Below are 288,358 nucleotides of genomic sequence, written 5' to 3' on the forward strand. Positions count from 1 at the left end.
CTAAATTATATTCGAATTTTCTTTTGTTTGTTTTTTTTGTGTGTGTGTCCTTGTTGTTGTTATTGTCAACCAAAAAGACAAAAAAAAACTTTTATTATTTAGGTAGATATAGATACTGTTGGAAAAACTCTAATCCCATCACGCAATCCGGGTGTCAAAGGACCAAAAACAAAAATAAACATCAATAAAATCCTCTCTCACCCTACACAAGAGAAATGAACCAGCCATCATTATTTTAACACGCATTGTTATATAGATTTGGTGTGTAGAAGTTTTCTTATAGCCACTATCATTAGGAAAGTTTTTTTTTTCTATACTTCGAGTGAGATATAAAAAAAAGGACTTAAATACCTTCACAAAAAAAAAAAGGTATAAATGAATCCTTATAAGATTTGTATTAGAAAAAAAAACCATGGTAATTTCGTGTTGGAATTATGGGAATAACTTTTATACTTTGAAAAAGTATGTCCTTCTTTCATAATAATGATGATAGTTTTTCCATCATTTTTTAAGGATCAAAGTTTTACACACTTATATCCAACAAAAGTATTATAATTTCAAGGATTAAAGTTAATCTAAGGGATATCTGCAAGAAATCAAATCTTTTCTTAAATTCTATTGAAATTATCCAACACGAGACATTTTGCTTCTCTGGAACACAGTCATTGGAATTGTATTTTATCAATCAGGATTCGTTTTTTCACTCCCTGTCTGATTTGAGTCAACTCCTTCACAAGAAGCCCTTTAAAAGTGAGTGTATGTTTTTTTTTTTTTTTTTTTTTTTTTTATCTTTATCTCCTCTGCAATCTGCAGTGTTGTGCTTGAGAAATTCTTTAAGAGGATATTCTCAAGTGCGGAACTACATCACGTACCTTAGAAGAGTTTGAAGGGAGTAGAGAGTATCATCATGCGTCTCATGGGAGAAGAAACCTTCTCACTTGAACTGTGTATAGACTGAAGGAGCATCATCTCGTTCTTAGTCCTTTTCCTTTGGCTTGTTTTATCTATATTTTTTTTTTTTTTTGCAGAGGTAGGTGGGTATATCTTCTACTAATGTTCATTTCGTTTTTAAATTACACATTTAATGCGCAACAAAATAGAATCGCATGATCGTTCTTTTTTTTTTTCCAAATAAATCTTGATTCGATATAAAATAGAAGAGTTTAGTGTTTGAAAAATACAGAAAAATAGTAAAAGGATAACAGGATAAGAAGAACTGAAATTAAATTTAAAATTACAATTTGAAAAAAAAAAAAAAACAATTAATTACATCCTTTAATGAATATTAAATACATTAAAATGCATAATTAAAAAATCTCTTTTTTAAGAATTAAGAAATAGGACAACATCCTTTTTTGTTCCTTACAAAAAAATAATAATCAACCAAAAATATAAGTGGCACACAAAATTGACAATATCCCCAATCTTAACCAAGGAACATTCAAATGACTTTGAGCATAAAATCTCTGTAAAACTAAAAATAAATGATCCATTAAGGATAAAGAACGGAATAAGGAAGAAAAAAAATAACATAAAAAAAAAAAATAATTTTTAATCTGCAGTCAGAGCAGATTGTTCAAAAATCTAAATGCCCAGTTTGGCATCAAATTTTCAATTTTTTTTTCCTTCATTTCTTAAATTTTTTTTTTGCTTTTAATTTCGTCTTCTTATTCCTCCTTTACAGCTACTAGGGAGTTGCAGCTAAAGACTTTTTTAATCGTTTCCTCTTATTAAAAGTTTTTTTTCTTCTTCTTGGTTTGTTTTTTTGGTAAGTTTCTTAATTCAATTTACAACTCAAGTGATACATTAAATTATAGAATCTAGTTACAAAAACTTGACTTGAAGTTCTTCCCAAGGGAATCTTAAACGGAACGCACGTAAATCCTGAGAATGCATTATTCATTTTTATATATATTTTTTTATGTGCTTGATCTGAAAAATAAGAGGACGAGAAAAAAAAATTGGAAAAGAAGAAAGAAAAAAAAAAAAAAAAAAAAACTTTGGTATTAGAATTCAAGAAAGTCGGACGGCAAAGGACCAAAATAAGAGACCACATCGTTTTACACTGTGAAGGGGCTTCTTTAGCATATCAAAAGGGATTTGAATATGTTTGTTAGTTTCAACGATGGGATTGAATTGTTTTGAGATTTAAATTCTTTTCTAGTTTTTTTTTTTTTTTTTTTGGTTCTCTCATGAAAGTATTTCTATTTTTATTTTTTTGTGTTGCCTGTTTTAAACCTATAAATAGATAATCTTTTGTTTTTTACCAGGAATTTTGTGTTTTTTTTATCTTCTTAGATTTCTTCGAATTTGCATAATTATTGATTGTTCAATCCTTTTTGGTCTTTCTTTGTTTAACTGAAGAGCTTGAGAATTTTGTAGGAAATATTTACTTTAAAGTTTAAGGTCATTTTTGAGACAAGAAATTAAATTTTAAAAAATATAGATGAATTCTTAAAATAGAATATTTTCAATATCGATAGCCTTCTGTGAATTAAATTTTTTATTGAAAAAAGTTATTGCTTTGGGATTTGCAAGTACCTACACAATAAAACCCTTTAAATTAAATTTTGAGAAAAACTATTTACATTTTTATTAGAACAAGAAATTTTTTTTTAATAAAAAACATATAGCTAGTTTTTAACAGAAGAAAAAAAAATTGAACCAAATTTCTTAGTAAAATTGATTACAAGAAGAATATAACTTAATAGGCTTATCAATAACACTGGCCAACAATTTTCAACTTTTTAAAAATTTCAAAAAGATTTATATCAAATTTTTAGTATCAGTAGTTTTTGAAATATTTAATTTTACATATTTGGAGTAGTGTTCAAACTAATTTTTAAGTTTTCCTTTTTTTAGCGTTTATTAAAATTTTCCAAAAAAAAAACTATATTAAACTCATTTATTTCTAGGAGGTCTATTTTTTTTTTTTTTTTTTTTTTAATATTTTAGGTTTCTACATTTTGGGGTTTATTTCGTACTAATTTTGAAGTTATGCTTATGCTATTAAAAGCCTAAAAATCACACTGGTGCCTTTCTAAAAGCTCTCATTTTAAAAATATTTTCGTGCATCATGAACCCGTTTTGGACGCGTCTCGGGCGCATTTTGGATCTTGGACGCATTTTTGGACGCGCCTGGAGGAGTCTTTCTTGGACGCGTTTTGGACATTCGTCGAATTTTTTACTATTTGGCCCTACATTAGATTCAATATTATTATTATTATAGACAAAATTGTAAGAAATTCGACGAACATTACAAAAATAATATGCACGACTGGGTCACACTTGCTCTTACAAAGCACTTTTATGTTAGTTTGGGAGCGGGTCAAAAGTCTAACTTCAAGATTCTGTTTTATAAAATTCTGCTTTTTTCAAGAAAATTCAGTTTTTCAAAATTCTGCTTTTTTTCTATTCTGTCTTACAAATTTTGTTTTTTTTTTTTTTTTTCATAGCATATGCGCTAACTATACAAAAATACACTTCATTAATGTTTTTTTTTAGGTTGGTATTTTCTTAACTTCTTGCAGAATTTTGAAAATAGAATTTTGAGAAAAGAATTTTTACCCCGACAGAATTTTGTCCCCAACCCGTTAAGTTATAGATTTTAAGAGCTGCCTCCTTCATTCTGCTTTTCAAAATTCTGTTTTTCAAAATTCTGCTTTTCAAAATTCTGTTTTACAAAATTCTGCCAAAAATTAAAAAAAGGTTTGGAAAATGCTCTTTTTAATATTTTTCAGAATTTTGAAAAACAGAATTTTAAAAAGCATAATTTTGAAAAGCAGAATTTTGACAAAAGAATTTTTACCTCTGCAGAATTTTGACCCCATCCCGTTAACTTAAAGATTTTAAGAGCTGCCTCCTTCATTCTGCTTTTCAAAATTTTGTTTTTAAAATTTTGTTTTTCAAAATTCTGCTTTTCAAAATTCTGTTTTACAAAATTCTGCCAAAAATTAAAAAAGGATTTGGAAAATGTTAAAAAGTGCGCGCTTTTTAACATTTTTCAAAATTTTGAAAGCAGAATTTGGACAAACGAATTTTGGCCCCGGCAGAATTTTGACCCCAACCCGTTAGTTTACTTATAGATTTGTGAATTGTGTTGATGTTGGGAAAGAGCGACATTTTTGGCAAAATTTTGCTAAATGAAAAAATTTTTGTTTGTTATTTGACTTTTTTGAGAAAAGCTAAAAATGCAGTTTTTTTTGCTATTGCTTTGAATATAACATCTGCAAAGTTTAATCAAAATTTTTAGAGCTGTTTTTGAGTAATTTGATATAACTTGAAAAATATGTAGGTATGGACAAATATTTAGATAAATTTTGATTAAAATTTTTGTGTGTGCAAATAAGGTCCCATTTTCTAATGAAAACATGTTTGAATCAAAACAGAAGCTATAAAATTAGATTAATATCAATTTTTGTTGAACTTTCAAAAAGAAATCAAACTGAAGAATTTTCTAAAAAAAAAGTCTCATATAGTCATATGAAGTCTCATGTTTTTTTTTTTTTTTTGTCTTCCAGAAATACATCCTGATTTGTTTCTGTTGTGTTTTTTTTTTTTCTTTAATTTGTATCTCTTGATCGTTGTTGAAAAAAGAAACATATCTCACTTTCAATACAATTTCAATAATTATCTCTCTCAATGAAGGAGGATTTTTATTTTTTTTTTTTTGATGTATTTTGAACACATTGGCCATCTGTTACGGGACATTGATTTCCCATCAGGAAAATTCATCATAATCATTTCCGGTTGTACGTATTTGTGTGTGTGTGTGTTTTTTTTATGTTTCTCTGCCTATCCTAGAGTTCTGGTTCGAAACATGTTTTAATTTTTTTTTTGTGTCTGATGTTGCTCTTATCAGACTTGAACATCGTGTCCAAAAAAAGAGAGATGTGTATGTGTATCTATAACAGATTAAAATGAACTAACTGTACATGGATGTCTACATCTGCCTGTTGTTGGCAATGCCATCAGCATCATCAACAACCATCAAAGTCCTCCTCATCCTCCTTCTCATCATCGTCATCATCATCATCATTACAAGTTGAGCTTAAGCCTGCATAAAGTACAACTAGTCACTCAGTCAGTCAGTGTCTATAAATATACAAAGCTGTGTAAAATTGTGTAAAACTGCTGTAGAATCATGTAACTTATGAACTTCAAGACTGAGAAAACCTTGAATAAGTTATAGTTTACTAATTAATTCTATAAAGGAAGAAATTGAATAGAGATTTATTTCATTTCTTTAAATTTTTAAGTGTAAAATTATTTTTGGGGAAGAATTTTTGGATCGCCCCGAAAAATTTCCCACATCACTGTGTGTGTGTTTTTTTTTTGTTGTGAATTTTTGGTCGAAAAGGATATGCATTTCCTGCAAATCCTGGTTATGAAAATGCAAATTTTATTTCGCTCCAATGAGCTCGAAAATAGTTTATTTTTTGTTGGTTGGCTGTTGTTGTTGTTGCTGATGTCGTCATCTAGCATGTGTGCATCAAACTTCCATCAGACTTTTGTTAATGTGGTTGATTTTGTGTGTGGGTGTGTGTGTGTGAGGGGGTTGTATGGAACATATTTGCCTTTTTTTCCATTTTTTTTTTTTATTGTTAAACAGTATTAAATGTTTTTTTTTTCATTTTTTTTTGTTGTTCTTCAACATGAGCTCGTCTATTTTTAAATGAAAAAAACTTTTGCTGTCTACCCACACACAGAACGTTAATAAGAGATGTGAGATTAATGAGATAAATGTTTTTGAAGTAAAATCTGGGCTCAATATGACCTTTCAACGAATAAAAAAAAAATTTCATTAATTATGTTTAATTTTGAAATAAAACAAATATTTAAACTTTAATTAAAAATTACATAGTTTTTTTTTCTTTTTTTTTCGTATTGTATTTCATCATCATTAGCAACAGCAGTTAAAGCAACATAATATTATTGAATTATCACATAAAACGGATATTGACCATAGTTTTTGTTTTTTTATATAATTTAACTCAAGGTTTTGTATTTTTTTTTGTGTTAAAATTATTACTTTCAATGCAAAAACATTGCAAATATAATAAATCTGCAACCAGTATAGTGATGAATAAATCCAAACCAAAAAACATTTATAACCTCAAACGCAATGTCATAATTCATAACGAACAGAGTAGGTAGGTATAGCAAGAGAACTGTTGTACGTTGGGCGCCATTCTGTTACAATATTTCCTTCATTTATTTGAAGTTTTTTTTAGTTTTTTTTTTTAGTTGTAAGAGAGGGAAGTAGAGGGTGGTATAAAACCATAATGGAATTATTTTAAATTAATTATTGTTACCTTTTGCAATATGAAATGGTTGAATAGTTGGGTTGAGAGAGAGAGAGAGATTGTGTTTTTTTTTTGGTTTGGTAGATTTTTAGTGGAGAGAAATAAATTTTGTTGCTGATTTATCAAATATTGTTTCGTTCTTTGGTTAAGAAAATAAACGAGAACCATTTATTATGGAATTTCATTAAATAATATTTTTGTTTTTCTATACCCACAAAAAGGTAAAGTAATAATTTTTCAAAAAATGATCAATTTCATTTGGATTGTGGTGTGTAATTTTTTGAAAAATATATTTGTAAGAAAACTGAAATTGTTTTCTTTTCTTTGAGCTGGCACAGTTTTAATCTAATATTTTATATATTTTGTCAATACCTACTGATAAAAACAAAAATCAGCAGAGTTTTTCCGATTTTAAAATATTTCATATTTCGTTGCAAACTGAAAAGAAAATTTTTGAAAAATCTTTGAAATACTTTTTATTTACATATATCAGCAGATATTTGTCATCATGGCTTATAAATATTTGGAAAACAAAATTTAGTCTTCATGACTTCTTATTTTCATGGGTCCCAAGAGTACATATTTTCAAAAACACTCAAAAAGTTAAAATTTACCAAAATGCAACAATTTTTTTATTCAAGTCGATTTCTTGTTTTACAATTTTGGACATTTCTTAGAGGTCCAAAATTTTGTTTAAATCCATCAAAACCTTTTGTGTTGGTATAAAAAAAAGGTCATATTATTACGTATTCAATTTATATCTGGAACTCAAAGTTTAATTTTCATGACCTCTAATTTTCATCTGTTTTAAAACGACATATTTTGTAAAATGCTCAAAAATGTAAAACCCTCCAAAATTCGTTTATGAGCAAATTGTTTGTATATTTTCTGAAAAGCTTTTTTTGTTTTTAGATTTTATATATTTTTTGAGGGTCCAAAATAATTACATATCAAAAGAAATTTCTTGTCATGATTTTACAATATCTGTAAACAGAAATTTAATTTTCATGACTTCTGGTTTTTTAATGGGTCCCAAAAGTACCTTTGTACCTACATATTTTTGAAAAATGCTTTAAAATCTTAAACATTTCAAAATGAGTTTTTCAACAAATTGTTTATGTCATGTCCCTTTTTCATTTAGGATTTTCTATATTTTTGTGGGTCCAAATATTTAAATTTTTTGAAATCCTTAAAAATGTATGAACTTGCATATATACTAAAAATTTCTCATTTGCATGTCTGGAAAAAACAAATTTAATTTTCGATATTCGCATGGGTCCCAAAATGTACCAATTATGAAAATTTCTTCAAAATGCTAAACTCACCAAAAAGCGTATTTGAACAAGTTGTCTCTGTCATGTTTTAAAGTCCTTTTTTGTTTTAAGATTTTGTATATTTTTAGTTGGTTCAAAAAATTATTTTTTTTAAAGAATTTATATTTCGTATATTTCTTGTAGGTCCCAAAAAAATACTTTTTTTAAATCCTTGAAAAAAAAAAAAAAAACGTATGGTCATATCAAAAGAAAGGCCTCATTATGGTTTTTCCATATTTGGAAATAAAAATTTAATTTTCATGACTTCTAATGTTCCATGGGTCTCAAAAGTAACTACATATTTTCAAAAATCATTTAAAATTTTGCAATTTACACTAATTCATATGTATGCACAAATTGTAACTTCATGTTTAAAGCACTTCAAGCAATTAACTCCACAAACAAATTTTGTTAAAGTAATTTCCCAATTTTTGTAGGTCAAAATATATGACCAATATTAAAAAAAAAAACTCTACATAGTAAAGTCTCATTGCAATGTTTGTGGGTCTTAAAAATTTAGACTGTCCAAAACAGATAGAAACCTGTTAAATTACATATCAAATGATACTTTCTTTGATGAGCTGAAAACAAAAATTTGTTACAACACTTGATTACCAAAAGATTTACGTCTAAATATTCTATTTTCAAATTGGCCTGATTTTGGTTTTCGATTTTCACCAAGTCAATAAAGTAAAAATTAAGTTTTTAAAAATGTCACTCATCGTGTTGATTATCCAAAAAGTAGCAATTTTCAAAAAATGCTTAAAATTTGAAATTGACCATGAAAAAATGAAACTTATGACAAAATTTTGAATATTTTTTGTGGGTCCAAAAAATTTATATCTTTAAAAAATATAAAAAAAAAACATCTGGTTTTGCCTAGGTACCAGTGTGCAAAAAAGATGTGGGTTACACATTTTCCGTGAAATATTGTTTGCTTATACATAATCAAATGATAGCTACGTACCTGACCCATTACATAGATTTTAATCCTTCGAAATAAATCAAAGAAATAATATTCACTTAATTAATTTAACTAAAACTCTCGGATTCCAATCTTTAGCAGCTATAAAACGCAGAAGAATTGAAAGACGAGTAATTCAATATCTCTCTTTATAACTGTTTTGTTCTACCATCAATGATTGATTAATTATTATTGCACTTCACAATTCTTTGTTTTTTTTTTTTTTTATTGAAAAAGGACTTCAATTCAATTCCTATATACGTTTCCAATCATCCATTCATTCCATCGTTTGGTGCACGCACAGTGCTTTTTTTCCTCATCACCGCAAATAAAACGTTTTATTTCCTTTTTTTTTTCAATTATTTTTTAATTGGAGAATTTAAATTCACATTTCAATTGATTGCAATTTAATGAGAACCTTTTAAGTCAATTTGTATATATTTGTGCGTCGGTCGGTCGTTGTCCTGGGTGAAGGATTGCGTGAAAATTACTGCAAGGGATTTCATTAACGGAAGCATTATAGCATATTTCATTAAACAGACCAAATAGTATATAAGTGCTATTCCCTTTTAACTCTTTGCCATTCAATAAAATGGAAACAATCAAATTGCCCTAAAGTGTTTAATGTAAAGCAAAAAAATTGAATTTAAATAAAATGAGATCCTGTTTACAAAATTTTATTAAGTTTTATTAAAGTCAAAAAAAAAAAAAAAAAGTCCTTAAATTCCTTTCCGCCTTGGATCCTTTTTTTTTTTTCTTACTTTCATATAAATTTTTGCATTTTATTGTAAATGCAAAAAAAAAAAAAAACGAATAAATTACCATAAAGAGGACCTCCTTTCCATCCACAATCCACTTAACACTCGACAATATCACAAAATGTTGTAATGAAAACAAAAAAGTTTTTGTTGTTTTATTCTTTTTTTGTTGTTGTTGTTTTTTGTTGGGGGTTGTGCTCTCTCTTAAAATGCTGCAATGATGCAACAATGTTTATTTCTGAGTGTTTATTTACGTTTATCTCTGTGTCAGTTTATCATTTCATGCATGCAGTTGCATAAAATGTAGGAATTGTTTTGTATATACAATACTTATTTATGCACAAGTGTTTTACCTCTACAAATGTACATATTCAGTCAGATTTTCAATGGAGTTTATATTATGTAAAGGTGGTTGGGTTAAAGATATGTGAAGAGAAAAAAAAGTTTAAGGAGATATTTTGCAACTTTTTGGATACTTTTTGTTTTCCAAAAGTATCTCAACCTGAAATAGACCAGTGCCAAACCGGTTTTCAGAAGGCAAAAGTTGAACAAATTATTAGCAGCATAAGGGTGGTGGGAAAATTTAGGATAAATGGTATATGAAAGGGGAAAAATAGATTGCCCACAAAAAAATTTGGGGGAAAGGGGGTGGGTGTCAAAAATATGGTTTTTTACGATTTCTGTCAAAATTAGACGTCCTATCGAAAAAAGTCAAATGCAAAAGTAGTAGGTAGTATAAATGTCTACAACTTTTACTCAAACAATTTTTTTCTATAACCTCAAAAATATTGAAAAGAAATGCAAAAATACGATTTTTTTATTCTTTATTTTTATCTTTTTTAAAAATAGTTGGATTTTAACAAAACTTGGTTAAAAATTACTTTGTTATGTTTTCTATCTATTAAAAATATTTTTGGAGCAAAAAGTAATTTTTGGATTTTTGACGAATTTAATTTAAAAAAATAGCTTATTTTTCAATCAAAAAAGTTAGCGAAAAAATTTTTGATTTTTAAAAAGTTTGGAATGCAATTATTTAGCGTAAAACCGGTTTTTAAAGATTGTGTAGAAAAACTATACTTTTTTTTAGAAAATATTGAGAAAAATTGAAAAAAAAAACAAAAAAAACGATTTTTAAGATTGATTTTTCCGTAAATGACATTAATATTGGCGAGAAATAATTTTACATAGAAACCAAATTATACATTTCTAATGGTCATTGACCTTTTAAATTTGAATCAAGCACTAGAATAGCTCTAACGTGCAAAGTTTTTGAGATATTGAATTTTGAACGTCCCAAACACTATTTTTCTGATTTTTGGCATGGTAATATGTCAAAAACGTGATGTGATAGAATTTTTCTGACTTCAGATTCGAGCTCAGCTCACAAAAAACCATTAGAAAAATATACTTTGATTTCTATAAAAAAAAACTTTTTGACTAGTGAAATCGAACAGGGCAGAAAAAATCGAATGCTTGGTTGAAAATCGAAAACCAAAATCAAGCCAATTTGAAAATAGATATTTAAAGGTTATTATTTTGGTAATCAAGTGTTGTAACAAATTTTGGTTTTCAGCTCATGAAAGGAAGTATCATTTGATATGTAATTCAACAGGATTCTATCTGTTTTAGACATTCTAAATATTTAAGACCCGAAAATCTTACAAAGAAAAAAATATTCGTAATTAGAATAGTCCTTTTTACAGATAGTAAAACATTGCAATGATCCACAAGAATTGAGAAATTTGACCCAGTAAATTTATTTTTGTAAAATTTTTTAATTAAACATGAAGTTACAATATGATCATGCACGAATTTTTGCACGAATTTGGGACCCATGGAACATCAGAAGTCATGAAAATTAAATTTTGATTTGATTATGGAAAATCCATGATGAGACCTTTCTGTTAATATGCAACTCCATAGTTTTTTTTAGGGATTAAAAAAATAATAATGTTTTGGGGCCACAAAAAAAATACAAAATTTAAAAATAAAAAAAGGACATAAAACCAGATAATTTGTTCAAATACATATTTTGGTGGGCTTAAGATTTTGAAGCAATTTTCAAAATATCTATATAGGTTAGGGTGCTTCTTATATGGTCGAAAAAAATCTTTTTTTCGATTTTTTAATGGGACACCCCTGCATTATGTTCTACCATATAAGCATGGTATATGGTATTTTTTTCCGATTTTAATATTAAAATTTAGGGGTCGCTACCATTCACTAAAGATTTAAGTAAAAAAAAAGATCAATTTCAACAAAATTTTTTTTTGTTACAGTACAAAGTACGCTTAAGACCCGATTTTTCAATCTTCTAATAAACAGTCAGTTAACTGTCTGTCGAATAAAGTTTTCGGCTCATAAACAATCAGATAAAATCATTGAATGAAAGATCACTCAGTTAGCTATTCTACAGAATAACCAAAAAAAAAAATATCAAATTCAAAAATATTCAAAATTAAACTTAATTTTTATTCCTCTGAATTTTTATCAAATTTTTTTTCAAAACAGATAGAAATTTAATATAAATTTTTTAATTCTGATTACAAATATTAAAATTTTCTGAGAAAAAAAAAAACAAAATTTGGTGTATTTTTCAAAACTTTGAATTGTGGTAGCAACCCCTAGAACGTGTTTAAACTAGACCAAATTTTACCCAATTTATATTTAAGGCAGGAAGAACAAAATGAAAGGGTGTCCCATTAAAATTTCGAAAATTGATTTTTAAGAAGCACCCTAATATAGGTCCTTTTGGGAACCATGAACATGAGAAGTCAGCAAAATTAAATTTTTGCTTGCTGATTTTGAAAAGACAGGTAGGTATAATAAAATTATTTTTTTTATATGCAGCTTGGAAGCTAAAAGTAAATCGGTACTGATTATGATTAAATATCCAAAATTCCTGCAAATTTTGTTACCCTCAAACATCATTGTAAAAATTAACGTAAAATTAAGAAACCCTTTTATCAGATGTGTCATTTAAATAAAAATTTGTATTTATTTTTATTTGGTTTTGCTGAACTGCAAATAATTTATTAAAGCCAATATTTGTTTTGAGATTTAAGTAGGTACGAAAATATCGTACATAGATTTTGGACTCTTAAAAACAATTATTTTTTGACAAGAAAAGATTTATTTGTAAATTAAAACCATTAAATTGATTGCTTAAATAAAATTGGTATCGCAACGGGAGCGGGCCATAATTCTGCTTGTCAAAATTCTGTGCGACAAAATTCTGTGCGACAAAATTCTGTGGGGTCAAAATACTGTAAGACCATAATTCTGTATGTCATTATACTGTAAATACAAAATTCTGTACGTCAAAATACTGTATGAACAAAATACTGACATGCAAAATTCTGTTTTGTAATACAGCATTTTTACAGAATTTTGATGTACAGAATTTTAAAATACAGTATTTTGAACAACCAGAATTTTGCTATACAGAATTTTGACTTTCAGAATTTTGTTCGTACAGCATTTTGCACATACAGAATTTTGACATACAGTATTTTGGCATACAGTGCGCTCGCACTTTTTTACATTATCAAAACGATATTTTTTTACAGCATTTTTACAGAATTTTAATATACAGAATTTTGATGTACAAAATTTTAAAATACAGTATTTTGAACAACCAGAATTTTGCTATACAGAATTTTGACTTTCAGAATTTTGTTCGTACAGCATTTTGCACATACAGAATTTTGACATACAGTATTTTGGCATACAGTATTTTGAATACAGAATTTTGAAACATACAGAATTTCGACCCCAACCCTATCGAAACACCAATCGAGACATTTATGCTTACAAGAGTATCTTAAAAAAAAAAATAGATAAATTTTAAGGTCATTCCCAAAAATGTCTGCACAATTAAATACGAGATAGCTTAGCTTTGTTGCTAAGATGTTGTAAATTAAATATTTGGCATTACGCAATTGGGACCTCGAAAAATGGATGCAAGAATTTTATATAGAAACTCAAACTTTTACAATTTTTTTTTTTTTTTATTTTCACACACAAATTGAAAGTGATTTAAATCATCCTTTTTCTAACACTAAATCGGAACAGTAAGGACCTATATTTCTATGAAAATATAAATCCCAGTTACATCATGAAGATTGTAAGAATTTTAAAAGACATTGACAATATGCTGGTTGCACAATGCACAATTTTTTTTTCAGAAAAATCAACAGCTTTCTTTTGCATAAGGACACGTGTCCTTATTTCTTAAAATTACTTTTCATATCATTGTACTTAGCCGCCAGTGTGTATGTGTGTGTGAGTGAGTTACATAAGAACAATAATGATGGGGAGGAGAATTCCGCACCTCCTTGGAGTTCATTTAAAACAGACACAATTGCCAATTAAAGATAAAGGCTCTTGCATACGTATTTGTCCCTACAACCCTCCTCCTCCGTCTGTCCCTCACTCTGTCTCTGACATTGACTACGAATATGTGTGGGATCAAATAGAAAAAAAAAAATACAACAAAACACATGTTATAGTGTGTCCTTGCATTTAAAGGAAAAAAAAAACCCAAAGGACTCTTTAAAATTCCTGTTTTATTTTCTGTTTCTTCTTTATTTGTTGTCTTTTTTTTATTTGGGTTATTTGCTCCTGCCAAACCATTGGACAAAATTATTTTATTTTTTTTTACGTATCTGGTTGTTCTGGTGAAGGAAATGAGGGTAAGTTCAGGTCATTTCCGATGGAGCACGGTTTTGGCATTAAAAAAGACAAAAAAAAAAAAAAAACACAGTACAAACCATCTGCAGTAAATATTGTTGTTGCACATAGAATGGGAATATAGTGATGGTGGTAGTATAGTGGTTTTGGCAAAAAAAAAAAAATGAAAATTTTTGGGGGGGCCCATTCAAGGATGTGGGTCATTTCGAATGAATTTAAACGATGATGCTCTCTTCGAGGGAGTAGCTGCTATACATGGTTCGAAGGATGATGATGATAGTTGATGTTCTACGATGATGATGATGATGATGATGATGATGGTGATGGATAGGAAAAAGGAACATTTTCAGTTTGTCCCGGAACATGAAATTGCATCGCGATTGCTGGCTGCTAGGACTTTAATGAACATGTCCAACTGTGATGTGCTATATGTGTGGGTGAGTGAGTTGGTTTGGAAGAGTAATGATGGGGACTATATATAGAGTCTGAAATATTACGTCAGAATGAAGCTAGAGCCTTCAGTAGTAACAATTATAATGAGAACTTCGACAGAATGAAAGAAAATTGGAGAGGGTAGGAGTTTTTTTTTTTTTTTTAATGAATCTTGCTTTTCTGGTTTGCAAATTAAAATTCCATCCCATACTGTGTGTATTTTTTTTTAAATGCTATGCTGCTCATCATTTGCAGAAGAATTTTAGTGAAGTTGAGTAAGAGTGGGTAGAATATGAAAAAAATGTTCAAGTTGTATTCTACAAAAAAAAAAAAAAAAAATCAGATATCCTTACAAAGTCATTTTAAAAAACTTGCAAAGGTCAAGTCTATTTTAGGTAAATTAACTAGTTTTTTTTTTCTAAAACATAAGAGAAAATACTTTATTAGGTATCGATTTATGGAAATCAAATTAATTAAATTGCTTGGAATTTCATCAAGTGCGAGACATTACAAAAAAAAAATCGTCTTACGAATTGACATAAATTGCTTTTTAAGAGCACTTCGATTTTACCATTTCTATAACAACAAAAAAATTATGTGTGAAATTCACACGTGGTAAAAGTGAAACCCTAAAAAATAATAATAATTTTTCTTGAAAAAAAAAAAAAATCGAAAAAAATCTTACTTTATTTTTATTCCATCACCTTTAAATCCTTTTTTTCTTATATAACAACCTATAATAAATTTTATACCATATGAAGAATTATTATTTAGGCTTTAAATATTTTCTTCAATCATATTTGAACGACATCTAGAAAAAAAGTTAAAATTTTTTTAAAGCCAAACTGAGATTAGTTACTTCCTACACTGGTGTGGATCTCCATAGGTGTTTTGAGGTATTTTTCAAGTTTTAAAATTTAAGATTGTTAATATTAATAAAGGTAATAAAGGTAATATTATCATTATCAGCATGCGTATTAAAGTTAAATCAAATTTGTATGTGATCTAGATATAACGTGTTTAGAAAAAGGACATCTTTTCACCGTTATCTCAGGAATGTGAATATGAAATTATTTGAAATTTTCTACAAATATAGTTTTTTTTTGTTACCTATCTACAGTATAAATTTCATTATTTTATCTATTAAAACAAAAAACATATAATCAATTCATTTTTACTGTCGCTTTTTCGTTTCATCTTGTTTGAAATTACTGCGATACTAAAGAAGTTTTCACTTCAGAAACCCTTTTTGAAAAAATTCCTAAAAATTCGAAATTTTGTTCGACCATTTTTACTTGCGATATAGGTACTATATATCAAGTTATGTATGCATTCGTACAAAAAAAAAAGTTGAGATAGCATTTTTCCATGACATTAAGATGGTAGAGAATACCAAAAAATATGGGTCCTTGACACATACCGATTTTAGTAAAATTGAAATTTCTCAAAAACGGCTCCAGCGATTTTGTTGAAAAAATTCAAATGTAAGTTTTAAGACAATTTTTATCTTTCAATAAAATTTTTTTTTTTGAAAATCATTATTAACGGTACCTGCCATAGAACCGTTTTTTTTTTCAAATCCGATTATCTCTGAAAGTGCTAATTCGATTTCAATGAAACTTTTTGTGAAGAAGCATTTATATAATTTAAATATAAAACAAAAACAAAATTTCAAAAAAATAATTTTTGGATTTAAAAAAAAAATGTTGAAATTTTTTTTTTTGAAAAATCAAATTTCCGAAAACGGGACATTGAATTTTTTTGAAATTTAGTTTTTAGATGTTGATTATTTTTTTCTACAAAATAACATACCAATTTTATTTTAAAACTTTTTTTCCAAAAAATTATTTATACAAAATTAGTTTTTTTTAAAAAACGGCTCTAACGATTTTGAAAATTTTTTTTCTAAAAATGCATCTTAATATAACAATCATATTATATTGTTATATATTCAAAAGTTAAAATTAAATCTAGGATCCGCCACTGGTTAGGGACATCTAATATACTCGTACCTAACGACTTTTATATACCTTGTTGACATTCATATTTTAATTTTTAAACAATTTTTTCTACTCACCACTTTTACTATAATACTATTTACAAGGACGTCTGATGTAAAGTTCGGATACTGAATTGCCACTGCTGGAGAGTAGTATTACTTTCAAAAATTACGTATCTAGTTGCCTCTCATAAATGATATAAATAAAAATTCAATACATTGTTCTCAATATTTTTTTTTATTTTATTTTGTATTTTTTGCACAGCGTTCATTTTATGACTAGATGATGTTTTTTTTTTTTTTTTTTTATTTGATAAACATTCAATTTTTGTTTATCAAATATGTTTTTTTTTGACATTTCAATTTTTTTTTTTTATTAATAATAACTCTTATATAAACATAAATAAACTTTATTGATATTATTTTGTTCTTTGCGCAAATTTTTGTTTTTATTTTTTTTATAAGATAATTAGTTTTTTTCTGTATATATAATAATTTTGTTGTTGTTGTAATTCTTGAACTTAAGGTTTTGGTTTTCATTTTTATTTTGTCTTTATTTTTTTTTTTTTTACAAATTTTGTTGCTTATTTTTAATGATAAATATTATTAAGTTTAATATGACAATATTATTTGTTTTTTAATCAGATTTCTATTGTTTTTGTTTTGTAATTTTTTTTTGTTTAAAAATACATACCATTTTAACAATGTAATAATAGTTTGATATATGATCGCTTTTTTTAAACAATAATATTATGTAATATAATACTTTTGTTTAATTTTGTGTTTTGTTCTTTTTTTTTTTTGGTTCTAAGCATTTAAAAAACAATAATTTCTAATTATTATTTTAATTTTATTTAATTAAATTTTATTGTTTTTTTTTTGTTATATATATTTATATGTTTGTTTAAATATTAATACCTCAATTAGCTTTGTTTAATTTTATTTTGAATAAAATACAATTTTTAAGCGTCCATCTTGGCCCTTTTCTTAAACATATTTTTATTCATTTGTTTCATTTTATTTATTTATTTTTTTTTGTATTTAATTAAATTACAATTATATAAGTATATCAAATTTTTATTAATGATTGAATTTTATTTACAAGAAATATTTTCTATTTTCTCTACAACAATTAAATTGATAAATAGTTAATTCTAAATATTTATTTATAATATTAATTTTATTAAAGATTATATATATACACAACTTTATATTTAAAATATTTTTTCTTTTTTTTTTTTTAATTATTATTATTTATATTACAAATGTGTTTGTATTTTATTTATTTATTTTTTTTTTGTTTTTTTTTTTTATGAATTTTGATGTTTTTGCCAAATTTAATGTTTTGAAGGGAATTACATATACATAAATTGAATTTTCTGAGCATTTATTTTTTTCTTTTGAAGTAAATTCGATATGAAGTTATAGGAGATATGTTTAACTTATTTTCTTAAATTAAAAAAACAAAAAAAGTTTAAAATGATATGGTTAATATTACTTTTAGATTTTCAATATATAAAAATTTGAGGCTTTGAAGATACAAAAATTTGTGAAAAAAAGAATTTGAAAAATGAACATTGATCATTAAGGTTTACAGTACAAAAAACAAACAACTTTTTTGCTCAATAAACATTAAAAATATATTAAAATAGAATAAACAATAAAAATCACTCAAAACAATAGTATTAATATTTACCAAATAATATTAGAAGCATGAAACCCAAAATTTTAAAGTACTAAAAATTATAAAATAAGGAAGGATTTATGTGATTTTGTGTTAACTGAATTTTAGTGTCTTGATTTTTGAAAATTCGAAAAGTCAGCTGTTTGGAATTTTGATGTCAATAGATTTCTTTAATTTTCAAAAATTGGTTTTTGGAATCTTTAATCAATCTATGCCAAAAAAGTCATTTGTTCAAGTTCAGCTCTTTTTCGAAAATGTAAATTAAAATAAAGATCACCCACTCCTAGTGATCAAAAATTATTTGAAATTATTTTCTTAAATTTTAAAATATAAATTTTTAAATTTTATAAATATTCTTAAATATTTATTTTAGTGAAAAAAATTTAAAAAAAAAAATATTAAACCATTGTGAACATTTCCCCAAAAATATAACTATGAATTTTATAGCACTTTGTAAGCAGGGTTGTAAAAAATCATTTTATTATTAATGTATTTGCTCTCCATTACAAATTTTTAAAAAAATATTTAAACAAAAATTTTCCAGTGAAAAAACATATTTATTGTAACTGAAAAATATTTGAATTAAAAAAAAATTTTATTGCAACTGAAAAATATTTGCATTGAAAAAGAAATTTTTATTGCAAATAAAAAGATTTTGCATTAAAGTAAAAAAAAAAAAATTATTGCAAATAAAAAAAAATAAATTAAAATAAAAAATCAATGCAAAATGTGTTCATTAAATATTTTTTTTTTAATATTCGTTTCTTTTCAATACAAAATATTTTTATTTTCAATAAAAATTTTATTTTCAATGCTAATTTTTTGGGATCGGGTCAAAATTCTGGCTTCGAAATTCTGCTTTTCAAAATTCTGCTTTTCAAATTCTGCCAGCATTATACTTAAACAAAAAAATTCTGCCAATTCTGTTTTTTTTTTTATAGCATATGCGCTGACTAAAGAAAAAAACACCTCATCAATGCAATTTAACATTGGTACTTTCCTAAATTTTTTTGTTTAAGTGTCGCAAATATTTTTTAAAATGCATAGACTGACTTTCTTTCAAATAAAATCTATAACTTATTGGAACCGATGTTGTTTGATACAAGATATTCCTTTTCTTATTAAAATTTTTGAATATTCATCTTTATTTGACAAATTAAAAAATTTTAAATTATTTTCGGAAATGTTTAGTATTAAAAACCTTTTCTTAATATTTTCAAATTTATTCATTTATGAAACAAAAAATAACATGCATTCAAAGAATGACAAATTATTCAAAGTAAGTAATCAAATAAGCAGATAATTTTTCAAGAAGATGATTTTACAGAATTTTGCAAAAAATTAAAAAAGGGTTTGGAAAATGTTAAAAAACGAGCGCTTTTTAACATTTTTCAAACCCTTTTTTTAATTTTTTGCAGAATTTTGAAAAACAGAATTATGAAAAGCAGAATTTTGAAAAACAGAATTTTGAAAAACAGAATTTTGAAAAGCAGAATTTTGAAAGCAGAATTTTGTAAAGCAGAATTTTGAAAGCAGAATTTTGACAAAAGAATTTTGACCCCGGCAGAATTTTGAACCCAACCCTAATTTTTTTCATTTGCAATAATTTTTTTTTAATGCAAAATATTTTTAGTTGCGATAAATATTTTTTTTTTAATGCAAATTTTTTTTATTTGCGATAAATATTTTTTTTTTTCAATTTCAAATGCATTTTTTAGTTGATATTTTTACAAACCTGTTTGTAAGACACTAAGGCCCAATTTATTCACTCTCCATTAAATTTAAAGGCACCATTAAAAATTTAAAATCTGTCAAATCGCATACGAATTTTAAAATTTCCCATTTTTAATGGCGACTTTAAATTTAATGGAGAGTGAATAAATTGGGCCTAAGACATGCAACCATAAAAAAAACCTTCAAGTGCTATTTTCTTATTTTACATTAAATTAAAATATTGTACATTTAAAAATTTGGTTAAATAACACTCATCATCAACTTATAGCTGTTTTTTGTTTTTTACACCGACACATTTCAAAAAAAATTTGTACATTTACATTTTTATTGTATTATTCCGTTTTTATGAAAATTAAAAACACATATTCTCCCCTAAGAAAAATACAAACAACTTAATTCACTTTCTTTTTAACAGATATCATAACATTAACATACAACAAAAATAAAAAACAACAAGGATTACTGTGAATTATAACACAAAATAAATTTTTTTTTGATATGAATTTTTTTGATACTTTTTTTTTGTTTGTATTATTATTATTTTTTTCTTTTTAATATGTATAATTTGTATATGTAAAGATTCCTAAATGGTAATTTGATTAACATATTCCTTCGTTTATTTTTTTTTTGTGTCCTTGTTGACATCTTCAGCACATCTTTTTTTTTTTTTTTTATTTTCATCTTTAAATACAACAAACAACCATCATCACTACACACAACAACCTTACCTCTGGCAACAATTCTTCTCTATTTCTTCCTTCTCCTGCAACGAAACAGGCTCCATCATTGCCAACTCCTGCTCCTTCCACAATTGTAATTGTTTTCATCTTTTTATCCTGTTGAGTGATGGTGACATTATCGTCCTTGTTGTTGTTGTTGTTGGTGTCGTCATCGTCGTCGTTGTCGTCTTTGACGTTTCCAACTTCGCCGCTGCCGTCATCATCGTCATGGCACACTCTCCTGATGGCAAGCATATCCTTCGCCAAAACTGTATACTAATTAAATTGAAACTGAAAATTATGAAAATTCCCCAACTGATTGGAGACACAATGACGGTGGCAAGGATATCGTCGACATCAAGTCTTCTCTCCCGATCCCGATTGCGATGCCGTCGATGTCGACTTTTGGCTGCGGTCGATTGTTTTATTTTACAGGATTTCAATTCTTTATGTGAAGTTGTTATCATTGTCGTTGTCGTTGTTCTACCATATTCATGGCAAGCAGCAATGTAATCATCATCAGGCTCGAAGAGTTGTGTGGTTGTCAGAGTTGCCATTGGCATTTTTATTCTCGTTGTCGATAAATGTGAATTATAATGGAACAATGGCGATTTGCTTTTAATCCAGTAAATTATAGTCTGAGCGATGGGACTTGTTCTACCCCATTCCCATTCCAAATTCCATCTCCATTTCCAGCCTCTTCCTCGTCCTCCAAATCCCATTATTGATACTGCGGAATTGTGAAAAGCTCCCGGAGGATTGCGAATCGGTGGTTGCCCATTGTCGCCTGAAAAGACAAAAGACACAAAACACACATTTATATAAAATTCAAATAAAATCGTATCCTTCCGCAGGACTGCTTTATTATAAGAAAAGACAAATGGGAGGGTTTGTTAAGTTGGTGGGCGGGTAATTCATTCATATATAAATTCAGAGGGTGTAGAAGATTATGTGGTTAAGCAGCAAAAATTATACGACATTAATTATACCAAAGTTGACAGGAAGAATGAATGAATCCATAAGTTGACGCAAGGACCCAAAAAACGAATATAATTGAACCCTTTTTTTTTTTTGGAGAAGATTTAAGGAAAGATTGAAAAATATATATTTTTTGTGGGGGAAAGATGATTATAAACTTAATTATAAGAAAATTGTAGGCAAACTGAAATATCATCATGGGTTAACTTAAAAAGATTGAGGGTTAAGCTGAAGGATGAATCCTTTTTCGTATATTTTTTCTTTTTTATTTTGTTTAGTTTTTAAGCTTGGTAAACAATTTTTTAAGCAATTTATTTGTGAGGAAAGTGGAGAAATTGAGGAATAATGAGTTAAGAAAGATGTTTTTCTGTCTGAAAAGTTTGACAGACATTTTCTTATTTTATTTGTTTTAACCTTGTAATTGAATTTATAAATGTTTTCGAACAAAGTTAATAATTATATGATTTTTTTTTATTTTTCCTTCTGTGGAATTCAATTTTTTTTAAGTTTTAAGAATAATTGAAGATATTTTGCTGGCAATTCAATTTAAAAAGGAGGAAAAACACATTTTAAATTTATGTAAGCATATATATGTTTCCTCATAACTTCAAAACTGTTTATCATAATTTCATAAATAAGGCATCGTTAAAGGCGCTTTACTTGCCCGCTGATTATAGACTCTGTAATAGTCTCTTATATAATATTGTTAAGAAGCAAAACTCATGAACAATAATTGGGGTCTTAGTTATTCATTACAGTTTTTTGTTTAAATTATATTGGGGGCTATAATTTGATAATTTTTTTTAAAGCTATTTTTGGCAAAAACAAAAAATAAAATTTTTAGTTTATACCTTTTGCCTCTAGGTGGCATAGTTCATATTTAGCGGACAATCAAGACGCTCTTGATGACACCTCATTTGTTAAATTCAGATAGGTAGTTTAGAAGTTATGAGGAAATTTACATGCTTTTACACATAAAACTGATTTTAAGCATGTGTGTTCCCTCATATCTTTTAAACTACTAATCATAATTTCACAAAAAAAAATTATAATTCAAATTGTTCTGCTTGTCCACTGACTATAGGATGTCTGAAATTTTCTCATATCAATAATCATGAACTATTCGGGTTTTAGTTTTACCTTTTTTTTTTCTACTTAATTTAACTATGTTTGGGCTATATCCAGCGGGCAAAAAAGACACTTTTTATGACACATCGTTTGTAAAATTTTGATAAGTAGTTTAGAAGTTATGAGGAAACATACATACAAAACTGATTTTCAGCATATATATTTCCTCATAACTTTTTAACTACTCATCATAATTTTACAAAAAAATATAATTAAAACCGTTCTTTTTGTCCGCTGGTTATAGACTGTCTAACTAATATGATGATGATAGGTTAACACAGTACTTTTTCGGAAAAATGTTTGGAAACTAGACGTCAAAGGATCCTTTGGGTTTTTAATAGAGTTTAAAGGGACCTTTATTTTGATGTGTGATTTCGAGGTAAAATCATTAAACCTGACTGCCAATCCAATTTCAATGATTAAAGCTAAATGAGACCTTGCGAAAGTCCTAAAATTCTAATTTTAATTGAAATGCAAATTACCTATATCAAATTGTTATGATGAATTATTACCAAAACTAAACCATTTATATTGAAATTTGATTATTTAAACAATTGATTCTAAATTAATAAATGAAACATCCATCAAAGTTAATATTTCAATTTTACTCTATTTTTAGAAGGTATTAGATCTAAACTACGTTTGTTTTTGAAAAAAAAAAAAAACTGCCTGTGGTTAAATTTAACTAAATTAAATTGGATTTTTGCCACCAATTATCTCAACTGCAACTGCAAATTGTCAAAAAATGAATGAGAATATAATAAACAATATCAAAAATAAAATTCGATAGACATTTTTTAGACCCCAACCAGCGTACGTGTGTGTGTGGGTATTTTGGGGTTTTCAATAGAATTTTAATTGGATTTTGATGTTTTTCTATACAAACGTCAAAATAAAAAAAAAAAAAACCTACTGCAGTGTTAAAAAAATCATTGTTGTTCATTGAACAATCAAAATCAATTTTTTTTTTCATTTTTTTTTTGTTGGTGATGTGTTTTGTTTAACTTACATATCAAATCTGAACGAAAAATGATAGTTTGGAATTTAGTTGGTTATTTTGTTGATTTAAAATATAAAAAATGTTTGCTTTTGTATTTCAAGAATTGGTTTTGTGATTTTGAGTTTTGAATTATTTAATAGAAAAAAATATTATTCAATAATATAAAAAGTTAGGAAAATATTAATTAGAATTTCGTGGAAGTGTTAATAAAACAAGAGTATTTTTTTTTTGTTCGTTTTGCCATAACTGCTGTTAAAATATTATTTAAATCGAATTTTCTCCTAGAAATGAATGTCAAGCCAGCTGTTGTATGCTGGGAAATATTAAATAAGCAAATATATTTTTTTCTAATTCCTATAAATTTTTGTAGAAATGGAATTTTTAATATTTTTTTTTTTCTGCGAACATTACATGAATATTTATTTTGATTCCACTGATTTGATTCCATATTTACGATATTTGAAGGTAGGTACTTTTTAGGAATTATTCAAAAGGATTATAAACTTAATTATTTTATGGAGATGGTATTTTGTATTTATTCCAGTGATTTTGAGGGGACAGCTAGGAAAAATTTTACAATTTTGTATTAAATTTTGTTTTTCTTAAAGCCTGTGAACAAAGATTAGTTACTTTTTTTCCCTAAACATGTAATCATTTTAGACATAATGAACTCAAAAAGCACTTAAAAAAAAAGATACGTATACGCCCGAGTGACATACCCTTGCATTAAATATGAAATTCCTTTCAATAATGATAATAATAATGACTCCTCTCTATTATTTTAATGTTCTTTTTAAATCATTGTCAATAATTTTGAAAACAAAAAAAATAATATTAGCAGAAAATTTCTGATGACTAATGAGGAAATTAAGTACCTATTGGTAGCATTTATGAAGTTGAATAGGAGAGAAAATAGGGGGCGAGGTGAAAAGAAACCCTTACCGTTTACTAAGGTATCTGGAAAAAGTAGACCTTTTTATACAAAAATTTTTATACAAAATGCACAAAATTGAAAAATTTAAAATGCCTTTTCACCTAGGAACGGTTTAAGCAAACTACATATGGTGTTGTTATGAGAAAATATTGTCAAAAATGCAAAAAAAAAATCCTTTTTCTATAACGATTTTTTCAGTAAATGCAATTAATTATGATTTTTCTACTTTTAAATATAAGTCCTAAAGTTTAAGAAATTACTTAACTTGCATACACCTGTACCATGTTTCGTTAAAAATTATGCTGTCAAACGGATCTTTTGATTGAAAAATTAATAAAATAATCATTTTTATCAAACAAACAAAACCGACTTGGTTTTTTTGGTTTTTCTAATAGTTTCTATGGCCAGAACTGAACGAAATTGAAATGGGACCACACAGTAGGCATCAGTTTTCCAATACAGAAAGAATTATTAAAATTGTTTTTTTCTGTCCAAAGTTATGAGGTAAAAAAAAAATAAAAATAAAAAAAAAAAAAAAATACTGACGAATTGAATACCTCCTCCTTTTTGGAAGTCGGTAAAAAATACAAAACAAATATTATTTTTTCAGTAAATGCCATTAATTTGGTTTTTTTTTTTTGGTCCTAAAAATCTTAGAAATGGAACTTTTGAGAAATTAATAAAAAAAAACCTCCTTTAATAAGATTTTGGTGATTTCGAGTTACATTTATTACCGCTTGTCATTAAAATATGTGGGCGAAAAATAGGGCTGTCAAAAAAAAAAATGATTTTACGATTTCTGTCAAAAGAAGACCTCCTATCGAGTAAATGAAAAATTTGTAGATAGCAAAGATAGTTAAAAGATCTAAAACGTTTACTTTTTTTATATGACCTCAAAAAAGATGAGAAAATGCATAAAAAAGACTTTTTTACTTGCTCTATAGGGCAAGTATTGGTTTCGTGTCGAAAAAAAAATTTGAGGTTTTAATCAAAACCAACATTACGATGATGGAGAATTCCAAAAAAGTGGGTCTCGCAATTCCGTCCGTGCGTCTGTGCAGTTGTGCGTCCATCTGTACACATTTCCATAGCCTAAACGGTTGGACGGATTTTCTTCAAATTTCATACAGATGATTTTTATGGAATTTTGTTTTTTTTATATTTGGTTTAGAACGTATACCTCCCATACAAAAAAATACGATATTGCGAATTTCTCGAAAAAGGCTCTAACGATTTTGATTAAACTTTGTAAACGTAACCGTTCGCGTACACTAAAACCGAATTATCGGCCGATATCGGGTCGGAACTACTCGGACGACTTTCTCGGACGATCGTCTGCATACACTGCTTCCGATCTAGGACGTCGCGTCGCTGCCATTCTGTAGTCTGACTTTGCGAAACTTGAAGTGCATATAATAATTGTTTTCAATGGAATATTTTGAAGAAATTTATATTTTTGAAAGTTCATACCGCCAATGTTTGGAAAGAAAAAGCTTTTAGCAATATCTATGTATAAATCAACCCGACAAAGGACGAAAAATCCAAACAAGTTCGGATTATGCCGGTTGATCGGTTATTATCGGGCGTCAACGTACTACAACGGACGATGTCGCTTTCAGTGGTGTACGCACTCTCTTTTCTTTCTATGTGCTTGGGTCTATCGGCCGAGTTCGGCCGACAACGTCCGAGCATAATTCGGCCGATGACGGATTTGGTGTACGCGAGCCGTAATATTTAAAGCAGTGGAAATAAAACTGCATTTTTATTTTTTCTCAAAAAAGTCAAACAACAAAAAAAAATTTCATGCCCTAAATGTCGGCTCTTCCCCAATATAAATTTTTTTTTTTTAATTAAGAGCCAGCTTTTAAAATCTACAAGTAGACTAACATAAAAGTGCTTTGAACTGCAAGAGCAAGTACGTGCGACCTCAGTAGTACATTTTATTTACTTAACAAAAATAATTGAATTTTATAAAAACTTATGTAAAAATTAATTTATTATGTTTTTTACCTCTTTTAATTTTTTAGCAAAGTATAATTTTATATTTGAAAAAATACTGCCTATTTCAAATTTTTTTGATTTTTGAAAAATTAGGTACCTGTTATTTAGGAATATGTAGTCAAACTACATTTCAGAAAATATCGGTTAAAAATTGAAAGAAACAAGAAAACGATTTTCTAATATTGATTTTTCCGTAACATTGGCCAGCCAAATTTTGCCATAGAAATCAAATTATACTTTCCAAATATAAACTCAGACCTCTGAGGTCTGTTTTCAACAATTTTATACCTAAAAAAAAAGCAATAAAAGCTTATGACCTTTTAACTAAAAAAAAATAAAAAAAATAGTCAAATATTTAATATTAAATTCAAGCATAGATGAAAATATAGTTTTTATTTTCTCTCTCGGCATATTTTAATTGCCAAAAAAAAAAAATTAAATAAATAAAAATAAAAACAAATTTCAATCAATATCCGTCGCAAACACAAACCCAAATTTAATTTATCAATCAAAATAGCTTCTTGTGAAATATACCAAGCGACAAACACACACAAATGTCAAATTGAATTTTCAATATAAAATAAATAAAATTTTCAACAAAATTTTTTTTCCACCCTATTGCAATTTTATTTTTAATAGAAAAAAAAAAAAAAAAAAAAAAAAACTAATAAAAACCATAAAAATAAAACAAATGATAAAAAAAACCATAACAGTGAAACTCTATTTTTTTTTAACCTACCACAAAAACCATTCTGCTACTATTGCCCCTTCGCTTTTGCCCCTTTTCGCAGTGACTCAGATTCATTTTGTTATCCCACAAATCAATATCTCATCCTGAAACCGCCTTGAATTGTGTACAAATCAATCTGTCTCTACAAATCATGATCCAAATAGGCAAATTCACAATGTGAAATCCTTCATACACTCTCGCTTACTCAGGAACAAAAAAAATAAAAATCAAACCAAATCGAACTTAAACAAAAAAAGAAAAAACAGAAAATTCACAAAAATAGAAAAATTTAAATCAATTTCATTTTCCTGTCCATCGACAAAAAAGCAAACAAAAAAAAAAAAAAAAAACGTGTAGATTTTTTCATCAACCCACAAAAACCATTCAGAGGATTCTTTTTATAGTATACCTGCCCTGGTATGGTTGCTCTATAAAAATTTAAAAGAAAAAATAAAAAAAAACAAAAAAAATCAATTCTAGATATTCGCCAGGACATGTCCATTTCGCAGTTTTTGATGCTCTTCTCCATACACATAGCGAGAGTCAATGCCACAACCATTGAAAACAGCACCACGACCAAACAACCAACAGCAGCAGTAGCAGCAGCAGGAATATAGCCAAACACAAAAACCACTTAATTCAATAGACATGCCAAAATTGCAATTTGTGGGATATTTGGCAAGCAAAATGCAACAACAACAACAAAAAATCACGATATATAGGTTGAGCAATGGATATTGAGATGGAGATAGATATAGCCTCTCTTTCTAACTATCAAACATCATTCCAATTTCCAACAATGGCTCTGAATAGCAATAAATAAATAAATTAGAAAAAAATAAAAAATAAAATATATAAATACTGAAAAATACAAAAAAAAAAAAAATAATTTTTAAAAATACAATCAGCGAGAAAATCAATCTGACACATAGTGGAATTGTTTAGTTCGATTGACAATTAATTGAAGCACAAGTTGGAAAAAAAAACGTTAAGGAAACAAATTCTAATTTATTTCAGTGCTGATGTTTTATTGTTTATTATATGGCGAAAATTATTGGAAATTTGAAAAAGTCATGTGTTGAAAAAATCGCAAAAATTACACTGATCCAAAATTTTTACAAATTTTTTGACGTGATAACGTCTTATAAATCGATGAACTATGGCAGCCACCACAAAAAAGTGACGCCATTTTCTAACGTTACACTATCGCGGCAAAAAATTTCAATTCAAAATTAAAAAAGAAACTATTAGAGATACAAAAATCTTACTCCAAATGAAGGATTTTTACAAATTTCGTCATTTAATAGGGTAAACAGGGGTAAAACGGAAAGATGAAATTTCTGGTAAAATCTAAACGCAAAGTTGTAGAGAGTTGATTTTTTTTTGCTATAGATAGATGAGACTAATTTAAGAATAACTGTATTCTAAAAAATTTTGAAACTAAGGTATAACGTTTTGTTTGAACGTTGTACACGTGTTTGGGCTATGACAAAATGATGATTTTGGGTAGGGAAATTTCATTTTGACAATTCTAAAGAAGCCAGGTGAAAGATGAGGGAAAAAAAATTAGTCGTCTAATACGGATTTTTTTCCAACACTCTGCGTTTCGAAATATGAATTTTTGAAAAACACCTTGTTTTTAATTGGTATTTTTGGGTAGTTTTTGATTTTAAGCTTTTTTTTTGGAGTGTTAAAAAAATCTCAAATAGGACATGTAAGTTTTGGCCTTATGCATACATTAATATCGTTAAGTGAGTTTTGACTGAATAACGGAAGAAACAAGTTTTTAAAAAACACGTTTTTTGACCGTTTTTGACTGATTTTCATCGTTTTTTATTTTTATATTTTTTTCTTGAAGAGATACAAGAATAAAGTATAGTGAATAATGATAGACCATGACCACGACTAAATGTGATAACGGTAAAATAAAATTTTATAATTCAACAGGCTATAACTTTTGACCAAGAGCAGATAGAAATTTTATTAAACTTTTATGAGCATCCTGGTACAATTACCTTTCATTTGGTATATCACACATAACGGTAGACTTACCACAAGCTATACAATGTTAAATCAGGAAACTTGCGAAAATACCTCAAAACAGTGTGGGAAGTACCGTAATCTCAGTCTGGAAATTCCACATGGTTGACTTTAAAAAATTCTAACCTCTCTTGTAAGCATCTTTGAAATGAGATTGATAAGACATATGAAAGGTGAAATAATAAGCTTTCACATGGTATACAATTCTTTATAGGTTGTCGAACAAAAAAATTGATTCCATAGCGTGAGAACATAAAAATAAATGTTTTTTTTTTGCTTTTTTTAATGAAATTTGATGGAGTTCAAAAAATTCTAGCTCTTTTTGTAGATGTCTCATAGACCTGATCGATATATATATTTTGGGCTAAGACAATAAGCTTTCAGATGGTATAACATTTTTTATAGATTGTTAGGGAAAAAAATGGAAATGACGTGAGAAGATAAAAATTCATGTTTTCTTTGTTTTTTTTTGAATAAAATGATTGTTTTCAATATATTATTTTTATACTTTTTGCGCATTATAAAAATGGTTTTATTCATAAGAAGAAATACTTGGCTTTTAAATTGCATAATTTTTTTTGTAAGCTTTTAAAATAAAAAAAAAACTAATATAATGAGAAAATAAAAAAAGGTATTTTTTTTAGCTTTTTCTTGTAAATCTTTGTTTGAAAAAAGTAAACGCTTCAGTTGACTCATTTTAAACAAAAGCACACAACCTGTTTTCTGACGACATTATCACGTAAAATCATCGTCCGTAAACCGGCGAAATAAAATTGTGTTCTTATTTTGGAATTTGATTTAAGATGTAGTTTTTTTTTTCCTTAAAAAAAAATGTCTTGTTAATTTTTTTTTTCATATACATTAAGGTACCAAATTTCTATATATAAAATCTAAAAAATTTTAGCAACTTGAACTCGATTAGCAAGTTCGTGCAACCCAGTCCTCATACCATACCCTCTTTTGAACAATAAGACTAGTGTGCAAATAATTTTTGAAAAATAAAATAAATAAATAAATGAGTAACAGAAAAATAGTGATTAAGAAATTAAAAAACTAGTAAATGGTTTTGGCTTCGATAAGGATTGGATTTGATTTCAACAAATGACCAAAAAACGATGTTTTAAACGATTTGAAGAAATAGCAGCCCTCATATCGATACAATTTCTATGTAAAAGTTGTTGATATATAAAAGGTCTACAAATTATAATTGGCTCAGTTTTTTTTTTATAACCTCAAAATTATTAAAAAAAAATGTCAAAAAGTAATGATTTTGGTTTTTAATTTCAATCTTTAACGAAAATATTTGGATTTTTACGAAATTTTTTAAAAATTTAATTTTAAGTAGATACCTAAGTCAATTTTTGTTTAAACACAATATAAAATTCTCAATTTCGTAAAGAAAAATAAGTTGCATTTTTTTTAATCGATTTTTTGGCAAATAAAAGTTTGGTAATGAGGTCAATTAAAAATTTTGATTATATTTTATTTTCACACATAGAAAGTTCTAAAAATTTCACTTTTGATAGCAATCAATTTTCTTTAGAATTATTTTAACTATTAACGGCAATTTTACAACCGATTGTTATTTGTTTTTACTTACTTAAAAAAAAAAAGACATTCATAAATTTTAAATGACGTATAAAAAAAGTAGTTTTGGAATCGAATCTATTTGTATTAACTAACTCAAGAACTTTGAAAATTCTTTTTATTTATACCTTTTTTCATTTTTAGTTTTAGTGCATATGTTTTTTATGAAAAACAGTTGAAATATCGCATAATTTTACCAGATTTTATGAAAATTTTAGTATTTTTTTAAAGCTAAAAAGAAAAGTTTTTGACATTTTAATCAATATTCTAGAGGTTTTGTTAAAACATGATTTAAATAAAAGTTATAGTAAGTCTACAAATTTCACAAAAACAATTTTTCAAGCTTTTGCAAAAATTGTTAAATTAACATTTTTTCAACACCTACTTTTTTCCATTCTTTTGTCTTTCAAAAAAACAACAAATAGGTTTTCTTTTTCAATTTTCCAATGATGAAAATACATATTATATTGATTTACATATGTGACTTAAAAAGAAAATTTACATATTGTGATGAATGTTACCGAAATCATTATAACAGATCTTGTTGAATTGAAATCTTTCAGCAATTTTTATTTCATCTAATTTCTATAAGGGGTCTTACTGAATTCTTAACGAAGTTTGCCAAGATATTTTGAAATACTGCTTTAAAGCCTTAAACGAAGTTCTAACTTCTATAAGAACATTTTTAATGAATTAAAGATTTATAGAAGTCTTATAGAAGCTTTGCAGCGAATATAATGTCTCCGAAGAATCTTAAGGATTTTCTAGCTCGTTCACCTATTCAACAAAGAACATAGGCAGATTTGAAAATGAAAATTTCTTCGAAAAATAAAATTTGAAGCATATAAAAATTAATTTTTTTTTTGTTTTTTTTAAATTAAACTTTATGAATTTTATGATACAAGGTGGTAAGTTGGAAAAAGAATAGACATCATTCACCTAACTAATGGTTTTCCTACAGCGTTGTTTTTTTTTTTTTTTGTATGACCTTTTAACATAATGTGTTCTATTAGGAAAAATCGCTAGTTGTCTGATATAACATAATTTAGGCTCAAAAATTGCTAAAAATGCCTAAAAATAGGTTTTTTTTTGATAGCGTTTAAATCTAGATGATGCCATATTAAGGAACTTTTTATAGCCTATAACAAGCAAACAAGCAAGATGTTGGCCACGATACCTCATTTGTCAAAAATGATGTTAACAAGTTTCGAAGTTACGAGGAAAAAAACATAATGTATTTACATCAGAGATCAGAAATAACAGTCAACCTTTATTTTTAATTGGTTTCTCTCTGAGAGTTACCACATTACTTTAAATAGTTTCGGTTAAGGTTTGAGATTTATTTTTAAAAATCAAAAATAATGGTTATCGGTTGAGATTTATTTTTTATCTCTTAAAATAACTCTCAATGGTTGAGATTTTTACCAAAAAAATAAATGGAAAAAGTCAACCTTTAACCGTTTGCGCTGAAAATAAATCAAATATGGTCAATTCAAAGGAAAATGTCGAATAGATCAAGAATGTCTTTATTTTGCAAAAATAAATATAAAGAGCATGTTTTTTCTAAGTTTATGTATTAAATAATGTATGAACCAAATAGACTCTCAAAGTTCTTTAGACTAAAGATTACATCTCTTTTCGTTTAAAGTAAAATCTAAAGACGAAAATGTGTTTTCCACTGTGATTAGAGTCGCTGGGACGACAAGCAAAACCAATGCAATTTCGAATATTTCAGGAAACCGATGTTCTAATATCTAAGACAAAGCGTTCAGCTTCCAGAAGCGTTTTCGTCCGCCCAACTTCAAACGGATGCCAAAAGGTAGCGGCAACTCTAACCTACATTTGGGTACAACTCCCATACCTGTAGGTGCACTCGTTCTACAATAGGGAGAACTTAAAGGTCAAAAAAAGTTAAGCCCGATTCTGAAAAAATAGGCATGATGTGGCGGTTTAACATGGAAGATGATTTTTTAAAAATCTTACAATGTGCAAAGCGTAGGCCCATGACACAAGCTATCATTTGGCATCACTCCCAAAAATTGCTCTCAAGCGGTTTAGCTTTCAGGAGCATTCAAAGATTCGGGTATTTTTCGAAAAAAAATTTACCCCAACTTTCAAATGCGATTTTCTCGGAGTTTTGAAAAAAATCCAAAAACCCGATTAAACCACTATCGGGTAGCTGAGAATAAAAGCTTTCATATGGCACCTTTCCAATGTCTCTAGGAATTGATACATTTGCAGATAAGATTTATTTTCTCTCAGCGATATATCTCACTGGTTGACCGAAACATAAAAAAAAAATACAAAATAAAGGTTTCTCTCAGACCTTGACCGAAATTTTTCTTTTTTAAAAATAAAGGTTATTTTATGACCTTTATTGAAAATGGCGACAAATAAGAGTTATTAAGGAACCTTTCAAAAGGTTGAGATTTATTTCTGATCTCTGATTTACATACATAAGTCAAAAAAGCAACTTAAAAAATTTAATATTTAAAATGATAGTTGTTACCTCTTGTTGGCTGCTTCTTAAGCAACCCCAACCCTCGAATCACCATCAGCACTAAGAAATTCTATGCTAATGCACCTCTTGACACGTTTGACTATTTCTGATTTTAAGAAGAAAACATATTATCGTCATCGATTTCTAAAAAATTGATCAATTTATTTTAAAGCCCTCGCCCTCGGTATCTCGGAATTTTGTGGCATTCATTGTGTTTCAACACAATGCTTTCTATTACAAACCAAACAATTTGTTCAACAGTATCGTTTTATATCTGCCAGCTTTATATTCTTCATTCTATTTCAGCTTTGGGTATTTTATCTAATCACCACCCCAACTGGCAATATGCGGAAAAGCCTCTCTTTCATCATCAGAATTGTGAGCAATTGAGTATTGTACAGTAGTGAAAATTCAAAGAACTCATAAAATACAGTTTTCAGTTATTTGCAGAGCAGTTATTTTCCAGTATCGAACAATACAAACCCCATTAACCTTATGACCTTTTTCAATTTTATGTTGCCTATTATAGCTATCCACCAGATAACAAAGAAATAACAGTGGCAATCCACCAAATCGCAGATTTCAGTTAGTTAATATAAACCTCATTAACCATAGTTAACCTCTAAAACTACTATTTCACCTAATGGAATCAAACTATCAAACTTTTTTTTTACGTTAAAATCAATTTTTGAAATGCATTTTCTAACCTACCTAACTTTTTTTTTGTTTTATTTTTTTACTTTTAATTTACTAATTTACTGCCAAAAGGACTTTAATTTCCTGAAAATAATATCATCATTTCATTATCCTAGAAAACAGAAACGGTTTTGTGTGTAATGAAATTCAATTCCATTTTTTTTTTGTTGCGTTTTACTCCTTCTTTATCACTATCATTTCATTCCATTGTATCCTGAGGCTATAATTAAAATTTCGCTCATCAAGTTATGTGAGTTTTGATAGTAAAGCTATACCAAATATATCCTTCTTCCACTATATAAAATATAACAGCTCAGCATATGTGTGTAATAGAGACGAAAAAGGAATAGGTATATGGTGATATAGAAATTGTTTATTCATGCATTTTTCAAAATATCCTTTCAGAATTTTGATTGATTGTCCTCATTATAGTTTGTTTGTGTTTATATTAAATTTTCATCCTTCTACCCTTTTCGTCCTTCTTGTGTTTCTATTTAAAGTTCTTTCTACCTTTGGTTATAATCTAAATGAGGTTTCTTGTTTTGAGTATATGTATTACCCCCAATTCTTAGAAAAAAGGATTCTTCAATAATATTGGAAAAGTTTATGCTCCAATTGATATTGAATGAATGATGCTTTAAGAGTTTGAAAACTTATGCTGGCAATAACTTAACCAAAGTCATCAATCATTTTTTTTTTTTTTTTTTTTTTTTTGTTCAATAAACTTGATGGGAAATATATTAAACTAAATACAGTTTTGGAGAGATTTCAGTTTATTTTTTGTGTTAGAGATATTTGACAAAAATTTCAATCTTAAAATCCTCTTGCTGAAAATAATGAATTTGAACAAATTTTCTCCAAATTGATATCGTATCTCGAAATATCTTTTTTTTTTTTTATTCGGAGGAAGATATTTTCGGATCAAAGCCTCGAAAAAATTTTTGGTTTACAGAAATGAGTTTAAAATGATAACATTTAGTTAAAAAATTACAAATTATTATTTTTTTTTTTTTTGATTCGAAAGGAAATATTTTTTTTTTTTGATTTTCGTAAAAAAATCAATTTTTTAAATTTCCTCGGAATCCAACGAGTGAGACATCAAAAGGAAGATCTCTTTTAGTTCTGTTCACAACTGCAAACCAAAAGTTTTTTGGATCTGTATTTCCGCCGAATCCACCGAGTGAGACATAAAAAGAAAGGTCTCTTTAATTTCTGTTCATAACTGTCAACCAGAGTTGTAAAAATATCAATTGAAAAAAAAAAAAAAAATATTTAGGTAGGTAGGTATTAAAAAATTAAAAAAATTTCACATAAAAAAAAAATGTTTTTGCAAATAAAAAATTTTCCAAATTAAAAAAAAAAAGAAAATCCAATCAAAATCTGTGCATTAAATATTTTTTTTTTAATATTCGTCGAATTTCTAACAATTTATTAGGCCTTACAATATTATGGTCAAATAGCCAAAATTTTAAGAAATTCAATGAATATTAAGAAAAAAAAAATATTTAATGCACAAATTTTACATAGAATTTCTTTTTTTCAAAGCAGAAAATTTTTAATTTGCAATAAATTTTTTTTTTCAATAAAAATTAAATTTTCAATGCAAATATATTTCATGTTGCAATAACATTTTTTTAATGCAAATTTTTTTTTCAGTTGCAATAATTTTTTATTTTAATGCAATTTTTTTTATATTTGTTTAAAATATGATTTCTTACAACCCTGCTGTCAACCCAAAGTTTCGTGGATGTCTAGTTGCTAAGTTATTTTAATACAATTTTTTTTCGTCGTTCTCTGGAATTCATTGAGGGCCTCCGAGCCCTGGTGTACGGGTTACCAAACGAATTTTCTCCCATTAATTCTTTTGTTTATTAACTGCTTTCAAAAGACGACAGTAAACTACCCAACCTCCGTAAATATTTTCATATAAACAATCTACACAGTTTTCTCGTAAAATATACTTGTTTCAAATTTCAACAACAACAAAAACAAACATTAAATTCTTGTACGTAAACAATTTGCTTCTATTTTATTCCATGTCTACCCAATTACTCGAAAATTGTCAATTGCCTATAAAATCCATTCGCCAATAAGCTCCACCCCCTACCCCCTCAAACAAAAAAACATAAGGAAAGAGTAAGTACAGAACCTGCTGCACACTCTTATACATGTGTGGGTAGTTAATTTTCGATTACAATGTGCCTTTTTGCCTGTTCGACATCGTCGTCCTCGTTTCTTGTCCTGGATAGACATTAATATTGATACAATGACCAACACGTTTTATTTACCAAAATATCCAAGAAAGATAATAAATCACCTTCAAACAGCCAAAGCACTCAATTCTATTTTGTAACATTTACATGACTTTTTTATCGCCTTTACTTCATTCAATATCACACACAAACAACAACAACAATAAAGGTCCTTATTGTTAAAATGACAAAAGAAATAAAAACCACCACTTCCAGAGTCATTGCCAACAAGTTAGATAATTTCCCTTCTCTTTTGATATCAACAAAAACGTGAAGAAGAAAAAATAAAGCATTTATTATCCATTCAAGGATCATTATAATAGAATTCCTTGATATAGGTAGTTACTGTTAGTAGCACCTTCGATTTATGTAGGCATATGACAATGCCTTTTAATGTCTTTTTATAGACGACGAAGAAAGGTCAAACTTTTAAAGACTTTGTCCTCCTATCGCTCAACACGCAACTCAATGGTTTTTACATCAAAATTGAATTGGAACCTTTTTTGGTGTGATATCAGAGATATTGTAAATGGTGTTTTATTAGACAGGATAAGAAGGGTGACGGTAGTATGTTTTATTGTTAATTGAGAAAACTTGTCAAAATATTAATTTACACTAAAGGTTGAAGTCACAATAAGCCGATTTAAGGAATGGATTTTGAAAATTGTAACTAAATCAAAGGTCCATCGATGAATAGTAGTGCTTTTCATGATATAGCATTTGTTTTTCATGAAAAATTAAAAAAAAAATATTCATTGCAAAAAAAAAATTTGCATTAAAACAAAAAAAATTTGTATTGCAACTGAAAAATGTTTGCATTGAATAAAATATTTATATTATTACACAAGCAGCTGCCCTGCAAGGATGAAAAAGCCCTTCTAAAAAATATTTATTGCAACTAAAAATATATTGCATTATCAAAAAAAAAAAATGTTATTGCAACTGAAAAATATTTGCATTGAAAATAAAAATTTTATTGGAAATAAAACTATTTTGAATAAAAAAAAAATGATTGCAAATAAAAATTTTTTACATTGAAAAAAAAAAATTAATGGATTTTATTTTTGAATGCAGAAAACTTTTTACTAGCAATGTATTTTTTTTTTAATGCAAAATATTTTTATTTGTAGCAAATTTTTTTTTTTGTATGCAAATGTTTTCAGTTGCATTAATTTTTTTTTTTTTAATTTCTAGTAAATCTATTGTATATATTAAAGTTTGGTTTTGTGTACGTTCGCTAACCGGCCACACCGACTGACTTATTTCCTTAATTTTTTTTTTTAAATCAAAGAGGCATAAGAGAAGAAGGTTTAAGGCAAAAAAATTTAAGATTTTATAGGGTAAATAGGGGTAACACGACATTGAAAAAAGAGGCTATTTTCTAAACGGTAAGTCGTTAAGAGTTGACTTTTTTTTTAAATAATAGACAAATTTATTCAATAGTTAAAAAGGGTATTGAAAAAATTCTAAAAGATTTCAAAACCAAGCTGTGAAGGTTTTCTTGCAGTCATAGACCTTTGACAAAAGACTATTTAGAGGTACGCAAAATTTTGCACAGAAATTTGAGTTACACCATGAGAAAGATATTAAAAAAAAATTAGGGGTCTAAAACGGATTTTCTTCATAGGCCCTGTATTTTGAAATAAAATTTTTTGAAAAACAACCTAATTTTTAGGGACATTTTTGAGTAGTCTTTTATTTTTTTGGAATTTTTAAAAGTCTGCAAAAAATCTCAAGCTTATAGGAAATACGTTATGTCTGACAATGTTCTTATTTCAAATTTAACTTCCTAAAATTATTATACTTTTATTCTTTGTTACAATATACAACACATTTTTTTTTTAATTGTAAATTAATTCGTTAATTATTTATGTATTTATTTATTAATCATTTTCTTATTTATTTATTATTTAATTAATGACTGATTTATTTATATTACTATTTTTTTATTTATTTATTTATATTACTATTTTTTTATTTATTTATTTATTTATTTATTTATTTATTTATTTATTTATTTATTTATTTATTTATTTATTTATTTATTTATTTATTTATTTATTTATTTATTTATTTATTTATTTATTTATTTATTTATTTATTTATTTATTTATTTATTTATTTTTGTATTTATTTATTTATTTATTTATTTATTTATTTATTTATTTATTTATTTATTTATTTATTTATTTATTTATTTATTTATTTATTTATTTATTTATTTATTTATTTATTTATTTATTTATTTATTTATTTATTTATTTATTTATTTATTTATTTATTTATTTATTTATTTATTTATTTATTTATTTATTTATTTATTTATTTATTTATTTATTTATTTATTTATTTATTTATTTATTTATTTATTTATTTATTTATTTATTTATTTATTTATTTATTTATTTATTTATTTATTTATTTATTTATTTATTTATTTATTTATTTATTTATTTATTTATTTATTTATTTATTTATTTATTTATTTATTTATACATATATTTTTGTTTTTTTTTCTATTTATTTATTTGTTTATCTATTATTTATATTATTTATTCATTGATTCATCTGTGTTTAGTTATAACGCTTTTAAGACTGATAATTTTAATTTGTATACATGTAAAAGTGAATTTTGAAAACTCATTGTTGGTCTTGTCTTAAGCAAATATTCCTATCTAAAGTATCCATTTTGTTTGTATAACTACTATTATTATAACTATTCCTGTAATTAATTTTTTTTTCTCTCTTTAATAAAGGTTTTTACAAGTAGCTTTTCCTTCAAACATAATTAAATAATTCATTTACTTGTTCATATAAATTTAACTTGGCAGCATTTAAGTACCTTTTATACCAATCTCTGTAAATTGTGCAATTTAGTTCTACGAAAAAGATAATGTAAAAATTTTGCTACAATAAAAAAAAAAATATACTAGAAGTAAAGATATCCCTGGCGTTATATTTTTTTCCGTTAAGAGGCAATTGTTGCCCTCAAATGTCCTACTAATGTGAACTATTTGCTTCATTGAATAAAATGCTTCAAATATTTAATATTTTTAATAAAATCATATTATATTTTGTGTTTCAACTATTATTTGTTAATTAAAAAATATGATTCTTAGAAATAATATAATAAAAAACACATTAAAAAGTCATCTCATAACTTTTGGTTACATTATGAAATTCATAGAATTTTCTTCCTTTTTTTTTTTTGTTGACGGAATGCTTATTAACTGATGTATACAAGAATTCAAAATTAACTGTTAAAATATTTATAACTAACAAAGAATTTTTTTTTATAATTGAAAAAAAAAAAAAAAAACTTTTCATTGAATTCTTGAAAAAAAAAAAAAAACACTAAAAATGAAATAAAATTCAGCAAATTATAAATTCAACAACAAAAAAAGCCATTTGCTCATTTTATGATAAAATTTCAAAGTGTCCAATTAGTTTGAAAAACGCAGAGAGCGAGGTGTTTTTAATTTTTTTTTTTTTTGTAATTTATTTTTATTTTGGTTTTTCTTAGAAATGTTTTGTATTATTTTATTTTTATTTAAAAATGTCAACGAAATAATCATCATTCGACCATAACGTTGCAAAAGAAAATATCATTTTTCTATTTCGCGCCTATAATACTTCAGTAATACTACAACCACCAACAAACCACCTCTACCAACACCGCTGCCATCAACTTCCTCTTAACACATTAATTAAAAACTTTTCTTTTCTTAAATTCTCAAAGAATTTTTAATTAAGTGCTTACTTTTTGTAGCAAAAAATGTTTTTTTTTTTTTAATAAAATGTAAAATGAAACCTTAAGGTTGACAATTTTGCTTTCAAATGATATTTATTCAACCGCGACTTGGAAGAGGGGAGGGGGGGGAGAAATTAGGGAGCGAAAGGTATTTTATTTCTAAAGGACACACTTTTAAGGGAAAAACACAAAATAAAATATTTTTTTTTTTTTTTTTGTAAATAATTTTTTTTTTTGTTCAACTTGAACACTTACCACCTCCACCGCCGCCGCCGCCTCCACCATCTTTCCACTCTTCCACACCATAATCAGGCAGAGCATTTGTGTCGAATTTATTCCTGTTCGGACGCTTGCCATCTATGTTTTTGTGTAATTGTATGAACGACGACGGATATTTCAAGTGTTTTTTTTTTTTTTTTTTTTTTTTAAGGATTTGCCAGGACGAATTTTTTTCCAAGTTTTGTGTATTTTTTTATTTTGTTTTGTTAAAGTTTTGTTTTACATTCATCCACAAGAGAGAGCAGCCGAAAGAAATTGGGATAAAAAGAAGAGAAAAAAAATCATGTCCAGGCGTAACCCATTCAATGTTAAGGAAGGATACACAGGACGAAGTAACAAAAAAAAAAAAAAAAAAACAAATCCCAAAACACCAATGATGATGACGATGATGATGATGATCGCATCCAGATGGAAATGAAAACATATTGAGTGAGGAAAATTCCACGGAATCGGAACCAAAGTAGACACATTTGTGAACCGCCACAAAACACAAACGAACACCAAGAAGTAGAAAAGCATACAAAAAAGAATAAATTTAAGAAGGAAAAAAAAAAGGATAAAAATAATGTGCGGAAAACATTTGTTCTTATTAGTTAAATGTATACACATGTAAAGTCATAGAAAAGACAACAACAACAACAATAACAAAAAAAAAAATATATAAGTTTGTGTGATAAGTGCAAGCTTTCAAAAATATTTTCCACTTTATTTTCCGCAACCAAATAAATGTTAAAAAATAAAAAAAAAAAACCACCACAACCAATAAAAAAAAAAAAAAATGGACAGACAAAAATAATTTAAAAATAGAAAACAAAAACCTTTTCAAAATATAAACTTCTGAAGGAGCACACAGAGCACCAGAGGAGTAAAAAATTTTTATTGTGCAGAAAATATTATTACTTCCCAGGAGCTGAATTTTTTTTTTTTTTTTTTACGAGAGGGTTGTCTTTGTCTGAAGAGTAAAACAAAAAAAATAATGGGTAGGTTGTTGGTAGGTGTTTTGTGTGTGGGAAGAACAACAAATAATAAATAAAAAAAAAAAAACAAATAAGCAAGTCCATTTGGACTTTGAGAATTCAATTTACTTAAAATAATATCAAATTTACTTGAAATAAATTTATATTTATTTTTGATTCTTTTTTTTTTAATTTTGATTTATTTTTTGGTAAAAAAAAAAAAATATTTATATAAGAGTTTATAGAATGTGTTTTATAGTGGAGTAACTAAAGCTCAAAAATTGGCAATATTAGGGAACCCGGCCAAACAGCTTAGATTTTGATGATCTTTTTTTTCAAACGTCGATAATTAAAAATACTTTAAAGTCTATAGATTAAAAATTGCCGGTGTTGCCGTTTTGATTTTTTAAATTTAATTGAAGATTTTTGTGAACAAAAACAAATTTTTTTCAAAAATTTTTCTTAAATTTCATAAATTAATTGATGCCAAAAGATTGTCTATTAAATTCAAGGAAAAAAATATATTTGAGTAAGGGACAATCTTCCATAGTTCAAGCGATAGATGCAATTTTCTTATTAATTGACTTCAAACACAAAAAAAAAATATTTGAACACAACGGCAACACCTACAATATTCAAATATACATTTCTTAAAAGCTAGAAGCTTAGTCATATATGTAAAATTAAAATTAAGTTAATTGAATGAACGGCTTTTGAAAGAATGGTAATTGAACTCAGATTTTTGAAAAAAAAAAAAAATTATTGAAAAAATTTTAACATGTCGTTTTTTAAACTTGATCGTAATATAAAATGCATTTATTTTCAAATTTGTATTACATATAATGTCAATATGTATTACGGTTAATGAAAAAAATTAAAAAGTATTTCATTTTCGAAGAACTTTTTTTAATAAAAGTTTTGAAAAAAAATGTAACTTATTTTTTTTTTTTTAAAGTTCAACATCTAAATATAACATTATTTTTTATTCATTTAATAACCCTTACTGTTGAAAGTTAAATAGCAAAAATTTAAAGTTCCTATTTACCACAGTCTTTAAGAAAATTAATTATTTCAATGCAAAAATTCAGTTTTAATAAAAAAAAAACCATTGAAATTGAAGTAATTTTTCATTTTTTTTTCAAAAGTGTGATATATTTTACCTTTTTTGCTTCGAAATTCAACTGATAATATTTATGGCCAAACATTTTTTTTAAATAAATTCATATTTTATTAGAAAAAAGTTTGGAAAGAAGTAATTTTAAATTTTTCTAATAACATTTTTTTTTTAATTCTGAGTTTGAGGACCATTTTTTCAAAAAGTCTTGATTAAATTTAGTGGATCTAAATTTAAGAGATAAGAATGAGCTTCTGGCTTTTTAAAAATGTATTTTAAAATATTGTAGGTGTTGCCGTTGTTTTCAAAATATTTTTTTTTTGTGTTTGAGGTCAGATTGTGAGAAAATTGCATTTATCGCTTAAAAGATGGAAGATTGTCCCTTACTGCCTTTTATATATTTTCCTTAAATTACCTAGAGAATCTTTTGCTATCATTTGTTTTATGAAATTTAAGAAAAAAAAAATGGTTTTGTTAAAAACCGGCAACACCGGCAATTTTTAATCTATAGACCTTAAAGTATTTTTAATTACCTACGTTTGAAAAAAAAAAATCGTCAAAATCAGAGCTGTTCGGCCGGGTTCCCTAATAATTTGCTTTAGTTACTCTACTATTAGTTAATTTTCCATTGAGCAATGATTTATTGTTAAACATGAATTTTTGTATTTTCCTGATGACCTGAATTTGTAAGATTTCTAATATCATTGACCATAAATATTTTCAATACACAGTGAGCCTAAACAAGTTTAAGGTTGACCTAAAATGACGACATAAACTAAAAATGAGGCTTTGTTCCTGAAGGCCTCAGCAATAATAATCCGTTTTTACCAAAATCGGAGTAGCTTCATTTTTCGAGATACCCCCTGTAAACATGTTTTTTTTCGAGAAAAATTAATATTAGTACAAGGCTTTAGTATGATAACTTGGACGCCGAGAATTGAAAACGGATTTTTGTAGAGGTATTCAATGCAATCATTTTTTGTTATAGGAGAGGGGGTCTATGTCGGCCCTTTTAGGCGGGAGGATCAATTTTCTAAAAAAAACTACTAAAACAAATATTAAAAAACAACGACAACACTTACAGTTATCAATGATACCTTTTTCAAAAGCTAAAATTGTACACTTAAATTGAATTTTTAAATCAAGTTAATTTAATCAGTTGTTTTCGAAATAATCGATTTCAAAGTAAACATTTGTGAAAAATAAGTATGAAAAAAATACATTGAATACTATTTTTGTCAAGACTATGGATTTCAATACGGGTTAAATCGATAATGTAAACTACCTCATTAAATTCCTAATAAAATACTGAAAACCATATGTTGTTAAGCATTCTAGTTTTTGAGAAAATTGAAAAATAGGAAAACCACTTTCTTTATTTTTATTTATAAAACTCTGATTTTTAAGGAAATTCGTCTGTAGAAGCTTTTACATAAGAATTATCTAAATGTAAATATTTGGATAAACAAAATTAATATTAATTTTTTTTTTTTTTTTGAAAAATCAATTTTTCTAAAACTGGTTCATTATTTTTTGTAATGAGGTAATTGTGTACTGGTTTATATTTACTAAAAAAATGGCAAATATTTTCGTTTTTAAATTGTACTTATAACAGAAATATTATATTTTAATTATCTACAATTAACTTTTTGAACATTTTTTTTTTTTTTTTGGGTCGGGGTCAAAATTCTAAATGCTTAAAAACTCGAATTTATAATAATTGTGACTTTCGATAGAGGCTTAGAATAAAAATATTTAGAAAAGCAGAATAATGGATTTGCAGAATTTTGAAAAACAGAATTTTTGATTCATAGAATTTTTAAACACAGAATATTAGAAAAAAAAAAAAAAATGGAATACAGAAATTTTTATTCAGATTTTTAGTTAAAATACTTCAGACCAAGCAGAAGCATGTGAATAATGACTTTTTAATGGCTAGTATATATTATAATCATTTAAAAGTGTACAAAAAATAAGAAATGAAAATTAATTAATTTTAGTTTGGTTCAAAGATTTAATAAGACATTGGCGATTTTCCAAATAGAAATATCTCACACACCAAAAACGAGATCGGGTCAAAATTCTGGCTTCAAAATTCTGCTTTTCAAAATTCTGCTTTTTTAACGAAAATTCTGTTTTTCAAAATTCTGCTTTTTTTGTATTTTGCTTTTCAAAATTCTGCTTTTCAAAATTCTGCCAGCATTTTAATTAACAAAAAAAATTCTGCCAATTCTGTTTTTTTTTTTTATAGCATATGCGCTGACTAAAGAAAAATACACCTCATGTAATTCAACATTGGTACTTTCCTAAATTTTTTTGTTTAAGTGTCGCAAATATTTTTTAAAATGCATAGACTGACTTTCTTTCAAATAAAATCTATGTTTAACTTATTGGAACCGATGTTGTTTGATACAAAATATTCCTTTTTTTATTCAAATTTTTGAATATTCATCTTTATTTGATAAATTAAAAAAATTTTAATTATTTTCGGAAATGTATTAAAAACCTTTTCTTAATATTTTCAAATTTATTTATTTATAAAACAAAAATGAATTTGCTTTCAAAGAATGACAAATTATGAAGGTAAGTAATCAAATAAGCAGAAAATTTTTCAAGAAGATGATTTTACAAATTTTTGCAAAGGTTTTCCAAACCCTTTTTTAATTTTTTTGCAGAATTTTGAAAAACAAAATTTTGAAAAGCAGAATTTTGAAAAACAGAATTTTGAAAAACAGAATTTTGAAAAGCAGAATTTTGACCCCAACCCACCAAAAACTTTTGAAAAAAAAAAAAATATAGTATACCTAATTTTATATAAGAAAAACCAAAGTTTTTTTGGCTAGACGTTTCCACCTTCTGTATTTGAATTTTTAAAAATTTAAATTTTGAAAAATGTTCTTTTAACTGTAGCCTTTATTACAAGAAACGCCGAAAATGTGGTGAGTTTTCTGGAAAAGCAATTTAGTTAAAATGTTAGAAATCTGTGTTTTTAATTGTCCTACTTAATTGTGTTATGTTTTTTTAAGCTATTTATTTTTAATGGAATTATTTCCTATGCCAAGGGCAAAATTCTTAAATGAGGCATTTCGAGTGGATAACACGAACTTTACGTTACTTAACATTTTAAAACTCTTTTATAGACAAATTTGGCTTCCAAAATAGTTGATTTATTTTATTAATCCTCTGTAGGCACACCTCTTTTTTGCGAATTTGGTGTATACTTTTTCATTTCGCTAGAACTTTTTTTGGTCCCACTATTTTATCTAGAATCATATATGAAATTGATGTAAAATTTTCCGAGGAACTCGAATACTGTATTCACAATTCCAAAAAAATGTTTTTTCACGCTTATAAAGACACTTTTCTGTGACCACTTTTCATTTTTGTCCTGCCAAATTCGCACCCGTGTGCCGACGACAGACGGTTAAGATTCTTATAAATATTTTTTTTTTTTGTAGTAATTACACTGAGTGTAATTCGGACTTTTGGTTACATAACAAAGATATTAGGTTCGTCCAACGCCCAATTGGGTGACAGTTTTACATAAAATTTCAGCATTTTTGTATTGTTTGAAATCCAAAAAAAATACGATTTTTTTTTCCTAAAACCAGACTTTGGTTTAACTTCATGTTCAACAAGCCATACAAAACGTATTAAGACTAGAAAAAAGTATTTTTTTTTAAAGTTGTCACACAATCTTGTTAGCGAGTGTCCTGTTTTCGACAATTTAATTTTTCAAAAAAAAAAGATTATGTTTTTTTTTTTTAATTTTATTTTAAATATTTTATGATGTCCTGCTTTGAAGGATCAAATTTTATTGTTATCGATTTTTTTTTATGTGATTGATAGAAAATTGGTTATACAATATTGTAAAATGACATTAAATTATAAGACTTCTTTGAATACAAAATCCATCCAATTCATCTAGTATCCGTTTACAATTTTCATTCATTTCTTATTTTATTTTATTTTATTGTTGCCACCCATCAGAAATATAATTTCAAAAAAGAAGTCCAAAAAAATACAAGAAACCCTTACTTCAAGTAATAAAACGAGGCCAAGCACAAGGAAAGAAGTATATAGAGAATTATTGCTTTTTCCTATAATAATTTGTTCGTCCTTCCGTAAAACTGGCATCTGCCATTCAACAACAACTTCAGTGTTGAGCCGGTATAAGTATCTTGTACAAACACAACAAAATAAAAAAATACATCCTTCCAATGCCATAACGTCTCGTGCTTTATGTGCATTTTACAACCCCTCTCAATTTTTTTCAAAAAAAAAAAACGAAAGAAAAATAATAAAACGTTCAACAAATTAGCTAAAATTACCAAATAACACGAATGAGACAATGTGCAATGCAGTAAAATTCATTTTTCAGACAGCAAAAAAAAAAAAGGATATTTCGTCGTTAAATATTCTTATATTATTTCTCGTCCCTATTCTTTCATTCTTCTTCGACGAAATGCCTTTATACTGCTTGGCTTTTTCTTTCTGAGTACAAAAATTTCATACAAAACATGGACGCGATGATAATGATGATCATCAGGATTCACGACGAGACAGGATGCATTTGAATATATATCTTTATATCCTAACCACTAGCAGTAACCATCCTGCAATCCAAGGATTAAATGAAGAAATAGACGAAAGACAAAAAAAAAATAAAAATACTCAAATAAAACATTAAAAAAAGCTGTGCCATCGCGAAGTAGGATATTAAGGATGAAAATCCCTTAAAATAAGTGAAAAAAAAAAATTACTAAAAAAAGAGGAGGATAAAAATATATAAATTCACTCAGATAGTTTTTAAAAATAATTTTTTTTTCTTCAAGTATTTTTTTTTTTTATTTTAATTTAATTTTTTGAGGTTGTTGCGGAAGAGTGGAAAAAATTGTGAAAGCGGTGTATACTTGTGCAAAAGGATAATCATAATTTTTTTTTTATATATTTTATTTTTGTTGCATTTCTGTGGAAGAAATTTACATACCTAAGGTCCGATTGTACATGGTAATTTCTGACATAACTGCTGTTGTTGGTGCAAGGATTTCTGAAACGAAACAGAATTCAAGGAAGAATTATTATTTTTTTTTTTTTATTTTTTGAAATAGAAAGAAAAGTCCAAGAAAAATATAAAATATTTTTTTCATTTCTGTGAAAAAAAAATTGTACAAAGGAAACAAATTGAAATTATAATAGAATTTTATTTTATATATTTTTTTTTTTTTTTGAGTATTTGAATTTAAATTCATTTTATTTTTGTCTGTTTTGTAAATGTTTTTCTTGAGTTTTTTATTCCTTTTTTTTTTAATTTTTTGTACTGCTAACAGGTATCCTATTTGTGAGTGTTTTTGTTTATTTGTCGTTTTTTTTTTTCTTCGAAAGAGAAAATTCCATTTCATTTTTTTTTTTTTGTTCTTTAGTTTTACTTGAGGCAGTTTGGAGTGTGTGGACGTTTTTTTTTTGTGAATTTGTTTTTCTTTGTGTGTGGTTTTGTGACAAAAGAAAGGATATATCCTTTGAAAAAGTATGTTTTTTTTTTGTAGAAGAGAAGATTTGGTAAGATTTTGAATTTATTAAATTGAGAAAATTGCATTTCAAAGAGTTTGCAAAACTTATGTTTTGTCAAAGGATGTTTTAATTCATAAAAAAATGTGTAGATTTCATGTTTGATCTTCGTATTCGGAGAACATTTTAAAAATCCTCCATACATCGATCTAGACCAGTGCAATTTTTCAAAGCCGAAAAGTTGAAAAAATTATAGGCAGAAAATTAGTGATGACTGGTGAGGAAATTTAGAATTAATTGTAGGTACATGATGGAATAGACAAGGAGAAAAATGGATTGGATAACACAAAATAGCCGGAAGTTTGATTGGGTTGAAAAAAAACAGGGTTTTAACAATTTTTTACATAAGTACCCTTTTATCAAACCCAAATATATTTGAATACGAATTACTTTTTTTTAAAATAACCTCAAACATATTGAGAAAAATTTAAAAAGCTAATTTTTTGTGTTTTTTTTAATTGTATTTTTATCTTCAACAAATATTAGAGCCTATTAGATTTTAAATTTCAAGAAAGCTTAAATTTTATTAAGCAATGTAAACTTTTTCATCAAAAAAAAAAAAAAATATTGAACAAATTATTGACAAAATACAAAAAAGTTGATAAAAAAACAGGGTTTTAACAATTTTTTACAAAAGTACCCTTTTATCAAACCCAAATTTATTTGAATACGAATCACTTTTTTTTTTTAAATAACCTCAAACATATTGAGAAAAATTTGTAAAGCTAATTTTTTGTTTTTTTTTTTTATTGTATTTTTATCTTCAACAAATATTAGAGCCTATTAGATTTTTAATTTTAAGAAAGCTTAAATTTTACTAAGCAATGTAAACTTTTTCAAAAAAAAAATATTGAACAAATTATTGACAAAATACAAAAAAGTTGATAAAAAACGGGGTTTTAACAATTTTTTACAAAAGTCCCCTTTTATCAAACCCAAAAATATTTGAATACGAATCACTTTTTTTTAAATTCCTCAAACATATTGAGAAAAATTTGAAAAGCTAATTTTTTGTGTTTTTTTTATTGTATTTTTATCTTCAACAAATATTAGAGCCTATTAGATTTTAAATTTCAAGAAAGCTTAAATTTTATTAAGCAATGTAAACTTTTTCATCAAAAAAAAAAAAAAATATTGAACAAATTATTGACAAAATACAAAAAAGTTGATAAAAAAACAGGGTTTTAACAATTTTTTACAAAAGTACCCTTTTATCAAACCCAAATTTATTTGAATACGAATCACTTTTTTTTTTTAAATAACCTCAAACATATTGAGAAAAATTTGTAAAGCTAATTTTTTGTTTTTTTTTTTTTATTGTATTTTTATCTTCAACAAATATTAGAGCCTATTAGATTTTAAATTTCAAGAAAGCTTAAATTTTACTAAGCAATGTAAACTTTTTCAAAAAAAAAATATTGAACAAATTATTGACAAAATACAAAAAAGTTGATAAAAAACGGGGTTTTAACAATTTTTTACAAAAGTACCCTTTTATCAAACCCAAAAATATTTGAATACGAATCACTTTTTTTTAAATAACCTCAAACATATTGAGAAAAATTTGAAAAGCTAATTTTTTGTGTTTTTTTTTTTATTGTATTTTTATCTTCAACAAATATTAGAGCCTATTAGATTTTAAATTTCAAGAAAGCTTAAATTTTATTAAGCAATGTAAACTTTTTCATCAAAAAAAAAAAAAAATATTGAACAAATTATTGACAAAATACAAAAAAGTTGATAAAAAAACAGGGTTTTAACAATTTTTTACAAAAGTACCCTTTTATCAAACCCAAATTTATTTGAATACGAATCACTTTTTTTTTTTAAATAACCTCAAACATATTGAGAAAAATTTGTAAAGCTAATTTTTTGTTTTTTTTTTTTATTGTATTTTTATCTTCAACAAATATTAGAGCCTATTAGATTTTTAATTTTAAGAAAGCTTAAATTTTACTAAGCAATGTAAACTTTTTCAAAAAAAAAATATTGAACAAATTATTGACAAAATACAAAAAAGTTGATAAAAAACGGGGTTTTAACAATTTTTTACAAAAGTCCCCTTTTATCAAACCCAAAAATATTTGAATACGAATCACTTTTTTTTAAATTCCTCAAACATATTGAGAAAAATTTGAAAAGCTAATTTTTTGTGTTTTTTTTATTGTATTTTTATCTTCAACAAATATTAGAGCCTATTAGATTTTAAATTTCAAGAAAGCTTAAATTTTATTAAGCAATGTAAACTTTTTCATCAAAAAAAAAAATATTGAACAAATTATTGACAAATAAGTTGATAAAAGAACTGTCGAGTTTTGAATATTTTAATACAGTATTTTTAGTTGAAACAACTTGAAATGAACGAAAACCACGTTGATTTAACTATTTTTCGGAATGATTTTGGTTGAAGACGATAATTTTAAAATCAAAGTAGAACATAGTTAAAAGTGTTTTTTTTTTGAATCTCCAACCAAAGTTATAAAGCCCGCTAAGGATTTAATATTTTAAGAAAAAGGTCACGAAGATAGAAATTATTAGGTAACCTAAAAAATATTGGGAAAAATGCAAAAATATAATTTTGTTTTTTTTTTTATTTTTATCTTTTAGAAAAATTGTTGGATTTTAACAAAACCTGGTTAAAACTTACTTTTTTACTTTGTTTTACATAATTATTTTTTTCTTAGCAAAATATTAGTTTTTGGTTTTCAATCAAAAAAGTTACTATTGGCAAGAAATTAGGTAGGTACCTATACTTTTCTAATGGCCTTTGACCATCTGAATTTGAATATAGGATTAGAAAGGCTCTAACAGAGTTTTTGAGTTATTGAATTTTGAACTTCTTGTGTTCTCAATATTTTTTGAAATTTTAGTCTCAAAACAATTTATCTAAATAACGGTAAATAACGGCATTGTAAACTTTTCAAACATCAAAAATTTTGTTGGTAACTTTTTATTAGGTACGTAAATTTTGAATTTATTAAATATTAAAAAAGTCAAAGGTCCAAAAATTAATATTTTGCTAGAATAAACATTTAAAATGGGTACAAAAACCGCAGGTTTGTAAAAGATAAAAATCCAAAAAATCATATTTTTGCATTGTTCTCAATATTTTTAAGGTTATAGTTATGCCTATTATAAGAAAATAGTATGTTAATAGTTGTAGATCTTTCGTTAGGAGGTCTACTTTTGACAGAAATCGATTTTTGACACCTGCCCCACTTTTTTACCCACCCGCCTCCTTTCACCCAATTTGTTTGTGGGCAATTTATTCTCCTTCTTTCATATACCATTTATCCAAATACATAAATTTGTCTTCTCAAAAAATATTTTTCTTTTCCTCTAAAAGGAAATTTTTTGTTCAACTTTGAACTAAAAAAGCCAACGTAAATCAAGGCACATTGGAACTCTTGTGATTTAGTAGTTCAGCAGCCGCCATAATTCGTCATTAGCAACTTGAAGTACTATAGGAACCTTTTTGAACGAATATTAAAAAAAAAAAAAAATTAAATCAAAGTAATCCAATACAAAAAATTCTCTGGCACTTTTGGCACTTATCTAACAACATGCTGGCTTGATTGGGGATTTCTATTCCCCGAAAATTGCAAACTTTAACAACGTTTGCAAATATTTCCCAAATCTGATGGTGTCGACAAAAATTTTTACGATGACTTTGTAAATGAAACTTTCGTTCAGTTTCTTGATTGGGATCAATTTATTTTGAAAAAAAAAAAAAAATATTCAGGGAAATGATTGTTGTTTTTAGAAAATTTGGGACAAAAGTTCGTGAATTTTGTGGAATAATTAAATGAATCTATAAACTTTAACTTTTGCATAAAATTCAAAATTCAAACTATAATTCTAAAAACAAAACTTACCATCAAGTTTGATAACTCCATCAGTTTCTCCCAACGAATTCTTCGCAACACATCGATATGAACCAAAATCATTTGCTCCAACATTTCGTATTTTCAATTTCATATATTTACTATAACCGTGTATGGATGAAGTTGTTTCATATTTGTCGCCAGCTCTTGACGTATCTGCAAGGTAATAAGATTAAAACTATATTAAAAAAAAAAAAAATGTTATTTTGTCATAAACCTTATTAAACATAATATAGAATAGTTTTTAAGACCCCTTAACTATTTTTCTGAATATCAAAAATAATCCCCTTTTTAACAATCATAAAAAATACCTAAGCTGCTTTGAAACTGACAGTGGTATTTAATTGTCAAAACAACTAAAACCATATTTTTGGCAATTAACAAAAGGCATAAATGCATAAAGGCCATTTAGGGTTTTATTCCAGCAGTCAGTAGAATGGTAGGAAAAGTTGTGTGGCTAAAATTTGCCCCCACGGTAACACGCAAAACTAAATAGAATCCTCCCTAAACCCTCTACCATCTTCCATTTATAAACACATGGTGTAGAAAAAACAAAAAAAAAGATAGAAACAATTTTCATAAATTTTGCCATTTTATTGACCAAACAGAAAAAAAAATGTCCTCGTTTCCTACACCTTCGCATCCCTTTCTAAACCCCCGCCACAACCACGGTACCAGTAACAGTTACACAGGGGAAAACTTCCATATGGGGACACTTTTTCCAGAGTTTACCTTCAGGGTTTTGTGTCATATTTTTTGTATTTTTTTTTTTGTTTCAATTTTTTGTGTGTCTCTTGTTTTTTTCTTTTTTTGTAAATGCTGAATAGCTGAATGCCATGGTCCTCATGTTAAGGCACACGCATGTTAGAGATATTTTTTGTGTTCGTTTTTTTTTTTTTTTTGTTTTATTTTTTTGTTTTTAATGTCTTTGCCAACGTGTACCGTGCAATACCCGTCACGGAATGTCAAATCACATTACACATGTCATATAGTGAACACACTCGCTGTGACATTTGTAAGCCCTGGATGAATCCTCTGTGAACTTCTATATTCATATTTACCGATGAGATATTTTGTACAGTCTGGCACAGATTTTGTTATAATAATTAAATTGGTGGTGAATTTGAAGAAATTATACCAGTTTTATAAGTTTTATACTAAATTTTGTCATTAGTTTATGTATAATATTAATATTAGTCAATATTAATATTCTTTCTATCCGATAAGGATAATATTTTAAAGTGTTTTTGTAATAAGCTCTGCGTTTATACCAGAATTTATACCAAATTTTGCAAAGAATTTATGTGAGTTTGTTAATTTTTTATATATTGTATGGATGTTTGTTTGAAAAGAAATGTGTGTTTTTATTGAATTTTGAGTTTTAAGGATTTATACTAGTTTTATACCAATTCGTGTCACTAAATAGTGACGTGAATTTAAAGATATTCATATATAAAAATTAAATTTCAATGATCTATTTATAAATTTCACAAATTTTGTTTTTTGAAAGGTAATTCCAGTTTTATACCAATTTTATACCAAACTATATCGTTGATAACATTATTTTTTCTTTTCTTCTCTGTCAGAATTTCAGAACAATTCTAAAGAGGATCAAACTTTAATGTATATATCTCATAAATTTGGATTTTTCAAGGATTATACCAATTTTATACCAAATGCCTCCATAAATGAATATTAGTTTGTTGAATTTTATATTTCTTTACAATTCATTTTAGGATTTTCAAACAAATAAGAACAAATTTTGCCACTTTTATACCAATTGTTTTTTTTTTTTTTTAATTATTTGGAACTATTTACTTTTTGTTAGCAAAGTTTTGAAGATGTTTCTACAAAAAAGATAGAATTTCAATTCGTTATGTTAGAAATTTCAATTTTACCAATTTCATACCGAATTTGAGTAAAGGCGTATTATACTAGTTCTTATACCAATTACAATTTCTGGACTAACTATTTTTCAAAGCTTCTTTTTATGAATTCTAGGAAGCTCTTTTACTGATGAATCAATATATAGTTTTATTCTTTTCAATTTTTAGTTTGTAAATAATTTATACCAGTTTTATACCAATTTTGTTCATAGGCTAAACAATTCTTGACAGCTTCTTAAAAAATAATTGTATGATATGCAATTAAAATTAATCAATTTTGAGTTTTATTTTCTCAATTTCTAGTTTTTTAGATAAATTATACCAGTTTTCTACAAATATTGTTCACTCTACAATGTTATGAGATTATTTTTTGTTTTACTTTTTAAATCAAAATCTTAGCATACTCGTTTAAAGAAGAATATTAAGAATATTTACTTTCCCATTTGTTATTTTTTGTCAATTTCGAATTTGAAAACGGTTTTACTGTTTTTCTATTTTATACCAATTGGTTTTCCTTCACTTTTTTTTTACGTATGCGCAAAATTTTAATGAAAAAAAAATCTTTAAAATTTTGCGCATGTTTCTTTTGAAAGGAATACATCTAAAAAGTTTAATTTTCTTATTGTTTAACAATACCAATCTTTTATACCAAATGTAGTTATATTAAACAAAAAAAAAATTAATTCAAATCAACTGATTCGCAGTGTACGCGTTTAGAGTTCATTTTTTTCTCTTCAGTTTTATGTGTTATCTGTCTGTTTGACTTGGCTTTTGTTGATGTCCTTGAATCATATTTCATAGAAGGTGGAAGAGATATTTTTTTTTTTTTTTTTTTTTTGTAAATGAAGAGAATGGGCGCCATATGTGTGTGTAGTGTATTATGATGAAAATTCATATATTTTTAATGACAGTTAGTGACATGACATTCGTCGTATATTTTTAGTCTATCAAATAAAAAACAAAACAAAAATGGGAAGGGAATACCTAAGCTTTGTTGATATATTTTTTTATTCTTACAATCGTAACATGGGAGAACCCTATACCCACCCACACACACATACATTGCAGGTTGTTTTGATGTGAAAACAAAATTTAGGGAATCTCCATATAAAAAAAGGTGGAATTTTGCATGTTTTTTTTTACGGAGGGTTTTGTTTTGCTTTTTTACGGGGGCTAATTTAAATGGAATTAGTTTTTTTTTTTTTTTAACTTTTCCGCAAGCAGTCACGTTTGTTTATACCGTTTTTTCTGCTTTCTTGGTTTATTATTATTTTTTTTTTTTTTTTTTTCATTTTGTTGAAGACAAAAAAATAATAATAACAATGACACAAATTTTTATGACTTATATTTGGTGGTGATATACAATATGATTTGTCATGTGTCATAAGCACGAAATATGGTTGCAACGGATATCATTTGTTAAAGTTTAGGAAATTCATGAAAATCCCCGGAAAAGACTGTAACAAGAGGGTTAATAAATGTATAAAAGTCTCCCCAAATAGAAATGAAAGGTATTGTGTTTAAATGATAAAAAATAGAGGATATACAATTTTTCGTTTTAATTTTCCACAATCTATTACTATTGCAGCCCTAAAAAAAAAAAACAAAAATCTTAGGAAATTTAAATTTTAGTTACTAGAACTCGAAATTTCGAACATATGAAATTTAAAAAACATTAAATCCTGATTTGTGTAAAAATAAAATTTTAAGTAACAAAATACTAATAATCCAACATCACAAAGTTTTACCAACCTAGAAATCTAAATTAAAAAAAAAAAACAAAGAACACAAAAAAAATTGTTTTTACAATATAAAATAAATTAAAAAAAAAATAAGAAAAAACAACTCTAAATGAAATAGAGTCCAAAAAAGTATCAATTTAATTTATTTTATAAAGATGCATTTTTGGAAACAAAAAAAAATCTAAATTATAGAATTTTTTTTTTGTTTTAAACTAATTTTTTATAAATAATTTTTTGAATTTTTAAAATTTTTGAACAAAAGGTGGTCTGTCATTTTTTAAGCAATTACTTATCAACATCTTAAACCAAAATTTCAAAATTCCCTTTTCCATGTCCTTATTTCAAAAATTCAATTTTTCAAAAAAATATATTTTTTTAATCCTTTATTTTTTTTTTCAAAATTTTTTTTTCGATTTATATAAAAACAAAAGTGCTTTCTTTAAAATAAATCGTTGAAATAAAGCAAATCCTTTGGGAAAAATCATATTAAAAAAAAAAACGTTCTGTGGGATGTACCGTGAATAACGATTTTGGAAAAATACTTTCTTTCATTAAAAGATAGAACTAAAAACTTAAACTATTTTTATCCAAATCGTTGGAGCCGTTATTGAAAAAAAAAACTTTTCCAGAATCGAATCGCAGTTGACGTTATTTTTGGTCCAAAAAATAATTCCAAAAACCCCTCTGTACAAAATCGTTAAACTATTTCATACCAAGTTTGAAGTGGATTGGCTTATCTGTTTAGGATGAAGCTCCTTCTACAGACCGAGCAACATTTTGACAGACTTACAGACAGATATGGTACACCAATATCGCAAGTAAAAATGCTGAAAATCCTTAATAACCCTTGAATAAAAAAAAAAAAAAAATCATGATAAATTAATGATATATCAAAAATGGGAGTTCTTAAAAACACATGATATTCAAAATCTTTATAAATTGTTGAATTAAAAAAATCTAAAACATATACATTTTTTCGAAATTTTAATTTCTTAATAATGCATTGGGGGCCTGAACTTAAAAAAAAAACAAGAAATCCGAAAAGACAGAAGTTTCAATTAATTAAATCGTCCACCCAAACGATTCCAAATACTTTAACGTCTTAAAATAAACTGCATTACAAAACTAGTAAGCTCTGAATGTAGACTTTTGTATCCATTTACTTGGGACCATAATTATATGCACAATTAGAATTTAGGCTTTTTTGAAGCCTAATTTCGAATCTTTCAAAAATATTTACAACGAATTACTGTCTGTTAATAAATATTCATTCAATTCTTTAATTATCTTAACTAGTTTGATTCCTAGATCAGCTCTACAAACATTGTAATTAATTTTTAAACCCTATCCTACAAAAGTCACTATGGCGTATACGTACTATTTTCTCTATTGAACAAAATTAAAAGTCAATATTAATTTGCATATCTTTGATCAAATAATCACTTATACTTATCGACTTATAAATTAGTAAAAACAATTTTATCAAACAGTATGAACAAAACACCCTGTACAAAAATAATAAACATCAAACAAAAATGTTCATGCAATACACACATCGCATTGGGGGGGCCATTTAATTCAAAATAAACAGATTCACACGCATTTCGTTGGCCACTACTAACCATCATCAGCCATACGCAGCAATTTGCAATCAAATGAACAATAATTGTGGCCAATTATTGTATTTATTGCCAACGAGAGCACTATAAATGACTTGCATTCCCCAGCTGCCAGCAATGATCGCAATAATGATTTTATTATAAAGTTCAATCCATTCTGTGATGAAAATAGATTCAACAGCATAGCACGGCTGGATATTTATTATTAAATTTCCCTCTAGGAGAATTCTTAACAAAAAAAAAACATTTAATAATAAAATTATTATTATTTTCACATTCACAGTCAAAAATTTAAATTAAACTCAAAATACTTTACTTTGTGTGAATTTTGATGGGATGAGAGAAGTAGAAAAAAGGCCATTTTACATGAATTGAAATGATGAAAAGAGGCTTAATATGTATTGAGATACGAAATCATAATAGTTTTACAAGAGCGTGCAAAATCTATATAGAGATGAGTTTTGGTTGGCATTTATGTTTACAGCGAATTCTCTGATGTAAATTGGAAATACAACAAACACATTCACCCAACAACAATAATAATTGGTTTTGCCAAAAGCCAAAAGGATTAGTTTAACATTTTGTCAGAGAGACTAATTCAATTTGGGACCTTTACTGCTACTACTCTATATTATCTACATTGTGACCATGTGAACAGAGTTGCAATCATGAATTTTGAACGTTATTGATACGTGATTATTAGCTCTGGCATATTTTATTGTTAAAGGGAATTGCCGGATTTAGCTGAAATTCTCTCCCCATTTTCATACCTATTCGTATAATATGCAATATGAAAGCATTCAAATAAGCCATGTAAACTATAGTGTGCGGAAGTTGTAAAGGATTACAAGAGTGAATAAGGTTGGAACTTCAGTTTTATTATGCTGATACAAATATTTAATATCAGGATTTTATACAATGCTATGCTAATTGGAATTAAAAGTTTGTTTTCGAAAAAAAATTTGGGTTGTAAATTTTTACAAAATTCTGCTCTTCGGTTTAAAAAATAAATACATATTTCCAAGATTAGAAAATATTTGAAATCATGGGTAAAATTTAAAATTAAATACATTTTGCATTTTTCTATTTGTACCTGTTGTTTAAGACAAAAAGACATTTCTTTTGATGAATCGCAGTTTTTTTAGGAAAATTAAAAATGATTTTTTTGTTTGAATCATTTAAAACAATAAGTACACAAAATTTTCAAAAAAAAAAAAAAAAAACAGGAAAAAAATAGAAAACTTTATTTTTCTCAAAAACTGTTCCAACAATTTTGTTATAAAAATTAAAATCTTAGTTTTTATACAGGGTATATCATTCAATCAAAAAATTTTCGAAAATCATAGCTAACTGAAGGTATAGCAACGTTATTTTTTTTAAATTAGATTTTCTTCCAAACTACTGATCCGATTCCAACGATTTTTTTTTTATAAAAAAGAATTGATATAAATTTAACATAAGCCACAAAAAAAATTGAATTTGGTTTTAAAAAATAATTTAAATTTTTTTCAATTGAATAATCGAATCTTCGAAAACGGGACTTCGAATTTGTGTGAAATTTTAGTTATTTATTTTTAAACTTTATTTTAAAAAACTTTTTCATACTTTTTTTATATGTGTGAAAAATTATTTTTTTTTTTAAATGACTAGGTAACCAATTTGATACTTTTTTTGGAGCTCAATTTCAAATTAAGAATTTTAATTTTTTTTTTTTTAATTTATATCTTTACAAAAACGGCTCCTATAATTTTGATCAAAAAAATCAAGTAAGAGTTTTTAGACAAGGGCTACCTATCTATTTATGAATAAAGTTTTTTCAAAAACTGTTATTAATGGTATTTGCTTACAAAAAAGCACTTGAAAATTAAAAAAAAATTGTTAATCGAATTTTCGAAAACGGGAAATTGAATTTCAAATTTTGGTTTTAGGTGTTGATTAATAATTGTCATAAAGTGATATACCAACTTTATCTTAAAACTTTTTTTTTTTTTACAAAAAATTAGTTTTTTTAACGATTTAAAATTTTTTTTCTAAAAATGCATCTATGTAAAAGAAATTAAACTGCACACTTTTTTGGAGCTCAATTTGATTTAAGATGTTGTTTATTTTATTTGAATAACGAATTTTATGTTTTTTTTTAATTTAATTTTTCTTTTTTTTCATATACATTTACCAAATTTGTATAAAAAAAGTCTTAACAATTTTAGTTATTTGAGTTCTAAGAGGAAGTACGTGCAGAATTTTATAAAACAAAATTATGCAAAACAGAACTATGAAACCAGAATTTTTTAAAAAGAATTTTGAACCCGCTCGAATTTTCACCCCAAACCGTAACAGAATTAAAAAAAATATGGAATAATAAAATACAGAATTTTTCAGAACGAATTTTTACAACATCATTTTGTTGTTTACCCAATTAATTTAGATTAAAATATATATTTTTTTAAGGTCGTAAATATGATCTCTTATTTAAAATTCTATTTTGAAAATTATTCTTGAATTGAACTCGAATCAACCGATTTCAAATTTTTTGGGGCTTTAAGTACCTAGTACAAAAATAAACCATATCATCTTACCATCTTTTGACTATTTTTTCAGAAACTGGAAGATGAATTTTTCGAACTATTGACTTTTTTGAATTTATTTATCAATTAGTTAAACCTCATTTGCTTTATGATTATCAATTAAATTTAAATGAATTTTAATCAAATTTTTAATCTTTCAAACTAAAATACTCTTTCACAAATATTTTGTGAAGGAAAATATTAAGTTCAATTAATTAGATTTGTTGACAATTAAGAATAACACTTAAAGACACATCCTTAGAAATAATATCCATATCCTCAATTTAATTCTAATGAGCATAACAAATGAATACTTTGTTTTTGAAGTTATATTGTATTTTAAAATTTAATGACATAATCAAATAATATTAAAAATTCCATAACACACACACGATAGTCATAGATATGAGAATGAAATTTAAATAGCCTCTAGAGAAAATGAATATTTTGTCTATAATATGTGCTTTGTGTAGATATTTAATGAGCAACACTATAAATCTCCTTTGCTCTGGGGGTCGGTATAGTGAAAATATTTATGCATACCGCAGGACTATATAGTCATTCCATTAATTTAAGCCTCATTTTGAGAGAGGATATTCCACCATTTAAAATATAAATTATGTCTAAATTACTTATTATATCGTTTTATGTGTATACAATAGAATAGGAAAGATTACAGGGTGTCAGAATCATTACGTTTTGAATTCAAATTAATAAGTAAGATTTATCGGTTTTGCCAAATAAAAACCTATAGTCTTACCAATGCTCATATTGTAACCGAGATGTTTGGCCTCTATACATAAAATTTATTGGATGACCATAATATGTAGCATTTTTAAGGTAAGAGAGTTCTTTAACATTCAAATAGTTTAACTGCTTGTTTAGCGATAGAAAAATGTTTACTATACCTACAATATTAATTTTTTTTTTCATTTAAAAAAAAAAGTTACGTATACGCCACAGTGTACTTCATTAACTTTTGATACTACAGTGTTTTATACCAGTTTGATTTAAATCTTGATTTGAGTTTAAGCTTAATTAAATAAAAGTTGACTAAGGTGTATAGCGACCATGTGAATCTGGCTTTAATTAGACTCAAAAAGGTCTAAATGCTTGTTTGGATCGCAAAATCTCAGCAACTAGACGTCATAGGAAGTTTTGGTTTTCACCTCTTAATGAAGCTTAACGAGACCTTTCATTTCATGTCTGACACAATGGACTTTGAAGAAATTTTTTGAAATGGATTTTTTAAAAATACATATTTGTATTGGAATATCTCGGCAACCAGACCTCATAGGAACTTTTGATTTGGACCTGTTAAAAGAACTTAAAAAGACCTTTATTTTGATACCAAACTTGATGCTTTTTTCGACAAGTTAGTGGTACAAAGATAATTTTTCCTTTTCTTCCCTTTAGAATTGTTTAAACTTTTTGAACAAAATTTTTCTTCAATTTAAAATAAAGTGATCCTATTCCATCTCACTCACAATCAGATTAACCCGCATATTATTTAATATGAATGAAGCTTAAATAACCTCCGATTGTTTGTTTTCGTTAGATAAAAGTCCATAAGGTAGACATAATCTTCGTCTAAGACCACCCAAAAGCTTCTAAATGTAATAACTCAATTTATTACACCGCCTCTCTTTTTTCGAAAAACACTAAATTCTCAGGGAAAAAAATCATCTCCAGTTACTCAGTAGGTAAGATATCATATGGATGTGTAATCCTATTTGAAAGGTATATGGCTCGAGGGATTTTGGTGACAAAATTTAAGTCCAAAAAAAAAAAAAAAAAATCTAGGCCCTACATCGTTGTTTTCTTCCCACTATTGTGAGGATTAAAACCAATAAAACTACCAAAAAAATTCATCTTCTTTTGTAAAGGGGTAACTTTCAAGAAAAAAAAAACAATTCACAAACACACAAAAACTTACCCGAAATGATCATGTCCCCTCGCTCTGTGGTCCAATAATTTATTGACGCCGGATAAGCTTCCGTATGGCATTCCAATGTAACATCCTGTCCCACATATGCTCCTTCCAATTGATTTGGAATCGACAACATTGGCGGGACTGGTGTTTGTGTGTGTGTAAAATAGCATTGTGTATTGTAAAAGGGTATATCGGGTATCCATATCCGCATCCGTATCCGGGAGATGTCGCAATGAAATTGTATTTTACAAACAGAAACATTTCAGCGAGATTTTACAAAATGACTGCACAGTTCATGTCTACTTTTGTTTGGTTAGTGTGTGACAGAATTACATATAGCCGTTTGTGTGTATGTGTGCTTTACAGAAAGTGCACATCTAAATGCTTGTTGTAGATATGCATATAAATGGTGTCTGTGCACTGTGTTTGTGGGTGTTTTTATTTACCAGTATCGAAGTGTAAGAAATGTGTGTTTGTTTGGAATATTAATGATGCGTATTTTGCAATTCAAGGAGAATTTCACCAGTAAACATTTTTACTTTTTACTCAAATATGTATGTCATTTGAAAGATCTCTTTTCTGTTCTTTCACCACAAAAAACCAAATTTATTTTCAATGCTTGGTTTCAAAAATATACTCGTTCAAACAAATATTTTTTTCATAAAAAACCGTTGGTAAAATATTTGAATCGAAATATCTCAGCAACTAAGATTCGTAGTCGATTTTGGTTTCTTGTTTTGAAAATTTCACAAGCAGGCCTTAAATTTGACTTGTGACTTATAAAAATTTTGATTTTTTTTTGAAAATTCAATTTTTTATAAAAAAAAATTGCAAAACAAGATTTTTATTTTAGTTAGTAAAAAAACTTATTTATGTCATTTCAAAGATTTCCTTGTGTCCATTTCTCTAAAGAAAACCAAACTTTTTTAAAATGCTTAGTTTCAAAAATATACTCGTTCAAACAAATATTTTTTTCATAAAAAACCGTTAGTAAAATATTTGAATCGAAATATCTCAGCAACTAAGATACGTAGTCGATTTTGGTTTCTTGTTTTGAAAAGTTTACAAGAAGACCTTTCATTTGATGTGTGACTTACAAAGATTTTGCGAAAAAAAAAATCGAAAAATATTTTTATATAGGTAAAAAAAAATTGTTTTAAAATCTTCGTAAAAAAAAATATGTATGTCATTTGAAAGGTTTTCTTGTGTCCACTTCACTGCAGGAAAGCAAACTTTTGTCAAATGCTTAGTCTAAAAAATATACTGGTTCAAACAATTTTTTTTTTTTTTTTTCATAAAAAAACCGTTGGTAAAATATTTGAATGGAAATATCTCAGCAACTAAGATACGTAGTCGATTTTGGTTTCTTGTTTTGAAAAGTTCCCAAGAAGATCTTTCATTTGATGTGTGACTTACAAAGATTTTGAAAAAAAAAAAAAAATGGAAAATTAGTTTTATATACAAATTTTATTTTAAATCTTAGTAAAAAAAAAACACGTATGTATGTCACATGAAAGGTCTCTTTGTCTCCTTTTTACTACAGAAAACCAACCTGTTTTTCAGTGCTTGGTTTCAAAACTATACTCGTTCAAACATATGTTTTTGATACAAAACCGCAAATTCAATATTTGTATGGAAATATCTCAGCCACAAAGACTCGCAGCTGATTTTAGTTTTTGGTTTTGAAAAGTTTACAATCACCTCTTTCATTTGATGTATGATTCATTAAGATTTTGAAATTTTTTTTGTTAATTAATTTTTTCAAAAAAAAGTGCCAAAAAAAAATTTAAGGCTTAAAAAATTCTGGTGAAATTCTCCATTTATTTCAAAAAAAAAATCTATTCAAACAATTACATTTTCTGAACATAAATATAAAGTTATATATACTCACACTGAACTCTCAAATGAACGCGTTTACTAATCGATGGTGGCACTCCATTCGACGCAACACATAAATAAGCTGCCATATGTAACCGACTGACCTTAGTAATGTGTAGAATCTCACCATCCACAACATTGACTAAAAGACAAAATACAAAACACACAAAAAAGAAATATTATGTAAGATTAACCGACACAAAGTCCTTGAAACATAGACAGATTTTGTGTGTGTGTCTAGTTTAGTCATAGGACTTACCATTCTCTCCACCAATTGACATCTCTTCGCCATCTTCTCGCCTCCACATCACATAAGGCTCTGGATATCCACGAGCTTTGCACATCAATGTCACATTGGTACCCTCTCGCACCACCATATCGTTGCTAGTCATCCCCTCAACAATCAAGGGTGGCACTGTATAAGGATAATATTATTTTTGTTTTGTTCTTTTGTTTATCCATTATATTATGAGATAGGAATGTAATACTCACCCACAACTTGTAGATATCCTTTCCGGGATCGCATTGGATCTGTGTTCACTTGACACATGTACCAGCCCCGGTCGTTCTCTTCGACCTCCTTAATATGCAAATACCAGGATCTATGATCGTTGTATGTCAGGCTAATTCTGTTGTTTTGTGTTATCACGTTGTGATGTATTGAAAGGATTGTTTGTGTATCGACTCGCACCCAAGCGACCTGTTTTTTTTGTTAAAAAGAAATATATAAACTTTTTTTTAAAAGTCTGGTATAGAGTTTATTTTTAAGGTTTAAGGGTGACTTATTCAAAGTTGACAAGGGTGTGTGATGTTAATAATGGTTGGGTTGGGTGAGAAAAGCTTATTAAAAATTCAAAATATGAATATGAATTTGAGGGACGATTGTCGTTTTAAGGTTTTATATAATGGTTGTTTGGGTAAATGGGGGGTGTTATTATAAATGAATTTGAATTCACATGGGAGCGTGTTGGTGTTAACACTTTTAGAAAACAGTTATGAAACTTCATTAAATATTCAACAAGTGAGTTTAAAAAAAAAAAAAAAATAATTTTACTGTCAATCTAACATTAAGGGAATTAAAGAGGATGTTTTTATTTCTGTTTTCCGTTTGGTTTTTTTTTGTAAGTAAAAAAAATTTCGTTTTTGTTTTTAAGCAATTTCGTCGATATCGGCTCTAAAGGTTATATTTGGAATGACGAATTTTTTTTTTGGAAAATCAACACTGCGAAAAATATTTTGTTTTGTTCAAAAATCTTTTAGTTTTATATCTATTTTAAATGGGTTTATAAGAAGATGATAGTTTAATAATTTTTTTAATAGTGGTTAAACTAATTCAAAAGAATGAAAAAAAAAGTTACGTATACACCACAGTGAACAACATCACTTTGATAGCTTTGTTTCTAGTATGGTTAAAAAAATATCTTATGAGAGTTGGGTCAGTTTATTAAAAAAAATATATATATTTATGTATATAAAACATCAGAAAATAAAAAAGAAATATGAAAAATTACTGTCAACATCAATATCAATTCCAAATAGTGATACAAATTTTTTTTTTTTTTAATTTTTTACCAATTATTGTGATGAATAGTTTTTCAAAAACTAATTTTGAAATTAAAAAAATTTGATTTTTTAATGTTGTTTTTCAAAAACGAAAAAAAAATAAATTGTTCAAAAATTTCTGTCAAAAACAATGGTTATCAGATCTTGAAATTTCTAAGTGGGTTTAAAAAAAAGGGTACCTGAAATCATTTAAAACATACATATTTAATTGCTCATCTAAGTTCCTATAATTTTTTTTTTTTTTTTAAACCAGTTGTGTTTTGTTTTTCTTATATATTGCATTCAAGTAAAATTTAAAACTTTTTCGAAACCGTTTAAAATAAGAAAACTATTGAAATCAGAGGGCATTAGGGTTTTGGTACGAATATCTTCAAAACGAATAAAGTCATCAATTTGATTCAAGTGACGTTTTTGTAGAACGTTTTAGCCCTTACAAAAATACATCTTTAGTAATTTTTTGAAAAATAAAAAATGTTTTTATTATATTTTTTTTTAACTTTGATCACGAATATTTATTTCAAATGGTTTTATGTAAAACAAAAAGTTAATAAGACCTTTTTTTGTGGAGCAATGTGTTTCCTACACGAATATGTCTTCACTGTTTGATTATTATAATTTTTCAATTTGTTACAAAATTAAGAACAAAAAACGAATTTTAAAGATTTTCTCAAATTTTGGACCTCAAATATCTTTTAAACGATTAGATAAACGAAAAAAGTGTACAAGGCCTTTTTTGTAAAGCCTTCAATTTCCTACTAGAATATGTAAAGAAATTTGCTAAAAGTCGATTTATAAAAAAACTGATTTTTTTTTAGTAGAAGATTGATGTAAAAATGGAAAATTTGCGAAATGGAGGACCTTCCAATTAGTATAAAGGGCTCATATAAGTTGAGTATATTTTAGATGTGAGTATGAAATAAAAAAAAAAAAAGAATTTCGATTTTTTTTTGACCCACCCTAATATTCATTTATCCTTAAAATTTATTGTTTATATTTGAAAATTTAAACGACTTAAAAGGGTGCGAAAAACAAACGACAAAAAAATCAGAAAAAAATACTTTAATTTTTTAAAATTCATCTTAAAAGAAGAAAATACAAAATGGAAAACATCATTTAAATATTTTCTATATTTCAATATTTTTAGACTATATTTTATATATATTATTCACCAAATTTATTATCGGTAGATTTTTGACTCAAATAAATTCGTTAAAGTTTTCTATAGAAAAATATTTTAAACTTGCAACATTTTTTGTTTTAATTTGAGCTCATTTAACCATGTATATAAAAAATAACTAAATAGCTTAGAAAAATATTGTATTGCTTTTTTAAACCAATCATCATATAATAAAAAAAAAATATCTGTTGGAAAATTTCCAATAGACTGGTATGAAATGTCATTCATGACTGAATGAATGAATGAAGGTATTCAGCGAAAATCAAAAAACATTAAGGTGGTTTCACATTGGTGCGTTGTTTGATGATCGCATGTTAACTATGGTTAACTTTCATTGTTTTAGTTATCTAAGTTTTAGTTATCTAAGTTTAGAAGTAAGATGTTTGTTTTATTACCATGAATTTTTGTTGTTAAAATCTAAATTCTTTGAAATCGAGTCTATTACTAAGGCCCAATCTTGTGTAAACACTTTTGATTATAAAAAAAGGTAACCTACACCAAAGGTTATACTATAAATTTTTGCTTTGCAGTATTTTTATATAAAATCACTCAAAACCCGAATAATGAAACCAATGAAATCTATCTTTGTCCTTTTCTCTCTTGAAAGAACATAAGAATTTGACAATTCATTTACCAAGTTCCTTTTACCAAGTTTTCACTTTTAGACTTTTACATTTCTGCATAAAAGGCCTCAATATTTTGTCGCACACCAAATGCCGCATAAAAAGCGTTTTTCTTATGAGGTTCAGGGAAAACTAACAAAAACGTCTTTTTTGTTCCTAAAAGCCTTCTCTAAAATGACCTAAAAAGTGAAAAAGAGGGAAATTCACAAAATTAATTTTTTTATTTCTCAAATACATACTATGTAAGTACCTAAACATTTTTATTTCTTTCTAGCAATATTTGTTTTTAGAAAAAAATACAAAAATTGTTTATTAAAGTAAAAAATGAGCTTTCTACATCATTATTTTTGATTTTAAGGTAAGAAAAATTGGCAAAAAATGAGTTTGAAAATTTTCACTTTTGTACTTGTTCACTTTTTGAGATAATGTAGTTAAGACTTTAAAGGTATAACTACAACGGCCATTTTTTGCAAAAAGTCAAAAAGTGATAGATTTCAAACTCATTTTGTGACAGTTTTTCCAACCACAAAATAAAAAATAATGATGCAGAAAGCCTATTTTTTGGTTTGAAAAACAATTTTTGTAGTTTTTTCCAAAAATTTTTCAAAAACAAATAGCGCTATAAAGAAATAAAAAAAAAATTAATTTTGTAAATTTCCCACTTTTTCACTTTTTAGGTCATTGTAGTTATGACTTTAACATAAAAAAAAAACGTTATCGCGCGACGCAGTTGGTGTGGTAAAGCCTTAAGAATTGATTTGTTTGATTAAAAAATGTCGATTCTCACTTTCAAATGGATGTTTTGCTCAAAATTTCACTGCCGCACAGTGCCACGGATTACTTTTTTACCACTGCATACTGTGAAGATCAACACCTGAACGCAAATTGAATACCACAAATATTATCCCAAATTGAAGTGCGATAAATAACGCCCTCTCCCTTCCGGAAATTTAAACTTTTACAAGCTAAGACGAGAACCTACAAAGACATACAATGATGTGAATGACAAATTTGAGTGAAGTTGGTGGAGGTTGAATGATTGAATGATGGAATTTGAACGAATGGAACATGAAACAGGTTGAATTGAATCGCAAAATGCAAGGTGCAAACACAATGCATTAAGGCGATTACACTTTGCATTTTCTTTTTCGATACTTTTTTTTACGTAGTTGAGCGCAGTTAAAACGTAGTTCAACAATATCTAAATCAGGTTTAAAATATATCAAAAATTAGGTATATTATATATATACCTGTGCATTTTGTCTTCAAAAAGTGTAGTTAATCACAAGAAAACAACAACAAATACTATAAAAAATAAAGAAACTATTTTGGTATAATTGTGTTCAAAGTTGTTGCAAAAAAAAATAAAAAAAAAAAATAAAGAAATTGGCACTCGAATTTCGAGAGCGGGGTCGGATAGTATCATTTAATTGTTGAACAAATAATCTTTTTAATAAAAGAAAACAGCAAAACGAAAAAAAAAAAATAGTTTTTCACGTAAAAAGAGTTAAATCGAAAAAAAAATCTCTTTCTTAACCATTATTTCCTTATATACATTTCTATGAATTTTATCAGCGCAAAAGTGAGCAAGAAGCATTACAAGAAATTAATGTTTATGAAATTCCCACAATCTCGTTTAGCTAATCGAAAAATTCAATTTCATTTAATTCAATTTGATTCTATGTATGTTTGTATATTCCTTATTTTCCCACACATGTTCTATTATATTATGTTCATACAAGGTTATATATGTAGATACAATACATATGAAGAAAAATGACAACACTCTGCATATTCCCAAAAGGATATATGTACCTACTCACTAAATGTTGTTTCTGGAATAAACATTCAATTGTATGGATGTGTGCAAATGTTTGATTAAAGTGTTTGCGTTTGTGTATAAATTTGCAATATTATTATTGAAAGCATTTGACTTTGCTATAAAAAGATATGCCACAATATTTGATCTACTATACCATAATATACACTTGTATATGTATAAACGACAAGTAAGTGCCATGTCCCAAAGCCAATTAGCTAATCTACAAAACAAAATTCACTGTCTTCTTCTTCACTTTTTGTTTGTCTCTTTTTCTCTATGAAAAATGTTTTTTGTAACATATTTTAGTGAAAGAAGAAAAATCTGCGATAAAAGGTGTCCCAGAAGTAGATCACGAAATATAATTTTTAGTTAAAAAAAAAGGAATACATATTTTCAAAATTTTATTTTGAAAAAAAAAAAAAAAAATATTAAAAATGTCCTTTTTTGGTAAGAATTTCATAATTTTGAAGACAAATAAAAAAAAGACCTTTAAGATTTTATGATCCTGAACTTTGCAGACAATTTGTCTGCTGAGGTTCAGACAGCCACCAAAGTCGCAAAACTCGTCTGATTTTGAAAAATTAAACGGCATTCGCTTTGTTAAATAAAAATCTAGGGGCGATATTTTTTAGTTTTTTTTTATTTGTCTTAACAAAAAAGTTATGGCCAAAAAACGAAAAAAACACCAAAAAATTCATTTAAAAATTTTTGGACTTTCGTCACCACTGTAATAATGGACCCATTTTCATAAAAAAAACCTCATTTGCTTCGTTAAATAAAAATCTAGGGGCGATATTTTTTAGTTTTTTTTTTATTTGTCTTAACAAAAAAGTTATGGCCAAAAAACGCAAAAAGCCTATTTATAGACCGATTTCGGAAAAAATACTGTAATCGATTGGTCGTAAAAAAATCTCTACTCCACATTTTTTTCAAATTTTTATTGACCATAACAAGAAAGATATGATATGATATGATAATTTTTTTTTAATTATTTTTCGTAATTATTCAAATTCTGAAACACCCTGTATGAAATGTAATTGCCAATATATAGGGAAAAAAAAGATATAAAAGAAAAACAAAAAACTTATTTTTACGTGACCTAAATTTGTCGACGAAAGGGAGAAAATAACAGAAACTTCTAAGGAAACTACACACGGGATCCACTTTCAATATTTTATATGTACGAGTATATCCTCGATGAATAAATGATTGGCTCTGGAAAATGTCAACACTACAAAAAAAAAAAAAAAAAATAGTGTTGTAAGATTCTGTTACTTTAGTTTTTTATTTTTTTTTTTATGAAAAAGAACTTCTAAGATATAATCAAAAAAAAAAAAAAGTGTGAAAAATGATTGTGGGTAGCTATGATGGGAAAAATGAAACTGAAGGTTTTGGGGGAAAACTTTTCCAATCTACATGCAAGTTTCTTTACTTTTTTTTACCTTTTGTTTTATACAAAAAGACACAGAAAAAATACCACACTCACCTTGTATCCTTTTAAGTTTTCCACAACACAAGCGAGTAGTGCATCTCTGCCAATTGATACGGTCACATTTGGTATTGGTTCAGCGAATCTTGGCATACTTATGTCTAGAAAATTAATACACATATATATTTACAATATACGAGTCAATCTTATACACATATGAACACAAAATAAGAAAAAATAAAAAAGAAATAATTTGATATTTTTAATATAAGTTTGTCTGTCATTGACAGTTTGTTGGTACGAGTAGTTTGTAAAGGAAAAGAAAATATTCTTTTTTTTGTTGTTCATCTCTTTTAATTACCTTCAGATGATGATGATTGTGAATCAAGGACTTTTGTTTGTTTGCCTGCAAATACAAAAAAGAAAAATAAATAAATATATAGTTGATGAGAAGTTTGTCAAGAGTAAGTAAATAAAAAAACGAAAAAAAAAAAACGAAATAAAGGAACAAAATAGTAATTATATAAGATGAGACATAGTACGAAAATAAGGATCTCAGCCCAAGAAGTAATGTATCCTTTTTAGTGTGTGTGGGTTTAAAGATAAATATAAAAATCCTTAATGACAAGGAGATTTCTGTAAACCTTAAAAAAGAAGAATATTAGTTTTAGTATTGTTATAGGATATTATTCAGAACCCCTTACTTCGACATTGTGAGAAGATTTTGTTTTGCCACGGGTTTCAAAGAATATTCTTTTAATGTTAAATACTGCCAAGATTTTTTTTAAGATTATCGACTTTGTTAAAGGGTCTCAACTAAAAAATTGCATTCCCGAACATAAGTTTTTTCACAGCGAAAATAAAAGCTTTTAAAGAGATATAAATATGTAATAAAATTTTAAAAATTTGGAGTCCAAAAAATCTGTTTTTTTAATTTGTCTGAATTTCGGACCCTAGACCTTTTTCTCAACAAACATCATCATATGTCATTGGACTTAACGATGTGCTTTTTCGAACAACATGACTTTATAGATCGTAAAAAATTTTTTTCATTGGACTTTATAATGTAGATATCTTTTTTTAGACCCTAAAAATATTTTCCAAATTAAATGAGGCTCAAGCAGTGATTTTTTAAGTTTATGTAGCTGGTGTATAGTTGTTACATATATAATAAATGAAATTTGATGGAAAACAACCCTTCAATCACTTAAATCATTTTTTTCATCACAGATTAAGTTTCAAAAAAAAAAGAAAATTGAAGTCTTTTAAAGCCTAATTTGTATTGTGTTTGAATTTTTATTAAGTCACAATAACTGCGTTCCTTTATAAATATTTATCTACTTTTTAGTACTTAAAACTACTTTGAACTACTTTGCTATATTGAAAAAGTAGTTCAAAGCAGCTTTAAGTACTAAAAAGTAGATAAATATTTCCAAAGGAACGCAGCTAATAGTAAAATTTTCAAAAAAAAAAAAAAAAAAAAAAACTAAAAAACTTCGTCTTATGAAAAGATCATAGTGTGAAATTCCTTTAAATTTAAATTTTGTATGCCCTGTGGTGTATTAAGAGCCATTTGTTCCCAAGAGTTTATGTAAACTTATGTTTATGTCATCCGCTTATATAACGACGGAAAATATGTCTCCATCAGTGAGTGGTAGTAATAGTCGAATTCTAATGTAATTAAGTTTCAATTCATCAAATGGCCCTAAGGGTCTCAAAAAAATATCAATTTCAAAAGATAGTCTCAATATTAATATTTTCAAAAGATCTTACTGTGAAATTATTTTTAATTTAAGTTTCGTAGTTCCTGTTGTGTATTTATAGGGTCTCAAAAATTTCAATTTAAGACACAAGCCCTAGATCACTCAAATTAATTATTTTGCTTACAAATTAAGCTTTGAAAACAAAAAATGCATAAAGTGATATCTTTTGATATATAATTTTAATTTTATTTGAATATTTATAGGGTCTCTGGAGATAGCTAGCGAAGAACCGATCTTGTTGGCTGAGGCTGGGATTCACCCTGTTCTGTGAGGGCACCTTAAGCAAGTAAGTAGGTAGAGTTTTGTAAAATGTTAAAATTTCTTGTAGGGTCTTAAGAACACATAATTGCTATACAAAAAGGTCCATAATAAGCTAATGAAAAGTGAAATTTTTTAGAGGTCAATATTTTTCAAAAACATCCATAAACATAACATTTTATTACTTTCTTGATATGAAAATAACAATATCTAATGAGCAAAATGTTGTTTATACGGTCGCCAAAAAATCTTTGAAAAATGTTTTTTTTTTTTTTCATTAGTCTTAAAAGGCTAAGAATAAAAAATTTTTTTTTTTGATTACTCCAAAGCAAATTCCAAATCAATTGTAAATATTTGTTTCAAATATCATTCTCGAACTTCCAACTTATAAAATTTTATTAATTATTTTTTTTCATTTCATAAAAAAAAAGGTAAAATTTAATCCAAGTTAAAAAACCCTGTCCCATAAAAAAAGGACGAAAAGAAAACCTCTAAATCCACCCAATTTTCAGTCTTAATACATTTTAATTCTAATCAAAACGAAAATGAGTAAATACCCAATTGCTATCGCCATCATACAAGAAAAAAAAAAAAAAAAAAACATCGACAATGAAATCCTCGAAGGGATCCGTTTCATTTATTGAGAGGTCCAAATACAACAAAAAAAATATCCTTAGCGAAAATGGCCCCTCGAGAGTGCTAAACATAAATTTCACAAGCGCTTAAGTATTACTCTCTGTCTGACAGCCACAATTACCGCCCTTAAGATGTAAACTTAATAATTTTATCGCTCTTATGCCTCCGCCCTTGCGGCTTATAGATCTCTCCGAAGGCGATTCATTATAAACGAACGCAAAACGGCCACAAAATGTTACTGAATTGCCTATCAAGTTGTTGTGTTTTTTTTTTTTTTGTTTATTTCTCTCTCCTAGAAATCGTCGTCGTTGTCCGTCGTTGGTCCTTATAGTCGAGTCGTAGGTCGTTTTTATGTTTGGTCCTTTTTTTTTTTTTGAAAGAAGATACAAAGTCTGGGCTTCTCTAAGGAATTTATTAAATTGCCCCTGGCATGAGCAGGACCTACTCACATAAAACACACTGAAAGTCCATACACACACACGCCTACACACACACAAAGATATGAATACACAACATACTATATCCACCAAAATCCACCCACATAGTAAATATCAAAACAAAGGACTTATAAATTTATGACACAAGTGAGTAAGACCCAAACAATTGTGAAATTATCCCCCAGAGGTAGAAAGCTATCAACGAAAAAAAGAAAAACCAGCAGACCCAACCACCAACTAAAGTCCGGTTCGGTGTTTGGGTCGTTCTTTATTTCGTTGTCAGACTTTTTGTTTTTGTTCTGTCTTCGCTCTGTTGTCCTTTCATTCTTTAAGGATTTGTCCTGGCAAATCTTCTCTTTTGTCATTCTCTATGTCGTATGTTTTTTTATTCTTCTTCATTCGAAGAACAAAAAAAAGTATCCCCGCAACTTAGACGTGTTATTTACTATATTTTTTTTTTTGTTATTGTTGAAGGTCTTGAGAAGTGTTTATCAACAACAACAACAACAACAACAAAGTAAAGCATCTTCACAACTGGACGGCACGAGTTAGAAATGATGTCCTTTGTTTTGGCGTGTGTAGTTCTTGTTGTTCCTTAGATAAAACGATGATATTGAGCATTATTGTGGTGGTAGTTGGTGCGTAAATGGCAGATAGAAGAGGAGTCTGATGATGATGATGTGATTATTGGGGGTGTTGAATGTCATTATGCGTTCAATAATTGGATCATAAGATGAACTTAATATGCCCATTGACATTAAAGTTTTACGTCCTTGAGAAGAATATGTACATTCTTTTCGGAAAATGTTTGTTTTAGGAGAAAGTGTTACAAGGAAACAAGAGTTTAACAAAAAATTAGTGTATATAGCTTTAAATCTTAAAAAAGGTTTGATGGTGAAACTACCAAGCTCGGACTTTTTAATTTGGAAAGCAGATGTTATTACGTTTTATTTTGACACTAATAAAATCATTTTCTAGTTACATATTATGAGAGGTGCAAATTTATCATGCTCATGCTAGAATACGAACGGAAAGACCTGTGGCCTTAAATTTAAATATTTCGAAAACAAAGAAGTTGAAACATTTTTTTAATTTTTTGAAATTGAAAGACCTAACTTTTCATATGCAACTTGATGAGTTTCTGAGAAATATTGTTTTGTAATACAATTTAAATTTTGAGACCCCTAAAAAATGTAGTTTTCGTTGAGTAAAAAAAAAATAATGTGTATTTCAAAGATTTCTACATCAATGAACAGATTTTGATAGTTTTTTTAATGGTTTTTGAAAATATGGCAGGACTAAATATCTATCTAGTAAGTGAGGGGGTCTTAAAAAAATTTAAAAACTTAAAAACATTTTTTAATAACTTCCAATTAGTTTACTATTTATGACAAGATTTATGACCCCAAAAATAGACATCAATACAATTTTTTTTTTTATCTTAGGAGATGTTTTTGAAAGTGAATTACGTCCACAGATGTGAACATCAATGGAAAATCTAGCAGTTTACCACACTCATTACTAAAAAATTATAACATTTTCAAGGCTTATTTGCTAGAGCACTTTTAAGAAAATTATTTTTGGTTGGGTCTAAATATTTAAAAACGCACAACCCTACGCAAAAAGGTCTAATAAATATGAATTCAAGATTTGTAAAAATATTAACTGTTTATGGGTTACTTGAAAATGATATTTCTTAGACTTCCAATAAGTAGAAAATCCTTGAAACTAAACGGTCAAAATTGTTTTAGACCACAAAAAGTTGTTTCTCTTACAAAAATGATGTTCAAACAAACTTGTATTTTTAATAATTCGGACAGTATATTTAAATACAATTATTTGCTTAAAAAATATAATTCAATTGTTGAAAAATTTTTTTTTCAAAAAATAATTAAAAAAAAATTAAAAGAAGGTGCGGTCTTTAATAATTGCACTCGTTTAAACGAAAGAGCTGAGCAGCGAACTTGATAACTTTTTTTTTTTTTAATAATTTTCATGGAAAAATAGTTTTGTAAACCCTGGAAAGTTTCTTGTTTTCTTTGAATTCGAAAATATATTAAAAATCTAAAATAAATATGTGTCCAAGTTCATAAGTGTGTAAAAGTGTTTTGAGTTAATATTGTTTAAAAAAAAAAAAAAATCACTGCAAAATTTCTTAAAAAATATATATTTTAAAATAAATTTTTTAATTTGTTTAATTATGCTACAGTCAAAAACATAATATATTTCTTTAATATGGTTTTAAAAACTACACATAAATCGAGTTACAAGCAAACAAAACTTAAATAAAAAAAAGGAAACTTATATTTTGTTGTATTTTTCTAAGTAATTTTGATGGGAAAATTATGCTAACGATGTCTCTAATCCACCATCAACTTGTAGTTTATCTCAGATGCTGCGCTACTTCCTGGCTTTATGCATTTTTCTCTGGTGTTTTTTTTAGAAGACCTAGCCCCATCTCTCTTGTCCATCATCGTCTTCATTTTCTCAAAAAAAAAAAAAAAAAAAAATCAAAAAAACACCTATCTGAAATATTCAGAATCCTTCTCCTTACTCTACCTTGCAGGACCTTGTAGCTGAGCTGAATTAAAAAAAAAAATAATATATAAACATAAAAAAAAATATGAATATAATAAAAATAAAATTAATTTTCCAGCAAAATCATAATTTAGTTACTTTTCTCTCCCGTAGCAGGAGTCAAAAAAAGAAGCACCACACCATTACACAGAACCACACTAAAACACCAACGATTTACCCTATGTGGATTCTCGATCCTGAGTTCCCTGAATTTTTTTTTTCTTTTTCTTATTTTGCTTTTAATTTGGAAACTTTTTTGGTTATGGTTTTCCTGCGCTTTATATCCTGCCCCATTGAACAGTTCTACTTTCAACCATGAAGATGTGCTGCGGTGTAGATTTTGTAGTAATCTATGTTGCAAAAAATTGTAACTCCTTGCAAAAAAAAAAAAAGTAAAAAAAAGGACTTCAACAAGGACGAACAGCGAGCAAATCGGGAGAGAAAAAGAAAATATATCCAAGAAAAAGTTGGAAGGCAAAAAAATCAAAAAAAAAAAAATTTGAAAAATGTTGACGCTCTGCAAAGGTTTTGCATTTTTTCGTCGTTTTCATTTGCCACCTTCTTGCATCTGTTTTTTTTTCTGTATTATTCCCTTTAACCATGAAACTACGACCATGATGATGACGACGGGAGCATAAGGTGTACAGACAACTTCCAGAAGGACTCAGTCAGTTCAGAAAACGAGTATATAGCTTGTGATGTGATATGAAGGAGGAAAGGATGCATTTGTCATCTTCTACTCTATATCATCTTTTGGGTTCACTCTCCGTCATGTGCAACATTTTTCACAGCAGTTCATCATTTTGAGTCTTGTTTGGTAAATTTTTTTTTTTTTTTGGTTTTGTTTTTTTTTTTCTCTGGTTGCATCCTTTAATGTTGTTACGATAAGACGAGGACGAGAAAAGGTGAAATGACAAGAATTTTTTTTTTTAACTCACTCTCCACAGTACCTAGGACATGCTTTACGAATAAGGCTTCGCTTAGATGTCACGTTTGCAAAATTATTAAACAAAAAAAAAAAACAAAAAAAGCAAAATAGAAAGAAAAAAATACGTTTTCCTGATTGAAGTGCAACAGCATCAGTTGTGGCATGGTTTTCTAGTGAGAACTATGAGTAAGAGTAAAAGCACAAGGATATGCCACCATTATTCAAAAATTTATTCGCAAAACTACAGCATTGTGTGTCTTCCTCTCCAGTGTGTGTTTTTTTGTGTGTGAAATTTCGTGCTCTTTTAGGAAGAAGGATAAGAAACTAGGATAATGATGAAAATTATTACGATGGTTATGGAAGTTGTCAGGATAATAAATATTAACCGTTTACTGGTTGGCATAAATGACTTTTCTCTTCTATTTGGGTAAGATTTCATGATGAATTTTTATCCACAGATTGTGTGTGTTTTCGCTTCATGGATCATTTCAATCCCCTATTTTTTTTTTTTATTTTTTTCTCCTTATGTTACATATTATTGTTAGGTATTTTTTATTAAGTTTTGACTCTGAGTTCCAGGGAAAATGAAAAGAGAATTTCTATAATTATTGTAGAGTGATTTTGAAATCTAATATTTTTTTGTGATACATTTATTTTTGGTAATTTGTATGTCCAGTTTTCTTTTTTGTATATAAAATGATTTTATTGCTGAACGCGGGAAAAAATATATTCACGTTTAAATTTTGATTACTTTATTACAAGAAATTGGTGCTCTGGAGTTATTACTTGAAAAAGTAAAAATTCTATTGTTTTTTTTTTTAAGTTTTAAACACTGAAGGTGTAATAAAAGTATGTAATTTTAAATTCAAACATTTTGATGAAGGACGAGTTTAAATTATATATCGATAGTTGTAAAATATTCATTCATTCGATAGTTTCAAATCATTCATTCATTCATTTATTCGATAGTTTTTTCATTCAAATAGTTTTTTTTTATTCGACAGTTTTATTCGATAGTATTTATTCAAATGCAAGAACGAATGAACAATTCGATAGTTAAAATCATTCATCATTTTTATCGATAGTAAAAATCATTCGATAGTTTCCATCACTAACCATAATCTCAGTTTGAAATTTCGATATGGTTGGCTTTAAAAAAATTCTTACTCTTTTTTGTAGGCATCGTAGAAACATGAATGAAGCGTCATATAAAAGGTGAAATAATAAGCTCTCAGATCATATAAAATTAATTATAGGTTGTCATTGAAAAAAATGGATTTAATGGTGTTAGAAGAGAAAAAAGATTGATTTTTTTTTTTTTGATGAAAACTGATTGGGTTCAAAAAATTCTAGCTCTTTTTGTAGATGTTGTATAGACATGGTCGATATAAATATTTTAAGCTGAAACAAAAAGCTTTCAGATGTTATAAAATTTATTATAACTTGTCATACAAAAATGGATTTAATGGTGTTAGAAGAAAAAAAAGATTTTTTGTTTGCTTTTTTTTATGAAAACTGATTGTTTTGAATAAATTATTTTTATACTTTTACACATTGTAAAAATTTAAGTATGTCTTTATTCTTTAAGAACATTTTTGTAAGCTTTTTAATGGTGTAATTTTTTTTTTTTTTTTTCACGAAAAATGTTGTTTAGATTTTCATTACTACCACGTGTGAATTGCACACATGATATTTTTTTTTTCTTACATTTGGAGGCAGATATCTGAGGACCAAAGTCCTCATATGATATGAGTTCACAGTTAACAGGCCAATGTATTCAGTCAAAAAAATTACAAATTTAATTTTTTCGGATTTTCGAATAAATATCAAAATCAAAAAAAAAATTGCATTTTAAAAAAATTTCCTCCAAATTCATCGAGTGAGACATCAAAAGAAAGATATTTTTAAGCTCTGTTTTTAGCTGAAAACTAAACATTTCTTAGACGTATAATTCCAGAATAATTAAGGGTAAAAATTACAAATAAATCTCTTTTAACTGAAAAATCAGTTAAAAAAAAAAAATTAAGTGTTGATTTCTTAGAAGCTTTTCGGAGGATTTAAAATAGAAAATGGTAAGGCAGTTCAAGTTTATCAATAGCTTTGAGTTATTTTACCTATCGACATGTCTTTTGACTGCATTTGAAAGTTTTTTTTGTATAGTTTTAGAAAAAAAAACTTTATGATCTAAAAAAAATATTTTCCACCTCACTGTATCTATCAGAGTTTTATTTATATCTCTCAACTTTTATCCTTTCGGACTTAAGAGTTGTTATGAGTTTTCAATATAAACATATATTTTTTTTTTTTTTTTGTATGAAAAGAAAATATTGAATATCTATCTCTTCAAATATTTTTGTATTTGGATTTTTTTTTTTTCTATTATAAATCTGAGTAAACAATATAAAAAGGAAAACACTCATCTTACCTATAGTCAAATTGATTTTCTATATCCTGATCCTGAAGATAGAAATATCTCTCTCTCTCTATTTCTGGTATTATTTGTATTTCAACTTGAAAATATGAATGTGAATAGAAAAAGGAAATAAATATCCTTGCAATAATGATTTTGCCAAAACAAATAGTAATAACCGAAATATTTGTGAAATGAATCGAATGAATGAAAGGTAGTTTGTTTATTATTTTTTATTTCAAAAAATATCACAAAAATAAATTTTTGAAATATTTATTCAAGTGAGTGGAGTTGAAGAAGAAGTTTGAAATAGTAAATAATAATATGAAATATTGAAATTGAACTACATATACGAAAAAGTATTCAAAATAAACAAATCAAATAGGTAACAATGTATCAGAAGTGGGATGTGATATTTTTTTTTTTTTTTTTAACTTTGACAAAAGCAAACCATGAAAGCTCTCAATTTCAATTCTTGACCTAAAAAAAAAAAAAATCATTTATAACTCTGCATCTTGAGATATTTGAAAAGTTATAGAAGCTCCCTTTTTAAACCTTCCCCAAGGGGGAACAATATCTTAACCACTAAAACCATTACCCTAAAACATAATTATCCTTTTCTTGCTTTATTTTTAATGAATAACCCTTCACAAACACTTGACCCTTTTTTAGAGCTTGAATAATTAGTCCTAATCAAACCCATAAGTTATATATAAACGTGATTATAAAAAAAAAAAAAAACACTCCCTTGTCACTCTTCTAATATAAATGTCATTTTCGGGAAAGCATTTTTCAAAAATGATTCAAAATAATGTAAAATATTGAAGCAATTACGATGTGTGTCACCGCATTTACCTCCAAAACAGGGCTCACTGAAAATCCCTATCATTCCCGCAATTGACTTGGTTCTAAGCTTAAATTGACAATAAAACCAGTCCAAAAGCTCTCTTCATACATCAGAATCTAAAATAAGGAAAAAAACAGAACAACAAAACAACAACAAATCTCAGACATAAGGCTTCTGCTTACAAACAAGGAGCAACCATAACCCAACACGACGATACCATGAAGCCCACATTCAGCCCCAAATGCTAACGGCAAAGCAAAGACCATGGTCTCAGTGTTCCTTGCGGATCCTTTCGTGATGGATATGGCAATGACGAGGCGAGGCGAGGCGAGGCGAGGGTTTGGATGATGATGAGGTGGTGGCGATATGGCAAAACGAGGGAAGACCGGAGAAGGGACGAAACCCAGGACGAGAAACCTCTAAATTAAGATTGATGTTCGATATTTTGCTGTCGGGCTATTTGAACACGGTTGGCGGAGGAGCTTGAATAAGTTATTTCGTTCCTTTCGCATACCAGTCGCGTTATAATTAGTAAAAGGACATGAAAGGACGTCAAGCGGGTGGAAATTGAGGGTGGAGTCATCCATACCATATACCTTCAGCATTTGCCGACCGGTCCGACCGACCGACCGACCGACCGCGCCTGGTGGTTGTTACGATGTTAACTTAAGGAAGACCATCACCATCATGCCTTTTAGCTTTAACGTGGCTTGAATGTTTGCCAACATAATTCTCTGGCGATTGGTTGTTGGGTAGATGGATTGTAAACGTTTTCTAGCGCTGCCACCATATGTAACACAATATCTATAACACACACACACACCTTCACTCACCCACATGCACGTAAATAGTTTTTGTCTTTTTATGTCGGCCAGTTGACTTTGATCAATTAATTATTAATTCGTGTACAGGTTTTTTTTTTTGTTGTATGGAGAATATAAGGGATGTGTGTATCCGTTTTTTTTTTTAAATATATTTTTTTGTTATGTTGATATCCTTGTATATATGATATGGGGTCCCTTTAGGAAAATTAAGATTGAGTAAGAGAGATAGAAAAGTTAACTCAAAGTGTCAGCATTTTTGATGGCTACATGAAAAGCTGACTTCATTATTTAAATTGAATGAAATTAGGCATGAAAGTAAAGAGGGATATTTAATAGAATAAAAATGAAAAAAAAGTAAAAAGGACGACTAGGTCACACATACTTCAACATCCTTGGAGTTATTAAAAGATCGCTCTTTCAAAACAGTATTAAAGCTAGAAATTTGGCTAAATTAATGCTAAAAAGGTTTTAAATCTTATATTTAAAATTCATAGATTTATATTCTTAAAAAAAAAAAAATCAAAAATTAAAAAAAAAGTCCAAAAAATGCCAAATTAGTAAAACACATTTTAAGACTTCTTATTACGATTTTTCATTGATTTTTTAATTAGCTCAATTTTGAGATCTCTTCTACACAAATTTTTAAGATAACAATTCTTAAAGTAAAGTACTTAAGATTAAGACCTTATACATATTTACTGTAGGTATGTTTTGTAAAAAAAAGGAAAAAATTTTTGAATCCAGTCATAATTTACAAGAAAAAGCTACAAAAAAATACCTCTTATTTTTCTTTTCTCATTATATCTTTTTTGTATATGAAAAGCTTACAAATAAAAATACACCATTAAAAAGTTTAATATTTCTTCTAAAGAATAAAGCCATATTTAAATTTTTACAATGCGTAAAGAGTATAAAAATAATTTATTAAAAACAATAATTTTTCATTAAAAAAAGCAAAAATATCATTAATTTTTTTCTTTTAACACCATTAAAGTCATTTTTTCTATGACAACCTATAATAAATTTTATATCATGTAAAAGCTTATTTTTTCACCTTTCATATGACGTTTCAACCATATTTCTATGATGCCTTCAAAAAAGTAAGAATTTCTTAAAGCCAACCATGTCGAAATTTCAAACTGAGATTACGGTACTTCCCACACTGGTAGATGGTCTGGTCATGGGCAACAGATTTCCACAAGTGTTTTGAGGTATTTCTGAAGTTATTTAATTTAACATTGTGTAAGTTTGTAGTGAATGTGGCGTTATGTGTGATATATAAAATGAAATTTAATATTATCAGTATACTCAATAAAGTTAAATCATTAAGTATGTAAGATATAACCTCTGTTGAAAAAATAGAACTTTATTTTACCATTATCTCCAAATTGTAAATACGAAATTGATTGACATTTTTTTTTTGATTTGGTACTCCGAAAAATCGATTACTAGACACCTCTAGAATATACACACCAAATATGAACTCTTTATATTAATGGGAAGGTCCTCCGCTTTGCAATTTTCCATTTTTACATCAAGCTTCTACTAAAAAAAAATAGTTTTTTTTATTAATTGACTTTTTAGCAAATTTCTTTTCATATTCTTGTAGGAAATTGAACGTTCTACAAAAAAGGCCTTATACACTTTTTTCGTTTATCTAACCGTTGAATAGATATTTGAGGTCCAAAAATCGAGAAAATCTTTAAAAATTCGTTTTTTGTTCTTAATTTTGTAACAAATTGAAAAATTATAATAATTAAACGCGCAAGACATATTCTTGTTGGAAATTGATTGTTCCACAAAAAAGGTCTTATTAACTTTTTTCTTTAATCTAACCATTCTAAAGATATTCGAGGTCAAAGTTAAAAAAAAATATAAAAACATTTTATATTTTTAAAAAATTTCCAATTCACTGAAACTTCATTATTTTCAAATTAGCAAGATATATTCTTGTAGGGGCTTAAACGTTCTACAAAAAATCAAAAATAAATGCTAAAAATAAAAAAAAAAACACCCAAAAATACCCCTAAAAGAGTAGGTGTTTTTCAAAAGTTCATAGTTCAGAACGCAGAGACTTAAAAAAAATCCGTACTTTTTTTTTCATTATCTTTTGAATGGCATTTTTAAATTTTCAAATTTACCTCTATAATCACTACTTTGTCAAAAGGTCAATCACATGTTTAAGCTTTAAAAAAAAAATTTTGAAATTTTCTAGATTTTTTTCAATACCTTTGTTAGCCTTAAATTTTCTACAAATTCGCGTTTAGAAAATAACCATTATTTAACTATCCCTATTTACCTACTTAATGATTGAATTTTTCAAAATCTTTCATTAGTATCCAACTTTAGGATATTATCTTTCAAATAAGCTATAGAAAATGTTTGTATCTCCAATAGTTTTTCCTTAATTTTGACGCACTGCTTACAATTTCGGGTGGAACGGGAGGAAATCACGTCACTTTTTCATGGATGCTCCCATGGTTAATCGATTTAAAAGACCTTATCACGTCAAAAAAGTTGGCAGCTTTTTCGTATTCTAAATACAAGTATTCTTTAGTGTACTAAATTTCATGATATTTTGTCAAAAAATAGCCGAGCCAATTAATTTTGACGCCAAAAAGCTCCAAAGGCACCACTCTGTGCCGCATCACAGCCGTACTATGATCAAAAATTTCTATTTCGCCGCACCACTGCCGCATCATGTTAAAAATTAGGTATTACTTTTTTTGGTGGTGCGGCTGCAAAGAAAATGTGTTTTTTTTCTATAAAAATTCAATTTCTATTTTTACTCGGGCAATATTTTCCGAAATTATTTAAATTCAGTTTTTTTTCCAAAGTTTCCACTCAACCTTTTTATTTAAGGTTAAACAAAAAATATATCAGCAAGCACACCTGCGTTAAAAGTGCTACCATTAAACAATTTTTTTAAATTTTATTTTCCAATAACTCGTACCTCCAAAATTTATAACCCGAACTGGTTGCGCCAAGCAATTTTCCATAATATTTTCTCTCTTTCGATTTTCGAATGTCGCACTAAATTTTTCTTTAAATCGAACACCACACTGTGTGGCGCAGACAATTTTTCAATTTTCTATTTTTTCATTTCATTTATTTCTTTCTTCTGCTTTTTTTTTCATTTATTTAACTTTATTTATTTATTCTTTTTCTTGAACTGAGCCATCCATGCATAAACACTCGTTTTCTCAATCTGCCTCTTTCTTCTCATATTGCCCTCTCTTTCTCTCACACTCTTTTTTTTTTCTATGGCATGAATGAATAAAAGTGTCGAAATGAAAGTTATTGAATATCTAATGGTATCCTTGTCGAATGAAGTGATTTGAATCCTTTTTTTTTTTTTTTTTTTGGAGAAATGAAAAATTCATATGGTGTACCAATGAAATATATTTTATACCAAGCACCCGGCAAGAGAATAAAAGGAGTTGTACTTCCAAAAAAAAAAAAAAAAGAAAGAAAGAACGAACGAATAATAAAAAAAGGGTTACATGCAGATTAGGAGGATACCAGCAAAGCATTTACATTCAAATCATGTGGATAAGAATCGGAGGTCCTTTTTGACTGAGAATTGTGTATTTTTGTGTTTTTTTTGTCTTTTTTATCAAAAAGCAAAAAACTGAACAAAAAAGGAAAAGGAAGTTTTTTTTTTTTACTTCAACCGATTACAAAGCCTCAAGGGGATATTAAACAACACGTTGTGATTTTTAAATATTTATCTATTGCTCAGTCGGCAGGATATTGGAGAGGATTCCTTATTATTTTTTTTTTTTTTTTCTGTTCATATAAGATTTTCTCTAGAGAATCAATATACCTACTCTCAAAATACCTCCTTCAGTGATTTTTAACCAAAAAAAAAAATGAAAAAAAAAATTATACACCTACGTGAATTGAAATTTAAAAAACTTGTCAAGGACTTTTTGATATTTTGCTTATCATTGACTCTTAACTGGCATTTTTGACTATTTTTATCTTTATTTTATTTTTTTGTCATTTTTAATTCTGCTTATCAAAGCCCTTTTCGAGGAAATTATTAAGAGAGGTTTTAAGGGTAAAAGCATACCTGGGAAATAAGGATATAAATTATTTATTTTTAGATTCACCATTGGCTATATAGAAACTGTTATTTGTCATTTTCTTAACTTAAGGTTATACATAAATTAAATATGTATTTTTTATATTTAAACAAAAAATCAATCGATTTTATGATCCCTGTCAAAGGGCAGAGTATCTTAACATTAAAAGTATGTATGTAATCATAAAAAATGCTATATTTTTGCTTCGTAAGTTTAACGAGAACTCGTTTGTAGGATTGGCCAACTAAAACATCTATTTATAATGAAGAGTGGTAGGCGATCGACTAAAAAAATAAAAAAAAACAAAATGCCTATTTGAATTGCGATATTTTGGATTTTATTTTTTAAAAAAGCTTCGAATGTGGTTTCACTTCTAATCCAACTGTCGAAATTAATAAAAAAAAAAATTAAATTTTTGCTGACAATATGAAAAAATCTTCGAATTCTATTTTATTTTTCGATTTATTAGATGGGTTTTGTAGATTTTGTTTGTAATGTTGGCTCGAAAGTAAATAAAATGCACGACTGGGTCGCACGAACTTGCTCTTGGAGTTAAAGTTGCTAAAATTTTTAAGACTTTTTATATAGAAATTTGGAAAGAAAAAATAAAATTCGTTTAAAAAAAAAAATAAAATCTGAAATTAAATTGCACTCCAAAACAAGTATGCAGTTTTGATTGATATATTAACGTGCATTTTTAGAAAAAAAAATTTTCAAAATCGTTAGAGCCGTTAAAAAAAAAAAAAACAATTTTTTATAAATAATTTTTTCGAAAAAAAGTTTTAAAATAAAATTGAAATGTCATTTTGTAGAAATCACTAATCAACATCTAAAAAAAAATTTCCAAAAAATTCCATGTCCCGTTTTCGAAAATTTGATTTTTCAAAAAAAAAATTTCAAAACTTTTTTAAAAATCCAAAAATTATTTTCTTGACAATTTTATTTCTGGTTTAATTTTAAATTATATCAAAACTTTTTCACAAAAAATTTCGTTGCAATCGAATAAGAAGTTTCGGAGATATTCGAATTAGAAAAAAACGGTTCTATGGCAGGTACCGTTAATAATGATTTTCAAAAAAAAAATTTTCGTTGAAATATAGACCTTAGCTTAAAACTAACATATGAATTTTTTACACAAAATCGTTAGAGCCATTTTCGAGATATTTCAATTTTACTTAAATCGGTATATGACAAGTACCGTTATTTTTGGTCCAAAAAAATTAATTCCAAAAACCCCTCTGGAGAGTCGCCAAATAACGCTACATACCAAGTTTGACATTAATCGGTCCATCCGTTTAGGCTGTAGCTCCTTATACAGACAGACAGACGGACTTCCACCCACGGGACCCACTTTTTTGGAATTGTCTACCATCGTAATTTTATGGGAAAATGTTATCTCAACTTTTTTTTTTTGTACGAATGCATAACTTGATATATAGTACCTATATCGCAAGTAAAAAAAAAATACTTACATAAATGAAAAACGACCAACTTTGATTTCAAAAATATTTTTGAAAAAAAAAGTTGGAAACGGTTTTTTAGTTTTTAGAAAAAAAGTTTCGAAGTGATATTTTCAAAAATACAAATCTAACGACCTTAATTTTGTGGAACAATGGTTAGGAGGCTTTTTAAAAATTGAAAAAAAAAAAAAAACAAAACAAAATAAAAACTTACAAAATCGAAGAAAGGGGGGGCAATATTTGTTTTGCTTTCGCCTACTTTCGCTTGACCTTGCACAGCCAAAAATTTGGAACAATGTTGGGAACGAATTTAAAAAAAAATTCAATTGTCAAAGAAAGGAAGTAGATCAAAAATGGTTTTTTTTTTTTTTTTGGCTCTAAAACACCGTGTTTTGAAAAATTTTCAACTTTCAAAAATAAAGATTTCCAAAAAATAAGACAAACATCACACATTCGATTCTCTTTTAATCACCATGTTTCCATATGTTTCTCGCAACCCCCTTTCGATCATTACCTGTCAACCATATCTAAAAAGATTGTGTGAAGACTTCAAGCCGTTGCGGAGAAAATTTCCTCACAGTTTTTGAAAACACATTTTATAACTAAAAACTCTTTAAATGTTCAACTAAGCTATGCTTTACCTCTTTAATGAAGAATTTTTTCTTAATAATTTTACCTAGTCGACTTCTTACAAAAAAAGATGGTGAAGTTTCTATCTTTATTTCCAGGTTAACTTTCACAAAAAAAAAATTAAGAAAGAAATTTGCATATCAACTTTCTTGTTTTTTTTCCATCTATTCCTGTGGGACTTAATTCTCTTTCTTTCTTATTTTTTTCCTTAAATTCCCATTTCAACCTTAAATGACCTCCTCTTGATGGTAAAACAAGTCTTTTCAAGGCTTTTTTTTTTAATATACAACCCTGCTCTCTTGTGTAACCGAAACAAATTTAAAAACCATTTAAAGTGTATTTAAGTGTTACATCGATATGCACAAGTTTTTTGAAAGCTTTTCCAGGACAAGACAAAAAAAATGATGCAAAAAAACAAAAAACCAAAAAAAAAGTTAGTGGTCAAACAAAATACATTTAAAGTTCAAGAACTCAAAAACAGACCTGGCTCTTACTTACCAGCAAGCAAAAGGTATTTACCCGTACAAGCCACAAGCGCTAGAGTATAGAGTGTTTATACCTACATTTTTTGTTTTTTTTTTTTGTTTTACAATTTTGTTTTTTTTTTTTTTTATTTCTTACACCGAAAGGATACGGGTTGGAATCCTGATTTTTTTCTCTCGCAACAACTTTTAGATGCACACTGTTTCATAATAATGTGCCCAGCATCACATGAAGTTATATTTCGAGTATATTTGTGTTAAGCGAAAAAGGACGAAAGAAAGTGCATTGCTCTTCTATACTCCTGGCATGCTGTTATTGCTCATACAAAAATTTCCTTCTGGAAAAGTAATCGCAAAACTTTTTCGCTTTCTCTTCATTTTCCTGGAAAAGTTTTAGTAAAAGGATGTGAAGATGGATGAAAGTAGAAGAGGAGGTGAAGGGATTTGGGAGTGTGGTTGTAAACTTTTCAATCGGCAGCAATGTGGAAAACAAATAGAAAAGCTACCATCACTTAATCATTCTTAAGTTCAATTTAAATGACTTGCATTCGACTAATGTGTGTGCGAGAGAGAGAGAGAGAGAAGAGTAATACAAGTTTTGGTGTGGTGTGGTTAAAGGATAAGAGAGTACGAATCCTCGGGAAATTTGCCAACTCTTGAAGGACCTAAATCAAATCTTGAGATTTGATTAAAGTCTTAAGACAATTAAACGGATGTTCGTATTTCCTCTCGTCCACATCTCTATTTCTGTGTTTCTGAAGTTCAACCCCTATTTCTTGTATAGTTTATCCTTTACAAATTGTTCGTAAACAAAAAAAAAAAAAAGAAGAAAATTGTTTGTTGTATATAGTTCAACTAAATACAAAGTGCACTTTGTCTTTGGGTCTTAACCGAGGAAGAAATAGTAAATGAAGATCCGCATTTGTAACAAAACAAATAATTTCCTCAAAGTCTCTTCCACCATCTGTATGTGAAATGGATGTTTTTGAAAATGTTCTTTTTTTTTAACAAAAGTTCCATCATCAGGGAGAGACCACAACATGCATTTTAGCTATTTTTTTTTGCCTTGAGGCTTATTTTGCCAAACTAATCCTTGTGCATTTGTATCTATCTGATTTTGATGATGCTTGTGTTTTGTTGCAAAAGATAGATAGTTATGGAAAATGAAGAAAAAGTCTTGAAAGTTTTGGCATTTTAGGCAAAATGAAGAATGTTATTTTGTTTTTGTTGTAGGTACATTGTGTATACAGATATCATTTTTAGCTGACTAACAATATGCTACATAGTGAACTCTTGCTTTTAAACTTTGCTGTTGTAGTTCATTACTCAAGTTAAGTGCAGAATATTGTTATTGGCATATTTGTACTGGGCAGAAAAGTAGTTTCATAATAGATTATTCCTTAAGTACCTACTTTAATGTCTTGTTAAAGTCATTCAATCGAGCTTTTAGGCATTCAAAAGATTGTTAGAGACTTGCCAAGGGTCTTACAAAAGAAAACATATAAAAACATTAACGAATCAGTAAGATGGATGCAAATAGGTTACAATGGTAGAAGTAAAACCAAAAAAGAAAATGAACAACTAAAAAAATAAAATGCACGACTGAACTGCTCCAATGTTAAAAGTTGCTTGGCTTTTTAAAAATTCATAAAAGGATTTTTTAACAAATTAAAAAATAAAAACTAACAAAAAAAATTATTAAACTTAAAATTGATGTATGCTATTTAATTTCATTCATAACAAAGAATTTTTCAGAAAAAAAAAAAAAATAGTTTTTTTTTTTAAATAAAAAAATTTAAAAAAAAAAATGATATAAATGCTATTAAAAAGGGGAAATATTCATTGACACATACAAAACAAAGTTTCAATAAAATTTTATTTTTAAAAAATTGGTTTTTAAAAAAACATTTAGATTTTTTTTTTTGAAAATCTTTCTTAATTTTAATATAAGAGCTTTTAAAACTTTTTTTTTTACAAAAAAAAAAATTCATTGAAATAGGTCGGTGGTAAACTTAAAAAAATTTTAAAGAAGGTTTAAAAATTTTTTTTGTAATAGTGTAAGAATAATATCAAGTTTTAACAGATTTAATAATATTCCCCTGATGAAGTCGAGATATTACGACGAAACGTAGGGAAAAACTATGAAATACAAATTTGTATTTGCATAATAGAAGGACCAAAAAAGCCCGATTCAACATAAAACAATTGGTATGTTATTTTGTAGCAATTACACTATGTTCGAAAATAGAACTTTTTTTTCCGACAGAGGGCTCTCATATCTACTGAAGATAATTCGAGTATGCTGAACACGATGGCGTACTTAGTTTTTCTGGATTAGGTCAAATAAGAAATTTTGTTTGCACATACCAAAAATGAGGCTATAAAACACCATATATTTTCTAATTTTTGATTTTTTATCTGTGTAAAATGATGGAAAATCAATTTTTTTGGAAGTATTATTCGTAAAAAAAAGTTATTTGAAAAAAAAATCTATCAAAAGACTATTTAAATCATTATTTTAATGGAAAAATTCATCGATTTTTCTTCAATTTTTCTAATATTTTTCGTATTACTTAAATAAAAATGCAGCACTCGGTGGCAACGATTTGATCTTGTATTTCAGGATAAAATATGGAATTTTTCAACAAATCGTTACCGTTTATGTTAAAAGTAAGTTGCACTTTTTACCGTGAGATAGTTAAAGTTTTTAACTTATTCTTTTTTATAATGAAAGTTGGATATTCAAGAGTATTTTTTGTGAGAGAATGAATCCTAAAGGTTTGAACCTCAAGAAAAAAATATTCTAGAATACCAGGTAAGATCGGAAGGGAGCAAAACACCCATGGGCTCAAGTAGCTAAAAAAATAAATAAAAAATAGATGACCGTTAAAGGAGTCAAAACAGATAAGCGTGACAAACCCCCTTAAGTTAGAGATGGACTGTGACAAATATATTATGTGTTGGGTATGTAAGCTGATATAATGCAGTATGCAGATGGAAGTAATAGTAAATATGTTTTAATTTTAAAACAAATTGAAAGAATTTAAATTAAAATATTGATACAATGCCTGATTCTTTAATTTAATATCTACATCTACATATGTATAATACTCCAGAGTACTAACACATAAAAGGTGTCTACATAAAAATGTTGAGTTTTCGCATACATTTGTACCTTTATTGTTAAAAAATGTAAGAAAAATCGACGTGTTTTTCCATAAAATAATGATTTAAATAGTCATTCGACAGATTTTTTTTTAAATAACTTGTCTTACGTATAATACTTAAAAAAAAAATAGATTTTCCATCATTTTACATCGATAAAAAAAATCAAAAATTGGAAAATATATGGTGTTTTATAGCCTCATTTTTGGCGTGTGCAAACAAAATTTCAAACGCAAAAATCATTCTTATTTGACCTAATCCAGAAAAACTAAGTACGCCATCGTGTTCAGCATACTCGAATTATCTTTAGTAGACATGAGAGCCCTCTGTCGGTTTTTTGAACTATCACAGTGTTATTAATAAACACCTAAAACCAAAGCTTTAAAAAAACACAGGTCTACAAGGTTTTTGGTCCCGAGACTATGATATACTTTTCTATAGGTTTTCGGTGTGCTGAACTCGAATCTGAAGTCAGAAATATCCTATCAGCTCCCGTTTTTTGAAATATGACCGTTAGAAGATGTAAAAAAAACTACTTTTGAGGTTATGATTTTATGTGAAGAAATTTTTTTTTTAAATATATATTATAATGGTTTCTATAAGAACTATATTTCTTCTTTCAAGATCTTTTTCAATTTTGTCGATATCTTTTTTACTGTTCGAGATATCGTCAGTTTTTTGGCTTATTGTAATGTATCAAACACACATCAGGTTTTCATATCCTTCTTGATAAAAACACACTTAGCTCATTTTAAGATATCACCGGCAGTAAAAAAGATATTGCAAAGATTTTAACAGGTCTTGAAAGAAGGAAAATAGTTCTTATAGAAACCGTAATGATTTATATTTTTAAAAAATTCTTCAAATTAAGGCATAACATCAAAAGTGGTAAAAAAACGTTTTTTTTTTAACTTTCTAAGGGTAATATTTCAAAAACGGGAGCTGATAGGATATTTTTGACTTCAGATTCAGCACATCAAAAACCTATATAAAAGTCTCGGCACCAAAAAAAAAATTAAATTTTGTAGACCAGTGAAATCAATTACCCGTTTTTGAAAATTCGATTTTTCAATTTTTTTTTTTTTAAATCGAAAAATTTATTTTTTCAAAATTTTATTTTTGATTTATATAAAAATTATATGAAAAATGCATTTGTATACAAAATTTTGTTTAAATCTATTGAAAAGATTGCGAGAAAATCTGATTTAAAAAAAAAGGTACTATGATAATAAAAAAATAATATTAAAAAAAAAAACAAAAATCATTAAAAAAATAGACACTGAATAAAAATTAAGATTTGATTTTTTTGAACTTTTTTTTTTTAACAAAATCGTTGGAGCCGTTTTTGAAAAAATTTAACTTTTCCAAAAACATTGTAAGACATATAACATATATTTTGTGTCCAAAAAAAAAAAATTTCCAAAAACACTTCGGGTTGAAGGGGAAGAAGGGGTCAATTGAAATATAATTGAAAAATTTAAGAATAGGTGACATTTTGCAGATTTTAGAACCCACAGACAAAATACTTCTACTTTCATTTTTGTCAAGGAATCTGTTTGTTTCAATAAAATTTGACCCAAAATGTTTGCAGTCACTCAAAAATGTAACTTATTCCAGTTAATATTATTTCATTATTTACAGATAAAGTCTTCAACTGAAAAAAGGAGACAGAAAGGACGTGAAATAGCTGAGAAATAGTTAATATTGTGAAATAGCGGGACATTAAACATTGATGTAATTATGCTTTAATTTTGTGCGCACTTTCTTTCTGTCTCTCTTAATGCGACTTTCCTCCTTCTTCTTTATTATTATTATTATATTGTTGAAGTCCTTTATTTTTCCTTCATCTACTTGGACTTGGATAAATTGCATCCTTTTGATCGCCTTCTAACAAAAACCCACTAAATGGCTAACAAGCATCAACTTCGTTTTTTTTTTTTATTTTCTACTTCTTCTTCTTAAAATTTGTACGCTGTGTTCTATGACATTTTCTTGTGCTGAAAAATGTAAAAGGACCTCACTTCTGCTGCTGCTCATTGGTATAATATAGACTTGACAAGGACAACGATGAAGAAAAGAAGAAAATTAAGGACATATTTTTTTTTTGTTTGTATTCTTACTGAATTGGCTGACGAAATGCTTTTAAATTGAATACTCAACTCAAAAATATAAAAAAAAAAAAAATTGGAAAAAAAAGGACTAAAATGAAAAAAAAACTTCGTATATTTTTTTCAAGTGGCAGTTAGGAAAGGCAGAAAATATAAAAAGGCTTGTTCAGTTTTATTTTTCTTAAAATAAAAAAAAAAAAAAAAAAAAAATACTAAAAATCCTTTTTTTTTTTCTAAATAAAATTTCTCGAACAGGACACAAAAAATTATGCTTATTTGGATGAATTTTTTTTATTTCTTCTACTTAAAAAGACTTGAGAGTCAAGAAAAATGCATTCAAATCACGTTTTGTCCATTCTACAAATAAACATGCACACATACACACAAACACATAGCAAAAAGAGCAAACAAATCCAATGACGAATGAAGGAAAATAAATTTTTTATAAAACGAAAAGAGAATGAAATCCCTGTCTGACAAGGTATTTGGTCAGCAAGAAATAGGAAAAAAATAGAAAAAAAAAACCGAATCAAGAAAATCAGTTAAACAACCTTTATACAAAGAGTCCTCTGGTAGAAGTAAAGTTGTTGTTGGTTTTTTTAAAGGAAAGAAGGATAACATAGAATGCACCTTGTTGTTTGGGAGAAGTTGGCTTTGGCTTTAGCTTGTGTGTGTGTATTGATTCCCAGATAATTCCATTCACTCGAGGAAAAATTTGCCAAGAAATAAAATTTATCGTGTGTTGAAATGTACTTGATTCCTTATTTTTTTTTCTCCTGTATCCTGTTTGAGCCAAGAAAAAAAAAAATCAGAATTCGTTTTTCTTTGCGAGAATGAGATGAAGAAAAAGAGAGAAAGAGAAGGGTATATAATATTAAATTACGGACCTTTTAGATTTTGATGAATCGCATTGGTACGAGCCTTGAATTTAATAAGGATCCAATCGAATCGTATTGAACTAGGTCCAGCAGTAGTCGTAGTCGTAGTTATCGCTGAATGTAGTTATTTGGAAAACATGCCTTTTGGAGAAATGTGAAAGAGAAGAGTTTTAGGTATATTGCAGTAGCAGCAGTTACTTGGTTCTTCAATTGGATTGCTTGTACAATGTACATATATATATTCGATAAAGGATGTGATGTTGATGATGATGGTGATGATTGCGGAAGGGATTTAATGCAAAACGGACGTGTTAGCAATTGAAAAATGCGGTTCCTATTGAAGAATAATTTGAGAAAAGAATGTGTGAAATTGTTAAGTTAAGGAGTGATTTTATGGAATATTTTATAGAAAACGAGAATCATGGGATTGATGTCAAGTGTTCAATTTGAGACTCGATTCCAGCACGTACTGAATCTCTTTATGTTGTTGATTTGAATTAAAGGGCTAAATAAAAAGCTTGAATTTTCGTACAAAATTTATTTCTGCAGTATAGGCTTTTTCTGATACTTCAAATTTGTGTATAATTTTTAAGACTAAAGGCCATAGCAAGAGAAAGCTTGTTTATCATTAAAAAAAAATATGTAAAGTTATTCTAAAATTGATAAAAAAATTGTCCTAATTTCTAATTGTCATCAAAAGAATAAAAGATATTAAAATAAAAAAAAAACTCCGAAATTACAAGAAACACAAGTAGTACCAAATTTCCTCTAAATCCATTTAGGCTCAAGCTTAATGTACAGATGGACCCACTGATGAACAGGCCGAAGGGAAACACATTTTTTTGGACTCTACCATCGAAATGTTTATTTTGATCGAAACTTGGAACAACATTTTAGCCTAGTGGACGCACGAGTATGAAGCTTCTTAAATATGTAAAAATACTAGAGAAAACTGATCTAAAAAATAAATAAAATTTTTAAACTCATAATCCAATTCAATTCAAAGCTTTTAGTTGAAATGAAATAAACAACAAACAAAAGAGATGACCCATTTTTCTATTGAACCGAGACCCAGTGCGTTCACTAATGTAATTTGTATCAAATGAAAGATGAGGTCAAGCACATTATGTTTGTAAAATATTTTCAAAATCGTTGGTGGGGTTTTCGAGATAATTGAGTTTGAAATTGCGGATCTCAAAATCATAAGCTATTTCGTTAGAGACAAACCAAAAAAAAAAACATTTTTGATACAGATTTATAGACAAGAGAAATACCTTTCATTTGATACCAATTTGTTTTTGCATAGCAAAAAAAAATTTATGTTACGTATACGCCATAGTGACATTGAATAAAATGTTAACAACTCCCTTGCAATGGAGTTTAGCAGACTTTAATTGCAAAACTAAAAAAAATATGAAAAATTATTTTTGGTTAACCATAAAATTAGACCTGTAATAATAATTTAAATACTCCTTGAAAAAAATGTCTGCCCATAAAACACCACAAACCTCTAAAAACTTTATAAACTACATTAAACAACCCCCCGGCCCTTCCTTCTCTCAAGAAACATACAATTAACAATCAAAAATCAATTATCCTTTCCACTAAAATACTGTTCACTTAAATATACTCAACTTGGGACCTTTTTCAATTCCCAAAAAAGTAAGCTTCTGTTGATTGTCAATCAAAAAACTCAGTTATTCTGTCAAAACTAAGTAATTATTTTTCCCTTAAATAAAAAAAAATAAACAAACAAACGAATTGTTTATTATTGTTTTTCTGTGTAAATCTAACTAAAAGTCCTTAAATTTGACATTACACCCCTCAAAAATACACACACCCACAACTCTTTCCATATTTCTTTGGATCACCATATCTAGCTACATACCTCCCCCCATTTTTTGTATCCCGACAATAATTTCAACATTCTTTTGTTAAGCAATTTCCTTCCTCCTCGGGACTATTTTCATTTCCTTAACTGAAATGATGATCTTAATTATGTGCTTTCAACCCTTTTGGGTTAAGATATGCTTCCTGCGGAAAGGATAAAATTGTTCAACCCTTTCGAAAGCGTCCTTTTCTTGTTTTTTTTTTGTTGGATTTTTTTTTTTTTTTCATTTTTGTGGCCGCTTGCTCGCTGTGTGCTTTGGGTTGTATGCTTTTCTATACAACATGTTCTTTTTAAGGTCATTACCATTGTGACAATATAATTTTCGTTGTGCATACATTTATGTTTAACCGTTTTTAACCAAGAACAAAAACAGCAGCAAAAAAAAAACGACCTTCTCTTTTAGTCTCTGTACACACATTCATAAGGATACGTATATCCTTTTCTCATTGATGATGCTGCTGCTGTAGCTGTTACGCTACTGCTTTAGCTTCTGCTGTGTTGCTTCTGGCTTATTTTATAAAAACGGATGAAGATTTTATGAAAACGTAGAAGAACAGATAAGAAAAGAGTTGGGCACATGGAAGCAGTGTTAAGAGGCTGAGGGAAATTAAATATGTTTTTCAAGGAAATTTTATTGGTAAAGATTTTTTAACTGCAAATTTTAATTTCATTGAAAGTTAAATAGTCACTGTGGTGACTTTTTTTTTTTGATTTCTTAAACATTTTTTAGTACCTAAGTTTTGAATCGATTTTGAAATTAAATAAAATTTATACAAAAAATTAAAAATGAAGTATCAAACAAAAATGGGATTTTTTCAAATAATTTATGGGAAATTATTTAAAAATAATACCCTTTCAACACTTAAATGAAAACACAACAGAAAAAAAAAAATTAAAGAGGATGTAAAAGAAAAAAAAAAAAAAAAATTCTTCCATGAAATTAAGGATAACAATGAAATGAATATTACCGCCGGGAATATAATGCGGGTGGGATTTTGATTGTCATAAAGTTGTGAACGTGACATTTATGAGGCACTGTGTTAAATGGTTACCGCAATTAGAATGTACATTTAATGAGGGAATACCTACTCTCTCTCTCTCGTGTTCTCAAAGGCAGTGTGTTGGTTTAATTGCTTGTTGCTTGTTGTTTTTTTTAATGCTAATACCAGGGCTACATGAAAAACACTCAGAAGCATATTGAGGATTATTGCAAACGGAGATTTAATTGAGAATAAAATTAAGCCTTTAATAAAATATTGGGGTTAGGTCAGAAATTTGGACGAAATTTTGAATATACTTCAGTAGCATTGAAGACTTAATATTTTCAATCGAATTGAGCATTTATTCATTTGATTGAAATTATGAGTTTTTTTTTTATAATTTGAGTGGTGCAGAGGTTCTAATTGTTTTTTGTAATTTTGGTCAGAACGCACCTTTTATTATTTGAAAACTTTGCATTTTTTTCCGTACCGCAAAGTTACTTAAGGTCTGTCGAAAATGCTAATTGATTGTAAAACACTGTTATACAGTTCTGTTCGAAAATTGTTGTTAAACATTTTACTACCCTTTTCGGGATCAGTTCTTGGAATACAGGAACCCTACAATTTTTTTTTGCACTAGGTAGCAACAAGGCATTTAAACACTGAATAAAAGTAAATGTTATTATCAATAACAGCTGCATTTGGCTCGTGATAGCAGTCAAATACTTATCTCACTTTGATGGGTATTTAACTTAAAAAATTTTGAAGACAAAAATCAGCTTGGAATACAAACCCAATTTTTTGTATCTGTCACTTCTCAATTTGATAAGACGTGAAAATTGAGATTGAATTTAAAAAAAAATTCCCGAGACCAAAGAAATTCTCTGATGTTGTACATTCGTCGGCAGGACTTCGGTCTTTCTTAAAAAAGATCTGTTTCGAGCTACAGGAAATGAAATTTTGGCAAGAGCAGTGAGAAAAAGTCTTGTGAAAGCTAGACTTAGAGTACTCAAGCCGGTATTTAAGCCGGATTTTCCAAAAAGTATCAGAAAAGAATGATTGCTCTTGCCTCTATAGTCTCCTCTTAATTAGTCTCAGGACATTTGGAACAATATCATCTTTATCGACGAATCGAAGTTAAAGCTTTTCTGAAGATGAAAAAGGCAGAATACTCTTTTTGGAATTAAAAATTTTTCCACGAGTCTGAGCTAGAACTTTTTAGGGATACTTGCAGATTTTTTTTTTTTTTTAATGTGAAAGACTAATGGGAAATTGTACGCAAGTTGACAAATAATAGTCAAAAAATTTAAGTTAACGTATAAAAAATTAAATGATGATATTAAAACACTTGTAATAAAATTTTTACTTTAAAAATTGCTTGTCAGTTGAATTTATCTCAATCGAAAAATTAAAAACATGAAACGGGGCGCTTTTGAGAAAAAGATGTAAAAATTGAACGCCTTAAAAGTTTCCCAAGCAAAAACTATTTAAAAAACTATAGATTAAATATTATTGAAGGTGGAAGAGCATTTTTATCCAAAACTGATATATTCTGCTAAAAAAAAATTCAAATTTTTGATGACCATTCTGACCGTAGTTATGTATTATTTATGGTTTTAAAAAATCTTATTTATTTTCAATTTAAAGTAAGGAAAAAGAAATGTAATGTTTTTTTTCAGAATGTTGATGCTCCAAAACTTTTAAAAACGTCTTCTTGATATGAAAAAAATCTGAATTTAACTTTTCTGGGTAGATCATCCTAAGTTCCAGATGGCATTTTTTTTTCGTTTTTCTTCATTTTAATTTTTTAAATGTAAATGTTGGTAAAACTTTCGAATTTCAAAATTCAATAGATAACAAAAAAATTTGTTGCGATGACAATTTTTTTTTTAAACTGATGATAATAATGCGATACTGATAAAGATAATATATCAATGCATTTTATAAAATAGCTTTCAATTAAAAAATACAAAGCGTGTGTGTTGGTAGGTTTTTATTTAGTTTGGTACGATTTTTGTGGAAGTTTGGTAGGAATTTATTTTGTTCACGAGTGGTAACCGTGTTAGATTCTTGTCCAATTGTATGTTTTATCACCTCCTCGTAGAGCCGCTTGTTCATGTAGTGTTTTTGCCTGTGTCAGTGAAATAAAAGATCAGTGCAGATCTCTAGTAGTATTTTTTTTTAATTTGAAGATCCTTATGACAGTCTTATGACAGGTCGAAAAAAACTGCTTTTAGATCTGGAATTAAGTTTGTTGACTTCTCTTCATTAGGAAGTGAAGACGATTGAAGACATGATTTAGGACCGATTGAGAGTACAGGCTAAAACTTAGAAGCTCGATAAAGTTGATTTCTAGACACTCATACTTTTGGCGTGAAGTTTGGCTGCAAATTTCCATCTGCGTACAAAACATCAGTACAAACATCAGTAAAAAAGTACATATACACCACAGTATCTACATTTTTTTTGACGTGATAACGTCTTATAAATCGATGAACCATGGCAGCCACCACAAAAAAGTGACGCCATTTTCTAACGTTAAACTCTCGCACTTTCGCAGTGCAGCAAAAATTTTCAATTAAAAATTAAAAATAAACTATTAGAGATACAAAAATCTTCTATAGCTTACTTGAAAGATAATAACCTAAAGCTTAATCTAAATGAAGGATTTTTAAAAATTCCGTCATTTAATAGGGTAAACAGGGGTAAAACGGAAAGATGAAATTTGGGCTTAAATCTTAAATCTAAACGGAACTCCGCTATAACGTTTTGTTTGAACGTTGATCAGGTGTTGTGGGTATGACAAAATGTTGATTATGGGTAGGGGAAATTTTTTTTGACAATTCTAAAGCTGCCAGGTGAAAGATGAAAAAAAAAAAAAATAATTAGGAGTCTGATACGGATTTTTTTCCAACACTCTGCGTTTCGAAATATGAATTTTTGAAAAACACCTTGTTTTTTAGGGGTATTTTTGGGTAGTTTTTGATTTTTAGCTTTTAGCTTCTCAAATTATATAGGATATGTAGGGCTGATCAATGCGCATACATATGCAAAAAAATGGAGTCGTTAAAAAAGTTTTGACTGAATACGGAGAAAAATAAGTTTAAAAAAAACAGGTTTTTTTGCCGTTTTTAACCCATTTTCATCGTTTTTTATTTTTATCTTTTTTTCTTAAATAGATAGAGGAATATTATATATGGAGTAATGATAGATCATGACCACGACTATATGTTTGCGAAATTTCAATCATTTTCGTAAACAAAATTTTGAGATAACGGTAAAATAATATTTTAGAATTATAACGGGTTATAACTTTTTACCAAGAGCAAATAGAAATTTGATTAAACATTTATGAGAATCCTGATACAATTACCTTTCGTTTGGTATAACAGACATAACGGTAGACTAACTACAAGCTACACAATGTTAAATCAAGAAACTTGCGAAAAACCTCAAAACACCAATGGAGATCTGTTGATCATGAACAGCCACCAGTGTGGGAAGTATCGTAATCTCAGTCTGGAAATTCCACATGGTTGACTTTAAACAATTCTAACTGCTCTTGTAGGCAACTTTGAAATAAGATTGATACGTCATTTGAAAGGTGAATTAATAAGCTTTCACATGGTATAAAATTTTTTATAGGTTGTTAGGAAAAAAATTCATTTAATAGCATGAGAACATAAAAATAAATGTTTTTTTTTTGGTTTTTTTGATGAAATTTCATCGAGTTCAAAAAATTCTAGCTCTTTTTGTAAATGTCTCATAGACTTGATCTATATAGGTATATATTTTTAGCTAAGACAATAAGCTTTTAGATAGTGTAAAAATTTGTAAAGATTGTTAAAAAAAATTGAATTAATAGCGTGAGAAGATAAATTTACATGTTTTTTTTGCTTTTTTTAATGAAATTTGATCGAATTCAAAAAATTCTAGCTCTCTTTGTAGATGTCAAATAGACATGATCTATCTATGAGCTGAAGCAATAAGGTTTCAGGTGGTATAAAATTTATTATAGGTTGTTGTATCAAAAAAATGAGTTTTTGCGTGAAGTGATTTTTTCACTTTTTTATAAGAAATGATTGTTTTTAATAATTTATTTTCATACTTTTTGCTCATTGTAAAAATTTAAAAATGGTTTTAATATTTAGAAAAAATATTTGGCTTTTTAATGGTATAATTTTTGTTGTGAGCTTTTAAAATAAAAAAATTAATATAATGAGAAAAAAAAAAGGTATTTTTTTTAGCTTTTTCTTGTAAATTTATAATTGTTTGAAATAAATAAACGGTTCAAATGGCTGATTTTAAAAGCACACAACCTGTTTTCTTACGACGTTATCACGTAAAATCATCGTCCGTAAACCGGCTTTACAGACAACCTCTTTTTTTTTCATCAACTGAACTAAAGTTTTCAAGGATCAAAGTAGACTTATTTTTTTTTTTTAATAAAACAGAAATAGACTTTAATTCCTTCACCTCTACACAAAAAAAAGGAAAAATGACGTGAACAACGAACTAGACCCACCTATGATTATGTAGTTTGATGAATCAAAATTCGAGGTGTTCATATAAATGAAATAATAATTAACTTCAAATCTAATAAGCCTAATAACTCTGCAACCTTTGACCTAACCGTTCTCAACCAAAAAAAACAAAAATTATATTCATTCCACCAATAAGTCTAATTAGTCATTTCAATCAGATAATCACTAATTAAACCCGAGTTCCTATTACCAAAAATTCCTATTTAGACATCACGTAGTCACAAATTAAATGACCAATTATACCAATAAAATTGATTTAAACACCCCAAAAAAAAAAAAAGACAAAAAAAAAATACTTGAAATAAAATGTCTGTTTTTAGTTAAATAGTTAATGACACCAACATTAACACAAAATACCAAAAAAAAACATAATAAATATGTATGAAGTACACTCTTATCACTCCCCTAACATCATTGACCAATTATATTGAATATCATTGACCCTTTCATAAGACCCTTTTTACCCGCAAACTAACCTGCATTCAAATGCCCTATAATCAATTTGTACGCGCGTCGAAATATCCATAAAACTCAACATTTAAGTCAATTTATATAAAATGTCCTCTTTTCAATGAAGTCAGCCAGTTATATTGGCTAAGGTACGGTGATGGTCTATATATAGGTATTTTAGTGTCGTGTTCGTGTGACCGAAACACTAATAGGTCTAGCGTGAGTGCTACAACAAATTTCATAAAAAGGACTCTTTATAACATTGTCCTACCAAACACCACAGAGTGCATAGTGTAGTAAAATGCCAAAAGACTAATAATACCAAAGCTATAAAAAAAAAAAAACACTATTCTACAATAATCACTTGGGCAGGTCGTAAAGGTGACAATTTGAAACAATTTTTACTACCCTGTCTAGTAGCATCGAATAGAGTATAGTTTCAATTTTACAATGTCCTTTTTTTTTTATTGTTTTTCTTATCATCATTTCTAGTGAAGAATTTTCACGAAATTAAATTGAAAAGCAATTAGTAGTAATTTTTCAAAAAAAAAAAAAAAAAAAAAAACAACATTTCAATTGAATTTGAGGGAGGTCCTTTTTTTTATGAAGTGTTAATTTTCATTTAATAGAATTTTATTTATGAGAGAGAAAGAGTGTTCTTTATTTTTTGTCTACCCCTTTTATGGTGTGCATTTTGCATTTTTGGTTAAACGTATCTATATCGACTAATTGCTCTTTGACTGGGGAGCTTAAAAGCTGTTTTGTGTAGCGAATAAGTCATCCTTTTTATATCAAAGGACTCAAAGGCAAAGTGAACACAAAAAAAAAAAATGCGAAAGTATTTTTTTTTTTTTTTTGTAGAGTTTTTTTTTCGACTCTACACCACAAAGTGGCAGTGGTTTATTTGAATTTTTCCTCTTTTCGCTAAACTAGAGAGAGTAGAATAACGCTTAAGGTGTGTGTGGGTGGGTGGGTGAATTTTTCCTTTGATAGGAATATTTAATAGTGCAACCAACAAACTGTCCAGTGCAGTGATGGTAACCAAAAAAAATATCAAAGTGAAAAAAATAAATAAATCGATGTATTTTTGTTGTTGTTATTTTTGGCAGAAGATATTTTGACTAGTGCAAAAATTTGAAACTCTATTGTTAAAAAGTCTTTAGTTCAATCTTTAAATATTCTTATTTAGTAACAAAAAGTTTTGAGTTATTTTACAGTTTTTTATTTTTCTTTAAGAATCAAAATAAAGTTTTTATTTTTATTTTCAATTTCTTAAAAAAAAAAAAAAACTCAAAAAAATTGTCAACCATCCTTAATAAATTCAATTTTTAATTTTTTTTTGTTTGTTATTCTTTTGTCCTTGTTTTTATGAACACAATTCAGCTTGCCGATGTTCATTTTACCCTTTTTTTTCCGTTGAATATTAATAACAGAAAGAATAACACAAACTCTGTGCAAATTGAAAACCAACCATGTTGGTTCTTCGAAAGCCAATATTTTTTGTTCACCAGCTAAAAGAAATAATAATAAAAAAAAATGAACAAACCCCCAAAAAAAATAATAACAAACCAACCATCTGAAAAAGTTTCCTTCTGTTTTTAATTATAATATAATATTTGTTTTATAAAATAAAAAAAAAAAAAATAAAAAATAACAAACAGCTGCAAAAATGTTCCTCTAAAAATACAAAGAAATATGACAGTTACCATTAGTAACAGCAGAAATAGTAAATTAATTCAACCAGTTTCAAAGAAAAATATGTTTTTTTTTTGTTTTTATTGGAAGTGAATATTTTTAGGGAATTTTTTGTTATTTTATTATTTGGAATTTTTAAAATCCAATTTTAAAATATTTTTAATTCGGGGAATATCAATTAAATTTCAAATAACAAAAAAAGTGTCCGGAAATATGGACTCTCCAAATTGCTTTCTATGAAATTTCTTAATTAAGTTATATTTTAAAAAGAATATGTGAATAATTTAAAATAGTCATTTATCAGATCATCTAAAAATTTGTAGAAATTAAAGAATACCTATTTGAAAAAATCTCTAAAAAAAATGTGGTTTCAACAAGAGTATGTCATTTCGGAATTATTTTTAACCACTTTTTATATAATGTAGAATTTAATGAAATTGATGAATGAGAGTAGGTATACAAAAATTACACTGTTTTTTTTTTTTTTTGTTCAAAAAGAAGTTTAAAAACAGGTGGTTTGGGGTTGTTTTGAATTGAAGTTTTTCAATTTAAGATTGTGTAGCTTGTAGGGAATGTACAATTATGTGTGATATATTAAATAAAAGGTTATATTATAAGCATGCTAAATAAAGTTAAATCAAATTTCTATCTGCTCTAGCTCAAAAGATATATCATGTAAAAAAAACTTTATTTTATCTCAAAGTTGTAAATACAAAATTGATTGAAATTTTTATATATATAGTCCTGCCTTTTATCTATCTACGATATAAATTTCATTTATTTATCTGTTAAAGATACATAATAAAAAAATATAAAAATAAAAAAACGGTTGAAAACGTCCACAAAACTTGAGTAAAAAAAAATTGTTTTTACCTTAATTCAGTCCAAAATCATTTTTAAGTTCCAATTTTTTGCACATGCATTCGCATAGCTAATACCTATATGTTTTATAAGTTTGAGATTTTTTGAGCGTTCCTAAGAAAAAAAACGTTCATAAAAACTTAGTTTTATATTTCTTTAATAAATTGTCAGCCTAACAATGAATTTATCTATCGAGTAAAGAAAAATTTAAATTTCTACCACGTCGTCGGTTTTAGAAAATAGCCACTTTTTAGCAATTTCGTTTTACCACTATTAACCCTTTGTAGTGATTGAATTTTTAAAAATCTTTTATTAAAGACGTTATCACGTCGAAAAAAAGCCCACTTTCTTATGAAGGAAAATAAAAACACAAAAAAAACGAAAATTTTGGTATTTGGGTATTTTTTATGATTATCCGATTACGAAATTTGAAACAAAAAATCATGAGGTTTTTTTTCACTTTACGATCATTTTTCACTGAGATACAGTCTCAGATTAATTTTTTTTTTTTTTTTTAAGTTACTTATACACCAAATAGCTTCACATCATCTATAACAGACTGTTTCTTTGGCAATGGTATTAAATGATTTCAAAAGTTTTGATAAAGTCTGAAGTTTAATTTATTTGGAACAGTATCAGTAAATCAGCACCAAAAAGTGAGATCTAAAAGTCTTTGAAATCAAATAAAATCAGAACAAATTTTTTCAAAAACATTTTCCCAATATAACACAATTATTCTAATATGCAAATTACCAAACAAAAAAATGTCTATTCCATATTTTATCGTTTTCGATTAATCAAAACCGATTATTCAAAATCGACTTTGTTTTGGGCTAAAAAACAGAACAAAAAAAAAAAAAAACACACACATCTGGGCAATTCAAAAAGTTCAATCTTTTCAACTTTAGCTAAACAAATTGCCTCCATCATCAAATCGCCTTTGGTTGATTTTAAAGAAATACAATAAAAAAAAAAGTGTCGAAAGGAAGAGAAAAGGTTGGGTTTCAAAAAAAAAAGAACTCAAAAACAATGAAAAAAAAAAAAATAAACCCCTCCTTAAAGTAGATAAAAAAAACCTTGTTGAAGTCGTTTCTGTTGCAAAATTATACAGGTGGATGCCTGAAGAAAAGCTAATAACAAATGAAAAATAAAAAAAAAAAAACAACAAAAACAACTTCAAACGACAAAAGCATTTATGTCTGAGACTTGCAGAAGAATGGGAGCCAAAGTCCTTCTTCTTCTTTAATCTGAAGAAGACTTTTAAAAAGGAAAAATGCTGGTCGTTTGTTTCTCATTGTTGTTGTTGTTGCTTTTGCGAATATTTACGACTCTTGTATTGTCCTTATTCGAAGAAGACACGACCCAATGTAAATTGGCTATCAAGTTGCTGCAGGTTCCTTTCTCTGTTCAAGGTGCCTCCTTCTACCTACTTTTTACCTTCTTCCATCTTTTATTTTATTGGGAAAAATTAAATTTATGGGAAACCATAAATAAGTCTTTATTTGTTTCGTTTATTTCTTCGTCCTTACGTTGTTTCGAGTGGCCTTTTGTTTTTTGTATTTTTTTTTTTTTTTTCTTGACTGGATGTTGTCATCTTGCGACATAATGTCCTTTTTTTCTTTTATGGTTTTTTTGTGCAATTTTTCGTATTAAGCGCGTCTTTTGTGTTACTGAAAATTGCCATCAATACGTTGGCTATAATATTTTGAATGTTTTCATATAGAGGTAAATGTGAGGGGCAATGAGTTTTGTTTTTGTCTTAAAAAGTCCTTCAATAGGAGAAGTAAAAGAGGCTGTTTTGTCGGCAAATTATGAATTTATGACGTCGTTTTGTGTTTTTTATATATTTTTTTTTTCTTTTCTTTTCATTTCTGTTTTGTTTTTATTTATTTTTTTTTTTTTTGAAGACAAGAAGAAAAGAAATTACAAAATGGAAATTAAAGCTCATGATGCGCACCAATTACTTTGAAAAAATTATAAAACGTATAGAAAGAAGGTCCTTATGATGATGATGATGATCGTAGAAAGGACAACAAAGAATTATTATTATTATTATTTATTTTGTGTTGTTTTTTTTTATTTTTGTAATTTTTTGAATTTTCTGGTTCATTTGTCTTCTCAAAGTCAACCTTAAGTTTAATGATTCGGAAATAATTTAAAAGAAGAAGAAAACAAACAAATAAAATTATGAATCAAGGACATTTTTTTTTTTTGTTTGTTTATAGAACAAAGAAATAAAAATTATATTTGACGTAAAAAAAAAAAAACAAGCCAATTAAATGTCTGAATGGGTAGTGACTTTTTTTTTTTTTTTGTTAATGATTGGATATTAAGGACAATAGCCTTGAAGCTTTTGTCAGAAATTCTGATTTTATAATTTTTGCGGGTGAATACTTTTTCTTTTAGAATTTCTAAAAACAGAAAAAAACTACTTCCTCATAATATAAGAAGATGTATCTTTAGTAAAGAACAACAGTTATTTTTTCTTTAAAAAATATGAAAACATTACTTTGAATAACAGCCATAGAAAATATTACGTATACGCCACAGTGGTCCATATAGATTGTAAAGGCTGAATTTTTGTGAATACTTTTTCGATTTCTAGACGAAGTTAAGGCATGTAATAAATCGGTACTATTTATAAAAGTGTTGATTATCATTTTCATTTGCTGAATAGTGACTATATAAATACAGTAAAATAAGGTTTTGATTTGATATTATAAACATTATCAAATTTTTTCATGGAATTTTTAGTGAATGATAGGGAAAAATGGTGCCACTGTTTTTACTTAAAATGCGAAATGCCCAATTGACTGCTTTTTTAATGCTAAGCCACCTCATTTTTGACGTGATAACGTCTTATAAATCGATTAACCATGGCAGCCACCACAAAAAAGTGACGCCATTTTCTCCCGTTCAAAAAATTAAAAATAAACTATTAGAGGTACAAAAATCTTCTATAGCTTATTTGAAAGGTAATAACCTGAAGGATTTTTAAAAATTCCGTCATTTAATAGGGTAAACAGGGGTAAAACGGAAAGATGAAATTTGGGCTAAAATCTAAACGCAAGATCGTAGAGAGTTAATTTTTTTTTTTGCTATAGATAGATAAAACTAATTTAAGAATAACTGCATTTAAGAAAAAAATCTTAAAAATTTTGAAACTAAGCTACAACGTTTTGTTTGAACTTGTACACGTGTTGGGGCTATGACAAAATGATGATTTTGGGTAGGGGAAATTTTGAAATTTTGACAATTATGAAGGTACCAAGTGAAAGATGAGAGAAAAAAAATTCGGCGTCTGATACGGATTTTTTTCCAACACTCTGCGTTTCGAAATATGAATTTTTGAAAAACACCTTGTTTATTAGGGGTATTTTTGGATAGTTTTTGATTTTTAGCTTTTTTTTTTGAGCGTTCAAAAAATCTCAAATTTAAAGGACATGTGCAAAAACTTGGAATCGTTTAGTGAGTTTTGACTGAATAACGGAAGAAACAAGTTTTTAAAAAACACGTTTTTTGACCGTTTTTAACCAATTTTCATCATTTTTTATTTTTATCTTTTTTTCATAGTGTAAAATTTTGTATAGGTTGTCAAGCAAAAAAATTGATTCCATAGCGTGAGGACAGAAAAATAAATGTTTTTTATTGCTGTTTTTAATGAAATTTGATCGACTTCAAAAAATTCTAGCTTTTTTTGTAGATGCCTCATAGACCTGATCGATATATATATTTTGAGCTAAGACAATAAGCGTTCAGATAATATAAAATTTTTTACAGGTTGTTAGGAAAAAAAATGGAATTAATGACGTGAGAAGATAAAAATTCATGTTTTTTTTTTGCTTATTTTGATGAAAATGATTGTTTTCAAAAAATTATTTTTATACTTTTTGCGCATTGTAAAAATTTAAAAATAGTTTTATTCTTAAGAAAAAAAACTTGGCTTTTAAAACAAAAAAATAAAAAAAATAAATAAATAAAAAAGGTATTTTTTTTTACCTTTTTCTTGTAAATTATGATTGTTTGAAAAAAGTAAACGCTTCAATTGACTCATTTTAAACAAAAGCACACCTGTTTTCTGACGACGCGACGTTACCACGTAAAATCATCGTCTGTAAACCGGTTTTACAGACAACCTTTTTTAAAATTTTTTTTTTATTTTTACATTTATATTTTTATATTGAAAATTCAAAAATAATTGTTTTATTTTAAATTTGGTTAAAAATCACATCGAATACCGTGCTTTTAAGTTTATTTTGAAAAACCTTATAAGAAAAATAAATTGTAAATATAAGGTTAAACCTTTATGTCATCAATTTATTCTTAAAGTCTAATTAACTAATAAACTAAGCTTACAAAGACCATTCTTTTTATGTCTCACTCGACGAATTTGAAGGAAATTTTTTAAAATGCATTTTTCTCTTGAATTTTGTTTTCGAAAATTTGAAAAAAAAAAAAAAAAATTGTAATTTTTTTTGGCCTGTTTATTGTGAAAATCGGTCAAAATTTTTAAACGTTTTGTAAAAACAAAATCGTTGTGTCATTTATAAAGAAAATTTTAACTGACACATAAAAACAAAATTTTAAAAAAGTTCATTAGTTCGTTTCAAAAAAGGCACAGTTGATAACGGTTCAAATAATATTTTTTTTATTTAAAAGATAGGAAATAAAAATCGTTGTAACTGTTCTAAAAATAAAATTTCAATTTTTTCTCTAGAGACACACACAAAGTAGGTACTCTTAAGGCAAATAGTTCGGTGGATTGGTACAGACATCAGGCAGACAAAATTGTGAAACCCACTATTTTTCGCATTCTCGTTTTTACATGCATGATTTTTATCTCAAGTTTTATTTTTTAGTCCTTTACAACCTATTATATTAAAATGTTTTCATCTTCATGAAACATACTGGGTTATTAATTTTTATTGCAAAACCAAAAGAAATTAAAACAGAACACAAAAAAAAAATTCCATTACCACTAGCTTCATTAAAACTGAGTGTGCAACAATTTTCTCTTTATCTAATGTTTTTCATCAACTTGAATCCATTTCCAGCTTATTCCAACATAATGCTCAAGTACATACTCAACTAATAAAAAAAAAAATAAAACAATTTAAAAAAGGCACAACTTTTATGAGAGTTCAAACAAAACAACAAGAAAAGCAAAAAAAAAAAAAAAAAATTAACCTACAAATTCCCAAGTCTTCCTGCGGCAATAAAGCATTTTTCTGGTGTGTTGGCCAAACAATATACTTCAGGTGAAACCCAACACCACATTCAACAACCATCACCAGAAACATGAGCAAAAACCACACAAGCAAGCAAGTTGTGTTGTGTTTTCACTCTGGGCTTAAATATGCAAGCAAGACCGAAGAACAAATGAACAAAAAAAAAAAAAAAAAATAATAAAAAACCCACCAAAACCCAAGCTCTTAAATGACGAATTATGAAAAACAAAACTCTCCTGATGGTAAACTGAAATCCATATGCATATCGTTTTGTCGTATTTGTTAGTCATATCGTCATATCGTTTGTCGACATGTTGTTCACTTTTACTCTTGTATTTGCTTAATCCTACACCATAGGGGGAGCAATAATAAGTCTGCCACTGGGATTTTCATGTATTTTTTTTTTTTTTTTTTTTTATTTTCATTTTGAGAAAACATAAACATAAATGAGCAAAATTGTAAAGAACATCATTTCCTTGTCTTCGTCCGCAATTTTCGACATATTTTTATTTCAAGTGTTTGTAGGTTTGAGTTGTGTTCTTATGTTATTGTTGAATGAGGGGTGGAAAAAGTGGGGGTGTCATATGAATTCAGAAATTGAGAAATTGCAGTGAGGTTTTTTCCTTTGGAGTGAACTTTTAATCTAGTTTTTTCTGGTGAAAATTGTCGAAGTGCTCTTAGTGTGAAATGACTGAATGAGTTTTGCTTCATGCACAACAATCATAAAACTTCTGTTAGTTTTATTCGTTGTATCCTTAGCATATATTATTTCTATGAAAGTATTAGGGTGAGTGGAGATTATTTATTTTTGATATGATCTTGCACCGAAATACTTCTATCTTTATGGATCATGAAATTATGCCATTTTACATTTTCCCCGATGCATCCGGATAGTTATGGTTTTGCAGGATTTTTTGTATAACTTCTTCCACGAGAATATTGTTTTGAAATGAAGTGGCTTTTTACAGTAAGGCGCCGCCGCACAATGGGACCAAACGACCAAAACCATCTCAAAATATGCGCAATTATGATAGCATACATTGTTTTTTAATATATTTTGGATAAAAGTACATAAAATGAGTGTCGAACCTTACATTTCAATTTTTATTGTTTTTCGTCCTATTTTACATAAAACTTTAAACTTAGTTTTCTCAGAAGTTTGTGAAGTAACCTTATAAGTGTTGTATATCAATAAAAAGGTTAGAATCTCTACTTTATAAATCCGTCATTTGTTTTTGAATGTACTTTAAATTGATTGTTTAAAAAAAAAATAACAATTAATGGGAAGTAATTCGGCCAACTTTAATTTTCAATTGTAGATTTCTCCTTTGCCGACGACTGCCGATGTTGAGTTATGAATGAATTTAGAATCTCATATTACTCAAAATTAAGGAATAAAAATAAAATTTTGCGCATATTTGCGCCATTTTTATTTACGGTCAAAAATGTATAAAATAAAAATTTTCCAAAAAAGGTTTGCAAATCTTTTTTTTACTGTCATCTACAATGTGTCTCAAAATTAATTATTCAAATGAAATATTCTGATAGGCTATTTAAATGGTCCTTAAAATTTGGTAACTTGTTTATCTCAAATATTTACGGTTTTCTATTAAATGCACTTCTTGTGAAATTTCTAAAAATTCCTACTTTAATAAAATATTTTGCTTCTTCTGTTCATAATTTATTTTTGTTTTTTTTTACAAATCTGTCCCTAAAACAATAATTAACAATAATTAGGAACAATTGACAAATAAAAAAAAAAAATATTTCGCAACAAATTAGTTTAAACAAAAGCCCTTGTTTTGTTGAATTCAAATTATAGTATCTTTCATCCTAACTTCAATTTCCGAATTTTGTATACTTTTTTTGAAAACTGTGATAACTAGGCAAGTTATAAAAATGATAAAGCAGTTTCAAAATGTACAATTTATTTTTTAGTAAAGATAAAGTAAGAAATTGAGTTTCATTAAAACTGCTAACTAATTTGTAGCTATATGGCGAACAAAATAAATAATGTTTTGATTAAATAATTGATTCTTATTTACCAATGTTTTAGTGAACGTTTGTAAAAACGAAAATCAATTATGAACAGGGGAAGTAAAATACTGTTTCAAAGAAGGAATTTTTCGAAATTTCACAAGAAGTGCATTTAATCGAAAATGGTAAGAATTTGATATATGTATTTTAAATTATTACTTTTGGGATCCCCTATAAAGGTAATACCCAACAAGCTTGACATCCTGAACGGATTTCAAGTTCCATTTTCTGCCGCAAATCAAAATCTGCAGATTTGATTTTATTTTATTTCATCCCATTTTTTCAAACTTTTATTTTTTACGCTATTTTAATTCTTATCTCAAGCTTTTGTTTTATTTAAAAAGTCTTGTCTATAAAATATAATTTATTTTCATATTCTATTTCGTTTTAATACTTTTTTCCTCTTCAACCCTTTTTTGTTGTTTGAGTTTTATAAAATACACAATAATTTTGATTTTATTAAGAAAATGGTTAATTTAGTCTCTACGTTTTAGATACTTATCCCTTTCAATTTTAAACCATCTTTCATTCGTATGCTTTTTTTGAATTTATAATCTTTTAATTTTTGCTTTCTTATCAATATATTATATCCAGGATAACTTCACTTATATTTTATACAAATTACAACGATTTAAAATGTAATTTTGTATATAAAGCCATTAATTGATTAATTTGAGCTATTTTTCATAATTTTTGTTTTTGAAAATATTATAATAAATACATACATAATTTTTTTAGTTCTGATTTTTATTACATGTTGAAGCATATACATTGTAGTATATTTGTGCCAAATTTCAAAAAAAAAAAAATATTGAGAAACAAAAAAGTTATGGAATTTTGAAATGATTTACATCGTTTGGTCCCATAGTGCGCCGCACAGTGGTTCCCTTCTATGGAGGAAGTGGAAAAAACCTATAAAAACTGAACTGATTTCATTGAAATTCGGTACATAAATTAAATAAACCAATTTCTCATCGTGATTAAAAAAATGTGTGTCGTACTTTTTTGTGATGCGAATTTCTCTTATACTTTAAGGCTTAATTAAAAGCAAATAATTACCTAAAACGTTTCATAAGTATTATAGCACCTTAAATTTATACTTACTACGGCCCAAAAAATTAAGGGAACAAAAAAAAATTGATTGTGATTTTCGATAGGTAGTATAAAAATCGTCGTATCATGACAAAACAAAAAGCATGTGAGAGCTACATTCCTCTAGTTTTAGGATTTTAAAACTGAAATATTTAATTTCTAATGGTAAAATAGCTAAGTCTTTGGAATTATTCAAATACCAAAATTTTCCAAATTATTTTTGTTTCTTAAAAAAAAGTGGGTAATTTTTTTGCGAAAAATTATTATTATTTTAAGAAAAGCTATTTGTTTGGCTTTAAGATTCTTTTTGTTTCAAACTTTTACGATTTTTTTTTAGACTGCAATATCAGTCATAAAACCAAATTTTTGACTTTGACTATTAACAACGAATCACTTTACAGAGAAAGTACAAATAAATTAAGTTTACTTTGTTAAAAAAAAATGTTTTCTTACATTTAAGATCATTTTAGAAATGCTATCAAAATAGGCCTTTTTACGGTTTTTTTTTTAGAAAATTCGCCGCTATTTTATAACTATGGGTGATTATAAGCAAAATCAAATTCTTTTGAGCTTATTTACACATTTTATTAATAAATACCGTTTAAATTTTAGACAAACCAAAGAAAATTAAAACTTTTCAAAAAAAAGTTAAATTTTGAAAAAAAAAAATTCATATCGTTTTTGGATATTTTTCCTTTTTTTTTTTGAAAATTTTTGATTTTTCTTTATTTTTTGGCTTATCAGTGATGACTACATAGACCTCTTATAATGTAAAAAACTTTATTTTATCAAAAAAAAAAGCCGTTAAATTAGAAACGGTAATACCAGAAGCCGATTTCAAGTGCTGTTTGAGTGACACGCATTACTACACTCAAAATGGGTCATTTGTTTTAACACCATAAATAGTATACATTATAAGTTTTAAGTTGTTACTAAAAATGAACGTGAAGCATTGTATAGCATTTTTTTTATAAATCTAAATAATATTTAGATTTTTCTGATTATACATTATACACTTAAGGACAAATATACCATTAACAACACTACCTACATAATTTTTTTATTTAAAAAAATCTCTATTCTTAAAAAAAAAAACACGTCAAAAATTGCAAAAAAAAAAAAATCGAAATTTCGATAATTTTAAAGAATCTAGTTTGAGCTACTCGGGACCCAGCCTATGCAAAAAATTAAAATTGATTGCATTCTATATTTAAACATATTTTTAATCGAAAAACCAAATCAAACAAATTTTAAAAATTGTTTCACTTTTTTGGGTTTTTTTTTTCCATCTTGGAACCACTGTGCGCCGTCGTATTTTTAACGCTATCAGTTGTCAATAGAACAAAAAAATATTCCAAAAACTTTTTTGATTTGAATTTTATATCAAAATCCTGTCTAAAATAGTATTGGTTCAGCCTTAAACGAGATATTCACGACAAAATCCGAGATAAGAATTTTTTTTTAAGAGAACAACTCCAAAACTATGCTATGACAATTTTGAAGAAAGTCGGACTGTTTCAGTTTTAGTTCCAAAAGATCCAGCATCGTAAAATATCCTTAGATTTTTTGTTCCAAAAGCTCCGATTTTTCAAGTTATGCATTCGTACAAAAATAAAAATTTGAGATAATTCAGACATGACATTACGATGATAGAGAATGCCAAAAACGTCCCAGAAGTCCGTCAGTCTATATGTCTGTCTGTAAACGAAGCTACAGCCTAAACGGATGAACCGTTATTTGGCGACTCTCCAGCGTAGTTTTTGGAATGAATTTGCTTGGACTAAAAATAACGGTACTTTAGTAAAATTTTAGTAAAGTTAAAATTTATCGAAAACGGCTTCAACGATTTTGTTAAAAAAAAAACTCAAATTTAAGTAAGTTTTAAGAGGTTTCAAAGGTCTATCTTTTAATGAAAAATTATTTTTTCGAACCTTTTTTTTTTGTAAATAAGGTCTATCAAAGCATGATTTATATTTGGATGAGTCTTTGATTTATAAGATCTGAAATTTTTTTTACGATACCCAGTAAAATACATAAACATACAAAATTTCAAAAAAATATTTAGAGCTATAATTTTAATTTATTTAAGCAATATTTTTCAAAACAAGTTAGTTATTTTAAATATTTTTTTTTTTTTTGTAAGTTATTAAATTGAGTTTAATAAAACCTCTTTTTAATTTATTTTTTTTTTACAGTTAATATCTAAAAAAATAATGTTTTACAACACTTTTTTTTAACTTTCCATAACAATTTTTTCATCTATTTGAACAATTTTTTTTTTTTTATTGACAAAACCAATTTTTCGAAAACGGTATTATACTCGGTTTTTTTGTAGAAAGAAATTCGACGAATATTAAAAAAAATATTTATTGCAAAGTACACATTTTTGTATTGAATTTGTTTTTCTATAAAGAATATTTTTTTTTATTTGCAATAACAGTCTTTTGATTCAAAGGCATGTATTTCGAGTTTTCAGGATTTTGACCCCAACATAAATTTTGCGTTCCAAATTTCGACGTTTTTAACAGAATCTCTTTTTTTTTTCAATTAAGACCCTATTTTTTCATCATTCAAATTAAAGTGAATAATTTTGAATTGATTTTTTTAAAATTTATGAGGTTAAATTAGTATTTTAAAAAATTCTGAGTTTTATGGATTTTTTTTTGAAAATTTTGTTATTATCTTTTTTATTTCTTCAACCAGCATTCAATTGGCCTCAGAAATGGAACAATACCAAACCGGGAGGCCTGGCTGTTTTTTTTTTTGCTGCTTCTAATCAATTTTTGAAACTAAATTGCCCCCCACCCTTTAAACAAAAGATTTTTTTTTTATTTTAATTCATCCAAAGCTTTTAGTACCATTTTATAATAACCTTTAAAAAAAAAAAAAAAAATTATTACAATCGAGTCAATTTTTAATGGGTTCCATGGACATTTTAAGAATTTAAGTACCAAAAGAATTTTCACAAAATCAACTCGAATTTGTAAAAATTTGACTTTGTCTAAAAATCCAACCAAATTTGTATTACTTATTAAGATTAGTATACATAGTGACTAGATACCAAAAATGTATTATCAACCTTAAAAGTTTATTTATTCTCTAAGACACTCTCAAAGTACCACAAACCCTTATAAATGCATACTTCAAATTCCTTGCATCAACTCATGCATAAAACTACATATATCTTCCAAATATTATCTCTATTCTCTCGTATTTTCACTGACCTAGTTTAATTTATATCTGTTCAGTTCAATGAACCAATAAAAAACGACACCGACACAAAAAGATTTAAATCGAAAAAAAAAATTGAAAAAGATTGAACTATCACACAGATGTCATCTCTGTATATTTTCAAATTAAATAAACTCTCCTTTTAAATTTCTCATATCGACTTTTCAATTTCGTTTTTCAAATACAATAAAAAAAAGAAGAAAAGAATAAACGAAGAAGAAAATATATAGAAAAATCCTTAAAAAAAAAAAAAATCAGCAACATCCCTTCACTATACAATAACTTACCCTTTGATGGGATCTCTGGCAGAGCAGCAGCGCTTAATAAAAATATAATCCAACCAGACGCCCAAAGGACATCCATTTTTCCACACATTTATTTCAAGAAACAAAAAAAACAATTTTTTTTATTGAAAAAAAAAATTACACAAAATCGTCAACTTTTTTTTTTTTAGTAAATTTGCAACATTTTCTCACTCTATCTCTCTAAAAAAATCTCCGTTTTTCTCTTCTCAGTTGAAATTGTATAATTTTGAATTAAAAAAACTTTTTTTTTCTAAACAATTCTATTTTGTGTGTAATTAAAAAAAAAAAATTAGTGACACAATGGTTATGAAGAATCGCTTTTCACTTCCACCACGACACGCGCCCCCAACAAAACACATTAAATTCCGCCTGTTTAATATTTCACACTTAATTCAATTTGTGTCCCGAAACAACACACCAGGGCAGCACATTGCAATTCAATTTATATTTCGCCAACTTGTTTCCTTTTTTTTATTATTTTTTTTTTTTTATTTTTTCAAAGAACACATACGCCTTCACTCATACCGAGAAAAACCATCGAGAAAACGAACGAACAAAAGAAGAAGTGAACACAAAAAAAATAAATATGCCTCCGTTTCCGCCGCACGCTAACAGTAACAGCACTCAAAACACTTGAAATCGTACACAAACATTTCACAAGGACGAACCATCACCATCACCACACAGAATGACGACCGGTTGAACGGTGGCAGCAAGCGACACCAACGCCAACACCGGCGACCATCAAAGACGACGATAGTATTTGTCGTCGTCGTAATCCTTGCGTACTACTTTTACTTTTTCTTTTCCTGGCTCTGTTATGTTTTTTTTTTTTTTTTTTTTTTTTTTTTTTACAAATTCAAATGTCGTGACAATGGCAAAATCCTTTTAAAATATTTACAATGGCAAATTATCCGCTAAATTGAGATCCACTCAAGTGGCAGCGGGCGCAACAACATATATGTGAAAAGTGCAACAGTGACACAGGAAATGAATGAAAACAAGAAATTATATAGGAAACCAGGACGAGAGGGGTTCAAGGAATAATATTTAACTCCTTGAATGGAGATTGGAAAATTATTTAAAACTCGCCGTTGACTGACTGACACATAAAAAGGTTGCCGGCAGACAAAATAAAGGATAAACAGGACGAAAAAAAGACTCGTAATCACACTGAATATTTAATTATATTCTTCTTCTACTGTTGCTGGTTGGTAAGAAGAAAAACCGAAGGAACTCGCAAGGAATTAATTTATTTTTTTTTTTTTTTTTTGATTTTGGTATTTCTTTTTAATGAAAACAGAAGCAAAAAACACCGAGGATGTGACAGCGCAACTCCGTACAATGCTAAACCATACGAAACACTGAAACGTTCGTCGGTAGAAAATTAGGTTTTTCCTCGATATTTTCGGAAAATCACGAACCCGGTTGTGAGATTGTGGGCTAACTCGATGGTGTGGATGAAGAAGTCAAGGGAATAAGGTAAAAAAGCAGACAGTTTTGTTGGTGAAAATTTTGTGTGATGGAAAATTGTTGGAAATTTATATATATCACCAATACTGGAAGAAGAGAAATTTTGTTTTGGATTTTGTGAATTATCAGGATTTTACTTCTCTTCAAGTCCTTTATTGGAAGGAATAATTTCGAAAAAATCTTTGAATGCATTTTTATTTGACATAAAAGAGAGTTTTTAAGTAAGCAGCTATTTGATTCATTGCGCAAGTCCGCAACATATTTGAAAGCCTTTGTCTGAAATTTTTCGAATCGCTAGAATCTAGAGGTATTTTTTAAAGAGAAGTTCATATAATTTGACAGTGTCATGGGATATGTGAAAGACGATATACTATTTAGACGGAAATGTGTCTGCTTTATTTAGAAATAGGTCACTGTGGCGTATACTTGTTTTTTTTTTTTTTTAATTTAGTTTGTTGCACTTTTTTTGAATATCTAATAAGCAAGTTAATTATATTCAAAAATGAAAAAGGAATTGGAAAGAAATATATTTTGTTTAGTTGAAGAAAAACTTCTGGACAGATTTTTATATAAAAAAAAATAAATGAAGTTTTGTCATTTGCCAAAAAATTGTACTTTGCTTTTAGCTAATACAAGACTGAAGTTTGCGGAGTTATATTATATGTGAAAATTGAGTTAACAGAATTTTTTTTTAATTGCGGAGTTTTAAAGTAGATATTATTACTTTCAGGTGCAAATGGATCTGGGAATTTCAAACAGGTGCAAGCTTAACTATGTTCTTATTGTAACCTAATTAATAGTAAAAGGGTTCAAATCTATGTTAAAAAATTCTGTAAAATTCCAAAACACGTATGCAATTTCATTTGTTTTATTAAGATGCATTTTTAGGAAATAAAATTTTCAAAATCGTTAGAGCCGTTTTTTTAAAAACAATAATTTTTTATAAATAATTTAGTTTAAAAAAAAAATTGGTATGCCATTTTTAAGAAATCACTAATCAACATGTAAACCCAAAATTCAAAAAAAAAACAATGTCAACTTTTCAAAAATTTTATTTTTCAAAAAAATTTTAAAATCCAAAAGTTAATTTTTTCAAACTTTTATTTTTGGATTATATTAAAATTATATATGTAAATGCTTTTTACAAAAAATTTCGTGGAAATCGGATTAGTAGCTTCGGAAAAAATCGGATTAAAAAAAAAGGTTCTATGACAGGTATCGTTAATAATGATTTTCAAACAAAAAAATTTCATTAGAAGATAGACCTTGTCTTATAACTTACATTTGAATTTAAAAAAAAAAAAATCTTTATAGCCGTTTTCAAGAAATTTCAACTTTACTAAAATCGGTATAATGACCAAAAAAATGAATTCCAAAAACCCCTTTGGAGAGTCACTAAATAACGCCACATACCAAGTTTGACATCAATCGGTCCATCCGTTTAGGCTGTAGCTTTGTATACAGACAGACAGACTGACAGACGGACTTCCGGGACCCACTTTTTTTGCATTCTCTGTTATCGTAATGTCATGTTGTTATCTCAACTATTTTTTTCTGTAAGAATGCATAATTTGATCTACATAAGTACCTACCTATATCGCAAGTAAAAATCATAATCTTGAAAACTGAAATACCGAAAACCCAGAATTCCCAAAATACCGAATCCAAAAAAACCCAGAATAACGAAAACCTTAAATCCTGAGAATACAATATGGCGGAAACGCAAATCTCGAAATTCTAGAAAATTTTATAAAATGAAAAATTTTTTTCGTAGCTTTTGGTTCTCGGGCTTTTTGGGTTTTTGGGAGCCTGAATTTCCGAGATTTTGGGTTTTCTGGGTTCAGAATTTAGGGATTGTGTCTGGTCCCATAGAAAAATAAAGAGAACAATGAATTTTTTTTTTAATGCTAATACTTTCATGGCGAAAAAATGAAAAACAGAAAAGTTATGAGTGTTTGAACATGCTCTGACGACCCTATGTAAGAAAAATGAATGTTTGGATGCTAATAACTCAGCAACCAGATATCCAAGAAACTTTTGGTTTTTGGTTATGGATAGAGCTTAAAAAGACCTTTATTTTTATGTCTCACTCGATGGATTTGGAGGAAAATTTTTAAATTAAACTTTTTTTTTGAACTTTAGATTTTTTCTCAAAAATCTTAAAAAAATAAAATTGTAATTTTTTGAGCTAAATGTATAGGCCTGCTCATTGTGAAATCATAAAAGTGAACCAAAACTTGTTCCGAAATCTAGATCCGAAAATATGCGCTTTGGAATTGTAGGAAAAAACAATATTTCGATTTCAAATAATTCAGCAACCAGTCTTCCAAAAGACTTTTGGTTTTTATTTATGAATAGAGCTTTAAATTGCACTTTTTTTGGGCAAGGGGTTAACCTTGATTTATTATTCAAAATTCCCCAAAAAAAAATATTTTTATAAATTTTTGAAAAAATGCATAGGCCATTGTGAACTGTGGACCAATTCTGTAAACATGCTTAGGTTTCAAGCAATTTTTATTAAATATTAAAACCAACAACTGTCACTGGTATATTATATTAAGGGAGAATTTCCATCTCAAGAAGCTTTCGGAAATAAATGATATCAAATAAATCTCCACATAAATTGTTGACTTCTATATCTATAATATCCTTCATAATAAACACATCATATAGCTAGCTTGTGTTGGATGATATTAAATTAAATTCATACTCCATAATGCATTCGTCTGCATAACATTTCTATGAAATTGTGTATTTATAACTTCTGTCACGATTAAACAACTCAAGTTTAAGGATATTTTAACTCTCTGTGTCAAGTTGTAGAGTATTGTATTTACTCTGAAATAAATTATTGAATGTGATGTCTTTAACTGTCACTTTGCCAGGTAAACAGCATAGAAACTATAAACTTGTTGTTAAAGGACGAAGGACGATGGATGAGAATTATGAGTCTCATTCAAAATTGAAAGATTTAATGATCAATAATGGAATCTTTGGTTACAAATAAATTAACAATCTCTTTTCCAAAATGCATACAAAAAAAAAAAAAAAATTAAAAATAGATGAAAAATGCATCCTTTTCAAGTTAAACAAAAAAAATAACAACCCTCAAAGTCACTTTTAAATGTGAAATAATTCTAAACACCAACACGCCACATTTCAAAGTAAAAAGTTGTAAAATGCCCCAACACAACAAATTTTCGAATTAAAAAGACAATTTCTATATACACAAAAGTGTGAGTTGTTTTGTGTGTGTCAGGAAACTTTTGAAAAAAAAAAAAAACAAAAAACGTGACTAGAATATTGGTTAATGTCAACTTTTACAAAAGCGTGCAGCACCACCCTTGGCTGGCTGGATGGCTGGCAAAGGTATGTAAACACTTTTTGCATGAAGTACCTTGAATTACTTTGACCCATGAATTAACCTCACTCAACAGCGATAGAGTGCAAAAAAAAAACACCCTTTGAACATTTTTCCCAGATTCAAATGTCACGAAGTGATTTTGGTTATTTGTTTGAGTTTTATGACAAATCAGTGACCGAAGAAATTAGCACAAAAAGGTGCTTTTTTTGGTTTGGTTTGGTTTTTTGGTTTGATTTCGGTGGGTGTTCAAAGATCCAGGACGAAAAGTGAATAGTAGACAATATAAAATATATAGAACTGACTATACCTATAGATAAAAGAACGGAAGGATGAATAACACAAAATCGGTATTCCGGTTTGAATGCAAATACAGGAGACGACGCAGAGTGTTGGTGGCTTTTTTTGAGGGTCGTCCTTAAAGTTTTCACTTGGTTGGATTTGGATGAAAAATATATAAAATTACGCTTCCATGACGATTGAAATAGCTGGTTCTGCTGTGTTTAGAGGTTAGGAGTTTTGTAATAGTGGTGGGGAAAGGGTATATAGAATAGAATGCGCGTATTTGAAGACATTAACGTATCTAAGGACAAATAAGTAACAATAAAAATGTGATTCGATTTGCTTTGTCATTGTACGTGATGTGAGAGAGACGTTTTTGTATTCGTGTCACATTTTTTTTTACTAAACGGTGATGTTTGCCAGGAGCAATGAGACTTTGATGTTAGAATCGTAATTTTGTATCAGTTTGAAGTATCAAGATAGATAAGTGTTTTTTTTTTTTATTGAAGGACAATTTACATTGTTGTCATTATAGGGGGCATGAGGTGGTTATCATTTAGGGGACTTGAAAAGCAGAAAAATACAAGGTCTCGAGTCAGAAGCTCGATATCGATTTCAGAAGTTTGGACGTTACATTATTTTGTTAATTATTTCGTGAGAAAAAGTGGCATGATTTTTAAATCACGTAACGCGCGTTACCCAATATCAACCTGATTTGCAAATAAATTGTGTGCAACACTTGAATATTTTTGAAGATTACATAATTTTGATAATCTCGTGAGGAAAAGCGGCCTTATTTTGAAATCACGTAACGCACGTTACCCAATATCGACGTCATACGCAAGGAAATTGTGTGTAGATAACTTGAATAATTTTGAACGTTACAACAAATTTTTTTAATAATCTCGCGAAAAACAGCGAAATAGTTTTGAAATCGCGTAACGCACGTTACCCAACCCAATATTGACGTCATATGCAAAGGAAACTTTGTGTAACTTGAATATATTTTTTTTAAATTGATACCTGAGGAAATGAAGTCCTAAAAGGCGTTGGTTGGCCCTCAATGTTGAGCAATTTTTGGACACCCCAAAAAGCTGTTTTCTAAATCACAATAATCGCGTTACCATATTAAAAAAAATTTCAGAAAGATAAATATTTTTCATGTGAAATATGGTATTAAATGAAATAAGATTTCTTGTAGGTAGTTATTCAATTTTGAGCGCCACATAAATCTTGAATTTTCTGAATAGTCTGCAAGGAAAAAGTTATTTTAATAAATTCAGTCAAACAGAGTTTCTTTTAAACTAACATTGCCCAAAGTTGATTTATCGGAAACTTTTACTAATGAATAGCTTAATGCATCTAATTTTCAAAAAATTGTATTATTGTATTGTATTTCTTCAATTGTATTATTTAATTATATTCTTAAATGATTTAAAAAATGTACAATAAATTTTTCATTTACCATAATTTACCTTTTTAGCACTTAATTAAAGTTGAATTCAATTAAAAAACAAAATACTTATCCCCTTTTTTTTTTTTGTATCTTTTATTTGGTCGATTAAATTTAATTTAAATTGTTTTCCAGCAAGTTGTTTTCGTATTGATGTTTATAATATTATTGCTTTCCCCGGGACATATGCACATATACCTATTAAAACGTGTTTTTTGGAATCATTGTCCATATATACCACCTGTAGTAATTATGGAGAATTTGATTGGTTTTGAGTTGAATTGATTTTTTTTTTTTTTTATATATAAATGAATAAAATAAGCTTGGTAATGCTCTAGCCTCAAGTGGAAAAATGATTTAAACTGGAAATTAAAATACCTACAACTTTTCTGTAAACAAAATATTTGTTAGTTTTAAAGTAAAATATAAAAAGTGTTGGAAATACTAACAAACTTAATTTTTAAAATGCAATAATTACTGTTCTTAACCTAGATAAGATAAAAACATTAAAGTATTAAGTCATTTTATAATTCTTAGACCCAATTTATTCACACTCCATTAAATTTCAAGTCTCCATTAAAAATTAAAAAAAAAAAAAAAAACTGTAAAATCGCCCTTTTAAATGACGGCTTTAGATTTAATGGAGAATGAATAAATTGGACCTTAATAAAATAGAAAAAAATATTTGTTTGCTAATTTGCTAATAACCAGTTTAAAAGATAAAATAAGAAGTGGCTCACAATATTAACTGTAAATTAAATTGCATCTAACAAATATTGGACGTTTTTCGTAGCCCAATAAGATTGGGAATTGAACACAAATTCGAAAACATTGCAACATTTTTGATGAGGTTGCATTGGGCCGAAAATCTCAATTTTTCTTTAAAATGAGATCATTAAGAAGTCAAAACTCAAAACAAGCTGTCCCGATGCACAATTGCATTCCCATGCTTAAACTTCAACGGTTATAACACTTTTTTAATAGTTATGTGTAAGAAGAATTATTGTAAAATATGACTGATTCAAAAAACTGATGGAATCCATGCATTTGTGGCAGCAATGTGAAAAACTTAAGATCTTACAGTTAAAATAATTTATTAAATTAATAGGCTTTTTTTGCACTTTGATACCAATAACTTCCTAGTAACTCTAGATTTGATAAAAACTTTTACCATTCTGCAATCCCCCTTAGACGAGAATATTTTTAAGAAAGTTGGCCACCTAGGTTTCTATAGATTTATTTTATACCACAGGTGTTTAAATTTTTTCATAAAATACTTTTCTTACATTTTGCATCAAAAAACAGATTTCAAAATTTTTTTACGAAAATGTGCAATAGCTATGCAGTTTTTAAAGCCTTTATGTACTCATACAATTATTGTAGAAAATGAGAAAAAAAAGAAATAAATAAAATTCATTCATTCGTGGTTGTAGTGAACGAAAACATAAGATGATAAAATTTAAAATACACTGAACGAAAAAAAGCCAATATTTTATGAACTGGTTGCGATAGAACTTTTTTCTATCTGGTTTTAGAACAGTTTTAAGTGTAGCTATCAGCCGTTTTAGGGTTGTCCATTCTCTATCGAACACCCTGTATATATTCAGACCTATTCTAAACAATAATTCCCAGGGAAATGGTTTCGGGAGGAGGGCCCCAATCGGATAAATGGTGAAAATTTATATTTTTTTTAAGACTTACCGTTTTGCTGAAAATCGTGAAAAAACAGTTTTTGTGACCTTTGACCCCCCGTAAATTTTTTTCTAGGCCTCGGATCGATGAGGATTTTTTAGATTTGATTTATGATGGTGTTTTCAACAATTCTACAAATTTTCAGCTTGCTGGGAATTAATGTAACCTCACCCCCTTATTTTAGTCTAATTTGACCGGACTATTATTATTACCTAAATTAAAGAAATGAAAAATCCACTTTGTTAATTTTTTTTTTATTTTGTTTTATTTCTTTGTATTTTTTCAATACACATAATGCTTTCTCTTTTTTCCTCACATATTTCACTTATTGTTATTAGAGAGAAAAACCAGTTTTTTTTCCATGGATGTGAGGAGAACTCAATTTTATCAAAAATTTCCCTAAAATTTCCCTTTTACAGATTGGTGAAAACACAAAGATTTAATGGTTTGATCAAATTTAAAAAGATTTTTGATAAAAGTGCTTTTAGTGGTTGTTTATGATATTGGACATAAGGGCCAATTTATTTACACGCCATTAAATTTAAAGCCGCCATTTAAAAGGGAAATTTATAAAATTTGTGTGCTATTTGATAGTTTTTTTTTTTTTAATTTTTATGGGGCCTTTAAAAATATAATGCAGAGTAAATAAATCGCTCCTAAAATAAGTGAATCTTTTTAATAAAAATAAACACATTTTTCGACTTTATGGAAAATAATTTTTTTTTTAACTTTTTTTTATATGTCGATTATTATTTATTTTGTTATATTATTTCTTATGAAGGAAATATAATATTTTTTCTGAAAAATGTTTGAATGATTGTATATAAAATACAAAATGGCTCTAAAATTTAAATTTAAAAAAAAAGTCTATTAAAAAAATGAGTTTACTGGGCAGAGATGTTGAAAACCATTAGTTAAACTTGTTATTTCCATTTCACTCAGTTTTTATTTCATATTATGTGCAATTCCGTAATTTACCCTACCCCCACACTCCTCCTTCAAAAACTATACGAATATTAATGAACTTTCAAACAAATGAAAATTTTAAAATGTAAAATGCTCTTTTTAAGTTTTGTCAGCTTTGTCCATTTCTTTCATTCTTTTTTTTTTCTGGTATATTCGAAAAAAAAGGACAAAAATTTCAAAACAAACATAATCCATTTCATGATTGCTAATCCAACACCCGGCACTATAATGTTAGTTTTCTCTATCTCCTTTTTCATCTCTATTCTATACACCTTCACACAAATCAGACACATTATACAAAAAAAAAAATTCCCATCCATCCTTTTAGTCCTGGGCTCTCAGACAATATTTAGCCTTCGCAAATTGTCCGAGCATCAATTTTCATTAGCTACCGTTGTGTCCTGATTTAGTCTTTTGGCACCAGACTGCTATATGCCGATTTTGATGATGCTGCCCGAAGTCGGCTACTCTATCCCAATCAAATACAACCCTTTTTTTTTTGGAGAATGTCGGTGACGTCGCGTCGCCATTGTCGATTGTCGTTGTGCTACACGAGCTGCTACATAAAATGAACTATTGTATCCTTTTTTTTTTCTATCTTTTTTAATAGAAGGGGAGACTGATTCTGAACTTCCCCCTTCCCACACAATATTTGTTAGAGCTCAAAATTGCCATGACCGACCTCTAGGTTTTATATAGTAGAGGTATAGGAACGTGACGCGACAACGACCAACGAACGCCAAACAAAATGAGATGGTGAGAAATAATAATGATAAATGGGATCATTTCTGGTGCTGACATGACACAATAAAGCAAAGGCATGTCGACAAAAACGAGGGAGTGATGGAAGGCTAGCCGTGTTCTAGGCTTTTGGAATTTTGTTGTTCATGATAAATAGATAGAACCACATACTTTGAACATATTTTACCTGACTACAAAATTTCTCTCTCTCTTTCTGACCATAAAATGCGGGCTGTGGTATGTTGAGGTTTGAATTAAAACGAAAAAAAAAAAGAAATCCTTGATTTGGAAAAAAAGGGTTTAAAAACCCAAAGTAGGTAAGAACAATCAATTTCATTATGTTGTAAATTACAGAATTGGCAAGAGAAATATTGTAGAACGAGGGTGTTTCAAAAAGGGAACGTACGAAGAAGTTTCGCAAAATTTACATGAAAATGATACTCGATTCCGTTTTGAATCCATTTAAATTCTGTTAAAATCAAAGTGATGTTCATTTATTTTTAATAAGAATTATCTAATATATAACATTCTTGTGTCGGGGTGTTTGTTATAAGACTGTGTGCATATAAGGAGGTCTGAGAATCGGCCAAAACCTATTTTTTAATAAATTATTAGGGTGGCCCAGCGAAATTTTTTTTTTACCGATTTTTATGAAAGTATGTGTGCACATATCGGGTTGGTCTATTATTTTCTTAATAGTACGATATTATAGTGGGTAAAAAAAAATCGAAATTCTTTTTATTTATTTTCTACTCCGAAATATCGATTGCTAGAATATACTCACCAAATATGAGCTTTATATATTCATGGGAAGTTCCTCCGCTACGCAATTTTCCATTTTTACATCAATCTTCTAGGGTAATAAAACAAAATTATTTTTTAATGAATCGACTTTTTAGCAAATTTCTTTACATATTCTTGTAAGAAATTGAATGCTCTACAAAAAAAGTCTCGTTACACTTTTTTCGTTTATCTCACCGTTTAAAAGATATTTGAGGTCCAAAAATTGATATAATATTTAAAAATTCCTTGTTTTTGTTCTTAATTGAAAAATTATAATAACACTGGTCTGCAAAATTTAACTTTTTTTTTCTTCTTCAAATAATTTTTTGATATTATGAAAGATTAGACTTTTTTGAATCTTAATCTGTTTTCAGAAAAATTCTATCAGGTACCATTTTTGTAAAAATGATTTTTGAAAAATGTGGGTAGTTTTTTAAAAAATCACCCTTTTAGATTCATTTGAACTTGTATAAAATTAAAACTATTTGTCGCATTGAGCTCAAATTTGGATGACTTATTTTTCATAATATGACATCTCGATTGACACCAAATATGTCCTTTTACATTAATGTTTACTTATTTTTTAAAATACTGACATTTCGAAATCCTTTATTTTTTAGTAAATCCTACATGAACAAAAGCACCTTAATTAAGGAAAATGTAAAATATCAATGCCCATTATATTTAAAAAGTCAAATATGTAATGAAAACTATAATAAAATACATTAAACACAATTTTTACGTGTTTTGTAATTTTATATAATATTTTTCTATTTAGAAATATCTTATTTGTGATAAACCATTCGATAAACTGCCTTGTAAAGCTTCAGATTTGTTTCTCCTAGCAGCAAAAGTATACTTTTCTTATAGTTTTTGATGTGCTGAGTTAGAATCCGAAGTCAAAAAAATTCTATCACGTCAGGATTTTAAGATATTCGCATTAAAGTATCAGAAAATCAGGTTTTTTTTTTAGAAAATCTCTAAAAAACTACTCAAAAACCAAAGCTGACCGAAATTTTTTGAGTTCGGATTCGAAAACAGCAAAAAAAAATAATGTTTTTTTGAGATTTTTTAACGGGAATATCTAAAAAACGTGACGTGCTAGGTCAATTCTGACTTCGGATTCGAAATCAGCATACAAAAATCCTTAAGAAAAGTATAGTTTTACATATTTAAAAGAGAATTTCCTTGCAGACCAGTATAATCAAACGGTCAAGACATATTAACAAGTATGGAAATACTCGTAATATGTACTTTGACTCAAAATTGAAAAATAAATAAGAAAACTTTTAGTTGAAGAAAGTTTCATTAAAATGACTTTGACCTGAATAAAAATTTAAGCAGCATTTTTTGTATTGGTGGAAATAGGAAAAGTTATAATTAAACCTAAAAATGAAATATTTGGTTTATAAATACGTGAATACTGATATTTCTGTCAACAACTTGCAATACTAAACATTTTTTGTTTGTTGTGTTGTCAAAACTTTATTGAACTGAAATTATATTAAATAATTTAAATACTTTTTTTAAAATTCCGAGATTAAATGGTAATAAAAACTATGTTATTTTGTGAGAAAAGTTTTCTAGAACTCTAGAAAGTTTTTTTTCGAAAATTTAGTATAAATTTTTTTTTTTTGTAAATAATGTTTGTTTTTATAAGAAATATAACAATATATAAAATTCGTTCCTACTACATATGAATAAAAAAAACTTCTTAAATGATTTTTAGCTCCAAATAAAAAGAGTTATGTATGCTTATTTCTTAAAATCTTCTTTAATTTATTACCCCAGTCTTATTATGTAAGATAAGAATTAGTCACTGTGGCGTATGCGTAACATTTTTTTTCACTAACGATTTTATTTTTTTTTTTTAATTTATTTATGAACGATTAAAAGATGCTCATAAAAGTGATCATTTCAATTTGTGTAAATTTAAACGAACAAGATGTAGATGGTTATTGTTCTAATACAAAAATCGTTGGCTTTCTTGAGATTTATTTTTGGGTGTAAAAAATTAAATTTTTTGTTTATTTGCCTTAATCTGAAATGGTTGTTTTTCAAAAAAAAAAAAAAAAACTCTTGAAAAATGGTTGTTTTTTATTGAAAAACCAATTTAATTGATCGATTTTTAACGTTTTTAATTTAAACACCATATTTTTAATCAAAAAAAAAAAACTATTTGAAAGAGATTAGATCAAAAGAGTTAGAAAACTGAAAAAAAACTTGAACTGAATTGACCTTTTAATAAAAAAAAAAAAAAAATCATGTGTGCAATTCATACGTGGTTGAAGTGAAACCTTAAAAATCATTTACAAAAAAAATCGAAAAAAATATAACTTTTTTTTATTCCATCAATTTTTTTTATATGACAACCTACAATAAATTTTATACCATTATTGTTTCAGCTCAAAATATTTATATCGACCATGTCTATACAACATCTACAAAAAAAACTAGAATTTTTTTTAACCCCATTAGTTTTCATAAAAAAAAGCAAAACGATCAATCTCTTTTCTCTTCCAACGCCATTAAATCCATTTTTTTAAAAGACAACCTATAATAAATTTTATATTATTATTATTTCACCTTTTATATGACGCTTCAATCATATTTTTACCATGCCTACAAAAAAAGTGCCAATTTTTTAAAGCCAACCATGTCGAAATTTCAAACTGAAATTACTGTACTTTCTCTATTTTTCAAGTTATTCAATTAAAAATTATATAACTTGTAGAGCACGTACCGTTGTGTGTGATATATTAAATGAAAGGTAATATTATCAGCTTGCGTATTAAAGTTAAATAAATTTGTTATCTGCTCTAGATCAAAAGATATAACGTGTTTAGAAAAAGAACATCTTTTCACCGTTATCTCAGAATTTTGAATATGAAATTTATTGAAATTTTGCACAATCATTTAATTTATTTAATTACCTATCTACTGTATAAATTTCATTCATCTATCTATTAAAACAAAAAAGTTATGATCAATTGATTTTTCGTGTCGTTTTTTCGTTTCATCTTGTTTCAAATCACTACGATACTAAAGAAGTTTTCACTTCAAAAATAAACTCACTTATGCGTTTATATTTTGGAAACCTTTAGGTTTAACTAGCATATACAAAAATAATGTTCAAATCGAAAAAGAAAATAATCCACCAATGTCCGGAAGTCTGTACTAGTCGATCCACTCTAGATTTTATCTTTTTTTTTTCAAAAGTTTGAGAACTTGGAATATTTCAAAAACTCTTTTTAAATAACAACCAGACCGTAATTTTTGTTCATGCTGTGTGAAGAGCTATAGTTCAAATTTTATAAAGATACATTTCGGAAAGGCTTCATTCGGAAAACTTCAACTTGTTCAATATTTTCATGGAAATTTTTTAACCAATTTTTTAAAATTAAAAACCGCCAAAAAATTAAAACAAACAATTCCAGAATGTCATACTTCCCCCTTTTAATTCCTTTTACCATACATTAATTTCTTATCTTCCCTTATCTCTCATTCTCTCTCTATTTCTATTAATACTCATGCACACATGAGTGAATCTATTGAAGTGACATAATCCCTATTGAGTCATTTATATATATCAGGAACCTTGTCTATCGATTTAATTAGGTATGTGTATTAGGGTGGGTCAAAAAAATCAAAATTCTTTTTTTTGATTTGGTACTCCGAAAAATCGATTGCTAGACACCTCTAGAATATACACACCAAATATGAGCTCTTTATATTAATGGGAAGGTCCTCCGCTTTGCAATTTTCCATTTTTACATCAAGCTTCTACTAAAAAAAATAATTTTTTTATTGATTGACTTTTTACCAAATTTCTTTTCATATTCTTGTAGGAAATTGAACGCTCTACAAAAAAAGCCTTATAAACTTTTTTCGTTTATCTAACCGTTGAATAGATATTTGAGGTCCAAAAATCGAGAAAATCTTTAAAAATTCGTTTTTTGTTCTTAATTTTGTAACAAATTGAAAAATTATAATAATCAAACGCGCAAGACATATTCTTGTTGGAAATTGATTGCTCCACAAAAAAGGTCTTATTAACTTTTTTCATTAATCTAACAATTCTAAAGATATTCGAGGTCAAAATATAAAAAAAAAAATATAAAAACATTTTATATTTTTAAAAAATTTAAAATTCACTGAAACTTCATTATTTTCAAAATAGCAAGATATATTCTTGTAGGGGCTTAAACGTTCTACAAAAAATTGTTTGGAATCAAATTGATTGCTTTAACCATTTAGAAGATATTCGTATGCAAACCAATGCTCACTGATTTCAATAGTTTTCTTTTAACCCGTATGCATTGCGATTTGGATACGAATATCTTCTAAACGGTTAAAGCAATCTATTTGATGCCAAGGAATTTTTTGTAGAACGTTTAAGCCCCTACAAGAATATATCTTGCTAATTTGAAAACAATGAAGTTTCAGTGAATTTTAAATTTTTTAAAAATATAAAATGTTTTTATATTTTTTTTTTATATTTTGACCTCGAATATCTTTAGAATGGTTAGATTAATGAAAAAAGTTATTAAGACCATTTTTGTGAAACAATCAATTTCCAACAAGAATATGTCTTGCGCGTTTGATTATTATAATTTTTCAATTTGTTACAAAATTAAGAACAAAAAACGAATTTTTAAAGATTTTCTCGATTTTTGGACCTCAAATATCTATTCAACGGTTAGATAAACGAAAAAAATTTATAAGGCTTTTTTTGTAGAGCGTTCAATTTCCTACAAGAATATGAAAAGAAATTTGGTAAAAAGTCAATCAATAAAAAAATTATTTTTTTTAGTAGAAGCTTGATGTAAAAATGGAAATTTGCAAAGCGGAGGACCTTCCCATTAATATAAAGAGCTCATATTTGGTGTGTATATTCTAGAGGTGTCTAGCAATCGATTTTTCGGAGTACCAAATCAAAAAAAAGAATTTCGATTTTTTTGGCCCACCCTAATGTGTATAGATATAGTCAATCTTTTTATGAATAAATCCTTTGAACCAAATAACTGATATTTGACTTCGTGATATGTGTTATATTCATATGTAGGCAGGTACTATTCCTATTGAATTCCTGTTGTTTTCATTGTTTTGTATATGGATTTTGACTGTGAATATAAAGAGAACAATACCATCCTCATAGCCAGCGATTTAGAGATAAATATATGTATGCAAAACCTATATAAACCCTTAGTGGACATATCTATAACTAAAACCATCGATATCTGATTTTGTTGCACATGGATGAACCGCACCAGTATGCGGACATAAATGGTTGATATGTTGCATCAAAGTACACACACACACACACACATCACAATATCATATCTTATTTCATCAAATATTCAAGATATGCCTATGTTGTGTTATAATGGAAGTGGCTTGTTCAATGCAAGCATGGTGCAAGTGCAACCAAACCATATTGCGGGACAATTCAATGGAAAATAATAGATTAGGAAATTTAACAAATGGATTGTCATGAACATTTTAAACGAATTTTGATAAGCCTTTTATAGATCTGAGATTAGATTAAGTAATTTTCGACTAGGAGGTTGCAATCAATAAGTTTGCAAATTAGCTTTAGTTGGTTTAACAAGTTAACGAATACAAAAAAAAATTTTAAATAAATTTCAGCAAAATTCAGTCAAAAATCCTCAATTCTTAAATAAGCTATAAATAGCTTAAGTAAAATTGATGCACATCAATTAAAAGCTCTTTTTCTAGACTTTCATCAATTTCATCTTAATTAGGCTATTTTTGTTTTTTTTTTTTTTTTTTTCTTATATTCTGTTTGTCTGCAATTAGAGAAGATTTATTTTTAACTGACATTGAACTTGATTTTTTTTTTTTTTTTTGTATTTTCAAACTTTGTCTGTCTGAAGAAAATAATATGAATGCGAAAATTCTTTTTTGTTGTTTTTTGTCAATATTACCTAAATCTTTTAGAAAGACGCCAATTTAATGAGAATTTGTTTGAATATTTAATGACGAATTGATGTAAAAAATAAAAGTTAAAAAAAAAATAACCCTACTTGTATTGTGTTTAAGCCTTAAGAAGGGTATATCACAAGACAAAACACGTGGATTGGATATATGTTTATTTTTATAAAATCCAATTTTGTTAAAAAGACAAAAAAACATTTTTTTTTTTTCTTTCAAAGTTATTAAAAATTATTTTCAGAAAATATTGATAAATTTTGTTGAAAAGGGACATTTTATTTAAATAAGGCTTATTTGTGGTCTGATTCCTTTTTGCAATGAATATACCTATTTTCTTCATAACAAAACAAAATAATTGAAATGTATCCCAATTATTATGAGAATAATATAGGGTTTTTGATTTTATTTTTGTTCATAAATATTTATAAAAAAAAAAAAATGGTGAAGAGAAAATTCAGAATATTAACATTTTTATTAGGTAAAAAAAATTACAAATCTATTTTTTTTAAGATTTACGAGAAATAATCAAGGTAACTTTTCAAATAGTGATGAGCGTCACTCTTTGAAAACTGTTGCGTGTCACTTTTGAAAACTGACGCGCAAGCAGACATATTTTCGGATCAAAGTTTCGAAACCAGGTTTGGTTTACAGATATGAGTGCACAATGAGCAGGCCTACAAATTTAGGTAAAAAAAATTACAAGTCTGTTTTTCAAAGATTTGTGATGCCTAAATATAATGCCTATTTAAAAAAAAAGTCCTCTGAATCTATCGAGTGATACATCAAAAGAAAGGCCTATTTAAGGTTTATTCATAACTGAAAACCAAAAGTTTCTTGGGCGTCTGGTTGCTGAATTATTTTCAATCGAATTATTGTTTTTTTTTTTCTTACAATCTTTTTTCAATTTATTCCAATAAAGACTTTTGTAAATCTTCTATATTTTTTACCAATCTAATTCTGTATCTTTCTCTCAAATGCAGAATATAAAAATATCCTTGATTGTTAAAAAATTGATTAGTTTTCTGCTGGAAATCTATTTCAAAACTATTTCACAGTGTCTTTTTTTTAAAAGAGGTTGATATTGGTTTAAAAATAACTCCAACCAAACCACAAGCCATATTGAAGGACAGTATAGTTATCAAAACCCTCTCAAAAACATTGTGGTTTAATTGAATTCATATAAGACTTCATACATAAAAATAAGCTGGATCTGGAAAAATTCCAACAAAACCACAAACCATCGCAATGGTATCAATCATAAGAGTTTGTTTTCCAATATTTATACATCATAATCCTTAACAAAAAAGAAGAACTAAAGCTTATTGAAAGCTTTAAAAAAAGTAAAGAGTTCAAAAGTTATGGAATTAAATAAACCTTCATGTCATATTGCTGCATGGTCTTGATTGATGATATGACATCCAAAGTTATTATTTGAAGAAAGACACACTTGTATCTCTCGATGTAAAATTTGTAATCTATGTAACCTAACTTAAATATTAAATGAAAACATTCAATTTTCTTTTGAATGATTAACGACTTTTCCATTACTTCATACACACCATCGTATTAAGTGAAAAAGGACAAACACTTATACAAACATATAAGATAGACATGACATGGGTACATATATTAGATAAATTGATAGATATCCAATAGATATTTCATATGAGTAAACTACCTACACATCAGAATGTCCTTGTATATCCTTGAATCCTATTTTGTATGAGAGTTCTCAAAGTAAGAGATGCTACTTTTCTTCCACTCGCAGTAGTGTATACTCATCATAAAGTAATTGATTTGATTCTAATGTGAAATGTGTGATGTCTTAGCTTGAGGTTTTTCACACTAAAACGATTACATGGCAGCCTTAAAAGGGTTCAACAAGCATTGCATAGGTAAGGAAAGAAGGAAGACAGTGTCATCATTAGGAGCTGCTGATGATATCTTGTGGAGAGAATTCGAATAAAACGTCTCCAAAGGCGTTATAATTTGTTTTTTCTTCTTTTTTTTTTCTTGCAAAAATACTTGGATATATTGTAATACAAGATCTTTTGGTTTTTTGTTTTTTCTTGAAAATATGCATGAACGAGGAAGGGTGTTATGTTTACGATGATATTGAGGAAGAGTGATGTTAACATGTCACATTACTTGGCAATTTATTTCGGAATGATTAATGATGACGAGTTAAGAATTCGAGAGAGACCAAAAGAAAGGGGTTATGGAAGGGTTATTTCAGTCAAGGGTGTTTAAGAAAATAGATCAATTTTTTTTGTCAGGCTTGATGAAAAAAGGAAATTTCCGGTGCCATTATTTTCTTGGTTTTCTTTTTTCATTCATTTAATTCATTTCATTCATTTCATTCATTTCATTCATTTCATTCATTTCATTCATTTCATTCATTTCATTCATTTCATTCATTTCATTCATTTCATTCATTTCATTCATTTCATTCATTTCATTCATTTCATTCATTTCATTCATTTCATTCATTTCATTCATTTCATTCATTTCATTCATTTCATTCATTTCATTCATTTCATTCATTTCATTCATTTCATTCATTTCATTCATTTCATTCATTTCATTCATTTCATTCATTTCATTCATTTCATTCATTTCATTCATTTCATTCATTTCATTCATTTCATTCATTTCATTCATTTCATTCATTTCATTCATTTCATTCATTTCATTCATTTCATTCATTTCATTCATTTCATTCATTTCATTCATTTCATTCATTTCATTCATTTCATTCATTTCATTCATTTCATTCATTTCATTCATTTCATTCATTTCATTCATTTCATTCATTTCATTCATTTCATTCATTTCATTCATTTAATTCATTTCATTCATTTCATTCATTTCATTCATTTCATTCATTTCATTCATTTCATTCATTTCATTCATTTCATTCATTTCATTCATTTCATTCATTTCATTCATTTCATTCATTTCATTCATTTCATTCATTTCATTCATTTCATTCATTTCATTCATTTCATTCATTTCATTCATTTCATTCATTTCATTCATTTCATTCATTTCATTCATTTCATTCATTTCATTCATTTCATTCATTTCATTCATTTCATTCATTTCATTCATTTCATTCATTTCATTCATTTCATTCATTTCATTCATTTCATTCATTTCATTCATTTCATTCATTTCATTCATTTCATTCATTTCATTCATTTCATTCATTTCATTCATTTCATTCATTTCATTCATTTCATTCATTTCATTCATTTCATTCATTTCATTCATTTCATCATCGAAATTTATAAGATTTCTCAAACATATCTCTCTCTCTCTCTCATCATCAAAAATGATACTCTTCCTATTACTTTATTTTTCTTTCTCTAAAGTTAAATAAATTTTCACTTACACATGAAATTTTCACATTTTCAGCTTATGACTAAATCCCAAAAAAAAAAAAAAAAAAAAAATAAAACGACAAAAAAAACTATCTCCAACATAGTAGTTTTGCCTTACACCATTATTAACAGCTGTGATCCATAAAGACTCCAAATGTATAATATTCTCAGTCAAAAACTTTAAGCCTTCATTGCTTGGGCGTTGCGTTTTCTGAGAGAAAGCCGGATGTAAGTTTTGTGATTTTCACCATTTCCTTATGGCAACCACACACACCAGGCTGCAAAATGGTTTCCTTCAAGGATACGACGAAAAAAATAAAAATAAAAAAGAGCAAACTTTCTCTCTCTCTCCAAATCAAATCAAAAAAAAAAAAATAAAAAAAGAATACAAAACTTGGAAGTGAAAAGTTTTTGTGTGTTATAACGGCAGTGACGGAAAAAGCAGCAAATGAGACGCACTGATGTTTGAAATTTCAATGAGTTTTCAAGTGAATTGCTTATTATTTTTATTTTTTTATAAGGATTATATCCCTATTTTTTTTTTATTTGGACACAAAATATCGTAATAGTTAAAAAGTCGTGGAAGAAAATTTTTATTTAAAGGGGACATAAGTCCATAGTGAGTTGTTTATACGAAAAATTTAGTTTTTTTTTAAAGAAGTCTTTTGAATTTAAAATAATTTTGAATGTACCTTTCTTTGCACCTGTTCCAAATTTAATAATGAGCCCAAAGTTATGGGTTGCAGGAAGCAACTATACATAATACAATTTTCTCCAGGCCCAAATTTAGGCCCTTACATTTTTTTGTTTTTGGAATTGCATTGCTTATTCAAGAATTGTTATAGGTGGGACATAAATCCACTTTCCATTTTTTTATGGATCTACTTCCAATTAGTTGATAATTGAAATATGGAGTTATGTCCCTCTGAGTTCGGTTCTAGTCGCTTCTCACCATGCAACTATGTTGTGCTACAAAAATTAAATATGAAGGACTTTTTGTACTTCAAACCTACTGTCGTTATGAGAAAGATATTTTTGGTGAAATTGTATGTTTTTTAGTTGAGTTATTTTGTTATTTTTTTAAACTTGGTAAAAATCTAAAAAGTCTACAAAATTTTCTTGAGTGAAAGGGTGTTTTTTTTTCTAAAGAAATGATGACATTCAGAATAATTACCACAAATAATAGGCCAAAAATGGTACCCCAATGCAAATTGGTAAAAATATTTCAATTATAACAGAAACGAGGAATCTAAGTAATCTATACAAATATTTTAGATAAAGGGTGTTTTTTTTTTTTTTTTTTGGGGAAAATTAGGAAAATCCGGGATAAGTCCGATAAAATCAATAGTATTCAAGGTTCCCTTACGAAAAATAATTTCTTTGGTAGTGAAATTAGGAATGAAATAAGTCTATACATTTTTTTTTCAAGTGAAAGGGTGTTTTTTTATTGGTAGAAAAAATGTGGGTTTATTGTTAAAACTAGATAATTATAATGGTACCCTATTGAAGTTCAGCAATTATGTTTTTTTTTTTTTAGATTGGAAGCAAGAATCTAAAGTGATGAAACACCCTAATGAAATTTGGTGAAAACGTTGCATTCGGGATAGAAAGCTAGAATAAAGACTTGAAATTTTAGGTAAAAGGGTGTCTTTTTTTCCCTTTTTTGGGTCTTTGGAAGTTATTTATGCAGTTAATCCCTTTTTAAAAGGTAAAACTATGCACAATGTTGAGGTTGGATAAAAACCTCCTTGGTTTTTATATAGAAACAAATAATAACAAAAAAATTCCTCAAGGAATTAATTGCATTGAATATTTAATTAAAAAATAGTTAAATAAAATACCTTTTCTATTTTGGACAGTAACAGAAGTATAGTAAACTCAACAAAAGAAAGTTAACACACAGGTGTTCATCGTTTATATAACAAAAGAGAAATAATTGGGTTTGGTTCTATTCATTATTACCGTTATCATAAAATTGTTGCAACCCCACAACAACAATCCTTTGGAAGATAATATTTATATACAAAATTTCTGACCTAAGGAGATGACTTCTCTGGAATTTTGTAAAAAAAAAAAAAAAACTACAAAAAAACAATAAACTCTTTACAGGTTTTGGAATACAACTCTTACACAGGATATAGCTAGTAGCCTATTAGAAAGGATATAACTTTTTTTGAAAAAAAAAAAAAAAAGAAAATTACAAAATTGGTCCTGGTGTTAGCTGGTGCTGTGTATTATGTGAAAATGAGTGTGAGATAGCTTTATCTATGTGAATTTATACAAAAAATAGTTACAATATGGAATTTAGAAAACTTTTTCCTAGAGGCTATTTGACAGAATTATGTGAAACTATTTTAAGGAATTTTTTTTTTTTTTTCTGTTAGAAAATTAATTTGTTTGACAAAAAATATGAGAATACAGAAATGAGTAAGGGAAAGGTTTATATGCCATTATCTAAAATGTATTATATAGAGTTGAGGTATTTCCGAATAAAATTCCATTACATGGGAGTTATTTTATATTATGACAAAAGTTACTGCTGACATTGCATTTTTTTAGACAAGAAACTTTTTATGAAGTTTGAAAATTATGTTATTTTTATTGCATATGGACAAATATATTTAAATTAGTTTTTCAAGGACCTTAGTTTGATTTTTTTTTTAAAGAAAAGGTGAAATTTTGACAAAAACGATATCCTAATGAAAATTGGTACCTAAAAATGTTTCACTTACAACAGAAGAATCTAAATATGTATGTAAAATTGTGTTTCTGTTTATTATTTTTAGAAATGACGAAAATTCGTGATATTAACCAAAAATCAGTTGAATAAACGGCAGCCTTACGTACCTTCTTTAATGAAAAATTTATCTTTGCCATGAGGATTACAAATACATTTTTTTTAATACCAAAAGATGTTTTTTAAAGAATCAATTTATTGCAAAAACTTAGTAATAATAAAAAACCCAGAATTCAAAAAATTATGTTTATGTTTTAATTTTTTCGAAGAAGGAGAAAATTCTGTAGGTAATTAGTTCCAAGTAATGGTTGTGCAGTATATTTAAGAAATTTAGTATAAACGTTTTATTTTCAATCGGAACCAAACCAAATAAGTTGAATTTTTAGAAAACAATTTTTCAAAATTATAAGATTTACCTACGAATTAAAAAAAATTTAAATACATTTTTGACAAGCTGGGAATGACAAAATAATCACTGTAACGTTTTCAAAAACTTTATTTTTCAAAAAAAAAAAAAAAATAATAATTATTATATTTTAAAATTTGTATTTTGATTTACACCGGCACACAGTGGTGCCATTCTTCGTTTTTGGCGACAAAATTAGTTTGCACGGCCATTTCTGGACGACAAGTCATAAAATTTGGTACACTGAATGATTATAGTATGGAGAATACGAAAAGGCTGCCAACTTTTTTTTATTCAAAATGGCGGCTCCAAAATGGCGGAAAGAATGAGCGTTAAAATAGAATTTTTATTTTCAAAACAGTATATAAGCTAGAAATCGGGCTAAATTCATGTCAAAAAGGTGTTAGATTTAAGATATAAGACTCATAGATTAATATTTATTACAAAAATTATTATTTTGCATGCTGCCGCACAGTGGTGTCATTCTTCGTTTTTGCCGACAAAATTCATTTGCACGGCCATTTCTGGACGACAAGTCATGAAATTTGGTACACTGAATGATTATAGTATGGAGAATACGAAAAGGCTGCCAACTTTTTTTTTATTCAAAATGGCGGCTCCAAAATGGCGGAAAGAATGAGCGTTAAAATAGAATTTTTATTTTCAAAACAGTATATAAGCTAGAAATTGGGCTAAATTTATGTCAAAAAGGTGTTAGATTTAAGATTTAGGACTCATAGATTAATATTTATTACAAAAAAAAATCAAAAAATTTGAAAACGAAGTCCCAAAAATGCTAATTTAGTAAAACACACTTTAAGACCTCTAATTACGCTATTTCATGCATTTTTTTTTTAATTTATCACAATTTTGAGATCTCTTCTATTTATGTTTCAGTGTACCAAATTTCATGACTTTTCGTCCAGAAATGGCCGTGCAAATGAATTTTGTCGGCAAAAACGAAGAATGACACCACTGTGCGGCAGCATGCAAAATAATAATTTCTGGCGCCACTTCCGATAGAAAATTTGAAATTTAGAAAACCCAAAATCTCAAAAATCCAGAAAACATAGAATCCCGAAAATCTAGAATTCCAGAATCCCAAAAACCCAGAATCAAGAAAATCTGGGGTTTTGCGATTCCGGGTTCTCAGTTTTTTTTTTGGATTTTTGGGATTTTGGGTTTTCGGGATGTTGGACTTTCTGGAATTTGGGTTTCCTGGATTTTGGATTCTTAGGATTTTGAGTTTTCGGTATTTTGGTTTTCCGGATTCTTACTCCAGCCCCACGCACGGCTGTTTGTTCAGGCAGTATACAGATTTTTTTTTTTATGTACTTTTAGCTCATTCATTTATTATTACTCACATTTTTTCGAAGAAAATATTTTAAACGATTTATAAAAACAATTAAAATTTAATTAAAATATTTAGGTACTCTTAAAAGAAAAAGTTGAAAAAATATCAAGATTGAATTTTACTCCCCCATGCTCTTAAGATAGAGACTTGAAATTTCACAACTTTATCTTTATAGATAAGTGAAACAAATTTAGTACGTATCGATCGAAATTTTTTTTTTCAACCTAATAAAAGTACAGACATTTTTTTTTTTTTTTTTTTTTTTGAATTTTTCTACTATTTACGTTAGTGACTCTTCTTCTGTTATCCTTGTTTTCTACAACTGTCAGTGTGAAAACTCGTGAAACTAGTCGTCCATAATTTTGCGGCACCAAACATGAATCGCGAATAATATATAGAATGCATATTCATTGATTATGTACATATTTCAGTGAAATCAATTAACAGCTAAACAGAAAATGTTATAGGTTTTTTTTTTTCAAAAATTGCAACATTACCTACCTCCAAAAAACCCAAGACAAATTGATTTCGAAAATAAACTTCGACTTGCAAACCACAAAAAAAAAAAAATAAAAAATAAAAACCAAGAAAACTTGTACTGAAAGTGCAATAAATGAAAACTTTTTCGCTTGGCCAATTAAAAGTATTTAAACTACACTCCATTGCTAACTTTTTGTTTTTATCAACGAATCACATTAATTTGCATAAATATAAGTTTTTATTTTTTTTTTATTTATTCCACTTCACTCCTCTCTAAGAAGCAAAACCATACCACACCAAAATGGTTCAGAGCAGAGTTTTGTTGCTTATAAAAAACTTCTTGTGACGGAAACCAGCTTGTTATGGAAGGAAACACTCTGTCACCATCATACTTTACTTAACTAAGTTTAATAAACCATGAACAACAGAAAAACAAAAAACAAAAAAAACTGAAATAATTGCTTAAAGTTTTGTTATTCTATTTCTTATTTTTTTTTTCGAAAAAATCCTTGAAGATAAATAATTAATTTACTGTGAGAAGCATAAACGGTCAACTAACAGTTTATAAAACAACACAAATCGCAGTTTGTAAATTTTCTCCTTGAAAGCAACCGCTGTAAATATTTGTCAATTTCAAAATTAGGTATCTCTTCTACATCAACACACGAAACCGGAAGAGGATACTTTAAATTAGTTTCGTTATATATATATATATTTTTTTGTGTGTATTGGTTTATTTTGTAGCTAACTTGACAAGATGAGAAGAGTATCCTTTTTATCAAAAAGAAGTAAAAAAAAAAAAGTTGTTTTTTTTGGAGTAACATCTGCCAGTTAAGATGTTGGCAATACTGACTTGGTATTTTTTTTTTTTTTTTTATTTTTTGTTTACTGTCAGAGAGTTAATTAAATGGTAAAAACGGAACTTTTTGGCGGTTAATTTAGAGGAAGTAATACGAAAAGTTTTATTTATTGAATAAATTGTCAAAGGAAAATTAAAGAATTGAGAATGAAACATTTTAGGAAGTTTTTAGCAGTTTCATCAAAAATTTGTTTTAAAAGTGTTTATTTTTGAAGTGAAAACGTCTTTAGTATCGTAGTGATTTGAAACAAGATGAAACGAAAACGCGACACGAACATTCAACTTATTATAACTTTTTTGTTTTAATAGATAGATGAATGAAATTTGCACTGTAGATAGGTAATTAAAAAAACTATAAATGTACAAAATTTCAATTAATTTCATATTCAAAATTCTGAGATAACGGTAAAAAGATGTTCTTTTATCTTTTGATCTAGTGCACATACAAATTTGATTTAACTTTAATACGCATGCTGATAACATAATCTTTCATTTGATATATCACAATTAACTGTACGAGCTCTACATGTTACACAATCTTAAATTGAAAAACTTGAAAAATACCTCAAAACACCTGTGGAGATGAGGAAGTACCGTAATCTCAGCTTGAAATTCTGACATAGTTGGCTTTAAAAAATTCTTATTTTTTTTCTAGGCATGGTAGAAATATGATTCATACGTCATATAAAAGGTGAAATAACTTTTCAGATTATATAAAATTTACTGTCATTTAAAAAAATATGTTTAATGGTGTTAAAAGAGAAAAAAAGATTGATTTTTTTGCTTTTTTGATGAAAAGTGATTTGGTTTGAAAAAAATAAGCCCTTTTTGTAGATGTTGTATAGACATAAACGATATAAATATTTTGAGCTGAAACAATAAGCTTTCAGATGATATAAAGGTTGTCATTTAAAAACATGTATTTAAAGGAGATAGAATAACAACTAAGTAGATTTTTTCTTTTTTTTTTAGCAAGAACATTTTTTTTTTAAGGTTTCACTTCTACCACGTGTGAATTGCACACATGACTTTTTTTTTTTTAATTCTGCAAATTAAGCAAAGACTTTATTTTGAAGACTTTTTTACACACTTTTGTTAAGAAAATCATAATTGAAAAATATTTCAAGAATTTCCTATTTTAAAGCTATCCTTTTACACATAAACAAACAATAATAAAATATCTCATAATAACCACATACATATTTCTTTTAGCGATTAATTTTCTTATTCACACTTTGACTTTGTGAAGAAGAATAATAAGAACAAGTCCTTATGAATAATTCAACAGGCTGGTTGAGTAAAGCTCGGTTACACAAATTTTATCTCCGGAATTTCGAAGTAGTGTGTATTTGCTACCTACTGGGTATTATGTGAGTACGCATATTTTGCTTACCTTAATTTGTATACATGTTTAGGATTTAAGTTACAAATAGGGAGTGTGTATGTATGTTGTTTATGTGTGTTTATTTGTAAGGATAGAGGATAAAACAAGTACAAATTGTTTAATATTTTTCCACTCAACGATATGTTGGTTCATTTGTTTTGTCTTGAAGTCTCTCTAGAGAGTTATCTTTTTTTTTTATCTCACAGTTCGTTTCTACAAAACGAAATAATAAATAGTCGCAGGTAGGTTTTAGAAATGTTTGTGGTTGAAATTATGATGGCAGAGTGTGAAAGGTGGAAAATTCTTTAATTTTTAAGCAAAAATGAGTTTTTGTGATAAGAAATAGGAAATATGTAAGAGAGCGAAGCATATGTAAATAAAAATTACGTTCACTCACATATGTCATAAAGCATCTCTCAGTAGATCTTGCAAGAGAATAAGTAGGGGACGGTGCACACTATCGAGTAAATGAATGGAGAAATCCCGAAAATCTAGACTCCTAAAAATACAATATCTGGAAAACATAAAAATAAACCCGAAAACCTAAAATCCTGAAAACTCAAAATCCCAAAAAATTTTATACCTACCTAAATTGAAAAATTTGCATAGTTTCTCGGGTTTCCAATTTTGGGATAAGAAATTACTGATATTCGGGATTTTGGATTTTCGAGATTTTGAGTTTCTATCTAATGCAATTTAAGACGAAAAATCGTTAAAAAAAAAACACACATACGCCCGAGTGATCCACATTTTTTTTTGTAGAATATACAAAGAAAGAACTTTGTTTGATTAACTAGATGGTGAATGTGTGTGTTTTTTTTTTTGTATAATATACAAAAAGTGTTTTATGAGTCACTGGGGCGTATGCGTGTTTTTTTTTTAATAATTTTTCTTTTTGAATTGCATAGAATTTTTTAGAGCTTTTATATTTTTAATTTAAGTTTAACAACTGCACTTCCGGTTCGTAAATGCAAAATTTTAAAAGTAAGGCACGTTCAAAAATTATCACTTTTAAAAATGATACATTTTTACAAGTGAACAATTTTAGATCGTAATTTACTTTTAAACTTTGGAATTAGTAATCCGAACCGTAAGTGCACGTGCACTTTTAAACTAGAAAATTAAGCAAAAACTTAACATTTAATTAAGTAGTTATAATTTTTAACACACAAAAATTATAATTTTTTTATTTTCGTCCGGTAAATTTAGTAGGTAGGGGAAGGTGGCCTAAAATGGCCCCCCTAAGGAAAATGTCTTATATCTCGAAAAACAGTAGCATTCAAACTTAAATGCTATATACTTTTCAAAGTTTAATATATTACTCTCACATTTTTTCATTTGCGAGTTGAAAAAGTTGCAAAAAGTATTTAATTTTTTTAATTTTCAAGACGTCTACAAATTTCACTGATCAAATTTACTCGGGTAAAATGGCACACTGTCCAAACATACGTGATTTTAAATGCAAAATTGAGTCAAAGGTCTTCTTTTCCATTTTTTTGGAACAAGTGGTGCTTAATCCCCCCAGATCTTTCATCGAGTCATTCAAAACCCAGTTCATGTTGGTTGCTCGTCTCGTTTTTGTAGTTTTTGCAACTTTGAGTGTTTTGGATGCTTTTTTCCAGGTTTTTGACGGAATCAAGGGCTTTCCTCAGTCCAGGACTTCCTCTCTGTACATCGTTCATAAATAGCAACTATTTTCACTTTAAAAAAATGAAAATGTGAAAAAAAATTTAAAATGACATGTGAAATAGGTATGCCATTTTACCCGAGCACTAAGTAGGCCATTTTGACCATTTTGAGTTTTTTCAATTTAATTTTTACACCAAAAAATTTAAAATCGTTTTAAACCAACTTATTTCAGTAAATTAATAAGAAATACTTCATGCGTACACACATTAACTTCTTTTTCCAAAATACAATGTTTTTTATACTTTTTTTTTGCAAAAAAAATTTCACAAAATTTTAACGAGTGTACTTTTTGATGTGGATAGAGACAGTTTGACCTGTCAAATTTCAAATAATGGCTTGAAGTTCCTGAAATTTCGTATATGTTGGTTTTGCCAGATAAACTAAAGAATCGCGTTCATAAAACTTTCTAATTATTTTCGATTCTACGATTTCTAGCAAGGGGGCCATTTTACCTTGGGGTGCCATTTTAGGCCACTTTCCCCTACTTTAGCGGAATTTTGATAAACAAAACAAAAACGAAGTTTATGGAGTTTAGAAGCTTAAAGTTTCGATGCCAAAGAAACATATTGTGTTTTTTTTCAGATTTTTTCCACTGACTTCTTATTTTAGCACAAAATTCAGAACTCAAAAGCCATGCGATCTACAAATTTTTGATTTGCGAAAAAATTTCTGAGATTATTTTTTTTTTTTTTTTGTATTCCGACATAAAATGTCTGCCTAATTGAGGGACTTATTTTTAGAACGATTAATTAACTCAAATTTTCAAATGTAAGAAACTACATTATGTCAAAAGCTTCTTGCATTTGTGGTAGCTAAATTATTTCCAATTGAAATATTTTTTTTACATTCGGAAGCAGATATTTTTGGATTAAGGTCTCGAAACAAGTTTTGGTTAAAAGATATGAGTTCACAATGAGCAGGCCTATACATTTAGGTCAAAAAATTACAAATCTATTTTTTTAAGATTTTCGAGAAAAATTCAAGGTTAACCCCTTGCCTAAAAATAATGCATTTTCAAAAAAGTCCTCGGAATCCATCGAGTGAGACATCAAAAGGAAGGTCTATTTATGCTCTATTCATAACTGAAAACCAAAAGTTTCCTTGAGGTCTGCCTGCTGAGATATTTGCATTGAAACATTTTTTTCTTCTTACATTCGGATGCAAATATCTACGAACCAAAGTCTCGAAATAAGTTTTGGTACACAAAAAAGTCAAAAAGCCTTTCTTGTACATTTTTCTCTTCTTATTTAAATCTATTTAACATATCATTTATCATTTTCTTAAAATTTATTCTAATTTAATTTTATTTATATAGTTGTTTTCTTATTTTTGTTATAGTTTTTATGTTTTTTTTTTTTTGTTTTTATCTTTGTTAAACAAAGTCATTAATGTTATAAAAACTTATTTAAAGATATCTAAGCACTATAAAAGATATTATAACAAAAATAAGAAAACAACAATTGGAAATAATTTAGCTACCACACTGCTTTAAGAAATTGAAATTACCTTAAAAATCAGCTTTACAGAATGAATCTTTTCTCCACATGGTTTCTTGTGCAAACAAAATTGTGTCTATTAAATGTCTAGGGAGTTAAGTTTTATGTCGAGGGCAATCTTTTATATCTTTTATCTTCTCCTCCTCCTCCTCCTAGGCCATATACTCACGACTGATTTCATTGTTAAATCATGAATTGAAACATCACACGTATAAGACACCAGAAAAATGACTCAATTTTGTGTTTTCCCATAGGTGCGTGTGTGTGTGTGTCTAGTTGAAAAGTGCCTCAAGGCATGACCCACACACACACATGCTTTTATATCTTTTGCAAAATTTTAACCGGATATGCTGAAGAAGGAGTAGGTTTCCATTCAAAGACGGTTGGATTTTTAGGTTAGAATATATTTGCATGCCTCTGCGTGTGTTATAGAGGGTAGACGTGAATGAGTTAAGTTTCCACTATGATCTGAAAACTGATTGCTTGTGACTCGCATAATAATTTTCATATCAAAGAAATGTCCTTATGTTGAGTTTGTATTCTTTTTAAAGTTTATTTCGAATTTTTTTAATCTTTGTATAAATATTTGCAAATCTTAAAAAGTTGGTTCAAGTTCTATTTTAAATAAAAAAAAAAAATTCTTTTTTTAAAGCAAATGAAAACCTTTGAAATGGGTTATTTTTTAGAATCAATTAATTTTGTGTTTTCAATAATATTTATTTCCAGTTTAATTACACAATTCAAAAAAGTTTTTTTTTTTTTCTTTTTTTTTCAATACAAATTTCTATAGATAATGTAGAAAAAAAAAACTTTCAAATAAATTATTATTTATTAATATCAACCGCATGAGTAAATTAAATATCGAATAAATTTTTATTTATAAATTTACCATAAATGCTGAATTTTATTATTGTCATTATTTTTATTATTTTTTTTTTTTTGTTCAATTGAAAGAAACGTACAAAAAAAAATTGATAATAAGCATAATATAAGCCATCAACACCTGATTCAATTTAAATACCAACTCAGAGACCAGAAAATTTACACTCGTCCACATACGAATACAAAATTCTATAAAATCGCCATAATGGCAGGTTATACTATATAAATTGCACATGCATATGCAATGCATTTACAATCAGATTACAATCTCATTAAGTGATATTATCTGTTGCTATCAAACTATTCAATGTAAATGATTGACACATGTAAAAGTAAAAAAACAAAATTAAATATGAGGAAAAAAAAATATTTTCAAAAATTAATAAACCATTAAATTGAGAGAAGGCAAATACAAAAAAAAAAAAAAAAAAAAAACAAAATGAAATTCCGGAAACATGTTTGCGGTTCAAGGGAATGTAATTTAATTTCACAATAACTGTGCTCTTATTTTTATATTAAAATATTTATAATTCAAGGATTTTCTTTTTTTAAATATTTGTAAGGGATTTATAGACATAAAATATGAATATTAATTTTGTAAAATAAAAAAAAAAAAACCGAAATAAATAAAATATATTTATAAGTCGTCCTCTAAATTGCAGAAAATAAAGCTATTTACATGGATTTTATTATAATTGTAAAGTGAATTTAATGATGATGTAGAAAAAAGAAATAAAAATAAATTGATTTTTATTTAATAATTACACAAAATCGGATTTTGTAAACACAAAGTTCTGAAAAAAGAAAAATTTATGGGAATAAAGTTAATTATATTTATGTTCTATATATATTATTACTTAAAAGTAATATGTTGCATTAGTAGGAGTCAAGTTTTTAACAATACCGAATCTTCATTCATATTTACTTGATTTTTTAACACAAAAAGTTAAATGTCACTTTTTGTTTCTTAGCTCTTATTTTTTTGTTATTTAGTGTTTTCTGCTTTCTAAAAATTTGCATTCTTTCTGTACAAGAAGAAGTTTTTTCATTTTTTTTTTTTTTAATTAACATTAAGATGTTTTTGCGGTTAAATTAATAGGCTTTATTTTATTTATTTATTTTTTTTTTTTTTCTAAAAATGCATCTTTATACAAGAAAAGGTTGTCTGTAAAGCCGGTTTACGGACGATGATTTTACGTGATAACGTCGCGTCGTAAGAAAACAGGTTGTGTGCTTTTGTTTAAAATGAGTCAATTGAAGCGTTTACTTTTTTCAAACAATCATAATTTACGAGAAAAGCTAAAAAAAATACCTTTTTTATTTTCTCATTATATTAATTTTTTTATTTTAAAAGCTTACAAAAAAAATTATGCAATTTAAAAGCCAAGTATTTCTTTTTAAGGATAAAACTATTTTTAAGTTTTTACATTGAAAGCAATCATTTTCATAAAAAAAAAGCAAAAAAAACATGAATTTTTATCTTCTCACGTCATTAATTCCATTTTTTTTTTTTCCTAACAACCTATAAAAAATTTTATACCATCTGAAAGCTTTTTGTCTTAGCTCTAAATATATATAACGATCAGGTCTATGAGACATCTACAAAAAGAGCTAGAATTTTTTTAACTCGATCAAATTTCATTAAAAAAAGCAAAAAAAAAACATTTATTCTTATGTTCTCAGGCTAAGGAATCAATTTTTTTTGTTTGACAACCTAATAAAAATATATACCATGTGTAAGCTTATTATTTCACCTTTTATATGACGTATCAATCTCATTTCAAAGATGCCTACAAGAGAAGTTAGAATTTTTTAAAGTCAACCATGTCGAATTTCCAGACTGAGATTACGGTGGCTGAACAGAACTCCACTGGTGTGTTGAGGTTTTTCGCAAGTTTCTTGATTTAACATTGTGTAGCTTCTAGTTAGTTTATCGTTATGTGTGATATACCAAATGAAAGGTAATTGTATCAGGATGCTCATAAAAGTTTAATAAAATTTCTATCTGCTCTTGGTCAATAGTTATAACCTGTTGAATTCTAAAATTTTATTTTAATAATTATAATTGTAATTATCTTTCAAATAAGCTATAGAAGATTTTTGTATCTCTTATAGTTTATTTTTAATTTTGAATTGAAATTTTTTGCCGCACTGCGAAAGTGCGAGCGTGTTACGTTAGAAAATGGCGTCACTTTTTTGTGGTGGCTGCCATGGTTCATCGATTTATAAGATGATATCACGTCAAAAATCAAATTGCATACTATTTAAGAGGTAAAATTTAATTAAGATATTGTTTTTTGCTATTTTGTATATAAAAAGTTTGAACGTTTGAAAAAAAATGTTATCATTATTATGTGAAATTTTGTCGAGCATTTTATTTCTACACGAAAGTACGTATACACCCTAGTGAACTATATAGTAACATTTTTTGAAAGTATTCAATTATTTACAATTTTAAGAACTTATTCATTTACTTTTAGTCTAGTGAATTTAGATTTCGATTCAATAAAATATTGAGCTGCATTTTTACTGGTGAAAATTTTAACTATATTTGAAAAACAAGAAAAAAGTTAATCAACGCTTAAGAAATGAATTTTCAATTTAATTCAAAACCTCTCTTGAGTTTCTAAAAAAAACGTTACTACCTACATAGTTTGAAAAGTCATATGGTTTTATCTGTCTTAAAATGTGCCCCATTTTGAAAAAAAACATATGTACCTAATTCGTATCAATAAATTCACTCAAGACTTCATCTTTTGATATTTCAATTTTCTTTTTCAGCAGAAAAAAAAAACAAAAAAAAAATAAAATAAAAACTAAAAAAAATAAGAATCTTGTCAATACCCTCAAAGGAATCATCATAAGATTTATTCGTCTAATATGGTTCAATGCAATCATCTCTAACATCTGTGTTGCTGCTGTCTTGTCCTTAAAAATCCCTTAGCAATGCCAATCTATGTACATATGTACACAAACTAACATAAATACGAAATATAAGAGAGGGATATTCCTATAACTATTATATTTTATATCAACCTTAAGGGAACACACAAAATTTTAGTTTAAATATCTGCCTATCAGCAAACTATAAGTTCCGCACATTTAAATTTAATGACGTACTTGAGTTTGCTATGGGATTCTGATCCTGGTTGAGAATCTAATGCTGGCTGCTGTTGAATTTTCTGTGTGATAGTATGTAAATTCTGTGTATATGTGTGCCCTGATGTTATGGTCGTCGTATATCGTTGTCCTTTCTCAAGAGTTTTTGAGAGAGAGAATTGTGATGGGAGAGTTTAACATATATTATTTTCGAAAATCTAAACATGCCTGTTGTGCCATTTTCAAGTTCACTGGAGCGTATATTATTTGAAATTTGATGCAATCAAATGGGTTCTCATATCGTCATCATCATTGTCGTAGTCATCGTCGTTTTCGTGTATTTTGTATGTGTATGGCGATATAGTTGTCTAAAATTCGTTTTATATTCAGAGAGCAATTGGGTTTGAGTGGCCTCCCAATGTCCTCTTTTGCTGTATCTCACACACAATTGAAAAATAATGTTTTGCTGAACTCATTTTTAGAATATTTTAAACATCAAAAAATAATAAACTTGGACTTAAGCTTTTTTTCGTTCGTTCGTTTGTGTTTTGCACTTTTTTTATGTCAAAAAAGCGAATTGTGGAATATTATAGCATATAAAAACAGGGTGAACCTTAAAAAACTTGAACATCGACATCTCACCTCATTGACCACCCTATAACATTTATTTGAAAAAACCCAGAAATACTCGTATTTAAGTTTTAGATTTTTGAATAATAAAAAGGCTTAACAAAAAATTTCTAATTTTGTTTTCAGATCGACAAAGGACGCCATTTTGAATAATATCTATTAAATATATTTAAAAGAATTTTTAAAGTGTTGTGGTCTTCAAAATGGTCGCCTTTGAAAATTTGTAAAAAAAAGAAGTTGTCTGTAAAGCCGGTTTGCAGACGATGATTTTACGTGATAACGTCGTAAGAAAACAGGTTGTGTGCTTTTAAAATGAGCCATTTGAAGCGTTTATTTATTTCAAACAATCATAATTTACAAGAAAAAGCTAAAAAAAAAATTACATTTTTTCTTTTCTCGTTATATTAATTTTTTTATTTGAAAAGCTTAAAAAAAAAATTATACCATTAAAAAGCCAAATATTTCTTCTAAATAATAAAACCATTTTTAAAGTTTTACAATGCGCAAAAAGTATTAAAATAATTTATTAAAAACAATAATTTCTCATTAAAAAAGTGAAAAAAATCATTTCCATCACCAAAAAATTAATTTTTTTTTGATATAACAACCTATAATAAATTTTATACCATCTGAAAGCTTAAGCTCAAAATATATATACCGACCATGTCTATCAGGCATCTACAAAAAGAGCTAGAATTTTTTGAACTCTATAAATTTTCATCAAAAAAAGCGAAAAAAAAACATATAATTTTATGTTCTCACGCTATTGAATCAGTTTTTTTTTAGACGACCTATAAAAAATTGTATAATATGTAAAAGCTTATAATTTCACCTTTCATATGACGTTTCAATCTTATTTCTGCGATGCCTAGAAAATTTTTTTTTAAAGCCAACCATGTCGAAATTCCAAACTGAGTGGCTGTTCATGATCAACAGATCTCCACAGGTGTTTTGAGGTATTTCGCAAGTTTTTTAATATAACATTGTGTAGCTTGTAGTGAATGTACAGTTATGTGTGATAAATCAAATGAAAGGTAACATCATCTGAATGCTCAATAAAGTTAAATCAAATTTGTATCTGCTTTAGATCAAAAGATAAAACCTGTTGAATAATAAAACTTTATTTTACCGTTATCTCAAAATTGTTACTACAAAATTGATTGCACAGATATAGTCCTGTCTTTTATCTTTCTACAATATAAATTTCATTTATTTATCTGTTGAAGGAAAAAAGATAAAAATAAAAAAAGGTTAAAAAAGGTCAACAAACTTGGGACAAAAAAACTTGCTTTTTAACGTTATTCGGTCTAAAACCATTTTGAAATACCAATTTTTTGCACATCTATGCGCACAGACAGATTTTTTGAATGCTACATAAAATTTTAAAAAATAAAAACTCACCCAAAAATACCCCAAAATATGTAGGTGTTTTTCAAAAATTCATATTTCGAAGCACAGAGACTTAAAAAATAAATCCGTATCAAACCCCTAACTTTTTTTTTATTATCTTTCGAATGACGTTTTTCAAATTGTCAAAACAAAAAATTCACCTACCTATAATCACTACTTTTTCAAAGGTGTACCTCATGTTTTAGTTTTTGAAAACCATTAATAGCTTGGTTTTGAAATTTTTTTTAGAATTATTTCAATACCATTGTCAGTCTTTCAATAAATTTATGTATTGATTAAAAAAAAATTCAACTCTTTACATTGTCGCGTTTAGAAAATAGCCAATTTTTTTAAATTTTGTTTTACCCCTATTTACCCTATTAAAAGATGGAATTGTTTAAAAATCCTTCAAATGTATTTAATTTTAAGTTATTATCTTTCAAATAAGCTATAGAAGAATTTTGTATCTCTAATAGTTTATTTTTAATTTTGAATTGAAATTTTTGTGCGAGAGTGGAACTCTAGAAAATGGCGTCACTTTTTTGTGGTGGCTGCCATGGTTCATCGATTTATAAGACGTTATCACGTCAAAAAAATTAAACAATTTTTTTCTAAACCCTGGTCCTCAATTTTTCAAAAAAACTTTATCTTCGTAGACTGTGGGTGAATGAAGACGAAGAGTATTAATGGATGATCAGAAGTGGTCATCCCAATGGTAATTTTTATGAAAAAAAATTAGAACAATTTGACATATTTTGATGTCAAAATTAACACAGCTCAGGTTTTATAATATTGAGACTTTTGATGAAGGACTTGGAGGACTTGACAAAGTTCAGCAGGTTGTTGCCTGTTTGCCAGATTTTAATGTTGCAAGCTTTCGTTAAAAGAGATTTTTTAATTGCGAGATTTCATAATGCGAGATTTTAAAATGCGTGATTTTAACAACGAGATTTAAAAATGCGGTTAATCGTACCTAATACTAAAAAATGTTTCATTTTTTTTTTTTTTGAAAAATCAATTTTTTGAGAACGGATTGATAAATTTATCGAAATTTCGTTTATATGTGTTGAATAATATTTTCATTAAAATGGCATACCAACTTTTTTTTGAAAAATGTTAGAAAATTTTTATGTATAAAAAATTATTTTGTCAAACGATTTTCAAAGTTTTCTAAAAATTCATTTTTACACAAGACATCAAACGGCATACTTGGTTTTTTTTGTAAATGATCATTTAAAATGGTGTTTATATTATAAATAAAACAGATTTTACTTTTTTTTATACTAGTTATGAAATTCCTTAAAATTATCAAATTGTTTCTAATTTTGTTCAGTAAAATCCTTTAACATTAGAGTTAAGTTACTTTTACCGTAAGAGCAAGTACGTGCAATTCAGTCGTGCAATTCAGTCGTGCATTTTATTTTTTGAGAAATTTAAGAAAAAAAAAAAATCATGTGTGCAATTCACACGTGGTTGAAGTGAAACCTCAAATATCATTTAAAAAAAATCGAAAAAATATAACTTTTTTTTATTCCATCACTTTTTTTTATATGACAACCTACAATAAATTTTATACCATCTGAAAGCTTATTGTTTTAGCTCAAAATATTTATATCGACCATGTCTATACAAAATCTACAAAAAGAGCTAGAATTTATTTAACCCAATTAGTTTTCATAAAAAAAAGCAAAACAATCAATCTCTTTTCTCTTCTAACGCCATTAAATCCATTTTTTAAAAGACAACCTATAATAAATTTTATATCATTATTATTTCACCTTTTATATGACCTTCAATCATATTTCTACCATGTCTACAAAAAAAGTGCGAATTTTTTAAAGCCAACCATGTCGAAATTTCAAAGTGAGATTACGGTACTTCCTCTACTGCTGGCTGGTCATCGGCAATAAATCTTCACTGTTTTGAGGTATTTTTCAAGTTTTTCAATTAAATTAAATTCAATTACCGTTATGTGTGATATATTAAATGAAAGGTAATATTATCAGCTTGCGTATTAAAGTTAAATAAATTTGTTATCTGCTCTAGATCAAAAGATATAACGTGTTTAGAAAAAGAACATCTTTTCACCGTTATCTCAGAATTTTGAATATGAAATTTATTGAAATTTTGCACAATCATTTAATTTATTTAATTACCTATCTACTGTATAAATTTCATTAATCTATCTATTAAAACAAAAAAGTTATGATCAATTGATTTTTCGTGTCGCTTTTTCGTTTCATCTTGTTTCAAATCACTACGATACTAAAGAAGTTTTCACTTCAAAAAATTAGCTTTAATAAAATAGTTATGAGAAGTGCAACCAAATATAATGTTTCTAAGAACTGTTGAATTAAATTTAAACAAACAAAGTTGTTATGTTAGCCACATAATTTACATCCTATACTCATTTCTCTGTCTTCACATCCTTGAAACAAAAGAAAAAAAAACTCAAAGATATTAAACTAATGTAGGAGAAGACATACCTTTGCTCTTTATACCTTTTTCTTTTAAGAATTCCATCATCAGAGAATCAGATTCTGTATACTATACAACATCCTGGTTGGTTTGTTTTCCTTGTAGCATTTCGCAAGACTTCATATTAAACAAGAAACAAAAAAAAAAGAAAAAAAAAACTTAAACCATTTTCTCGGTTTTGTTACGTGTGTGTAATGTTTCAATTCACGATTCGACAAAGGTTGTACAAAAAGCAAAACAAAATAACACCATCGACATTATCAAGCTGAAAAGATAATGCCACCGACACTTTGCTTAAGTCCCCAGACATTTTAACAGACATGGAAAATGGTGATGTTGTGTTCTTTTATACTCAAACATAACATACAAACAGACATAAAAATGAACCAAGGAGTTTATATCTGTAGGCATTTTTTCAAAGTAGCACAAATCAAGATACAAAAGTTGATTTGTTGTTGTTCTTTTGTTTGTTCGATGAACCAAGATTATAAAACATTTTTAATGTTTCGTGTGTGTGTGTGTTGACTTTTGGAGTCACGTTCACTGTTCAAAATATAAAAAAAACACCATATGGAGCAAGAGACTTTGCTAGAAGTCTAAAAGTCAATTCGAAAAACATTGAAATTTCACTTGAAATTGAGATTTTCATCCCAAGTCAATTTGGCGTGGAATTATTTTCGACGATAATCAAATTAAATCTTAATTGATTGAGATTGAGATAAAAATGTTGTTTTAGATCTGATGATTAAGCTGTCGAGGTTTTGAAAAATGTTCAGCTGTATCCTTTGAATGGTATTTGAGTATCTTCTTAAAATTTATTAAGGTCGTAATATTTAAAAGACTTTGTTGAAATGGGAAAAAATTATCTTCATTTATATATTCAATGGTAATCAGATGTAAGGTGTTGAACCCACTATTATGTGAATGAATAGGAAGAATTCAGCAGGTCTAAACTGGCCCTTAAAAATTATATTAAAGTAAAGTCTTGCTTAAATTCTTCATTTTACATTTTTTTTCAATTTTTTATTTTGAGATTCTTTGGAATATATATTGAATTTTCTGGATATTCGCATTTGAGGAAAATCTCACTTTTTTGCATAATTTGATTTATTTTTGAAGTGATAACGTCTTATAAATCGATGAACCATGGCAGCCACCACAAAAAAGTGACGCCATTTTCTAGCGTTCCACTGTCGCACAAAAATTTCAATTAAAAATTAAAAATAAACTATTAGAGATACAAAAATCTTCTATAGCTTATTTGAAAGATAATAACCTAAAGTTAAATACATTTGAAGGATTTTAAAAAATTCCATCTTTTAATAGGGTAAATAGGGGTAAAACAAAATTTCAAAAAATTGGCTATTTTCTAAACGCGACAATGTAAAGAGTTGAATTTTTTTTACCAATAGATAAATTTATTGCAAGACTGACAATGGTATTAAAAAAATTCTAAAAAAATTTCAAAACCAAGCTATTAATGGTTTTCAAAAACTAAAACATGAGGTAGACCTTTGACAAAGTAGTGTTTATATTTAGGGGATTTTTTTTTTGACAATTTGAAAAACGTCATTCGAAAGATAATACAAAAAAAAGTTAGGGGTCTGATACGGATTCTAACTTTTTTTTCTAGGCATCGCAGAAGTAAGATTGAAACGTCATATGAAAGGTGAAATTATAAGCTTTTAAATGATATACAATTTTTTATAGGTTGTCTAAAAAAAATTGATTCAATGGGGTGAGATCATAAAATTATATGTTTTTTTTTTGCTTTTTTTGATGAACATTGATCGAGTTAGAAAAATTCTAGCTTTTTTTGGAGATACCTAAAAGACATGAGGCTGAAGCAATAAGCTTTCAGGTGGTATAAAATTTATTGTAGGTTGTTATATCAAAAAAATGAATTTTTGGGTGATGGAAGTGATTTTTTCACTTTTTTCAAAAGAAATGATTGTTTTTAATGATTTATTTTAATACTTTTTGCGCATTGTAAAATTTTAAAAATGGTTTTATTATTTAGAAGAAATATTTGGATTTTTTTTTGTAAGCTTTTCAAATAAAAAAATTAATATAATGAGAAAAGAAAAAAGGTACCTAATTTTTTTAGCTTTTTCTTGTAAATTATAGTTGTTTTAAATAAATAAACGCTTCAATTGACTCATTTTAAACAAAAGCACACAACCTGTTTTCTTACGACGTTGTCACGTTAAATCATCGTCTGTAAACCGGCTTTACAGACAACCTCTTTTTTTTTTATTTTAAGTTTACGAACTCTATGGACTCAACTACTTTTCTGCACATTTATTTTTTACAAAATTTTTGTAAGTGCTTTTGTCGTTCTTATATTTTCAACCTTCTATCTTAAAAATTTGTTTTTTTTTTATATTATCTTTTTATTTTTTAACTTTTTTATATAACTGTTGGCAACCCTATAGCACCCATCTTTGATTCTGAGAGATTCTCTTGATCTCATACATACCTACAATTAAAAGACAATTTTACAAGTTTTCAATAATTCTATATATCATCACTCACATGCAAAAATTATCTAAGTTCGGTAAGTCACTAGGGCGTATACGTGTTTTTTTTTACATTAGCCATTTTTAATTGCGATTCAGACATTACGAAGATAGAGAATTGTAAAAAAAAAAACTCGCAATTCTGTCTGTTTGTGTATCTGTTGATATGCTTGTTTGTCTCTATATCGAATCAACTCGATTTCCTTAAAACTTTATACCTACGAGTTTGTAGAGATTAAAACCGTTTTCTTGATTTCTGACTTTCTCTTTAAGAACTCAGTAGATTTAAATGAATTTTTTATATGAAATTGCATAATTCTAGAAATTTTAAAAAAATAAATTTTTGGATTGATTAAAAAATTATTTATTTTTTTAATTTCAAACATCAACTTTTTGAAAATGGCTCATTGAATGTTTTTAAAAATTTTGCGTTTATGTCTGAAATAATAATTTTTTATAAATGGTATATCAAGTTTTTTTTATTTAATGTTTGAAAATTTATATTTATGAAAAAAAAAAAACTATACAAATTAAAAGGCATTTTTTTTACAAAAATTGGCTAAGTCTGTCTAAAGCTATAAATATTACTTAAAGACCATATTTTTGTAGTTTTAAAAAGAAGATTTATATTATTTCTTAAGTTTTTATTAAATTTCTTATACAATTAAATTGAATTAATTTTCTAGGAATTTTTAATTAAGAGCTTTAATACCTATTTTATCCGGAATATTCCGGATAATAAAAAAGCGCAAAAGATGTGTGCCATCTCTTTTAAAAATTAATTTAAAAAAAAAGTGTCATTAAATGTTTTTAAAAATTATATTTAAATAAAAATTTCTTAATAATGACATTATTTTTTTAATGTTTTATTTAATATAAATTGAGAATATCTTCCATAAATTTTTAATTAAGACCTTTTTGAATTTAATGTACGGCCTTCAGATACGATAAGGTTACTGGACAAATTTATCAATTTTATTGTATGTGCAGTGGAAATAAGTCCATTACTGTATGATGGATGATAAATTGTATTTCTTTTATATCATTGTCTTTTTTGTTGTTATATTTTATCTTAGAATAATAAAATGCATTCTACTATAAACATTTTTGCAAAAGAACCAGTTAAACCACACTCATTTCCAAAAGCAATCAAGGAACATAGGTACAACAAAAATTGAACACTTTTGAACAAAAAGATGTGAAAATCGAAAAACGTTTTCTTTCTCATTTTTTTTTTTTTTAACTTTAAAAACATTTCTCTTTCATAAAATAACAAGAAAATTGCATTCGATAATATCCTCTAGTACAAAAAACCAAAAGCACCATTTTTTTATTTTCGTAGAAACGATATTTTCTTTTAAAATACAAAACAAAATAAATAAAATAAAAAAAAAACCTTGAAAAAAGGGACAAAATCTATGAAATCAACACATCCACATCCCACCTCATACATCCTTTCACTCTTTTTGGTAAATATAACAAAAATCCTTAAAGATTTTTGGTAGAAAAATGAAACATCTAAAATATTTGGCAATAAATTTGGTTTTCTGCACGTGTTTTACACGAAAATATTCATGCAACGTTTTTCGGCAATAAATACATTTGATTTGGATTGCAGCCAAAAGTTTTAGTTGTGCTGCTCTCTCTTCTTCCTATGAAGGAGATTGAGTGGAGTGTTGGTATAGAGGAAGAGGTATATGTTGTAATGTATTTGGTGTATGGTTGTACAATTGTATACAGTAAAAAAAAAAAAGGACCTCTAGGGTATGCAGGTTGTACAACAGACATGTTTACTTTTTTTCGTTTTTTTTTTTTTATTTTATTATTGTATTTGTTTTCTTGGTCCTTAGCACGAGTCAGCCAGCGAGCAACGAGACTCGAGAGAGAGAGAAAAAGGAGTGTATACCTACCAACATTTTTGTGTGATTTGGCAATTTGTATTGCTGTGTGTGGTTTGTATCGATGCTTTTCTTTTTTTTTTTTGGGTATTTTTCTGTAAAAATGTAACGAATACTGCATTGTCGTGGTGTGGAAAACTACAGGAATGATGATGTTAAAGGATTTTTGTTTTCTTTTTTATTTTCTTGAGTTAATGTCGTGGGTTGTATATCTGTTTGTTCGTTTGTTTGTTTGCATTGGAACATGATAAATGGCAATGCCATCTCAATTTTCGTGCTTCATGCAGAATTTATTGTGTTTGTGTGCTTGTTTTAAGCGCAAAAACGAAAATTATAAGTAGGTTATGACAAACATGGAACGCATTTTTTGAATTTTTAGACTCATGGGGCTCTAGATTTTTGTATTTCCAGTTTTTGAACTTATTTTTTAACCTTATGAATTCAATCCTCGTACGATGCCCTTGAAAGGTTCAAATTCAAAATCTAGGCTAATTTGCAAAACTTTAGGGGTCTTAAAATACCTGTTAATTGATTCAAAAACCTAGCAAGGTCTGAATTTTAAAATTTGAAAGCTAATTATCACCAATTTATTATTTTGATCATAATTCTTTCATTTTAAAGTAAACTTTAACACATAAGGGCTCCACAGAGACCTCGAATTTTTCTTTTAAAAAATTCACTGAATGTTTATCAAACGTATTCAAAGCTGCTGAAATATCCTTTTTTAAATGATATCTGTATATGTTTTAGTATTGCAACTTTCTGATTCAAAGTAAACCTTCGGACCCCATTACGATAGTTTACTATTTGGATAACTTAAAAAATAATTTTTTTTTGTTTTGGAAAGACCCCTAGATTTTTTAAATCATTCTTTTACTTTCTGATTATTTTTGTGACCATATTAATTTTCAAGGCCCAAGTTGTTATTTTACGGGATGACTTTTTTGCTATTGACCCAATAAAATTCTTGAGACCCATAAATTTTAGAGATTTATAAAAATTGACTTTTCAGATATTTGGTTTTGGCTTGGTTAGACCCACAAATTTTAGTAAGTTTTTCATAGATGATAATTGCGATAGCTACATTTTTAACTTTGGATCATCGAATTTTTTTTATCAGGAAATATGGCATTTTTCCGAGTTATTGTTTATATGCAAAACTTCTTTGTCTTTTAGGCAATCCAGAATAAATTAATTCAACTGACAACTGAATTCTTCTAATCGAGGAAATCGATGACATTTATATTTTTAAAACTAGTTTAAAGTTATTTAAAAAGACTTTAAATAGGTTTTAAAACTTATTAAAACTTAAACATTTTAAGACCCATAAGTTTTGTTTTGTTGATGTACCAAAAGACGTTAGTACAAAAAGAATTATTGATACCTAAAACTATAGATTTACCTACCTTAAGAGCTTGCATAAAAAAAAAAAAAACTTTGAGACCCCTAGATTTTTAGAATCAAGGAGATTACCAAACATTTGTTTTCATAATATTTATGCTGTAATTATATTTTGGGAGTAGTGAAAACATTTGAATTTAGACCCAAACATAAGAACTTTAATATTATAATAAATCGTTTCGTTGTTAACGGACTTTTCAGTATGTAAATCAGTCAGAAATTGGAGCAAATAAAAATCATTGGGACCCTCTATATTTATTGTTTTTCTCAGCGAGATTCGTCTAGTAAAAAATATTAAATATAATTATTAAATTTTTAATCAGTTTGAAAAACTTAAGACCCTGAATTGAATCACCTATAGGGGTACCTTAGCACTTGATAAGATCCTATGTTTTTATATATCAACGGTTATTTTTTAAAAATATTTCTTAATTTTTTAATACTATAAACACATCAAAGAAGCCTTTTTAATTAAAAAAAAAGGACTCAAGACCCCAAAATTCAAACATTTCTGATCTCTTTTTTATGGTATCAATAAAAATTCAAAATCTTCTTACAATTATTGTTTTTTTTTTTTAAACGTCAAATTTCTGCTGTAAATGAGTGAAACTGAAGAGTTAGAGAAAAAAAATTTTGGACCCCAAAAAAAAAAAAACAATTTTCAACATCGATTAAACAGTTTAAATTGCCTGTTTTTGTTGTATTTATTATTTTCGCCATTCGAAATAACTACCCACTTTATCTTTATTAAGAAAGAATTAAATTAATCAAACAATTATTATTGTGGTTTTCAAACGCTATTAACCACAAAACAATCCAAAGAAATTTAATACAAATTTTAAAGGAATGTTGTTGTTATTGGTATCTAATATTTCTTTGTCAATTATATTTTCAGCAAAGTAATTTGAGTCCTTTTGTATAATTTTGTGGTGGACTTTGTCTATAGAATGTTAAATAAATTTCTTGGAGGTTAGAGTTTTGGAATTTGTATTGTTTTGGTCAATTATTTAGTGAATGTGGTTTATTAATTGAAAACAAACAAATTGTATTAAATTTTTTCAAAAAAAAAAAAAAAAAATATTTAAAAAATGGAAAGACTGGAAATATAAATTGAATAAATGTGAAATGTTTTCAACAACTTGGAAGCTTACAATTTTGTAACCAAAAATTACCTAAACCAAACAAAATTTTCATCAAATGAACATGTTAAAAATTCTACTGAAAATTTTAAAAACAATCCCCTTGTTGGATTTTCTATCAAATTAACTGTTTCTCAGACAAATTATATCGATTCCAAACTTTTTTCGAAAATATAATCCAATCATAATTTGAAATTCTTAATCTTCTATTTTATACTAACCATCCCTTCTCCGATTTCTGATTGTTGATTTAAGTAGTTTTCCTCTCTCTTTCAAGTGTTTCAATTGAATTGAATATTGATTTCCATTTTGCACGCATAGTTATTCAAGAAATTCTTCGTGGCAATTCCCCTCCCCATCCCCCAAAAAATTAATCTAATTGAATTAACCCTGTCAGCATATCTGTTGGGTGGTTAGAGTTTGGTTTACCTTGTATATAATGATGAGGTGCTATAGTTGCTTTGAAGTGAGAACAATTTCACCTTCATTCCATCCTTCAAACCGTTTACCATCATCATTATTATTACCACCAGAGGAGTTGTAGGATTGAGTTTTGCCTTTGAAAATGTTGCCTTTTAACACTCGCTCGCACTCGTTGAGAAAGGTGAAACACAAATTTAGATGGAAATTTGAAACGCCCGCCCGCCGACGATGATGGACGGTGGTGGTGGTGGTGTTGGCGACCTGCTGTTCAAAATGAAATCACCAGCCTTTTATAACCAAACACAAACTCATTTTATTAGTTTCGATTTTTAAATTTTCAAAATCATTTTAATTTTGAATGGGGTTTTCGACTGGTTTGAAGTGTTTTATTTGTGCCTTTTGGGTGTGTTTTTAAATCAGAATTCGAATTTAATTATAGGTAACTTTAATTTGAGTTAAAGCTTCAAAGTGATATAGTTTTAAAATTTTTACATTTCTTCCTTGAGGCAATTATTTCGAATAAATTTCAAAAAGTTAGTACTAAAATTAACACTCAAAAAAGTCAGTTATGTTACCAATACTAAAATTTTGAAGTTAAAGTCAACTGCATACTATTACAGTTAAACGGAACTGTTGACGTAAGTACGTTTTTTTTGTCAGCGATTTACAAGGTTCATTTGATATTTGTCAGTGACTTACTATTTTCATTAGCGTATTTAAAAAAAAAAACGACACGATTAACTAGTTTGGAATCAAAAGCGATTTACCAGCTTAATCAGGAATTTATAATTTTCGGTTGCAGGATACCATTTTAGAAGCAATTTATCAGTTTCAGTTGTAATTGCATCAGTTTAAAAACTTTAAGACCGCTAAGTTTTATTTTGATATACCAAAAGGTATATAATATACTGATATATTGACAAGTTTTCATAAAAAAAAATTTTAAGACCCCTAGATTTTATGAACCAGAGAGATTTTCAATAATACAAAACATTTATTCGCATAAAATTTATGATTTGGGACCCCCCCAAATTTTAAGCAAGATGGGTGTAAGAAAGTTTTAATATTCTGATAAATCGATTTATTTTCAAATGGAATTTTCAGTATTTAAATGTCAGAAATCGGATCAAATAAAAACATTAGGACCCTCTATATTTTGTATTTTCCCAAGCAGATTTGTCTAATCAAAACTGATTATTTTTACTTTAGATTTTTAACCAGTTTGAAAATTTAGGACCTTAAAGTTTTTGATATAATATCAGTTATTTTTTTTAATTGCTTGCAGAGAATTCTTCTATAAAAACAGAGCCTTAAGACCCCTAGGTTTTCTGTCAGAATTTGGATCAAATAAAAACATTGGATTTATAGATCCTAATTTTTTTATTATGTACATAAAAGATTTGTAGGAATCAGTTTGAATAACTTAAGACCCATTAGTTTCTGATACATAAAAACATATTAACAAACATTTTTGACATCCTTTTTTGGCATCAATCAAAATTAAAAATCATCCAACAAGTATTTTATTTTTATATTTAGGTATGCTGTGAATCTGGAAAGTATCAGAAAGTAAAAAATTTGGGACCCCTAATTTCGCTTTCGGATGTAGGTTTTGACTATATGCTGCTTACTGCTATCACTGTTCTTTAGCACAATCTAATTTCGTATGTGTCTTTCCACACAATATAAAAGTATTGTCTATTTATCTTTCTCATGTCACTAAACAAAGGCCTCAAATTTATGGCAATCATTGAAGCTAAAGTGGTTTTAGTCATGCCGTCCGTCGGTCTGTGCGTCCATCTGTACATCGAGCTAGGGCCTAAACGAATGCATGGATTTGCTTGAAACTTGGTACAGATAACTTTTACGTATTTCCCTAGACCCGTTTTTTTTTTTCATTTTTTTATTATCTCCATTTTAACGCATATCTCCCATATAACGTTTTCGAGGTATTGAAATTTTCTCGAAAACGGCTCTAACGATTTCGATTAAATTTGGTGTATGTAATACTCTTATTGATTCTAACAAAACTGCGTTTTTAGTTTTTCTCAAAAAATGCGGAGAACTGAAATATGGCGTTGCCGTTTTTCAAAAATTGACATATTTTTTAAAGTTCATAAATTTCATCAAAGCATAAGTCAATTTTATTTAAAATTTATAGACATCATTTTGAACTGTCGAATGTAAAAAAAATTTATAAAGAAGTTTTTGAAAAAAATTTTTGAAAAGGTTTTTGAAAAAAAAAAATTTTAATGTAATATTTTTTAACTTTCAATTTTTTTTTTTTTTTAGTATTTTTTCCCGACACTAAACAAAATCTTAAATTTCCAATAGATATTTAAGATAACGATACTTTGAACTACAAGAGCAAGTACGTGCGACCCAGTAGTGCATTTTATTTTATTTTGTCCACAAATGGTTAGTTTTTTTTTTTTTTTTTTGCCCTGTTTACACGAAATCTCTTCAATGTTTATTGCGTGATAAAGTCGAGTATTAATAGTAAATTGGTTAGCAATAAAGCTTTAATTAATGAAATTTGTCACACATGAATGATAAAATTAAGTTACAAGTTCAGAGGAGAAGATACATATTACAACCGAAATATGATTTTGCGGTGACAAAAAAAAAAAAAAACATTTTGGATGTTGAACAGAAAGGACTTGAACAATTTAGTCAAAATATCCCCTACGGGATATTAATTATTAATCTTCTGTAGGAGTTTAAAATTTAGATTTAAGTCACCTTAAAACCTTATTGCCTTTGCGACCAATTAAATTCCAATGAGAAAAGAGTAAAGTTCACCAATAAAGGTCTTTTATTCACCTTTTCGTTTCTATAGTCACAATCCATCTTCTATTTTTAGAATTTTCGAATAAAAATTTCTTGGAATTTAATATAATTCATTTTGCATGGAAACTTATCAATATTTCGATTTTGTGTCCTCTTTTCAAATTTGTATTGGAACTTTTTCACAAGAATAACTCCTTACTCCTACCAAAGGACAGTAGGAAGTATAGTTTATTTCAGATTTTTTTTTTTTGAAAAAAGGCCTAAAGCCTCATCTTGATGCCCACTGATATGTGTATGATGCGTTTTATCAATCAAAACGAACATAGATCTTATATAAGATGGCTTGTGTGCTAAATTGAGATTTTTCACAGAAGAGAAAATTTTACCAAATCACAAAAAAAAAATAATACAAAACTCCTTTTGCTGCTTGAATCCTTCTACCTATAACGGATATAAATGGTACAAAAAATGGAATAAAAAAAAACATGAAAAAAATGATTTTATGTGTGTGTGTGGGAAAAAGTCCAAATGGTCTTGTAAATCGATAACGATGACCGAAGTAATATGCCCTTTTTTTGACCAAAAAAGTCATCATCACTTCTGTCAACTCACCTGCTCTATGCACAGTAACTTGAAATGCATGGGAAAATGGAAATGTCCTTTTCACTTGCAATACCTTAGTATATTGGGGACACACTCACATGTGAAGGGCGGTTACATGATTGCACGTTAACTTTGGGACAGATTTTAGATTAAGATTTTGTATTCAAAGAAATATTTTTGTTGGATTTTTTTTGTTTGGATTTAATTCATATTCATAGTTTTTCATGCGAACTAAAAAAAAAAAACAAAAAAAAAAAAACAGAACAAAATATGTAATTTACAAATGTCCTCGAAGAATTTGAAAAAATACAAAATTTTATGCAAAGAAAAATATATCGACAAGAAATTGGTTCATATCCGAATTTTGTTTTAGAGAAGAGTGAAAAAAATGAAAAATTGACTTTGCATTTCTAACGTCTCCTTATTTGAAGAAGTCTTTATTTTTGACGTGATAACATCGTTGTATAAAGTTGATTTTTTTATCGATAGATAAGTTTATTGTAAAGGTTTAAAAAAAAATTCTAGAAAAATTTCAAAACCAACTTATAAATGAAACATGTGGTAGACCTTTGACAAAGCAGTGATTATAGGTAGGGGATATTTTGTTTGACAATTTGAAAAATGAAATTGAAAAAATAATACCAAAAAAATAGGGGTCTATTACGAATTTTTATTTAAGTCTCTGCGTTTCGAAATATAAATGTTTGAAAAACACCTACTTTTTGGGGGTATTTTTGGTTGGTTTTTTTATTTTTAACAATTTTTTGGAACTTTCTGGAACTAATAAGATATTAAGGTTATAGCCAAGCGCATGCATGTGCGCTCTAAAATGATTTTTCACTGAATATCGGTTTTTTTTTTGTACCAAGTTTTTTGACCGTTTTTAAACATTTTTTTTTTATCTTTTTTTCTTCAACAGATAAATGAATGGAAATAATATTGGTAGATGGATAATAGGCAGGACTATATTTGTGCAAAATTTCAATAAATTTCGAATGAACAATTTTGAGATAACGATTTTAATTTTCAACACGTTCTTTTTTTTAATCTAGAGCACATACAAATTTGATTTAATGAGCATGCTAATAATATTACCCGTCATTTGATATATCACACATAACAGTACATTAACTACAAGCTACACAATGTTAAATTTAAAAACTTCAGATATACCTACGGTGACCATATTTCTGGAAGCCAAACCCGGGACAGATACAAATTCATTGGATCGTTTTAAAAATATTGATTTTTCAAAAAATTTCAATTTTTTTTAAAGAATTTTCATAATTTTTCCTTATTTTGATATCAAGAACGATTTTTTGGGAGTTTTAGTTGAAATCATTTAAGTCGTTTACGAAATCCGAAATCAAGAAAATGTAATTATAATAATGTCTGTTAATAACTTCCAAAAAAATATTTTTTTAATCAAAATCGGGAGAGCTGCTTTTTACGCAGCTTAGGTAACGAAATTGTTATCTGTCACCTCCATTTATTTGTCCAGGCAATTTTTCTTGCAGCAAAAGTTTTTTGACTTTGGAGACTTAGAAAAATTTTCGTTTTGCTTCAGCAGCGTACTAGGCTTAATGCTTTATCGAAAAATTAGAAAAATTTTAATTTCCAACTAATGTTTTCTTGTTTTCCGTACAAATTATTTAAAATGTTGAATACAAAAATCAGAGAATGTGCAAATACGGGACAGTCACGGGACAAATTACAAAATACGGGACACTTATACGTCCCGGGTTTCTTAAATAAAAACCCGGGACAAGCTGTAGAAATACGGGACAGTCCCGGGTAAACCGGGACGGATGGTCACCGTAGATATACCTCAAAAAACACCTGTGGAGATCTGTTGCCCATGACCAGCCACCAGTGTGGAAAGTACTGTAATTTCAGTTTGAAATTTCGACATGATTAGCTTTAAAAAATTCTCACTTTTTTGTAGGCATCGTAGAAGTGTCATGATAAAATGTGAAATAATAAGCTTTCAGATGATATAAAATTTATTATGAGTTGTCATATTAAAATATGGATTTAATATTGTTGGAAGATAAAAAAAGATTGATTTTTTCGCTTTTTTTTTGACGAAAATTGATTGAGTTCGAAAAATTCTAACTATTTTTGTAGATGTCGTACAGATATGGTTGATGTGAATATTTTGAGCTGAAATAATAGGCTTTTAGATGGTATAATTGTGAAATAAAAAAATGGATTTAATGGTGTTAGAAGAAAAAATTTTGATTTTTCCACTTTCTCATGAAAAATGAATGTTTTCAAATTTTTTTTTTTTTTTTTCATAAAAAAAAATATATTATGAAAAAAAACTAGCTTTTTCTTGTAAATTATGATTGGATTCAAAAAGTAATTCCGTTTTTTTTTTTACAAAACATGCAAATATGTATGTATAAATATGTTAGGGGTTATTCTTTAGCTTAAGTACTTTACTATAAGATTTATTTATTATAGGTACATTTTTTTACAAAAAAATAAATATGACGTTATCACGCAGTATTATTTAAATAAATAAATATGTTTTATTTTCTATATTTCTGCCCTTTAAAACCCAATGAAGCATGATTAACCCTCTGTATTCACACCTCTTTTTTGCGAATTTGGTTTATACTTTTTCATGTCGCTAGAACTTTTTTCGGTCTCACTATTTTATAGAGAATCATATATGAAATTGATGTAGAATATTCCGAGGAATTCGAATATTGTATTCACAATTTAAAAAAAAATGTATTTTCACCCTTATAAAGACACTTTTATGTGACCACTTTTAATTTTTGTCCTGCCAAATTCGCACCCGTGCTCCGACAGAGGGTTAAAGTCATTTCACTTTTATTTCCTTTTTTTTAAGTCATAGAGACATTCATCATTCCAAATACGATAATCTGCACCGTTATCCTCTTAATTTTTCATTCCTTCTTCATTAAACTCATATGCAACTGCGAGTTTCTAATTCGACGAAGTTGCAAATTAATTTCAGATACGCTATGACTCCTGCTGGAAATCCATCAAGGACTCGCATCCATTCTCTCACAAAAAGAGAGAGACAAAGAAAAAGAGAGAATGGCTTTTGCTGAGCTTCTTGTGCATTTCAATCAGTTCAAAATTTTTTTTTTTCTCTTGCTCCTTTTTAATAGTCCTAGAACGTGACTTCTAGTCTGTGTACACACTGTTGTTGTTAGTTTTGTGTGAACAAAAAAAAAAAAAAATGATATTAAATCCTATCCTCGTCGTCATCCCAGCCGTCCTTGCGCTATGTTAGAATATAAGCATCATAAAAAAGCACAAGAGGATGACAAAAAAATGATGAAGTAGATTTTATGCAGGACGAAATATATCACATTATGCATTACTGCAAAGTCGTGGATGACAAAAGTAAAACAGATTATTCTTGTTTTTTTTTCTTTTTTTATTTTATTTTTGCATAATTCTATAGACACCTACGTTTTCATCCATTATGACGGTGTTTTGAGAGAGAGAGAGAGAGAGTCTCAAGATGAATTTAGCAGAGAAAAATGCATTTAGATGATTATTATAAGAGGGGAGAAATTTTTTAAAAAAAAAAAAAAGCAATTTACTTTAATCTTAAAACTTAAAAACTTTTAGACATGTAAAGATTTAAGTCAACTAATTTCTAAACACTTTGAAACATTTTGACGTTATAACGTCTTATAAATCGATGAACCATGGCAGCCACCACAAAAAAGTGAAGCCATTTTCGCAGTGCGTCAAAAAATTTCAATTCAAAATTAAAAATAAACTATTAGAGATACAAAAATCTTCTATAGCTTATTTGAAAGATAACAGCCTAAAGCTTAATCCAAATGAAGTATTTTTAAAAATTCCGTCATTTAATAGGGTAAACAGGGGTAAAACGGAAAGATGAAATTTGGGTTAAAATCTAAACGCGAAGTTGTAGAGAGTTGATTTTTTAGCTATAGATAGATGAGATTAATTTAAGAATAACTGCATTTAAGAAAAAATTCTAAAAAAATTTGAAACTTAGCTATAACGTTTTGTTTGAACGTTGTACACGTGTTGGGGCTATGACAAAATGATGATTTTGGGAAGGGGAAAATTTTTTTTGACAATTCTAAAGGTGCCAGGTAAAGGATGAGAGAATAAAAAATTAGGCATCTCATACGGATTTTTTTCCCAACACTCTGCGTTTCGAAATATGAATTTTTGAAAAACACCTTATTTATTAGGAATATTTTTGGGTAGTTTTTGATTTTTAGCTTTTTTTTGGAGCGTTCAAAAAATCTCAAACTTATAAGACAAGTAGGTTTTGGTCTTATGCACACATGAGCACAAAATTGGAATCGTTTAGTGAGTTTTGACTGACTGACTGACGTTTTTTTACAATTTTAAACCAATTTTCATCGTTTTTTATTTTATCTTTTTTTCTTTAATAGATACAGGAATAAAGTATATAGAGCAATTATACACCATGACTAAATGTGTGCGAAGTTTCAATCATTTTCGTGAACACGATTTTGAGATAACGGTAAAATAAAATTTTGGAATTCAAGAGGTTATAACTTTTGACCAAGAACAGATAGAAATTTTATTAATGAGCATCCTGATACAATTACCTTTCATTTGGTATATCACACACAACGGTAGACTAACTACAAGCTACACAATATTAAATCAAGAAACTTGCGAAAAACCTCAAAACACCAGTGGAGATCTGTTGCCCTCCGAACAGCCACCAGTGTGGGAAGTACCGTAATCTCAGTCTGGAAATTCGACATGGTTGACTTTAAAAAATTCTTACTTCTCTTGTAGGCATTTTTGAAATAAGATTGATACGTCATATGAAAGGTCATATAATACGCTTTCACATGGTTTATAGGTTGTTAGGGAAAAAAATGGAATTATTGATGTGAGAAGATAAAAATTCATGTTTTTTTTTTTGCTTTTTTTGATGAAAATGATTGTTTTTAATAAATTATTTTTTATACTTTTTGCGCATTGTAAAAATTTAAAAATGGTTTTTATTCTTAAGAAGAAATACTTGGCTTTTAAATTGCATAATTTTTTATAAGCTTTTAAAATAAAAAAAAATTAATATAATGAGAAAATAAAATAGGTATTTTTTTTTAGCTTTTTCTTGTAAATTATGATTGTTTGAAAAAAGTAAACTCTTCAATTGACTCATTTTAAACAAAAGCACACAACCTGTTTTCTGACGACGTTATCACGTAAAATCATCGTCCGTAAACCGGCCTTACAGACAACCTCTTTTCCATCTTGAATTCAGAAACAGAATAATGAATTTCTTGAAAAACTAAAAAAAAAAAATCCAATTGAACCTTGTGATGACTTTTTTAATGATCGGATGTCTATGATGAGTTGTCCAATGATGATATGTACTTTGATTAGTTTGGGCTTATCGAGCTATTTGGTTTGTTATAGATGTCATCATTCTCATCTCATTTAACCTTTAGATGAAAATTCCTTAGCAATCAATACGAAAATTAATGTTTCTAAAAGAATTATGATTAAAGTTTTAAATTTTCCAAAAAATTGATACCCATTGTTTTGTCCGTCTAACTTCCGATGAATATCTAACTTTTTTTTGTATACTTGTAGAATTATTGTAGAATGCAGCATACCATCAAAAGGACTAAATTGATATAAGGATATCTTTTCAAGAAAACTTATGAAATTTTAAATAATTTTTAACAAAACAAGACAAAAAACTATTGCATAACTTTCTATCCAATGTGTCTGAAGGAAGTAGTAGAAATTCAAGGTTCTATGACATGACAGTGATATTTGAAGTTTCTTAAAAAAAAAAAAAGAAGAAGAAAAACAAATAAAAACTCATTCACCCTTCATTCCAGAAATTCCAAACAACCAAGTCCCTTTGGCTTTTGTGGGTTATATAGTAGATACGTCTATATAATTTGTTATGACTTCTATGGTATTTTTTTATGGGAAACATTGTCAGACTTTCGTTGTTATGGCTGAGGTAAGACATATTCTTGGTTGCACTTTGATATTAACAATTTGTCTAAGACATAAAGGTAATTTTTGTATTTTTTTTTTTTTTTTTTTTGAGAGAGAGAGAAATGTGGATTTTTCAGACAGAAATTTGAGATATAGAATTCAAGGTTAAAAGAATCAATTTTTTAGCAACGTTTAAACAAATTTATGGTAAAAATGGTTTAAATTTAGGAAACAAATTTGTTTTAAAAAATGAAAGAAACTGTCTTCAACTTTCATGATTTAACGGTGAAAAACTGATTGAAAAATTAACTTGAATTAAAAAAAATTCATCTTTTGAGAGCCGAACTAGAGCCGTTCGACTGTTAATTTACTAATTGTGTTGATCCTTACAAACATTGCTTTAAAAGTTTATATTTTTGTATTAAATTGTATATTCAATAAAAACCAATTTATTTTTCAACTCAAAGAACCAAAATTAAAAAAAAAAAAATCAAGGAAAAGGGTTAAATTATATTATTAAAGCTGTTACCCAATCAACCTCGGTATCAAAATAACCGCGGTGATTTTCTTACCTGGAATTACCGCGTTCATAAACTAGTTAGAAATTGGATATTTTTTAACTTGGGGTTATGAACCCAAAGTTCATATCCAGATATTTTGTTCCCTTATTGCTTGGTATTTTAATAACCTAGGCCTAAAATTGGCTTTAAAAATTAAATTTTTTGGACCTGAGTTTTAAATCAGGTTTATTTATACCATAATTTAACTTTCTTCAATTTTCGGGTTAATTGATTACCAATTCCAGCCATGAGGTAGCTTTAAAATAACTTATTTCATTGGTTAAAAAGAAACCACTACTTGGCAATTTTATAACAAATGTAAAACTGGTTAAAAAAAAAAGCATATATGTTATTGGTAGTAATTTAACTAATTTAATTTGGGAAGCGAATTCGGTTTTGAAAGAGCTCACTTCACTGGTTCCAATGTAACCAATTTAATATAAATTAAAAATTATTAATTTTCGATATGATTTTTGCTTGAGAAAACACTGCGTGCAGTTGTGATTCAGCTTACTAGTCATTTTTGATCGTGGTTAAGTGGTGTTTCGTTGTTAAAATGTTAGAAATGTTGGGTTGGAAGTGAAATCATTCAGCAATTGAAAAAATTTCAAAAAGTTCAATGTGATAGAAAACAAAATTTATTGGAGGAAATCTTCAAAAAACACTATTCGACAGTATTCGACAACAAGTAGTTTGGGAATCTTAACCACTAAAACCACCTCTTAATCAGGACCAATCTTGAAGGATCGACATCAAATTTTTCTTTCTTAACTTTGTACAATCACTTTGGGGGAAGTTTAAACTTTAAATACTTTCCCATGTTTTTTTTTAGACCATAAGCTCATGAGGCTTGGTTCTTCTTAATTTTCGAACATATTGAAGACGGACTCCATTTCAGAATTAGTATGACTTTGCAGTCTCTGGTTGTGCGATGTAGATCGGTATTTCTTATGTACCAAGGTGCATTAACTATTCCTCGAAGGACTTTGTTTGTTTTGGAATTTTTGGATGATTTCATTACATTTTTCTATATTTCAAGTTTAGTTCTTCTATTTCCTTTTTAATGTGCTCTTTCCACTTAAGCTTTGCATCGAAAGTCATTCCAGGGTATTTGGCCGTATTGGCGTAAGGTACAGCTTGATTATTAACCCTCTGTACGCACACCTCTTTTTTGTGCCGTGATAGTTTATACTTTTTCATGTCGCTAGAACTTTTTTCGGTAACAATATTTTATAGAGAATCAAGTATGAAATTGATGTAGAATATTCCGAGGAATTCGAATATTGTATTCACAATTCCGAAAAAAAAAATATTTTCACCCTTATAAAGAGACTTTTTTGTGACTACTTTTTTAAAAAAATCGTAATTTTTTTTATTTTTGTCCTGTCAAATTCGCACCCGTGTGCCGACAGAGGGTTAATGAATATTGGAATATTGTTTATCTTTTTATTTGTAAAGTTTATATGTGAAGATTTTGTTTCATTGAGTTTGATACGCCATTTTTCGATCCAAGCTCTCACTGTGTCGACGGCATTTTGAAGTTTTACTGCTGCCTTTAGAGACACATTTGTCGGGTACCAAAATTGCGGTATCATCTGCAGAAGTAGAAATTATGGTGTGATTACCAACTGGAATATCCCTTGTGTATAGTAAATACAGGGTAGGACCTAGGACACTTCCTTGTGGTACACCGGCTTCTATTTTCTTCAATTTAGAGTACCTTACTCTAAACAATCGGTCTGAGATATACGATTTTAGTATTTCAAAGTACTGCCTGGGAAGATCCCTTTGCAGTTTGATGCTTTGATATTTAATTACATCTTTTATGTAAAAGTTAAAAAAAAAAAATAAACAATTTCAAGAATCTTTTATCAACAAATACCTATAAACTTATAGATTCCCCCAGGTGGTATATATCTTAATCAATTCATAATAATGAAGTAACAATATAAATTGATGTCAAATCAGTATCTCAATTACATTTCTCTCTCATTTATATCCCCCAAACAACACATAATTCCTTCAAAAGCTTAAGTTAAATCCATTGTTTTAAATGTATAGTAAAGGAATACAATATTGTCCACTTAATTTAATTAATGCCTAACAATGAATGATTCAAATAGAATCTGTGATAACAATTCAATAATTTATTCCTAAATCACAATAAACAATCAAACACGCAAATCTTAAATCCTTTTGTACAAAACATTAACACGCAAACACGACACTTTTCTTCCTTTACTTAACTAACAACTGCTACTAATACCAAAGTTATATAGAATAAAATACAAAGAAAAACGAAAAAAAACGAAACAAAATTAATGACCGTTTAATTCTTCATGTCCGTTTTATTTCATCACACTCTTCACTGACTTTGTGTGTAATTTAAAAAAAAAAAAAAAAAAAAAAACTTATTTGATTTAATTTTCAATTTCACATTAATGAAATGGAATTTCATTAAATATTCAACTTTGTAAAGTTTAACTTGAGTGTACTTAAGTTAAACTTTCATAACACAAAATTGTCGTGAAATAAAAAATGTATTCAAAGAGAGACACAGTTAAAGAGAAATAATCAGAAGAAAAAAAGAGAACATTCAGCGACCGATGTTTTGATGAAAGTAGAAAGTTTAAAACTTTTCGAAATGAGTGAAAATATTCTCTTGAATAGAAAATCTTAGATGTTTAAAGGAAAAAAGCAGACATATCACAAATTTAACCATTTCCAGCTATACCGCATGGAATTACTTCCAAGAGAATATTTTTCGAACATTGGAATGTTCTCTTCTGTTGGCTGTTGTTGTTGAAAATTTTCAAATTTGCGCAAGTCAAAGAATTGAAAAATTATATTGACTATGGGTTTTGGAATCAAATCGAGGGATTAGTATGTTGCAAACCATTGAAATGGTTGGAAGAATATGGGACACTGTGGCGTATGCGTGTTATTTTCAGTTTTTTTTTTTTTTTTTTTTTTTGTCATTGATGGATGGATACAAATATTCTTCAAGTGATTTGCAAAGACCTTCAGAGATGCTAAAAATTCTTAATAAAAAAATCTACTTTTTAGTGACTATGTGTTTCTATAACATCGCTGAAAAAAATGTAGTATCGACGAAAATAATGTTTAAGTGAAAATGGATTGTTCGATGATTATTATAATTTCAAAACTTTTTTTCTTAATTTTAATCATGTGACAATTCTTCTAAAAATATTGGAAATTTTTCAGAGTAAAACCTATAAAATTAGTTGTAAAAACAAGATGTTTTTTTGACGTTAAGAAGAGATAAATATTTTCTGTTTTTAGTTAGCCAACTTAAGGTCCTTTGAATACGTTTTTAACACCGTGTTGGAGTTTTTATACTTTTCTCTAAGATTATTTTCACTCAAAGTTCTTATCGTCTAGTTTGAGAGCGTCAAAATAATTATAAAAATTTCAACGTGCAGTTTAAAACACGTACAAAAAAATGATTCAAGTTGTAACAAATTGAGACGAAGCAACCAAGCAATGCTTTGTTGCAAGTTCTTACATTTTTTTTTTTTTATTTGCCGTGACAAAAAACAATATCTAAGAGATTTAGAGCAATGTTAAAAAACAATTAGGTACTCATCTTAATTTTTCCTATATTAAAATGCATATTGAAAAAAAAAATTCAAAATAAGTGTTCATTTTTCAACACTTGAAACCAAAATTCAGAAAATATTCAATGTACTAGAAACTATAGTATCGAAAAATTGTTTAAAATAGATGCACTAATCGGTCTCAAGTACTTTCTTACTTACTTTATTTAGAATGTTGAAGCTTTTTATAAACTTAATAATTATATTGATTTAATTTAATTTTATAATTATTTTTAAAAGAAAAAGCAAAAAGACCAGTGCCGAAGCCTTCAAAAACATTAAAAATTAAAAAAAAAAATCATAGTAGGATGAAACCCATTGGAACAGAAGGTGAATATGATAAATTTTAAAACAATTTTTTCACATAACCCCAAAATTAAGGTGAAAAATTAAAAAAAAACGATTTTTTGGTTTTTTTATTTTTATCTTTTTCAAAAAAAAAAATTTTTTTTTTCTACTAAATTTGGTGACAACTATTTTGTCTCAAATACACTGCAATTTATTTGATTTAAAATATTTATTTTTTTCACCTTATTTTGACTTAATATCAAAAAAAACATCCTAATTTTCAATCAAAAATTTACGTGTCAAAATATCAGATTTTTTTCAAAAAGTCGGTGGGTATTTTGTTCGTTGAAATATCTACTTTCAGATTGTAAAAGAAAAAATTTACATTTGTACACTATAATACATTTGCTCGGAAAAAGCAAAAAATGAAAAAATCTTGAATTCGAAAATTTTTTTCTATTATTATTTAAAATTTTGGCCGAAAAACCGTAAGATTTCATGTTGCATTTATAAATCGTATAGTTTTTGAGTAATAAAGGTGTAAATTTTAATAAATATAAATTTTAATAAAAATTTTAAAAAAAAAAATATATTAAATTTGATTTTAAAATATTTTTAACGCCCCTTAATTTTTCGTATAATAAAGATAAAAAAAAAAAAAAAATCGTTAGTGCCTTTTGTAAGGGAACTAGATTTTTATTAATAAAATTTTTAAAAAATAAAAAAAAAATTATAAAACAAAAAAATGCATTTTCATATTCAAAAACTTGATTTACAATAAAATTGTTTTGAATTATTCAAAACTGATATTTCTGAAAATATTTCTGATATTTTTTCACTAAATTTTTATAAATCGATGAAATTTTTTTTTTTTTTTCAAATCTCTATACTTTAAAAAAAAAAAACAGACAAAAAAGATTTAGGTAAAACATTACTTCAAAACATTATTTTATATTAGCTGGGTTCTTTAAGTAGGTACTCTGTCGGTCGGTAGAAAATTTTGTATAGTTTTTTTTTTTTAATTTTACTGACTGCTTAGGTCACTGCGGCGTATGCGTAACATTTTTTTTAATTTTGATTTGTTGAGAAAAAAGTTTGGTAAACAAATAATAAAATCAGTTGGATATTATGATTTTTTAACAGGAACAATATTTTTCAATGACTCCGATTAGAGAATATAGAATCCTTGGCTAAATACTCTACTCAATCGATTGATTATAAATATTATTTCCATTTCTTCTCAGAAAAAAAACCTATATTAAACATTAATTTTATTTTTTTTTTCTCTCCTATTACATTTTAAATCTTCAATCTCTCTCCAATTCCAATCAAACTAATCCATCAAAAGAACAAAATCAAAAAATAATAATCTCAATCTTTGTATATATTTTCAATCACACCAACTCACAATTTTAAATCCAACCCAAAATTTCAAGAGAAACAAAATAAAATCCTTTTCCATATTATACCCGCGCGAGGATATATTTAAAATTCCAATAAAGCGTTAAAAAAATCCTATTTAGCATTCTGTTCATACAATTCAGAGTGGCAACTTGAGAGGATAAGTAATTCACTTAACCTCTCTCTTTAAAATGAACCTTTTTTCGAGAGGGGCGGCGGGGGAAGGTCGGCTCAAAAATTCCTTGCCAAAACACGCGCGCCAATCCTTTAAATGCTAATTACTCAATTATTCGGCAGTAAAAAGGAGCGAGGATTTTCAAAATTCCATAGACCTCTGTTATAAAATCAAATATTCACCCACACACACAATCATCCAGAATAAGCAGAAGCACACACCTACACAAAATTAACTTCGTGGTAGACAAACTGAAGACAAAAAAAAATACACAAACAAAACTTTTGGTGGAGACCCGAATTAAAAGGACTCAACCTTCGTAATGGGTCTATTTTCAGCGGCACACATACTTTCGGTCAACTTTTTTTTTGTGTTAGTTTTGTGTGAAAGATGTGGTGAAATGGAATTAACAAGAGGTGGGGCAAGGGGAAAAAGGACAAATTATTTTGGCATAAGGTAAAAGTCGTATTCTACTGAAATGAATATGTTTCCAAACTAATTAGCACTGTGGACCGTTTTTCAGCACCATCGTTTACCTTATCGGCTACCTCTAATCTCCATGAAACGATTTCCTCTTCCACATACACACACACACACATGTCAGATTCCCCATTAAACGATGCTTTCTTTTTAAAGGTTTTCCTTTTACCCTCTTTTAAAAAAGTTTCATTCCAAGTAGAATTATGGGTTTGGGGGTTTTGTTTTTGTGTGTTTTTAGCAAAAAGCCAAACTTTATGGCATTTAGAGACTGTTTTATTGGCTCACAAATGAAGTGACATCGCAAAAACATATTTAAGTACTTCTTCCTTCTTCTTCTGCCTTTTTGGAGCACACTCGCACACACTCACTTAAAATTTATACGTGAACAAATTAAGTTGAATAATGCGTGTCTGGATTTGAATCCTCTGTTGCTATCTATCTGCCTGCATGCATTATATAGCCTCAGTCCTCTTCTCCGTATTTTCCGTTAGATCGCATATCCTATATTCTCAGAGCCTCAAACCGAAAATACCTCCTGAATTATTCATAAGAATGTCTTAAAGTCAAAGTGTGAACGTTGGAATTATGCGACAAGGACGACGAACAAACGAATATAGCTAGGTTTTGTGGTAGACGGTATAGGTATTTTGTATGAGGCATTCTAAAGAAAGTTAAGGAAGTCTGGAACAAGAGGCATATTGCCCCATCGGCCTACCTATTCATGCAGAGATTATGTTTAAATACGTTGAATAGGTTATGAGAGAGAGGAGTGTTGTATAGATGTTTGTGTGCGAGTTGGGCTAATGTTCCTTTAAATGGGATAATTCTTGAATTATTCCCAGATCCAGTTTTCTGAGGGAAATGGATGAGAGGAGGGTTAGGTAATTGCTGAAGCATTTAAATTTGATGGCTGAAGATTTGTTTTATTATTTTTTTTTTTGTTAACATAATAAAAACGGTTTATGGCGAGGTGATTTTTAAGCTGATAAAATGACAAAGCTTTGTGTTCTGAGTGTTTTATTGAGTTGTAAAGTACTTTGACGAAAAAGTGCTTTTTTTTAACGCAGTGAAAGGTCAACATTTTTCATCATAAAAAAGATATGAATATGAAAATGTTAACTTCCGGCAAAAAGTTTTGACGTGATAACGTCTTATAAATCGATGAACCATGGCAGCCACCACAAAAAAAAGTGACGCCATTTTCTCCCGTTCCACTTGGAATTTTTCGCAGTGCGCCAAAAAATTTCAATTCCAAATTAAAAATAAACTATTAGAGATACCAATATCTTTTATAGCTTATTTGAAAGATAATAACCTAAAGCTAAATAAAAATGAAGGATTTTTAAAAATTTCCTCATTTAATAGGGTAAATAGAGTAAAAATTTGTTATTTTCTAAACGCGACAATGTAAAGAGTTGATTTTTTTTTTCTAATCGATAGATAAATTCATTGCAAGACTGATAATGGTATTGAAAAAAATTTCAAAACCAAGTAATAAATGGTTTTCTAAAACTAAAACATTAAATAGACCTTTGACAAAGTAGTGATTATAGGTAGGGGAATTTTTTTTTTGACAATTTGAAAAACGTCATTCGAAAGATAGGTAATTAAAAAAAAAAGTTAGGGGTCTGATACGGATTTTTTTTTAAGTCTCTGTGCTTCGAAATATGAATTGTTGAAAAACACCTAGTTATTTTGGGGTATTTTTGGGTGAGTTTTTATTTTTTTATTTTTATTTTTTTGTAGCGTTCAAAAAATCTCAAAATTAAAGAACATGTAGTCTATGACCATGGGCAAACATGTACACAAAATTGGTATTTTAAAATGATTTTTGACTAAATAACGGGAAAAACAAGTTTTTTTGTCCCAAGTTTTTTGGCCGTATTTAACCGTTTTTTATTTTTATCTTTTTTTCTTCAACAGATAAATGAATGAAATTTATGTTGTAGATAGAAAATAAACAGGACTATATCTAAGCAAAATTTCAATCAATTTTGTAGACAAAATTTTGAGATAACGGTAAAATAAAGTTTCATTATTCAACAGGTTCTATCTTTTGATCTAAAGCAAATACAAATTTGATTTAACTTTATTGAGCATTCTGATGATGTTACCTTTCATTTGGTATATCAGACATAACTGTACATTCACTACAAGCTACACAATGTTAAATTAAAAAACTTGCGAAATACCTCAAAACACCTGTGGAGATCTGTTGATCATGAACAGCCACCAGTGTGGGAAGTACCGTAATCTCAGTTTGGAATTTCGACATGGTTGGCTATAAGAAATTCTAACTTTTTTTCTAGGCATCGCAGAAATAAGATTGAAACGTCATATGAAAGGTGAAATAATTAGCTTTCACATGATATGAATGATTTCGTATGGGTTGTCATTAAAAAAATTTATTTAATAGCGTGAGAAGATAAAATTATATGTTTTTTTTTTTTTTTTGCTTTTTTTGATGAAAATTGATCGAGTTCGAAAAATTCTAGCTCTTTTTGTAGATGTCGAATAGACATGATCGGTATATATATTTTGAGCTGAAGCAATAAGCTTTCAGGTGGTATAAAATTTGTTATAAGTTGTTATATCAAAAAAATGAATTTTTGGGTGATGGAAGTGATTTTTTCACTTTTTTTCATAAGAAATGATTGTTTTTAATAAATCATTTTAATACTTTTTGCGCATTGTAAAAATTTAAAAATGGTTTTATTATTTAGAAGAAATATTTGGCTTTTTAATGGTGTAATTTTTTTTTTTTAGGCTTTTAAAATAATAAATTAATATAATGAGAAAAGAAGCTTTTTTTGTAAATTTATGTTTGTTCGAAATAAATGAACGCTTCAATTGAGTCATTTTAAACAAAAGTACACAACCTGTTTTCTTACGACGTTATCACTTAAAATCATCGTCCGTAAACCGGCTTTACAGGCAACCTCTTTTTAACTAAGAGCAGAATTTTAGGAAACGGTTTAAAGCTCTGACACTTTTGGGACACATTCGGGACACATTCGGGAAACATTGGGGATATGTTCGCGACACATTTGGGATTCTTTCGGTACAAATTCCATTTCTGAGGACAGCTGAATACTTAAGTGTTGAGGCCTGGCTTTCTTCTTAGTTCAGAGTTCACGGTCTCATCGGAATATTGAATGATGTTGTCTTGACAGGGTTGTGTTCCTTAGTTTTGAATATGTTCTTCTCTCATGACATAAATCTCTCCTCATCTAGAATACCATTAATTCTCAACTTCTTGTATAAAACTCTTATTTAACAAGAACAACAACAAACAAGAAATCCATTTCGTCTTGTTATGCAAAACCTAAACTGCTTAAACTGTTTCACAATTTCATTGAAGTTAATCTTGTTCATCGTTTTCTTCTTCTTCTTCTTATTTTTTTTTTTTTTTTTTTTGTTTTCTTCTTTTATAAACTTATGGCTTTTGGTTCAACTTTTCGCAGTTAATTTAATGAATCTCTTCCACTTGAATAAACATTAAATAAATTGCCAAATGGGATTGAATAAATTACTCAGAGAGAGAGAATGAGAGTAAAAACGAGGAGAAAGAGATTTTCTTTAAGTCTTTTCGAATCATGGGTTAGGATAGGAAGGACGAAGAAAATGTAGAATGCTGCTGTTGCTGATGCTTAATGCCTAAGCCGCGTGATTTAACACACGCAAATGCCTGCGAGAGTGTAAAAACTCTTGAGTCCATAATGTTCTCATCTACACACAATACCGCACGTTCTAGAAAAAAAAAAAACAACTTTCTTTGGATTGCTTTGGTTTTGGTCCTAGGGGAGGATATAGAAACATGGTTTAAGGAAGAAGAAAGCAGAAGTTTGGTTCTTTTGCAAAAGTTTGAAGCTGTTTTTTTTTTCTCCTTTTTCTTTTTTTTGATCCTTTTATATAGAAGAAATTTAGGTGTTCTTTTTAACATCCTGATTGTTTCTTGAAAAAAGATTGGAAAATCAAATGATATACAGTTGTTTTGAATTCCATAACCAAAACAGATGTTTTTGATGTTTTTTTTTTCCAGCTTTAACAATTTTTTACTTGCGATATAGGTACTATAGGGCAAGTTTAGGATTCGTAAAAAAAATCGAACTCGAGATAACAATTTTACATGACATTACGATGATGGAGAATGCCAAAAAAGTGGGTCCGGCAATTCTGTCTGTCTGTCTGTCTGTCTGTCTGTCTGTCTGTCTGTCTGTCTGTCTGTCTGTCCGTCTGTCTCTATCTGGAGCTGCAGCCTAAACGAGTGAAGTGATTTTCTTCAAACTTGGTAGTTAGCAGTTTTTGGTGATTCCCTAGAGGGGAAATTGAAATTTTTTTTTTATGACCAAAACTAACGGTACCTGCCATATAACGGAAATAGAAAAGTTAATTTTTTTCAAAAACGGCTCTAACGATTTTGATTAAAATTTTTGTGTGTAATACTACACATAAGGGCCAACATTTTAAATAAAAAAAATATTTTTTGTACCGTTATTAACGGTACCTGTCATAGAACGGTTTTTTTCGTTTCTGAATATCTCGTACAAAATTAACCCGATTTAAATGAAAATTTTTATACAAACGTGTGTAAGTAAAGATAATATTAAAAATTTCGAAAATTTTCAAAAAACGCATTTTTGGTTTTTTAAAAAATATTTCAAATTTTTTTTTTGAAAAATCAATTTTTTGAAAACGGATCAATGAAAAATTTTGAAATTTAGTTTTTATGTGTAAATTAATTATTTCTTCAAAATGGCATACCAACTTTTTTTTTGAAAAATGTTAAAAAAATTTTATATATAAAAAATTATTTTTTTAAAAAACGGCTCCTACAATTTTCAAAATTTTTTTTCTAAAAATACCTTTTTATACGAGAAATAAAATGGCATATTTGTTTTTTTTTTTAAGATATTTTAAAACGGAGTTTTATTAATTATAAAAACAGATTTAATTTTTTTATACTACTTATGAAATTTCTTCAAAATATCGAATTTTAAATTTCTTGAATAAAAAGCTTTAACATTATAGTTACTTTAAGCATAAGAGCAAGTACGTGCGACCCCAGTCGTGCAATTTATTTTATTTAATTTAATTTTATTGAATAGTTTTCTGGTTTTGTTCTACCCCATTTGATTGGTCAAATGAATGCTATGAGAACAACCATCAACAGAAATGGGAAAGGAATTTCCTTTTAAAATCAATCCCTTCCCAAGACTTGGAAATGATTTTAAAAGGCTTAAAACATAGCGTTTCTTAAAAGTTGAAAATAAAAAAATTGTCAAAAGGGCTTTTGCATTTTCGCAAATTTTTCGATAGAACTGCTTCAAGTAGGGTTGCCAGACGTCCCGATTTCGGTATGTTACAATTCTGTTTGATTTCGCTCATTTCGAGGGCTTGAGATATTAATGATGGATTTACTTTGCTCTGAATTTTAAAATCTGCATAGATTAAAACGAAAACAGCATGCAATATTGGATAGAGAGAGTATGTAGATAAAAATGCAGACAAATTCATAACTGCACAGATTATCCCGAAAACGCACATGCTCTTCTCCATAAAGCTTCTCGTTCTTGTATGGATTACAGGTATATTATATTTTTTGGATTCAGATGAATGTAAATTTATTTAATGTTATCAATAAAACATTTTACTTCAACTCTGTAGAAAAACATGGTGAGCAATAAAGTATTCATAGCATCCTCAAAATTATTATTCTAAACTCCTTTTAGAGCTAATTTTTAATGATCTTCAAGACTATAAGAAATAGAACTTTAGATATTGATCTGAATCTTAAAAACTTGGACTTAGTTATTTTATGTTTTGTATTATAACTTTTTTTTATTTTTTTTCACCTTCATCCAATAAATATAACAATATAAATTAAACAATTATTTAGGACAACTCTCATTATACATTACATACATTACTCATCTTCACAAATTTCAAATAAATCACAAACAAAAATCGTTTAACATAAAAAAATATTCAAACAAAATTATAAAATAAAAACAATAAGCTAAATAAAAAAAACTAAAAAACTGAATAACCTAATTTAATAGACTGCTAGAAATAAAAAAAAAAAAACTTAAACATTACTTTAATATTTGTCTCTAATTTAGAGAAGAACATGAATAAACACATTTATTTACTTTATATTCAAAAGACAGCTACTTACTGATATAGTAAATTGATCGAAGTATTGAGTTAAATCTGATGAATCCATTTATTTATTAGTTTTTTTGTACTCTTTAAAAAAAAAAAAAAAAAACAAAACAAAAAAAAAAAAAAACAATAATGGCAAACAGAAAAAGAAGTAATTTTTGTAAGTTTTCACATAAAAGATAATAAAAAAAATAAAATAATAAACAAAATATACAAAACATAATTTTTTCATTGCTTAGGAAAAACATGAATAAAACAGCAAAGTTCGTGTATTACGTATGCATTTGTGAACAAAATTTTGGATTGTAGCTTGGAAAATAAATGGTAGGTAAGAATTGTTGAGGCCTAAAATTTTATGCAGATCCTCAATTTATATATCATCTATGTTTCAGGCGTGTTTATTTCGAATCCGAAGTCAAAATTGCACTGCCACGTAAATACTTGACTTTTAACAGGACAAAAACGTGGTTTTTGGGTAGGTACTTTTGACGTCGAACTTGTTAAGCTTGTTAACTTATGCAATCTCAAAGAAACATATATGTTCTATAATGTATATTAATTTCTCTCAAGTAGGTATATTAAAAATAAAGATTTATGATATTTCAAAATGATTAACATAAGTTATGACAATGTAAACAGTGCCCCTATTCTGTAACTTTCATCACTGGGCAATAAAAAGTTTGAATGACTTTAAGTTTAATTTTATCGCATCAAAATAAAATAAATTTGTCATTATTCATAAATTCTGAATTTGAAAGAAATTTTGATTTTATCATGGAATAGAATGGCTTTGAGAGACATTCGCCACTGATAAAGTTACAGAACTGTTTTGAATTCAACACACTTAACTTAAGTCATTTAAAGTGATTTGTTGTTATGTGAATAACTTTGTTTTTTTTTTTTTGCAACTATTTTTTTATTTTTTGCTTACGAGGCACAGTTTTTTCCACTTAAAAATTCATTTTTAAGGCTAGGAACACACTTCATCGTGTGATAATTCAGTCGCAAAAATGGATCACACCTCACACGGATTTCAATGCCTGTAAACACACATGCTTCCAATCACTAATAAAAATATTGAGTCAATTCATAGTTGTCACTCAAGTCATGATTTTACTCAAATGGAAGCTTGAGCTGGCTTTTGTCCTCTAGCACCATTTAAATTTCCCACAAAGTATTTATATACCTAAGTGAGTAATAAACACGATCATGTATATTACATTCCGACTAAGAACTGTATAGATTTATAAACTGTTATTCCTTTTTTATAGATTTATAAGCTCCCATTTTAAATTCATTCAAGTCTTACGTGTATTTGCCAGAATTGATTTGAAAAGTCTTAGCTACATTGAAAATGTTTTTTTTTCCATAGTTTTTTCCAACAGCTAAGATTTTAAATTCAAAAACAATTTTTAAAAACCAATCTTTTACTTTTGTACTTTTGCCAAATGCCAATGTATTAAGCCTTATTACTTATAGTTTAGCAGGTTGAGTCATAAGCGTTTCAATTTGAATTTCATTTACTAGCTTAATATTAAGAAATCATCTAAATTTTAATTTTAACAATTATGGTCGATGGCCAAACCCTCAGATCTTTTATCCCTCGTTTAGGCTTCAGCTCAAATCTTACAGCACTTGCTGCACTACTTTTTAAATGTGGAACTCTATCAGACAAAAATGACATAGAAAGATAGGTATCTACTTAATTTCTTCGAAATTACTATTGTTTTAAAAATCCCTGCGTGTTTCGGTAAACCAGTTTCCAATGAAGGTATAGAACGATTTTGTAAAAAAATACCATTCAAAATTTAGAACATCTGCTTCTGAGAGTAATGAGTACTCTGGATTACAGTAGATCTGTATAATGAAGATTTTGTTTTTAACTGCTAGTGGCCTAGGGGTCAGTGTAGTTGTACATACAAATGAGTTCACACTTGTTACTTTAATGAGATTTACACAACCCCTAATCTTATACCAGTTTTGAACAACGTCTCTTTCGGTAAACATTTTTCGAACCATTGTTTCAGAGTTGAATTGTAAGTAATTTTACTCTAATAGTAAGCTGGAAGCAAAATTCGTATTCATTATTTTCTTGTAATTGAATATTTTTTTTTTTACCTGCCTTTCCCAATTTTTGTGAAAGAATAAACTAATGAATTCGGGTCTTAAAGGAAGATCACTGAATATAGTGTTGGGAAAGATCAGTTCTATGGTGTGTCTTTTATTATTTTTTTCAACAACATATAGTAGGTACCTAGATAAAAGAAAATACTCGTTTCTTTTTTTGAATCAATATCCCTATTTGTTTTTGTAATTTTTTGACAAAAAGATTTATGTAAGATCAATGATGCAGCAGACCATAAGATTTTTCTCAAGATATTGAATATGTAACATTTAACTAAAGTTTACTTCTATGTAGTATCAGTCAGGTAGAAGCAAATATTGGTACTTGAAGTCGTTTAATAGTACCTACCTACCTACCTCTAGCGGTACCTTAAAGTGCTTGTGTTCGAAAATAACAATATTTTTGTCATTACTTCATTCAACTAGTGTTTTTAACTATGGCAGGATGAAATATTTGTTGTTGTTTTTTTAAGAAATGAAAAAATATACTTCAAGGTTGAAATAGTATACCTACAAATTGTTACCATGTGTTTCATGTGAAGGACGCTAAGAAACATCATTTTTTTTTTGGTTTTCTTATTGTGCCCATCAGGGTTGGATATACGAAAACTCGACGGGTTAATGCCCGTGCCCGTCATGTGTTCATACGCTCCACATGAGACATGACTCATATCTACTGTCAAAGATACAAAAGGAGAAATTATATCGTGGGCACAACGCCAAAACCACGAAATGGTAACTGAGTTACGAATAACAGAGTTACGCGCGACAGAGTTACGGCCGTCAAAGTTACGCGAAACCGAAGTTACGAAAAACTAGAGTTACGAATTCTAAAGTTATGTTAAGCTATGACATGTGATTTTTGGGTTAACCGTAATATTAAAATGTAAAAAAATTTTCAAAAACCACGTTTTTGGATTTTTTACATAATGGGAAATAGTTTAATTAAATCTTATTATAATTTTGCCTCATTTTTTCATAAAAAGCTTTAAGATAAGATCTTCTTTTACCATAGGAGCAAGTACGTGCGACCCCAGTCGTGCATTTTATTTAATATTAATTTGAATTAAATTGTTAACAACTTGATTTATCCTTAAAAATGTCCTTAAAGTTATTATATTGAATTAAATTCTTGAAACTTTACCCAATTAATTTACATGACTTCATGGTTCAAGTTCTATTAATTTCAAGGATCTGTTGTATATTTTTCTTTGAAACTCACTTCATTGAAGATCATATCCTCGTATAACTTTAACTCGACTGTTTATTATGTTTGTAGCCTCTGCCATCACCCAACATAGCGAAGCAAGGATAACATAACACAGACATAAATTTCACGTTGCCCTTGTGTATTCCTGGTAGGTATTTTCCCATCTCGAAGGAGGCAGTGTATAGTGGCGGCGGCGGCGCGAGGCGGGAGCTTGTGATGCGTCAATTCAAGGTTCAACAATTGTTAAAGGATCCAGAAGCAAAGCAGAGATAACTCTTCTTCCTTATATATATCGCTGCCTTCAAGGTCCCACAAGACATTGAACAGAGAAAAGAGATACCATTTGATATGCCACGACGACGACGAAGACGATGAGGTAAACACATATGAAATGTGTTCCATTCTCAGTCAGCTTTAGCTCCTTTGGGTTCCGCGGGCTCTTTTTTGTATAAGAAAGCTTCAGCATCAAGATATTGTAGTTGATTTGTTGTTGTTTTGTTTTGACTAGGTGTGAGTTTGAGTGGCGTTATAGGTGTGTGTTAGAGAAAGTGTGTATGTGTGTCTGTGCATTATTATAATCATGCTTTAGATGGCAGGATTATTACTCTGTTTATGATTTATCTTTTTCTTTCGTTCTTCTTATTGTTTGGTTTGGTTTGGTTTATTGTGATTTTTTGACTCACATCACGTATATATAATTTTTGTGATTTTTTGATTTTGATGATTTATTGGATGTTTTTTTTTTTTTATATATAAAAATGGTATGAAAACATTGGTAAGAGAATTTTCTTTTGTATTTTCAAATTTCATAAAGTCAATTTAATTTTTTGTAAAATTGTTTCTATAAAGCTTCGTTAAAAATGATTTTTGAAGTTATAGAAATTTTGGATGCCAATAACTCAGCAACCAGACGTCCAAGAAACTTTTGGTTTTCAGTTATGAATAGAGCTTCAAAAGACCTATCTTTTGATATCTCACTTGATGGATTCCGAGGACTTTTTTGAAAATGTATTATTTTTAGGCAAATGGTTAACCTTGATTTTTTCTCGAAAATCTTAAAAAATAGATTTGTAATTTTTTGACCTAAATGTATAGGCCTGCTCATTGTGAACTCATATTTGTAAATCAAAACTTGTTCCGAGCCCTTAATCCGAAAATATTTCCATTCGATTGTAGGGAAAAAAAGTTTTTTTGTCGATCACAAATAATTCAGCAACCAGACGTCCAAGTAACTCTTGGTTTTCAGTTATGAATAGAGCTTCAAAAGACCTATCTTTTGATATCTCATTTGATGGATTCGGAGGACTTTTTTGAAAATGTATTATTTTTAGGCAAGGGGTTAACCTTGATTTTTTCTCGAAAATCTTAAAAAAAAATTGATTTGTAATTTTTGACCTAAATGTATAGGCCTGCTCATTGTGAACTCATATTTGTAAATCAAAACTTGTTCCGAGCCCTTAATCCGAAAATATTTCCATTCGATTGTTTGAAAAAAAAAGTTTTTTTTGTCGATCACAAATAATTCAGCAACCAGACGTCCAAGAAACTTTTGGTTTTCAGTTATGAATAGAGCTTCAAAAGACCTATCTTTTAATATCTCATTTGATTAATTCCGAGGACTTTTTTGAAAATGTTTTATTTTTAGGCAGGGAACCTTGATCTTTCTCGAAAATAAAAAAAAAAAAAAATGAAATTGTATTTTTTTTACTAAATGCATATCTCTCAACCAAAACTTGTTCCGAGACTCCGAATGTAAAAAAAAAATTTGGTCCAAAAATTGCGCCTCCAAATGCAAGAAAAAAAATTTTGATGCAAATAACTCACATACTAAAAGAGTTCAAAGAGAGATTTATTTCGAAAATTCGAAAAATATAGATACATATATAATTTTCCACCACGTTCTCATATATTTTCACCAAAACGTGTTTTGAAATTTTGCCCGAATATATCTTTCAAAATTCATCAAAACCTGGAAATATCACACAACAACATTTTTGATGCTATCATAGCAGCCTGCTATATCCAAATGAATAATTTTCATTTATAGTTTACAAAATGAAACACATGGAAAATGTCTATAATTTATTCGTCAAGCATTCCATGCGTCTGTCTGCTAAAAAAAAAACTTTTACTTTGTTGAACAAAATTTCATTTCATTCGAATTTATGAATTTGAATATCAAATTAAATGCAACATCATGCATTGCTTTTTTCAGAAATCATCATCACACATTTATTTCCACACTGAATAATTTAAAATATACCTACAGTTTGGCAAAATTTAAAAAGTTTAAAGTTTTTTACAAAAATTGAATTAAATTTTCTTTTATTTAAAACAGGTTTTTTTATTTATTTTCGTGTTATAAAAATTTTCATATTTTTATCATCAACTTTAAAATCTTTTGCACAAACCACCAATTAACAACACTTTAACCCAATTTCGACACCAAATTGTGGCCAAGCCGCAAGCCCGCCATTATTGTACACCCACACTTCGTCGTCGTCATCTTACATCCTGCGTGAAAAGTTGCTTCCTTTTCATAAATAAGTTAAGTTACCCAGCGAGATAGATATCTACTTGTTATTGAGTTTTGAGAGAAAAGTAGTGCATCGGCAGCAGAAGCAGTTGTTACCACATAAATACTTTGTTGTTTTCTCATCTAAAATTATAACAAACTTTTCTCAAGAACCAAGTATCACCATCTCCGCATCTTCCAGCAAATTCGACTAAAAAAACTTTAACAGAAAACTTTTACTAAACACAAAATTAAATGAATTTCCTGCGAATTTCTCAAATAGGTACATAAGTTAAGAGTTTCTTCGGAGAAAACCCACAAATGCGAGAGAAATGAGAAAAAAAAATAATTAATGACTTCATTAAAAAATAAAAAAATTACTGTGAAAAAAATAAAATAACTAAAAAAAAAAAAGATTAAAAAAATAAAAATAAAATACGACACGTAGATAAACATTAAGTAATTGATACATTCGGGAACAATTTTTGTTAAATTGAAAATTTAAACTAACCTGTTAGATGAATGATCGAGACGAAAACTGCGTTCTATTAATGAAAAAAAAAAAAAAAGTTACGTTGAGGGCCATTTAAATTAATTGATTTCAAAGAAAATTAACTTAAAAAAAACATAGGTAGCCTTTTAAAAATAAAACAACAGTTTTCACATTGGGCGCCACTTAAAATAATAAAAAGATCTTAACCCTTTCGAACCCAGCGTTACTCTCATGTAACATATTTTTAAAAATTCGTAAAAAATATTCCATTAAATATTTTTTTAGGTTTCGATGGCTCAAATGAAAGATAACGATGTCTAGTTACTGGATTATTACAAAAATTTAGTCAAATATCATACCTTTATTTTTTTTTTATCGAAAAAGGAACTGAATTTCACATTTTTTCTTTTTTTTTTGCAAAAAAAAAGTTTTTTTATATATGGTCATAATTTTGAAAAAAGAGATAAAAAAAGTTAATCCAGAAAGTGTTTTGCTTTTTGGCTTAGAAAAAGGAGCATATATTATTGTTCTATAAAAAGTTGTTTTCTCAGTTGTCCGACTTTTTTTGGTGGTCATAGGCAGTGTATTTTAAATACATGTAGCATGAGAGTAACACATTAGTTTTGCTATTTATTATTTTGGAAAATAACTTTTTACTATTCATATTTCTTAGTTGTGATGTTTTTGATACGATAATACTGAAAAAACATTTTTTAATATTGATTTTCATAGCTTGGGTTCGAAAGGGTTAAAATTGATATTTAAATAACAAAACACATTTTTTTTTTTTTTTTTTTATTGTTAGATTCGTTTGCAAGAAAATTTGAATTATTCAAATAATGTTGTATTGAGTCGCCCATATGGGAAATTCAAAATAACAATCAACTTGCCTAACCAAAATTTAAAATTTTTACACCTAGCTTTTAAAAGTATGTATAAACTGTTTTATTGGAAGTAAACTGAATAAAAACTGAAAATCCTACGTTGGGCGCCATTTAAAAAAAAAAAAAAAAACTGTTCTTGAAATCCCGTAGAGCTCAAGAGCTCCTGATTTCTATTAAAGAACTTACATCTCTCTCTCCTCTTCTGCTCTCTAAGAAACCCCTTAATGATTCTTGGAACCGTAAAAGTTTTGCATTGGGTCCCTCTATATCATTACAGTTGGGGGCCCTATGCACTATTAGGGACCTCTAGAGCTTAACAAATTTTGTTTTTTTTTTCTACAGCTCTATTTGGGTGTTCTTAAGCTCTTTTGGCCCCCCTATAGCTCTTTTGGGGGGCCTCGACAACTCTGTTGGATACTTTTACATTCCAATAGCGGGCCCTCTAGCTCCAATGATCTTTCTTAGAGGCTTTCTTTTTCTTTTTTTTTTTTTCACTTGAACAAATTTCTTGCTTGAGGGAAAATCCGTCAAAAAAAAAACTATTTAATTGTTGAAAAAGTTTTTCGTCTGGTATTTGAAAATTTTGTATAAATTTAAGGACACTGTTAAAAAGTCATAATAGTTTCCTTTAAGAAAATAAAATTTCATGAATATTTTTATCGTAAGGGATATTTTTCCATTATTTATTTTAACAGTTGGTAACCTTTCAAAACATAATAAAAAAAAAATCTTACTAATTAGTTGAAAAAAAAAAAAAAAATTGAAAACCTCTCTAACGAATCTCTTATTCCACACCAATAATCATTTCATTTAATAGTTTATGATTTATTTTTCATTGCTTCACAGCAACAAAAAAAAAAAAAAATAAGCCAATTTTATTTATCCCCAAATGCAACCTTATTTAACGGCACTTAATCCACCCTACTTACCATGAATATATAAAAAAAAAAAAAAAAAAAAAAAAAAACCAGAAATACCAAATTTAGCCACTACACAATGAATTGGTAACAAAATGCCAACAAATTGCTACTTTCCTTTTTTGCAGTCCTCTGTGGTAATTAATGCAAATTAAATCACAGTCCGCTTAGCTGCTACCCTCAACCTATCAAAAGCATAACACAACACAAGAAGAAATTAGAAGGACGAAGGACCTTTAAGCCAAATATAACCAAAAGAGTGCATAATTAACTCATAAAAGAGATTATTTTTCTTCGGCCTTATTGCGCTGTGCTTAACCGCCACAATCATTGCCTTTAACCATTCTTTTAGCCCCTAAATATTCTTTCTCGGCAAATTAGAGTCCAAGACAGAGAGAGAGCGGAAAATAAAATTAACCATCGCAACGATATAATAATCGTAATTTGGATTTTGAGAGGTCTTTCGAGATTTTGCAACGCTTGTTGGTTTTTAGTTCAACTCTTGGCCAAGCTAGTACATGATTTTCATTTAAATACGCTTAAGTGCTCAGCGCGAACTTAATTACCAGTTAATTAACCGAAGAAGAAGAAGAAAAAAACAAAATATAAACGAAAATTAGTGTCATTTTGGGAACGTACGCCTCGATAGAGGCCACAATAAATGACGTTTATCCAACAAATTACCTATAAACAAAGAGAAAGACTCTGTCCTGTAGATACCCTCACAAACTACAAAACGAATACCAATATTCTTATTCTTTCTGTTATAGAAGAAAAAAAAAAAAAAATTATACAAAATTACAACAAATTTAGCTAAGTGCTTGTGTCCTTCGTGCTATTGTGTCCTTATTGTTCTCTTCGACAATATACGATGAATTCCAGAGTGCGCCCGGCCCGCCCGACCGACCGACATGAAGAAACCCCATTGGGGGAACGAGGACTTTTGGCATGCTCCCGAATGCTTGGCATGTCCTTTTTACCTATTTAATAACATTTGGACAGCAATTCTATTACATGCGCTATTGAGAAGAAATAATATATAATACCCACATCTAACAAAAGAGAGAGAAAGAGAGAGGTGGATAGTGTGTAGTAGTATAAAAACTGGGACATGATGGTACACAATTTCCGTTTCGGAGTACGTGACACATATTCTTTGGGGAGATGATCCCTATTTTTATTGCATCACAGGACAGGACAATGACAAAAAGGGTGTATTGGCATTATTTTTATTTTTTTTTTTTTTTTGTTGTTCTTTTTTGTGGCTAATTCAATTCTCAGTTGAATGCAATCGAGAATCTATGGATAGTGGCTTTGGCCAATGATATGGTTATGTTATTTTATGATCATGAGTTGGTATGCCATTTTATATGGAATACTGTGAAATTTCACTGAAGTCTTAGACACAAATTTGTAGCAATGACTTGGAAAAAGACTAGAGGACTTGGTGATCTACGAAGAGTCCACCACCAATCAAGCTGGGGTCAAAATTCTTTTATCAAAATTCTGCTTTACAAATTTCTACTTTTCAATATTCTGTTATTCGAAATTCTGTTTTACAAAATTCTGCGAAAAAGTAAAAAAGGATTTGGAAAATGTTAAAAAGCACGCACTTATTAACATTTTCGCAACTTTTTTTTAATTTTTTTGACATGATAACGTCTTATAAATCGATGAACCATGGCAGCCACCACAAAAAAGTGACGCCATTTTCTAAAGTTACACTCTCGCACTTTCGCAGTGCGGCAAAAAATTTCAATTCAAAATTAAAAATAAACTATTAGAGATACAAAAATCTTCTAAAGCTTATTTGAAAGATAATAACCTAAAACTTAATCCAAATGAAGGATTTTTAAAAATTCAGTTATTTAATAAACAGGGGTAAAACGGAAAGATGAAATTCGGGCTAAAATCTAAACGCATGGTCGTAAAGAGTTTATTCTTTTTGCCATAGATAGAGGAGACTGATTTAAGGATAACTGCATTTAAATTTTGGAACTCCGCTATAACGTTTTGTTTGAACGTTGATCAGGTGTTGTGGGTATGACAAAATGTTGATTATGGGTAGGGGAATTTTTTTTGACAATTCTAAAGGTGCCAGGTGAAAGATGAAGGAGAAAAAAATTAGGCGTCTGATACGGATTTTTTTCCAACACTTTGCGCTTCGAAATATGAATTTTTGAAAAATACCTACTTTTTTAGGGGTATTTTTGGGTAGCTTTTGATTTTTTTTGGAGCGTTCAAAAAATCTTAAATTATAAAGGATATGTAGGGCTGATCAATGCGCATACATGTGCGAAAAATTGGAATCGTTAAAAGAGTTTTGACTGAATACAGAGAAAAATAAGTTTTTAAAAAACAGGTTTTAACCGTTTTTTCTTTAATAGATAGAGGAATATTATACATAGAGTAATGATAGACCATGACTACGACTATATGTGTGCGAAATTTCAATTATTTTCGTAAACACAATTTTGAGATAATGGTAAAATAAAATTTTAGAATTCAACAGGTTATAACTTTTGACCAAGAGCAGATAGAAATTTGTATTAAACTTTTATGAGCATCCTGATACAATTACCTTTCATTTGGTATATCACACATAACGATAGACAAACTACAAGCTACACAATGTTAAATCAAGAAACTTACGAAAAACCTCAAAACACCAATGGAGATCTGTTGTGGGAAGTACCGTAATCTCAGTCTGGAAATTCCACATGGTTGACTTTAAAAAATTCTAACTGCTCTTGTAGGCATTTTTTAAAAGAGATTTTCTCAAAAACTAGAAGACATAGAAACATATAGTTTTCACTGTTCGATAGGGAATTAATTGAGGCAGTTTTCTGTTTAAGTAATTTATTTACTAAAATTCACAGTCTGGCCAAAAATAGTATAAAATGAGTTTTAAAAAAAAATTTTCCCCTATTTTTAACTTTGAAATCGATTATTTCAAAAACTATTGGGAATATAATATTGATTTAAAAATTAGAATCAAATGCACAATTTTGCCTTTTGGAAATGGTATCATTTATTACTGTAAGTGTTGCCGTTGTTTTTTAATAATTTTTTTTTATTTTGATAATTTTTTTTTAGAAAAATGCCCCTCCCACCTAAACGGGGGGAGATAGACCCCCCTTTCAAAGAAAAAAAATGTTTGTATTGAGCTCCTCTACAAAAACCTTTCATCAAATCCTGGCGCCCAACTTATCCTACTACGTGCCGAAACAACAATTTTGTTCTATACCTAAAAGTTCCAATTTCTGTATCTGGGTTGAAATCGAAAATTTTTTTTTTCTAAGCCAATTTTGAAGTGATTTTCATAAAAAATACCTCGATCAATTGGGAAATAGATATAGTTTTAGAATATATTTTTTAATATACGTTATCACTTAAAATCATCGTCCGTAACGCGGCTTTACAGACAACCTCTTTTTTTTTTGGAATTTTTTAAAATCATCTCCTTGCTGCTCAAATGATTACTTACCTACTCACTTTGTCAATTTTTTTTTTGATGTTCATTGATTGTTATACTAATCAATAAAATAAAAATATAAACAAAAGTCTTTTAATGTTAAATATTTTAAAAAAATATTAGTTTGTCAAATAAAAATAATATAGTTTCTAAGAAAGTCAGTCTATGCAATATTTGCGATAGTTAAACAACAGTTAGGAAATTACTAAAGTTAAATTATATTAGGGAGCTGTAAGCGCATATGCTATGAAAAAAGCAGAATTTTTTTGTTCAAAACTATGCTGGCAGAATTTTTAAAAGCAGGACTTTGAAGGACAGAATAGCAAAAAAGCTGAATTTTGTAAAACAGAATTTTCGTTAAAAAGGAGATTTCTGAAAAATAGAATTTTGAAGCCAGAATTTTGACCCGCTACCGTTTTTTTTTTTTAAAAGAATGAGACATAAGTCCAATATTAAAAATTAGAGATAAACAACAAAATTAACAAGTGAAGTTTCAAATATTCACGAAAAAAAAGACCACCTAAAAGCAAACGGATTTCACATTAAATTAAGAGGATTTTTTATTGTCTTAAATTAAGCGGACAAATTATCTTAATCTCTTGAATGCGCATATTTAAAAGAAATCCACTTAATTTAAGCGGAAAATCATCCTATTTTTATGTGGAAACATTTAACATTTATAAAAAAAAAAAAGCTAGCCCATCAACCTATCTCACTGGAAATGAAAATCACAAAATGCAACTAAAGCTGAAGTCTGACTATAATTTTAACATTTTTATTTTTTGTCGGTTTTTTAAGATGAAAATTCATATTAAAATGAAATGAAGTTCACCTTAAAATTAACAAAATTTAAGCGGATTCTATTATTCTATGCGGAAATCGTATACTTTTAAGAGGATTGCATTTAAGGTGGACATCAGCTTATTTTAAGGTGTCCTATTTTTCTCCGTGTTTGAAAGATTAATAAAATGCGTATAAACAGTGAGGTGAATATGGAGGACATGCTGCCCTCTGCTCTGGAATAACGTTCCGTAAAATAAAATGGTTTGTGTGGGACATAAGTCCATACCTTTTTTATTAAATTTTCCTATGCACCATTATGGTGGGATTTAATTAATTTCATAATAGAATAATGTAGCGATAATTCACTGAAGTGGGTTCTATGGAGCTATGTCTAGAGAAGAGTCTTGAGTCCTCACAATTTATTTAAATTTATCTCCAATATTCAATTGAAAGTTTGAAAAAAAAAAAAAAAAACATTAAGAAAAAACTCTCATTGTCTAAAGAGAATGCAATGCAAAGTAAATAATTCATTTATGTAAATAATTTTCATTCCAAAACCTCTGAACAAGAAATTCAGTCTAAAAAAAAAAGAACTAAACTATACTAATTCCATTTTACTTCGGTTTGTGTCTGTTTGCAGATATTAGCGCTTAAGTACACTCTTCGTTTTAAAATTGATTTTGAAATCTCTATCCACCAGCCAAGTTTGCTTGTTTTCAGATGATTGCACTCAAAAGATGTCCAGAATTTTTTTCTATCTCCTCTGTCTGTTCATTCTGCAGTCTTGTGGTTCCCTATGGGGTATAGAATAATTGTATCAAAAAAAAAAGTGATAGTTTTTTTTTTCATTTTTTTCTCTGTTTGCACTAAGATATTTTCTTAACTGCCATTGTTCATGTATATAAAGTGGTGATGGTGATTTAATGCAGAAGATAAAAATGGTTTCAAACAAAGAACTAAAATAAAAAAAAAAACTTGTATCCTTCGCTCAGGAATATCCTCTTTTGCAAATAAAACCGATGAACACAAAAAAAAAGTATGGAGAAAATACTTCATTGTGAATATTGGCAACCAATGTTTTTAAAACAGTTCCAATTTATGCCCAATCGGGAATAAAGCATTTGGGTAGATTTTTTTTTTTAACATTTTAGAATAACATTTCAGTAATCTTCGTTGATTTCTATTTTACTAAACCTTTTAACAAAAACTTACATTCGGTAAGGTCTTATAGAAATAACATAAATATTAATAGCTTCGTTAAGGTTTCCATCAGGTTACTATTTTTGTGTTTTTTTAAAAAAATGTCCATTAAAATGCACCAAATTAAATATAAAAATCTACCTTGTTAGAATATTATTTAATTTTTCTATTTCGTTTGCTTTCATTTTCCTTTTTCACTTTTTTAAATTAACTCGAACAACATCAAATTTATCATTTAAAATGCAATTTTCTCATCATAGTCACATTGTTACGTGCCGAGATAATAAATTTCATATAAACATCGCATAATTCATTCATTGTTAGCCTCATTACATGCTCCACTATGCTAAAGAATTTATTTTTGAACCATACCACACAAACACACTTATGTACTCACTTTAAAACACCAAAAATATACACGTCATCCTTTCACCCGTTCTCTGTGTGTTTGTCTCTACCACCACGGAACGTAGCTCGAAATTCATATGGGGTAAATGAGTTGGGACAGGTTCCCACACCTATAATTGTCCCTCATCCTACCCAACCACCATGACGTGTAAGCTCGATATGTACGTACAACATGTTGGGATGTTATAAAATGAATGAGACGCGACGCGCGTATACCTTACGTATGTAGGTATACGAGTTATATGAAATGAACGTCTATTGCGTCCATATTGTGTTTTTGTACGCGCATCCTTTAGATGCATGCAGCAGGAGAAGCAGCAGCAGCAGCTATAATAATAATTTAATGAGCTCACGGATGACTGTGTTCGGGCAAAATGTTATTTTCTCTATAAAGCCCCTCCTGACTGTTTTGTTTAGAGAGATGATGTGTATAGACATAGAAGTGTTGTAGATAAATAGAGTGACCATATTTTGTAAAGTTACACTTATAAAAAAACCTTCAGTATGTTTCAAATTTGTCTCCAAATCGAATTTACAACAAATATTCATGAAAAAAACCTTCGAAAGTAAATGTAAATTTTTTTACGCTAATTTTACATTTTCAAAGGACTCCTGTAAAGCCATTTAATGTGATAAATCAAAATTAAAAACAAAATTGAGTTTAAAATTTCATTCTGCTTAGAATATGTATATTTCAATTAAAAAAAAAAAAATATGGTCACCCTAGATTACAAATATGTTTTCGTTTAATGTTTCAAGGTAAAATGTAAATTGTATACACAACGCATCGCATTATAATGGACACCAGAAGACAATGTTCACCGCACTTTCCTCTCTCTCTCTCAACAGGAGATTCAATACCTGCTATACCATGTAGTAAAACGTTGCGCTGCTGCAACATAATGGCGTTTCTAATAATGTGCGGTAGGTCTTTGCATGGAATTAAAGGTGATGAATTTATTTCAACACGAAATAAATTTACAAAACCACACCGTTCACTTTTATTGTGTTGAAAAGGAGATTATTTTAATTTTTTGTTTTTTTTTGTTTTTCATTATTATCATGTATCTAGTTTGTTATCAAAAAAACAAGAATAATAAACAAAAAAATCCTTCATGGTTACAAAACAAAGAAATATTTATATCGAATGGACAAAATTTTAAAGTTTAAAGTGGGTCAAAAAAATCGAAATTCGTTTTTTTTTTTATTTGGTACCCCGTAAACTCGATTGCTAGACACCTGTAGAATATACTCACCAAATATGAGCTCTTTATCTTAATTTTTACATCAAGCTTCTACTAAAAAAAAAATATTTTTTTTATTAATTGAATTTTTAGCCAATTTTTTTCATATTCTTGTAGAAAATTGAACGCTCTACAAAAAAGGTTAAATACACTTTTTTGAATTATCTAACAGTTTAGTAGATATTTGAGGTCCATCTTTAAAAATTCGTTTTTTGTTCTTAATTTTTTAACAAATTGAAAAATTATAATAATCAAACGCGCATGACATATTATTGTAGGAAACAGATTGCTCCACAAAAAAGGTCTTATTAACTTTTTTTTATTAATCTAACCATTTGAAAGATATTCGAGGTCAAAGTTAAACAAAAATATAAAAACTTTTTTTTACTTTTCAAAATTTTCTAATTCACTGAAAAGTCATTATTAAATTAGTAAGATGGATTACAGTAGGAGCTTAAATGTTTTACAAAAAAGTATTTGGCATCAAATTGGTTGCATTACCGTTTAAAAGATATTGGCATCCAAGTCGCAATGCATAGGGACCATAAGAAAACTATTGAAATCCGTGGGCATTGGTTTGGATGCGAATATCTTCTAAACGGTTAATGCAACCAATTTGATGCCAAGGACTTTTTTGTAGAACATTTAAGCCCTTACAATAATCCATCTTACTAATTTAATAATAATGACTTTTCAGTGAAGTTGAAAATTGTGAAAAGTAAAAAAAGTTTTTATATTTTTGTTTAACTTGGACCTTGAATATCTTTAATCTTTATCTTTTCATGAAATGATTATTCAAAAATAGGGTCAAAAATAAAAAATCCGCTCAGACCATGTTCTAATTTTATTCATTACCTTTAAATTGACATATATATCATATGGGTTTTCCACTTCATTTTCTCATAAACTATGCAAGAAAAAAGTTGTTTTCGGCTATTTTGCAAAAAAAACTGTTACTGAAATATTAATATATAAGGTATGAACAAAATTTAAAAAGTAAAAATGTGGCTAGACCATGTTTTAGATTAAATGTCAATCTTTCATTAGCAAATTAGTTTTTTTGCAATAAGTGTTCTGTGGACCTCACAAACTGTGCAGAAAATTTCCGAATTTCTCGTTTTTCTCAAAATTTTGTCCGGAGGGAAAATCGAAATTTTTGTTTGAGGACCAAAACTGACGGTATAACGGAAATAGAAAAGTAAATTTTTTTTTCAAAAATGGCTCTAATAATTTTGATTGAAATTGGTGTGTGTAATTTTACAGATAGGACCCAATTTTTTAAATAATAAAATGTTTTTTTTTAACCGTTATGACGGTACCTGCCATAGAACCGTTTTATTTGTTTGGGTTTTAAAATATCTCTTACATGACTCACCTGATTTCAAAGAAAATTTTAATACAAAAGTGTACTGTTCTCGTTATACTAAAAATTTAGAAAATTTACAAAAAAAAACACATTTTTGGATTTAAAAAAAAATATTTCAAAATATTGTTTTGAAAAATCAATTTTTTGAAAACGGCTTCATGAAATATGTTTTTCGAAATTCCGTTTTTAAGTGTAAATTAATTATTTCGTCAAAATGGCATACCAAATTTTTTTTTTTTTGAAAAATGTAAGAAAATTTTTAATACCAATATAAAAAAAAAAATTTTTTATTTTTTTTAATTCTCTAACGATTTTCAATTTTTTTTCTAAAAATGCCTTTTGATAGAAAAAATCAGATGGTATACTTCGTTTTGTGATCAAAATAATTAAAAACCGCGTTTTATTAACTATACAAACAGATTTTATGTATTTTCTTACATTATTATCAGAAATATGCTTTATAATCAAATCAAAATAAAATGTTTCCTAATTTTTGTTTATAAACACTTTTAAGATAAGAGCTACTCGTCGCCTGAGAATTGTTTTGTCGTATACGCCAATTTTGGAATTTTGGGAAATCGCATTTTAAGGTTTGAGCTTTTATAAAAAAAAAACTGGCCGATAGATTTTTTTCAATTTTTAATAGAATATTTTGTGCGATATCTTCTTCATATTTATGTTGTCAAAATTGTCACATCTATTTTAGTTTTCAAATTATCAAGGTTTTTATCCAAAATCAGTTTGTCGTAAACGCCACCAAAATCAACTTTTTTTCCATCCCATACACGTACGACAAAGTAGGCGCACGTACGATATTCCAATACTAAAAAATAAATAAAAAAATTTTCACAGTTCGTTTTTTTTTTTCCTTAAAAACAAAAAATTTATTGTTTTCATGTTGTTTTTTATATAAAAGTAAACTATCACTTGATAATTAAGATCGTGGTCTTTCCTTCTTTTCTTTGTATAGGGCCAGTAGGGAAACGTTTGCAACTTTCACGACCTTGAATCGAACTCCGGGAATATCACCAACAGCGTGACCTTTACGACCGAATCCAGCAACCAAGACTTCATCGTTCTCTTCGATGTAGTTCAAGCTACCATTATTTATTTATTAATTAAACATTTAAAAAATAGTTTCTTATTACATAGAACTAGTATTGGTTTGACTTAGAGGCTCAACTATTAAAATAAATAGATTAAAAATAAAGAAAAACCAAAAAAATATGCCCATAAACATAAAAAAAATTAAAAAAATGTCTTAACAAAAAATAAAAGTCATCCTATGGCTATGAAATATGAAAGAAATAAAATAAAAATAAACCAAGTTTGGTTAAATTAATAAATTAATATATGTAATGGTCATAAATAAAAGTAAATTAAATAAATATCAAACTAAAGAATTTATTCTAATTTTTTGATTTGAATAACGCTTCATAATATTCTTGGTCTGATTTAGGCATAAATATGAAAAGGCTTTTAATATCAATAATCTTATCCTTAGTTATCGAGTTAGATTTTTTAGTAATTTGAAGACATTGGCTGAACAAATTTACAGGAGTTGCTATGGTAGACTTTTTATATGTTTTAAATATTGATGAGCTTTTATATTCCACTTTTCTACCGCTCGCTTTATAAAATAGTTTTAAAGTATAATCAGTAACATCAATTTGCAAAACAATAACGCAAATTTAGCGAAGAACAATGGCGCCTTATAAAAATAATTTTCGACCAGCAGGTGTTTTTTGCGAGCGGGTGCAATAACAAAACTCACAGCAACCCATTTTCGCTTCGTTCACCACAACGCGCGTGAACGAAGAGGCGCCACGGGCTCGGCACCCACGACTACAGTCGACTTGTTGATCTTGTGTGTTCGATACAAGATCAATAAGTATACAGCAATAAAACAGCAACCTTTTTTACACTTTACTTCGTTGAAGACAGCGCGCGCGAACGAAGTGACAAGATCAATAAGTGTACAACAATAAAACAATAAAACTGCAACCTTTTTTCACTTCGCTCAAGACAACGCGCTTGAACGAAGCGGCGCCCGCGACCGACGCACACAGGTAAATTTTCCCAAAAACATGGCCAAAATTATTTTTTGTTTTTATTCAATTTATTATTGCATGATTATATCAAAATAGGATAATTTCCATAAAATTCACCATTTTTAAGTAAATTTACACGAAAATTCACAAAAAAGAAGCAAAAAATAAAAAAAAAGTCGTTTTTTTTACTTTACGCCATAGGGTTTCTTTCATTTGACATTTAATAATACAATATTTATACATTCAATAGATTGAAAAAAACAGTTGAACAGTCGTTATTATACATAAATAAATAATGCAGGCATAGATAACAACTATATACATAAATAAACATGAGTGTGAGTTTGTATGTGTGTACATCATTCAATGACTTGTGAGTTGTGAAACTGTAACTATAAGTCTGCTTGCTCGATCTCTGGTTCTATTAGAAACTGAAGTATTTCAGAGGGAAACGCATTTTTACTTGCGATATAGGTACTATATATCAAGTTATGCATTCGTACAAAAAAAAAAAGTTGAGATAACATTTTTCCATGACATTACGATGGTAGACAATGCCAAAAAAGTGGGTCCCGGAAGTCCGTCTGTCTGTCTGTCTGTCTGTCTGTCAGTCTGTCTGTCAGTCTGTCTGTCAGTCTGTCTGTCTGTCTGTATAAGGAGCTACAGCCTAAACGGATGGACCGATTAATGTCAAACTTGGTATGTAGCGTTATTTGGCGACTCTCCAGAGGGGTTTTTGGAATTAATTTTTTTGGACCAAAAATAACGGTACTTGTCATATACCGATTTTAGTAAAATTGAAATATCTCGAAAACGGCTCTAACGATTTTGTTTAAAAAATTCAAGTGTTAGTTTAAAGTTAAGGTCTATCTTTTAATGAAAAAAATTTTTTATGAAAATCATTATTAACGGTACCTGCCATAGAACCGTTTTTTTTTTAAATCCGATTATCTCCAAAACCGCTTATTCGATTTCAACGAAACTTTTTGTGAAGAAGCATTTATATAATTTAAATATAAGCCAACAATAAAATTTTGAAAAAAATAATTTTTGGATTTTTAAAAAAATTTTGAAATTTTTTTTTTGAAAAATCAAATTTTCGAAAACGGGACATTTAATTTTTTTTAAATTTTATTTTTAGATGTTGATTAGTGATTTCTACAAAATGGCATACCAATTTTATTTTTAAACTTTTTTTCCAAAAAATTATTTATAAAAAATTAGTTTTTTAAAAAACGGCTCTAACGATTTTGAAATTTTTTTTTCTAAAAATGCATGTTAATATATCAATCAAAACTGCATACTTGTTTTGGAGGGCAATTTAATTTCAGATTTTATTTTATTTTTTTTTTAAACGAATTTTATTTTTTTTCCAAATTTCTATATAAAAAGTCTTAAAAATTTAAGCAACTTTAACTCTAAGAGCAAGTTCGTGCGACCCCAGTCGTGCATTTTATTTGTTTTAGGATTTAGTTTTCTCAAACCACTTATTAATGGGTCAGAAGACACCAAGAGATTATAAAACACATCTTCCATATTTTGCTGCCTCGAAAATTTTCTTGGGAAACTTTCTCGAAACGCTTTATATCTTTGTTTCGTGATTCTTGGGCTTCTTCGCCGAGCTGTCCAATGAATGAATAAATTTTATGGTTATTATGAAACTAAGTTAATTTTCCTTCAACAACTATTGAAAGTGTTTCTTCTGCTGTATATGGAATAATTTTCTGGTCAATTTTTTCAAAGCTTTTGATATTTTTCAGCACGTGAAGGAGTTGAAAATATTATATTTTTCATTACATTTGATGAACAAGTTTCCCTTTTTCTCGCAGTTGCATGGCGCAGCATAGCTTAATTCTTCGGCATTATAGTTAGAACGTAAATCTTCTGTTTAACGTCTCTTTGACCGTTCGCTTAGGTCTGAAAAATCCATTTGAGGCCGTCCAACAAAGCCATGGGCTCAGCATGGAAACGATATTTCATATTGCAACCAATTTATATTTTGTTTTAAGAAGGTGTTGTTATTTCTGGAGGCACTCAGCCATCTTCTTCTATGTTCATATATGCAAAATCAAAATCCGTTAAATTTTTCTCTATTTGCTCCGAAATTTCAATATTTCAACCTTTGGTACCAAAAAAATTAATTTTTTCTGTAATGTCACGTGACGAACAGCTTTTAAAAAATTCAGAAAGCTTATTTCTTGAAAGAAAAATGAAAGTTAATGACGATCCTGTGTCAAAAAAGAAAAATCTAATTAAAAAAAAAAAAAAAAAAATCACCGTCCCCAACACCTTTTGAAGCCAATATTATAAAAAGTCGCAAAAAACCGCAATGTTTTAGGATTGTTTCCCATAAAGGAAACATTTAACTATTTTTCAACACTATTTTCAGTACAGAAAAACGCAAATCAACTTAACTTTTTCATTATCAAAGAAAAAAAATTTGTTTGTTTTTACTGCTCAAACACATTATCTTAAGAAGCTTTAAAATTTACTTTAGACTTAAAATTTTGCATTATCTTTGTCATTATCTTTTTTTAACATACCACTAGCAACAGAATCCATGTTAATTATTTTTAAAATCGCCAAAAAAAATTAAATAAAAAATAAAGCAAACTACTTCTTATAAGAAACCAACCTTGCTACTGCACTCGTTAATTAAAATGTTCTACTTTGAAAGCAGCTACTGATTAAACAGTTACAATTTGCATCGCATGATCAATCAGGTTCTAAGCTTATGTTATTTGTAAACAACTTGGCATTAAAAAAAAACAACAAATCGCAAATTTTTTTTTTGTAGTTTTGGCCATGAATTTGGGAAAATTTACCTGTGTGCGACGGTCGACTTCTTGATCTTGTGTTCGATAGAAGATCAACAAGTGTACATATTTATAAGCGATACTTGCGATCGAGGATGAGTTCAAGTATCTAGCGGCAGGAACAAACGACAAGAACCATGACAAAATTAAATACCTACAACATTTGAGATGTCTCTCAGATGCAGTTTTTTCTTCCTTGCACCTCTAGGAATAGTGCAAAACCTCAAGTAGCGCAAAGCTTAATGCAGCCCTTAGTTTTTAAATTCGTTGTCCTTATAGCACATGAAGTCCTTATTTTCAATAAATACTTTTCTAGTAGGTTTATTATATTTGTTTATATTCTATTTGGGTCATATACCTACATACATGTAAGACAAAACAAGTTTTTTTTTGTACGACGTACGATAAACCAATACTGAAGAAAAAAAAGCTGAAAGATACATAGAATTTTTGTCGTAAACGCCAAAAGTTGGCGCTTACGACAAACCAACGCTAATCCGATGCTTATTTTGTGGATATACGACAAAATGCACACTAATTATCTCAGTAACGGTAAACGATAGGACAAATCTGATAACAGAAATGAAAAGAGAACGTTCTAAAACCTATTACTACATATCCAGTTTAAAAAAGTGCATTTTGGCGTTTACGACAAAACAACTCTCGGGCGACGTACTTTTACCATAAGAGCAAGTATATGCGCGACACCAGTCGTGTATTTTATTGACTTTGATTTAGGAATTTTTTTTTTTTTTTTTGAAATTCGGTGTAGTTTAGCTGTTCGTTTTTGAAAATTGATTCAAGACTCCTTTGTGTGAATCTTTTTCTTCTTTTTTATATTTTCTATGTAATTGCAATTTTCCATCTTCCAATTTTCGGTTCCCTTTGATTATTATTTTTCAATCTTGATTTGCACATCAAACCCTCCTTCTTTCTACAATATTACTGTCTTGTCATTTTCAAATTGCTACATCGTCAAAAATCTATTGTTTCTATAGAATTCTACTCATCTTACACAAATTCCCAAAATACCTTTTGTTTTGCAAAAAAAATTACAAATCAATCCATCCTCCTTCGAAGCCCCCCCTTAATATTAAAGATGAGATATATTCATATTTCAATTAGCTTTTCGTGAAATATTGATTTGAAATGATCTAACGCCAAGAAAAGATTATTGGCTCAACGAACGGCGGCGCAGTCCTACAAAAACCACAAAAAAAAAAAAAAAAAAAAAAAAAAACGTATTGCTCGTCAATATCCTAATTATTCACTTCATCGCAATTTCGTTGTCACACAGGATCAATATTCTCCTCTATCTCGGTAGAGGGTGCTTTCTAAGGGTAGTTGTGGGTTTGGTATAAATAGGATATGACTGATGGTTAGAAAAAGAAGCCAAAATCGCATTCTTAACAAAAAAAAAAAAATCAAAAAAAAGATTCTCTCTCAAATTGAAATTTAAATACAAAAGATGTCGACAAGGCGAATTATTTCCAATTTTTCTTTATTGTCGTCTTCCACGCTTATCGCAATCACAAAAACCTTGTCATCGTCGATTTTGGTTTTTTTTTTTTTGTATTCTCCTTCTTCTGTGTGGTCCCAGAGAAAAATTCTGAATCCTTACGTTCGACAACATTAATGCAGATTGGAAATGAAGCCACATTTTATATCACAAAGTGAAATGGCTCTCCTTGTATTCACTATACCGCCCTTTCCCCTTCACCATTTATAACCTACCTACCATCCATCTATCCATATCCATTAATGGTAAACAGAAGAGCCTCAACTTTATATGATGATGATGGGGGTGAGATATCCTTGTACTGGTTGTGGGTGGGTGGGTATAGCGCAATCGAGGGTTGTTGAAATGTGAGATATAGGAGAGCAAGAAGAAGCAAGCAAAAAAAAAAAAGCGATTTATGTTAGCAAATCGAGTAGGAGTAATGAAGTGATCCTTGAGGCAATTTTCGAGGTGAATGGTATAAAAGATGAAAGCCGTTTAGTTGGAACGCCAAACAATGGCTTCGCAAAGCAAAAGAAAAAAAAAAAAAAACAAAAGGAATTTATATTTCCTCCAAGTTTTTTTTTCGGTTTGGTGGGAATTGGATCTGGATGGTGATATGGGTTCCCGCGACGCGGTAGGCGGTAGAATAAAAATCACTCTCAACTCATCCTTGTATAGTGAAATGGCAAGAATATGGGAAATAAAGCAATGTGTATATCTGATGAAGTTACTTTGTGGCAATTTACCATATTTATTTCTCCCCCCCTTTGCAAGTGTATAATGGCGTTGGAGTGTGTTTTATGTTTTGTGTGTGTTGCGGAATAATTACACTGTGATAGTTCAAAAAACCGACAGAGGGCTCTCATGTCTACTAAAAATAATTCGAGTATGCTGAACAAGATGGCGTACTTAGTTTTTTTGGATTAGGTCAAATAAGAAAGATTTTTGCGTTTGAAATTTTGTATGCACATGCCAAAATGAGGGTATAAAACACCATATATTTTCAAATTTTTGATTTTTTATCGATGTAAAATTATGGAAAATCTATTTTTTTTGGAAGTATTATACGTAAGAAAAGTTATTTAAAAAAAAAATCTGTCGAATGACAGATTTTCGATATCTTGATGTTTGATTGGGGGAAGGGGGGTTAGTAGGGATCTTTTTCTTCGGATTTGGGTTAAATGACACTGGTTAGGGAGATAAAAATTAATATTTGGTTCATAAATCATCAAAAAAAACTTTAAATATGAACATAACTCATATGATATCAGAGAAAGCATACATCGAAAGGGATTACAAGTCAATGCAAACAACATTAAAAAACAATACACGATCTTTTAAACATACAACACATGAATTATATTACCACTTTTAACCCAGTATCATTGTATTTCTTCTACACCTAAAAAAAAACCTTTTTGAGTTGAGATATCCATTACACGCGGTCAGCCGTGACACAACGCCACACAACGCGACACAACGCGACACAACGCGACACAACGCGACACAACGCGACACAACGCGACACAACGCGGCACAACGCCACACAACGCCACACAACGCAACACAACACGACACAACGCGACACAACGCGACACAACGCGACACAACGCGGCACAACGCGACACAACGCGGCACAACGCCACACAACGCGATACAACGCAACACAACACGACACAACGCGACACAACGCGGCACAACGCGACACAACGCGACACAACGCGACACAACGCGACACAACGCGACACAACGCGACACAACGCGACACAACGCGGCACAACGCGGCACAACGCGACACAACGCGACACAACGCGGCACAACGCCACACAACGCGACACAACGCGACACAACGCGACACAACGCGGCACAACGCGACACAACGCGACACAACGCGGCACAACGCGACACAACGCGGCACAACGCGACACAACGCGACACAACGCGACACAACGCCACACAACGCCACACAACGCGACACAACGCCACACAATTTAATTTTTGAAAATTAAAAAGAAAATTGTGTAGGAGAAGAAAAAAAAATTTCATCAAATAGCTTTTTTTTTGTTTGTTTAACTTGATAGAATTCTTTTTCTGTTGTTTATATACCAAAATGCTAAATTATCGTTGGTTAAGTCTAGTGAACGCCTGATTCTTGGTCCTTTAAATGGTTAAGGCTCATTTGTGGTCTGGTTCTAGTATGGTTGTAGTCCGGTTATATTTTTTTTTTTTTTTTTTCAAAATTGGTGAAAAATGTATCATTGAAATTACTGTATTCATTTTTATATCAGCACAACCTTCCGGCACACACAAATTTCGCTAAATTTTCTATAAAATATTTCCCAAAAATTAAATAAAAACCAAAAACAAGAAAATTTTATCATCAATTTTGTTAAAAAAAAAAAAAATAAAAAAAGATCCTTCCTTAATAGAAACACGCACCGAATACTTCTCATAATATTCCTTACTATCTTACTATACTTATTGCCTCTAGGGATAAAATAAATTCCTCTCGTAAGCAGTCTACGTAGATAATACTGCTAGGTACTGCTCTTCAAGATGTCACCTCGAAGAAAAAAAAATATATATACATATATAAAATCTTAACAAAACTACGACACCGATGTGGTTGGTTATGGTTCACATAACTGCAAAATTGACATCAAATAATGCTGCTGGGAAGACTGGTAAATATTAAGTCGCAAGCTCTCTCAAATTGTGTGTGAAGTCTCTTGTCACCCTTTTGTACGTGAAATGTTTTTTAAAAAAACAAAAAAAAAAAATACACAAATTCCGGTAAAACACTTGGTTATCTATATAGTATCTTAAAGATGCAGAGAAAATATAAATATGGGCTTGAAGGAAGAATGAAGGGAAAAAAAAATATTTCCTTTGGGATAGGAATATAATTAAATTTGTAGTCTCAGATGTGGGATAAACGAAAATCAATTATTTAAAAGCGATTTCGATCAAAAATTGTTTGCAAAGTGGGCAAAATCATCATCAATCAGACTTTAATTAGACCTGAAACAGACCTAAACCAGACTTAAACCAGGTCAGCCTTTTTTAAAACCTGGAAACAGTATTAAACGGTTAATGACTGTAAACCCTAAAATGGCGCTAAAATGAGTTTACCACGTGTTTTGAAAAAAAAAATAATTTCCCAAAGTAAATAATTTGATTTGTGTACCTATCCCACATTAAATATCTCACAGAACATTTAATTTTCGATAACAAAAAAATATGTCAACATTGTTGAAATATAATAAAGGTCGATGTTAGGTTCATTTAAATTTTCTCTTCTCAAGTGGAATTTATTTTTATTTTATTTTTTTTTTTTTTTTTCAAGTTTAGTTCAAAATCTTTAAATTTCCACTCAATAAAACTTTCACCTTTTGCACCTGTTCTACTATGTTTAAATGTGATAGACATTAAGAGTTGATCCTTTTTTTTTGTTTCGTTTTTTTTTTTTTTTTTTTTTTTTTTTTTTGTTATCCTGCTCTATAGTCCTACTTATAAAATCATCTACTTTTAACTCAAACTAAAAATCTATTTCACCATATGGCCCTCTCGCAAAGTCCTAAAATCCCTTTTTTTTTTGTTGAAACCAAAAATAAAATAAAAAAAAAAGGATAAAAGATTAAAACTGCTCAAGCACTCAACAATTGGAAACAGCCCCGCATCCAACACGTCCTCCATCAAAACCTCTCTATCTTTTTCCTTTTTTTTTTTTTTTTTTTTTTTCATTCTGTCTAAAGAGACCCATGTCCGTTTTCACTAAAGTGTGCTTATTTGCACGGATTATAGGCTATGAATGGTGTCGGCAATATAGCAGCAGTGGCAGTATATGTATCTCTGGGTAGATTTTCCCGAAGGAGGAGGATAACAAAAAAAAAAAAAGGCACAAAACAATTTATTTTAAACTGACACAATAAAATCTGTAAAAAGGACATTTTTTTTGTTCTGTTTGTTTGGTTTTCAAGTTGGCGTTTATTTTTTTTTTTTTTGCATGCAATTGTTAATGTTTTTGTTGTTTTTTTTTTTTTTTTGGATCCCTATGAACTCAAACATTAGCAGTTTACATGAAACATATACATGTTCACAAAAATGAAGAAAGGAAACTATTGTAGTGGAAAAATAAATCTGTAAATGGTGTGGAGCGCTAGCTGGCTGGCTGTTGTGATGTAGATCGGATATGGATAAGGGATTCCAATATCATGAGATTGTTGTTTATTTTTTTTTTTTATATATTTTCTGTGTTTAAATGACTGCAATATTTGAAAAAACAAAAATGAAAAAAAATATAAATAATTTAAGAAGATAAGAAATCAACCAGGTTTTTCGCAAGTTTCTTGATTTAACATTGTGTATAGCTTGTAGTTAGTCTACCGTTATGTGTGATATACCAAATGAAAGGTAATTGTATCAGGATGCTCATAAAAGTTTAATAAAATTTCTATCTGCTCTTGGTCAAAAGTTATAACCTGTTGAATTCTAAAATTTTATTTTACCGTTATCTCAAAATTACGAAAATAATTGAAACCTCGCACACATTTAGTCGTGGTCATGGTATATTATTACTCCATATACTTTATTCCTGTATCTATTAAAAAAAAAATAAAAAACGATGAAAATCGGTTAAAAACGGTCTAAAAGCGTGTTTTTTAAAAACTTGTTTCTTCCGTTATTCAGTCAAAACTCACTTAACAATTCCAAGTTTTTGCACATGTATGCATAAGGCCAAAATCTACATGTTATATAAGTTTGAGATTTTTTAAACGCTCCAAAAAAAAAGCTAAAAATCAAAAATTACCCAAAAATACCCCTAAAAGACAAAGTGTTTTTCAAAAATTCAACACAAAAGTGTTGGAAAAAAATCCGTATGAGACGCCTAATTTTGTTTTCCCTCATCTTTCACCTGGCATCCTTAGAATTGTCAAAAAAAATTTCCTTTAACCAAAATCATCATTTTGTCATAGCCCCAACACGTGTACAACGTTCAAACAAAACGTTATAGCTTAGTTTCAAAAATTTTTAGAACTTTTTCTTAAATGCAGTTATTCTTAAATTAATTTCATCTATCTATAGCAAAAAAAAGTCAATTCTCTACAACTTCGCGTTTAGATTTTAGCCCAAATTTCATCTTTCCGTTTTACCCCTGTTTACCCTATTAAATGACGGATTTTTTTAAAAATCCTTCCTTTGAATTAAGCTTTGGGTTATTATCTTTCAAATAAACTATAGAAGATTTTTGTATCTCTAATAGTTTATTTTGAATTTTGAATTGAAATTTTTGCCGCAGTAAATGAAAATTATAATAAAATCATGTAACTAAATGTAAATAATAACTAAATTTTGAAATAATTCACCAACCCCTTTTGAAAATTTTTTTTAACAAAAACTGTTATTTGCAATAAAATTTAAAATTACTGTAAATACAATTTTTTTGTATAAAATTTTTCGTTAAAATGGAACAAGCGAGAAATTCAGATATAAAAAGTACGTTTCTATGGCAGGTAACGTTTTTAACGTTTGAGCCGTTTTTTGAAAAAAAAAAAACTAACTTTTCTTTTTGGCTAAAAAAAAAGTTGTCATAAAAAAATCTCAATATCAACTCTAAGGAATTTAAAACGAAAAATACTTTACGAATTGATTATTTTATTTTGTGCCAAAATTCTTTTAGAAAAAAATTGCATCATAAAGAAAGGTCGAAAATATCGTTTTTGATAATTATTTAAAAACGGTGAAAAAAGTCAATTTCAACAAATTTTGTACACCTCAAATAAATATTATCTTTTTTGCTCTTTTTTAAAAACCAATTTTTTTGTTTTTAGTTTGGTCAAAAGACAAACACTTAAGATTTTCTGAAGTAATTTATGTTGCGATTTCACAAATGGTTTTCACTTAGTTAATTGTATTCTATATATATAGAAGCGTACAGCTCCAATTTTGAAGAACAAATTGAAAGATACATTCATATTTTATTATGAAAAATTTTGAAAAAAAAGCCAGGTTAAATTTTTTTTTAATAATTTTTTTTTTTCAAAATTCTGAGTTTTAGGACCGCAATTTTTCAAAAAAAAAAAAATTCATTTAATTTCCTTGACTTTTTCTTAAATAACTTAGACAATCTTTTGATATTTTTAATTTTATGAAATTTAAACAAATTTTTTGAAAAGAAATATTTTTTGTTCCCAAAAATCGTAATTTTAATTTCAAAAAAACAATACGGCAACAGTGGCAATTTTTAATCCATAGTGGTTAAAGTTTCAAAAAGTTTATTAGTAGGTACAAAATTTATATTGAAAAAAAAAAATATTAGATAATTATTGTTCCTACTTTTTTTTTGCTACTTAATTCTCACTTTTTTGCATGAAATTGACCAGGGTTAGTTTTGAAAATTATTTTAATTATTTTATTCAACTAATTAATTAATAAAAATTGTTTAAGTGCCTATTAATATTCGAAAACAGGTAAGACTATGGAGTGGGTCACTATGGCGTATGTGTAACTATTTTTTTTATTTTCTGTTCAAAAAATTCATTAAAAAAAAAAAAAAACAACAATGATTGAAAAATTGATTTCTTCCAAAAATTTGCATTTGTAGCAATAACATCATTGATTTATTCTTCCTCAGTTTAACTAAACAAGTTGGAGCACAAGAAAACTTTTTACCAAAAAAAGCTTATATTCCATGAAGCAAACCAAAAACTTTTCTTTCTTTCTTGCTTCATTTGACAAAGCAATGTTTTTTTTTCATCAAAGGTTATTTTATAGATTTTTTTAAATGAATTTTCCAAACAAAATCCTCAAAATTATGCGTTTGAGTTCAGTAGAAAAAAAAAAAAGACTTTTCAACAAAAAATTTTATCCAAACAAAGCTTAACCTAATCCATTAATGCACACTCCATTTGAATGACATACTCTCTTTGTCAGTGAATTGCTAGTGAAAGTTTTGGAGTTTTACCTACCTACACGCTACACACACGCTTAATCCTCTCGCATACATTTTGAGTAATTATCCTTGTGTCCTAGGTACAATCTCAACTGATGTTATATTATGAAACAAGGTGGAAACAAATAAAAATTTAAACAAACTTTATAAAACTCCATTTGCCAGTTCTATGAAAAATAAGTAGGTATGTATTTTTGTGTGTATGTGTGTGTTATAACACGCTAATTCCATACAAAGTCGAATTAAGGCACTAATTGCATTTTCAACCGTTGAATGCAGGATTTAATGCTTCGCAAGTTGATTTTTCTCCAAACTCTCTATACTAGTCTCTCAGTTTTATTTTATTTTATTTTTATTTTTTATTTTATTTTAATTAATTTTAATGGGTTTTTCAACCGACAAAATAAATGAATTCCATTAGCGGTCTATATTATTATAGTTGTGTAGTTTTGTATTTGAAAATGATGGAATACCAAAAAGGATGATGGTATTTTGAAGCGATACATGCACTGAATGATGATTATAATAAATATATATGAAAACACATAACTTCCTGGCTTGTTATAAAACTAAAAATTTGTATTAAAAAAAAAAAAATTGTTGCTGTATGTATATTTAAAAGGAATTTAATGCACTTTCTGTTTTGTTCAATTTTGATTAATTTAAAATTTTTAAATAAATTCAAAATTCTAATGAAATCATTATGTAAATTAAAGGATTAGCCTCTTTTTTTTAGACTTAAGCATTTGGGAGAGAATTATAAAATTAGTTATGTAATGTTATTAGATTTACATCCTTAAATCCTAGCTACAGGATTAAGCTATATTAAAAAGTTCGGGTTAAAATTGTAAAACATAAAATTTTTTTCTTTTCTCGGAAGCAAATTGCCTAATAGCAGAAAGTTAATATTTGTAATCCTTAACTAAATTGAAATTTTATTTTTAAAATAGAAAAGCTTATTTTCCCAAAAACGGCTCTTACAATTTTGATTAAAAAAATCGAGTTATAAGGCAAATAAGGCCCTGTTATTGAAGTCAAAAATACATGTTTTGAGCCATTGTCGATTTCTTTGATAGAAGTGTTTTTTTTTTTTTGATTTTTTAAAAATACCAACATTATATTTAATTTTTGTATTAATCAATTTTTTGAGATTTTATATGAGTGGGTAATATGGCCTACCCAATCTGATAGTGAAATATTGTTCAATAGGCCACGGTTAATGGTGTATTATTGCACTGTGATGCATATGATAGAATTTATGTCATTAACCTGAAAATATTAGAGCAAATATATCATACGTGGGTAATATGGCCCACCACTGTATTACTCAAAGCCAAAAAGTTTTACATTGAATTTTGTGCTAAATGGCTTTTTTTTCTAAAATAAGAGTAGCGTTAATTATTTTCTTAATTTTTGTAGTTTTCCATCTTAAAAAAGTATTTGAAATTAGTTACAAATTTATTATGAGTGAGTAATATGGCCTACCCCATTTTATAGTGAAATATTGTTCAGTAGGCCATATAGTACAGGTAAAATAGTACATAAAATCAAGAAATAAAAAAAAAAAATTGTTAGACTCATGAAACTTGGCAAAAAGTTTGCTTTTGGTATAAGAACCAAGTACAAAAAAAGTCTATACAAAAAAGTTGGGTGTAACGGTGTTTTTTTCGCGGACAAGAGGGAGGGGGTGAAGGTCAAAAATATACTGAAAAAAATTGTTTGTCGAATATCATCATATGACACATGTTTTGAAAGTATTTTTTGATGCTGAATCTAATGACATTGAAATAAAGTCAATACGATTGCTCTAAGAAAAGTTATTGCCGATTAAAAACAAGGGTGCTTGTTTTTTTACTTCAACAAGTAAAATATAACCGAAACCCATGTGAAAAACATGCTACACTGATAAAATTCGGGATGAAGGTTTTAGATAAAGCAGGGACAACAGATTCATAAAGTTCTTAAAATTATTTTTGGTTAAAGGGTGTTTTTTTTTTATGGGTTAGTTGTGTGTGCAAAAGGTATCATAACAGCTGACTTAAATTTAATTAATTTTAAAAACTTGGTGTAAATGTTTTGGTTGGTATAAGAATTAAGAATCTATAAAGTGTACAAAATTATCTTTAGTGAAAGGGTGTTTTTTTTTTTAAGAAATGATGAAATTCGGAATAAGTACCACAAAAACTAGGAAAAAATAGTTACAACAATAAAAATTGGTAAAAATGTTTCATTTATAACAGAAACCAAGAACCCGAACAGTCTATACAAAAATTTTAGGTTAAAGGGTGTTTTTTTGGGAAATAGGGAAAAAGTGGTATAAATGGTACCCTTACGCAGTTCATTAAATATGTTCTCTTTCAAATGGGAATTACGAATAATGTAAGTCTATAAATTTTTTTTATGTAAAAGGGTGTTTTTTTTTAGAAGTAAAGAAAATATGGGTATATTTGAAAAAGTGCATAATACTAGAGTAATATTAGTGGTACCTTATTGAAATTTAGCAATTATGTTACTTTTAAGATAAGAAACAAGAATCTAAAGTGTCTATAAAAATATCATGGTTAAAAGGGTGTTTTTTTTTTTTTTTTTAGTGAAAACAAAAAAGATGGTTCACCCTAATGAAATTTGGTAAAAACATTGATTTTGGGATAGAAAGCAAGAATAAAGAGTTTTCATAAAAAAAAATTTGGTGAAAGGGTGTTTTTTTTTCGAAGAGACAGTAAAATCTGCAATTGGTCCCAAAAAGCCAATGATTCATTTTATTTTTGGTTTTGATGACAAATTAAACGTTTGTACTTAAGTTCTTAGACGTTTTACACGTTTTACACCTATACTATAGTTCCTAAGAATTGAAATGGCATAATTAATTGATTTTTTTTTTTTTTTTTTTTTTTCAAATCTACCAAAAAATCGTGAAAGTCTAAGCTTAGAAAGCTATTACAACTATCTAATATCTGTTTTCCACACATTAAAAAAGTATTTTAAATAATATCTATTTTATGCAATTTTGATGAAAAAAATAAATGTAAATACAAAATAATTCCACCGCACCACAATCCTCATCATTCATAGTATTTCTTTTCTCTAAATTTTGTATACTCGTTTATATTCTGTTTGAGGACATTATCACAATTAGAAAAAGGACAATTATTATAAATATTCTGTTTTATTTTAAATAAAAATGTCTTTTTAGACTTTTATCCATTTCATTTGTAATTATTCTGATGTAACTTTCTTTGATGTACTTTAATGCCTTTTTTTTGACAGACTTTTATTAGTCTAATGGATGTATCCTTTTGGGAATATTGGAAACAAAGCAAACAAAAAATCAATAATAAACCAGAAAAAAGGGTTCATGAATTTTAAATTATTATTTCTTATACATAAAATACGAGTACAAAAAAGATAAATTAGTTAAAAATTTAAAAAACAAAAATTAAATGAATATAGTAACACTAACCAAGGTCTTAAAAAAATATATTGCATACAAAAATCACATAGAAAAAAAAGCTTAGTTATATTTTTTTTTTCCAAAGCCTTTATGGTCAACTAAATCCCTAAAAAACTTATTCGGATTTTTTCTTTGAATAGTCCGATTAAGGTCACATTTTTTTTTTTTTTTATTTTTCATACTATTTCTGTTAGTTTTAAGCCATTTGACAATCGACGTCAAGGACGATAAAATGATTCACTTCAATTGCTGCCAAAGAGATAGATAGAAAAAAAACAAAAGATTAGCAACAAAATAATCCTATTTTTTTTTTTTTTTTGTTGACAAAGGCTTTCAAAAAAATATAAAAAAAAAACACGTACCAAAAGAAAAAAATTTGGTGTGTGTTTGGTACAAAAAAAGGAGATTTGTCTGGCTTTTGATATTTAATTTAGTTTCAACTCAAAATAAATGAAATGAAACTGAAAACTAAAAGACTTAAATACGATTGTCTGTGTTTAATGTCATTCTTTTATTTTTAACTACCATTTGTTTAGGATAAAAATGTTTAATCTATGTTTTTCTGCGATCACACGTGCGTCGTTAATTAAAAAGTTATGACTCTTCCACAAACTGTACGAGTGCTCTGTAGGTGATTTGTGTGCTATTTTTCTAGGCGAAAAAGTGACAAAAACAACCAGAATAATTTTTGTCGCTTTTTTCACATGTATCGCTTTTTGTTGTTTTGGTCGCTTTTGTTGCTTTGGTCGCTTTTATCGTGTTTGTCGCTTTTGTTCGATTTCACTTTTGTCACTCATGTCACCGTGTTGCTTTTGTCGCTCTTGTTGTTTTGGTGGCTCTTGTCGTTTTTATCGCGTTTGTCGCTTTTGTTACTCTTATCGTTTTTTTGTTCGCTTTTGTTGCTCTTGTCACCTTTTTCGATCTTAAAATTTTGGTCGCATTTGGTTGCGTTTGTCGCTCTTGTAGCTTTGGTCGTTTTTCTTGCTTTAACTGTTTTTGTCGCTTTTGGCCGTTTTTTGTCGCTTTTATCGCTCTTGTCGCTTTTGTTGATTTGGCAGCTCTTGTCGCTTTTTTCACCCTTGTCGCTCTTGAAACTTTGGTCGCATTTGGTTGCGTTTGTCGCTCTTGTAGCTTTGGTCGTTTTTCTTGCTTTGACCGTTTTTGTCGCTTTTGGCCGTTTTTTGTCGCTTTTATCGCTCTTGTCGCTTTTGTTGATTTGGCCGCTTTTGTCGCTTTTTTTACCCTTGTCGATCTTGTTGCTTTGGTCGCTCTTTTGTATCGCTTTGGTCACGTTTTCGCTCTTGTTGATTTGTTCGTTTTTGTCGCTTTTGTGCGACTACTTGTTGTTTTGGTTGCTCCTGTCATTTTTTTCAATTAAATTTAAATTTCTACTCCAGGTCAACTGAATATCACATTTTTCCTAATAAATCTTAAGTTGAAGCTCTGAAATCTAATTTTTGTTGACAAATGCTTAATGCTTCTAGAATTCTTATATTTTTTTTTTTTTCTTCAAAACAAAAAAAAGTAAAAAAAAGTTTTTTTGTTTCAATCACAAATCTTAAAATTCTCTCTCTCTCAAAAGTCTCTTCAATTAAATGCATGAGCTTCTACCTCAAAAAAACTTCAAGTACTACTTCAACTCACATAAGTTGTTAAAAAAAAAAAAAAAAAAAAAAAACAAGTCTTTCCATACACATATAAAAGTTTTTTATTTTTTTTTGTATTTTTAAACTTTAGTTTCTCTCACTCAACTGTCACAACTTGTATATTTCGGAGGGTAAAAAGCATTTTTTGACAAATCACCTTCGAAGCATTTTGCTGTGCAACATTCCGCACCAAAAGAATTATTTGTCATTTTCAAGTCCACACATCTATAGAAAGATTCTTGGCACATTTCAAACTTTTTAAAATGTACACCGATGATGATAAAAACAACAACAAATGAACATCACACAAATACACACACACACACAAATTCATATTATGAAGTACTCTCCTCAGGACTCTCTTCTTCCACATTCTCATATAATATATTTTCTATGCCTGCAATTGCTATTACGTGACATACTTTCTAGGATACACAAAGTGCACAATGACGAATTATGTGACAAAGAATAAAGGTATGTGCTAGAATTTTAAAACTGTTTTTTAGTGGTAGATAGAAAAATCTCAGAAAAAAGAGAGAGAGAGATAGAGAAAATCTTAAGTTTTTCAAAAATTGTTCAAAACACCAGGTGAAAAAAAAAAATAAAATACAGAGAACTCGTACCTTCATATTTCAATGATTTTGTTTTTCGTGAAAAAAAAAAAAATACTTTAAAAATGTATCATAAGAAGTTTTCTGAGACAAGAAAACTCCTTTTGACGTCTAAGCTTTTGAAAGGATTAGAAAAGTTGCAGTTCGTTTAACATATACATTATACATATGATGGCTTTTCATTAAAAAAGGATTTGCAGTTTGAAAGCGAACGAACAACAATGTTAAGAGAGAGAAAAAAGAAAATCAATTGTGATAAAATGGCGCCCAACGTGGAACACTGGCTGATGTTATGATGATTAATGATGACTGCTAGCAGCGATCTCTTGTATTGTTTCTCGTCCTTTGAGTCCGCGCGCGCCGCATCTTGTTCGAATGATTAACGATTTTTTTATTGCCACCTTCTGATTTTAAAATGTCTATGTGTGTGTTTTAGATAGATGTAGAATTGAGGAAGATGGAGAGAGAGGTAACATGACATGGATTTTAGATAAATTGATAAGCAATGGATGTACTTTGTAGACGTCCAATGTCGTTGTAGCTGTCACAGGCAGAGTTATCCAACATACAAATACACACACACATGAAGAAGTAAAATGTTATAGATTTATGTATGCATTCATGTCCTTGTGCTCATCACACGAAGTAATTGATTCGTTTCTAATGTGATGTTGAGCTTGTGGTTTTCACTAAGCGATAACATTGGAAAGGCTGCTTCTTCTTCTTCTGTTAAAGGGTTTTAACCCTATTTTACCATCATGCCATAAGGAAGAGGGAGAATCATTAATATATGATGAGAAACTAATGTCCTTGAAGGCGCGTTTTGTAAATTTACAAGCCATTTATATGTAATCGGTATATGACGAAACATTTAAGTTGATAGTTTTTTTTTTTTTTTTGGGTTTACATGGTAAGTGTAAAGATGCTAAAACATGTGTGTATTAGTGTTAGTGTCAGTGTCATATTACTTTACAATTTATTTTCGAATGATTGATGAAGACATAAAGGCTTAAGTATTAGTTTCATTTTGAAAATTAGAAATTGTTAGAGGAAATATAGCTAATGGTTTTTGGGGTGGAGTTTTTGAAGGACATCTTCGATAATTGTTTTAACTTGGCAGTACGTACTTGTAAGTAATTTAATTTCAAAAGTATTTAGGTAAAAAATTACAAATTTTTTTTTGTTGGACTTTCGAGAAAAAATCAAGGTTAACCCCTTTGCTAAAAATAATACATTTCAAAAAAGTCCTCGGAATCCATCAAGTGAGATATCAAAAGATAGGTCTTTTGAAGCTCTATTCATAACTGAAAACCAAAAGTTTCTTGGACGTCTGGTTGCTGAATAATTTGTGATCGAAAAAAAAATATTTTTTTTTCTCTTACGCTCGGAAGCTAATATTTTCGGATCAAGGGTTCGGAACAGGTTGTGATTTACAGATATGAGTTCACAATGAACAGGCCTCTAAATTTAGGTAAAAAAATTACATACCTATTTTTTTAAGATTTTCGAAAAAAAAATCAAATAAAATTATACATTTTCAAAAAAGTCCTCGGAATCCATCAAGTGAGATATCAAAAGATAGGTCTTTTGAAGTTCTATTCATAACTGAAAACCAAAAGTTTCTTGGACGCCTGGTTGCTGAATAAATTCTGATCAAAAAACAAATAATTTTTTTTTTCTTTCGCTCGGAAGCTAATATTTTCGGATCAAGGGCTCGGAACAGGTTGTGATTTACAGATATGAGTTCACAATGAACAGGCCTATACATTTAGGTCAAAAAATTACAAATCTATTTTTTTAAGATTTTCGAGAAAAAATCAAAGTTAACCAATTGCCTAAAAATAATACATTTTCAAAAAAGTCCTCGGAATCCATCAAGTGAGATATCAAAAGATAGGTCTTTTGAAGCTCTATTTATAACTGAAAACCAAAAGTTTCTTGGACGTCTGGTTGCTGAATTATTTCTGATCGAAAAAAAAAATATTTTTTTTTCTCTTACGCTCGGAAGCTAATATTTTCGGATCAAGGGTTCGGAACAAGTTGTGATTTACAGATATGAGTTCACAATGAGCAGGCCTATACACTTAGGTCAAAAAATTACAAATCTATTTTTTTAAGATTTTCGAGAAAAAATCAAGGTTAACCCCTTGCCTAAAAATAAAACATTTTCAAAAAATTCCTCGGAATCCATCAAGTGAGATATCAAAAGATAGGTCTTTTGAAGCTCTATTCATAACTGAAAACCAAAAGTTTCTTGGACGTCTGGTTGCTGAATTATTTCTGATCGAAAAAAAAAAATATTTTTTTTTCTCTTACGCTCGGAAGCTAATATTTTCGGATCAATTGTTCGGAACAGGTTGTGATTTACAGATATGAGTTCACAATGAACAGGCCTATACATTTAGGTCAAAAAATTACAAATCTATTTTTTTAAGATTTTCGAGAAAAAATCAAAGTTAACCAATTGCCTAAAAATAATACATTTTCAAATAAGTCCTCGGAATCCATCAAGTGAGATATCAAAAGATAGGTCTTTTGAAGCTCTATTCATAACTGAAAACCAAAAGTTTCTTGGAGGTCTAGTTGCTGAGTTATTTGCATCCAAACATATTTTTTGCTTCAATTTTTTTTTTTTTTTTTTCAAATGCAAACAAATTTTTTTTTTTTTCCAATTTCAGGAAATTGTTTTCATTTCTTTCTTTACTGCGGATAAGTTTCCTTGCTATTTTTGTTTTCAAAACATCAGATCCAAAGTGAATCTGAATATGAGTGAAATTTTGAAAGTCATAACAGCTTTGGTTTGACATTTATGACCTAAAATACTAATTAGATCACAACACAATATGCATTTTCCTATATTTCGCATGCAACTTGTCCCAACTCTATCTAAAATCGCTTACAACAATATGTTTATTGTAAAATGGCAAATGCATAGGGTTTCATAATAATCATTGATTTAATCAATTTTCCATTTGTTTGACTTCCTATTTACGAGACATGATAATGATTTTAGTCGGATGAGAATCCTCGTACACTGTCTCGGTGCATTCATGTGCATCAAAATTTCTAATCAGAGTATCAATTGGATTTAATCATATGTGCTCTTTGTCTCTATATTTCTATCCTTATATGTATAATTGTATACCCTTAAAGCTATTGTCATTCCATTCGAGCTGAATGCTAAACGATTTTATCAGTCAATTATATTATACAGTCAAGTTTTGTTGGCTTGATAAAATATTTATACAAAATGCAAAATGTCTACTATGTGTGTGATTGCAAAATGCAAATAATTTATTTTAAATGATAAATTTATTGAATTAATATATTCGAGTGTTTAGAATGGATAAATAGTCGATTAGCTGATTATTTATTTGAAAAAAAAATCAATTTCTACAAAAAATACATATTTTAATGGAAATCTTTTAACTTAAATTAACGCCACACGGAGAAAAACGACAAGCGGATTCCACATTATTTTAAGCCGATTTCTGCATTTTTGCCTCCGTCGTAAATTAAGTTGACAAATCTTCTTAATTTCTTAAATGCGCAAATGCGCACTTAATTTAAGCGGAAAATCGTCTTATTTTTATGTGGACACATTTTAAATAAAAAAAAAACTTGCAGTTACTAGGGATCGAACCTACAACGTAAAGTTCATATTAACCCTCTACTGCATACGAAGCCAAATATGGTTTTGTCTATTTGTATGCACTTTTCTCTTCTCTGTCACAAAAAATTTATAAAGATTCAATACAATCCTCTTCTTTGTGTTTCTGAGAACCCATAGAGATAGTTTTTTCGTGTGTCCGACCCAAAATAAAGGTGTATTTTATGATCACAGGTGAGTCGATCAGTCGTGTGCATTGAAATCGAAAGTGTAGAATATATTCATACTTTAAGTATTAATTACTGCGTTTGTTTGGAAAGTAAAGTGGAATTAAAAATTTATTTTTGATCGATTGTCTTATTATGTACGCTATGAACCAATTTTTATTGAAAAAAAATTATTGGCCTGGTCTTGGGAGGGCAAAAAGTACCGAAGCCATATTTGGCTTCCAATGCATTAAGGGGTTTTAAATCTACACAATTTGTTAAATTTTTTTGTTGGAAAATTTTGTTCCTTTCCATTTTTTTTTGCTTGGAAGCTTCAGAAATGGAGCCCCTTCACTTTTAGAGACATTTTTTTTACGTTAACCCCATTTCCAGGGGCGTAACCACAAAAAAATTAGGGGGAGGGAGGCTTACCTATAATATTTTTCAATCATTTTATTACTTTTTAGTTTTTTTTAAGATCTGGGAGTGGGTGAAAATGTTGGAGCAAGACTTACTTTGACAGTGGAAAGAATGTGAACCAGAAAAAAATATATATAACGGAAAAAACAAATTGCTTTTCTCGGTTCCATGGCTTAAAATGAGCCAAATTTGAATTAATTCTTAACCTTTTGTAATGCAATGTATTTATTTTACTTTATTTTGTTTTTAAATGATAAATATTTATCTTTTTATAATTTTAATTTTATTCTTTACCTAATCTGAATAAATAAAATTAGTAAAATTTTTTACCCCTTAATGCATACGAAGCCAAATTTGGCTTATAAACAAATTTTTTAAATTAATTAATTTAAACAAATTTTTTTTAATGTAAACCGTTTTGAAACAACCCAAAGAACCCATGTAAAGCATTTTTTAATTTTTTCGTCCGCTAATATTAATTCATGCAGTAGAGGGTTAAAAATGAAGTTCATCTTAAAATTAACAGAAGCGGATTCCACTTATTTTAAGCGGAAATCTTATGGTTTTAAAAGGGTGTGATTTAATGTGGACAAATCTTCTTAATATGAGCAAATTTAAAAAAAAAAATCCTCTTAATTTAAGCGGAACATATGTAGTCTTTTTTTATAAGTGGAAACATTTTAATACAAAAAAAAATGTCAGTTACTAGTTATCGAACTCAAAATTCACATTAAAAATTAAGTTTACTCTTATATAAAAAAAAATTTAAGCGGATTCCACTTGTTTTAAGCGGAAATCATATTGTTTTAATAGGTAGGGATTTAATGGTAACAAATCTTTTTAGTTTCTTTTATTTATTTAATTTTAAGCGGAAAATCATCTTATTTTTATGTGGAAACATTTTAATAAAAAAAAAAAACTGGCAGTTACTAGGGATCGAACTAATAACTGAAAATTCACATTAAAAATTAAGTTCACCCTTATATAAAAAAAAAAGCGTGTGTGTACACATGTACACGCGATTGAAGTTATACTTCTGTCTCACAGAAATTCACTAAGGTTCAGACCATAATTGATTTACTGATTTACTTTGATATTTCTTGTTAAAAAGTAAATGTTTGGTCGCGACGCGTCGTAAAAGAAATATAACTTCAAAAAGGCAAAATCCACAAGATCATATCCCTGCACTATCAAATATGGCAATGTTATATCACCCTTAGCTTAATGGTAGGAAATAAAATAAGGATGATGTAAAAAAAAATGTCTTATTACATAATTTCTAAAGAAGCAAATGTCGGTGGTTTTTCGTTTTGTGGAAAATTAATTATTAAATTATAAAAATTGAATAATAAATGTGATCGATAAGTGTGCCCATGATTATGAAAGTGGACTAAGTCACTTTTTGCATTGTTTAAAGAAAAACTTACATAATAATTGTCTTATAACGATTTAATTATGTTGCTTTTATAAAATCACTAGAGGAGCAATAAAGAAGTTTATTTACTGCAATTTTGCTTTCAAATAAACTTTACCCCTTAAATAATAATTATTTTAAGGCTAGATTTGAGACCATTTTTGAAAGTGACTTAGTCCACTTAAGGGCACAAGTGTTGAAGTGAAAAATATTATGTATTTAAAGTGTTAAAATGTTTTTTTTTTGTGTGTGAACATTGTTAAATGTTGTGTTCCATTGGCTATTTTGTTGTTTTTCATTATTTGTTTTCAGAACCATTCAGGCTTGCCATGTGAATTAGTGCTGATTAAATTGCGTTTTTGTGAATCTTGAACAAAATTCGGGCTTTATACTTTATTTGTAAAATTTAAAAATTCGTAGGTATTCCATTTCAAGACAGACTTTGTTTTTTTTGTTCAATATTCACACAACAACAATTAAATCAGCACTGATTCCCATGGCAAGCCTGAATGGTTCTGAAAACAAATAATGAAAAACAAAATGAAAAAGCCAATGGAAACAACATTTTACAATGTTGACACACACAAAAAAAACATTTTAACACTTTGAATAATATTTTTCACTAGCACAACACTTATCATTCAGTTTTATTATTTAATTGTTATTATCTAAAACTAACTTTCCACAAAACGAAAAACCACCGACATTTTTTTTTATTTTGTGCGATAAATAATGCCCTCTCCCTTCCAAAAAATTTAAACTTCTACAGGTACAGGCTAAATGAAAAAAAAAGAAGTGTGATGTGTGAATGACAAATTTGAGTGAAGTTGGTGGAGGTTGAATGATTGAATGATGGAATTTAAACGAATGGAACATGAAACAGGTTGAATTGAATCCCAAAATGCAAGGTGCAAACACAATGCCCTTGAGGCGATTACACTTTGCATTTTCTTTTTCGATACTTTTTTTACGTAGTTGAGCTTAGTTTAAACGTAGTTCAACAAATATACAAATCAGGGGTCGAATTACGGCATACGTTCGTTAACGTATGGTTGCTATGTGTCCCTATCTTTCTCTACAAATTAAATAGAGACACAAATAGTAAAAACGTTAACGAATGATCGTAATCGTATGCTGTAATTCGACCCCAGGTTTGAAATATATCAAAAAGTAGGAATATTATATATTCCTGTGTATTTTGTCTTCAAAAAGTGTAGTTAATCGAAAGAAAACAACAACAAATACAATAAAAAATAAAGAAACTATTTTGGTATAATTGTGTTCAAAATTGTTGCAAATAAAAACAAAAAAAAAGAAATTGGCACTCGAATTTCGAAGGCTGGGTCGGCTTGTACATACAAATGCACAAGCACATACATAAATCTTGAAAAACTCACTTTTCTTCGGAGATTTCTGAGACGAACATTTTTTGGATTCATTTCTCAGTTTTCTTTCCCTTTCTTTAAATTGTTTCCTTATTGTTTTGACGTTTGTTTTTAGGTGGTGTGCAGTTATAAAAGTGTTAAAAACATGAAAAAATTGAAGAAAATGTTATTATTTTGCGCATGATTCACGAAATACTTTATTTTGAAATAATTTTTATCACAAATGAGTGTTTAAACAAACTTCGCATTTTTGTGAAGTTTGAGTTGAAGTGTTGGATTAGAAAAATATTGGATTCATTCTAGAAACTTGTCTCACAAAATTATTTTGTTTCAAAATGACATTTAGCCCTCAGAGATTTTTTCTTGGTGGGACGCGCCTATTCTATAAATATTTATACAATTTACAAACTTCCACCAACACCAAGTGTGAATTATATTTTTATGTTTACATTCACTAACAATTTTTTTTCATCATCATCAATAAATAGTCAAAAATATTGAGTTTCCCTAATACACACTCATAAGTTATAACTACATTGGCTCAAAAAGTGAAAAAGTACAAAAGTGAAAATTTTCAAATGCAATTTTGTATAGTTTTTCCGACTCGAAAATTAAAACAAATGATGCAGAAAGCATTTTTTTTTTGTCTGAAAAACAATTTGCATACTCTTTTTTACAAACAAATTACGCTACCCAGAAAAAAATCTTTTCACTTTTGTACTTTTTCAAAAAGTGGCCAATGTAGTTAAGGCTATACTGTTGTATTTACTTTCCTAATTTTCTTTCTTTATTTTCAGTTTTTGATTATTATTTTTATCAAAAAAAAAAAAAACATAAAAGCTTGGCCACACCGGAGGGTCCATACGGTAGCGGTACGGGTATTTATATGAAAAAATTCCACATCTGAACGTTGATGTGTCAGTTTGGAATTTTTTTCATACACCTACCCGTACCGCTACCGCATGTACCCTCCGGTCTCCGGTGTGGCCAAGCCTTAAATCCTTCTGCAAAAAAATTATCCTCTGAACATAAAAACTTAACCGGGTCCCAGAGCAGGGTAACTTTTTAACAGCTGCATTTTTTTTATTAACCACAATTGTGTCACAAACTTAGCCTCGGCTAAATATTTAACCCGATTCACACACTGCCTTAAATCGCAGTGTGTAATGAACATTAGAAATTTTTTCAAATGCGTTTACAGCTTAATCATTGAAACATCCAGATGTTCTTATCACGCACCCTTTGTTCCATATTCCATATTAGTCCATGGGGTTTCCAACTTTTGCATCTAGATGGCGCACCTAGTTAGATAATCCCTTTGACAGTTCTTGTCAAAAAGAAAATTTTTATACCCACCCTCGCAAAAGAAGTATAACTTCAAAAAAAAATTTAAGCGGATTCCACTTATTTTAAGCGGAAATCGTATTGTTTTAATAGAGTGGGATTTAATGTGGAAATCATTTCATTTTAAGGGGTTCTTTTTTTCTCCGTGCATCAATGACGTAGGTACTCTCACTCACTCGCTTGACGAAAGGAACCCTTCAACAAAAAAAAAAATGCTCCTACTATGTCTGGTATGTATGTCTCATATCGCCTCGCCTCCTGTTCAAATATGCTCGAGGCAAACATTATGGTATGACACTTATCAGCCTTTATCCACAAAAGTGTAATTATTTTCATCTCATGTCTCTCACTCACTATAAAAGCCTCACAGCTTGTTTGCCAAAACAGCCGTTTTCAAAACACATTCAGCTGCTACTGCTGCTGCTGCTGTTGGAATTTCCAAGAACACACAAAATTTCAAACGGATCATCAGTTGAAAAGAGGAAGACAGAGGAAAGAGAGCGAGATAGACACACGGCTCGCTGACAACGACAACGACAACTTGGATGGCCAGCGATGGCAATGACGATGATGACGACAACGCGTGTTGCCTAGCCAAGGGTGGTGTTTTGACTGCCATACAATTCACATCCGCACATTGCAAATATAGAGAAGACCAAAAACCGGACCAGTCCCAATGCCAGTCGTGTGAACACCTCCCCGGCCAGCGTTGATTCGCAACATCATGTCCTATTTTGGAAAATTTACATAAAACCGAAAATTACTTTTCATGTCGGTCGGTCGTCCTCGGTCCTTCCTCCACACACATGTCCAGAGATCCAGAGCTTGAGGGAGGCTTTCAACTGCCACAGAACCAGAATCAGCAGAAGCAGCAGCAGCATCATTGTGACAAACGTCGCTAATAATTCATACTGCTTCCGTTCATGTGCGGCAGAACACGAGCCTCCTCTCTCTTCTGCATTATAACATTAGCCTGAGGGCTTTTGGAAGACCAACCGACGACGAAAACATACCCCAAAACTGGACTCTGTGTGTGATATTAGTTACCATGGATGGAAAATAACTGGGTAGGTGGCAGTGGGCGAATATGAGAGTTTTGTTCTTTGAGCCGAATTTTGGAAAACTCCGGCATACAGAAATTTGAAATGTTTCCCTCATAGATGAATGCCTCGGATATGGATTCAATTTAATGTGTTATTGTTGGCAACGATTTACAAGCCCCAGTCAGTAGCAAGAATTCCACCCCCCCCCCTCAAAATAGAATAGAAGAGAGGACGACTAAAATCCCCTCTTTCTCGGTGTTATGTGTGTTTGTGTGTTGTGTGTCGTGTTTGTGTGACAGAAGCTGTCATCGGGAGGAGCCAGAAATGTGTACCAAATTATACTTACACCAAAAGCTGCTAGTTTCCAATATAATTTTGAACAGATTTTTACCCCCTCCCTCTCCCCCAAAATTGAACATCCTCTGATATGCAATAGCAACATACATGTTTTTGTGGGAATTATATTTTAACATGTGAAGAGTAAACGAACAGAACTTATATTATGAATGCATTTGTTAGAGATGTTGATGCATAATTTCATAACATGGATGCACAATTTTAACAAAACAACAAGAAGTGTTTGGGGACAAATTCAATTAACAGTGATGGAGAGAGATAGAGAGAGAGATAGAAAGAGAGAGATAAAATATTTATATGGATATTAATTGTGAGTAATAGAATATGGTTTAAGGGTGGTAGGGAAGGAGGAATTAGTTGTCAAGAATTAAAGGCTTACAGAAGCTAAACAACAACATTTAATAATGATTACTAAGAATAACAGTTAAAGATGGCTTTTCAAATTAGGTATACAAGAATGAATTCAATCATTAAATAGGGTAAATAGGGGTAAAGCGAAATTGCAAAAAAGTGGCCATTTTCTAATCGCAACGTTGTAGAAAGTAGATTTTTTTTTAATAATAGAAAAATTTATTGTTAAGCTGACAAAGGTATTGAAAAATTTTTAGAAAATTTTAAAACTAAGTTAAGAATGGTTTTTCATAACTAAAACATGTGGTAGACCATTGACCAAAAGGTTATTATTAGTAAGGGTATATTTTTTTGACAATTTTAAAAAATGTCATTCGAAAGATAATGAAAAAAAAAATTGGGGTCTACTACGGATTTTTTTTAAGTCTTTGCGTTTCAAAATATGAATTTTTAAAAAACACAAACTTGTTTTGTTTTTTTTTGGAGTTTTTAAAAATCTCTCAAACTTATAGAATATAAAAATATTGGCGCATACATGTTCAAAAAAAAATGTAATTTGGAAATGATTTTTTACCGAATAACGGAAAAAACAAGTTTGTTTGTCATTTTTAACCGTTTTTTATTTTTTTTTAACAGATAAATTAATGAAATTTATACTGTAGGCAGATAAATAGTCGAATTTCAATCGTTCACAACTTGAGATAAAAGTAAAATAAAGATTTTTTTTTTTTAAACGTTACATCTTTTGATCTAGAGCACATACAAATTTGATTTAACTTTATTGAGCATACTGATAATATAAATTTTCATTTGATATATCACACATAACGGTACATTCACTACAAGCTACAAAATCTTAAATTGATAAAACATCAAAAATACCATAAAATACCAGTTTCGATCTGTTGCCAATGACCAGTCACCAGTGCTGCAGTGTATAAAGTACCGTAATCTCAGTTTGAAATTTCGACATGTTTGGCTTTTAAAAATTCTTACTTTTTTTATAGACATCGTACAGATATAATTGAAGAGTCATATTAATGCTGAAATAATAATCTTTTAGATGATATAAAATTTACTATAGGTAGTAATATAAAAAAATCGACTTTGAGGTAATGGAAGAAAAAATAGCTTGATTTTGTATCTTTTTTTTTATGAAAATAGCTTGGGTTCAAAAAATTCTAGCTCTTTTTGTAGATGTCGTACAGAAATGATTGATGTAAATATTTTGTGTTGAAACAATAGACTTTAAGATGGTATCAAATTTACTATAGGTTTTCAAATAAAAAAATGGATTTTTGAGTTATGGAAGATTTTTTCACTTTTTTCATAAAAAATTATTATTAATTATTATATATATTTTATAATTAATTATAAATTATTTTTATACCTTTTGCGCATTGTAAAAACTTAAGTATTAATTTAAAGCTTTTTAATAGTATAATTTTTTTTTTAAAGCTTTTCATATAAAAAAGTTGAAATAATGAGAAAAAAAAACTTTTTTTTCGATTGATTTTTTTTTCCAATATACAAAAAAAAAATATTTGTTTTTTTTTTTTTCTTTAATTTTTTTTCCTCAAATGAACCTAGGATCATAGTATTTGTTTAAACAAAAAATTCTATAAAAATATTGTCCTGATATTTTAATTAAATTTATTTGATTGCAAAAATTTTAATTAAAAATAATCCAATGACATTGAATCTTAACATTTATTTTCTTATAAAAAAAAAAAAACAACACTTCATTTCACACGGAGAGAGAGTACGAGTATATGTCCCAACCATTTCCTCGAAATATATTGTTTTTTAATTTATGTCAACATCAAAAGTTTCCATAGTTCTTATATGAATATATTTATTCATTTATGTGTATGTTTTCTCATCTTCATACAAACAACGAAAATATAATTTAAAAGAAAACAAAACAAAATAAAGTTCAATGTGAAACAACAACAACAAAAAAAAACATATAATAGCCACATCACCATGTGAACGGACATCCAGACACTATTATAAAGGACATATACGAAAAAAAACGAACAGGATGTTGCAATATACCACAGAACAAAAAAAAATATATTTTATATATTTTTTTAAAATTGTATGCAAATATTGATGATTAAATCGAAATAAATCGAATGAAGAAATTATTATAAATATATTCTTTTTTTTTTTGTTAATGAAAGTCTGTGTGGAATAACGGAAGGAATAAGTATACAATACACGTCATAGTCCTATAGCCAAGGACCAAGGATCATCCTAGAACCGACCTGGAACGCTGGCTGGACCTGGAATTGAAAAGATAATAATGCCCAGAGGCGGCTTATGATGTCGATTTAATGATGACAGCCATTGCGTATATGCAAAATTTTTGCTTCAAGGGTAATGTGTAAGTGTGTGTGTGCGTGTTATTTTGCGTGTGAATTTTTGGGGAACAAAAAATAAACTCATATGACAACGTATGTCCTTCATTATATTAAAACAATAACCAAGCACAGGGTATTGAAGAATTTAATTTCCTCCATGGAATTAAAATTATTATGATGTGTGTCAGCTTTTTGTGGTGGGTTGGAGGTAGCAAAAATATGCAAAAATAAATTAAGTATTTTTATGGTCTTTTTAGGTAGAAATTGATGAATAAAAATTGCGACTTTTTTTAATTTTTAAACTTTGTAAAAAAGTGAGTTAAACGATTAGTTTTTTTTTTACCATTTGAATCAGAAGGTACCTGGTTTATTGGGGTCCTTTAGGATGGGGTTGGAACGACAGAGTACAGAGTACAGAACTGCACAAGTTTTTGGGAGGTAGTTTTGATGTTACAATGTTTTAAACTTCGTTTAGATGTATTAATTTTGTTTAAATATACATAGTATGATGGAATTGGACTGAAAGGGTACAACAATGCATTACACGGTGTTACAAAAATGAGGTTTTAAAATATACGCGGGCGGAGACCTATCACGTTTTGTAGAGCTAGTCACACTGATTACGAAACGGTATTTAAAAAGTCCCCAACACCCCCAAAATCTGGAGTTAGGGCCAAAAAACGTTTTTTTTTTTACCTTCACCCAATGAAAAAAATCTAGCTTCGTCAAATTTTTACCCATTTTTTTACAGTTTCTGATAGGAGATAAATATACCTTTTCAACAATGTATAAAACATGTAACTCGGTTAAACCGCCTAGAATTTATAAGCTGTCAAAGTTCATTTTTTTCGTCATTTACCTAACTTTGACATAAAAATAAAAACAAATAAAAACAAAAAATATTTTGAAAAAAGAAAAATCTGATAAAATAAAAAACTAGAAGACATAGAAACATATAGTTTTTACTGTTCGATAGGGAATCAATTGAGGCAGTTTTTTGTGTGAGTAATTTTTTTATTAAAATTCCTAGTGTGGACAAAAATAGTATAAAATGAGTTTTAAAAGTTTTTTTTCGCCTATTTCTAACTTTGAAATCGATTATTTCAAAAACTATTAGTTATAATATATTGATTTATAAATTAGAATTAAATGTACAATTTTGACTTTCGGAAATGGTATCATTTATTACTGTAAGTGTTGCCGTTGTTTTTTAATATTTTTTTTTTATTTTGATAAATTTTTTTTATAAAACTGCCCCTCCCACCTAAAGGGAGCGAGATAGACCCCCCTCCCAATGATAAAAATGTTTGTATTGAACTCCTCTACAAAAACTTGTTATCAAATCCTTGCGCCCAAGTTATACTACTACGTGCCAATTTTAAACTGATTTTCATAAAAAATACCTCGTTTGATTTATAAATAAATATTATTTTCGAATGTATTTTTAAAGCAGCATTTTGTTGTGAAAATATATACTTTAATTTGATGTCGAAGTTGGATAAATTCCAAAAAATTTTTTGAGCTTTGACAGCTTATAAATTCTAGGTGGTTAAACTGAGTTACATGCTTTATACATTGTTGAAAAGGTATATTTATCTCCTATCAGAAAAAAAATGGGTAAAAATTTAACAAAGCTAGATTTTTTTCAATGGGTGAAGGTCAAAAAAACCGTTTTTATCCCCTAACTCTAGATTTTGGGGGTGTTAGGGACTTTTTAAATACCGTTTCGTAATCAGTGTGACAAGCTCTACAAAACGTGATAGGTCTCCGCCCGCGTATATTTTGAGTGTTACACCGTGTTATTTATAGATTTTGGTCAAATAGTTTTGTTGTTACAAGGTTTTCAACTTTGAAAAATTAGGCAAAAAGTACAAAAATCAATTTTTGTTTCAATTTTTGGTTTCATTGTTTTGTCTTTTAGGGAATTTTGAAAATTTGATCATAAAAAGAGGCATATCAAAAAAGATTATGGCGCTTTGAATATAAAAATGAAAGGTAGTTTAGTTGTTACAGGGTTTTTAACTTCGTTTACATTATAAGAACCTTGTTTTTTGGACTCCAATTGTATTCAGTATGATGGAGTTGAACTAAACTAGTACGAAAGGTAAGTTTTGGGTGGATAGTTTTGATGTTACAAGGTTTTCAACTTTGCAAAATTAAAGAAAATGTACAAAAATCCATTTTGATTTCAAATTTTGAATTCGTTATTTTGTCTTTTAAGGAATTTTGAAAATCTTATCAAAAAAAGACGCATATCAACAAAGTTATGGCGTTTAGAATATAAAAATGAGAGGTAATTTAGTTGTTACAGGGTTTTTAATTTCGTTTAATATAGAGTTGAACTAAAATGCATTTTGTATATGTTTTGGGTGGATAGTTTTGATGTTACAAGGTTTTCAACTTGCCAAAATTTTGCAAAAAGTTCAAAAATCCATTTTTTTTTTTTTTCATTTTTGGATTCGTTGTTTTGTCTTTTAAGGAGTTTTGAAAATCTAATTATCTAAAGACGCATATCAAAAAAGTTATATCGCTTTGAATATAAAAATGGCTAAATTAAAAAAAAAATTAAGAGCTCCAGAAAACCATTAAACTCTTTTAAATTTATTGATGATATTGATGTTTGGTGCCCCATCATTTCTGCGTAATTCATTATAAGTATTTTCACCTCATTTATTTTCTCCACTTCCACCTCAGAGCCAGCAACAACAACACTGCCAACAACAATTTAATCCTACAGCTAATACAGGACCCCCTTACAAATTTGTGGTTATATTTATGCAGGATGAGCCTATCAATTCCATGAAATGCTTTTGTAGCTCCCATAACAACTCGATCTCTTTAGCAAGAACTTCCTTGAGAGGTGAGTTGGTATAGGAATACGTTTGGTTTCTGTATGTGGCGGCATGCTATTAATTTCCGTTTCAATGATTATGATAATGTGAAGCCAGCCGACCGACGACAAACGCCAACGCCAACGCCAATGCCAATGCCGTCGCCCAAAGAAGGTTATGTTAAGTAAATTTACCTAATTACCTGTGGGAAAGCAGTTTATTAAATTACCACGCACAAGAAGTTTCAATGTCCTTCTTCCCTCACAAATACACACTCATACCGCAAAATGTTGGTACGTCACAATATAACTAAATCAACCACCGTCTTGCCTCTTCGCTTTCATTTCGATGGTGTTTGGTGATAAAAATAAGATTTATAAATGTATTCTGGAATTTTATGAAGCATGTGACTTTTGAGAGACTTTTGTCTGATTGTTAAATGGTATTTATGTTAAGACATTAGATTTTTAGATTTTGACAATTAAAGGATACAATTTGTTGACATGAAAGGTTTGAATAATTTTAATGATGATTTTTGTTTCTTTATTAGACTGGGTGAATATTTAATGATTTTGAGTTGTGTAGATCAAACTACATTAAGTTTGATGTATTAAGGACATCTAAAGGTTCTCTCTGCATTTAATCAATAAGGTCCTTTGAAGATTTTAAGCCGATTTGCCTTCTGTTGTATACTATCAAGTACGCTTTGAATTGCATTCTCTTTTATGTGATTATGAAGCCGAATGAATTGGTTATTCTTTCATCAAAGGAAGATGATAGATTTTGAGAGTATGAATTGAGTTGAGGAGATGAAAGAGAATTTCAAAAAACCTTTTTCAAATATTTTGAAATTTGATTTTGAAAATACATACACTTTTTTGTTTTGATATTCAATATGGATTCATTTTTAAAGCTGATCAGTCCTTCTAACAGCAAATCGAACTTTCTTTTGATTTGCCGAAAAAATGCATTTGCAAAAATTTCACACAAATGCATTGAGTGATACCTACTTGAAAAGGAGGGTCCTTTTAAGCTCTATTCATAACTGAAAACCAAAGGCTTCTTGGCGGTCGGGCTGCTGAGTTATTTGCATCCAAACATCTTTAAAACTGTGTAAGTTGTAATCTTCTTCGTTTAACCGGCTTCGACTGTAGTCCCAAAAAAATACTTGATAGACGCATTTCGGACGCGTTTTGGACGCGTTTCAGAAGCCTTTTGGACGCGGTTCTGACGCGTTTTGGACGGATTATGAACGCGTTTCAGTCGCGTTTCGGACGCATTTTGGACGCGTTACGGACGCGTTTCAGACGCGTTTTGGATGCGTTTTGAAAGCGTTTTATCCGCGTATCAGACGCGTTTCAGGCACGTTTCAGACGAAAAACCAAAAGTTTTTTGTAGGTGTGGTTGCTAAGTTATTCGCTTACAATTTTTTTTTTTTTACATTCGGAAACTTAACCTGCTTCGACTGTAAGCCCAAAAAAAAGTACTCGATAGTGTAATTGCATGGAAACTAGCAACTGGCAAATTGGTTTGGAACAATTAAAAAGAGGAAATTGTATTAGTTTTAATTTCTGAAATCCAGAAAAAAAAAAAACAATTAAGCAAATTGCAATTATCCTAGAATCATTATAGTTTCTTTTTTTTTTTACTTTAATTTATCCAATTTAGAGGCAAAAACTAGTGAGTATCCACATAAAATTGGTTTGTTTTAATTTAAGCTTAATTAGTTGTTGCTATTCGACTTTTATAAAATTAATTAATTTGGTCGAAATACAAAAAAAAAAAAAATACTCCCAAGTCCATAAAAATCACCCCTCCCCCAAAACCATAATACAATTTTATAACAAAAATCACGTCCGGGATTTGTTCATAATTCTACGTGTGTACCTTATGCGTTGAATTTCTACAACAGAGATGGTCTTTAGGCGAGTGTGTGTTTGTGTTGGTGTTTTTCTGTGTAAACAGATTTAAACTCACATAATAGCAGTTATCATCAAAAAGCTCAGGTAAATGTCACGTAGCAGCAACTCACAGTTATTAGGTGCTGTTAATAGACTATTTAAAAATGAGGTGCAACCAAACAACTTCTAACCTATAACCTTTCTCAACCTTTTTTTGGATCATTATAAAGTTGAAACTCAAATTTTGTCACAAACAGTCCCATTCCTTGTGCGTGAGAAATAAAAACACCCTAATGCTCAGAAAGAGGATAAAGCTCAATTTAATTTTACGAAAACAGATGTTACCATATCCCTAATTCACTCTTTCTCTCTCTCGCTTTAACTCTCCCAGGATATCATGTTTCTTTCCTCTCACTCTTTTTTTTTTTTTTTTGAATGTGTATTTTATCCTTGTGAAAGGGATTTTCTTGTTCGTTTCGTTTTCTTATCGCAAAATAAAAAGAAGCTTTGACAGCGATAAACTTCGATAAAAAACAAACAAAAAAAAACTGGGCACCTAAAAAAAAAAAACAAAACATAAGAAAAGGATAACGAAAAAAAAAAAAACACTGGCAAAAAGGAAACTCATTTCACGGTGATTGTATCTTAACTACGTACCTATTTGTAAATGAGATCACATACAGCCGATAACCAAGCAATGGACACAAAATACGAAAAAAAATCCCAAGAACAAGAAGAAAGTGCTCCAATGGCGAGCAGTACTCCATCGACATCAAAATCAACCCAGCACCAACTAGCAGCAGCTAAAACAGGAAATATACACCAAGGAGAGTAAAATTGAAGGAAATAACACCGAAATCCTTAAAAATGTACCTATACTCATGCCATGTGGTGTCGAATTACTGTCCTTTATCGAAAAACAAGGTTATATCCACCATTTTCAATGGAATGTCCTTAAAGCAACTGCAACAAAAAATAACAAATAAAAAAAAAAATTTTAAAGGGATTATTTGTGTTGAACGAATTTGCTCACTTTATTTAGATAACACCAAGTTCACATATCAACATAGGACAACTCATCATGAGACAGCTCATCATGAGACAACTCATCATGAGATAATTTATTTTATCAAAATGTTCTTCTTTTAGAAAGAGGCACTGTTTCGTGGTTATTGTTTTCATTTTAATTTAATTGTTTCTCTTGATGAAATGTTCCTTTTGATGAGAATTGTACTTTGATGATGACTTGTCCATGATGACTTGTTCTATGATTAGCTTTGACTTGTCATATGAATTTGTTTTTTTTCATAATCAAATTCTTTCAATTTTACGATATTTTCCAGAAAACCAATACACTAACCTTTTTGATTAAGTTCAACACAAAAAAAAAAAAAAAAAACACCCAACTCAGCTCCCAGAGCACATGATTGTAACAAGCAATAAAAATGAACCTCGCAAATGAGTATAAAGAAAGTAAGGAGGCAAGCGTTTATACTGCAATAGCAAATAAGTATTTTTGATGAAAGTAAAGGATAAGCATAAGGAGACCAACCAATTTTCCCATAGCAGCAGTTCTCTTTGTCTCCTTCTCTCTCTCTCTCTTTTTTAGTTAGTACTATAGGAGTAAAATTTAAGTGTGGACTTAACTGAAAGTGAGGATTATTAAAGAAATGCGATAAAAATAAAACAAGAAACCAATTGAAGTTATTTTTTTTTTTTTGTTCGTTGTTTTTTTTATGATAACGCAGATGATTATTGATTTATTTTTCTTGATGATTGGAAGAAAGTCTCTTTCCTTACATTTTTTTTTTTTTGAATTAATTAAATTAAACTTAATCATGTTTCATACTTTTTTAAAAAGAAACTTATTTCTCTATTTATCAGTTTCTTAAAATCATTCAGCAAGTTAAAGTTTCTTTAATGCTTACATAAGGTTATTTTTGACTTCTATAAAGCTTCTATAAAATTCCGTCCAATTTTTTTGAGGTTAGGTTAGGTTAGGTTAGGTTAGGTTAGGTTAGGTTAGGTTAGGTTAGGTTAGGTTAGGTTAGGTTAGGTTAGGTTAGGTTAGGTTAGGTTAGGTTAGGTTAGGTTAGGTTAGGTTAGGTTAGGTTAGGTTAGGTTAGGTTAGGTTAGGTTAGGTTAGGTTAGGTTAGGTTAGGTTAGGTTAGGTTAGGTTAGGTTAGGTTAGGTTAGGTTAGGTTAGGTTAGGTTAGGTTAGGTTAGGTTAGGTTAGGTTAGGTTAGGTTAGGTTAGGTTAGGTTAGGTTAGGTTAGGTTAGGTTAGGTTAGGTTAGGTTAGGTTAGGTTAGGTTAGGTTAGGTTAGGTTAGGTTAGGTTAGGTTAGGTTAGGTTAGGTTAGGTTAGGTTAGGTTAGGTTAGGTTAGGTTAGGTTAGGTTAGGTTAGGTTAGGTTAGGTTAGGTTAGGTTAGGTTAGGTTAGGTTAGGTTAGGTTAGGTTAGGTTAGGTTAGGTTAGGTTAGGTTAGGTTAGGTTAGGTTAGGTTAGGTTAGGTTAGGTTAGGTTAGGTTAGGTTAGGTTAGGTTAGGTTAGGTTAGGTTAGGTTAGGTTAGGTTAGGTTAGGTTAGGTTAGGTTAGGTTAGGTTAGGTTAGGTTAGGTTAGGTTAGGTTAGGTTAGGTTAGGTTAGGTTAGGTTAGGTTAGGTTAGGTTAGGTTAGGTTAGGTTAGGTTAGGTTAGGTTAGGTTAGGTTAGGTTAGGTTAGGTTAGGTTAGGTTAGGTTAGGTTAGGTTAGGTTAGGTTAGGTTAGGTTAGGTTAGGTTAGGTTAGGTTAGGTTAGGTTAGGTTAGGTTAGGTTAGGTTAGGTTAGGTTAGGTTAGGTTAGGTTAGGTTAGGTTAGGTTAGGTTAGGTTAGGTTAGGTTAGGTTAGGTTAGGTTAGGTTAGGTTAGGTTAGGTAAAGTTAAGTTAGCTTAGGTTAGGTAAAGTTAGATTTAAGTTTTTATTTATTTAATTTTTTTGTTTTACGAAAAAACTACTCCAATTTAATCGTAAAGGTTCCTTGTTGGGCGCCAATTATATTATTATATTGATTCTCATTATCACCAAATCTTTCCTCCTAACTTAACTTAAAATTTATAAATATCTTGCCTAAGTCCTTATTCTTTTCAAGAAAAACCCATAATTTTAATATTTTGCCTGAATAATCTTGTAAATAATCCCCCTCATTCATTCTCATCCGCTCTAAACTAAAATATCAATGCTAATTCAATAGAAAAGAGATATCAATCTTTTGTATGGAAAAACCCTTTTGATCCTCTTTAAATAAATATTGAGATTTTATACCCGAAAATTTTGTAAAATCCTTAAACTTTTCCAATTATACACTCTCAACCTTCAACTTTACTAGCTGCTATTGCTGCCTTTTCAAATCATCATAAGATTATCATCTTCATCTTCCCACTCAAACATAGAAAGTATCTATATAGAACACCAAAGTCAATGAGTTAAAAATTCATAGATAAATGAAAATTTAAGTGCCTCTGCGGCACAATAAAACTGCCTTTCCAAAAAAAAAAAAAAAAAAATAGATTTACGTTTTATACTTTGGTGGTGTGCTGCACTCTCTTATTTTATTCAGAGAAAAAGATTTTTCTATTGATAAAAAGAGACACAACAACAACAACAAAAAAGTGAAGCTTATATTGTTAATTTAAAATTTATCAAGAGGAATAATTGGCTGTTTGCAAATTTTGTTCGCTATTTACATTTTCAAAAAAAAAAAAAAAAAAAAACAAAAAGATAGAAAAGTATCTTTTTGTTAATCGTATTTATGTTGATAAGATAGCAGTGTGCCACCATCAGCCTCGCTCTTATTCAAGTTGTGCAAAAATTTGTATCGTCACATTGGAATTGAAGTCGAATTTGATGGGAAAAACCATCACGCCAGCTTATGGCGCCACCCAACGGCAACAGAACAGAGCCCAAACCATTTTCAAGCTGTCAAAGTTTTATTGAGTGGGAAAAGATATTTTGGGGTTCGTTTCTTGTTTTTTTTTTTTTTTGGTTGGTTCTTTCGTTTCCTTGTACGAGAGATGAGGATTCGAGTTTCCAAAAAGTTTTTTGTTTATTTTTCTTCTCACTCCCTCCTTCCAGATTGTCCCTGTCTTATGGTACATTTAAGTTATTTTGAGTAAGTTAATCCTGTTGCTGAAATTTGGTTTTATTATCGGATAACAAGGACTTTGCTTTTGTTTGTTTTTGTGGGAAGATACAATTGAGGTTTTACCAAAAAGTGTACAATCGGATTCATTTTTGAAAAGGGGGAAGGGGGGAATGGTGTTGACAGAGAAGTTATTTTCTTCGAGATGGGATATATTTTAGATGAATGGTAGTGATAAGGAGATGGTTTTGTGTTTTATTTTATTTGAAGCTGATGGTTATGATAATATTTGGTTTGTTTTTTTTTTTTTTTTTTTGAGATAAGAGAAAGAAGATGAATATTTGGGAAATGAATTAAAATTAATTAACAGAAAATATGATTTTCTAATAATTGAAATAGAAAACAAAAGTTATGCGATTTATTTTAAAATAACTTTAACATATTTTTTAAAAGGAACTTATTTGCAATATAAGAAAAGCAAGGATGAGCTAATTTAATGCTGGAGATTATTATTATTCAAACTAAGTTCTTGGTATTATGAGGCCCACAAAAAGCAGAGACTTCCTATAACTTCTGAAGGTTCTTAAACTATTTTTTTTGTCTTCGTGTCTTTACTTCTGAAGTGATAGAAATCCATCTACTACCTACCAGATCCCTAAGTTCATAGGACCTACATATATACGAGGTCTTACTACACCAACTCAAGTAAAAATTTTAGAACCTACGGTAAACACTAATTTTATATTCGGTTTTTGAACATTTCGCGAAAGTTGTAAAAGTAATGCGCGTCATTTATCATAAGTTAGTAACGCATGTCGTTTTCAAAAGTGACGTGCGCCAGTGACAAAAATGACGCGCGTCATTTTACAAAAGTAACGCTCATCATTTTTTCAAAAGTGGCAATGGGTAAATTTTGTTAACTTTTGTTAACTGGCCAACTTTTTTTAAAGTCGTTGTGACATTCATATTACGCGTGTATTTAAAATACATTACTGGGTTAGGGAATATTGGAAGCTTCAAAAACTGAAAGAAATTTTAAAATCGGTCGAAGGACTCGGCTGATAAAGGTAGTAAAAGCGTCCTTATTTTTAATATTAAAAAAAAAAAAAAACTTACTTTAAAACCTAGATTAAAACTTTTTATTACGATAATCATTCTTATTTTTTCAATGTGGCAAATTTTGAAGAAAAAGTTGTTTTTGACTCAATTTTTTGAATTTTAGTTAAGTTACCTCAAAAGTCCTCAGACTAAACTCAACTGAAATTTAATCTTTGATTACACTGGTTGGCAACGGATATAGAGCAAGAACCAAACCCTACTTTTCGAGAGAAATTTTGTGTGCTGAGTCCGAATCTGAAGTCAAAATTTCACTGGCACTTCACGTTTTTGAAATAATTGAATGTTAATAGGTCAAAAACGCGTGTTTTAGGTACATTTGACATCGAATTACATCACCGTTAATTTTTTGTTTTGTAAAACTACTTATGCAATCTCAAAACGCCATATTAACACGTCCTAATGCTATTTATATTTTTTCAAAATTATTTTTTTTTCTCAAAGATATTGAAAAAAGAAATTTATGATAGATATCTCAAGATCTTGATTATTTTTTTCAAAGTAATGAATGGTTTTTTGAATCAAATTCCATCTTGCGTCTTCTGATTTGGACTTATAAAGAGCAACATATTACGGAAAATGTATATTTTTGACTAAAAATAAAAAAAAAAACTCAATTAAAAATTAGTTTTTGAAGCTTTATAGCGAAAATAGTGATGAGTATAGCTCAAAAACTAGACGTGATAGAAAAAATCTGTAAACAGTTTTGAATTCAGCACACTAAAGTCAATCAAAATCACCTTATAAAGTTCTTGCTCCCGACTTGTTTTAGTTTTTTGCCGACCAGTGTTATTTGTAAACATTTAGTAAAAAAAAATCAGCTACCATTTTTAGCCTCTTTGAGTGTAAGAGTGATTTTTATTCAAAAAGTTATTTTTATTAATTTATGGCTAACACTTGAAAGTTTTTTACTTGCGATATAAGTACTATATATCAAGTTATGCATTCGTACGAAAAAAAAATTGAGATAACATTTTTCCATGACATTACGTAGAGAATTATAGAGAATGCCAAAAAAGTGGGTCCCGGAAGTCCGTCTGTCTGTCTGTCTGTCTGTCTGTCTGTCTGTCTGTATAAGGAGCTACAGCATAAACGGATATACCGTTTAATGTCAAACTCGGTATGTAGCGTGATTTGGCGACTCTCCAAAGGGGTTTTTGGAATTAATTTTCTTGGACCAAAAATAACGGTACTTGTCATATACCGATTTTAGTAAAATTGAAATATCTCGAAAACGGCTCCAACGATTTTGTTTAAAAAATTCAAATGTTAGTTTTAAGCTAAGGTCTATCTTTTAATGAAATTTTTTTTTTTTTTTAAATCATTATTAACGGTACCTACCTGCCATAGAACCGTTTTTTTGTTTTTCAAATCCGATTATCTACGAAATTGCTTATTTGATTTCAATGAAACTTTTTGTGAGGAAGCATTTATACAATTTAAATATAAACCAAAAAAACAAATTTCCAAAAAAAAAAAAAAAATTTTTGGATTTTTAAAAAAATTTTGAAATTTTTTTTTTTTTTTGAAAATCAAATTTTCGAAAACGGGACATTGAATTGTTTTTGAAATTTTGTTTTTAGATGTTGATTAGTGATTTCTACATAATGGCATACCAATTTTATTTTAAAACATTTTTTCCAAAAAATTATTTATAAAAAATTAGTTTAAAAAAAAAACGGCTCTAACGATTTTAAAAAATTTTTTTCTAAAAATGCATCTTAACATATCAATCAAAACTGCAAAAAAATTTAAAAAAGCCAAACAAATTTACTTCTTTTCTTTAAACATCATATTGTCATTATTTTTACATAACAACCTAATAATATATAATAAAATAAATTTTATATTATTGGAAAGCTTACTATTTAACCTTTAAAAATATGCATCAATCATATCTGTACGACACTTACAAAATTATTTTTTTAAGACAATCATGTCAAAATTAAAACTGAGATTACGGTACTTAGGTACTTCTCTGGTGGCTGGTGTCAGCAAACGATATCCTATAGGTGTTGTTCTTGCTCGTCTCGATTCATGCAAGCTTCATTCAAATTTCTTGATTAGTTTCCCATGCCAAGGAACGCCATAAAATCTATGCAATAGCTTAAAAAATTATTAAAATTCCTCAAACCCTTCTAATCAACCGTTTAATCAATGAGATCCATTATTGAGCTTTATTTTGCATACTACCATCGATATCAGTTATAATAAAACTCAATATTTCCAACCATCCTACTCAATAACTTTCACCCAACCTATTTATTAAATACACCCACTTTTCAAAGGTTAAACATGCATTAATCATAGAGAAAACAATAATACCAAATCACTGAGAGGATGATTTGGGCAAAACATTATGAATGTCTTAATAAGCAGCTTTAGTCATTTGTTTCATAAAATGAAGCTCAATTATTATATACCCTATAAACTGTTTTCCCATTAAGAATTAATGAAAAAGGCTTAAATATTTTGAAGAAAATATGAATAATTATTTATCACTTTCACTGACACAAAGCAATCTTCTTCTTCTGCGTATTAAATTTGTGCGTTACAAATGATGCTGTCAAAAATATTAATCAAAATTAATTAAGTAGTTTCAAAGAATTCCCAAATGAAAGGGAATATACCTATAACCTTTATCATTTAGTGAAGACTTAAAATTGAATGTTTTCATTAAATTTGTCTCCTTACTTTTACATGAACTTCTGACACACACAACACACCTTTAAAATTCACCCTTGAAAATCAGAGTGTCACTTTCAAAAAAAAAAAAAAAAATACACACACATCATGCTCATTGATGTTGTAAATATAATCATTATCAACCGTTAAGCGGGCGCCATTAAATAAAAGAAGCCATTTGAAATGAACGCGCAGTCCATGAAGCGTCATTTCAAGCTTGTTCGCAGTTAAAATAAACATGAAATCCATTTAAAAAGGTAGACAAAGACAGAAATTTAGTCATTCAAAATGAGTGTGTGTGAGAGAGAGAGAGATATGGGAGATAGGAGACGAAGAGCGAAAAAAAAAACAACAAATTAAATGGTCTCATAGGAAAACTTAAGTGTTCCATTATGTGCCTCTTGTTTTTATTACCCTTACGTATAATGACCCTCGAACTCCTTAAACTAAATAACTTGACTCTTCAAGCTTACACACTCCAGGCAGTAGCGCGGGTGGGTGTTTAAGGGTTGTGAATGTTCTTGTTGTTGTAGTTGCTGCTGTTCTTGTTTAAAGAAGAGTATCCGGAAAATTAACCCAACAGAAGGCTTCTTCTACTTCTCTTATATTTGCCATGAGGATAGAGAATGTCTAAAAGGACAAGAAGGCAAAAGTATACACGAGGAGGGTTTGTTGGTGATGATGATGTGACGTATACGTACGTTATTCGGTTATTATGGTAGTCAGAGAGTTAGAGCTTAAGCAGTGTTAAGTGGGTACGTGCGTACGAATTATGTCTTTTTGAAGAGCGTACTAAAACCGCAGTAGCAGATGACAAGCTTCGTAACTCTCTGTGATTTGGTGAAGAAAAAATAAAGTAGAAGTAGAAGTTAAATGTCATTTATTAATGACATACCCAAGAGGACTTGATTTAATGTGCGGGATAATCTTTTTTCAAGGAAGAGTATAGAGAGTCTTTAAAAAAGTTCTTAGTATGAAATTGGATTTTAGTGGATTAACTTTAAATGAAAACAATTTTGTTGAAGGTCAAGGGCAAACGAAAATTTCAATTATGCTTTTAAAAATATTGAAATATTAGCCTGGAAAACATTGACAAAAACACATTTGTGAATTTTTTTGCCATAAAAAATAATTTTTCTTTGATCTTCTGTTAAAAAAAAAAAAAAATAAAATCTAACTTTTTTTTCTTTAATCACCTTTAAATCCATTTATTTTGTATATTACAATATTTTTAATAAACTTTATATCAGATGAAAGGTTATTGTTTAAGCTTTAAATATTTTCTTCAATCTTGACTGTCCGACATCTACAAAAAGAGCTAGAATTTTTTAAAGCCAATCAATTTTTATCCAAAAAAGCAAAAATAAAAAAAAAATCAATCTATTTTCACTTCTAACACCATTAAATAAATTTTTTTTTAAATTATAAACTACAATAAATTCTCAATTTTCTGAAAGTTTATTATTTCACCTTTTATATGACGTTTCAATCATATTTCTACAATGCCTACAAAAAAAGTAAGAATTTTTCAAAGCCAACCATTTTGAAATTTCAAACAGATGTAAAATTTTACTAAAGAGTGAAAAGATAATCAACAACAGGTCTCTCTGTCTTTCTTGAAGCTTGTTACGAAACAAAAATCTGCTTATAATGAACTTTGACATTATGTCACTATAAACAAGATATTTATAATTTGGGAAATTCTGGAAATTAAGCTTTTCTGTGATTTTTACTTAAAAAAAAAAAAAGTTGAACTATATCATCAATTATGATGGAATTATTTTTTTCACCTCAAAAATCACAAAAAGATTAGCCCATTTGTTTTATTTTCACTATCCTACCCTTAGTTTAAATATTATACAAGCATTATTTTGTATTCACCTAAAAAAAAATAGTACGCATACGCCACAGTGACTTTTTTTTTAATTTATGATGTAGAAAAAGGAAATGCAATGTGCCTCAAATCTTAATTGTTTGACTTAGAATTCTTTCTTTATTTAATAAGTCCATATAACATTCCTGTTAAAATGCTTTCGTTGATTTGTTTAATTTCACCTAAAAAACCATAAAATACAAATATTTTTTCAAGTGTAAAAATCATTGATTTTTTTTTTGGTTTGCCATATGAGCACCTAGAAAAGCTACAGTATCTTGCAAAGCAAGCCGAATTTGAAAATTTTGATTAAGTAATTTTTTGTAGATAATTAAATTTCCTATCGATATGTATCCTTTTAAAAATTTTATAAATTGAAATATTGAAAAAAACTTTAGAAAAACTATTCAAAAAAGATTAAAAAAAAAATGTATGATGTTTTTAGTAAATAGTCTTTTTTTATTCTTTGAGTATTTATAGATAGGTATTGAACATGTAAAGAAATAAAAAAGATACTTTATTTTTCAAGATTATGGTCACAAAAATTTAATTTTAAAAACTCGACTTTCTTTTCAAGTTATGGCGGGGAAAAACAACGACAAAGAACTTTGAAAAATCATATCTCGAAAACGTATCTATGGTAATTTTTTTTTAAAGTGATTTCCGAGTCCCTGAGGTCAAAGTATGTAAGATGAAAATAGTGGGATTGAGTGTCCATTTTGGCTGTAAACCAGTGTTATTAATTTAGTCTATCCGCAAACGTAATTGACCTTGTCTTCATTGGATGTAAGTACATACTTCTTGGCCCATATTTCCCACTAAGCAATTTATTTTCCTGAATGCATATGGTATTTCTGATACTGATGGTCGTTGATATCGCGGATGCAAGCAACTTCATGTGCGTATAGTCATATTGAAATCGTCATTTTAAGATTTTGTGTTCCCTGTTCCGGGCAGTATATTCAACGTCTCTTACTTTGGCGGACACTTTGTGGCGGAATCAAAAAAAATGTATCTCATTAATTGTAGCTAATTAAATTCTAAATTGTTGAGCAAACCAAAAATTTGTAGGTCGCATAGATTTTGAATTATTGAATTTTCCGCTAAAATAAGTCTGAAGTTAGCTGACAAAATCTGAAATGATTGAAATTAATGAGTTTAGTTCACCTCCAAACTTGTAGCTTTTTAAATGCTTTTCAATTACATTAACTTGTTTTTTTTTTTTTGTTATTCAAAATTCCGCTAAAATAAGGCTGAAGTTAGCGGACGAAAGTAGGAAAATCGATATTTTTTTGATGCCCAAAATTGTAGCTAATTAAATGCTAACTTTTTGCTCAAAAATTAATTTTGTAGCTTCACCCAGTCATTTTTTATTGCAACTTAAAGTTTCAGAAGTGCACTTCCGGTTTGATGAGTCAGTGGAGACTTTTTTAAAAAATCACTTTTTTAAGTTTTTTCTTTTTCCATTAATTGTAGCTTTTAAATACATTATTTTCGATACAAATCCCAATTTTGTAGCTCAAACCGTTTTTGAAATATTCAAGATAGCTCAAAACTAACCTTTCAAAATCCAAAAAAATGCGAAATTCAAAAATGCACAAATGCACAAATTTGAAGTAACCTAGACTTAGACGAAATCGAAAAACCTCGATTTTGTAGCTCGTTTAGTTTTTTTTTTTATTCAATATTCCGCTATGGGCATTTAGCGGAATTTTGAATAACCAAAAAAACTGTTCAAGCTACAAAAACCAAGTTAATGTAATTGAAAAGCATTTCAAAAGCTACAAATTTGAAGGTCAACTAAATTCATTAATTTCAATCATTTCAGATTTTGTCCGCTAACTTCAGACTTATTTTAGCGGAAAATTCAATAATTCAAAAACTATGCGAGCTACAAATTTTTGGTTTGCGCAACAATTTAGAATTTAATTAGCTACAATTAATGAGATAATTTTTTTTTTGATTCCGCCACAAAGTGTCCGCCAAAGTAAGGGACGTGTATATTCAGGTGAAAGGATCAAAAATCCTGCGATATTTTCTTGGATTAAAATGCCTTTAAGAATAATTTTCGTCTTTAACTTTTTTTCTTAAAACCAATTATACTTAGCAAAAATTTTTGGAGATATATTTTTCGTCCATCATCTTCAAGTCAATGAGTTTTATTTATATAAACAAAAAGAATCAAAATCCTCTTATTATTAAAAAACCCAACTTCTTTTCGTCCTTCTGTAAAACCTATTTAACGTTGTTATTCATCCACTAATCTCTTTTTCGACAGAATAGAAGAAAAATAATAAAAATAAATAAAATAACTTCAGAAAAAAGCTCATAAACTTCCGTTATCCCTCTGTCAACAAAAATATCTCTTGAGAAATATTCCTCTTCTTTCCCATACAACAAACAAACAAAAGTTAAATAAAAAAAAAAATAAATAAATAAATAAATGTATTTATAAAGCCAAAGAATCAACAACCAAAATCTTTCTAAGCACCCCACGAAAGCCGTAGCCACAACATCTCTTTTTCTCTCTATATCCTAATGGTCGTTCATCCTTGAAAATTATTAGAATGAATAAAAAAAAAAAAAAAAAAGTTCTTGTTGTTGTTATTTCTTTTGTTATCCTGTTGTCGTTGTCGTAATTTTTTGTTGTCCTTTTTTTGTTGTTGTTGTTGTTATTCTCCTCCAAAAACACAACACACAACAAAACTCACCCACAAACAGATAGAGAGTAAGAGAGACTTTTGGTTTTGCCTTCTTCTTTAGAAAATTATCATATTTTCGTGGCCATAACTTGAATAATTTTTGGCCATTTTGTGGAAATCCTTATTGTCGTATACATTAATTATTAGGATTATTATTGTCATCATTATATCGTTATCCTTGTTTAATGGGATACTTTAAAATTGTTAAGGAATATTAAGTTAAGCGGTTGAAAAGCTAAAAAAAAAAAAAAAAAAGTTTTTTGTTGTTTTTTTTTTTTTTCTGTCTGATGGAAATGTCCTTAAAGGAAGTGAGAGATTTTTTATTATGGAGGTAACGTTTTATGAGGACATTTTTTTTTTTTTTTTTTTTTTTTTGTTTGTTGGGGTGTGATTATTATTTTACGGTTAATGAAGCTTCAACAATAAAGGAGAATATTTTAATTTTATTTGTTTCAAGTTCAATTCTTTCTCAAAAGGTCCTACTTCTACATCCTGCAGAAGAATTTTTTTTGTAATTATTTGTTGAAAATTCCTTTGAGTGTTTCGATTACTTCCCATCAATCAGAGATCAAATTCAGCTTGCTGTGAAAAAAAAAAAAAAACTCAATTTATTACAGTTAATTGCCTCTTCCACCAACTTTCAATATTATCCTCATCCTTCACAAGTGGAAATCCTCTCTCTCTCTCTCTCTGTCTCTGCCTCTTACCACTTTGCCCCTGAAACTGCTAAAACTAATCATCGGACTAATCCATGTTCAGTTTGGGAATTTTTTTTCAGTTTTTTTTTTTTTTTTTTTTTTTTATTTGTATCCTCCAGCAGATTCATCCGACCACAAAAGTGCATCGATGAATAGCAAGTTTGGTGGAATTGAGAGAGAGAGAGGGGGGAGAAAGAAGAAGAGAGAAGAGGTCCAGTTAATTTAGCTTAACATCCCAGGGAATATCCTTTCAACTTTTTCCATTCAACTGATTCAAGTTGTTTTATACACAAGGAGAGATTGTATGTATGTTGTACTATAGGACGAGTATATTTTGTATGCCAGGTTGTACAAACATTCACATAAATCATGCTTCCTTGGACAGGAGGAAATATTTTATAGGTACAGGTAAGAGGCCGAGGCTGAGTTGAGTTTCAGGTGGCAGCGAGTGGAAGCAAGCGAAAACGGACGAAGGACTATAAAATACTCCTCGTATATTGCTTACCTACTACCTAGCTAAAAAAATTTTGAAGGATGCAGTAAATTGGCTGAAGCTGCTGCACCTTTTGGATAAAACCAAAGCACCGTGTGATGGTCTCTTGAGAGGAAGGTAAAGGGATGGAATATAATTTTTTGTATAGTATGTTTGTTTTATTTCTTTAGCAAACTATCGAACAGTGTCTAACACACAACATCCGAGGTTAGCCAGGAGAACAATATCATGGTTTTAATGCGGAATAAGTTTTCCACTTAATTTCACTCCAAATTCAGTTGAACTTCCTATACATACAAATATACTTGAAGAGGAAGCAGAAGGTATTGCTAACTCCTGGAAAATATTATTAGTTTTTTTTTTTTTTTTTTTTTTTTGAATCTCAAACAAGGCAAAGTTTGAGTGTGTAGCTTCTTTGTTTTAACCAAAAATTCCGGAGGAAGTATTTTATATAATTTTTTATTTTGTTCATTTTTTTTTCTTCTTCTTCTACTGTACCAAACGTTTTAACTACATAATAGAACAAAAGAATAGATGAACCATTATAATTTTTTTTTTTTGTTCTAATAGATTGTAGTAGATATATGCAATAAAGGAGAAAAAAAAAGTTTATTATGGGAATTTTGTGGAAAATTCTTTTCAGAATAAAAATATATAAAAATTAATATTTCTAGCGGTCTTGAAATACAGCAGCTGTTACGATGTTGTTTGAGTTTATGATAGAAATTTAAAAAAAAAAATTTGTTATATTGTACTAGATTTATTGAAATAAGTAATTTTTTTATTCAATAGAAAATTTATGCAGGAATCAGTCTTGAATATACCTAACAAAGGTAAGCATTTTCTTAAATCATCGTTAAGTGGTATCAACTTTGAAGATAGAAAGATACTGTAGAACATTTTTTTTTTTTTAGAAAAAATACCCAAGAATCATCACCTTAAATGCCCTTATCTTATTCTGATATAAAAATTCTTATATGCAAAAAAGAATCAAAGTCTTTTTACAATATCTTTATTGAATTAGTTCCTGTCCTGAACGAATCTCCTTTATTTGCACTCTTAAAAAAATCAACCCATAAAAACTCAAAGAACTCATTAAAACCTAAAGAGATGTGTCCAATTTTTTTTTAATGTTGTCCTGGAAAATTTGCACCTGTCCCACCTGTGACAAAAAATTTGGAACCTCATAACTTTGGACTGAGTGAACCAATTTTGATAATTCTTTTTGTATTGGAAAGCTGGTGCCTGCAGTGTGGTCCCATTTTGTTCATGGAAGTCAGTTTTGTAAAAATGATTTATTGTTATAACAGCTACGAGTTTTTGTGTAGGAAAACAGAAAAATTAAATAAAAAATTTGAATAATTTCGCAGATATTCTGTAAGAACCAGTGGCGTAGATAGCTTTTTGCAAAGGGGGGGGGGGGTATAGATCTAGTTCGCAAATTTTTTTTTAAGTTTTAATAATGCTTCTTTGTATTGTTTTTATTCTCTTTAAATTGGAGAAAGTGCTTTCGATAGTTGACGTAGAAACCAGCAGTGTAGCTAATATCTTTAATAAAATATAAATACCAGGACAACTTTTTTCGGTGCAGCTTTCGAGCGCTTTCAATGAGTTCATAGAGGAAGTATTTTTCCTTCTGATCAAATATCTTTTCTGAGTTTTTAATTCTTCACACAGAAAAAAATATGACCAGGACCACCTAAATACCAACAGATTTCCTTATTGAACTGTTTTATGAAAAAACCTTATTAATATCAACAATTAATAAGGTTTTTCCATATAGAGATTTCTTATTATTTTCATGTACAAAATCTAAAATTTTCATATTTTTTCCAACTTGGCACTAGAACAAAAATTGTGACCAATATTTCATTTCTATAGTAAGTTGGAATAGGTGATCCCGTACATGATCGTATTTTTTTTTATTAAAAAAACAAAACCGATTGCCTGAGATATGACCAATTGTTTATAATAAAAGCTTAAAAGAGAGAGTGAGTTATAAACAATTGGTCATATCTCAGGCATTAATGAACCGATTTGAAAAATTCAAAGACTTAATTGTCTTGCTAGACATTAGGGTGGGTCAAAATACAATTTTTTGGATTTTCAAAAAAGCTCAGCGATCAAAAGGTGCTAAATGGTTCGGTTAGCTTATAAGTAAAATTTCATTTCATTATTTTAAGCCTAAGTGCCTCCGGATTGTGGTTTGATTTTTGAAAAAGCAGATTTTTGCCTAAAAACCACACATGCTTTGCTTAATTTATTATTATCTCATTTCTTATACAAGCAAATTCAGGAGGATGTGCCAAAAAGGTTAAGCATGTAGGTTGGGTCGGGACAAGAAAAAATCGTATTGGAGGGCGTGAATATTCGCCCCCGTTTAGTCAGGAGGGGAAATTTTCTAAAAAAAATGATTTAATTAGGAAAAAATATTATTTAAAATCAACGGTTATACCTACAACAACATGTTATACCTTTTTGTCAAGCTCAAAATCTCTTTTTTATTTTGCTTTCAAATAAAGCTATTTTATAAAACAGTTTTTGAAAAATTAATTTTCAAAATAAAAATTTTGAAAAAAATTTTTTTTTTAATTTGCGAACTATTTTTTTTTTTTAATTTTATTTAATTAAGTACTATTTAAGTTTTCAAAATTCAATGCTCTTATTTGTTTGTAAGCAAAAACAGAAAATCGGATGCAAAAATGTTTTGTCGATTTTGAGAAATTAAAAAAAAAACCAAAACTACATTTTTCTAAGACTTGTCAATTAATTTATGAAACATTATATCTTTCTTTTATTATTTTTAAGGGGATACCACGCCTCCAAGGTAGAAAATCGTTAGTTTGAATATGTTTCCTTTGCAATAACTATAATTCTACCAAGTTTCAAGATTCTAGGGTATTCAGAAGTATACTTTTTAATAATAATTGATATTAAATCTACCAAAATGGGCGGTTATCACGCCCCCTGAATGTAAAATCTCAATTTTTCGATTTTTTTTCTTTGTATGTACTTCAAGATCCATGACCATAACAAGTTTCTATGAAAACTAGAAGTTTGCCATAATTTTTATCATATGTTAGTAAGTGTGTTAGTGAGTAAATCAGCTACTCTTTTTGCGATTTTTGACGGCATTTTTCTCAGAAACTACTAATCCTACGTAGCTGAAAGTTTTTGAGGAGCTTGATTTGGACTATGTTAACAAATAAAACGAGTTTGAAATGTTTGACATTATTGAAACAAAAGTTAGAATGGTTCGAAAAAGGCCTGAGTTTTTTCCTAAGGGTTTAGGACCAAAGTTCATAGAGAACTTGGCTGGGCAACCGGAGGCAGAAGATAAAGTCTGATTATAACCAAACTTTATATTATTGTTCTATTCACAGTTTGGCACCTTTTCATCACTGTGCCCGTAAAAAAATCAGCAAAAAAAAATGTCTCCATACATTTGTGACCCAGCCTACTAGACATCAGTTATAATATTTACTAATTTTGTTTAAAACGACACTTACCGATTTTGAGATAGTTCCTTTTGTTTATAAAATTTCATGAATTTTGCAAAAACTAACATTGCAGATAGATTTATCATCACCAAAAACATATAAAAACACTCCCATATTGCGTTGATCTTAAAATCTATAATCAAAGTGGGTATAAAGTTTAAGCTGAGTAGGGGTATAGTTTTTTTCAAATTAACTCGAAAAATATGGGTCATATAGAAAAATTTATTAAGACAAAAGTTATAGAAAATAAAATTTTCTACAAATTTCACATATATAATTTTTGTCAAAAATCAAAAATGGCCGAGTTATTCACTAAAACGTGTTTTACCTTTAATCCAAGATGGCGGCTTAAGCACAAGATCGATTTTCCCGAAAAACTCAGTGATCCCCTTTACCGTCCTATGAAAAAAAATTGCACGATCTAATTATTTCCATTTCAGCTTAATTTTTTGTACATCCCGCTGGGCTATATGTTTAACGCCTATGTCAAGGATTTCAGCAAATTTTTCCCATATACAAAAAACTTTTGAAAATGAGTCGTCTTCTGTCCGTTTAATTTTTAGTTGATCCCTTAAATCTTTAGCGAGCTCCATTGCTTGGACCAAGTCTAAATTCACTCTTTGAAACACCGACTTAATGGCAACGAAAGTTGGTAAACCATATTTATAACCTTTAAGCTAATCAAGAACTCGAAATCCATTGGGTTTTTTTTCAAAGTGCGCTTCTTCAACTTATTTATTCATGACTGTTTATACTGCACAGTTATCGATCCCAATGGGGGGGGGGGGGATATATCCCCCTGATCCCCCCCCCCCCCCTATCTACGCCACTGGTAAGAACCTACACTCTTTGAAAATCTTTTCTTTGTCATGTCATACCCGTGACAAAAAAAAAAACCTTATCTGTTTAAAAAAAAAAAATCAAGTTAGCATATTTTCATTTGAAGAATTGAATTAATAAACAAATTTATTAGAATTTTATTTTCTAAACAGAAACAATAAATTCAACGTACAATTCCCACCCGTGACGATAGAATACTACAACTGCAAATGATCCATGGTTTAAAGAATATTAAAATTGTTTTCATCAAAGTATTTGCGGCAATTTGTGTAGGATTTATAACACAATTTTAAAAAGTAGTGTCCAGTGTATTGAAAGTGAAGCTACGTGGAAAAACTCGCTACAAAAATGTCAAAACAAAAAAATCTTAAACTTGTAGATTTAATTTTTTTTTTTTTTTTTAAGATAAAAATCCATCATCATCCATGCAAAACAAAAAATAAAATATAATATAATAATCGTTCTTCCTCTTTTTTCCTTCCTTTATAGCATCTAGTTAGACATTTATTGCGGCTGACGTTTTAATAATGTCAGGATTAAATTCTTTAAAATTTTCAAAAATCCTCATAAATTAAATGAGAAGAGATAGAGAGAAGCAAACGATTATATGAAACGATGAAGATGATGAGGATGATGATGAATTTTCAGTGTCAGGCTATAGAGTGAAAGAAGGACATCATAATTATAACTGACACCTGATGTGACACTGAATTTAATTTAAGAAAAAAAAAGTCTATCTTTTTTTCTTTATTTTGTCAACATTTTTTAGATAGATTTTTTACATGCTCATCATAATGTAGTAGATTTTTTACAGAAAATAATTTCAAAAAAAAAAAATAAAAAAAAAAATAACGAGAACACTTTTAATGATTTAAGAACACAATAATCTGATTGATTTCTTGCAAAATCTTCAATATGTTTTCTCATTTATCAGGAATTCATCGGTATTTATTTTATTTTATATATATATATATTTTTTTTTTTTTTTTTGTATTTTATTTTTTACTTTACTTTTATATATTGAACGATGACAAAGACATCATGGCAAAATATTGGTGACATTAAGTAGATTTTGAAGTGTCCTCAGGACTTCTCTGGTAGCTCTATTTTTTCTCTTATTTTTTCTCCACTTGAGTTCGGTTATGATTAATGATAAAGGATATTGCTATAAAAACAAAAAAACAAAAAAAAAAAAAAACCAGAAAAATGACGTCGAATGAAATAAAAAGATCGTCCTTTTTTTTCTTATTTTATTTCCAGTAGAAAGGACCTTGATAAATGTTTAAATCAGAAAAGCATTCGTCATAACCATTGTCCTGTTGGTGCTATAATTATACACTTTGAATCACTTGGAAAAGTCCATATTTTTTAACAAATTTTTTTGTAAAATATCAGATGAAAATTCGTGGGTACTTAACTAAAATTATAAACAGGTCTCTTTTTGGATTTTATTGTTGGTTTTTAGGATCACGTTTACTACTACAGCAGACCCATTTTATTTTTTGTTAGAAATGGCGCTCAACGTTGAGTCTTTGCTGGTAACTTCGTGAATTTTGTTTGCAACGATAACCTTTTAAATGCATAATTCAAGTATTTGATCGATCTGTGTAGTTCAATCTCTACAAATGGCGCCCAACGTGGAAATGTTCTAGAAAAGGTACAGTTTTGTATAAGTGCATCAATCAACTTCCAACTACCTTCATATAGCACGTTTACTGTACATTTATAAGTACATTAGTCAAATCATTGATCGATCTATGAATTTTATTAATCGTTACAAATGGCGCCCAACGTAAGATAATATGTTCTAGAGACTGTATTGGTGTTTTCATAAACGTCTGCCTAACTTAGGCCTGCGTTAAACGTGTTAATAAAGTTCAAATCTAGGATCGGACTAAGTAAGTGCAATTGCAGTTCATAAACGTCATTATGTCAACGTGCGTCGTGTCGGGCAGATTGCGCAGCAAAAAATCTAATGGGTGCAAAACTCGCGAAGAAATTTGTTTGGCTCTTGATTCGAGATTTTTATTGTTAATGAATGTTAATATTGTAAAAAAAATAAAATGCACGACTGGGGTCGCACGTACTTGCTCTTGCAGTTCAAAGCACTTTTATGTTAGTCTACTTGTAGATATTAAAAGCTGCCTCTAAATTAAAAAAAAAAAAATGATATTGGGGAAGAGCCGACATTTAGGGCAAAAATTTTGTGAAATGAAAAAAATTTTTTTTGTTATTTGACTTTTTTGAGAAAAAATAAAAATGCAGTTTTATTGCCACTGCACTAAATATTACGTATACAAAGTTTAATCAAAATCGTTAGAGCCGTTTTCGAGAAATTTGCAATATCGTATTTTTTTGTATGGGAGGTATACGTTCTAAACGAGATAGAAAAAAACAAAAAAAAACCAACTTTCAGAATTTCATAAAAATCATCTGTACCAAATTTGAAGAAAATCCGTCCACCCGTTTAGGCTGTGGAAATGTGTACAGATGGACGCACAGACGCACAGACGCACAGACGCACAGACGCACAGACGCACGGACGGAATTGCGAGACCCACTTTTTCGGAATTCTCCATCATCGTAATGTTGGTTTTGATTAAAACCTCAATTTTTTTTTTCGACACGAAACCAATACTTGCCCTATAGAGCAAGTAAAAATTGGGAAACAAAAATATTAGGTAATTAGGGTGGTGCAAAAAAATGTTTCTTTTTACATGTTTCAAAAAATTTGGATTTTAATGACAACATTTCTAAATCGTGTTTTTTGAGATATTGAGTTTAAATTAGGCGGTTCAAAAGATGTTATCTTCTGCAGTAGCTTGTCAAAAAAAAAAAACAACAAAATCAACGTGGATATTATTTTAACAAATTATCGAAGACCAAAAAATTGCCATTATTTGGGTGGTTCAAAATTATTTTGCTTTTATTTACACTGTTCGGCAAAAATTAAAAAAAAAGTCGGGAGCAAGAACTTTGTAAGGTGATTTTAATTGACTTAATTCAAAACTGTTTACAGTTTTGTTCTATCACGTCTGGATTTTTTAGCTAACCTCATCTCTATTTTCAATATTAAGTCTCAAAAACTAATTTTAAATGAAGTTCTTTTTGATGTTTAATCGAAAAAATACATTTTTCCTTAAAATGTTGCTTTTTAAAATCCAAATCAGAAGTAGCAAACTTGAATATGGATCAGAAAAACCATTCATTGTGATATGTACTAAGGTTTTGAGATACCTATCATACATTTCTTTTTGCAATATCTTTGAGAAAAAAATTAATTTTGAAAAAAGAAGATTTGCAAAAAAATATTTTACAGTGGTGTAATTTGACGTCAAATGTACCCAAAAAAACGCGTTTTTGACCTGTTTATATTCAAGTATTTCAAAAAACGTGACGTGCCAGTGAAATTTTTGACTTTGGATTCGGACTATAAGCATAGAAAAGTATGGTTTGGTTCCAGCTCTATTTTCGTTGCCAACCTGTGTTATTTGAACAAAAATTGATTTTCACTACAGAGAAAGTTTGTAAAACGTTGAAATTGAGTAATTTCACATTATAGGGGGCTCAGAAAAATGCTATATTTTACATTTTACTCTTCGAATTCAAACAATATTGACTTGATTTAAATTTAATAATACCAAAAAATACAATTTACAAACTTTCAAAAACACAAAAAAAAAACCTTTTTTGAACACCCTAATAAAATTTTTTTTTTCTTCTTCACCAATAATTTGTTTCAAATGTGAACCACGCGATTTTTTTTTTTTTTAATTCCACTATTAAAAGTAGAAGAAGAAGTAGAAGCCACCCTAATTAAACACAGTTTGCAAATTTTTTTTTTCGTGAACCTATTGAACAAAACTCATTCTGTGGTCATTATTGACTTTTTTTCTGACGTTTAGAAAAATTCAATGAATGCTGAAAATTATAACAAGAAGTTGTATAAGCTCATCTACAATTTTTGTTATGTGATGTTCATTCCATATTCTAGAGGGCACCATATTCTTTTTATGTTAAATGACATAGTTGTTAACCATCGGGTGAGCAAGACGTTTATAACAATACCCCATTTGTGAAATTTCGATAAGTAGTTTAGAAGTTATGATGTCACAGATGAACATTACGTACACACCGGGTGAAATATATAACCCTTCCTTTTGGTTTCATTATTCATTTCGAGATGAATAGCTTAAGGTTCTGCAAGATTCTTGTATGTTTTCGTCAAAAACTTCAATCATGTGATGCAGAGTGTTGGATTGTTGTTCCTTGTGGAGATAGCTTGCAAAAGTGGAAAACACAACCTCCTCGGCTCTTGGTCTGAAAATTCATTGTGAAAACTTATAAAAATTTCTTTTTTTTTTTATGGTCAACTCGAAGCAAATGCTATTATAATTTTTTTTTTTTTTTGTATTGTTGTTGTTATTTATTTGATGTCCTTTTTGATCATCATCACAGTAGAGAAAAAGAGAGAGAGAGAGACAGAAAGTAAGAGAAAAAAAAAAGAAAGGTACTCCATCAAATTCCTTATTGCACTATGGTGACATGAGATAATATTGTGTTGCTGCAGTATGTCGTCAATTTGTGTTTTTTTATTTTATATATATTTTTTTAATATGATGGACGTAGTGCAAAACGGAAATGCAATTTCCAATTCGTGTTTTTAATTAATGCAGATACAAGTTGCTTATATGTTCAGTTTTATATGTATCCATAACATATGCATGTGAATGTTAATGTATAGGTATGTGTGGTATATGTGAATTCCAATGAAAATGCAATTTATTAATTTTCTCTGGCGGGAAATTGGTGTATATGTTTTTTTTTTTTTTTTTTGTTCTTGTTGTTGCTGTATTGCAGTGTAAAAATTATCGAGGATATGTTAAAATAGTCAGAGTAAGTATGTGTGTACTTAATTACATGACATACATCGCATTAAGTAAATGTTTTTTTTTTTTTTGGTTTTTTTGAGAAAAAAGTCAGCCTTTAACCATCATCATGTCTATACTGATTGTAAGCATAATCGGGTTGAAGTTTGTTTTTTTTTTTTTTTTTTTTTTTGTAATTTTTACGACCTTTGTTTTTATAGTTTTAATCGAATTTCATGTTGAAACAATGGAAATGAAATGGTTTTGTGGCAGAAATTTCGGAGAAATTTATTTAATTTCTTTGCAAGAATTAATTTTTTTATAAAATTTTTTGTTGTTCAAATAAAGACGAATACTAAAAATATCCGGCTCGAAGGACCAAAATAATTTTTTTTTGATGAAATTTAAAAAAAAAATGATTGTCTTTGAGAAATTTATTATTATTTCATTATTTGTAAAGCAAAACACAGTACCTACATTTTTACTGATGTTCGAGTCCATTGGAGATACACAGACAAAATTTAAGGTCGCATTGAAGCACCTAAATAAACGGTGGCCAAGTACAATGAATGTAATCAGGGCTATCATCGCGGTTTTAAAGAGAAGCATTTATATAATTTTAATACAAGCCAAAAATAAAACTTAAAAAAAATTTTTTTTTTTTTGCTTTTAAGAAATCGAAATGGACTTTTTTTTATTTTAGTTTAAGTTAAAGTAACATTTTAAATTTTTAATTTTTTTTTTTTTTTTTCAAAAAATTATTTACATACATACATATAAGAAAATTGTTGTACATATAAGAAATTTTAGAACATTTTCAAAAAAACATATTTTTGAATTTTTAAAAAATATTTCAAATTTTTTTTTTTTTTTGAAAAATCAATTTCTTGAAAACGGGTTGGTGAAAAATTTTGAAATTTCGTTTTTATGTGTAAATAAATTATTACTTCAAAATGGCATACCAACTTTTTTTTTGTTTGAAAAATGTTAGAAAATTTAAATAAAAAATTATTTTTTTCAAAAAAGGGCTCTAACGATTTTCGAAATTTTTTTTCTAAAAATTCTTTTTTATATCAGAAATTAAATGCTATACTTGGTTTTGTGTAAAAATTCATTTAAAACGGTATTTAGTTACTTATAAAAACAGATTTTTTTTTTTTTTTTCACTACTTATGAAATACCTTTAAAATATCAAATTTTCCCTAATTTTGTCAATTAAAAAGCTTTAATATTAGAGTAACTTTTACCATAAGAGCAAGTACGTGCGACCCCGCAGTCGTGCATTTTATTTAATCTTGTATTCCATTTAAGTTGCAATCAACCATTTCCACAATTTATTAATACGTAGTAGTACTCTGGCGCGTATTTTATTTTAGTTTTGGGCCATTTTTAATTAAGACCTCCATTTTTCTGGAAATCATCTTTATTGTACTCTTTTCAAAATCTTCAAAAGTAACCCTGAATGCAGATGTACAAAATCATTTTTGAACCTAACAATAGTTTTAAAAAACTAGTTTTAAATTTAAGAAGATAATTTATAAAAAAAAAAAAAACCTTCAATTAACTAACATATAACTTAAAAATAAATTATTCCAAAATCATTTGTCATATGCAACATCATTTGTCATCACAAAAAAAAAAAAGCAGAAAGAACCTTTTTTTTTTATATTTCAACTTAATTTATTAATTTTTTCTTTAAATTTTTTTTTTTTATATTTATGCTTTTTAATCCTATTTTTTCAAAATAAAATACGTCATGCTTAAAATTAAAACAATTCTTATGAAAACTGACTTTTTATTGAAACTTACAAAAAAAAAATGATTGTCCTTAAAATTGTTAAAGTAAAAAAAAACAGTTAATTGATTCCATAGAAAATCTTTTAATTTATTTTTGTTTAAAAAAATTATAATATATCAATGGTCAAGGTTTTATATATATTTATAATTTAACAGCATGACATAACGTATAAAATAAAATAATTATTTTCATAAATCTCTGAATTTTGTATAGTTATCAAGAAATCATAATCAAAATTCATTTTAAACAAGGATTATGGTAAAAAAAAAAATAATACTCAACACTCTTACCTTCATCAACAAGGATATCCAAACATAAATTAACATTGAAAAATATTATAGTTTGGGAATTTATATGTGTTAACATTTTCTAGAATTCATATAAATATGTACAGTATAATGGAGCAACATTTTATATTTTAATTATTATATTTTTAAGGATAACTTTTTGTATTTTTGTCATCAGGATTTCTCAATCCTCATCAGCAATATGACAAATCGAATAATTTAAACAAAAATAAAATACGGATATTCTTCGAAACATTTTTCCATTTTCAACCTGATTTTATTTAATTTTAACTTCAATTTAATTTTTGAAAAAAAAAAACAGAAATTAACACGATTTAAAAAATTGTATCGCACATCATGCCAACCAATGCAGATGAATGCAATTATTAATGCATTACTCATTTAAATACTATGCAGACTCAGCTCTCAATCAACAACACCAACACTAAGTTCTGCTGCACCAGGAAATTGCACCCAGCCATCACAGCTCACAGCATGTCCAAGAGCCATGGAGCCATGTGGAATATTAATGAACAAAAATAAAAAAAAAATAATAATAATATTCAGCAAGGAATGCGACATCATTATCCTCAATTAATTTAAGGATAATGCAGATATTTAGGAAACACACACAAAATTATGCACTAGGTATATTTTTTTTTAAGTGCTGGATTAACTTAAAGGAATATAAAATTATGAAAACATTCAAACAACAACAAAAAAATAATTTAAAGGAGGATTTATTAAAAGGGTGAAATGTTAGAGGGTAAAAAAATTATAAAAATTTTTTTTTTTATTTTTAAATCAAAAATAATTATTTTGAATAACTTTTTCGTGATCATCGATTTTTAAAGATTTGCCCATTTAATATAAAAAATCCTGGTCAATACTCTTCAAAAATTTCATCGTTCATTAACACACCTCAACTTGTAGATGAAGAGGAAACAAAATCCCCTATTTATATGTTAGATTTTCTTTTTATTAAGTGAAAACATTCTTTACAACAGAGGATGATAAATGTGTTTTTTGTGTTGAAGAAAAAATACTCAAAAAAAAAAAAAAATGACAATGCCTTGGAGGGATATGTATATAATTTGTATGTGTTTGTATATGCATAGAAATTGCGTATGATTTGTTGTTTGACTTTTAAGAAGTGTAATAGCGTCTACGAAGAGACTTTTTTCATACTCGAGGGAAATATACATTTATTCTATATCAAGATTTTATAACGATTTTTGATGTTTTTATTTATTTTTTAAGTCATATTGAATGTTAGAATTGACGTTTGACATTTTCGTTTTGTATATCAATTTGTTTCGAATGAGAAAAAATGAACATTTTTAAGGTCTGATGATTCAAGGTTAATGATATATAATTTCTTGATTTATTAGTAATTTCTAATAAAATTACATATACATATCATTAATCTTGCAGTATCAGACCTAAAAAATGTATGATAAAATCATATATGAGATTGAACTTTATTTGAAGGATTTTAAAATACATATGCTCAAAAATACATGTCGCTATGTCGCCATGTCGCCATGTCGCCATGTCGCAATGTCGCTATGTCGCCATGTCGCAATGTCGCCATGTCGCTATGTCGTCATTTTCTATTGGACCACTTAAATACAGCCTATTGAATTAACTAAAAAGAAGCAAATTATTTTTTGTTCCTTATTTACCTTTTTTTCATAGTGTATCTTTTCGTAAAAAAGTAAGAATCTTTTTTTTTTAATTTCTGATTTTCTCCCAAACAACTATGCACTTCAAATTCACAAAAATAAATAATTTTGTGGATTTAAAAAAATAAAACATTTTTTTTGCAATTTCAAGGAACTTCTCCAATATAGCAGCACAAATAGATAAGCCTATAACATCTTTTCCCTACTAATTTTATGATCTGTAAGATAAGTTTTCCATTCTCTCTAAGTACATTTATTGCTTTTTTTTTGAAAATTTACGATACAAGCACTTGTTACAAATAATAATAAAAATTCGATTCCAATATTCTGGAATTGTAATCTTTTTTACAACAACAATAACTACACAAACAAAAAAAAAAAAACAAGAAATATCATATCTCCACCTGTGTGGTATTGCTGCTGAGATTGGCAAATGCCTTAAGCTTTCAATTCATCGAAACTCTCTGTATTCGTGGCATTATCCTTGAATGTCAAACAGATTCTATTTGAATTTCCAATCCAACATATTATCTTCGTTCACTATCAACAAAAAAACGACGACCAAAAAACCAGTATCAGAGGGAGACAACGACGACTAAAACGACTTCCAAAACGACACCACAAACAAAAAAACAAAAAAAAAAAACTAACAGAAATAAACCTCTTCTCATATTACACCTTAAATGTCCTTTATTTTTTTTTTTTGATTTTTATTTTTGGTTAACAACAGATTTGTGAGTGTAAGAAAAAAAAAAATCTCATAAAAGGAATAAGGACGATAAAATTGTTATCTTCATCCTTCTCAATTTAAATCTTTCCTTATAGTACCAACTTACAATAGAGCTACATGATATATACAAACGCACACACACACCAACAACAGTCTAAAGGTTGGATAAAGAAAAGAAAAAAATAAAAAAAAAGTTAAGGGAATTGGTGAAATTACGGAACTTCCTTTTCCGTTCAATAGCTACTTGCTCGTCGCTCTCTATACACACTGCTGCAGATAAAGGCTAACAGACAGACGATGTCGCTTCGCCAAACCTTCACCAATGATTTATGTCTTCCAGTTTCTTGGGTGAAACTTTTTCATCCTGTGCCATCGTCACTGCCTTTCTCCCACTTTTTATTCCCACCTCTTCACCTTTATTCTCTATACTTTATCGCACCTACCTGCTTCTGCTACTTCTGTAAAGATGTTCACTTTTAACTAAGAAAGAAACCATGCGGCACAAAGCTACAAGGTGAATATGCTGGCACTCAATTCTGTCTCTTTGTATTACTTTGAGATATGAAATCAGTGTTGAGAGACTAGGGGAATTTTTGTGTAGGAAAATTTGGGAATAAGAAAATCCTTTTTTTTTAACATTATAAAAACTAAGATTTTACTGTTCTTTTTTTTTTTTTGTTAACTTCCTTTCTAAGCTTTTGCTAGAATTTCACCTAAATACGCATTTGAAAACGTAAGGGAAATTTTCAAATAAAAAAACTATGGGAATTATTAAATATCCTTTTTACATTGTTATTTCCCACTATTTGGTATATTAATTATTTCATTTCAATATATTTATTTATTTTTTTTTTCAAAAGGAATTCAATTCAGATAATAAAGGGGAATTATTTTTTAACTCCCCATTCAACACTGTTAATTCTTTTCTCATATATCACCTCCATTGTTGTTGATATTCTTTATTTTTCATTTTTCCCTATAAACATATTGATTGCTGTTGAAGGAAAGAGCACGATAAAAAAAAAATGAAAGCAACAAAAAAGGGAAAAGACATTTTGTATCGAATAGATTGTAGACATAAAATATACCTTGAAGAGGACAAAAGAGAAAAAAAAAGAACATCTTAAATGTACCATTCTATCTAGCTTTGTTAAGCTCTAATTGGTTTTGACCCAATTTACAAGCAATTACATACAATTATTTTCCAGATAATTGATGTTATTTACTTTGAGTTTATTTAATCGTTGAAAAATATTTACCATCTTAAAAAGATTAGACTAACAAATTGAAAAATAATTTATTTATTTTTTTATTTTAACAGCTTTTAGTTCATTAGTTTGTTTAAATTTTAAGATGTCAATGTTTCCCAAAAAAAAAGAGTTTATAGAATTCAATCTGAACTAGAATAAAATGGTTAAAAAAGATCTATTAATTTGATAGAAAATGGTTCGTTAAAATTCATGAAAGAAAAAAGTTACGTATACACCACAGTGACCACCAATTACCCTTTTCTTATTAAATCTTTTAATTATATACATACCTTCAAAATTTCATACTAGATATTTTATTTAAATAATACTGCTTTTATTTGAATAATTTTGAAGTCCAAGAATTGTTTGCAAAAATGAGAATTAAGTATTTTGAATTTAAAATTTTAAAAATCCCAGAATTTCGTTTATGTATTTTATTTTTCAATAAATAAGTATTCAAAATTTTTAGTTTTTAAAAAGCTTTTTAAAAAGCATTGGCATATTGAGATTTTAGACTGTCAAGATTTTTTAAGATTTTGAGTTTAAAAATTTTTTTTAATTTTTGATTTTTTCTGAGAATTTATAAATGTTCAGTATTTCAAATTTTTTAAGTAAAATCATAATTAAACTAACTGATTTTTGCAATTTGAGGAGTTTGGGCTTTCAGAATTTACATTTTCTGCATTTTGGATTTTTTGAGATTCAATATTTTAAATTTTCTTGTCTTTGTGGTTTCAAATTTTGTATATTTCTTTTGGATCTAGAAAGTTTTGAACTTTCATAATTTTGGTTTTTTTTTTCCGGTACTTCAATTTGCGGATTTTTTAAAGTTTTCTGAATTTTATTATTTTTATGTTTTGAGATCTTAAATATTTCTGATATTTGAATTTTCGAAAAATTTATTTTTAACTTTTGTAAATGAAGAATATTGTGCTTAATGGATTTTTCGGTTTTCCAAACTTCTTCATGATTTCAAAAATTTGACCTCCGGCTTTTGAGTATTTGGATTTTCAAAATGTACGTTTACTGAATTTCTATGATTTTTAATTTTCAAAATTTTAGAATTTGTTAAATTTTTTTTTTTTTTTTTAATTTACTATTTTTTACGAATTTGGAAAACTAAACTTCGATAGTTTTTGTTTCTCCGGTATTCGGGCATGCTTTCGGCTTGGTTTTATATTTTATGGAATTCAAGCTCTCAAAATAAAACTACTAACAAGAGCTAAGGTATTCGCAATTTCGAAGTTAAAGTGTTTTTCAGGTTTTAACATGAAGAAAATTTTATAAAATCATAAGATAGATTTTTTTGGATTTGGTGATTTCGGGATCTCTCTAAAAAATTTTCGTTTTTAGGATTTTAGGTTTTTAAGAGTTTTAACTTTTAGAATTTTGATTTTTTTTTTCAAGATTTTGACTTTGTTGGGAAGGACTTGAAATTCTTAAAAATTTTGAGCTTTAAAAATTTAAAGTTTTTCCTAGATTTTAGGTTTTCAGTACTAAAAATTTCTAAATCTCAAAATTTTACATTTTTGCTATAATTTTTAAGTTTTTCGGATCTTTTTATTGTAATTTTTTTGGTTGAACTAAACTAATTTTGGTATTTTAGTTTTCGAAAATTTTATTTTGTTGTTAAATCCATTTGTAATTTTCAAAATTGTATCGTTTTGGTTTTAAAAAAAGGGGCAACCTGTGATAGATCTTAAAATGCTGATCATAAGTCTTCGATTCTGAAAATTTAAGGAGACTCTCACATTACGATTAAAAAAAAAAAAACTAAAGAAACCCTTACACATCCTCAGTAAATCATTCACTTAGAAAAGTTAATTCCAAAGATATCATGATCCACATTGCAGTCATAAACCATCTTCAAAAAAAAAAAAAAAATTTAATATTTTCCTCCATCGAAAATCAGTGCAATCACATTATTCGCTGAAGGATAAGGATTTTTGTGGATGAACTCTTCCACAGAAAATGTTTTCTGCTTCAATGAGACGTAAACGATGATTTCTGTGTAACTATATACCTTCCAAAGCTCTAATATCACATCCACCATTCTTCTACTCACATTTCTACAGAAACTGTCAGTTTCTACTATATAGTGCCACTTCTACTATACTTTACCATCACCAACCAAGCTGCTTCCTCAAAGTACACACTATATTATTTCTGCCTGTAACAATGTGACATAAATTCTCTTGGTTGTTCACTTTTATACACAGAAGTAGTTGTTGCTGCTGGTGTTTCTTGTTATCTCTCTTTTGGATGTGAAACACAAGGTAACGAATTCTTTATAAAAGAATGAAAAAACATCTTTAAGGATGTTAAGTTAAAAGGATGTGAATTTGGTTGGGTAATAGTGTGTAGTAAGAGACACCACATCATACAATTTCCTTATTTTTTTTTTTTTTTCCGTGTGGGAAGTTAATGATGTTGTTAGGAAGTGGAATTACACTATGTTTAACATATTTTGTTGTGTTTGGCATGGTAACAGAATTAAATATAAACGGATGTGAAATAATGTGATTTTATTCAGCTATTCAGCTAATTATGAAATTTTATTCAGCTATTCAGCAAACTACTATTTTGTTTGGAGAAAGAAAAGATACCATCTTATTTTAAAAATTATCAACTTTTCATTAAAGATTTCAGAAATATCTTCCTGGTTTATAAAACAACAAGCATTATTTCACTCACTGCCTTGTAAGTTGTAAAAAAGTATCTCAATTTAATGCTTTCGATTTTGTTATTTTCGTTTTGTTATTATTATTTTTAAATAAATCACCCTAGATAAATAAAAAAATTTAAATTGAAAACTTCTGTTGCAAGACACAAGGGCATTGAGTAAACTTTAGCAATGGCTCTTGAACGAAAATAAAAAATAAAAAAAAAAAAGAAATATTGAAAAAAATTTCCTTCATGGATTTTTTTTTTTTTTTTTTTTTTTTTCTTTACATAATTTTCCACTCAATTACCACTCTGTGGCCAATGAATCATTTCACATTTTGCAATTGAATACGAGCCCACAAATGATAGGAAAATGTGGTTTCAAGAGTATTTTTTTTTTTTTTTTTTTCATTTTCTCTCCTTTCTTTATTTATTCAGCAATGATGGGCAGCAGGTCCGTAGCAAGATTGTTTATTTTTAAGAAGTATATGATGATGATCATGTTATGATTGAAATTTAAAAATACGCATGAAATGAAACAAATACATAGTTAAAGGTCGATTTAAAAATTTAAAAAAAAAAATTCAAACATAAAAGTTAGTTTTTGTTTGATTTTCAAAAAACTCTTTTTTTTACTAAGTTTTGTCAAATTTCAAAGAAGACAAATTTTTAAATTTAATTATTCAATATTTAAATTGAAATATTATGAGTAACGTTACGTTAATTAAAAAAAAAACTGAAAATTAATAAATACAAAAAAAATGAAACGATATTTCTGACGTTTATTGAAGTATCGATATCCTTGTTCTAAATTTGGTAAAACCTATCAGATTTTTTAAGGTTGAGTTATTCCCTTATGGACTAGTTGTTGACAAAAACGATGTATCACGAGTTTTAAGTAAAAAAAATGTAAAATAAATTTTGACCAAATCGAATAATTTTTCTATATTCTTTTTATTTAACACAAGTATAATCCGATTAATGAAAGATTTTGTCCTTCAAATAAGTCAAATTCATTTTAATTTTGTAACATTTTGTTACAATATTATAGATAATTTTATAAAAATTCATAAAAGAATATTTTCAATTCAATTTTATAATAAATTTAATAAATATCTTATTTTTTTAATTACAAAATCATCCCATTTTTTGTTTTAAAAATAAGTATTTATATATAAAAAAAATAAAAATCGTCAGACCCTTTTTTGTAAAAAAATGTTTGTTTTAATAAGAATTAAAAAAAAAAAGAAATTTGTGTGGCATTAAAAAGAAAATATTAATTAACACATAATGACAAATATATCACTACCGTTTTCAAAAAACAAAAAATAAACTAAAAACATTTTTCTCATTTTCTTAAAAAAAATTTCATAAATTCTAGTCAAATTTGGTAACGGTGATCACGAGAAACATCAAGAAAACAATTCTATGTCAGAAACCGTTAATAATGGTCCACAAATGTTGGCCCTAAAAATCAAATTGCCTCTCTATGGAATCATTAAAAATTTGAGACAATAACTTTTTATAGATCAGTACTGATGTATGCTACTTCTTCTAAGCCAAAAAACAAAACACTTTTAGAATTAACATTTTTTATATCTTTTTTTTTTCAAAATTATAACCATAATATAAAAAAAAAAAAACAATTTTGCAAAAAAAAAACGTGAATTTCAGTCCCTTTTTCGATAAAAAAAAAATTGAAAATATGATATTTGACTAACTTTTTGTAATAATCCAGTAACTGGGTCAACTGGGTCAACTATTTTTTAAGATCACTTTTTGAAATTCTTAACTAAAATTATAAAAAAAAATTAATTCATAGTTTTGAAAACCTCAACTCTTTAAGATTCATCTAAGATGACTTCAATACAATAACGAAAAGTTGAAATTCGGATAATATGAAACCACGCCGAAAGTCCAAGTAGCAAAAAAAAAAAACCAAAACTTTAAAAAGAATAATTCTCAAATCCAAGAAAATAGTAAACTTTCGAAAAACCAAAGTCCAGAAAATTTAAAATTTCAAAAATCCGAAACTCAGAAAATATGATTTCTGAAAAACTTAAAACACTCAAAAACCGGAGGCTAAAATTTAAAAATCATTCAAAATTCATTGAATGAATTATGTATATATGTACTTACTCAGAAAACCTAAATTACTAAACATTTACAAATTCCTGAAAAAAAAAACTAAGTAAAATTCTCAAAACTGCGAAAGTTTAAAAAAAAAAATCTTGAAAATCCAAAATCTGAAAATCAAAAAAAAATATTCTTAAGGTTAAAGTCTGAAAAACTCAAAATTTAGAATATTTAGACATTAAAGAATTAAAAAATGAATAAAATAAACAATATTTTAGGATTTTAAATAATTAAAATTTAAAATCCTAATACATAGTTTAATTTTTGTAACATATATTTGGGCCTTAAAATAATCAGATTTCCGACGATCTGCAACTATATGAAACAGTATGAAAAAAAAATATAAGGTTATGTATTAAAATGTTCAGTTTTCTAAATTAAATAATTATGAAATTGAAACAGAGAGTATCTGGAAAACTTAAAATTAAACAAAAAAATTAAGTTCAATTTATTGACACATAGCGCTAATACTATCGAATGAAATTTTATTTTTTACCAACACTTTAATGGAAAAAACTAAAGCCTAAAAATATTTTATCCATTGCAATTTTTGTTTTTAATATACGAATTTATTTGGATCGGTTTTTTTTTTTTTTGCTTCTTAGTGTATTAATGATCGAAATGGGTCCCTACGGCGTATACGTAACATTTTTTTCTTAAAAAATATCTGTAAAAAATAATTGCAAATAATGTTTTATAAATAATTTTTAGTTCTTAAATGCTTAAATAAACGACTAATTAATGAAGTTGCTGTTTTCAATTTGTTAGCTGGTCCATCCTTTTTAGATTGTTCGACTACTATTATCTTTAGCAAGAAAATACATTAATATCCTCCCATCACCCTTCCCATGACCACATACCTGATTAATTCCATTTATTGATTCAATGTGAAAGAGTCTGTATTTAAATACATCCGCACCAATAATACTTGTGATCAATTAATTTTTATTTTCACAAACTCTTAGTTTGCTTGATAGTATAATTCTAACTTTAGATTGAAATTACAAAAAATAAAAAATAAATTCATCTCTATACACTGCAATCAAAATAAATTGCTTAAACATTAAAAAAAAAATAAAAAAAAAAATTAAAAACTTCAACTCAAATCGACTGATATTTAAAAAAATATCCACACAAAAAAAAGGCAGCAAAATTTTGTATAAATTGTGTGCATTTAGATTGATTTCAAAAGGAATTAAAAATATATATAATTCATTACAAATTAATTGATTTAGGTAGGTTGAATGAAAGCAGCATTTTGTGAAAGTTAACAAAGCAATCAAATAGATTTAATTTTAATTAGAAACTAGTCAAACATACATAAATTCCTCATAATTGCTAGGGTAAATTTATATTTCATTTTCATGGAAAATTTCGCCAAAGAAGTGATGGTTAAAGCTTTAAATAATAAAGCCTGTAGACATTCCATTTATTTTTGACAATACCCCTAAATGATGAAGTGTCAAAAACCACTCAATATGTCAAAAACAATAACTTAAATTTTCGAAAATTTCAATTTGACATTCAATAAGAGCATCATTCAAAAATTCTATTTATTATTATTATTATAATCAAGACTTTTAAGCTGCCCACCGTTTTGACATGTGTGTGAAGCTTTTGAACGAAACAAAACAAACAAACGAACCAGCAAATAGCCATACAAAACCACTATAGTTACCTTATATACAAATATTGACAAACACTTTATTTTAGACAAAATTAATCCTTATGACTTTTGCATCCTCCCTAATGTCCTAGACGAATCTATAAAATACACGAATATGAGAGACCGGAGAAATTGAAAACACAAAACTCAACTTAAATCCTTTGAATTTTTCGAGTGCCCAGACTCTTGGTCTTGGTGTATAATAATAAACAAAAACATATAGCCCCAGACATTCGTAACAATACCTACCCCCAAAATACCCTTTGTCTATCCCACCGTAAGGACAATTTATCGTTGATAGAGAAATCCCAAAAATATCACTCAAACTCTTCTATTTATAGTCTAAATTAGCCCACTTAGTTTTGCCATTTGCAAGGAGCTCTGTTTCGCTTGAATGCATTCCAACATCACAATTGACATCATCGTGGTCGAATAAGAGCAAGAAGAACAAGACCAAGGACGATATGAAGCTCTATAGAACAACTAGGAGACTAGAAGGACTTTCGTTTGCATTCAACACACATGTCCTAGATTACAATCGAAGCATTAGTATATTCATTTGTTTCCCAGACAAAAAGAGAGGATTTTCATTAGTGATGGGAAATATCGAATAAAAACTATCAAACTATCGATAGTTTGTAAAATATTCATTCATTCGATAGTTTTAAATCATTTAGTTAATATTTTCATTCGAATAGTTTTTTTTTATTCGATAGTTTTTTATTCGATAGTTCTTTTTATTCGATAGTTTTTTTTATTCGATAGTTTTTTATTTGATAGTTTTTTCATTCGAATGGTTTTTTTTATTCGATAGTTTTTATTCGATAGTTTTATTCGATAGTTTTTATTCGAATAAATAAATGAATGAACTATTCGATAGTTCAAATCATTCGATAGTTCCCATCACTAATTTTCACTAGGTACTTTCTTGTGGAATGAGCAAGCAGTAGTTGGAACTTATTGTGAAAGTAGCCAGTACCAGCAGCCAAGCTTTGAATTTCACAGGAACTGATTGACATCTTCGGGTTGATTTTGTGCTGTGTTGTACTCTCTCTCTCTCTCTCTCTCTTGGATAGGGAATGCTATTTGATTGCTCCTTGTTTTGTGGTTGGGATGTGAATATTTCTTTGGGTTTATTGTCGACGACGACGATGTGATATCGATAGAATACTAAATGAGAATGAGAGATAGAAGATATTTTCAAGGGATTTAGCAAATTTGCTGACTATTGCAGTACATTTGGTAAAGTTGTGTTTTTTTTTTTTTTTTTTTTCTATAATGGGACATCGAGTAGAGTTGAGTTTTTCAATTCCTACCTACACAAATTTTAGGTATTAGTTCTATAGAATTGATTGAGAGAAGAGACAAAGAGCTTAAACAGGAGTCTACTATTCGATAGATGGACTTTTTGCTATATGTTCCATATTCTATTGACATTATAATTGAAAGGTGTTTGAATTTTATTTGTATGTGACATTTTATATGCATTTATATGTATGTGAGGAGACAGAAAACAAGTAGGCTTTATACTATATTTGTTTTGATTTTCGTTTATGAATGTTTTGAGAAATTATTTTCAAACACTCTTCAATCAATGAGACTTTTCAATAAAATTTATAAGTGGATTGTTTTGTTTTCTGTTCTTTTTCAAGTGAAATTGATGACATATTTTTTGAAAGACAATCAAAATATTTGTGTGGAAAGAAGAAGCATGTGGATAGATATCAACAATTGAATTGAGTATTCAACAATCGGGATTAAAGGTGTGAGGTTGATGTTGCTGCTCGGGCGCCAATTTTTGATGTTTTTTTTTTTTATCGAGCTGTTTTATTGAATTTTTATTCAATAAGTTTTATCCAAAGTACTGAGAGCACATTATATAGTTTAATTCGTTGAAGAAACAAAATTTTGTCTTGAAATTTGGTGAGTCTTAAAAGCTCATGATAAAGTTGATGTCCTAGAATTTTAACGAAAAACTTATTTAACGTAGAAAAATCATTCACAGAAAAAGACGTTAATGTAAGATCTTCTCCGTTACCGTTGGAAATTCGGGATGAAGGTATTAGAAAAATAGGGACTATAAAGTTCTTAAAAATATTTTTAGTGAAAGGGTGTTTTTTTTTTTAGGTGTTGAGTTTTGTGTTAGAAAAATGTCATAACAGCTGACATAAATTATTTTGTTAATTTTTGAAACTTGGTGAAAAAGTTTTTTTTTTCGTTATAAGAACTAAGAATCTGCAGAGTCTAGAAAATTATCTACTGAAAGGGTGTTTTTGTTTTTTTTTAAAGAAATGATGAAATTCGGAATAAGTACCACCAAAAACTGGCACAAAAATGTTACACCAAGAAAATTTGGTACAATTGTTTTATTTGGAATAGAAACCAAAAATCAAAAAGCAGTTTATATAAAAATATTTAAGTTGAAAGGGTGTCTTTTTGCGAAGTAAGTCCGATAAAATCAAGGGTATAAATGGTACCCTTACGAAATTTATTAAAAAAAATTCAAAATCAAATCAAAATACCCTTACGAAATGTATTAAAAGTGTTGTCTTTCCGATGGAAATTACGAATAAAATAAATCTATACATTTTTTTCATTTGAAAGGGTGTTTTTTAAGGGTGTAGTGAAAATGTGAGTATATTGGCAAAACTAAGTAATAATAGTGGTATCCTATTGAAATTCAGCAATTCTATTACTTTTAAGATTGAAAACAAGAATCTAAAGTGTCTAAAAATATCGTGGTTAAAAGGGTGTTTTGTTTTTTAATAAAACAAAAATACATAAGCCACCTTAAAGAAATTTGGTAAAAACATTGCATTTGGGATAGAATAAATAGATAAGAATAAAGACTTTTCATACAAAAAAGGGTGAAAGGGTGTTTTTTTCGAAGTCCCAAAAGATTCTTTTTCAGCAAAAACATCCTTCCACCCAAATTTTTTATCCCAAAAGCAAATTTTTCGCCAAGTTTAATGATCGTAACAATTTTTTTTTAATGCTTTATTAAAAAAAGATATTACTTGATTGTAAAGTGGTTCTCTAGATTGTGAGTTCATTGTTTGTTTATGGTCATTCAGCTTGCAAGCCAATCATTATAATATCTTTTTATATCTAATGCTTTTATATCTGATGCAAAAACCATATAATTATAACATAAAAAAAAACATTCACTGCGGCGTATACGCATTATTTTATTTTAATATATTTTCTATCTTTAGCTGTTGATTGCCCTTTATTGACTATTATAAGGGGTAATCTATTTTGGTTCTGTCAAAAAACTAAATATTTCTCTTCAGTTAACTGTTATATAATTCAGTGTTGCAAATGCTTAAGTCAGCCTAACTTACTTTTTTACTTGCGATATAGGTATTTTTCCTTTAATTAACACAAATGTTTAAGTATTTTTCAGTCATTAAAGCTTTATAATTGAAGTTTATTTTCAACTGGTACACTATGGTGTATACGTACTTTTTTTTCTTACTTTTCATAAATTACAATTTCTCTATGTCAATAATTTTCAACTTTAATCCTGCTTCTACATTTTCTCTATTGAGCTTATATTTAATCACTTCAGAGATGAAACTGAAACTCCATACCATGACAGTATGCAAATAAAAAAAAAAAACAACCTTTGAGTGATTTTCTTTTCTAATTTTATTATTTTTTGTTATGAAAGTGAAAGAAAATTTATATACAAGAAAAAAAAAAGTTCAAGGGTATTATGATAATTTCTTTATAACTCGTTGTATATAAGGGAAGTTATTTAAAATGCTTACACAGTGCATGTACGCATATTTAAATTAGAATACTTGCACTTTGAAGGCGGATGTTATTATAATTGAGGTTAATACGATTAAAGCAAACGAAAAGCCGTAACATAAAATTGTGTGAGTTTTATGCATTTTCATGTAAAGTATGCGTGCTTAAATATTTTCTGTACTATGTCGTTAAATTTTTTTTAAAGTAGTGTTATTAAATTTAATGGTTAGGCATAGGCATGACTGTGTTTCTTTAATATGTGAATAGAATTTTTAAGTGATTCAAATATTTTCGAATGACAAATTTGTTGATTTTGTGATTTAATGATAAGAAAATGAAGACAACTTATCTTTTGATTCCTTACTCAGGTGTCATAAATTACTGCAAACAATATATCCAAACTTTTTGAGCGGGAGCGGGTCAAAATTCTGGCTTTAAAATTCTGCTTTTTTAACAAAAATTTTGTTTTTCAAAATTCTACTTTTTTTCGGGAGCGGGTCATAATTCTGCTTGTCAAAATTCTGTACGACAAAATTCTGTAGGGTCAAAATACTGTAAGACCATAATTCTGTACTTCATTATACTGTAAATACAAAATTCTGTACGTCAAAATAATGTATGAACAAAATACTGACTTGCAAAATTCTGTTTTGTAAAATTCTGTACGGCAAAAGAAATTTCCTTTGATAAAAAAAACACTAAATAGTAGCTTTAAATATAATTATTGACAGTAAAGTTGTAATTTTATACAAACATAATTTTTAAAGTAAAAAAGTAAATCAATTCTAGGAACACATATCAAACTTTTCTTAAACATACAAAATACATTTTACAAAAAAAATGTCGAAATCAATATACATTTATTTTTTTTTTTTCAATCCGTTTTAGGTATGCAACGTGCTTTAATTTAGATTGTTTTTTTAAATAAGTTTAGTTTTGTTTTCTTTCTCTTTTTTCCGTAGCTCCTAATAAAGTACCTAGATTAATCAGCATTAGAAGCTTGCCTCTTTATTAAGTTGATCTCTTAGAAATTCATAGTAAACCCTCTTTTAAATATATCTGTATTTCAAAATTCTGTAAAAATGCTGTTAAAAATATCGTTTTGATATACAGAATTTTGATGTACAGAATTTTGAAATACAGTATTTTGACCAACCAGAATTTTGCTATACAGAATTTTGACTTTCAGAATTTTGTTCGTACAGCATTTTGAACATACACATATTTGACATACAGTATTTTGGCATACAGTATTTTGAATACAGAATTTTGCAACATGCAGAATTTCGACCCCAACCCTTTTTTTCTATTCTGTCTTTCAAAATTCTGCTTTTTAAAATTCTACTTTTTAAAACTCTGCCAGCAAAATTCTAATTTACAAAATTCTGCTTTACAAAATTCTGTTTTTCAAAATTCTGCTTTTCATAATTCTGTTTTTCAAAATTCTGCAAAAAATTAAAAAGGGTTTGGAAAATGTTCAAAAGCGCGCGCTTTTTAACATTTTCCGAACCCTTTTTTAATTTTTTGCAAAATTCTGTAAAATCATCTACTTGAAAAAAATATCTACTTATTTGATTACTTACCTACAAAATTTTGTCATTCTTTGGATGTATATTAATTTTTGTTTTACAAATGAATAAATTTGAAAATATTAAGAAAAGGTTTTTAATACTAAACATTTCCGAAAATAATTCAAAATTTTTATCAAATAAAGATGAATAATTCAAAAATTCGAATAAGAAAAGGAATATTTTGTATCAACAACATCGGTTCCAATAAGTTATAGATTTTATTTAAAAGAAAGTCAGTCTATGAATTTTAAAAAAATATTTGCGACACTTAAACAAAAAAAATTTAGGAAAGTAAAAATGTTGAATTAGGTACATTAATGAGGTGTATTTTTCTTTAGTCAGCGCATATGCTAATGCTATAAAAAAAAAACAAACAGAATTGGCAGAATTTTTTTGTTCAAGTATAATGCTAGCAGAATTTTGAAAAGCAGAATAGAAAAAAAGCAGAATTTAAAAAAAACAGAATTTTCGTTAAAAAAGCAGAATTTTGGAGCCAGAATTTTGACCCGATCCCAAAATAGTCTTATGAAAAGCAGAATTTTGAAAAAAAAAAACAGAATTTTGAAAGTCGAATTTTTTAAAGCAGAATTTTGACCCAGGGAAAATTTTGACCTCAAACTTTTTTGGACTATGCCAATTTGCATAAATAAAAATAATCCTAATCAATTTAAAATTGATTGTTGTTTTCATAAATTTTCCTTAAAAAAAGCTTCAAAATTCCATGTACTTAAATTGTTTGTATTTTTTTTTTTTTTTTAAATGTAGACATTCTTCTGTATACAATATAAATCAAATTTAAAAAACAAAAAAAAAAACATAAAAAAAAGGAAATCAAAACACACATTTTCGCCATTACCGTTAGAATCACAACAGAATATTCCATCATTCACTCAGGAGCACATGTTTTCATAGCTGCAAGTGCTCATATCCTTCGTCTTCTCGTCGTTCGGCGTCGTTTTGCGTTGCCTTAACGTCCTTGCTACCACATTTTCTGTTTCTTCCTCTGAATCATCTCTATACTCTTTCTCTTTCATTCATTCTGTTAGTTATACCCAAGAGACCGACTAGCAAAGTGGTTGGCATAAATCATTTGTGGAATTTTTATATACGATTTCCACGTTGTGCTACCACGAGTGCTGCAAAGTGAAGTGGAAAAAAAGTACAAAAAACCTTCGTCGCACACACAAAAATCCGTACCACAATTTTGAAAAATTCACGTCCGCAGAATCTCTATAGTACCTTCCATTTCATATAATACGGATTGAGAAGAGTAAAGTCTGAGTCTCTGGCTTGTCCTCTAGAGTCTTAAAGTACCTGCTGCAATTCAAATGTTTGTGTGTGTCTGTTTAGGAGGAAGAGTAGGCGAATCCTGAATATATTTTTATCGGTTTTCCATTCTTTTGTTTGTTTGAGTGTTTTTTCTATAGTTCTTTGGTTCGATTTAGGTTCCCACACCGAATTTTACTATGAATTTTATCGAAAAAAAAAAATAACGGGAATTACTATGTTTGTATAAAAGACAACACAAAACGTTATGCTGCTAGTAGACATTGGAATAGAAATGATATAGAAGTGGCAGCTCTAATGGAATTCGCATTTGAATTTCAAGTCCTTTTTTACGAATGATTTCTTTTTCTGAATTGAACTGAAAATACATATAGACAGAGAAAAAAATAATAACGGGAAATTTGACACTCAGATTGGATTAGAGTGGAAGAAGAGAAGAGCACTTTTGGAATTGATGGAAGACAAGTACCTACGTAGTACAGGCAGAATGTATGCAATTTTTAACCTATTGAGGGTGAATATGTTAAATGATTCAAAGCTTGTTGAGTTTTTTTTTTTTGTCATGTTAAAAATCCTTGAAAAATTGTTGTTCCTTGATGAAGATTTAACCAATTTGGTGTTAAAAAAAGCATTTTACTATGATTCATGACCCCTTTTTAACTAATAAACTTCACGCTATAAGAAAAGTGCTTTTTAAAAAAATACTTCATTTTCATAAAAAATTGAACTATTTTTACTTATGATTCGTACAAAAAATCCAACTCGAGATAATAATTTTAAATGACATTACGATGATGGAGAAAAAAAAAATTGGAGGTCATTTACCCGTGCCTCTTGGGGTCATACTTTCCCTATACAAATTTGTATGGGAAATGTTTAAATTTCACATAAAATTTTTTCTCTCTCGAGTTAAATCATCTATTTTTAAAATGTTTGTTGATTTTGGTTAAAATTTCCCGTTAAAATTTTGTATTATATTTTATTTCGGTTTTTTTTTTAATTATTAGCTGTTTTCGTAGTTTTTGCTTGTACGTTTTATTTTATTCTTCTTAAAGTATAACACTCATCTCAGAATTTTAAATGCAGTTTTATTAGTTTTTAATTGTTTTCAAATATTGCATTAAAAAAAAAATGTGCGTATAAATTAAAAAAATTTAATTTTTTTTTAATTTTTATTTGAAATTTTTGCCGTTTTTATACGTTTAAATTTATTTTTCTCGAACAACAAAAGATTTGTTTAAAATATTTTTATTGAATTTTGTTTAAATAATGACATAAAAAATAAAATGCACAACTGGGTGGCACGAACTTGCTCTTAGAGTTAAAGTTGCTTAAATTTTTAAGACTTTTTATATAGAAATTTGGAAAAGAAATAAAATTCGTTTTTAAAAAAAAAATAAAATAAAATCTAAAATTAAATTTCCCTCCAAAACAACTATGCAGTTTTGATTGATATATTAACATGCATTTTTAGAAAAAAAATTTTCAATATCGTTAGAGCCGTTTTTAAAAAAAAAAACTAATTTTTTATAAATAATTTTTTGGAAAAAAAGTTTTAAAATAAAATTGGTATGCCATTTTTTAGAAATCACTAATCAACATCTAAAACCTAAATTTCAAAAAAATTCAATGTCCCGTTTTCGAAAATTTGATTTTTCAAAAAAAAATTTTCAAAATTTTTTTAAAAATCCAAAAATTATTTTTTTGGAAATTTTATTTTTGGTTTATATTTAAATTATATAAATACTTCTTCACAAAAAGTTTCGTTGAAATCGAATAAGCATTTTCGGAGATAATCGGATTTGAAAAAAACTGTTCTATGGCAGGTACCGTTAATAATGATTTTCAAAAAAAAAATTTTTTCATTGAAAGATAGACCTTAGCTTAAAACTAACATTTGAATTTTTTAAACAAAATCGTTAGAGCCGTTTTCGAGATATTTCAATTTTACTAAAATCGGTATATGACAAGTACCGTTATTTTTGGTCCAAAAAAATTAATTCCAAAAACCCCTCTGGAGATTCGGCAAATAACGCTACATACCAAGTTTGACATTAATCGGTCCATCCGTTTAGGCTGTAGCTCCTTACACAAACAGACTGACAGACTGACAGACTGACAGACTGACAGACTGACAGTCTGTCAGTCTGTGTTATAGTGTTATAAATAAAAGTTTTCTTTGAAAATAAAAAAAAAATATTTTTTGTACCGTTATTAAGGATACCTGCCATAGAACGTTTTTTTTTTATTTATGAATTTTTCGTAAACAAGATTTCGATTTCAACCAAAATTTTTATACAAAAACGTTAAATTAAATGTTATAATAAAAATTTTATAAAATTTTCAAAAAACACATTTTTGGATTTAAAAAAAAAAATAAATTTTTTTTTTTTTTTTTAATCAATTTTTTGAAAACTCTTAGATGAATTCTATTGAAACTTCGTTTTTATGTTTTGAATAATATTTTCTTAAAAATGGCATTGCAATTTTTTTTTTTTTTGGAAAATGTTGGAAAAATTTTATATATAAAAAATTATTCTTTACGGTGTTTAATTATTTATAAAACTAATTTTGTTCAATAAAAAGCATTTTTTTTTTATTTTAACACAAAGCACGTTGTCACAGCCAACTCCAAAAGGAGTCTTTTTTCGCCAAAAAAAAATTAACATAATTAATCGAAAAAAGTTAAACATTCATTGCCAAAATCTTTTACTAAAAATTAGAAAAAAAAAAAAAAACCAAAACCAAACAACAAACCTTCAAACGATGAAGGCATTTTTTTTTTCGGTTGGTTAGTGTATAAAATCAAGCAACCACATCAATTTCGATTAGTGGCTATACTGAAATGATTTATTACTTCTCCATGGGGCCCATTTAGTTGTCGACATTTAAAAAAAAAAGAAAAAAATGAAAGAAAAAAAAACAAACAAAAAACCGTTTAACCATTCAAACGTGGAAATAAAAAAATAAGGGAATAATAATTTGACTTCCATAGGTAGATTGGGTAAAGGTACAAACATCAAGATATACTATATTTATTGGTTTCAACGATAAAGGATGACGGTCGGCAGCATTTTTGGTTGGTTATATTGGCAAATTGTTGAAAGAAAAACGAGTAAAAATCCCAGATAAATGATAAATGTGAAGTAGCCTTGAGTTATATAAAGAGTTTGCCTTTCAATATATGCATAATATTTTCGAATATTGTAGAGCTAAAGGTTTTTCCTATCCAAAATGTGAGGCAAGTAACATTTAAATGGCAAATAAGCTTCTCTTTCACTGTTGCTCGGTCGGTCTTCGTCCACCATCGTCACAACAGTAATTGATTCGTTTTTATATTCCACTTGAAGGGAAATATACTTTAACAAAAAAAAAAAAAAAAAAAGGAATCCTGATTGATTATTTTTTTTTTGATTTCGAATGGATTCATTTTAAAGTTCAAAGGATTTTAATCGAAAAAAAAACGAAATTTCAATCTATATGAGACTTTTTTATATGAACATAAAATTAAATGAATTTGTTCTAAAAGTTGAAAGCTTTTGAGATTTTTTTTTTTTTAAGAACGATTTAAGTTTACCTAAATTAAGTGTGTAAAAAAGTTTGTCAACCATATTATAATAGCAACAGGCTTACGGTAATAGTACAAAATGACAAAATTATTTATCTGTAATTTTCAAAAGAGGAAATAATTAAACAAAAAAAAAAGTACGTATACGCCACAGTGACCAATTTCACTTTAATCATTAAAATACTTGTCACCAATAATTACCAATATAAATTCAATAAAAAAAAACATACAATAAAGATAAGAGCCATAAACGTTGTCTATATAAAAGCATACACGTTCAAATCCAAAAGCTAGAACTCAAAATTCATTTGATTTATCGAGCACTTTCATCTGACCTTTTACATTGACGGTCACATTGGTATAGGTATATGACCTTACCATAAACTTTGAGACGCATGCAACCTCAACAAGGACACAATGCAATTTGACATAACCCATACGAGAGTGGTTGTCACAATGAACAATGAACTGGAGAGATAATCAAGTCCCATAATTGAGATAATTAACGCTGAATGTTTAATAAATCATGTCTGTGACTGTATGACTTGGGTCTCAATTGTCAATTATGCACGGATGTAGACACGTTCAATGAGAGAGATATGTATAAGATAACATGAAGTGAAAATTGACACTTGAAATGAAGGTTTTTTATTTTTTTTTTTTTTCATATATGTACTTAATTTTATTTGGATTTTAGTTTGGGGTTCGATTTTTATTGATTGAAATTATTTTGAAAATGAATAAAAATATTATAACTCTTTTTCTATATTTACTTTTAGAACTTTCAATGAAAATGTCATGTTGACACATTATAATGGAAAAAATTAAGTCCAAATGTCACTTTGACATTGATTGATGATTTTAGTGTCATTTTTCTTTTGAATTATCACAAGTGTATAATTATTATCACAAATATTTTTACAACAAGACTGATGTTTTGTTACAACAACTAGAATACTTTGCGTGAGATATAAATCTGAAATAAATCGGGAGAAATTGCTTAATTTCTTTGCAAATAGAATAAAAGTAAAAACACCTAGAAAATGATTAATGGAACATATATACGATATGAACAATTGAACATATGTACGTATGTAATTTGTTGTTGGTTAGTTGATTCTTATATAAATTCAAAAAATAGACTTTAGTATTAAAAATTAATTTTTGGGTTTTTATAATCAAATATTTTAATATTTCATTGAAAATGCCACTCAAGTTCCACAAAACAATGTGAGGCGTTGTATGCCACCTGATTTTTTGTTTTTGACGTGATAACGTCGGGATCGGGTCAAAATTCTGGCTTCAAAATTCTGCTTTTCAAAATTCTGCTTTTTTAACGAAAATTCTGTTTTTCAAAATTCTGCTTTTTTTCTATTCTGCTTTTCAAAATTCTGCCATTATTAACTAATACTTAACTAAAAAAATTCTGCCAATTCTGTTTTTTTTATAGCATATGAGTTGACTAAAGAAAAATACGCCTCATTAATATAAAATTCAACATTGGTACTTTCTTAAATTTTTTTGTTTAAGTGTCGCAAATATTTTTTAAAATGCATATACTGACTTTCTTTCAAATAAAATCTATAACTTATTGGAACCGATGTTGTTTGATACAAAATATTCCTTTTCTTATTCAAATTTTTGAATATTCATCTTTATTTTTGATAAATTAAAAAATTTTGAATTATCTTCGGAAATTTTTAGTATTAAAAACCATTTCTTAATATTTTCAAATTTATTCATTTATAAAACAAAAATTAATATGCATTCAAAGAATGACAAATTACTAAGGTAAGTAATCAAATAAGCAGATCATTTTTCAAGAAGATGATTTTACAGAATTCTGCAAAAAATTAAAAAAGGGTTTGGAAAATGTTAAAAAGCGCGTGCTTTTTAACATTTTCCAAACCATTTTTTAATTGTTTTGCAGAATTTTGAAAAACAGAATTATGAAAAGCAGAATTTTGAAAAACAGAATTTTGAAAAACAGAATTTTGAAAATCAGAATTTTGAAAGCAGAATTTTGTAAAGCAGAATTTTGAAAGCAGAATTTTGACCCCGGCAGAATTTTGACCCCAACCCGATAACGTCTTATAAATCGATGAACCATGGCAGCCACCACAAAAAAGTGACGCCATTTTCTAACGTTCTTCTATAGCTTATTTGAAAGATAATAACCTAAAGCTTAATCCAAATGAAGGATTTTTAAAAATTCCGTCATTTAATAGGGTAAACAGGGGTAAAACGGAAAGATGAAATTTGGGCTAAAATCTAAACGCGAAGTCGTAGAGAATTGATTTTTTTTTGCTATAGATAGATGAGATTAATTTAAGAATAACTGCATTTAAGAAAAAATTCTAAAAAATTTTGAAACTATGCTATAACGTTTTGTTTGAACGTTGTACACGTGTTGGGGCTATGACAAAATGATGTTTTTTGGTAAAGGAAATTTTTTTTTGACAATTCTAAAGATGCCAGGTGAAAGATGAGGAAAAAAAAATTGGGCATCTGATACTGATTTTTTTCCAACACTCTGCGTTTCGAAATGTGAATTTTTGAAAAACACCTTGTTTTTTAGGGTTTTTTTTGGGTAATTTTTGATTTTTAGCTTTTTTTGGAGCGTTCAACTAATCTCAAACTTATAGGACATGGCCTTATGCATACATGTGCAAATCGTTAAGTGAGTTTTGACAGAATAACGGGAGAAACAAGTTTTTAAAAAACACGTTTTTTGACCGCTTTTAACCGATTTTCATCTTTTTTTATTTTTCTCTTTTTTTCTTTAATAGATACATGAATAAAGTATATGCAGTAATGATAGACCATGACTGCGATTAAATGTCTGCGAAGTTTCAATCATTTTCGTAAACACAATTTGGAGATAACGGTAAAATAAAATTTTAGAATTCAACAGGTTATAACTTTTGACCAAGAGCAGATAGAAATTTTATTAAACTTTTATGAGCATTCTGATACAATTACCTTTCATTTTGTATATCACACATAACAGTAGACTTACTTCAAGCTACAAAATGTTAAATCAAGAAACTTGCGAAAAACCTCAAAACACCAGTGGAGATCTGTTGCCCCCCGAACAGCCACCAGTGTGGGAAGTACCGTAATCTCAGTCTGGAAATTCGACATGGTGGACTTTAAAAAATTCTAACTTCTCTTGCAGGCATCTTTGAAATGAGATTGATGAAAGGTGAAAAAATAAGCTTTCCCATGGTATATATTTTTGATAGGTTGTCAAATAAAAAAATTGATTCCATAGCCTGAGAACATAAAAATAAATGTTTTTTTTTGTTTTTTTTTAATGAAATTTGATCGAGTTCAAAAAAAATGCAGCATGCAGCATACGATTCCTTCATTCTTTATTTCCAAGTTCCTATGTCCATCTTAAATGGGGCCTTATTTCTATAGTGCAATTGATATAAGGCATCTCAGGTATTATTTTAATATTTTCATGGAAATAAAACTTCATTTAGAATGGAACATTAATTTCGTAGAGCGTTATTTCTCGTCACTTAACAAGAAGGTAAGCAATTAATGGTTCTTAGTAGGTACGCTCCTCTTTTATATTAATTTAGCACTGAATTTTTGTAAAACGATGGAGCTCGAGTATGATGTGCTATATTTGCACTTTTTCGTTATAACAGTTGCTTTGTATTTTTTATTTTAACCTGAAAGTGTTAAAAATCGACATGTTCCATCATAACTCATAAAATAAATATCATAATTTGACAAATAAGATATAGTTAGAAGCTTCTTATTTGTGTTCTGGTTATAGCTTATTTGAATTCACATAAGACTGAATATAGCGCCCTCTATAGTAAATTAAGTCATGAAAAGTCTAGAACTTCTATGACTGCAGCTTGAATATAAGACGCAATTAGATGGAACGATTTTGCTTTCCATTCAATGTCGTATGTATATAAATAAAAATTAAATCCAAGTTCAAAAAGTCAATCTTCCTTCATTAGTCTTCTTAAAAAAAAAAAAAACAAAACAAAAAAAAACAGTTTTTCTCTTAATTACTTTGAAGTAACAAAAGAACACAAAATCTCTCATTTACAGGACATTAACAAACCATTAATAAGCCATTTTGTTATTACCGTCATCGTTGTGTAGCCATTCCATTCAGTCAAGGATATATGTCTGGATTAATTGTCAAAAATCCGTATCCAATTTCTTTTCTTACTAACTACTGCAGAAAAAGCTAAAAAAAAAAAAAAAACAAATATTGTTTCTGACATTCCAACATTTCCTACATCTCTCGTCTAAATTTGACATACAAAACCGACAGTGAATTGTAGCTCTGTGGTGCTAATTAATGTTCGCATCCTGACATAAGTCTGTGACCGCACAATGATTTTGATGTCCACTTTTGGACAAATAAAATGAAAGTGAAGGAAATCATCATGATGTTGGGAAGGAAATATTTATTTTTGTTCATTCTTGTTTTTTTTTTTTTTTTGTTCTGGTTCTGCCTTGATAAGGACGTGATTGGGATTCTTTTTTTTTTTTTTGTTTTTTCTTGCTCCAAAAAAAGGATATCAAGGAAATAAAATATCTTCTTTATATGAACAAAAATACAACCAAACCGACCAAATGAAGAGAAGTTCAAGTCATTAACAAAGCATTAAGGAACAAAATTTGGCATCGTCTTGTGATTTTGTCATTTAGTTTTTTTTTTTTTTTTTTGTATTTTTTTGTTCTTTATGAGGTCCTCTAAGGTTCAGGTCCTGGTCTTGCCTTGTCATGCTATAGCCTTATATTTAATGAGCTAGTTAGAGGAGGAAGTCAGATTGTTTTTTTTTTTGTTGTTGCTTTTGTTGGTTTTATTTAACTTGACTTGACTGTTTGTTCCCGGAAATTAAGTTGTCAGATGGACACTGTGTTTCAGTTTAGATCAGTTTATTTTATTTGAGTTTTTTGTTCCTGTTTTTTTTTTTTTGTCTTTTTTCGTATTTGAAATAATCTATTTTAGATGTTTTTTTTTTCTGTCGGAAATGAGTGGGCTTGACATGTTTATTTTTGTTTTTTAATTTAACAAAACAAAAAAAGGCATTTAACTTGGATAAAATGTTTCTTAATCTTTTAAACCAAAAGACATTAGCAAAAAAATTGATTTTTTCCTTAAACTTTTAAACCTATTTCCAAACACTTGTTTTGTTTCATTTTTTTTTTTTTTTTTTTTTTTTTTCCTCTTAAATCATCCAGAGATGAAATTTGCAAACTCACACACACTTGCACACCCTTAAATCCAGGAAGAGAAAAGAATAAAAAATCTTATAACAGTTGAAAAAGATAAAAAAAAAAAAAAAACACAGACAAAGCCACATAAAGCCATAAAATATGAAATAGGATCCATAATAATTGACATAAGGAATGGAAAATCTTTTGAAGCGAGTAATAAAATGTGATTCTGAAAGCAATTTACGTGGAATAAATGCGCCAAGGCAGCAATTTATTCCTTTTTTTCTTTTTTTTTTTGGATTTAGATAAGCCAAATTTAGCTGATGTGGTTAGCGGTGTAAGAGTAGTGCGATTTGGATGAAAAATAATTCAAGTGCTGCTTTTTGAACAAGATCTAAGTTTAGAGAATTGTTTTTTCTTCTCGAATATTACAATTAAAAAAACAGCATTTAACTAAATTTATTTCACTTAGGGCCAATTTTTCAATAGTCAGATAAACCTCAGTTAGAGATTATTCCTAGGAATAAAAGTTTTTATTTTATATTGAAATTTATTCT

At 28.1% G+C, this 288,358-nt stretch overlaps 1 protein-coding gene across 3 annotated transcripts; it reads right to left on the bottom strand.

Moving 5' to 3' along the window:
* Positions 1-19,895: 19,895 nt before the first annotated feature.
* LOC129914314 (neural cell adhesion molecule 1) lies at positions 19,896-116,127 on the bottom strand. Of its 3 annotated transcripts, none has more exons than XM_055993496.1 (11): positions 116,022-116,127; positions 70,596-70,640; positions 70,292-70,395; positions 64,113-64,320; positions 63,880-64,035; positions 63,634-63,762; positions 61,746-61,883; positions 51,990-52,154; positions 47,537-47,596; positions 40,453-40,554; positions 19,896-21,387 (listed from the first exon to the last, which is right to left on the bottom strand). In XM_055993496.1, the coding sequence occupies exons 1-11, from the start codon at positions 116,107-116,109 to the stop codon at positions 20,705-20,707; spliced, it is 1,878 nt and encodes a 625-aa protein (XP_055849471.1). In that variant the 5' UTR covers positions 116,110-116,127; the 3' UTR covers positions 19,896-20,704. The 3 variants fall into 3 exon arrangements, with proteins under 3 accessions (XP_055849471.1, XP_055849473.1, XP_055849472.1); XM_055993498.1 differs by lacking the exon at positions 116,022-116,127 and adding an exon at positions 79,259-79,339; XM_055993497.1 differs by lacking the exon at positions 40,453-40,554.
* Positions 116,128-288,358: the final 172,231 nt, after the last annotated feature.

The sequence above is a fragment of the Episyrphus balteatus genome, chromosome 3 (genome assembly GCF_945859705.1).
Source record: "Episyrphus balteatus chromosome 3, idEpiBalt1.1, whole genome shotgun sequence".
Lineage (NCBI taxonomy): Eukaryota > Metazoa > Arthropoda > Insecta > Diptera > Syrphidae > Episyrphus > Episyrphus balteatus.

Bases quoted from the DNA above. Each gene is read 5' to 3' on its own strand.
- LOC129914314 (XM_055993496.1), bottom strand. From the start codon at position 116,109: ATGTGTGGAAAAATGGATGTCCTTTGGGCGTCTGGTTGGATTATATTT. The intron at 70,396-70,595 runs GTAATTAAAAGA...TTAATTTTCTAG, and splicing joins ACAATCATCATCATCTGAAG to ACATAAGTATGCCAAGATTC. The intron at 63,763-63,879 runs GTAAGTCCTATG...TTTGTCTTTTAG, and splicing joins GTCAATTGGTGGAGAGAATG to TCAATGTTGTGGATGGTGAG.